This window comes from Homo sapiens, chromosome 8 (genome assembly GCF_000001405.40).
Source record: "Homo sapiens chromosome 8, GRCh38.p14 Primary Assembly".
NCBI classification, from domain to species: domain Eukaryota; kingdom Metazoa; phylum Chordata; class Mammalia; order Primates; family Hominidae; genus Homo; species Homo sapiens.
Genome location: NC_000008.11, coordinates 123,295,821 through 123,579,216, shown reverse-complemented (window position 1 = coordinate 123,579,216; position 283,396 = coordinate 123,295,821). Strand labels below are relative to the sequence as shown.

Sequence of the window (283,396 nt, the reverse complement as noted above, 5' to 3'; positions counted from 1 at the left end):
ATACACACACACACACACACACACACACACATATGGTATAGTTTATGTACATTATAAAACATACAAATATAGAAATTTTTTTAAAGGGAGCTAACAAAAAATAGTTTTTGAAGTCTTGACAATGTGTTGATAATTGTTGAAGTTGAGTGATAGGCACATGAGGGTCATAATTATATCTTCTTTTTTTAATTAATTACTTTTTTTGAGACAGGATCTTGTTCTTTCACCCAGGCTGGAGTGCAGTGGTTTCACCCAGACTGGACTATATAACTCACTGCATTGATCTCTTGGGCTCAAATGATCCTCCCACCTCAGTCTCCTGAGCAGCTGGGACTGCAGTCACATGCCATCACACCCAGCTAATTTTATTTACTATTTATTTATTTATTTTTGTAGAGAAAGAGTCTTGCTATGTTTCCTAGGCTGGTCTTGTATGCTTGGCCCCAAGCAATCCTCCCACTTCGACCTCTTAAAGTGTTAGGATTACAGGCATGAGCCACCATGCCCAGCCTCGTGATTATATTTTCTATTTTATGTGTGTTTGAATATTTCCCTAGTGAAATGATTTAAGTCTTGAAAATTATGACTGCATGTTATCATTAGTTAATATCACCAAGGACAATATATACTTAGGGTAAGAGTTGTTGCTAATGAACAATAGTAGATATTTGTCCACATTTCATCCCGTATTTTTGATTAGCTTATTGTTGCCCTTTCCTTGCCTGTAGTATTACAGTCACGCTTAACATTCTGAGAAATGTGTCATTTGGCCATTTTGTCATCGAACATCATAGAGTATACTCACATACACCTAGATATTCTAGCCTACTGCACACCTAGGCTATATGGTATAACGTATTACTCCTAGGCTACAACCTGTACAGCAGGCTACTGTGCTGAACACTGTAAGCAATTGCAACACAATGGTATTCATGTATCTAAACACAGAAAAGGTAATGTGTTGCACTACTACATTACAACAGCAATGACTTCATCAGGTGATAGGAATTTTTGAGCTCCGTTATAGTTTTTTTTTTTTTTTTTTTGCTTTTTGGCTTTTTTTTTTTTTTTTCTGAGACAGAGTCCCACTCTGTTGCCCAGACTGGAGTGCAGTGGCACAATCTCAGCTCACTGCAACCCCTGCCTCCCTGGTTCAAGCAATTCTCTTACCTCAGCCTCCTGAGTAGATGGGACTACAGGCACATGCCACCACACCCTGCTAACTTTTATATTTTTAGTAGAGACAGGGTTTCGCCATTTTGGCCAGGCTAGTCTCGAACTCCTGACCTCAGGTGATCTGCCCACCTCGGCCTCCCAAAGTGCTGGGATTACAGACATGAGCCAGTTTTATGGGACACTGTCACTGTCACGGTCATAAATGCGGTCCATCATTGACTAAAGCATTATTATACAGTGCATAATTGTATCTTTAATCTTCAAAAAGGATGCAGGAATCCTTTTAGGTTGCTTGTCTATGTTTTTGGAAGTTCGTTTAATTGGAAGTACTTAATGTAATCCACGAACAGCATTCTCCTGGAGAAGATACAAACTGCAGTTCATTGCAACACAACAAGAGCGAACAAAACCACGCGGGCTCCCTGAAAACACACTCTTGTTCTGGAGTCCCCAGATACCTCTTGAACCAAACATGACTTTAGACTGGCTGACAGAAGAATTGGGCAAGGAGCCACAGTCAAGCCAGTCATTGAATGTCAGGAAAGCTTGCTTTCTTAATTTTAACATAAATAAAAATCAAAATACTAATGGCTTCTGCCTGCATGCCAATGGATCATATTGTGTGCAAATTCTTGGAGATACTGCAATAAATACTGGATTGATACTGAGGGGCCCAGAGAGGACATGGAGGAGGCCGCTGCAATATCCGGTATAGCAATGATGGAGGCAGTGGGACTGCTGGGAAGAGAAGTGGAGAGCTTCCAGAGCTATCTAGAAGCACAGCACGACTCAATGCTGGATTCAAAATAGGGGGCAAAGAGGAGAAAGACAAAAGGGCACTCCTGCGTTTCTGTCTTGCACAGATAATTGTCTTATACAAAAAAAAAATTATTTCAATGTTGAATTGTTAGCACATTGACATAAAATTAAAACCCATTTGCGCTATTTAAATGGACTATCTTGCCAATGGTGCTTATGGTGATATTTTTCTCTGCATTGATTTTTTTTTTGTTTTGTTTGTTTTTGAGACGGAGTCTCTCTCTGTCACCCAGGCTGGAGTGCACTGGTGTGATCTCGGCTCATTGCAACCTCCGCCTCCCGGGTTCAAGCAATTCTCCTGCCTCAGCCTCCCAAGTAGCTGGGATTACACGTGCCCACCGCCACACCTGGGTAATTTTTGTATTTTTCGTAAAGAAGGGGTTTTACCATGTTGGCCAGGCTGGTCTCAAACTCCTGACCTTAGGTGATCCACTCACCTTGGCCTCCCAAAGTGCTGGGATTACAGCCGTGAGGCACCGCGCCCTCTGCTTTGGTTTTTAAGCCATTCTACTTTAGAGAAAGTGCAGTGGTTTTCACTTAGCTAATCTTACCTGCGGGAAGCTTTTGATTTTGAACCCTGAGCCCAGGTAGAGTCTCAGAAACAATAAAGCTTCACAGTATTCGACCTGCCTGTCCAGGCCCGTATAGTGCAGCCCACACCCCAGGGGCTTTGATTCCTCCTTCCCACCACCAAGAAGCAGCTCTTTCAGGCCTGGATTCCCCGGCAGAAAGTCCTCCCTGTGAGAGCACATCACAACCCCAGCGGCCGGCAAGGGGAGCCCTGGGCCTGGGCCAAGCAGATAATCATCTTCTGTAGGTTTACTGTTGGGGCACCAGGAAGACCCAGCCCCAAGATCCAAATTCTGTCTCCCATCTCCCTGGCATTGTTACCTGACAGCCCTCCCCACCGCCCTTGGAAATGAATTACTTTGCATTAAATATCGTCTCCTAGGCATTCCTCTCAGGAGTAATGTTTTACTCCTGAGAGGAATAAAACGTTATCACTGTCACCTTAATGTGAGTGGATTTAGCTACTTTTCTCAGACTCAGGAAAAGCCCAGTGTCTTAGTTCGTTTTCTGCTGTTGTAACAAAATGCCACAGACTGGGTAATTTCTAAAGAATAGAAGTTTATATGGCTTACAGTGCTGGAGGCTGGGAAGGCCCAGAAACGGTGCCAGCATCAGGCAAGGGTCATGCTACGGCAGAAGGCACCACATGGCAAGCAAGTGCACGAGACAAAGAGAAAAATGGGGCTGAATTCATCCTTTTTATCAGGGGCCCATTCCAGAGATAACTAACCCACTCCGATTATAATGGCATTAAATCCATTTATGAGGGCAAAGTCCCCATAGCCTAATTACCTCTTACTACTATTACAATGACAATTAGGTTTTCTTTTTTTTTTTTTTTGGAGTACCTAAATATTTTATTTTTCCATAAGTTATTGGGGTACAGGTTGTGTTTGGTTACATGAGTAAGTTCCTTGGTGGTGATTTGTGAGATTTTGGTGCACCCATCACCCAAGCAGTATACACTGCACCATATCTGTAGTCTTTTATCCCTCGCTCCCCTCCCACTCTTCCTCCCAAGCCCCCAAAGTCCATTGTATCATTCTTATGCCTGGCAATTGAGTTTTCAACACAAACTTTTGGGGAACGCATTCAGGATCTCACAGAACACTGTATGTCCTGCAGACATGGAAACTAGCATGCAGGGAAACTCCTACTATAAACACCACTAACGTGCTCTTCCTTGATCTCCAAGTTGCAAGGGGCAGAAAAACAGAGAGAGCCCCTTCCTTCCCAGAGCTCATTCCCCCAAGTAGGGAGATTATGCAGTTGTAGAGGGGGAAAAAAGGGGGGGAGAATGACAATATTGGTAAGGATTTTAAAATTCTAATTTACTGAGCAATTTTTTGTGTCTGGCACTTGGAAATGCACTTTACAGGCAAAATCTCATGTACTCCTTACTCCAACTCCATGAAGTAGGTAACTCTTATTGCTTGCATTTGACATATGATTAAAGAACAGAGAGGTTAAGTACTTGCTTAAAATCACACAGTATGAGTTGATGAAGCCAAGATTATATTTCAGATAGCACGGTTTTTAAAAAACTGCCCCAAGAATCAAGAGCATGACCTTGGGTGGCCTAGGAGCCTCAGTTTTCTATTCTGTAAAATGAGAGGCAAGTTGATCTCAGGGCTCCTCCCAGCTCAAACATCCTACAAATATATTGAAACATAATCTTCCCATCCAGCCAGACACTCTCTCTTGAACAAAGTGTAATTAACAGCACTTTGTGCTGGCTCAGAGGCATAGACACTGTTTTCAGGAGGCAACCAGGTGTTACAATGGCTGTCTTTTTTTAATTCTTAAAAATGAAAAAGTTACTCTAGCACTAGTAAGATCAATACCTGGGCATTCAATGTGTTGGGTGGAAAAAGAACTATCAACCTACTGAGTGGATGGGGAAATTTGAAGTCATGCTGTTGTGTTATGGTATTGTGTTGCTGTAACCAAGGCTTGGGGAGGCTTAGTGCTTCAGCTGTTCCATCAGCTGGGAACTATTCATGTTTCTCAATTCTCAGAGTTATTGTGCTTTAAGCAGAATAATTTTCCACAAAGACACTTAACAGGTGGCCTAGAGTCCCTATTTGGTGCCCAGGAGAGTCATAATAACCAGTCTTTGCTGCAGACAACTTTTCAGAAGAGGAAGTGCCTTTCTTTATAACCTGGAGGAGACTTCATCTGGGACCTGCCTCTTGTTGATTTATCTTAAGTCTACTTTTATCATTCCAGGGAAGCTCCATAAATAAGCTGCTCCTGGCTGTGGCTATGGGCTCATAAATCTCACTTCAACACTTAAGAACACCACCTTGGCTAAGTCAACTAACACCTCCAAACCTCAGCCTCCTCACCTGGAAAATTGAGATTATGTTAGGCTGATGCAAAAGTAATAGCCATTTTTGCCATTGTACTTTACAGGGTCACTGACAATATTAATTAAGGGATTTTTTACATGAGAATATACCCAGCATAGGGTTTCTATGCATTAAGTATTGCATAAGCATTTGTTAAATCTAAATAGTGAGTTGCAAATCTCACAGCCTGGAAGAGGAAAGTTAAAGTTTTTATGTCATGCAGAGGAAAGTTATTTTGGAACTCTATGTAGCCTCCAAAAGTAACTGGAAATTTCATTCCATTTATTCAGCAAGTCTTTATTGAGTATCTACTGTGTACCAGTCACTGTTCAAGGCATTGAGGATACAGAGATGAACACGACAGGCAAGAAAGTGCTCACATGGCACTTACTTAATGTAAGCTACTTGGAATTTTCAGTTTAAATCCCCTTGGAGACACAGTATCATTTAAAGCTATTAGGCCGCTAAGAAAATCCTGTCTCAGGCCGGGCACGGTGGCTCACACCTGCAATCTCTGCACTTTGGGAGGCCGAGGCGGGCGGATCACCTGAGGTCAGGAGTTTGAGACCACCCTGGCCAATATGGCAAAATCCCATCTCTACTAAAAATACAAAAATTAGCCAGGCATGGGAGCGCACACCTGTAATCCCAGCTATCAGGAGGCTGAGGCAGGAGAATCGCTTGAACCCAGGAGGTGGAGGTTGCAGTGAGCCAAGATCGCACCACTGCACTCCAGCCTGAGTGACAGAGTGAGACTGCCTCTCAAACAAAAACAAAAAAACAAAAAAACATCTCTGCCCTCTAAGCTTGGCTTCAGCAAAGGGCAGCCACATGCTATTGCAACACTTTTCTTGGTGGCCCTATCAGAGAGCAAATTCCTAGGCTGGAAGGATGGTACTCTCACCCAGTGTGACATTTCCTGTGTCCTCAGGTATCCTTTCTGGCCTCAGTGGACAGGCAGTGTGGCGTAACACAGCCTCTCTTTCCCAACATATGTTCTTCAAGGCATAACTACATGAACAATGGAAACTTCCCACATAAGTTCAAGAAACAATGAATTGAACCAAGTTAAACAGGTTTCTTTGCTGCAGGCCTTCTCTGAGACTTTAGTAAGCTAAATTGCTTATGAACCTCCAAGAGAGGATTTGCAATGTGCAGGCTTCCCACATTGCTTTGACCATGGAATGTTTTTTATTACAGAGCACATGGTTCTTTATTCCAGAGCAATGTGGAATGTGGTTCTTTATTCCAGCATGTTCTTCAGTCGAGAGCAAGGGACCCCGAAGGACTCTTTCAGGAGGAAGACTGGTCTTCAACAGCACACATTTGCAGGCTTGGAAAGAAGTCAGGAGCCCCGAGTTCTGGTCCCAGTATGACACTGACTCTCTGTATGACCTCAAGTCGGTCAACTTACCTCCCTAGGGCATAGTTTCCTCAGCTAGAAAATGTGTTTGTGCTGTTAAGGTGGGCTAGGAAGGTAATGAAGAGGAGGGAGGAGGCTGAACTACATCCCCAGAAGGTCTCTTTTAGGAGGAAGACTTCATCATCAGGGAGGCCACCAACCCCCCTGGTGTACGAGCAGGCTCAAGACTTTCCACTGGCCTCTGGGATTCAGTGAGCCCCTCACCACCAGGACCCTATGTTGGACTGGGCTGGATTCTCCAACCCAAGGATTGCTCCTGCTTCTCCGCTTCAAACCTACTAGAGCCTCTCCATCCTATGGCCTACTAGTTCTCCAAACCCCCTCCATAGCCTGTGCCAGCAGCCAAGTAGAGCCTTTAAGAGGTTCCCGGACAAGCAAAACTGAGCACAGTCCCATCTGAACTGTTTCTAGAAGGCCAGGTGAAAATTGTACAAATAATATTCATATTTCTAGCAGGATCAACCATGTACAAATAATATATTGATCTCTCCCCCTTGAGAGAGCTCTCACTCTATGTATAGATATCGATGTAAATATGAATAGAAAGAGAGAGAAACCCTAGAGAAGATACAGCCAATACAATAAAATATTAACAGTGGTTTTCTTTGGGTTACAGGACAAACAACTGCTAATATTTTATTATTTAAAATATTAAGCTACTTAAATGTTTCTACATTTCCTAAATGGCCTTTAATAAGCGTGTCTTATTTTTATGATGCAAAAACAAAACTAGCCCCTCCCCTCCCCCCTTTGTAAAAGTCATCTAGTGTAGGTCTGAGTGTGGAAGAGACCATCCAGCATTTTGTCAGGATGCCCCAGCAAGAGTCCTCCGTGTTCCTGTCTCCCATTACCTTGGCTTACTTCCCTGATTCCTAATTTTCAACACCAACACCCAAGAAGTTTTTAATAGCTCCTCAACTGAGTTCCTGGCGTTTCCCTGTGACCTCCTGCTATCGGCTTGTGCAAGCCCCAAGGCCTCAGAGTGGCCATATGTGGTTGTGTGGATTGTCCTCTGCACAACTGAAGGGGTTACAATTGGCATATGACAATGCGGATGGCACCTCCTGAGTTGTGCAGTGCACAGTCCACCCAACCAGACATGGCAGCCCTGCCTGGTGCTCCAAGCCATTGTCATGATTGTCTAAACATTTTATTACATGAGGTGCTACTCAGAAGATGAAAGTCACCGGGCTTGAGAGGTAGCACACTGATCTATCACAGCATGGGCTCCAGAATCAGACTGCCTGGTTTATACACTGCCTCTGCCACTTAACAGATGAGTGATCTCAGATAATTATTTAATTTCCCTACTAGCACAGCTTCAGTTTTCTTACCTGTAAAGGGAGATAACGCTAGTGCTTACCTCCTACTGTTGCTCTGATGATAAAATAAAGTTAAAAAAAAAAACTCACTTAATTTTCTGTCCCATGGTAAGCATTCAGTATATGTTAGCTATTATAACCAATGCATTTCCCGTGAAGTCACACCCAGAGACCTAAGACAAGGTCTTCCATGCTAATTACATCTTGTATTTTTATTTAGCTTTCTCTGAGTGGGGTGTGGGGGCAGGCCAACTAGGGTGGGAGTACATTCCATAGGACCAGAGCTGGCTCACCAGATACTCACCAAAGCCGCACAGAGTCCAGAGAGCCAGGCTGATTCAGGGATGGTGAGGGTTGCCTAAGAATAAACACCAGCAGCAACAGCAAGAGGCAAGACAGAGACGAGGGCAGGGACGCCAAGACTGCAGCATCCAATGGGAAAGACACCAAGGGGAGCCAAGGACTGAGTCGACAGCTCCTGAACCACCGCCGGGAGATCCTCAGGATGCTCCTAGCTTGTGTTTGGAGACACTGGGTCTGTTGGGTCTCCTTAAATGTCACAGTTAAGGCCATTTCTTTCTACAGTACTTAGGGTTGGCTCCAGCTGTGAGTTTTGAAAACACTTAAAATAACTGGCATGGCTGGCGCAGTGGCTCGCACCTATAATCCCAGGACTTTGGGAGGCCAAGGTGGGTGGATCACTTGAGGTCAGGAGTTCAAGAGCAGCCTGGCCAATATGGTGAAACCCCATCTCTACTAAAAATACAAAAATTAGCTGGGTTTGGTGGCGCACGGCTGTAAGCCCAGCTACTCGGGAGGTTGAAGCAGGAAAATGGTTTGAACCTGGGAGGCGGAGGTTGCAGTGAGCCGAGATTGTGCCACTGCACTCCAGCCTGGGCAAGAGTGAAAATCTATCTCAAAAAAAAAAAAAAAAAGGCGGCTTGAACAAGATAGAAGTTTATTTCTTGCCCAAGTGAAGGTGTGGCGGTGGGAACCCCAAGGCTGGTCTTGTGGCTTTGCTCCTTCCAGCTCACGCCTCCATTCTCTTCAGGGTATGGCCTCATCCTTGTGATCCAGTTAGCATGCTTGTCTAGGCAGCAGTGGGAAAGAGAGATGAAGGGAGGGAGGTGGTCTAACATTGCCAGAAGCTGCCACACAACTGTTCCTCCTATGCCCAGAACTTAGTCGTGGCCACACCTGGATGCAGGAAAGCGGAGCAGTGTCCTTTTTATTTGGGACAGTATATTAGTTTCCTATTGCTGCATAGCAAATCACCACAAACTTAGCAGCTTGAAACAACACAAATCTATTATCTTACAGTTCCAGAGGCCTGAAGTCTAAAGTGGGTCTCCCTGGGCTAAAATCAAGGTGTCAATAGGGCTGGTTCCTTCTGGAGGCTGTAGGGGAGAATCTATTGTCATGCCTCTTCCAGCTTCTAGTGGTCTGCCCTTCTTAAGTCTTGGTCCCCTTCCATCTTCAAAGCCAGCAATGGCTGAGTGAGTCTTTTTCCCAAGTCCCTCTCTCTGGTTCTGCCTCTTGTCTGCCTCACTCTTCCCCATTTAAGGGCCCTGTGATTACACAAGGCACACCTGCATAATCCAGGCTAATCTCATTAAGAACAGTTTATTAGCATCCTTAATTCAACCTGCAACCTCAATTCTCCCTCCCCACGCTTTCCATGAAACATAACAGATGCCTAGGTTCTGGGAATTAGGATGTGAACATTTTTGGGTGGGGTGGCAGGGGATTATTCCACCTACCACTGGCAACTGTGGCAAAAATTCTGTCACTGTAGAGAAAGCAAGGACATCCCAGATTCTCCAACCAAGCTATGGTTTCAGAGACGGTGCCAATCAGAATTCTGGATGAAGCAATTGTTTCAAGAAACAGGCCTGTGGCCCAAGCCAGGTCAGTCATGTCATTCCTCGTAGCTGGGCTGGAATTTTGATACTCTTTTTTTCTAGGATCACCAGTTCTGAGAATAGTGAAAACAGAGACATACCAGTGGCCATCTTTGTCACCATTCAGAAAAGTCCCCTGGTGTTGAACCCAGTGCAGAAGTGAGCAAGGATCTAAAATGGAAAGAAAGAGACCAAGGCTCGGGACATCCAGCCATGCCCACAGCCCAAGATCCACCCCTGGGCTTTTCAAGCACATGGGCCAATACCTCTCCTCCGCTCTTGTGTTTTTCCTTAAACTAATTTGAGTTTCTTTCACTTGCAGCCAAGTGCCCTCACTAATACACTCAAGAAATATATGTTGGGACAAGTCACAGCTTCCCAGAACCCTGGAGTGTCTCCTAAATTCCAGATATAAAATGCTATCATTCTAAATCAATGATTAGGACTGTGAGTCCCTTCCAGCTTTTATATGCCCTAATTAATATTCAAATGTCCTTGACGTCACTTGGCCTAGCTCAGCCCAAAGGCATACACAATTTCTCCAAGTCCATTATTCCACATGGGAAATGCCTCATGTAACCAGAGGCCCCACCTGACAAACTTGCCTTCTCTCTTCCTTATGCATCTGCTAGGAACACTAACAAATACTCATGGGTAACTGCAGGTCTCCATGGCTCTCGTAGGACATCCATATGGAAACATGTGGCAGCAGGAAGAGGAGGACCCCAGAGGAAAGAAGAAACAGCTTGCTCTCTTTGAGTGGCAGCTGCAAAGGAATGGAGCTATTTCCTCTCTTCCTGAGCCTCATCCCTAGTGCAGCATTTCGTGTCCCAAGTCCCTCCCTAAAGTCCAGCTCTTGGCTCTGTTCCAAGTTGTTCCAAGTGAAAGTCACATCTTGAAAAGCAGCCTGAAGCAGGAATACTAACTTCCGGGAATTCAGCCATTAAGAAAGACAGTAAGGAGTAATAAACGTTACCTACCGATCTACTATGCAGGGTAATGTCAAAATCAGAGCCCCCTAGCGCTGCCAGAAGGGGCTGTGGAACTGAAGAATTTTCCAAAGCACTGAGAAGCCATGTTACTTATGTAAGTATCCCATTCCAGAATCATTCCCCTGTGGGTAGGGTCCCTGGCTCATAAAAGCAGGTGTGCACGTCCCTCCACAGACTTAAACATGTCCTGGTACCCTTCACATTCTCCCAGGTGGATGGGACCTTCTCTATCATGCACGGCTGGAGAGCCCTGAAGTTTCATCTGGATTCTGGTGGCTTAAAGGACACCAACATCCTTTTAGGTCACTAATTAAATTAGAAATTAATCCTCATGATCTTTATATTTTGACTAAAATTAAGTGTAAAATCATAGTAATAACCACCATTTATGCAGTGCCTCCCAGGTACCAGGCACTTGACACCATTACCTTCTCTAAACCCAACTACAACCTGCCAAGGAGGCCTTATTATCCCCATTTTATAAACCCAGAGAGGGTAAGTTAGTTGCCCAGGGTCTCACTTACAACAAGAAGGTATGTGCTCAAAAATAACTCAATTCTATGGAATTAATTAAATTAATAAATGAATTAATTAATTAATTGATATTAATTAGTAAATTGATTAATAAATTTTATCTAGCAGGTAACTTAAAATGAATGCCTCATTGTAAACATATGATAAGGTACAGCAGCTCCGCATTTATTTACCTTCTATATGACTTTATTCTGAGAAAACTCCCTTGATGACATGGAGTTGAAGACTACTGAGGTTGTGCAAAGACCCCAGCTCTTGGAGAGCAGGTTTTGGATATAATTCTGGCTCTGCCACTAACTAGCTATGCAATTTTGGACAAATCAGGTGCTACGGTTTGAATGCTTGTGTCTCTTTCAAAATTTATATTGAAACTTAATTCCCAACGCAACAGTCTCAAGAGGTGAGGCCTTTCAGAGTGATTAGGCCAGGAGGGCTCCACCTTTATGAATGATGAGTGCCTTTATAAAAGGACTTGAGGGAGCAAGTTTGTTCCTTCCGTCCCTTCCACCACTTGAGGATGCAACAACATGGTGCCATCTTGGAAGCAGAGAGTGAGCCCTTACCAGACATCAAATCTGATGGCACCTTGATCTTGAACGTACCAAACTCCAGAACTGTGAGAATTAAATTTCTGTTCTTTATAAAGTACCCAGTCTAAGGTATTTTGTTATAGCACCATGAAGAGAGTAAGCATCAAGTAAGCAAGCTGAGCTTCAATCTTACGTTAAAAATTGGAGCTACAAATACCCACCTCTCTGGGTTTTTGTAAAGATTTTAGATAATTGTTGTGAAATACCTAGCAATAAGCACACAGTGAGTACTCAATTGCACGTTATTATGAGAACTGAGATAATGATAATTGTTTGACCTGGGACAAAGTAACGCGCTCCATGTATGGGCAGTTGGTAAAGGCAGAGAACCCACTGAAAGAAAGCCTGGGAGACATACAGTTAGGGGACTGGATGGCCAGCCCAGAGCAGAGGTTACCAGACAGTAAGATTCAAGGGCAGGGAGGTGCAGACAGGATCAGAGGCTGTGGGGGGAGAGGTGAGAGTCAAGGAAGAAGTGGTTCCATTACCAACGTGCCAAGGACTCCATAGCCTGGAACTCAGGAGCTGGCTTCAGGTAAAACCCCCTCTAAGACCTCTCTTCCAGAAGGCACACTTGCTCAGATGCTGACCTAACACCACGACTCTTGAGTTAACTTCCTATGCAAAGGGGCTGAGGCTCAAGCAAGTTCACCTGCTCACTTGCTCTTCCAACATGAGATCAACAGCCCCTCTGCCTCCCCTATCCCCTTCCCCCACCACCCTCCAGGAGGCTGAGTTGAAACATTCTCTAAAGCCACATTTTCTTTGCAAAGAATGGTGGGGAGGCCCTTAAAAAGCAAATATTCAGCCTGATAAACATGCCATAAATCCATAACCAAGTTCTCCATGTTCTCTGTGTTTCTCTGTGATGCGTCTAATATCTTTCTATCCGTGACTTTGAACCCACATCTTCCAGGTTCAGGTTACTAAGAAGCGGCTGTTCACAGGAGATTTTATTACTATTTATTACTTTTGTGTGGATGGAACAGTTGCTTCTTTTTTATTCATCTCCAAGAAAAATATATTCCCTGATGATCTCAGATAAAACCTATTAGATTTTCTTTTTTTTTTTTTTTTTTTTTTGGAAGAAGTTCCTTCTACTTCTGGTAGGTTATTGTCTGACCTGGATTTTCCAGAAGCTGGATTGCCTTAATGGTTTGAGGGTGGTGACCATTATGTGGGAAACTATTAATACATCTACTTCCTTCCCTCAGAATGAATGTGCTCAAGACAAGTGCCATCTGATGCCCACCAGGCCCCTTGCAAATTCTGTCCATAAACATCCACAAATGACAAAATGCAGGGGAGTCAACTCTTGGTTAACCAGCATTCAACACACTCAAACTCTCAGTTATTCAAAGCTTTGTACTTGACTTCAGAGGAGAAGACTAAGAACACGGAAGAAGCTGATATTAGAAGGTTTGCTCTAGAAACCAAAATCTTCCAGTGGCTGTTTTTTGATAACGGTCAATACTTACTAGGAGCTTATGGGGTGCCAGACACACTGTTAAGTAGCTTATTTTTTATTTTTTTATTTTTTTTTGAGACAGAGTCTCCCTCTGTCACCCAGGCTGGAGTACACAGGCACAATCACAGCTCACTGCAACCTCTCGCTCAACCTCCTTGCTCAAGTGCTCGACCCGCCTCAGCCTTCCAAATGGCTGGGACTACAGGCACACGCCACTACACCCAGCTAATTTTTGTATGTTTTATATATGTGGGCTTTTGTCATGTTGCCCAGGCTGGTCTCGAACTCCTGGGCTCAATTCAAGCCATCTGCCTTGGCCTTCCAAAGCACTGGGATTACAGGCATTAGCCACCGTGCCCAACCCACACACATGATATAATTAAATCCTCACAACCCTTGAAGAAAGTAGTGTTATTGTCCCCATTTTGCAGATAAGAAAACTGAGTCTTACAGTGGTTGAATAACTTGCCTAGCATCACACAAGTCTGCCCTTGAACCCAGGACACTGATTTCTGAGTCCACAGGCTTAACTTATACTCGATTGTTCTAGGAAATCAATAAATCCATGTCCAATGCCTACAACTTCTGCAGAGACATTTAGAGCTGATTGAAAAAAGCCTATTCACCTGTCTTTTTATAGTCGAGGAGACAGACGCCCAAATAGAGAAAGGAGTCTGTCTGAACTCAGCCAGCAACCACCAGAACCAGGATTTGAAACAAGTTCTTACCCACAGGGCATTGCCTACAGGCTCCATGTTTAGAAAGACGACAGTCTCCTGTCTCCCACAACAGCCTCCCCTATGGTTGCTAGGGTTCGTTAAAAATAGCACAGTGAGCTCTTATCTTTTGGACATATTTCCAATAAGAAAATTGGGAGGGGAGTAAGTTAATCACTTAATTACCCTTTTTAATTAACCAATTAAGTAGCAGGGCCTAACTGAAGTTTCCTTTGGATGTTAGATTCAACAAGCCAACATGATAGATAACAGCCATTGGTAGCTCACGCTTGTAATCCCAGCACTTCGGGATGTCGAGGCGGGTGAATCACCTGAGGTCAGGAGTTTGAGACCATCCTGGTGAACATGGTGAAACCCCTCCTCTACTAAAAATACAAAAAATTAGCCAGGCATGGTGGCACATGCCTGTAATCCCAGCTACTCAGGAGGCTGAGGCAGGAGAATCACTTGAACCCGGGAGGTGGAGGTTGAAGTGAGCCAAGATCATGCCACTGCACTCCAGCCTGGGCAACAGGGCGAGACTCCACCTCAAAAAACAAAACAAAACAAAAAACAGCCATGAAGTACACACAATGAGCCAAGTTCCATCCCAAGCAATTTACACGTTTTAACTTAGTTCTTCCTCACAGAGCTAATGAGGAGGGAGGAATATTACCCCCACTTCACAGGTGATGAAACTGAGGCACAGAGACCTTAAGTACTTGCTCGAGTTCTGTTAACTTTACCTAATATCCATATAATAATGCTTCCACACATATTTTCTTATTTAACGTCATAAGCTTGAGATTCGTGGAGAAATATTTTATTATTTTTATCATCTCCATTTGTGGGAAACCAAAGTTTTTGCCTTGGTCCTGTCACTACTGAGCTAAGGAACCCTGAGCTTTTCCTCTCTAGGCCCCAGTGTCCTCCTCTGTAAAGTGAGAGGCTTGGAACTAGATTGTTTCTGAGGTCTCTCCAGTATAAATACCCAAGATAATAAAGAGACAACCTTGTTCTCTGGAATGTCCTTCCCTTATGGTCTGACAAATGTGAGGTTTCTTGGCTTAAATACAGGTAGGTTGGCATCCCCTCCATGGTTGTAAATAAGTATGTGATTTAATCATCCATGTGCCCAAGGGCAGAGGAGAGTGGATGCATTTTTACATTGATCTTATCAAAGCCTGTTTAATCCAGGATGAGGCCTCTCATCTGGCGCAACATCTCTGTTTCCACGAGCACTAGATGTATGGTCTGGGCAGGCTTCTCTTGAGATGATGATGAAGATACAGGAGTTTACTCATGAAAAGTCCTGGGGGCACTAGCCGAGAAACAATCCACATCTTTCTCAATATATTTTCCTTTAGGACAGAGGGTAGGAGAATTTTTGCCATCAGGCCACAACTCTCAAGGGCTAAGGCAGCAGGGAAACTCCCCACTCTCACATTCATGGCAAAATCAGAGGCTGAAGTCTTCGTGTTTGTTCTGAGTATTTTTGTTTCGGTTTGGTTCTTGCTTTTTAAGGCGATTAATTCTGCTTATATTTAAAAGGGCACTGTGTTCTGGCGGGATTTACTTTTAAAACAAAAGGTGAGGGATAGATAAGAAATTAATAGGCCCCTTGAGTACATGATGACCTGTCATAGCTTTGACACCTGACATTTGGATAGTGGGATAGTGACATGGGAAATAATATGGTAAGCCTTTCAATTAATCAAAAGGTTCAGAGAACTGGGCATTTTGTCAGAACTGTCAAACAATTATAATGTGTTCAAACTTGGCTTTCCACCTATTACTAGAGTGAAGATTGTTTTTTTCTGCCCAATACAGAACCTTCCTGCTCTACAGAACTCCCCCACACTGTGTCCTAGAGTAAGGCAAGCCCACTTCTACTATAGAAGCCAAAAAGACCAAATATTCACTTTCCTGGCTTCCCTTGCAGCTAAGTCACAGACAATTAAATGGACCGATGGACTTTCAATCAGAAGCTGATGATGCAACGAAGAAGGGCCAATGGAAGAGGCATTCTGGTGAGGCCAGCAGCAGTAGCAACAATGTCTGATATCCAGGGACCATGATGGCAGCAGTGGTACACTCGGTAGTGTCCTCTGTTCAGCGGGGATGCCAGCAGCATCCTCACTAGACTCTTCTCAGGTACGATTTTGGGCATAGTCTGGGCTGCCATCCTGCTTTCCTTGTTCCAACTCATGTTCCAAGCCTGGGTCTTCCTGGTGATTATGTGAGCTCCCCGGTATCCTGTCAATAAATTCCTTTTCTGAAATCAACCAGAGTTGGCTTCTGTTGTTTATAATTAGGAATTCTAATGGATGTACTAGGTTTATGACTTGGATAAGTTATTTAATCTCCCTGACTCAGCTTCCCTGTCTGTAAAATGAGAATCATACTCCTCTGTCTTTACAATGGAATATCGTTCAGTCATAAAAAGAAATGAAGTACTGATACATGATACAATATGGATGAACCTTGAAAACATCATGCTAAGTGAAAGAAGACAGGCACAAAAGGCCACATATTTCCTGACTCCATTTCTATGAAGCGTCCAGAATAGGCAAATCCATAGAAACAGAAAAGGGATTAGTGGTTTCCAGTGGCTAGAGAGAGAGAGGGAATAGGGACTTCTAAAGGTTATAGAGTTTTCTTCTGGAATTTCCTTCTGGAAATAGTATGAGAGGCTCATCTGGGCTACTGGGGAGCTCACAAAATCACCAGGAAGACCCAGGCTTGGAACATGAGTTGGAATAAGGAAAGCAAGATGGTAGAGCAGACCATGCCCAAAATCATACCCAAGAAAAGCCTAGTGAGGACACTGCTGGCATCCCCGCTGAACAGAGGACATTACCGAGTGTATCACTGCTGCCATCATGGTCCCTGGATATCAGACATTATTGCTACTGCTGCTGGCCTCACAAGAATGCCCTTTCCATTGGCCCTAGTTCTCTGCATCATCAGCTTCTGATTGAAAGTCCATAGGTCTATTTAATCGGCTTCTAATTTCCTTCTGGAATTAGATAGTGGTGATGGTTGCCCAAACCTGTGAATATACTAAAAACCACTGAATTTTACAGGTTTAAAGGGTAAATTTTAAGGTATGTGGATTATATCTCAAAACAGGGCTTTCACATTTATTCAGTTCTTCATCACTGTTTCCCTTTATGCCCCACCTACTTTCTCCCCTAACACTGATAGTTGTCCTCAGCACTACGAAGAAAGCCTCTGGCAACCTTCCATGCATGCCCTCTGGCTTAGCAAGCCCATCAGACAGAGAACCTTCCTCTCTGGGGGTCTCCCTAGATCGATTCCACAGAAGACTCTGATTGGCCCTACTTGGGTCACATGCCCATCTATGGCCCAATCACTGTTCCAAGGGTAGGAACTGTAACTGGCTCAGCTTTGTTACCTGGCAACCCCTGTTGGTATTGTGGGAGGAGAGAGTGCTGTGATGAGCAGCCCCACAAGAACCACATGGAAAAGGGAAAATTTTACCCCAAAGGAAAGGAGGTGTGGTTAACAAAAAAAAAAGGAGGATGAGATGGTGTACATGGCCACCAACATCTATCCTGATTCACCATGATCACTACAGAAACCAAGCCTGTTCTAGGGGTGCCAGCAAGACTCTCCTTGAGGACATCAAAGCTGAGACTTAGAGAATAAGTAGAATAGTGAAGTACCTGAGCAAGATTGCTATAGGTAGCAGGAATGCCTCACAGTAGGTAATATATGTCAAAATGCATCATCTACACTAACCCACTAAGTACGTTATTGTTATTATTTTGGAACCCAGGAATCCTGACTCCCAGATGAGGTCCCTTTTTACTCTGGAGAGCTGGGACTTAGAAAACACCCTGCCTCAGGTTCCCCTGCAGAAGCTCAACCCTGACAGTCAACCCTGTCAGTAGAGTAACTGCCTAATTCTTGAAGACTCGCCAGCTGTTTAGGATCACAAGCACAGTAAATACCATTTCATGCCTAGTGTTCCAGCCCTCTTCTCACATAAAAGTTATAATCAGATATTTTAATAGTCCTTGCTTTCATCTAGGTAAAACTGCTGTAAGGGATGATAACATCAGCTCAAGCACATTGCTTGGATCTTGGAATGCTCTGCAGAGTGGGCTTTTTTTCTCTCTCTTTTTTTTTTTTTTTTTTAACTGCAAAAAGGGAGAGGGGAAGATTGCAAGACTGGCCTGATACAGATTCATAGACTTTCTGGGGCCGGAAGAGAACATTAAAGTCAATCGCCTGCTCATCTTAAAGATCAGAAAATCAAGGAGAACTGACTGGAAGGCTTTAGTTGACTTAGTCAAATCCACACAGATGTTCCTGTCCCTTGAACTGTCCATTTCTGAGTTAGTCAAGACCCATTTGGCTGCAAAGAACAGAAAACATAAGACAAAGAACAGAAAACATAAAACAGGTGGGGTTGAATCCGTGGGCTCAAACGGTGTTATCAGGACACATTCTCACTCTCTCATTTGGGTTACCAACTGTCCTGGTCTGCCTAGAACTGAAAGGGTTCCTACAATGGGGAACTTTTAGTTTTAAAGTCAGGACAGTCTCAGGCAAAGTGGGATGCGTTGGTCACCCTAGTCTACATCTTCGGTTATGCTGTCCTCTGTTAACTCCATTCTCTGGCAGGTTCTCCTCTCACAGAGGCAAGATGGCAGCCAACAGCTACAGGGTTACACCCCACCCTCTCAGGATTGCCTGTGGAAAGGGGCCTTCCCAGGCTCACTGGCAGAAGTCCTGCAATTGGCTCTGATTGGCCTGATTTGGGTCACATGCCCTGAACGCCCCACTGTATCCAGGAGGATAATTGACCAGGCTTGTGCTTACCCTCCTAGACCTTCCAGAAAAAGACACACAAGCCAACGTACTGGTCACCATTCCGTCACTATAATTTTATGCCCATGTGTGATGCCTCTCCAGGATAGCAACCCAGAAAGTGAGAGACAGAGACCCTCCCTCTCTGGGGGTCTCCCTAGATCGATTCCAGTAAAGACTTGGGTCACATGCCCTTCTATGGCCCAATCACTGTTCGGTGGTAGGAACTGTAACTGGCTCAGCTTTGTTACCTGCCAACGCCTGTTGGTATTGTGGGAGGAGAGAGTACTGTGATGAGCAGCCCCACCCAACCACATGGAAAAGGGAAAATTTTCCCCCAAAGGAAAGGGGGAGCGGTTAGCAGAAAAAGGGAGGATGTATGAAACCATACACATATATGGTTACTCACCCTTTATTTAGGGATATTTTGATATTCCTAATCCAAAAATCCAAAATCTGAAATGCTCCAAAATCCATAGTTTTTTGAGTGCTGACATGACATTCAAAGGAAATGCTCACTAGATTTTGGATTTCAGATTTTCAAATTAGGGATGCTGAACCAGTATATATATATAACCATATAAAAAGATATATAACCCAGGAACCCTATAGCAAGACGGCACTGATGACCCAGTGACAAATTGTTCCTAGAACCTAGATGTCAGATCCAGGTGACATAGCTTACAAAAGCACTTTTTGCAAGCACATAACACTGCAGTGATTTCAACAGGACTTTCTCTATCTGTACAGGCAGAATTCCATCACCATAAACCCAAATGTGTCTCCTACAAGAAAAAGGGGTGACCTAAAGAAGCAGTTCCCCCAAAACATCTTCCAGCCTGAAATCCTCTGGGGCACTTTGCTAAGAGTGAAGCCTCTGTGCTTCCCACATCAGTAAGATTGTGACATCTGTAAGATTCAGGGTTGGCTTCTCTGAACTTTCAACCCAGCCCTCTGAGAACTGTTTCACCTGGACCCCATCCCCACCCTGTCTCCTGCAGGGGGTCAGCCCACCTGAGGCATGTGTGTGAAGTATCTGGAAGGGGTGGTCCACCAAGGAAAATGGGGGTGCTGCCACCAAAGAAAGGAGGAAGTGGATGTCAGAGTGGTCAAAAACAACACACCTCCACTCCACCATACCACGGCTGTTTAACCTGTGCTTTTTCACATTATCCTCCAGACTACTGTAAAGGTGTTGTGTGTAAACGTTGAAGAGCTGCTGCTTTAACATGCAGAGCAGACAAGGCAAGGGACCTGAACGAGGAATCTCCTCTTTATCCCTGACTGGTTGCACTGGGTATTTTCCATTTTCCTTTCCAGACCCAACACTTTGCCCTTCTCTGCCTCGGTCTGTGGCCCAGGAGGCTGACCCATATGGGCTGCATCAATGGGCTCCTTTGACCTCTAGCCTCTGGTCGGGCTTTGCCAGTGAAGACACTGGCAAGAGATCGATAGGCAGAAGGAGAGTGAGTTCAGAATATTGATCTCTTTTGGCTGCATCCTTCTACCAAAGCCCACAGCTCCTATCTGGAGGCCCTCCCCTATATCATAGCCCTTCTCTCCAGGGCCCTGTAATTTCTCCCTCTGCCTCCCGCTTTAGGCCTAGGGATGGCGGTGTCCCTCCCCACGGCTATCGCCAGGGTGCCCCCCATTCTTTGTTCATTTCCCTTGCCCTGCCTATTCCACTGTAAACTGTCTTTTCACTAAACTATTCTCAATCCCCGCCATTTGCGAGTGCCATCTATTTCCTACGAGGACCCCAATTTGATATCCCAGCTAGGTGATCTAAAGCAAATTATTCACCTTCTGGGAACCTTAGTCTTACAATTGAGAATGAAGATAACTATACTTATGTCTCAAGGTCATTATGGGATGACATATATGGAATCCAGCACGTTGCGTGACCCACAGCAGACACTCTACCAGTAGACATATCTCCTACACTAGACTGGTCTGATCTTTCAGACCACAGATCTCATTTTATTCATCTGTGAATCAGTAGCACCTAACACTGAACGTGGTATACTCTATGTGCTCAATAAATGTGATTTTATATATTGTTCTTCTCTTTTTGGCCCTTCTTCCTTGCCTTTGGTCCTGGAAAATAGATAAGAAAAATAAAGCAGCACTTGACATTGATCCCTAATGTCCACCAATGCCAGAAGCTGATTCTTGTATCTTATATTTTTGATATGTTGTAAAAGGAAACTGATTTGGTCACATACAATCCATGTGCTTTCTCTAGAAGGAATCCGGCCAGGAAGGGATGCTATTTAAACACGATGGTCCTGTACCAATATTTGGAGACTTTGTACTTCAAGACAATACTCTGGACCCATTGGTTTCCCCTTGCTTAGGGACTTCTAATTCAGCTTCAGCCTTTTCAACTGTTTAAAGCACAAGAAAGTGGAGTGCCCCTCCCACAGGGATAGGCACACACTGGTTTCAACATGCCTCCAGTGTTCTAGGGTTGAACACCATGGGAGATGCTTACCTCACTCACATAGGGCTCTCTGCTTTTATTCTAGCTGAAGACTTCATATGGCCGAGGAAGATCTTCACAGCAGGCCCGAACTTGTCTTCCACTCATTCTCCGTATCTCCTTCCACGCAGCCTCTGCCCCAGCCAAACTGAGTTCACCACCTTTTCCAAAACACCGCAGATACTCTCACTCTTACATGGCTTTGCCCTCTCCCTGGAATGTCTTCCTCCTCAACATTTGTCCAGTGAAATTGGGCTTCTCTTTAATTTTCATTTTTTTTTTCTTGAGACAGAGTCTCACTCTCTCGCCCAGGCTGGAGTGCAGTGGCACAATTTCAGCTCACTGCAAACTCCACCTCCCAGGCTGTAGTGATCCTTCCACCTCAGCCTCCCAGCCAGCTGGGATTACAGGCGTGCACCACCATACCCAGCTAATTTTTGTATTTTTTGTAGAGATGGAGTTTCAGCATGTTGCCCAGGCTGGTCTTGAACTCCTGAGCTCAAGTAATCCACCCATCTCGGCCACTCAAAGTGCTGGGATTATAGGCGTGAGCCACCACGCCAGCCCCAGGCTCTTCTTTTAAATGTCACCTCTTCTATGGGACCCTCCATGATTTCCCCATAACATAATAAGTTCTTTCCTTCTCTGCACTCCCTTATTTGCACACGTATACCATGCATTACATTTTATTGGAATGAGCCTATCTCCCCAATAGAGGATCATAATCTCTAGCATTTATTAATCATCTACTATGTGCCTACTGCTTCATTTAATTCTCATCTCATTTAATTCTCACAATTCTGTGAAGGAGATCCCTAGACCACAAACGCCATGACTGCAGAGACAATCTGGTAAGTGGGATTTATATTTGTTTGGGGTAGGTTTTATGTTGTTTTGTTGCTTTTTCTTTTTTCTTTTCTTCCTGTTTTGGAGGCTTTTTTGTTTTGTTTTGCTGTCTTTTCTTTTTGGGGATTTTTTCCTTCAGTCTTCTACCTCCACTGCCTGCATTGGCACATAGCAAGAATTCAGTGAGTAACTATTGAATGAATGAAAGTCAGTATTATTTTTACACATGAAAACACTCTAGGCCTGACACGGTGGCTCACACCTGTAATCCCAGCACTTTGGGAGATTGAGATGGGTGGATCACTTTGAGCTCAGGAGTTGGAGACCAGCCTAGGCAACATGGTGAAACCCCGTCTCTACTAAAAATACAAAAATTAGCTTGGTGTGGTGGCACACACCTGTAGTCCCAGCTACTCAGGAGGCTGAGGCTGGAGAATCACTTGAACCCCAGAGGCAAAAGTTGCAGTGAGCCTAGATCAAACCATTGCACACCAGCCTGGGTAACAGAGTGATATCCTGTCTCAAAAAAAGATAAAAAATTAAAAAAAGAGGCCGGGCACGGTGGCTCATGCCTATAATCCCAGCACTTTGGGAGGCCGAGGAGGGTGAATCACCTGAGGTCAGGAGTTTGAGACCAGCCTGGCCAACATGGTGAAACCCCATCTCTACTAAAAATACAAAAAATTAGTTGGGCGTGGTGGCAGGCACCCGTAATCCCAGCTACTCGGGAGGCTGAGGCAGGAGAATGGCTTGAACCCCGGGAGGCGGAAGTTGCAGTGAGCCGAGATAGCACCATTGCACTCCAGTCTGGGTAACAAGTGTGAAACTCCGTCTCAAAAAACAAAAAAAAGCAAAAAGAAAACACTTTAAAGCGCAGACTTGAATGAACTTGCCCATAGCCTCTCACACTGTGCCCAGCTTATTCCTGGTGGGCAAAGGCCACAGCTCAATTATCTTTGTTTCACCAATGGCACGGCCTTGGTATGGCACTCAGTAACTACCAAATAAAGGCATGGAGAAGGAATAAATGAATGTTTGGTTACTGCAAATCCCAAAGGATTTTCATTTGATGATAGCCAATAGAAAAAGGTGAAGTAACAGCCAAGTTCTACCACATGTCTGTAGAAGTCAATTTTCTCATTTATGACATAGACATTTTTGTGATAAGTCTGCTAGGAGGAAAGTACATTTGCCTAAGTTTCTTAGATAAAATCAACTTTTAAAGTAGCCTCCTCTCCTTATTTTATATGACTTCTGGCATGACTTCTTGAAAGTCTGCATATAAATCAGATGTTTGTAGAGCCAATTGACTTAAATATCACAGAGATTTGCGTTTTCAAAAAACACTGTACATATCTTCTGGGAAAGTGAAGACTGCTTCAATAAAATGAAATCTGCTCCTAATTTGTATCACCCGGGGGCCCAGCAGGTTACAAAACTCTGTTCAAATGTTTTGACTTAAGAGATTTTTAATAAAGGGACCAGTTACAGAGGGGCAGATGATAGGGTTAATGGAAACTACGAGACTAGCATCTGCGGGAAGCTGTTGCTACCTCTGGGTCTTAAGGGACAAGGGGAGGAAAATGATTTCACAGAATCCAGTGACAGCTGAAATCAGGGCAGAGGGGCTGCCTGGCAGGAACTGAGGTCACAGAAGAACTAAGCCTTAGGTGCTGAAACCTAAGCTCCTCTCATCTTCTGCTAAGAACCTTCAGCGACCAACATCAACTGGAAACCAGACAGCAAGAGAACCCAGGTGAGGTGGTTTGGAGGGCTCAGCCTCCTTGGGCCTAAAGAAGAATAGAGAACGGATTGGAGAGAAGTGAAGGGGTGAGATGCAGAGAATAACCTGCATGGTCCACCCCTTTTGTATCCACTCCACATCTATCTTGCCCCTCACTCAGGTGAAGAAACTCTCATCTCCAACATTTTCGAGACAGAGAGTCTTATATACTGTCACATCATGGTAAGAGATGTCAATACATTCATACTCTCACCTGGAACCTAAATTGTAATGTGCCCTTCACACAACAGAGCAGAAAGGTGAGAGGTAAAAGAAAATTATAATCCATTAGATAAGCTGAGTATAACAGTTACATTCCATGCCTCAGTAGCCGGTCATGAAACGGAAATCAACAGCCATAGCTTCCTCCTTCCAACACCCATTCCACCTCTCCTTACCTTCAGCATCTCAGATGGGTGGAGTTTTTACCTGATAGAATGACTCAACCCTTTATTTCCCAGGATCTAAGCCCTAGTGATCCTGTATTACTGAGTTGTCACAGTTTGCCATCAACCATTATGATTGCATATAGGAGTGCTAAGAAGTGACCCAGTGAGTCTTCTAGGCTCCTAGACATGGTTTTTCTTGCCATCGTTAGATAGCAGTGGCCTAATTTCCCTTGATTAAGATCAATCACTCTAGTCACTACAGTAACCTTCTTGTCTGTCTGTTGGTTCAGTAGCATGAGGATCTTAAAATGCCTAGGGGACAGTTTTAGCTTCAGATTTAATAGAAGCATGTCTGTGTTCCTAAGTGGAAATCAGATCCTCCAAATGCACCAACTCAGGGTTTCAGGGATGAAAACCCAAAAGGCTACATCTAAGTTATTACGCATAATAGTCTCAAAGCGAGATGGGGCTACACCCATTCCTTCCACCCTTGATTCCAAGACCATGCATTCTGGACGTAGGAAGAACAACACCCTATTGACCTCCCTCTGTAGGGCAGTACCCCTAAATTTTTAGAATGTTATTTCTCAGCCGGTCTTTAGAAGGTCATTCTGCAGTTCTATAAAGCTTCTGAGTGATGAGTTACACAGTAAGATCAGTTCATTTCATCAATAAGAGCACAGGCCTGTACTTCTTTTGCTGTAACGTGAGTTTCTTGGTTATTTAGAGGTGATATTGTATGAGTTACCAAGACAATCAAAACTCCTCAGACTATACAATGGCAGCTACGAAAAACAAGTCAGCTGTGTCTTCAGTCCCAATTCTCATTTACACGGAAGAAGAATGTTCTTCTAAATTCTAAAGTCTCTCTCTCTGTACTTTTCTCCCCTGTTGACCTCATGAAATCTTTGAGAGGGAGAAAGTAGGATAGGTAGCTTTGGAGTCAAAAGTCCTGGATTCAAATCCAAGTTCTACCACTTGTGAACTGTGTGATTCTGAGCAAGTCACCTACTTAGTTTCCTTGTGAATACAACAGAAATGTTATACCTCCCTTGTAGGGTTTTAGGGTTTTGAGGTAAATTAAATAAACCAATGTACGGCCAGGCATGGTGGCTCACACCTGTAATCCCAGCACTTTGGAAGGCCAAGGGGGGAGGATCGTTTGAGTCCAGGAGTTCAAGACCAGCCTGGGCAACATAACAAGACCCTGTCCCTACAAAAAATATAGAAAGTTAGCCGGGTGTGGTGGCACATGCCTGTAGTCCCAGCTACTGAGGAGGCTGAAGCAGGCAGATCCCTTGAGCCGAGGAATTCAAGCCAGGAATGAGCTACGATTGCACCACTGTGCTCCAACCTGGGTGACAGAATGAGACCCTGTCTCAAAAATAAAATAAATACACAAACCAATGCAGATGAAAGTCATTCACACAATAGGCACTCAATAAATGTTACTCCCTTCCTCCTGCCTTCAAACTAAATTTCATCTCTGAAGCATGAATTTTAGAAAATCGTTTGCAACAAAACACGTGCCTTGGGTACATTTATAAAATCTCACCAAATGCACTTTCTCTGGGCTCGCCCTTGCTGTGGTGATGATACTCTTGCCATGGTTTTAAAAGCGAAATCTACAGTTCTGAGCTTTTCAATGCCTCATCTTTGACTGTCACAGAGGGATATTTCAACATTCTTTTCTGTCTCAATATTTCTAAATCTGCCAGTTTTGTGCAACACAAAATCCTTTCTCTGGGCTTCAGTCCAGTTTTCTCAGCAGTTGATTTCTTTTGGTAAGTCCCAATACAAATCATTCTTTCTAGTCTAATTCAACCCTTGGCCCCAGTACACGCATAAGCACGTAAGATTGGAGGGGCTCTGGGGAGTAATGGGTGAAGGATAGGGTGAGTGTGTGTGACCCTGTCTCTGGATACCTCTCCTGCATGGAAGGTCTACACTGTCAGGACCAGTTTGCAAGCAACAGAAACCAACTCTGGCTCGGGCAAAGATTTTATTAAAAGACTATTTGGGTACATAGTATCAGCAAGAGGCTGAAGACACAGACTTGAAAAATGCAGGAATTGAGAAAGCTCTGGAGGACCAGGCAGCAGGAACCACAGCAAAGCCCCCACAACAGGAACCATTTGTGGCCAACACCCCTCACTGATGCTGGCAGGAATGCCCTCCCAACAGAGAACCCCCAACCTCCTTCCTTCACTCCCCCAGAAGAATGTGTCATTCGCCAAACCTTTAAGTCACATACCTGACCCTGGCTGGACCACAGCAGAGAGTGAAAAGATCAGGTCTTTTTAGGTCCCGTTTTTGGAAGTGAGCATGACCTCCCACCAAGGCTGCACACAGTGAAGTATCCCCTAAAAATGAGGGGGCTAGCAGAAAATGGGTTCTAACCAGATGGCAAAAAAAATAAGATAAATTTTTACCATGAATTCATTGACTTACTGATTTTAGGTAATTTCATTATTTGTTTGTTTGGTTGAAATAAAGTTTATTATAACTACTTTATAGAGAGAACTAGCACGATATATATATTCATAACATTTTTAAGGCATTTGAAAATGGAACATGTACAGGAGTGCTGTAACCACTGGCAGAGAAAGACCATCTTATTCAAGATGGGTCAGAAAGGTGAAGGTAACAAGAACAGATCCCTTCTGAATGTTGTTCCAAATACAGTTCCTGCCTCTTCTTCTGGGCAGGTCTGGGCAATTAGGAAGAAGTCCTTCCAGCAACACAGGCAATCTCCCCAGGGGCAGAGGAAGCACAGAATTTGTTCTGTTCTCTGCCCGAAAGTCAGTGAAAGTGAAGTCTCTCTCAGAACAATGAGACTGCAGTCCTCAAGCTTCCACTCAACCATTTATTTCTTCTTTTACCTAAACCAGAATCTTATTTTTTTCTTTTTTGTTTGCTTTATTTTTTTATTACACTTTAAGTTCTAGGGTACATGTGCACAATGTGCAGGTTTGTTACATATGTATATATGTGCCATGTTGATGTGCTGCACCCATCAACTCGTCATTTACATTAGGTATATCTCCTAATGCTATCCCTCCCCCCTTCCCCCACCCCATGACAGGCCCTGGGGTGTGATGTTCCCCTTCCTGTGTCTAAGTGTTCTCATTGTTCAATTCCCACCTATGAGTGAGAACATGCGGTGTTTGGTTTTTTGTCCTCGCAATAGTTTGCTCAGAATGATGTACCTAAACCAGAATCTTGAAAGGCCCTGCTTGGCACTTCCCTTTCCTCATCCCTTGCAAGGAGGCATTCAGGGTGTCCTGCAGTGTTTGCCTCTTAGGTGTGGCATGAGTCTGTCCCAGCTCTCCATGGCACTCCCAGTTCTGCTGCTCATCAACTGTTGCCTGGAAACAGCCACATCCTCCTAACTGGTCTCTTGCCCCCTGTCACGTATTTCTTCTATCCATCTCTCTACTCGGCAAGAGAATCTCCCTACAGCACTATCTGCCCATTGGTGGTCTCCTGCTTACAGCTCTTCCATGGCTCCCATCATTTCAGACAAAGCCCAGGCTTTCCAGTAAGGCACATGGAGCCCTCTGCAATCTCACCCTGGCCTATTTCCCCATCACCAGCTATCCTCATGCCCTGCTCCACATCCTATTCTTCACCATGTCATATGCTGCTCCTCTCCTCTCCGCCATTGTTCCTACTGTCTCCTCTCCCCGGAATGCCCACCCACTCCCATCCTTACCTCCATTTGCTTGATTAATTCCTACCCGTCCTTTAAGACCTGGTTTGAGACCAACTCCACGAAGCTTCCTCTGACTATTCCAGGCTGATTAGGTGCTTTATCCTCCTAAGTGCTCTAATGGTGCCCTGTATCTCTTTCTCTCTCTCTCTCTCTCCCCCCCCTCCCCCCACCTCCCTACCTCCCTCTTTTCTCCACCCCCTTCACTGCACATAGGCTCGGCTTTAGGTATACATATTAATGTCTCTCTCTCTCCTTACAGCCTGTACACTCGCTAAGGGTAAGTGTTCATCTTTGTGTTCTCAAAGCTGCTTTAGAAGAGCACCAGGATCATAGCAATGGCATGATGCATCCCTGTTGAGACAATGAATGAGTAATAATTTGTAATATATTTTACCACCCCAAAAATGCTCTAAAACAGAACTAAAGATAGGCATTCCTATTGCTTAGCTGATAGAGGAGGGGAAAAAATCTAAGACATGCACCATCTCTTCAAAATATACACAGTTTCAAGACATTAGCAGAGGTTTTATGGCATACCACTTTTAGCAAAGCAGATGTTTAAAATACTAAATTATTTATTAAATTACTATCAACCGTGGTTGAAAATATTATGTCCCTTAAGGGACTGAACTTCTCAGGCTGTAGTTGGAATGAAAGAGAAGATGAACATTCTGTACTTCTTTTTAAATCACTTTCTTCTTCCTGAAATGAATGCAGTATTTAAAAGAAATCAAGGATTCATTTGCTTTTTATTCTTATTGAATCGCCTGAGAGAAGCAGTAAGACGGCTTGCAGTTGATGGGCCACAGTTGACACACACTGAAATCTCCTATGTGCCAGGAATCAGGTTTTTTTTTTTGTTTTTTTGTTTTTTTTTTTCATAAAATAACCTTTATACAGGATTAGTAGATCTGTTTACATACAAAAAACAGAAAGGACCTCATTACTGTTAGATTTCACATAAATTACACATTGACTTTTAAAAACTACTATTCAACTTCATTTAAAGTCCCTTTTAAGGATAGCATTAGGAGAAATACCTAATGTAGATAACAGGATGATGGGTGCAGCAAACCACCATGGTACGTGTATACCTATGTAACAAACCTGCACATTCTGCACATGTATCCCAGAACTTAAAGTATAATAATAAAATAATAATAAAGTCCCTTTTAAAAATTTCATTTTTGCTGGGTACCGTGGCTCATGCCTGTAGTCCCAGCACTTTGGGAGGCCTAGGCGGGTGGATCACGAGGTCAGGAATTCGAGACCACCCTGGCCAACATGGTGAAACCCCGTCTCTGCTAAAGATACAAAAAAATTGGCCGGGCACGGTGGCTCACGCCTGTAAACCCAGTACTTTAGGAGGTTGATGCAGGCGGATCACAAGGTCAGGAGATCGAGACCATCCTGGCTAACACGGTGAAACCCCATCTCTACTAAAAATACAAAAAATTAGCTGGGCGTGGTTGCAGGCGCCTATAGTCCCAGCTACTCGGGAGGCTGAGGCAGGAGAATGGCGTGAACCCGGGAGGCGGAACTTGCAGTGAGCCGAGATCGCACCACTGCACTCCAGCCTGGGCGACAGAGCAAGACTCTGTCTCAAAAAAAAAAAAAAAAAAAGATACAAAAAAATTAGCTAGGCGTGGTGGCGCACAACTGTAATCCCAGCTACTCGGGAGGTTGAGGCAGGAGAATCGCTTGAACCTGGGAGGCGGAGGTTGCAGTGAGCCAAGATCATGGCATTGCGCTCCAGCCTGGGCAACAGGGCAAGACTTGGTCTCAAAAAAAAAAAATTCATTTTGAGGCCAGGCACGGTGGCTCATGCCTGTAATCCCAGCACTTTGAGAGGCCGAGGCAGGCAGATCACTTGAGATCAGGAGTTCAAAACCAGCCTGGCCAACGCAGTGAAACCCCATCTCCACTAAAAATACAAAAATTTGCTGGGCGTGGTGATGCATGCCTGTAATCCCAGCTACTCAGGAGGCTGAGGCAGGAGAATCACTTGCACCCAGGAGGTGGAGGTTGCAGTGAGCCAAGACCGCATCACTGCACTCCAGTGTGGGCAACAGAGCGAGACTCTGTCTCAAAAAAAAATATTAATTTTGAAGGCACAGTGCATGAAATAAACCAAAGACTGAAGTACTTGAGATGAGTGGGTGTTGGGCACCTCATATAAACAGCTATAGATTGCTCTAGAACTGGGAGTATCACTTGGAAAAAACTGGAGAGGTGAAAAGTTGAGCAGACTACAACTGCAGACTTTTGCTTTCTGTGAAAAAATTGTAGACACAACAGGCAGAAATAGACAAACCACCCCAGAAAAAGGATAGGAGGAATTGTGTTTTTCTATTTCCTTATGAAAAATTGTCATTGCTGTTAATGATCATCCTTCAATCAATAATGTCAAAGATCCATACAACATGGCTGGGCATGGTGGCTTACGCCTGTAATCCCAGCACTTTGGGAGGCACAGTTGGGCAGATCGCTTGAGCGGAAGAGTTCGAGACCAGCCTGGGCATCATGGCAAAACCCTGTCTCTACAAAAAAAAAAAAAAGAAAAAAAAATTAACTGGACATGGTGGTGCACACCTGTAGTCCCAGCTACTTGGGAGGCTGAGGTGGGAAGATCACTTGAGCCCAGGAGGCAGAGGTTGCGGTGAACAAAGATCGCACCACTGCTCTCTAGCCTGGGTGACAGAGCAAGACTCTGTCTCAAAAAAATAAGAACCATACAACCACAACCATCTTTATAATGTGTGTGTGTATAAATGTGAAAACAGAACACCAAACAGGTTACATGACTTCTCCAGAATTCAACAAATCAAGAGCTGACTCATACAAGGAAACACACTTAAATGACTCAGAAAACGCTTCTCCAATCACTAGAGTCAACCAGTCAAAACATGCAGTGATGAAACAAACGTGTCCCAGAATAAGCAGCAGCAGATCTGCATTTAATCTGGTGGTCAGGTAAGGACTTCCAGGGTGCCTGATTTTCAAATCTGTTGTTTCTCTAGGATTCTGGTTGACTTTGAAGAGTAATCGCTTTCGGGGCTTAAGTACCTGTTATTGTTTTTCTTGTGTTCTTTGGACTAAACTCATTAGATGAGAAGTCCTGAAAAAATTCAGTTACTGGAATGTGTAAATCAGATTATTTGAATTTTACTTCAAAATTACATTTCTCAGGGACATTGGTCAGAACAGTAAGTGTAATGGAATATTCTGTCCCTGCTGGTTTGGTCTCATGGTGCCCAATTCTGCTGCTACCAGGTAGCTCTGTGTACCTCAGTGAGTCTCTCTTCTGTGAGCCTTAGCTTTCTCATGGGTAAAGGAGGATTGGACTAGGTCACCTCTAAGATCTATTCTGGGTTTTTTTAATTTTGTTTTTGTTTTTAAGACAGAGTCTCGCTATGTTGCCCAGGTTAGTCTCAAACTCCTGGTTGGTCAAGCGATCTTCCTGCCCCAGCCTCTCAAGTCGCTGAGACTACAGGCATGAGCCACTGTACTCAGCTCCTGTTAGATTTTTAAGCAGACCTATGAGTAAGTTAACACATCTGAGCCTCAGTCTCTTCATCTGTAAAATGGGAATAAAAATATCTACCTTGCAAAGTTATATGAACACTGTTGATATAAGTAAACCACCAGACACATATCTAGACAAATTTCAGTCCAAGCTATTTTTGCATATGAAAAATCTCAGAACTAAAATTTGACACTCAGTCATCCAAGATACCGTTTGAAGGATTATTGATAGGCTGGTTTTAACCAATTTCAGGCACTAATATTGTATTGAAAGCTTTGCATCCATAACAAATTTAACCTACAAATCGACGGTAACAAATTTAACATCCTCACTTTAAATTCTTTTTGTAAAGATACACTAGAAATTTGGCCTATTGATGGGAATGTTGTGGTTTCATTCATTTCCTTATATTACACAAAAGTTAGCAGCCTTGTCTTCAAATTCTTTTTGCTATTTATTAAGAGAAAAAAAAGAACTTTCATTAAAACTGAGCAATTGGCCTACAAAGGGAGGAGGATTACAAAATCCCCTTGACCCTCTCTCAGAAAGAGAACCAGGCCCACATTTGAGGAATGCCAAATGATTCTCATTAAAGTAATGAGCATATTTTCAATGACATATGTCTGACCGCCTTTAATTTAGTTGGCAGGACTTGCGGCAGCCAGAGACCCAAAAATAACACACAGCTGGCCATTCCTGCTCACACACCTAACAGACGTATTTCACACTGTTTCAGGGATGCCCCACCCTAGACAGATGGGGTTTAAGGTCATATGCAAATTGTTGTGACATTAAACATACATTCCTTGTGACCACACTAACAGGTTGAATTTAATACACTGAATTCCTCTAGCTCCTCCTTTATAAAATTCCCTCTAACTTCAACAGATTTAGTTGATTTCTGCTCCTGCCCTACCCGACAAGCTAAAGTTATTTTTAACTTACAACTACTGCTGATAAGTATTTTTCACCAAAAAAAAAAAACCCTTTCAGAAAGAGAAACTATGAAAAAACAAAATATCATTGCACTTCAGTGAGAAGTAGTCAGTCCCTCAGCCAAAGCTATAAACGAATGTCATTTTGGTTTAGAAGCAACAAAATGTTTTTTTCACAGTCCTTTCTACAAACAATTTCTGTAAACAGTCTTATGAGGAAGTGGACGGGCTAAATTTATGTTGTGTGTACCTTTGAAAATACAGTCTTCTAGCCAGGCACGGTGGCTCACCCCTGTAATCCCAGCATTTTGGGAGGCTGAGGCGGGTGGATCACGAGGTCAGGCATTCAAGACCAGCCTGGCCAAGATGGTGAAACCCCATCTCTACTAAAAATACAAAAAAAGGCCAGGTGCGGTGGCTCACGCCTGTAATCCCAGCACTTCAGGAGACCAAGGCGGGCGGATCACCTGAGGTCTGAGGTCAGAAGTTCGAGACCAGCCTGGCTAACATGGAGAAACCCCGTCTCTACTAAAAAAAGATAAAATAAAATACACAAATTAGCCAGGCATGGTGGCAGGTGCCTGTAATCCCAGCTACTCGGGAGGCTGAGGCAGGAGAATCGTTTGAACCCAGGAGGCAGAGGATGTAGTGAGCCGAGATCACGCCATCGCACTCCAGCCTGGGGGACAAGAGTGAGACTTCGTCTCAAAAAAATACAAAAAAATAGAAAAAAAATTAGCTGGGTGTGGTGGCAGGCACCTGTAATCCCAGCTACTCGGGAGGCTGAGGCAGAGAATTGCTTGGACTCCGGAGGCGGAAGTTGCAGTGAGCTGAGATCACACCACTGCACTCCAGCCTGGGCAACAGAGTGAGACTCCATCTCAGAAAAAAAAAAAGAAAAGAAAAGAAAAAGAAAATATAATCTTCCACATGTTCTACAGAATAAGGCCCATTTCCATAGTTCAAGTAAGATGCAAGGAATTATTTCATTATACTTGTACCCCAATAGACACATTTGTCCCACATCTGGAAATTTGCTGAGTGAGCTACGCTCCATGCCCTCAAAACTTACAGTTTGATGGGGAAGGTGGACATGGCTTAACCGAGTAAAAGATGGAGGTGTAAACTTTGCATAAAGATAATGACAATAAAGACCCATTGTCATTGGCACTGTTAGAAGTTCTTCATACATATTATCTCAATAAATCCTCAAAACACCCTTTGAGGTAGGTACTATCATTATTTCCATTTTACAAATAAAGGAAGTATGGTACAGAGATGTTAAGTAACTTGCCCAAGATCACACAGCTTTTTAGGTGGGGAATGTGATTTGAACCCAGTGAGTCTGGCTCTAGTCAGGGTTAGAGATAAGCCTGGGTACCAGTTGGAGTCCCACCACATTTGCTAGGTGATCTCACGCAGGCTATTCAACTTTTCTGAGCTGAAGTTTCCTCATCTATAAAATGGGAATAGCAATTCCTAGCCCACAGGTTTATGAGGAGTATGTAACAGGATTGTGTTTGTGAAGTGACTGGCACACTGTCCTCAGCATGGCAGGCATCTATCATCAATGGAATAGGACATTAAAACATATTTTTTCTAAGATACCACCTTTTGACTACCTTCCCCATCTGCCTCACTAACCCATAAAGCATCACTATTGGAGAATGCAGCTATACGAGGTAGGACTGGGGGCTGCCAACCCTCCCTTTGCTCCACCCTGCTATGTCCCTAGAAGTAATAAAATGTCAACAGGTAAAGACATGGGAATAACAGCCTTCCAGGTCAGTTCAACAACATTTGTTGATTTTTTTTTTTTTTTTTTTGAGAAGGAATCTCACTCTTATCACCCAGGCTGGAGTGCAGTGGCGCGATCTCAGCTCACTGCAACCTCCACCTCCCGGGTTCCAGCGATTCTCCTGCCCCAGCCTCCTGAGTAGTTGGGATTACAGGCACCCACCACCACGCCTGGCTAAATTTTATATTTTTAGTAGAGATGGCGTTTCACCATGTTGGCCAGGCTAGTCTCAAACTCCTGACCTCAGGTGATCCACCTGCCTCAGCCTCCCAAAGTGCTGAGATTACAGGTGTGAGCCACCGCGTTGGGCCCATTTGTTGATTTGTTGATGTAAATGTACCGTGTACCAAGAACCTTATTAGACACTGTGGCACTAAACTCCTAAGACACAGCCCTGCCATCAAGGAGCTCACAGTCCTAGACAGGAGAAGAAAACACAAAAAATCAAACACCCAGTATGTAATCTGGGTAATGTGTTATACAAAACAGTGCAGGAAAGGCAGTAGCTAAGTGTCTAAGCAATGAAACACACAGCCATGGTACATACATCATGTACACTGCACACACCATTAGGCTACATGGGGTCCTGACCAGTCTGTGCTGTGCCTTGTGAAATTCTCTGAGTATCTATCTGTCTCTATGTCTTCAGCCTGAAGCTATAACATTGATATTTTGCTTTTGGTGATTCTCAAATGCTCAGCTATGATAGGGCTTACAATCACAGAGTCTTTACAAAGTTCAAGCCCCCATCTGATTTGAAGGTAACTGTTCTGGACATAGCCTAGCAAGTTCTTTATCTTGAGGGGTCCAGCATTACAAAACTTCCCAGTAGAAACCATGTTTAAATAAGTGTCAGCTGAGCATGGTGGCTCATGCCTGTACTCCTAGTAGTTTGGGAGGCCAAGGCGGGAGGATCACTTGAGGCCAGAGTTTGAGACCAGCCCGAGCAACATAGCAAGACCCCATCTCTCCAAAAAAAAAATGTTTTAATCAACCAGGCATGGTGGTGCACGCCTGTTGTCTTAGCTGCTCAGGAGGCTGAGGCAGGAGAATCACTTGAGCTCAAGAGTTCAAGGCTGCAGTGAGCCATGATTGCACCGGTACACTCTAGCCTGGGTGATAGAGCAAGACTCTGTTTCAAAAAAAAAAAAGAAGTCTCAAATTAGATTTTTTTATGGTAAGAGAAATCTGAAATAGTCAATCACACTTCAGAAGAAGCCTGCATTAAGATATGATAGCAACAATTCTGTTTGTTTGTTTTAAGGAACAGAAAGCGGAAGGACTAGAGACAAACACTGAGGCTTCCTAAGATTAGTTATTAGACAAAAAGACAAGGACAAAAATAATTGTAATTTCCTATTTGTGCTTGAATTTTAGAAGTTAAAGAAACTTTCACCAACTTTGAGCCACTCAACCCTTTATAGTAGTCAGCTATCGACACAATAATGCTGTGTAACAGTAAATCACAAAAATCTCAGTGGCATCAACAAGACACATTTATTTCTTGCTAACACATCTGTGAGGTCAACGGGAGTGTCTGCTCCATGTGTCACATCCTGGGACACACGGATGTCACTCAAACCACTCCAGGAGCAGTGGCTACACAGGGTATGCTCTTTTCATGGAGCAGGTGAACACACAAAACATCAAGACCAACCAGGCAAGTACATACATCAGATCCTCTGCTCACATCACATCCATCAGCATCCCCTTGGCTAAAGCCAGTCATATGGCCAAGCCCATTGTCAAGAATTAGAAAAATACACATCACCAAAAAGTGTGGGCACATGACGCTACTGGAAAGGAGGGAAGAATGGGTACTAATAATTCAATCTACCACAGCTTTTAAACCATCCTGAAAGGTAGGCATTATTGGCTCCATTTTTTCTTGACAGTTAAGTAAATGGGGCCCTAAGAGTTTAAGTCATTCATCCAAGGGAGGACAGGTAGTATGCTGCTCCAGCAGAATTAGAATTCAAAACTTCTACCTTCTGGCCCTCTGTGGTCTCTACAGGTATGTAGCCAGCTTACTAATACATAACTAACCCACATTGTTCATAATCACATCCCAGGCGGGCATGGTGGCTCACGCCTGTAATCCCAACACTTTGGGAGGCCAAGGAAGGAGGATCACTTGAGCCCAGGAGTTTAAGACTAGCCTGGGCAAGATAGCAAAACCCTATCTCTACAAAAAATATAAAAAATTAGCCTGGTGCAGTGGTGAGTGCCTGTAGTCTCAGCTACTGGAGACTGGGGCCGAGGTGGGAGGATGGCTTGAGCTGGGGAGGCTGAGGCTACAGTGAGCCATGATCACTCACTCTAGCCTGAGTGACACAATGAGACCCTGTCTCAAAAATAATAATAATAATAATCACATCCCTTAATTATGCAGATACCAATTCCCTCCAACAGAGACCAGACCCAACACTGCCTCATTTGTTAGCACCATCACAGTGTTTAACATTTGTTTGGGACTTCTTCAATGTTTTTACAAGCTTTTTTTTTACTATTACTACACTAATAAATTATTTACGGTGGGAAATCTAAATCAGAAAGCTCTGGCTTCTTGAAAACAAACTTTATTAAAAACGTCTTCCCAGTCCAACATGTAGCCTCATAGGGCACACACAATTTCTTTGCCTGAGCCTTAAAGATTACACCGAGTCAGTGGACTAGATGATATTGATGGCTGCAGAGAAAGAAGAATGGAAGAATGAAGTTTGAAGCTAATGCTTGAGTATGGGATTTTTACTCTGCTGCTGCTGTCCTGTGCAAACTAATTGCCAAATAGACCAGGCTGTAAAGCATCATAACTAGAGGTGATGAAGGGCAAGAAGCCACCCTCATGCCAGCAGCCTCCCGTATCCATTCACTTATTCACACAAATAGTTGTTGAAGGCCTGCACTGGGCCTGGCAGGGTGCAGGGGCTGAAATGCCTCCGGAACAAGACAGACCAGCTCTCATGGAGTTCCCACTGCAGACAGGGGTAGATTGTTGTAACAACAGCAAAAAGTAAAAGCAAACAGGGTAGTTTCAGATTGTACTGTAGCATTGGCCCTGGGTACATCATTTAACCCGTCTCTTAGAGGGTTCGGGTAGGATAGGGGCGCTGTTCTTTTTCTCCACTCCCAACCTGCGGGAGCCAGATACCTCCCAGGGCTTCCTCTCCTTCCCCTCCTTTGCTGCCCCAGGGGCAGGTCTGAAGGAGGACTGGTTAGTGACAGCTAAGGGGCCCGGAGGGCTGGGAGGCTGTCCCTCCTCCCCGCTCCAACCCCCGCGCGCTAGGGCGGGGTTGGGGCAGTGAGCGAGGTCAGGAGGCTGCGCCCCCTACTCCCCGCCCGGCGGGCGCGGTGCCGGCCCCAGCTCTGCGGACGGCCCGGGAGGCTGATCTGGCTGCGGAGGTCGATCCTGATAGCTCGGGGGCAGGAGGGGGGCTGGCCCTGCTCCTCACGCCCACCCCGCAGGGACCCAGACGCCCCTCCGGCCCCCTCCCTGCACCCCGTCAGCCCGGGAGCTGCAGGAGACCGGGGCGCATCTTTCCAAGCGCCGGGCCTCGCTCTGGGACAACGGTGTCCTGGGGGCGGGGAGGGCGCGCGGAGGTGCCAGGGGCGGCGGGGTACCCGGCCCGGCAGCACCGCTTCAAGTTTCCACCGGCGCGGTTGTGCAACCGGGAGGGGAGCGTGAGCCGCAGGCGCCTCGGAAAACAAGCCGAGCCCATAAACAAAGCCACGTGGCCTCCGGGCCGGGGGGCCGGGCTAAGAGCGGGCGGCTCTTCCGGCAACAAAGAGCTGCGGCCGGCTGCGGGGATAAATACTGCGGCAGCTACTGCCGCGCAGCACTCCCGGAGCCTGCAACGCTTGAGATCCTCTCCGCGCCCGCCACCCCGCAGGGTGCCCCGCGCCGTTCCCGCCGCCCCGCCGCCCCCGTCGCGGGCCCCTGCACCCCGAGCATCCGCCCCGGGTGGCACGTCCCCGAGCCCACCAGGCCGGCCCCGTCTCCCCATCCGTCTAGTCCGCTCGCGGTGCCATGCCATTCCTCGGGCAGGACTGGCGGTCCCCCGGGCAGAACTGGGTGAAGACGGCCGACGGCTGGAAGCGCTTCCTGGATGAGAAGAGCGGCAGTTTCGTGAGCGACCTCAGCAGGTGAGGGGACCCGCTACCAACTTCCAGCCCCCGCGAAACTGACCCGGGCTGGTCTGGGGGGCGCAGGGACGGCGAATGAGGGGCAGGCAGGGCTGGAGCGGGCTGAGGAGGGAGACCCTGACCCGGAGGGTGGGACTACGGGGCCCGATTTCTGCAGAGGTCTTCGGACCACCGGAGACAGGGAATTCGGTTTCTCTTATTGTTCAAGGTCAGTGTCTCCAAGTGGACACGACTCCTTACAGAACACCTGGTCCCTCTGAGAGTCTGATGACATTCGCGGATCGTGTCCCCAAACGTTCGCTCAAACTTAATCACACAGCTTTAGTGGTCCCTGCTTTAAGGACACCGGAGTCGCGCACTTTGCCCATGTGGGGGCGCGGGCGGGTGGGCTGAGCCCCTTCACCGCGGGGTGGCCCGGCTCCCAGCGCCCAAGCGCTGTGGACGCGACAGGTGACGGGATCCGACGAAGGTCCCGCCTGGAGCGCTTCCAGGCCCTGCCCAGGCACGGGCAACCACGAAGTGGCCGGGAGGATGAGTAACCAGGAAGGGACGGCCAGATGGTCCCTGGGGCAGCCGCTTACTGGGCGGACTTGCGAGCGGTGGAGGCTTGGGGCTGCAGAGGTGCAAAGGAGGGAAGGGGGCAGGGGATGAATCCCACAAGAGCTCTGCTTCTGGGAGGACAGGGCTCTTGCACCTGTTTCCTCGGTGGCCCTCTCGGTCGGTCTGCTTTGTATAGAGTGCACTCCGTTTCCAGGGGTGCCTGTCAGCTGCGAAAAGCCTGCCTGGCCCCGGTGAGCCTCTGGATTCGAGGCCTCACCTGAGCTCTGTGGTCTGGCGGGAAACCTGAGGTCCGCTGCGCTCCCTGCTCAGCTTGGCTAACGATGCCAGCGCCGGCTAGTACGCAAGGTAGCCTGGAATTTCTCAGCCCCTGACCTCGACAGTTGACTTTCAGAGACTCTCAGCATTTAGCCCGGTGAGCGGGGGCGATGAAAGTGATTCCAGAATGGACTGGTGCAGCCAGAGTCACCCTTGGGAGCCTTTTCCTGCCACCTTTGGTTAAAACCATGGGCCCCTGCACCCTTAAATTGACTTCAATGGAGAATTCTGTTTCTGGGCCAGGTTCCCGCTTACTGAGATTTACCAGTCGTTGCTTGGATGAAGCATTGGCAATAAATTTTGAGAAAACTATCAAGAAAATGTGGTTATTTTGGCAACTTGAACTCCCGTGCCTCCCATTTGTTTGTGATTTGTAATGCATCAAATTCCCATTGTCTCACAATGTAAAGAAAGACATTATTTAATTCTGGGGGTCTGTCCGGAGAGACTTGAGCGTATTAACCACCAGCATATAACCATTTACGTTGGAGTTACTTGGAGGCTGTCCCAGGGGAGTTTAGGGACCACCATAAGGAAATCTTATTTACGTAAAATCAAGTAATTTATTTACGGGAAAGTAAGACCAACTGCTATTGACAGACTATGTCTTTTATCGACTGGAGTTACCAATTATGCCTAAATTATTCTCCCTCAACAAAATGGGAACCTTCCTTCCTTCCTCCTTGTTCCTAAGGACAATGATCTAATATGTTGGTACTTTATTTCTGTATACAAGTTCAGGTTCTTTCTAGAAAAGTGCCGAAAGGGTCTGAAGAGTCATGTTAGAGCTGCTCACCCAAATATAATTGCAGGATGCTCCTCAGTGGAGAACAGATGATTGAGTTCAGCAGAAGATTTAAAATGTAGGGTCGTATTAATACTTACCCTACTCGGGAGGCTGAGGTGGGAGGATGGCTTGTGCTCAGAAGTTCAAGGCTGCAGCGAGTCATGACTGTGCCACTGCGCTCCAGCCTGGGCCACAGAGCGAGACCCTGTCTCTAAAAATAAATAAAAATTTAAAATTTGTTTTAAAATACCCTATACCGGCATCAGGAGAGAAACTGGTGTCACTCTCCTTTAGAAATAGTGGTATCTCTGTCTTCACAGTATGGAAGACCTGAAGATGGTCTTAACTTACCACAAAAGTTTAGACTGGGCTGGAATCAGGTGGTTTCCTGCACAGCCCCCCTCCCGTGTCCTGTTCATGAGCCTCTTTTTCTTCCCATTTCACACCTGAGCTGGAGCTGTCACATCCATCATCATTACCGCAAATAGTCATTGATATACTGACCACCTGTGGTCCTTTGAGTCAGCGTTTAGGAATCATTTGGTAGCCTCCTAGCAAAGCAGCTGGCTGTTTGTTTGCAGGGTATTTTTTTTTCCAGCAACTGTAAACAATCCCTTCCCTGCTTAGCATGAGAAGCCTGCAACTTCTTAAAAGCAGTTGGCCTTCTGTGGTCTGGGTTTGTCATCTCAAATATCCTCACTGTTTTTGGTCTTGGTGATGTTTCCCCGTGATGTCAGGTTTGGACTGCGTGCCTGCCTGCACAGGTGAAGCTGAATGCCTCTCCTGTTATGAGAAAACAAAAGGCAGGCCCTTAAGCGGGGAGGGACCGTGAAACAGAGAACTACAGAGACATGGTAGACTGACTTCTCTAATTCCACAGACCATTCTGCAAACGGCCCAAACAAGAGCCCGGGATGAAGGATGCATTTGGTGGTTTTCAGCCTGGGGTTATTGTTTCGTGTTGACCAAGTCTTGTCCACACAGCACACCTATTCTGGACTCAGCTGGCCATCTTCTCTGTGGTCTAGGACTCCAACCTTCTCCAGTGTAGAATGTTACAAATCCAGTCCCAGCCATGTGTCCAGGAGTGAGATCATGGGAGGATTTAAGATAAGCTTAAAGCAGGACCCCTTCTCAAAAATGTTGAAATTATATAAAATAGAAGGGGAATGGCAAGTGTTAAATATGCTGGGGCAGATTTAAAATGCAAGGAAAGAGCTTGGCGTGAATTGGGATGATCCAAGAATGCTTCAAGGAAGTGGTGGTTCAGGCACCCGCACAGCCTTCCTCAGCAACCACCCCCTCACCGCCCACCCCCAGGATGAGTAACCTAAGCTGTCTGAGCCTCTGCCACTCTTTTCTAAGCCTACACTTCTGTCATTGAAGACTGACTCAAATGTTACTTTACTGTATGGCTGAGGCTGGACCCGGAAGCAGGAAGTTTACCTTGGTGACTGGATAAAAATAATAGTTAAGATTTTATGAGTGCTTACTGTGTGCAAGGCACTGTTCTATGAGCGTTATACACTAGGCTGTTTGTTTCACCAGAGCATTCCGGGTGCTAGCCTTGTGAGTGTGGCGATCTAGAAATGCGTCAGTAAATTGGTGTAGAAATCTCTACTGGCTTTAATCAGGCTATATAACTACAATTAAACCTCTGGGGGCACGTCACAGCTTTCTTAAATGGTTTTTATTGCAAATGAAATGAGAAATAGGGCTTTATTTTTTTTTTCATTCCCTTCTTTATCTGCTGCCAAAACAGACTTATTTATGGTCTGATTTTGAATTTTTTCTACATTTTTAAAAAGTTGCCTTAAAGTATCTTGGTATGTGGTAATGTGGGGCTGTGCAGTGGATCTTTTTCTTATTCTAGGCCTGTGCCTATAAAAATCAAGATTAGTAAATAGTGACTACAAAATAGCGACTTGCTGGCTATTATTGAATTTAGTGAAGAAAGCAGCCTCGTTGAGATGGTTTTGCTTATTAAAAAAAAAAAAATCCTGTGCTCCAATTCCTAAATGGTGGTGGTTTTTCTTGTTAAAAATTTCAGTTGTAATTTTCCATTGGCTTTGCATTTTCTTGAAAAGGACACGATTGAACTCTCAAAATAGCCTCTAACTGAATATATTATTGCTTAAAAGAAAACTTATAAGTAGGCAACACAAATAAACCCCATAGCCCTTCTTTCCAGGCCCTTCCTCCGGAATCTAAAACCTAATACCAAGTGAAAATATAGGGTTTCTCTTTGGTTAAAACTTTTCTACATTCTACGGTGAGAGAACATCATCAATTATGTAAAATTCTTTCTAAACTAGCTTTTGAAATGAGTCACTCAGGCTTAAAGCAGGTTATTGTAGCTTCTGAGGAAAGTGAGTGCTCCAATTCCTTTAAAGAACGTTTTCAATTGGAAAAGAGTAAGATGAAATCTAAATATTTGAACTTGCTAAGTAATGATCACAATCTATGGCCCAGGCTCAGAAAATCTGCTACTGAACCTTAAATGTTGAGAATAAGACAACCTCATTTTATGATTCTCTACATGTGGAATTTATACTGTAGGTTTTTGTTGTTTGTGGGGGTTGTGTGTGTTCTTTCTAAGTAAGCCTTCATGTGGTATTTTTGCACACAAAATGTTCTAGCTTTGCTTTCTAAAGCTGTTCTCAGCTGTGGTACATCATGGACCACTCAAATGACCTTCCATCGTTTGCTGTTTTTCTCAACGTTGATTGAAATGTCTTAAGTTAGCCTCAGGAATTCAGTTCTGTTCTTTGTTCTGTCCCTCTTTTCCTTCTGACCTTGGAGCAGATAATCAGCTGGTCAGTGATTCTGTACCCCTATAGTCATGCAAATAGACAGAAACACACTCATGTGTTGTACAAAGCCTGGCCCAAAATACTCATCCTTGGCTTGCTTTTGAAGGTGCCTCTGAGAGGACATTTCTGCAGGACTCTATCTGAAACCTAAAAATATCCTGTTTCCCTGAATGAAAAGGAGAAAGCTATTGAGTTTAGTAGGAAACTCAATAAATGGTATTAAGCACGGCCTTATGAAGGAAGATTAACAAATGATTATTTATCATGTTTGTCCTTAAGGGTCCAGAAAAGCAACACTGAGTATATTGTTGGAGATGTCACATGTAAGCATATTAGCAAGATACTTATACTAACCGAAGTGCTACTTGAGAGACTATTGTATTAATAACAAAAAGATACTAGAAGTTGCTTCAAATCTTTTCTCTTCTACCATTTACACAATGCCAAGGAAATAGAGAAGTGCAGATGTACATAATTGTACCCAACAGATGTATATCTGAAAAAGATGTAAATCAAGTTACATTTTAAATTCAGCAGAGAAACTCAGAACATTAAAGGAGTATAAAATATCGGTGGTATAGCAAAAAAAAAAAAACCCCTAATTTATGTTTTACCAGTTGGCATTATAAATCCTGTTTTACATACTTTGTGGGGGTTGAGGGAGTTAGGGAACCTATCTTATCATACCTCAGTATTTCTCCTGCATTCCTTCTGTGGAAATTATTCAGAGATTTACTTTGAAGTTACATTGTATAGTAGAATAGTTCATTACCCCTCAAATGATTGCTCAGCCCACTGAGGCAAATAAGCGTCTGGCCCGAGATGAGCCTGCCCATCCTTCAGTGACCTGTGAATTAGGCAGGTACATCCAATGTCTGTTCAGCCCTTATAAATTTATCAATTATAAGTTTACCTTGTATAGTCAAGACCCAAGGTCTTCACCTCACAGCATGATGCCTAGTGTGTTTTAGTCAAGGCACTACATAAAACCTAAGCAACTGGCACTACACCCAAAGCATCTCCTAGAAATGGAGTTTATAAGTCAGATTTTTGTAAACGTGATTGTGTTTTAAAGACATGTTAGAAGGATGCTACTTAAAAGCAGCTTAAGTATACTTTAAATGGATGAATTGTATGGTATGTGAAGTTTATCTCAATGAAACTTTTTTTTTTTCTAAAGAAGCAGCAGCAGCTTGGGGTAGATACTTTTGCAAAATGAAGGCATTGTGTAGTACAGCGATACCAGTAATCACCCCTCCCCCCATTCGTCATTTTTGTTTAAAGTAATATGGTAATACTCTGCATTGCTCTTAGTTGAAGAGTACAGTGCTGTGTGTCAAATTACAATGCAAGGCACTGTTAGGGAATTCAAAAGAAGTAGAAGCTCCCATCCCTGCCTTCCCCACAGATGTGAACATGTTTCATCCTAAAGGAGAAGCCTGTGACTGTATAGACTCTTTTTTCTTTGAGTGATCATTTTATTGTTTTATTTTGTTTGAGAAGCCTGTATGTTTGTTTGTCTTATAACTCAGTGAGTTATTTATAGAAACAGCTCAGGTTCATGTATAGCTGTTACAGCTCATCCTCTTTGTCTTCTGTTATTCATAGTTACTGCAACAAGGAGGTATACAATAAGGAGAATCTTTTCAACAGCCTGAACTATGATGTTGCAGCCAAGAAGAGAAAGAAGGACATGCTGAATAGCAAAACCAAAACTCAGTGTAAGCCATTTGTTTTGAACTTCAGAAAAAAGCTGTTTGAAGATAGTTATGATTGGTTCTTGGATGAAAAAAAATAACACCTCCCATGTCACACATCTGCCTCAGTGTTTTACTGTGTGTCACTGACAGAGGTTACTGAGATCTCAGCACTCAGAAACCTGGCTGTGCATTTTACAAGCAAGATTAACATGTTCTTTATAGTCTTGTTTGTAAGTCAGTTGCTAGTTGAGGGCCTTTTTTTCCTGCTAGTCATTCGTATTTGACATAGGTTATTTTACAGTGATGTGGTCAGCTGAATCAGTTCCAGTATGTACTTTTATTTTGAACTGTTTTGAGGCTTTGAAAACAGATTTTTCTCCCTCTTTCCTTGTATAAATCTTATTAACATTTCTAGATACTATATATAAGTATCAGCAGAGAATATAAAGTGGTATTAATAGCAGGAATTACAGGTTATTTTATCTGTAATGCATGTTTTCCTCATGTTATCTGTTTGATTTTCATGGACTTATGTAAGTTTCAGGTTTGGCATTTAAAATAAACTTGTACTTGAGTATTAGGGGTGTTTTTTTTTTTTTTGGTGTTTTTTGTTTGTTTGTTTTTGTTTTTTGAGACAGAGTCTTGCTCTCTCACCCAGGCTGGAGTCAGTGGCATGATCTTAGCTCACTGCAACCTCCGCCTCTTGGGTTTAAGTGATTCTCGTGCCTCAGCCTCCTGAGTAGCTGGGATTACAAGCACCTGCCACCATACCCGGCTAATTTTTGTGTTTTTAGTAGAGACAGGGTTTCGCCATGTTGCCCAGGCTGGTCTCAAACTCCAGGGCTCAAGCGATCTACCCCGCTCTGTTCACAGCATGTAACTCAGTCTGTCAAAGCCTAATTTCATTTTTGCGGGGGGACGGAGTCTCGCTCTGTCGCCCAGGCTGGAGTGCAGTGGCACAATCTTGGCTCACTGCAACCTCTGCCTCCCGGGTTCAAGTGATTCTCCTACCTCAGCCTCCCAAGTAGCTGGGATTACAGGTGCCTGCCACCACGCCTGGCTAATTTTTGAATTTTTAGAAGAGACGGGGTTTCACCATGTTGGCCAGGCTGGTCTCGAACTCCTGACCTCTAGTGATCCGCCTGCCTCAACCTCCCACAGTGCTGGGATTTCAGGCATGAGCCACTGCATCTGGCCTGTAATTTCTTATGGCATAATGCTTTAGAAAAAAAAATATAGTAGTTTGGAGCTTTGGTATATGAAATCTGGCTCTCAAAGATTTAGAGTGCTTCAGACAAAGCAACTTATAGCCCCAGTATTTCTACACTGCAGAAATTAAGCACTTGAAACTTCTTCAGTTGTCAGTAGACTCCTTATCTTTTTTGTCAAAACTTTTAAAACTTTGGAATAAATGAAATGAAATGTCTTAAATCTTGAGCATGTTGCAGATGTTAAAGCTGTGTATTCTTTTTGTCTCTGTAGATTTCCACCAAGAAAAATGGATCTATGTTCACAAAGGAAGTACTAAAGAGGTGAGCATCCCATTCATTTACTAAGTTATACTGAACCTTATCCCTTCCTGATAGCGCAGGGAGGGATATGGTAGGGAGGGAAATTACTTCGGATCATGAGAGTCTTCTTGGATGTGGGAGATGGCAGCTATTAGTCTATTATTTAGCCAACCATCAGAGTTTAGAACAGAGAGAGAAAGAAGCAAAAGTCACTAGGTGGACCCTCTAGTCGTTCAATGAGATTATGTATGTAAAAGTGCTTTATAAAGATTGACATGCCCATCTCAACCATATTATTATATTGCCCTGGGTTTTGCCTCAGGGCAAGGTCTCCCTTTTGTTCTAAGATCTCTTTGGACTTCAACTCAGTTAAATTTCAGTCCTGGAAGCGCTAATCACTAAATATAGTAGAAGTTTTCAGTGCCTGCTCAGTGTGATGTGGGAGGGGACAAGACATTGTAATAACTACATTTGTATGGTACTTTATAAAGCCCTTTTATGTATATTTTCTCTCTGCACAGGCATTTGCTAAAATAACTAGGATACAGGCAATATGAAAGAATTTCTATGACCGTCAGGGACCTCAGTGAACATCTAGTCCCCTCTGTGATTTGAGGTCCAGAGGGGGGTCACTGATATTCCCAAGACCACCCAGATACTCAGAGCAGAGCTGGGACTTTATACTCCCAATTCCCTCTGTGTTCATAGGTTAAAAGATCAAAACTTTTGCTTCCTCCCAAAACCTTATAAACACTTCTGATGATCACAGTGAGAAAAGCACTATTGGTATAAGGCAAGGTGGTGACACAGTTGGTGCAGGTAGGTCTAATTCTCCTCCCAGGAGTACGTTACAGTCACCAACCATCATGGCCTCCCATGTCCCGTACCCTGCTCCCAGTCTTTCCTTAATAAGCAATTACTTATGATTTTTCCAGACTAATATGTGGAAAAATTATAAGCAAGGTCCCAAATGGTACAAGTCACGAAAAGGGGGTGTTTGACATGTGAGGGGCTGACTGAGGCAGCTGCTGGCTGTGTTACCCATCTTGGTGGCTCTCAAGGGCTTGTGGGTACAGGAAAGAAGCCAGTGCCCCAGGTCACCTAAGACAGGCATCAAGCTCATTCGGCAAAATCCAGTTGGGTTGTTCTAACTGGCTCATTCTTACTTGGGTGACCTCTGCATGGCAGGAGTAACTTCTGTGCCTTTGTTTTCATGTTCAGCGCCATGGATATTGCACCCTGGGGGAAGCTTTCAACAGACTGGACTTCTCAACTGCCATTCTGGATTCCAGAAGATTTAACTACGTGGTCCGGGTAAGTCTCAAGTGCCTAAAGGCTCATCCAGGCTCTTTCCCAAGTTGAATCATCTCTTTGGGTTGTCTTGAAGTAGTTTCCCCAAAAAATTACTTTTTAGGACCCTAAGAATTTTGAGGCAAGCAGAAAACAGACCCCTCAATCTCCTTCTTCCCCAACGTACTTCAAGTTCTTAAGTGAGTCCTACTAGGATGTCCCTGAGATTGGCCAGGATGGGCAGGGGCCGCCATAATACCCCAGTGAGTCGGTTAAAGAGCCATTCTCTTCAAGTGAAATTTCACACCAGGCCCCTTCCGAGCCCACCCTGTGGATACGTGGGAACATGTCACAGGCAACGCTGGCCCTGGCAACAGCCTTAGCAAGAGAGAATTCAGCAGGAAGCAAGCCCTAAAGCACTTTGGACTGTTTCAAAACCCTGTATCTCTGACTGTTCTCACTGTCTCCCTCTTGTCCTACTTCAGCTGACTCTGGGGGACCCCCAAGGCATTCTCAGATGAGGCCACAAAACTGGATGAATTAAAGCACCTCCGTGTTTTGTGCCTGTGGTTCCCTTCCACCCCCATGTGATAACAGTATTCAGTCCCATGTCCACCTAAAGCTTAAAACTGCCTGTTTTGGCCGGGTGCGGTGGCTCACACCTGTAATCCCAGCACTTTGGGAGGCCAAAGCGGGCGGATCACCTGAGGTCAGGAGTTTGAGACCAGCCTGGACAACATGATGAAATCCTGTCTCTACTAAAAATACAAGAAAATTAGCCAGGCGTGGTGGCGGGTGCCTGTAATCCCAGCTACTTGGGAGGCTGAGGCAGGAGAATCGCTTGAACCCGGGAGGCAGACATTGCAGTGAGCTGAGATTGCGCCATTGCACTCCAGCCTGGGCAACAGGAGTGAGACTCCATGTAAAAAAAAAAAAAAAAAAAAAAAAATCTGACTGGATCTGTTGCTTTCCATTTTAAACCGTATTTTGAGAAAAAAAAAAAAAGGCTGGGTGCATTGGCTCACGCCTGTAATCCCAGCACTTTGGGAGGCTAAGACAAGCAGATCATGAGGTCAGGAGTTCGAGCCCAGCCTGGCCAACATAGTGAAACCCCGTCTCTACTAAAAATACAAAAAAAAATTATCCAGGTGTGGTGGTGGGCGCCTGTAATCCCAGCTACTCGGGAGGCTGAGGCAGGAGAATCGCTTGAATCCAGGAGGCGGAGGTTGCAGTGAGCGAGATGGCGCCATTGCACTCCAGCCTGGGCGACAGTGCGAGACTCTGTCTCAAAAAAGAAAAAGTTAATGAGCAAAATATTAATGATGAAGGTAGTAAAGCAAATCAGCTTAACCATGACTGTCACATTATTATTTCTAATTGGTTTATTATTTTGTTCTCCCTGCCTGCCCTCCAAAGCTCCCTTGTGTATTTTTGTCAGCAGTCAACCTGGGAGGTAGCAGCTGTTTGGGTTTTAGGCTTAGAAGTAGGAGGGAATTTTCCCCCTGTGGGTGTGGTTGGTTTGGTTTTTATTTTCTTTTTCCTGGGTTGTTGTGCTTCTCGGTGCCATGTCACTGAGTCAGATGATTGCAGAGGCTCAGCCAGGGTGATGACATTCAAGGCCCCTTGAGGCCTGGATCCTTCACCTGTCATCTGGGCAGATGCAGGCTTGGCTGTCCAAAGTGACCTGATAAAAACGCAGGCCTGCAAGAAGCAGGTTAGGAGCTGTGAGCTGAGCCTGTGACCACATGAGCAGATCTATTCACTCTTCGGCTAAGCTCTTCTTCCAATCCAAAAGGGATAAAAATAAGAGACCTTCTTGGGTGAAATGTTCATGCCATTCAGTGTGACTCTGCAAGTTCACGGAGGTCACCTAGTCCTCCTAGGGCCCACAGACTAGTCTAGGCTGGTTGGAAATGGGCCCAGGATGATCTGGAAACTTCCATTGCTAAGAATCCAAATAGTTTCCATCTTCTAGGTATTAGAGGAAGACACTTAGATCTGATGTCTTATTACAAACTGATCTTCAAAATGGTCAGTTTTTAGATGGTCTTCCTTTCTACCTGCTTTTCCTTTTACAAGAAATAAAGCAAGGAACAAGCATCATGATAGTGAAAATCTATTTCATCAATATGTTCATTTTCACCTTTTATCTTTTCAATAACCCTTTAAAATATGGGTGCTTTTATTATCTCTCTTTAAACAAATGGCAGTACAGTAAGATAAAATGACTTGTCCATGATCACAGAGGGATGAAATCAAGACTTGAAATCTGGGCAGTCAGAGTCTACACTTTTAACTGCTACCATGAGTTATCTGTGAGCAGAGGAGCTGAAGTAAAATAGCCTGAGGGCAGGTCCTAGCTCCACTGATTTCAAACTGTCTCAACCTCCCTAAGACATGGTTTCCTCCTCTGTAAGAATGACTTACCTCAACTTCCCGGGGTAGCTGGGGAAACTCAGTGATATAAACAGAAGTACTTTGGACACTAGAATCTATCTGCTGTGCAAAGTCAGCCGCTAATGTTTACTGTTACCCACTTACCAAAATTATTGATTTCCCCCTAAAACGCTTTTCAGTTGAGTTGATTAAAATGTTTTCTACTTTTAAAAAACTAATTGGTGAATCTGGCAATTGCTTAAGACTCAGCACAGAGAACACGTATCTAAGAGTATCTAATTGTAAAATACATCATGAGCGCTTTGCTTTAAATAATCTTAGAGAAACTGCTGAATGCTTTCAAAGTTGTTAGGTTCAGAAATAGTGGAAAAATATTTCTATTTTGCAAAGAACAATTTTTCCCCATCACTATTAGAGACCTCTGTAATTTGAGGAATAATATGTTATTTTTATGAAGAACTTAAAACATTTTAATGATAGCCACTGTGTTTTGAGGTTTTCCTTCTTAGGAACTCAGTATACTTCTCATACATTCTTATCCTTAAACCAACTCTGCAAAGTAGCTTGCCAGTATATTATCCCCATCGTACTACTTTGACCTAATGTTGTTTAAATGCTACAATGATTACTGGTTTTGCTAAGGAGCTAAACTGATTTTAAGGGCCATTTGGGAAAAAAACAAAAACAAAAAAAACATTCAAAGCCTTGAGAGCCAAATACATTTTCTGAAAATCTGTTATGTTCATGCTGGTTGTCATCTTCCAAAAAAGAGACATGCAGAGGTAATAAAAGAGATGGCTAACACTGCTATCTCAAAATATTATCATTTTTATCACTCAGCATGAAAATTTCACGAATGTTTAGAGTCAGAAAATTTTTTACTATAACTTAGAAAGATGTTTATATAACATTTCTACATCATTTTCACTGGCTACAAGCTACATGCATTGGCCCTGCTCCCTCCCCTACACAGCCCCAATGACATAAAGACAGTTCTAGCTATGTGTTTGAAAGATTTCACATCTCTAGAAACAGCAACTTACCTACTTGTGGAAGGACATTTAAAACATAGTTTACCCTATACCTCAAGACCAACACATTTTGGAAATTCCCTTGAGGAACTGGAAGGATTCCAGAGGCCAAGCCAGTCAGACTGGAAGTTTGTAACCATGAGTAGGTGAGTGCTGACTAACCAGGCCACAGAGAGGTCAGAGGATCGAGTGAGTCTTGGGCATCAAGTCAACCAGGAGAAGGTTTCGGAGACCATCACCCATGTAATGGCTCTGCAGTGAGCCTGCTGTGACCCCAGTGGTTCTCAGTCCTGGCTGCACATTCAAATCACCTTCGAAGCTTGTTAGACTACAGAAGCCCACCTCTGGAGCTTCCGATTTAATTAGTTGAAGGTGGTACCCAGGCATTGCTACTTTTAAAATATCTGCCTGGTGATCCCAATCAGTTTTCAAGTTTACAGACCAGCTCAGAAACTGCTTTGGAGCCCAGATATTATGTTTTGCATATTAATGAGAATTTTTAAACAAAGTGCACTGAGACATTAAACTCTAGATACGACTTCTGGGGCGTGTACTGTGGTCCATCAGGAATTTAGTGATGGAAAGAGGACAGCCCCTCCTATATTCCAGCTCAAAGTTCGAAGCTTCTTTTTTTGTAGTACTTTCTGCAAATCAATCATTTTACTTCTCTAAACTGTAAATCTAGGATAACCATACCTGTATTGAAGCATTTTTATGAGAATGAAAAAATAAAATGTAAAAATAAAGGCAGTGGGTGTGAAAGTGTTATATAAATTTCAAAATGCAATGTAACTTACTTTTCAGAAAGTTAAGTAGGATTTTAGCATATCCAACCATCTTTCCAGGGTGATTAAAACTTGAAGACTGAATTCATGGGCCAGATACAGTTGGGGACAGAGATTAGCCTATTTGCAATGGAACTTTTGAGGTCCTTAGAATGGTCGTACATTTTTAAAATCTTTATATTCTCCCCAGTGAGGCTCAGTGACAGAAAACACCAACATTTACCCAAACAACTGCCCCGTTCCCCTGGTCCTTAGTGAGTCCCTTGAGAAACTGCATTATTGGGATAAGATGGAATTAAGATAAAAACTGAGCAGTACCAATAAAAAATATGACTTTAAAAGGGCATGAAAGCAACCGTTATTTAGTATCTGTTATTGCTGAGTACAATGTAATATAGAACTTGAACTTGAATTCAAACTTACACTCCTCCAAAACCTGTATTATTTTCTCCAGGCCCTGCCACTAGCCAGTGAGGGAAATAGATGAAATAGATCTGACTCTACCTTGAAGGTCTGCAGCAGGGGTCAGCAAACTTCTAGCCCTCAGGTCAATAGCCTGCCGCCTGTTTTTGTATGGCCCATGAGCTAAGAATGATTTGTACGTTTTTCAATGTTTTAAAAAATTGAAAGGAGTATAATGTTTCATAACACATGGAAATTATGTGCAGCTCAAATTTCAGTATCCATAAATAAAGTTTTATTGGAACACAGCTACGCTCACTCATTAGATATTGTCTATGGCTGTTTTTGTGCAAAATGGCAGAGTTGGGTTCAGAGTTAGCAACAGAGAGCTTGTAGCCTGCAAGCCTAGAGTATTTACTATCTGGATTTCTACAGAAAAAAAAAAATTATTGCCCCCTGCCATACAGTCTGACTGATAGCCTGAGAAGTATGCATTAAAAGAAGTTACCTACCCTGACACCATGAGAATGAATTTGAAAAGAACCAAGATGTGGTAGAGGCAGATAGGCTATGAAGTTTCAGAAGGGTAGCATCACTGTGGGCAGGATATTCAAGAAAGACTTCAAGGAAAATGTGGGGTTTGAACTGGTCTTGAGTAGGAGTAGAACTTAGGGGAACTGGTTTGAGGTAGGCAGCTGTAAGGTCTGTTCAGAGATCAGTGAGCAGAACATTCAAGTATGGACAGAAGTAGCACAGTGTGCTTTAGAATATAGGATCATGGGCTGGGTGTGGTGGCTCACGTCTGTAATCCCAGCACTTTGGGAGGCTGAGGCAGGCAGCTCACTTGAGGTCAGGAGCTCAAGACCAGCCTGTCCAACATGGTAAAACCCCATCTCTACTTAAAATACAAAAATTAGCCAGGTGTGGTGGCACACACCTGTTAATCCCAGCTACTCGGGACGCTGAGGCAGGAGAATCACTTGAACCCGGGAGGCAAAGGTTGCAGTGAGCCAAGATCGCGCCACTGCACTCCAGCCTGGGTGACAGAGGCTGTTGTTTTAGAAACTCTGTCTCAAAAAAAAAAAAAGATCATCGAAGGGTGTTGCCACAAGCTGGTTATTATGATCTTGGTCAGGCCTCACTCGCCCATCTGTAAAATGGAAATGATGACAATAGCACCCTGCTCCTAGGTAAGATGAGGACTAAATGAGATAAGCAGTTTATGAGTGTTAGTCATGTGTAGTAAGAAGTTTATAAACACTAGGGATGATTGTTCATTTAAATATGGCTAGAAAAGGACATTGGACAGACTTGAGAAGAGGCTTTGAGTGTGAGGCTATATTATCTAGTACGCAGGAGGAAGCCACTGGAAAAAAAACAAGAAACAGCACCTTGGCCAAGCAGTGTTTCAGAAAGTCATGACTTCTAACAGGCTCTGGCATCCCCAGATGCCATCAACCAGCAAATTATAAATCTGTTACTTTGTGGTTTACGAATTCCATCTTTGTATATCTACGTCTTTGATAAGCACAGTCAAGCTGTACAGTAGGCAGATGTTGTTAACCCATTTTAGAGGTGAGGAAGCAGAGGCCAGGGAACTGGGTGATTTGCACAAAGTTGCCTGCCCAGGAAGGGACGTGGAATAAAGGCAGGACCTAAGCCTGGTTCTCCGACTCCTGCTCCAGTGTTCTCTCCTTTCGACTGCATTGCTTAGAGGGCAAAATGCAAAATGGAGCCTGCCTTTTATCACCACTAAAATATTTGCACACATGCACACAGGCTATATCGCAGGAGAGGTTCTTAATGCCAGAATGACCTTTGATCTGATTACTCCTAGCTCTCTCTGTAGAATGAGAATAAGCCCAAGTCTACAGTAACTGTAGCTACCATTAACAGCCCAGAAAGGTCACGGAGAACTTGAGTACCAATTTTCTCACTGGAGTAAACTGACCCGTATGTGCTAGTGGATCAAGAAGAACAAATAAAAGCTTGCAACCCCAGTTTCTTTGTCCCTCTGCAGCAGAGCATCACAACCTAAACTGATGCACATTCTTATTTTTTTCTGCGTTACCACCCTAAGTGCATTTGAATGTTTCCAGCAAGTTACTGCATTCCTACCACCCCTGAAAGCATTTTCCAAAAACATGTTTTAGTTTAAGTTGACTGGTGGTTTGGCAAACAAAAGGCTGGAATATGGCACGATGACTCAAATTTAAATTCAATGCCTTAAATTAAGGGCATGCTGTTGCCAAGCCCCTGCTGGGCCTTGATGTGCATCAGCATCCTGGCCCCTTCACACAGGTTCCTCTGCCACAGTGACCTTGGATTCACTTAAGGCTGTACATGCAGTGGCCTTCCTCTGATGGAGGGTGGCCTCGGCCACCTGGGCTTTAAACTGGTGCTATCTGGGATGGAGAAAAGGCCAACCACTGCAGCAGCAATAAAGCCAAAAGAGCAGAGCCACGGGCCCATTTGAAAATGATGCACAGAGCCGGGCGTGGTGGCTCACACCTGTAATCCGAGCACTCTGGGAGGCCACGGCAGGCGGATCGCCTGAGGTCAGGAGTTCGAGAACAGCCTGGTCAAGATGGTGAAACCCCGTCTCTACTAAAAATACAAAAATTAGCTGGGTTGATGGCACACTGCTATAGTCCCAGCTACTCTGGAGGCTGAGGCATGAGAATCACTTGAACCCGGGAGCCAAGATCGTGCCACCATCCTGCAACCTGGGTAACAGAGGGAGACTCTGTCTCAAAAAAAGATAAAAAGAAAAAGGAAAAGAAATGATGCACAGAAGTGATTGTGACCCCACCCTTCTGAAACTTCATAGCCAACTGCCTCTACCACATCTTGGTACTGGGGTCATTAACTTTGAGGGTACAGGGTGGGCCCTTCAATGGCTGGTTAAACTGTTAGTGATTTCACAGGAGGAAATCTGTATCTCTTGGAATTTCTGGCCTTGTTAGTCATTATTATTAGCATTCAGACAGGCAGATCCTGCGGTGTCTAGGTGCCCACGGAAGTGGGGGACACTCACAGACGGGGGGACATGGCCACAGAATTGGAGGGGGCTGTGCAGAAAAAGGAGGCCACCTGAAAAAGTGGGAGATGCCCACACCACCCTAGATGTAGTAGGGTATTTGAAGAAGTAGGAGGGTACCCACAGAAATTAGGGTTCCCATGGAAATGGGGGAAGACTAAGACTAGAGCATAGACTCCTAATAGTATAAAATAACTTAAGCATGCACTCTCAATTTATGCATATTCATAAATTCACTTATAACTCATATACCTCTAAAAGATGCCAGTAATGATGTCTACCCTGCAGTGTTGCTGTGAGAATGAAATTGAATTTCAACCTGGTAAATGCTGTAGAACCGCGCCTGGTATGTGGTAACATTCAAGGAGTGTAATGGTTGTTGCTGTTACTGTCATCATCAACTTTAGGGACCTTATTGTGGACATTAGAAAATACACAAAATCAGAGATTAAAGATGATATAAAATACTGAGATTTCTGTTTTATTATTTTTCTACCTGATTTTCTTTCCAGTACCACTTCAGAGACTGCTGGATCAAAAGTGTGCCCATTTTGTATAATTTTTTTTTCTTAATGACTCAGGATCTAAACCTATACCACCAGCATCCCAGCAGTGTTTTCTTTCTTTTTTTTGTTTGTTTGTTGTTGTTGTTGTTGTTGTTGTTGTTTGTTTTGTTTTGAGACGGAGTCTCACCCTGTCACCAGGCTGGAGTGCAGTGCCGCGATCTTGGCTCACTGCAACCTCTGCCTCCTGGGTTCAAGCGATTCTCCTGCCTCAGCCTCCTGAGTAGCTGGGATTACAGGTGCCCGCCACCATGCCCGGCTAATTTATGTATTTTTAGTAGAGACAGGGTTTCACCATATTGGCCAGGATGGTCTCTATCTCTTGACCTTGTAATCCACCTGTCTTGGCCTCCGAAAGTGCTGAGATTACAGGCATGAGCCACCGCACCTGGTCAATGTTTTCTATTAAAATTCTACCTAAGCATCTAGGCTCTGTTGGGGGCTTATCATAACTTAGGATGTGCCAAATTGGGCAGGTGAGCTGGGTTTTCAGTGCCAGTCCCACAGACCTTTTCTCATCCAAGGAGGGATGCTCCCAAGAGTATTTATACTGTGCTCTGAGTATCTGGGACCCAGAATCTGAAGGCCTCATGAGTCCACTACAGGAAGAGGTCTCTGATGGCAAGGAGCGGTAATTGATGGCATCCTCCTTCTAGGTCTCCACATGCGGCAAATTGCTTTAAATGAATGCTTTTGAGCCCCTGAACGGGTATTTCTATTTTGGGCCCAAGCACCTAGTGTTGCCATAGCCACTTGAGAATCGTGTCAGACCTAGCCCCTGCTTGTCAGGTACTTCTGGGCTACTCTGGGGGACAAAGTATAACTATTCAAATGGCAAGTTGAATTAGTACAGTCTAGGAGCCTTGGAGATGGCTTCTTGAAAGAGGTAGAACCTGAAATTCTCCTTCCTTGAGGGACGGCCAGGATTTGGCCAGATGGAAAGGCAAGTGGAAGGCTTTGCAGGGACAAGCAATGTAAGCAGAACCTAGAAATGGGAAGGAACAAAAGTGAAGGGGAATGATTGTGGGTCAGGGGCCAATGGCGATGTGACATTCAGCCTATAGAACCATAGGGCAGAGGTGACAGTTGCTGGAATAGATGGGAGCTCAGTTTAAGGAAGATCGCCAAGCCAGACATCGCTGTTAGATGGATGTAATGGGGAATAAACTGCCATTGTCAACTCAAAAGTAACCAGGGCCAGGTGTGGGGGCTCACACCTGTAATCCCAATACTTTGGGAGGCCGAGGCAGGTGGATTACTTGAGGTGAGGAGTTTGAGACCAGCCTAGCCAACATGGTGAAACACCGTCTCTCTTAAAAATACAAAAATCAGCCGGACATGGTGGCAGGCACTTGTAGTCCCAGCTACTCAGAAGGCTGAGGCAGGAGAATCATTTGAACCCAAAAGGCAGAGGTTGCAGTGAGCCAGCTCACACTACTGCACTCCAGCCTGGGCAGCAGAGTGAGACTCCATCTCAAAAAAAAAAAAAAAAAAAAAAGTAACCAGGATGGGTAAAAGATGAAGAGGCAAGTCTCTCTCTGCTGAGAATACAATTAATGCATGTAAACTTGGCTCTCCTTATTATTTTAACTCCCTCTGTTAAAAGAGAGCTGTTTCACTTGCAAATAATATTTATCCAATCTTGACATGCCTGCAGATTATTAATGTCGCTGAAATTTTTTTCTCTTTCAACCTGTCAGTGTTCAAGCTCAAAGTCAGAACAAAACTTTCCAGGTTTTTTATCTGTGTTATTCATTGAGTAAATAAGGGTCTTGGAAGTACCCAGCACTCAGAGCAGAGAGAGACACTGCCTAGTCTAACTAAAGGTTTATTATAGAAGACGCAACCTTCCTATAGATGGGCACCCAACTTGGGTATTGAGCATGTGAGGCATGGCAAGGCTGCTTGAGGCTGGGACTCGTTTCTGCCTTTGATAACTCTGGCAGATTTTCCAGTCAGACACATACTTCATACTGTAACACCCCACTGTTATACGAGATAAGGAATTTGGGGATAAATTGTGTTCTCATTCTTAACAATTCTGTATGAGAATGATAGAGCATGCTTAGGCAGCAGCCTTGTGGTTTTGTCCTTTTAAACTAACAGGTAGAGGAAGCTGCTATTTTTGTTGATGCTTCTGAAAGCCCAAGTGTTTACTGTCCCTCCAGATCTCAGGCTGCTTGCCCTTCTGGAAAGTGTTTGAGATATGTTTGCATTATAAATAATTTACTCCTAGGCCCATGCCACTCCTGGGGCATCAGTCTGGAACTAGTCTCCATATAGATATCAGCCTGACCAGCCAGATGGTCCACCATTGACCTTGATGTGTCATTTGGCCATCATGAGCCACCTCATCTATAGCAGGAGGAAATTCGGGTAAACTGTTTCCTGAGTCCCTTCCAGCTACAACACTCTTTGATTCAAAAAGACAAATGTATGTTTTAAAAAACACTATTTGTTGAGTGCTTACCATGTGCCAAGCTGGGGGTAGAGTGGGAAACAGGACAACACTTGCTGTCTTGAGGGTTCCATCCTAATTAGCCTATCAGCAAGTAAGTGAACAAGACCAATTCAGATATGCATAAATGCAACAATGAAGAACAATGAAACCATAGTAAGGTGAAGATGGCAACAGGGAGGTTTTTGCATAAGATGGCCAGGGAAGGGCCCTCTGAGCCCGGGGCAGGCCACGTTTGAACTGAGACCTGAGGGATGGGATGGAGCCGAGCATGTAAAGATGTGGCAGAGGCAAAGGCCCAGAGGTGAGAATAAGCTTGGCCTATTCGAGAGACGAATAACCTGTGTAGCCGGAGCAGAGTGAATTTGTGCAAAACTAGGCTGGAAAAGGGGTAGAAACCAGATCAGGGAGAACCTTGCCAGTCATGGTAAGGAGCTTGAGTTTTTTCCTAAGCGCAAGGAGAAGCCATTTGAGGATTTTAAGCAAAGAAGTAACGTGAACTGATGGATTTTTAAAACTATGAATGCTATGCTAAAATAAACTGTAGGGAAGAAGACGTAAGAAGCCTGCTCTTGATACGAGAGCAGTGAGATAAGAGGGAAATCTCTCTTCTGCCCATTCGTCTTGCACACACCACTTCAAACTTTGGTTGATATCCGCTCTGAGATTTGCTATACGATATTGCTTGCAACTAGATTTGTCTCCTATTCGTTGCCTCCAGAACTAGCATGAGCCAAAGCTGAAGGGCAGGATGTGGTTTCAGCATGCGGTGACCACCATCCCTCCCTCCAGTAGCTCAGAGCCATTCCTGGTACTGCACGGCTCGTCACTGCAGATCATGCCGGATGCCCAGAGTGCCCACACGATAATGACACCACGGAATTCCAGAGGAGCCGAGAAGCCTCCTCCTCCTTCCCCTTCCCTCCCCCTGCCTCTCTTTAAACATAGCCACAAATTACTAGCACCTGGGCTAAAATTTGCCCAGTCAAAAACAAGCAGCCACTTCCAAACAAGACATTTTCCTCTGTTCTTTTTTTCTCTTGTGGCTAGGGGCAAAGAATCCAATTGGCTAAGTCATCCTGGTACACAGATTGCTAGATACAAACCTACTTTCCTAGGCACGCAGCTCTCTTAACACAAATAAAATCGATAAATTTGGGCTGTGCGCGATGGCTTACGCCTGTAATCCCAACACTTTGGGAGGCCAAAGCAGGCAGATCACCTGAGGTCAGGAGCTCAGGACCAACCTGGCCAACATGGTGAAACTCGATCTCTACTAAAAATACAAAAATTATCCAGGTGTGGTGGCGGGTGCCTGTAATCCCAGCTACTCAGAAGGCTGAGGCAGGAGAATCATTTCAACCTGGGAGGTGGAGGTTGCAATGAGCCGAAATCACGCCATTACACTCCAGCCTGGGCAACAGAGCAAGACTCTGTCTCAAAAATTAAAAAATTTAAAAATCGGTAAATTCTGCTCTCTTCACTACTAGTTCCATACATCACTACCTAGTAGTAGCTCTGGGCCTATAGAGTGATGCTGATGTGGAAAGTAGACTCTGTGGTTTACCCAAAGCAGTTGCCTCATCCTAAATGTGCTGGTAGCACTTTCTGAGCATTACAGTGCCCTTAATATTAAAAGTTGTTTACCAGTCACAACATATTATTATATAAAATTTCTTTTTTTTTTTTTTTTTTGAGATGGAGTCTTGCTCTGTCGCCCAGGCTGGAGTGCAGTGGTGTGATCTCAGCTCACTGCAAGCTCTGCCTCCCGGGTTCACGCCATTCTCCTGCCTCAGCCTCCTGAGTAGCTGGGACTACAGGCACCCGCCACCGCATCCGGCTAATTTTTTGTATTTTTAGTAGAGATGGGGTTTCACCATTAGCCAGGATGGTCTCGATCTCCTCACCTCGTGATCCGCCTGCCTCAGTCTCCCCAAGTGCTGGGATTACAGGCGTGAGCCGCCACGCCCAGCCCAATATTATATAAAATTTTCTAGACTCTGTTTCCCCAGAACATAACAATAAATGGTATTGCTCCCATTTTGGAGTAAAATTTGGCCCTCCATGCAAATTGATTGGCCTTGACAAACTGAAGTCCTGAAACTGTCAGAATATATGTTCTGCCAGGCACAGTGGCTCATGCCTGTAATCCCAGCACTTTGCGAGGCTGAAACACGAGGATCGCTTGATCCCACAAGTTCGAGGCCAGCCTGGGTAACTAGGAAGACCCTGTCTCTACAAATAGAAATAAAAAAAATTAGCCAGGCATAGTGCTGTGCCCCTGTGGTCCCAGCTACTTGGGAGGCTGAGGTGGGAAGATAGCTTGAGCCTCGGAGGTAAAGGCTACAGTGAGCCATGACTGTGCCACTGCACTCCAGCCTAGGTGACAGAGTGAGACTTTGTCTCAACAAAAAAAAAAGAAAATGTGTTCTCTGTTAGACATATCTGGGCTCAAGTCCTGGCTCCAGCATTTGCTACTGCTGGTATGGCTTTAGGTGAGTACTTCTCTGAGCCTCAATATCCTCAATGGTTAAATGGAGAAGCTATCTCACTGGGTTGCTGTAAAAGATAAACAAGATTACAAATGTATAGTGCTTAGCTGCAGTTGCTGACACATAGTAAGCACCCCATTGTTATTGTTATTGTTAGCAAAATAAGACTCCATGGTAGAAAAACTATGCAAGTCATAAAATGTATCAGCATTAACTTTTATCAACAGATAGGGTGCTATTAAATGTATCACCAACATAGTAAAATGACAGAAAGGAATATTACAGTGTGAAAGCATTTATTTATTTGTTTGACAACAGCTACAATTGAAATACAGCAATTCTGAAGGTCTTTAAATGGGTTGCACTTTGCCCTGTTAACTCACTATTTCCTGATTGGCAATAATTTTACTTGGTAATGCTCTGTATTATGGTAAAAGCTAACAATAATAATTTATCGAGTATATTCTTTGTAGCAGGCACAGTTATGAGTGCTATGTGAATACATTTAATCTTCACAGCAACTTTGAAGTAGGTACTATTACTGTGCATATTTTGAAGATGGGAAAACTGAGGCAGACAGTTTGCCTCTGGAGCCCTCACTCTTAAACTCTTATGATATATACCAGAAACTGTGACATAGCCCAGGTGCCAAATCTGGCCCTCCACCTGCTTTTGTAAATAAAGTTTTATTGGAATACACCCATGCCCACTCATTTACACATTGTCTATAGCCATTTCGGTGCTATAGCTTCAGGGTGGAGTAGTTGCTACAGAGACCACGTGGCCCACAAACCTTAAAACACCTACTGTTTGGCACTTTGCAGAAAAAGTTTGCTAACCCCTGATGTCAACTTTAAACTTCACAAAAAGACTGGAGTTTAAAGGGAAAGAAATAATATCTTATAATAAAAATGCCTTATGTTTGGTATTTACTGTGGATTTGTACATATTTATCTTACTTAATTCTCATAGCAATCCTGTGAAGTAAGTAGTCTTTTTATTTCCATTTTAGAAATGAAGAATCAGGAGTTCAGAGGGATTAAATGACTTACACTCTAGGCTGAAGAGCAAACTCCATGAGTGTAGGGATCATGTGTCTTCATCATCATGTCCCTGTCACCTACCACGATGCTAGCACAGGGTGGACACTCAGAAAATACTTGCTAAATGAATGACAGTTACAAAGGTCACCCAGCTAGAGAATCCAGGTCTTCTCCTCTTCCAGGGTTCTTTCTCCTGACTCCACAGCTGTCTGACAGTTAAAAAAAAAAAAAAAGGTAGGGGGGACTTTCCCTTGAGATAGGATGAAGCACAGAATGGTTAACATGTCGTTATGCTGTCAGTTGACAAATTTTTGCTGCTATATTCCTCCTTCTCCTTAGAGAAGATAATCAGACCAAAGACAGTTCGTTTCTCCTCCAGTGCACAGTCATAGTGTTGAGAGTTTACTTGTCCTTGTGATTGGTGCATATTTTGACAAGATTAAAACTGACACCCTCATGAGATGGTAGTCACATGGAATCTGGGTTTTGGATGGATTTCAGGCAGAGCTCTGGCTGCCTTCCTCCCAACCCCTTGCCCCACCTCCTACCCAGTGATGAGTCACAGTGCACAGCTGACTGCCCTTCAAAAGCCGACCCGAGGCTTTTGTTTTCTTTCATCTGCTTCATGTTGGTCATGTGAGGATCAGGGTATTAATAGACCATCATCTTGGCCTTCCGAATCTTGCTGTTGGTCAGGGAGGTAAATGAAAGGTTTGGCCAGTCCCTTTGTGCCATTTTCACTCCTCTCTTGACTGTCACGTGCTGGTTGGTGGCAAAGCTAAACCACAGCATTCGGTGTGGTCACCGCCCATGGCCATGGTCTCTACTGGTGTTTTGATTTCCCGCCTCTTTCAGCAGACACTCGGTGAGCTCCTGACTTCCAACTAGATCACCAGTACTAATTGCAACAAACCACCTCCTCCTCCCAGTCAGCTAGCCTCATCTCTCCCTGCATGTGGAAAAGATACAGAAGCCAGGGAGAAAAAGGAGTTTGGTTTGGGGGTGGCTTTTTTTAATATGTAAAGTAAAATTACATTCAGGAAATTAAAAGTCTGTGTGTGGTTTAACAGGCTCCTAAAGAGCTCCACGGGGACAAACATGTTATGCAAATGCCATGGAAGCAGAGGTGCTCTGAATTGCCTAGGCCGTTGATCCAAAAGTTTCCATTCTCCTCTGCAACCCAATCTTTAAAATTTCATTTTGCTTCTTCCCTCAGCCTTGATTCCAGCACCCACCACAGTGTCATGCTCAGTGTTTATTGATCTGAAATGAAGCTGGGCTGAGGCCTGGCCAGGAGATGAAACTCTCTTAGAAAGTTTCCTAGGAGCGGAGATTCTAGCTTCAGTGTAAAGGAGGGGTCTCGGTTCTCTGTGTCTAGTCTACTGAGTCTCAGGCTAGTTATTACCACAATTACTTTTGCACCAGCCTAATAGTTTTCTCTGGGGGCCTGGTGGGTTCTCGTGAAGTTAATTACTTTCACTTTATATCAACCTCTTTTGTTTGTTAACTCTTTGAAAGCATGAAGTGTGATATTTTCCTGTGTTGAGAAGGACTCTGCTGAGTCCTCACTAGTTGTGGAGTGGCTCATAAGGTGGGTCTCTTGAGCCTCGCTTTGCTCATCTGTTAAGTGGATTAAACTAGATGGTCTCTTAAGATTCCTTCCAGTCTAAAGTTTCATTTTTCAACAATAGGATCTTTGTTTTTTATTTTTTATTTTTTAAGATGGAGTCTTGCTCTGTTGCCCAGGCGAGAGTTCAATGGCACGATCTCGGCTCACTGCAACCTCTGCCTCCTGGCTTCAAGCAATTCTCCTGCCTCAGCCTCCTGAGTAGCTGGGAGCACAGGCATGTGCCACCATGCCCGGCTAATTTTTTGTACTTTTAGTAGAGATGGAGTTTCACATGTTGGCCAGGCTGGTCTTGAACTCTTGACCTCGTGATCTACCTGCCTTGGCCTCCCAAAGTGCTGGGATTACACGCATGAGCCACCGCACCTGGCCTTTATTTGTTTTTTAATCTTGCCATGTCAGTAAAGAATTTTGCTATAGAAGGTAAAAAAGATTGGACTAAGTACGCACTAACTTCAGTTATTATCTTCATTTATTTTTGTCTGGCAATTATGGGGTTGGTAGGAATGGGACATACTTTTTCAACAAACAAACTGGCGGGGCGCGGTGGCTCATGCCTGTAATCCCAGCATTTTGGGAAGCCAAGGCAGGTGGATCACCTGAGGTCAGGAGTTCGAGAGCAGCCTGGCCAACGTGGCAAAACCCTGTCTCCAATAAAAATACAAAAAAAAAAAAAAACTGTTAGCCAGGCGTAGTGGCACATGCCTGTAATCCCAGCTACTCAGGAGGCTGAGGCAGGAGAATCACTTGAACCTGGGAGGCGGAGGTTGCAGTAAGCTGAGATTGCACCATTGCACTCCAGCCTGGGCAACAGAGCAAGATGCCGTCTCAAAAAACAAAACAAAGAAAACCCTTTATTTAGCACCTAATTAGTGCCAGGTACTTGCTGAGGGCTTTATGTGCATTCTCCTATTATCACTCACAACAACCTTGTATTATTGACTCTACCTTGTATTAAAGGTATTAAATACTCAACCTTGTATTAAAGACTCTAAATATTATTAGTATAGATGAACAAACTGGGTGGGGCACCAAGAAATATAGTAACTTGCCCATCATCACGGAGCTAATACATGTTCAAATCAAGACCTGAATCTAAGGCCAAGAGCTACAAGGATCCAAGTTTTTAGCCACAGTGACATCATATAAAATACATCCCTGAATTTCTCTCTCTTCCTGTGATTGGCGTCTTTCTACAGAAATGTAAGTGCAGTGAAAGAGTCTAATTAATAGACATGTTTATTGAACACTGCAGAAGCAGGAGGTATCAGGATAAGACTCTCCACTTCCATGGAAAAAGTGCACATGGCTGCTGAAGATGGGCTTTAGGTGCCTTGAGAGCAGTCAGTGCCAATAAGGAAGAAGTTCAAGCGGGGGCAGAAGAATTCCCCCGGGAGGTGATTCTGCAGAACTCAGCCATTCACAGGTCATGGGAGATTTTGTTCCCTTCAGGGTACGTCAGCTTCACTTGCTGAAGTAGGACAAGTAGATTGAATTAGCCCTGGCTGAAGCCAAAATTCTTTATATTTAAAAGAAGAAAAGCAATTAAATATTCAACCCAATCCTGGGTTTTGAATTACCCCATTTATCTTTCACTCTGAGCATCTGCTTTTTATTGCATTGTGGCCCTGCCTGCCATTTATCTCTCCCCGTCAGTCTGTATCCACGTGTCATGGGACTCAAAAGTGAAGATTAGAGGAGAAAAATATCTCTGTACTCTAAGCCTGGCAACTTCTATTTTTATCCTCAGCTGTTGGAGCTGATAGCAAAGTCACAGCTCACATCCCTGAGTGGCATCGCCCAAAAGAACTTCATGAATATTTTGGAAAAAGTGGTACTGAAAGGTGAGCCTTCTCTCACTCTCTCGCCCCTTTTTATAGGCATGGAGGTGGGCAGATGGATTTTCCAATGAAGTGGACGTGTCATTAGACTTAAAGACATGTGAATGGATGGAAATGAATAACTCCAGCTACATTTTAGAGACACTAAATTCCAGTTCGGAAAGGGGTACAACTCATCCTCATGGCAAAGGGTGAGACCATCACCCTCCTGTCCTTTCTTTGGGACCATCCACTTGCCCTACTATAAGCCTCGTAGGCTTCTCAGTGTAGACACAGGTCCCAACACTGGCTACCGAGCCTCCGGGTCCCAAATTCCTAGAAAATCGACATGTGTACAAAGTCAGAATAGATTCGTAGACTATTCGAGCTAGAAGGAACCTTAGGTCTCTGGTTCAACTGACTCATTGTACACATGGTGAAACTGAGGCCCATGAGGAGAAGTGATTTGTCCATAATCACACAGAGAGTCAGCCAGACAGGATTAGAACCCAGGCTCCAAACCCCTGAAACCATGCTCCTTCCACTGACTGTCCTAAACGGGGTCACTTCTGGGCAAAAGGAGTGGCTTTCTGATCAGGTGAACCATGGCTGCTGGGAGAACAATGAAAAGAGAAAGAGGCTTTATAGAAAATGAGAGAGAAGAGAACAAAGAGGGACCTAGATAATGGAAACTCTACCCTTTAACCTCAAGTGCAGAAGCTTGGCCAAGCGTACAATAAACACTGGTGAGGAAGAAAACCATATCCCCAGAGGCAGTGCCTGGGTAACATGAGTGGAATACAGACAGAGACAAGCTCATGTGTAAAATACAGGGTGTTCCAGTATCATAACTTTAATTATTTTTTTCTTCCCTACTCAAGTCCTTGAAGACCAGCAAAACATTAGACTAATAAGGGAACTACTCCAGACCCTCTACACATCCTTATGTACACTGGTCCAAAGAGTCGGCAAGTCTGTGCTGGTCGGGAACATTAACATGTGGGTGTATCGGATGGAGACGATTCTCCACTGGCAGCAGCAGCTGAACAACATTCAGATCACCAGGGTAAGCGGGCAGGCCCAGCCTCCTCCCGGCAGTGGGTCCCTCCACAGGGATACTGGACAGACTCGCCAAGACTTTGAATTCACTCCTGTGACGGAAGAGTCTGGTCTTTTCTGATCTGCTGCTTTGTTCTGGTGCTGAGGGTGGGCTGGGGGACCTCCTGATAAAGGGAAGTGGGAAGAAAAACTTGGCAAAACGGGATCAAAGTACATGAAAGATGACAGCCTGGTGAACTATTATGGGAAAGCTGGAAACTTGGCTTTTGGGGAGATGCTGGCCATCCTGCTGAAATCTTTAGCGGGGTTCAGAGATGTCTCTTTGCTCATTTCCTCCTAAAGCATGAGTTGTTTGCAGCCTTAGGTTGCTGTCTTGAATACAGTAGAGCTGGGAAGGCAGTAGCTTGGAGAACTGGTACCAGCCTTTTAAAATCCTAGTTCCGATTATTGGTAGTTATGACAAAGGAAGCCTTTGATTAAAGTCTGTGAACTTACATGTGGGAAAATGATGAGCAATTCTCAAAGCAAAAAGGAAAAGCCGTATATTACCAGTGAGGTTTGGCGATCTATAGCAGTTGTTTCTTTTGGCTTTCACAACATAGCTTGGCCCTCAGCTCTTGTCCTCCTAATAGTGAGCAGGAGGACCAAGGCACAAGAAAAAAAAAAAAAAAAAAAGGGAGGAAGACGCTGGTGTAATCTCTTAGGGCTCACTAAAGGACAGACACACTCAGGCGGCTCATGTAGCACTTTGCTTATTTATCTCATCACTGACTGTAACTGGCTTAAGTGGTTTCCGGGACCCACACTGATAAAGTTTGAGGTTGCCTCATATCAGGAGAAGGTAGCAGGAAGAAATCCTTTGGCTTCTTTTAAATAACTGTTTTACTAGATGAAGTTTTCAAAATGCATGTTCCTGACTTTACTGGTAATTACGTCTCTGTACCTGCACTTTTTAAGCTGTGAAACAGAATCATTCGAAGGCTCAGAGGTATGTGACTTCCTTAGAGCCACTTAGGCTACAACACCTACACGCTGCACCCACAGACACACACACAGAGCAGAGCACGGATGCAAGTCATCTTTCAGAAATGATCTCAAGTATTTGATTTTTTTAAGAGAATGTACATATTTATTATGAACATTTACCTGATTTATTCTAATAATTTACCCCATTCCCACATCTCAAGTGTAGGCAGATAGTCTGACCATGTGAATGTGAGACCCAAGTTCCCAACTTATCTCTCACAGAAAACCCACATACACATTCTACCTGGTTTCTGGCATTCTCTATGGCCTGGACTGACTGACTGGGATTTTTCTAAGGCCAGGAGAGAACTGTCCAGCCAGTGATATAAACAAGCGGGTCCCATGTGTCCCAAGGGCACTTCCCTTCAGCAACTTCAGAACACCCATTTAGACGATCACAGTTGGCCAGGTGCAGTGGCTCATGTCTGTAATCCCAGCACTTTGGGAGGCCGAGGCAGGCAGATCACTTGAGGTCAGGAGTTCGAGACCAGCCTGACCAACATTGTGAAACTCCATCTCTACTAAACATACAAAAATTAGCCAGGCATGGTGGTACACACCTGTAGTCCCAGCTACTCGGGAGGCTGAGGCAGGAGAATCACTTGAACCTGGGAGTTGAAGGTTGCAGTAAGCCAAGATCACTGCTCACCAGCCTGGGTGACAGACTGAGACTCCATCTCAAGGAAAAAAAAAAAAAACAAAAAACCTCTAGATGGTCACATTTGCCTGGAGCTTGCCTCTGTTCCCTCTGTCCACTTCCAAGGACCCCTCCTGGCCACATCTGTCCACATACCCTGCACTGCCATAGGCTCACATGCTCAGAACCCTCCTTAGCTCATCCACAAACACTCTTCGGAGCTAGCTATTGTAGCTGTTGTTACCCCTCTTGGAGTGGAGGTGGAGTGGGGACCAGAGACACCCAGTGACTTTCTTAGCGATGCACAGCACTTAGGGCCAGAGCTGAGGCCAGAACCTTGGATTCCGTATTCCTAAAATGGCAAAGCTTGCTTGACATCAGTGGTTTCCAAACTTTTTCAATCCAGCTTTCTTCCAACTATTTATCCAATGATCCAGCTTTTTAAAAAACTCTCTTTAATCCAATGAGATCCCATGAAGAAGAGATCAAACACTGAAGTTCACTCACTATCTCTTCTGCACGAGGAGCTCCAGCCGAGCCAAGCCATTCTCTGCACACTCCAAGCTTGGCCCTGCCTCAGGGCTTTGAAGCTTGCTGCCTTCTTTGACCATCCAATCTATGGACATCACCATCATATCACCTTCTTCCGAGCAGCTATGATCTGAAATTGTCTAATGTGTGTGCACTTTTCTGTCTCTGTCCATGGGCTTATAAACTCCACAAAGAAAGGACATTACCCATCTATTCCCTGTTCCTGGCACAGAGCCGGAGACAGTCAGTAAATCTGAGCTGAATGAATGAATGGTTGAAAGGGAGTCTCCTCCCATTGCCTGCCTGAGTACTCGTTCAGTGTTCAAAGGAACACAATTGGAAAACATGGCCCTGTATTATGAATGATGATAATAATTTACCAGCTGTAGGATTTCTTTTTTTGAAACAGGGTCTCTGTCACCCAGGCTGGAGTGCAGTGGTGTGATCTCAGCTCACTGCAGCCTCCACCTCCTGGGTTCAGGTGATTCTTCTACCTTAGACTCCCCGGTAGCTAGGATTACAGGCATGCACCACCACACCCGGCTAATTTTTGTATTTTTTGGTAGAGACAGGGTTTCACCATGTTGGCCAGGCTGGTCTCGAACTCCTGACCTCAAGTGATCCGCCTGTCTCAGCCTCCCAAAGTGCTGGGATTACAGGCATGAGCCACCGCGCCCGGCCCCAACTGCAGGATTTGAGGCAAGTTATTCAGTCTCTCCATGCCTCACTTTCCTCATTTGGAAAATAGTTGCAATAGTGTCAACTCATAGCCATGGTATGAGATTTAATAAGTTAACATATAGAAAGCAGACGGCACAGTGCCTAATGCACAGTAAGTATTGTAAATGTATCAGCTGTTATTATTAAGGGCTGGCTCTGTGCAGGCCTTCTTCTAAGTCCTTTGCATGTATTAATTAACTCACCTAGTGAAGAATTGTAAATAGGAGTCATCACAGTGGCTAGCATTTATTGGGCGCTGTACTGAGTGCTTCTATGTATTATCTCATCTGCCCCACCCAGCAACAATGTAGGATAAGCTTTTTCTCATGTTATAAATGAGAACAATTAGAACAAGTAGTTAAGAATAATTTGGCTGATGCCTCATGCTTAGTAGGATGTGGCACAAGAACTGAACCCAGGCCTGTCCACAGAGGCTGTGCTTTCAACCACTGTACCTTCCTCCCACTGTCCTCTGTCCCAACCCTCCTTGGCTCTGAGCTTCCTTATATTGAGAGCTGTACTGGAACCCACGGAGCCTTAAAGGGCTTTTCTTTTTTTGTTTTTGTTTGTTTGTTTGTTTGTTTGTTTTTGAGATAGGGTCTTATTCCCCTTGCCCAAGCTAGAGTGCAGTGGCATGGTCCTAGGTCACTGCAGCCTTGGCCTCCTGGGCTCACATGATTCTCCCACCTCAGCCTCCCGAGTAGCTGGGACTACAGTCACTCGCCACCACACCCAGCTAATTTTTGTATTTTTAGTAGGGATGGCGTTTCACCATCTTGCCCAGGCTGATCTCGAACTTTTGGGCTCAAGCAATCCTCCCGCTTCAGCCTCCCAAAGTACCAGGATTACAGGCATGAGCCACTGAGCCCAGCCTCCACACAGAAGCTCAACTCTGCAGAGGAAAGAGAAATTGAGAGAGAGAGAAAGAAAAAAGACTTAATTACTTCAGTCTGGACTGTATTTTAAAACTTACTTTTTTAACAGTTTGGCCCAAAGAAAAGTACATTATTATAGGCAAATATAAAGTCAACTTTCAGAGTAAATGCTTTCTATTTTGCCAAAGTTCTGTCAGTCTCCTTCCAGCATAAAATTTTGTTTTCCTGCAAAATTTTTATATCTAATTCTATGGAGCCAATTTTTATTGGCAAAATAATTAATATAATAAAGAATGAAGGAAACAAATTAAGAGAACTGGGTCTTGGGGAAAAAATCAAATACAGTGACAGTATGCGGTGGGCAGGGCACTGTTTTGAAGCATGTGAGGAGTGACATAGACCCTAGTGGATGTTAGCCAAATGCTTGACTAGAGGAGCGAGAGTGACTAATTTTTCTTTTATACGTTTATATTCGAAAGGAAGAGGCATGTAAGCAGTTAACCACTTATCAGGAGGAAGGGCTTAGCATGGGGTCTGGGCAAGGATTTTGGAAAAGTTCAGGTTTGAAAATTTGACAGAGTGAACCCTGCCAAGTGGACTTGCCTTTAATAGGAGTTAATGTAATAATTGGCCTGGGAGTTTTAACCAAAAAAGTAGAGGCTTTGAAGTGTTGGAAACGAAAAGAAAATCTCATGGCAGTTTTATTAGCTCATATGATCAGCAGGAGATGATAAACGATAAATAGGTCTAGGGCCTTCTGCGGTTGGCAAAGACCTGAAGTTTGCAAACAATTGAGAGCTCTGCCCAGCAGCCTGGGGTAGAACCGAGCGGTATAAATTGTCAAGTCATAGATACTTTGAATGAAATAGGAGGCTGAAGTCCTTCTACATCTGAGATTGTTGGAGCTGGAAGGGATCTTCAGAGTCTTCTAAGCCATTCATTTTGGACATGGGGAGACTTCCCAGGGGAGCTGGGATCCAGATGTGCTGCCTGTCCATCCATGTTGCTCCCCTGCACCTCCCATTCTTCTCCATAGCTTAGCCTTCCCAAGGCCCCTTGCCACTGCTCCCTCCCCACCTCGTGCCTACCCTGCCTTGCTGGGGACACAGGAGAGAACTGCCCAGACCTAGTGTCTCCTGGAATCCTCCATGTGTTTAGGCTTCGATGTGCTTTGTACAGAGTTTGGCTCCTGTAAAAATTTGGGCAGGGAAATTGATACCCATTCTCAGGATATTTTCCCCTGAGCTAAGGAAGGGTTTCTTCATCCTGTATTATTTTTCCCCTGTGACCTCTCAGAGGTCACAGAACATTGATGGAAAAATGTGAGTAGTCCAAAATCAAGAGCTCACCCAGAACCAGCAGGGGCAGGACAAGGAACCGCAGTCCCAGGTGGTCTATTGACTTATCTGGATGGCAGCATCCTGTTGCTGTTCAAGACACATCAGCAAATACATATGCGGATTCCCAGGTGCAGATTCTTCCCACAGCGCTTTGTGCTTCCCTCCATGACAGCGTTTACTGTATTATTTCATATTATTTTATGATTATTTGTTTCTGCCTCTGGGTCTCTCACCAGCCTGAAGAGCTCAGTGCAGCCACTTCAGCACCAGGCCATAGTAGGCACTCAGGAGAGGTGGCTTGTGCTGGGCTAGTCTACAAGGGACATAAAATTAGACCCTGCCTTCAAGGATGTAGATCTGGGCAGGGTATCATGAGCTCATCAAAATTTAAAACAATAAAGGCTTAAATATATTAATAAGTTCAGGGATGTACCAGAAGCTCTTGGAGAAGCTCGCCATTAATTGCCAAGGTATCATCCACAGACCAGCAGTTTTCACAATGCTCCACGGAGGCCTCGGTTGAAATAGAGAAGTCTCAAGGGATGGTGGAGCTTGGGCCAAAGGCTTCTGGACCTGCCATTCCCAATGTGCACGTACACACACACACACACACACACACACACACACACACACACACCCTAGCACAGAGTCTCTGTGTTATTGTTTTCTACCTATTTAATTATTTGGGCTTCATTCATTCCACAGGTATTTGTTGAGCACCTTCTGTGTGCTGGGCACTCTTGTAGACACCCTGGACACAGTAGTGAAAAAAGATTAAAATTCCTTCCTTCATAGAGCTTAAGTTCCAGCAAGAATGTTCCTTTCAAAGTTTCTTTTAGAAAAAAAGCTCATGTTGCATGACAAAAAGAAGGATATTGCAAAATGTGTCTCAAAGAGATCCTAAGAATTCTAGGAAGGTGCAGTGAGTAAGGGAGTCACAAAAACAGAAAAGGCCTTTCAGAGGAAGTAGGTTTGAACTGGATCTGAGCAGGATGACCACGTGGCCGGGCAGAGAAGACTGGGGAGGCGAAGGCATTGAGGTCAGGCTGAGCCAGGTGTGTTTAGGTGCCAGTGAGTAAACCTACTTGGAGGGACCTGATGTCTGGAGGGGGGCCAGAGAGATGGGACTTGGGGTGGCAGGCTGGGCCACTCCATCCAGGGCAGTGAGGCCTTCAGGAAAGCAGCGAACCTTGTAATTGTGTGAACTGAGTAAAGCACATGCGCTATTTGGAGAGTCTTTAAGAGTGAAAGTTTCAAGCTTTGGAAATGTAGGGCGATCCCTCTGGCACCACTCAGCTCAGCGCACTCCACACTTCATTGAGGGTCATGGCCATGGTCTCCTGTCTGCATTTAGGATGGGGAGATTTACTACTGCTTTCGACCTCTTATCAATAAACTGCCTTGAGGGTGGAGGACGGGCACAGCTGCATGCCTGGAGGGTGTGGCCTGGTGAATCGCTGCTCTCTGGCCCCCCCACCTATTGTCACCCTTCTCTCTGCAGCCTGCCTTCAAAGGCCTCACCTTCACTGACCTGCCTTTGTGCCTACAACTGAACATCATGCAGAGGCTGAGCGACGGGCGGGACCTGGTCAGCCTGGGCCAGGCTGCCCCCGACCTGCACGTGCTCAGCGAAGACCGGCTGCTGTGGAAGAAACTCTGCCAGTACCACTTCTCCGAGCGGCAGGTCAGCAAGGCCCAGTGGGCTTTCCTCCCACCCTCCTTCTCTGGCCCTCACCCCAAACTTCCTTGGTGCCCTGCTCAAGCCTGAGGTCTGGGTTCCCCCTATTCCAGGTTCCCTGGTTTGACTGAAAAATGACAGTTGAAGGAGTTTTGTGATTTTGTTTTTTGAGACAGGGTCTCGCTCTGTGGCCCAGGCTGGAGTGCAGTGATGCAATCATAGCTCACTGTAACCTCAGCCACTTGGGCTCAAGCAACCCTCCCACCTCAGCCTCCCGAGTAGCTGGGACTACAGGCTCATGCCACAACACCCGGATAATTTTTTTATTATTGTTTTTGTAGAAATAGGGTCTCTCTATGTTGCCCAGGCTGACCTCAAACTCCTGGCCTCAAGCAGTCCTCCTGCCTCGGCACCCCCAAAGCTCTGGGATTACAGGCATGAGTCCCCATGCCCACCCTGTCTGAGTTTTTAAATAGAGATGTTGTGTGTGTGTGTGTTTCAGGTAGTTTTTATGGAAAAAATTAAACTTACATTCTTAACCTATTCTCATTTTACAACTCACTCAAAAAAATCATAAATTGGCACCCATCCTTTTTTTCTATAACACAATAACTTACATTTTCTGAGTGCTTTACAGTACTTTTTGTTTTGTTTTGTTTTTTGAGATGGAATCTCACTGTGTCACCCAGGCTGGAGTACAGTGGTGCAGTTTCAGCTCACTGCAACCTCTGCCTCCCTGGTTCAAATGATTCTCCTGCCTCAGCCTCCCAAGTAGCTGGGATTACAGGTGCACACCGCCATGCCTGGCTAATTTTTGTATTTTTAGTAGAGACAGGGTTTCACCACGTTGGCCAGGCTGGTCTTGAACTCCTGACCTCAGGTGATCCGCCTGCCTCGGCCTCCCAAAGTTCTGGGATTACAGGCGTGAGCCACCGCACCCTGTGTGGTAGAGTACTTTTACAGATATCATTTCATTTTATTCTGATGGCCCAGGGAAGGATAGGCATTGTTGTGCCCACTTTAAACAGATGAAGGGACTAAAGCCACAAATGGCTAAGTGACATATCCAAATTAGTGAAGTAGCTCTTTGGGTGAGGAAACTGGCCCTGACCTTGAATTTGGGCCTTCAGACACCAACTCCAAGCCTGTTTCCCTTCATCATGCTGCCTCAAGTTTGTTGGTCTTTTTCCAGTTTCTTTATATGGATGTGTGAGTTCAACAAGTTCTGTTCGTGAAGCCACTAATATTTAGATATAAAATAGAGCCCTGGTGCCAAGCAGTTATTGCATCTCCCTGGAAATGATCACTCAAGTCTACAGCAAAGAAAAGATTAAAGTTGTTTACTGAGATCACCTAAACTTTAAAGGACCATCCAGCCACAGTTGAGTAAAGGTCACTAGTAACATGTCACCAGCCACCTGGTTTTTTTGTTGTTGTTGTTGTTGTTTTTTAAGCTTGGTTAAAAGCTACTGTTTAACTGAGGAGAGCTAAGCAGGTACTTCTTTATATAGTGACAGTTTTCCTTCCTGGCTATTGTAGAGCTGAAAAGAGGGGGAAAGGGTGAGAGTAAACCTTTTCAGAACCGGAAAACCACAAGCCATCTTCTTGACAAACTCTCCTGTCATTTCCTTTATTCATTTGATTTTTTAGATCCGCAAACGATTAATTCTGTCAGACAAAGGGCAGCTGGATTGGAAGAAGATGTATTTCAAACTTGTCCGATGTTACCCAAGGAAAGAGCAGTATGGAGATACCCTTCAGCTCTGCAAACACTGTCACATCCTTTCCTGGAAGGTATGTGTCTCAGAGGTGGCTGCCACAGACCCCCAGCCCAGCCCCTAAGAGCCAAGAGTGCCAGCCAGCATGGTGAGGCCAGCGCCTTTCCGCCTCTTCCCCATCACAGCCCCCAGCTGAAAGTGAGGGTAAACTGATTCAGTGCCTGGGAGGGTGGGGGGGAAGGACTTTTATAGACCTCCATTTTCTTCACTTTCTTATGTTTACTTTTTTCTGCGTTCCACCCACTCCCCCTTAAATCCTCCTCTCTCTGTGTGTACGGGTACACACACTTACACATGGAAACACATAGCTTTTAGTTTTTCCAGACTTATAAAATTTTTTCATTGATGCATAATAGATGTACGTAGTTTCAGGGTCCATGCGATAATGTAATTCATGTAATTTGTCAAGATTAAATCAATGTACTTTGACACATTCATAACCTTAAATATTTGTCACTTATTTATGCTAGAACCATTCCAGTTCTTCTCTTCTGGCTATTTTGAAATGTTCAGTAGATTTTTTTTTTTTTTTTTTTGAGACGGAGTCTCTCTCACTCTGTCACCCAGGTTGGAGTGCAGTGGTGGGACCTCGGCTCATTGCAACCTCCACCTCCCAGGTTCAAGCAATTCTCCTGCTTCAGCCTCCCCGAGTATCTGGGACTACAGGCACATGCCACCACACCCAGGCTAATTTCTGTAATTTTTAGTAGAATGGGGTTTTGCCATGTTGGCCAGGCTGGTCTTGAACTTTTGACTTCGAGTGATCCACCTGCCTTGGCCTCCCAAAGTGCTGGGATTACAGGTGTGAGCCATCGTGCCCAGCCTGAAATATTCAATAGATTATTATATACTACATTCACTTACTGATCTAACAGCAGGTCTTATTCCTTCTATCATACCGTGTATTTGTACCCATTGATCCACTTCTCTGCATCCCCTTCCTTTTCCCTTTCCCGGCTCTGGTAACCACCAGTCTACTCTCTGTCTTCATGAAATCTACTTTCACAGCTCCCACATACGAGTGAGAACATGCAACATTTAGGCCTGGGGCATTATTGACAGAGAATTGTTGCTTTGAAGTTGGAAAATGCCTTATGGTGCTAAAAGCCAAAGAGAGGCCTCTGAGAACTTGAAGCTAACCATGTGTTCCTTTCCAGGGCACTGACCATCCGTGCACTGCCAATAACCCAGAGAGCTGCTCCGTTTCACTTTCACCCCAGGACTTTATCAACTTGTTCAAGTTCTGAATCCCAGCACATGACAACACTTCAGAAGGGTCCCCCTGCTGACTGGAGAGCTGGGAATATGGCATTTGGACACTTCATTTGTAAATAGTGTACATTTTAAACATTGGCTCGAAACTTCAGAGATAAGTCATGGAGAGGACATTGGAGGGGAGAAATGCAGTTGCTGACTGGGAATTTAAGAATGTGAACTTCTCACTAGAATTGGTATGGAAAAGCAAAATACTGTAAATAAACTTTTTTTCTAACAATTTGCCAGCAAGACTATAAGGGCAATAATTCTATTTCAGCGGTGAAAATGGAGTCCTCTTAATGGTCACAGAAACTCTCTTATAGTTCCCTAGGAAGAAAAAGGCAAAACTCAAATACAAAATAGGACGCTTTGTTTACAATGTGAAAATTTGTTTAGAAAAGAAAAAATGAAGAAGGAAAACTATATAGGAGAAATTCCTGGGCTTTGGGGTTTGATCTGGTGTTTGTTTTGAGAAGGCGAAGGAAGCGCCACCCATCCTAAACCTGCATGGGCACAGAGCCTTACCCTACAGAGATACCACACAATGGTCTACCTCTAAAAGCGTAGAGTGCCCTCTCTGACAACGCATGTGATCCAGTAGGCAGTGTCTGTTTTTCTCGTAAGTGTTTTCATCACTATAAAAAGTGATTTAAAATGGAAAGGGATATTGGAGGCAATCCTCTGGTTTCACACTTCCTTTTCAGGCAAACAGGGCCCTCCTTAGAGTTATCTGTTCACCAGAACAACCCAAAAGCACATGTTCCTTTTTTCCTGTCATGTTGTAGCTCATTTGGGGGAAAAGAAGGCCAACTTAAAACAGTCCCAGGGGAGGATTGCTTGAGCCCAGGAGTCTGAGGTTTGCAGTGAGCTATGATTGTGCCACTGCACTCCAGCCTGTCTCCAAAACAAAACAAAACAAAACAAAAGCCGTCCCAGAGGAAGTCCTGCTGCAGAAAAGATGATAGAATTGGTCACCCAATCAATAGCTGTGAAGACTTCCTTATTCCTGCTGAACTTCCTTCCTTGGATATCTTCATGGATAAGCCTGTGTCTGTGGACAGAGTGGGGCCCAAGTGCTGAGGCTCGAAAGACAGGTTTTACAATCAGCCAATTAAACATCTTACCAGTTGCTGTACCCCTTGCCAAGGGGATGAGCTGAGGAGCTTCTTTTCTTTAGGTCCAACATCAAAATGAGTCCATCTGAGCTAGGGCTTTTTGCAAAGGTGATTAAAAATCAAGGCTGGAGTTCCAGCCAAATAGGGAGGAGAGGTACCACAAGTTCATCTTAAACTTGCTTCCGGGCTGGGTAGTTAAAACAGGAAGATCCCAAGGGGATCTTACGAGGCAAATATCAGCAGGTAACTGTGGAAGAAAGGAAATCTCAGGACCTAATGAGTTCGTTGTAAAATATTCCTGGGAATAGATGGGGGATCTACTCCCAGTTTTTTACTTTTTACAGAATATTGTTGCTTTCCTACAACAATGTACATATATTTGCAGTTGTATATGCTTTTTTTTTTTCCAAATAAACTTGTCACCCTGCATGCCCTTGGCAAATAAGTGAAGCAGAAATAGGAACACAGTCCACATTCAAGTTGAGGAACAGTGTATCTTTAAGAGCTGAGCTTTGGGTGACCTGGAAAGGGGGAAAGATGGCTAAGCATGGAGAGAAACGAGGCAAGAGACAAGCTATGATACAACACCGCTTCAGCCCCTGCCCTCAATAGCACACAACCCACATATCAGCTTTCTGAAGAGAAGGAACCTACTGTTTAGTGCTCCTCACTTTGCAATGTTTGTGCTACGCCAGAATTTCTCCAGTTTTTTTCATTATCATCCCCCTGAGAAAAAAATTACATTGAATTTAAATTTTCCCTAATAAGAGAAATTAAATATGAAAGAATAGGATTTTGTTGGGTAAGATTGAGCTTTGGAAGGTCACGAACCATTATTCTATCTAAGGTGTGTGTTTTGTTTTGTTTTTTTTTGTTTTTTTTTTGCAATCCCTCTCCCCCTGAACCAATTTCACATTGGGAATGCAGGACCTAGACTGCTGAATAAAAAGCTACTTCTTCTATAATTGTCAGGTTCTCTCCAATTTCTCAGCTTCCTCAAAGACATGGGGTGGAGTTGGGTGTGCCATCACTGAGAGAGCTCTGGAACTTTTGACTCTTAGTGACATTTTTAGATTTAGGGGTTCATGGCCTTCCACATGTTGCCACCAACTGGTGATCTCTGCCCCTTCATGCTGATCAAGAAAGTAGAAACTCCTCGTCGCCTTCAGGTTTGCAGTCGCAGAAACATTGCCTGCTGTGGACTGTCAGCACAAAACTGGGACACTGGTGTCATTTAGACTGTCAGCAGTGCACATGATTGTACGATAGACTCCAGGCAACCATGTGCATCTGTGCAAGATGACCTCTGCCCCAAGAGAAGGGTTACGGTCTAATTAAATGTTTACCAAGATGGTACCAGTGGGCTCTCCCCGTGTCCTTTGGTGTTATTGGAGCTGGTGTATGACAGACTCAAGGAAATTTTTTAAGGAAAATGAAGAAGAAATCAACCTTTATGGTTCTCTTTCATTGGAAGAGGAGAATAAGGAAAGAAATGGCAGGTAGAGAGGGAGGGGGAAAGGAATAGAAATGGCATGTCTTTGATGCTGTGGCTTGTGTGGGGACAATGGGAAGAGCACAGCAGGCACAACATATCTGTGTTAGTGCCACGTGGTATCTGTTAAGTATGGCCAGAGCCTCACATATAAGTGAAGAGAGTTAAGACAATTCTTGCTCTTTGAACAATAATAGTCTATAGAATTTCTATTGGCAAACCATCCCAGACAACCTGACCTATCAAACAAAAGCAAATAATCCCTGTCTCAGAACTGCTGGTCTAAAAGCTAGAAGGGGCATGATAATGGAAATTGCTAGAAAAGAGAGAATGCTCTACTCTCTTTCCTGTGCCTACCTACCCCCATCCTAAACCCTGTAAAACAGAATTTCAAAATAGATGTCAAATATGAAGTAATTCAGACTTCCAAAGAAGGAAAGAGTTCTGCCCAGGGCAGTATGAGCAAATCCACAGGGATGTTAAGATTTGGTCCAACTCAAAGGTTTATGGGCAGTGAGCCTAGAGTCTCTTGAGAGTAAACCCTTGCATTTGGGACAAGGAGAATATGTGAAGTTCAGGAGTGCTCACACTAGAGCAAGATCCAGAAAAAAAAAAATCCAATGGCATTTTAAACTAGATTGCATTATCACTCAATGCTGTTACTTTGAGCAGACAAATCAGTTGAATGGGAGGGCAAATGGCAGAAATGAACAAAAGCTATTAGGTGAAAGCATCCCCAATGTATCAGTTGTGAGATGATTTTTGTTTAATGATGATCAGGTTTACATTGAAGTGGCTTGGAAGACGTATTTCAGAGGGACTGGGTTTGTACTGCAAAACTCTGAACACTAGAGCAGGTTCTACTAGCACTTGGGCAGTAAGGTAGCGGGTGTGTATTATGCTATTGCCATAGTTCTCGTCTTTGTGGATTCACATACCCTTTCCCATGAGGAGCTTGCTACTAACAGCCTCCTGTTTCTGTTGTTTTTATATGGGAGAAGAGAAAGAGCTTGGAATTTCAATTGTCTAAACAATTGGTATGATTTACAAGAAGGCAAACCATTCAGGAGATGTTCAACAGTGTATCATTCTTAGCATTCAATACAATGTTTATTATAAAATATACACCTGAGTTTATGTTTTTCTGCCAGGCTGAAGGGCAATAATGTCTTGCTATGCAAACACTCTATTTTATGTGTGAATTTTTTTAACTGTAATTTTATGTGTGAATTTTTTTAACTAAACTCTATCATCATTTTCTATGTTGACATCTTTTTTTTTTTTTTAATCTGTTTCCAACTCTGAGTCTGTGAACTATCTCTTCTGACTGGATGCTGGCCTAAAATCCTATTAGTGCTTAAACAGACCTCAAAACACTCTGAACCTGTAGGCCAATACAGAGATGTTGTTCTTTGATATATCTTGGGTCCTTGATGGCTTCAACAAACAAGGTCATAATTTGTTTAAATTCAGTGTTTTCTGTAGATACCTTCTTCTCAGTTTCATTAAGAAGAGTAACCATCTTTGGTTTTCCAAAGAATGGAAACTCCTACCCTAGACTTTAGACTTAGAGCGTCTGCCTTTCACGATGAGTAAGAGATCCAGAATGTTTAGGGGATGTGCGTCAGCCCACCTGGTACAGTGGCAAAGCTGAATGCGAACTTGAGGCCTCCTGAGGCCTGACCTTCTATGCCCCCAGCCCTCCACCCCAAGCACCTTTTGGTGTGGCTGGAAACACATGACATTGGATGTGATTTTTCTCAAGCCCTTCACTGTGGAAGGCATGGGAGACTGCCCAGCATTGGGCATGTGGCTGTTAACGTTTCCATTTCAAGTCCCTGATTCTTACTGGAGAAGTTAAGGAGCCACTTAATGTTTTCACAGACCTCTGATTCTGTTGTGAATGTGGCATTCCAGTGAGTACAACCTGCTTGCTATAAAGAAAGCAGCATATTTTGACAATTTTATTTCTTCCTTGGGTACTTACATTTTTATTACAAAAATGGCCGTTATAAAAAAAGACAGAAGGGCTGGGCAGTGGCTTGCTCCCTAGAAACTGAGATTCCGAAGCAGGTGTTTCCTCTCCCCTAGACTCAGAGGTACATTTAATCCATCTTCTCCATTTCCTCCTTCAGGACCAGCTATGAGATTCAGTGCATTTCTAGCCCAGCGGATGTTCATTCTCCACTAAACTTCATCTTTTACTAAGCAAAGGGGGATTATTCCATGAGGCAGCCAGGAGCAAGGGGCCATGATATTCATGACTTTGTCTGCTGGGCATTTTTCAAAGTGTCCTTGAATTCACTCAGCAAACAAAGCTTTCTGGAGAATCTCTCAAAACTTAGGCCCTGCTCCATTTGGCCAAAAATGATGGCTGCTCCAAAACTCTGAACTTCTTAAAACTCCATCTGCTACATTATTTCTGGAGTTTAAACATGACTTTTTCTGTCTTTGAGTATAGATGTGTTTGTTTAATTAACGAAGCACAAGTCTGTTAAGCAGAAGGCTCCAAGCTGTATTCTATACTTGGGAATCCTTGGTGCCATCTTTATTCTACCAAGTGCCAATCACCATGGCTAAAGTGGGCGTATATTACAGCCTGTGTCCTAAGCTTAGAAGCTTTAATGTACTTTTTTAAATGAAAAGTATTAGAGGGGGTTGAACATTGTAACTAAAGCATAAAGTTAGACCAATTACATGCAGAGATGTTTATTTAATATTGTGTGAGCTGAGTCCTTCTGTATAAATTATTTGCACACTTTTCTTGCATGATGAACTGATTTTTTATAGTTGTTTGTACCAGACGGTGGCATATTTTTGTAAAAAACTTTTGACACTGAATTGCAATAAATGTTTTTCCAACAACACACACTGGTGCATTTTTAGTATGTCCCAATTCAAGTTGGCTTTTTATCATACCAAATATGTTTATCTTTTGCCTATTTAGACTTATATTCCTTCTCCCAGAAACTTGTTACCATTTTTGTAAAATTTCTAGGAATCCATAGAAAAATAAGCTTGTTGCTGAATACCAACCTGAGTCCGTAATACAGCATTATGCTTAAATTGAATGTTTTCATATACTGTTTGCACAGCAGAATGATTAAGGAATAATGAATTTTGAAGTCAACATCAATTTATTCATCAACAGGCATTCATGGAACAGCTACTATATGCTAGACCTGTGCAAGGCACTGGGAATAGGGTAGTGAACAAGACAGAAATTGTCCCTGCCTTTTGTGTGTGGTTTTGTTTTGTTTTGTTTTTTGGTGACAAGGATGGGATCGTCCTTGCCTTAATGAAATTTAGATTTTAGTAAGAAAGAGGGCCCAGGTACAGTGGCTCACACCTGTAATCCCAACATTTTGGGAGGCCGAGGCGGGTGGCTCACTTGAGGTCAGGAGCTCAAGACCAGCCTGGTCAATATGGTAAAGCCCCGTCTCTACTAAAAATACAAAAATTACCTGGGTGTGGTGGCAGGTGCCTGTAGTCTTAGCTAATCAGGAGGCTGAGGCAGGAGAATCTCTTGAACCTGGGAGGCGGAGGTTGCAATGAGCCGACATAGTGCAATGCATTCCAGCCTGGGTGACAGAGGAAGACTCTGTCTCAAAAAAAAAAAAAAAAAAAAAAAAGCCGGGGGAGAGCCGGGCGCGGTGGCTCATGCCTGTAATCCCAGCACTTTGGGAGGCTGAGGCAGGTGGATCACGAGGTCAGGAGATCGAGACCATCCTGGCTAACACGGTGAAACCCCATCTCTAAAAATGCAAAAAAAGTTAGCCAGGCGTGGTGGTGGGCACCTGTAGTCCCAGCTACTCAGGAAGCTGAGGCAGGGGAATGGAATGAACCTGGGACGTGGAGCTTGCAGTGAGCCGAGATCGTGCCACTGGACTCCAGCCTGGGCGACAGAGCGAGACTCCGTCTCAAAAATAAATAATTAAAAATAAAAATAAAAAATATTTTTAAAGGGGGGGTGGGGGAGAAAGCAAGTAAAAAAAGTTATTTGTAATAACCAATATGAGGGGAATGAACAAAGGGTTGAGATCTAGAATAACAAGTGGGACCCAGTTAAGACAGTGAGGACCGAAGCAGCAGGGGCCTCTCTGAAGAAGTGATGTTGAAGAAGCCAGCCCCAGAGGAATGAGGGCAAGAGCATTCTGAAAAGAGAAACAGCTTGTACAAGGTTCAAATCATGGTCCTGCCACTTACCTGCAGAGTGGCCTTTGTCACCTCACTTCAGCCCTCTGTGTCTCAATTTCCTCGACTCTAAGAATACCTATCTCTTATGGCTCAGAGGGTTAAGTGAACTAACACATATGAACTGCTTGGAGACAGGCAGTGTTAATGATTATTGTTATTTCCTGAGCAACAAGAGTCTAAGAATCGGGTTCAGAATTGCACTGTGTTTCCAGGAGGGTATGATTTATTCAGGTGACTGACTTGCGGGAGATTGGCTTACCTGATACTTTCACTCTGGGACGCCCTCCGATCTGACCACTAACTGTCAATCAGAAAATGACAGAAGGTACATGAGAGTAATTAGAGATCATTTTTTTAAACCTCCACCAGGATCACAAAATCTCACCATTCCCTAAATATGACAAGCCTTCTCTGCTCAGGTAATGTGCCTCCTTAGAATGTTCTTCCCCTACCATCTATCATCTGTCTGATTAGCACCTTTGGGCCACTTCCTCACTAAAGCCTCATCCAGCTGAGTGAATCCCATTTCCCATCACACTTCTTTGCCTAGGGACTTTGTTACATCGTAGTCTTACTTGTGGCAATTGCATAGTACCTAGCACAGTGCCAGGGCTGAATGAATTAATAGGACCATATATACCAGGGGTCCCCAACCCCCAGACCATGGACCAGCACTGGCCCATGGCCTGTTAGGAACCGGGCCACACAGCAGGAGGTGAGCAGCAGGCAAGTGAGTGTCACCACCTGAGCTCCACCTCCCGTCAGATCAGCGGTGGCATTAGTCTCATAGGAGCACAAACCCTGTTGTGAACTGCGCAGGTGAGGCATCTAGGTTGTGTGCTCCTTGTGAAAATCTAATGCCTGATGATCTGACATAGAACAGTTTCATTCCAGAACCATCCCCCCCGCACCCGCCCAGTCCACAGAAACCAGTCCCTGGTACCAAAAAGGTTGGGGACCACGATATATACATTCAAAAAATGCTTTTGAAAGTCTTAGGACCATATACCCACACTTAACTAGAACAAAAATTGGCATGAGTTTATGTCATAGACAGAATTATTTACAGCTTTTTGATTTAAAATTAATGTCTGTTGATAAAGTAACAAATACAGAGACCCAGTTTTCATTAAAGTTGCCTTTAAATTCCACTAACAAATCTTGATATTTACAAGCCTAGTAAATTTTAATACAAAATAATAGGATCTTTTATTACTCTTAATAAACTCAAATTTAATAGATCACAGTCCCACTAAAAAGTAATTCTCTTTTACAAACTTAATAAAAAAATCCTTTAAACATTTTAAAGCTGCAATTATAAATCTGATACATTTGATTTTTAAGCACTTCAATTATAAATTGAATGCATTTGCTTTTTAAAAAAACACTGCAGGCTGAGCGCAGTGGCTCACGCCTGTAATCCCAGCACTCTGGGAGGCCGAGGCGGGCGGATCATGAGATCAAGAGATCGAGACCAACCTGGCCAACATGGTGAAACCCCCCTCTCTACTAAAAATAGAAAAATTAGCTGGGTGTGGTGGTGCACACCTGTAGTCCCAGCTACTCGGGAAGCTGAGGCAGGAGAATCACTTGAACCTGGGAGGCAGAGGTTGCAGTGAGCTGAGATCGTGTCACTGCACTCTAGACTGGGGACAGAGTGAGACTTTGTCCCAAAAACAAAACAAAACAAAAAGAAAAAACACTGCAAATACTTGCTCAGATAAGCTTACAGCCTTAATAAGCAAAACATTCTCAAGTAAATAAGTTACAAATTTCACAAATTAAGCATAAATGTATTTTATCTCAAACTCTCTTAGAAACTCTAACATTGTTAAACAAGTGAAACTATCACATCTTTCCATTTAAAATCATATCTTACACTAATCACTTATGTTAAATGGAAATCATAAGGCCACCATGGTAGGCAAAATAATAGCTCTCTAAAGATGTCCACATCCTAATTCCTGGAACCTATGAATATGTTGCTTCATGTTAAAGGTAAAATTGCAGATGTGATTAAATTAAGCACCTCTAGATGTAGGGGTTATCCAGGACCATCTGGGTGAGCCCAGTGTAACTTCTTTTTTTTTTGAGACCGAGTCTCACCCTGTGGCCAGGCTGGAGTGCAGTGGCGTGATCTCGGCTCACTGCAACCTCCACGTCCCAGGTTCAAGTGATTCTCCTGCCTCAGCCTCCCGAGTAGCTGGGACTACAAGCACACGCCACCACGCCCAGCTAATTTTTGTATTTTCAGTAGAGACGGGGTTTCACCATGTTGGCCAGGATGGTCTCGATCTCCTGACCTTATGCTTTGCCCTCCTCATGGCCTTAAGTGCTGGGATTACAGGCGTGAGCCACCACGCCCAGCCTTTTTTTTTTTTTTTTTGAGATGGAGTTTTACTCTTGTCATCCAGGCTGGAGTGCAATGGCGCAATCTCAGCTCACTGCAACCTCTGCCTCCTGTGTTCAAGCAATTCCCCTGCCTCAGCCTCCCCAGTAGCTGGGATTACAGATGCCTGCCACCACCCCCGGCTAATTTTTGTATTTTTAGTAGAGACAGGGTTTCGTCATGTTGGCCAGGCTGGTGTCGAACTCCTGACCTCAGGTGATCCACCCATCTTGGCCTCCCGAAGTGCTAGGATTACAGGCATGAGCCAGCGCACCCAGCCCCAGTGTAACATTTATGGCAGAGTCTTTAAAAGTACAAGAGGAATGCAGCGGAGGTCAAACTGATGCAACACAAGGACTCCACTGGCCCTTGCTGACTTTGAAGGTGGAGGAGGAGACCACCAGCCAAGGTATGAGAGCAGTGCCTATAATCGGGAAAAGGCAAGGAAAGAGATTCTCCCCTAGAGCTCCCAGAAGGGAACAGTCTTGATGACATCTTGACATCAGTCCACCAAAACCTATGTCAGATCTGACCTGCTGAACTATAAAAATAACAAATTTGTGTTGTTTTAAGCCACTGAAGGTGTGATTTGTTGCAGTAGTAATAGGAAACGAATACAGTTAAGCTGGCAGCTTCTCTAGTACGTCTAGCAGCCCACCCCTACAAAAGCTTTTCCCTGCCAGTTCTGCCCCCACCCCAGACAAATTCCCACTGTCCCTAATGCTGCATAGCCCTCAGCCCAAGCTGGGCAAGGATCTGTCTGAAAATAAAAGGCACAACCATCTTCACAGCCTAATTCAGAAGCAAGACTTATTTTGACCGCCAGATACGTGGCAGTGCAAAAGCTAGACAAGCGGTGTCAGCCTCTGTCCATGGTAGGTGTAAAGTTTTCTCCTTCCTGTTTTACATAGGCTTAAATTGAGGCTGACACCAATCACGTTTCTGCCCAAGAAACATCACAGAGAATCAGTGTTGCAAATTGTCTCCACTGAGCAATGTTTATGAAGCAGCAGTGTCGTGGGCACTGGAGCAGCCAGGCAGAAGTGTGAGCTTAGCCCTTGCCCTCAGGGAACTTACCTGCTGGTGGAGGAGTGGGAGGGGCTGGAAAATGTGTTATCAATTACAATACAGGAGCCAAAGTTTTAAATGCCCAGAGTCAGTTACAAGGTACTAGAGGAGTTCAGATAGGAAGAAGAACTGAGTTCACGTTTTTGAGAAGGAGAACAATGTGGGATGAAGCATGAGCTCCTTTGTTGGAAGCCAGAAATGGCACTAGGGATCAAGGGCCAGAGACCAATACTTAACACTTACCAACCAAAGTCCATTCTGTGCATTGATAGATTTCTTGGGAGGGGAAAAAAACTACTCTAAAGTTTGGACAGAGTTCCCTTTTAGAGAGAATTAAAGCTGTGTCCCCTGGGGTCTCAGTACCAGAGCTTTCCCAGTGTTCCAGAAAACTAACAGAAGCTCAAATGAACCTCAGCTCCCTTCAAGTGGTTCTATGATGGTTAATTTTATGTGTCAACTTGGCTAGGCCATGGTACCCAGTCATTTGGTCAAGCATCAGTCTAGTTGTTGCTGTGAAGGTATTTTTTAGGTGTGATTAACATTTACATCAGTAGACCGTGGGTAAGGCCTTCCATAATGTGGGTATACCTCATCCAATCAGCTGAAGGCCTTGAGAGAACAGAGTGACATCTCCTGAAGAAGGAATTCTGCCTTTAGACTGCCTTTGGACTCAAGATGGCAACATCAACTCTTCCCTGGGTCTCCAGCCTGCCAGCCTACCCTGGAGATTTTGGACCTGCCACCCTCACAGTTGCATAAGTCAATTTCTTTTTTTTCTTTCTTTCTTCTTTTTTTTTTTTTGAGACAGAGTCTCACTCTGTCGCCCAGACTGGAGTGTAGTGGCACAATCTCGGCTCACTGCAAGCTCCACCTCCCAGGTTCAAGCAATTCTCCTGCCTCAGCCTCCCGAGTAGCTGGGACTACAGGTGCCCGCAACCATGCCCTGCTAATTTTTTGTATTTTTAGTAGAGACGAGGTTTCATGGTGTTAGCCAGGATGGTCTCTATCTCCTGACCTCAGGATCCACCCGCCTCAGCCTCCCAAAGTGCTGGGATTATAGGCGTGAGCCACGGCACCCGGCAAGCTAATTTCTTAAAATAAATCTACATACATACTGTATTAGTCTGTTTTCATGCTGCTGATAAACGCATACTCGAGACTGGGAAGACCATGCTGCCGATAAAGACATACCTGAGACTGGTAAGAAAAAGAGGTTTAATTGGACTTACAGTTCCACATGGCTGGGGAGGCCTCAGAATCAGGCAGGAGGTGAAAGGCACTTCTTACGTGGCAGCAGCAACAGAAAAATGAGGAAGAAGCAAAAGCGGAAACCCATGATAAAACCATCAGATCTCATGAGACTTACTACACAAGGATAGCACGGGAAAGACCAGCCTCCATTATTCAATAACCTCCCCCTGGGTCCCTCCCATAACACATGGGAATTCTGGGAGATAAAATTCAAGTTGAGATTTGGGTGGGGACACAGCCAAACCATATCACATACATACATAGATGATAGAGATAAATAGAGATAAAGGTATACAGAGAGATCAAAAAAAAATTTTTTTTTGAGACAGGGTCTCACTCTGTTGTCCAGGCTGGAGTGCAGTAGTACAATCATAGCTCACTGCAACTTTGAATTCCTGGACTCAAGTGATCTTCCTGCCTCAGCCTCCTGCGTATCTGAGACTACAGGCACACACCACACACCGGGCTATTCTTATTTTTATTTTTTGTAGAGATGGGGTCTTGCTATGTTGCCCAGGCTGGTCTAACTACCAGCCTCAAGCAATCCTCCTACCTTGGCCTCCCAAAGTGCTAGGATTACAGGCATGAGCCATTGTGCCTAGCCAAACATAGGTCAATTTTAAGGAACAAAATATTTTACTTTACCTAATAAAGTAGTTAAAAGAATAAAATATATCGGCCAGGCACAGTGGCTCACACCTGTAATCGCAGCACTTTGGGAGGCCAAGGCGGGCAGATCACCTGAGGCCAGGAAGTCGAGACCAGCCTGGCCAACATGGTGAAACATGCCTCTGCAAAAAATACAAAAATTAGCCTGGCATTGTGGCATGCACCTGAAACCCCAGCTACTCAGAAGGCTGAGGCACAAGAATCGCTTGAACCTGGGAGGCAGAGGTTGCGATGAGTCGAGATCATGCCACTGCACACCAGCCTGGGCAATGCAGCAAAACTCTGTCACAAAAAAAAACAAAAAACACCTACCTATATAAGCATATATGGAGATGATAGATGATAGATAGATGGATGATAGATAGACAGATAGAGATACTAGAGAGAAAGAGAGATTTAGAGACAGAGAGATCATATATATATACATTTATCAGTAGAGAGAAAGACATGTACCTCCTACTGGTTCCGTTTTTCTGAAGAATAATACAAGCTCCTAGAAAGAGAACAAGGGCAAGGGAAGTCTAGAGGAAGGTTTCAGAGGGCAGGGGGAAAGGGAGAAAAACCAGAGAGAGAATGGAATCCAGTGGCCACAAGGGCAGTCGGCCAACCACCACATCCTGAGAAATCATGCTTGGCAGATGCCAAAGAGTGCAACAAAACAGTCACTCCTGACCCACATAAAAGTGCCTGTGTGGCTCTCTCTTTTTTGTACTTTTAAAACGAGTATTCAAACGTTTTCATTATATTGTACTATTTAATCCTTTCTTAATGTCAAAAGTATCCCAAAGAGCCCCTACTTCCTTCAGAGAGGCAGCATAGCACAGTGGTGAGGGGCACAGAATCTGAAGCCAGCCCACCACTTCCTAGCTGTGTTGGACTGTGTGTTAAACCTTGACCAGCCTGGCCAACAAAGTGAAACCTGCCTCTACAAAAAATACAAAAATGCCTCAGTCCCTCCATCTGTAAAATAGGCACAATGACAGCATCTGCGTCACAGAATTGCCATGAGGAGTCATTGAGTTGGTGCGTTTTGCATGATTTGATACATGTTATGTGGTTAGAGCAGTGCTTGGCACATAGTAAGCTTTACATAAACATTTATTATTCGTATTCACTAAGTCCACTTTCCATTTTTTGTCTCTGTCTTAGATGCTCAAATCTGCCTAGCCCTATACCCAGTGTTGGGTTTTTTTGGGGGAGGGGGTTGTTGTTGTTGTTTCAGAGACAGTCTCGCTCTTTCGCCCAGGCTGGAATGCAGTCACATGATCTCGGCTCACTGCAACCTCCGCCTCCCAGGTTCAAGCGATTCTCCTGCCCCAGCTTCCCAAGTAGCTAGGATTGCAGGCATGAGCCACCATGCCCAGCTAATTTTTCTATTTTTTAGTAGAGATGGGGTTTCACTATATGTTGGCCAGGCTGGTCTCAAACTTCTGACCTCAGGTGATCTGCCCACCTCAGCCTCCAAAAGTGCTGGGATTATAGGCATGAGCCACTGTGCCTGGCCTACCCAGTGTTCTTTTATGACACCACCGTTGTCTCTCCCACACAGCACCTAGTGCAATACTTTGGGAAGAGTCTGTGAAATATGTTTCCTGCACCAGATACCCAAGGTCTCTAGGATAAACCTTCATTAGCCTTGCCAACCAAATGGGCTTTTGATTGGAGGAAGACTTGCTGACAACTTTGAAATAACTCGACTTGTTTTAATAGTCCTGCCTCTGATAACTGGGAGTAGACTAGACACAGAGCACTGTTCGGCTTCCATTTCCCTCACGTGGATGAACAAAATGCTCTCTCCTTCCCCAGCTAGGATCTGTCCCTCTTTCTATGTCTGGCGCTTCAGAACTATGAAGTGCTTTGATATGAATGTAGTTTTTGAAACAAAGATGAGAAGAGAAAAACCTTGAAATCAAGCAAACCTAAAACCATGAACTCTATAGACTCAAAGCTCTACCTGACAGAGATCTGAAGAGGTGACATGGTCCAGTTTCTGCTACCTTCCTAGAGGCATACCCACTACCCCCATCTCACAGATGAGACAACCAAGACCTAGAAATGTTAATGACCTGCCCCCCAAAAAACTATAATAGAGCATCACACTCTGTAATTAACCAACTACTGCAATAGATGTTGAATGGAGTTTATCTTATTTTCCCAGAACTTTGGATAAAACCTAATGCTGGCTGGCCACGGTGGCTCACGCCTATGATCCCGGCACTTTGGGAGGCTGAGGCAGGAGGATCACTTGAGGCCAAAAGTTCCAGACCAGCCTGGCCAACATAGAGAGACCCCCATCGCTACAAAATGTAAAAAAAAAAAAATTAGTCTGGGGTGGTGATGTGCACCTGTGGTCCTAGCTACTCAGCATGCAGAAGGAGCATTTGAGCCCCAGAGTTCAAGGCTGTAATAAACTGTGATCACATCACTGCACTCCAGCCTGGGTGACAAAGGAAGACCCTGTGTCTAAAATAAATAAATGAATTTCTTTTAGAACCCAGTTCAGAAGACAAATGGCATTGAGTATCCTCCTGATATTCTAGTTTCCAGTTTCAATAGTTGGAGCCAGCCACCTCCATACAGGGTTTATCAAGAGGCCAGAATTGATCCTACTCATTCCATTCCCAGCATCAATATAAAAGAAGGGGTGAGGAGAAAGAAGGACACCCTGGAAAGGAGAGTAGTATTCATGGAAAGAGCCTATCTTCTCCTGTAAGTCACAGTGGGGACTCCAGGAGAATCATTCACAAAGCCCCGAAGTGGAACAGCATCGTTCATCTGGGGTGATACCTGAGATTTCGTTGTCTCATGGCCACAGAAAGCTAGGACACAGACACACAAACAGTGAGTTTAAGAGCAGACGTTTAATAGGCAAAAGCAAGAGAATAGCTCTCTCTGCTGCAGAGAGATGGGTCCCCAGTGGGTTTCGGGTCCGTGGTGAAATGCAGGGGTTTTTTTTCAGATGAGCTTGAGGCGGTGTCTGATTTACATAGGAACAAAAGATTGGTCAGACCAGGTGTGCCATTTGCATAGTGTGTGAATTTCTGGACTCTCCACCTTAATCTTTTATTATGCAGATGCTCTCTACCTGACTGGCACCAGGTTGCCTATTTCTGTATTGTACATGTGGTAACAAATAAAAGGGAAGATGGAGCCTCCATGTTGAACATACCTGGCCCCCAGGTAGCCCTTTCTATTGGCACAGCGGCCGGCATTCACCTGTGAAAGCTTCCAGCTTGCTTATCTGTTTGCAGCTTGATTTTTCAGTCTGCTCTTTATTAGAAAAAAGAATTTCTTAGGCTGATTTTTGTTAAAAGGGAAGTCCTGCAGAGGACTCTTTTACCCTCAATGTCTGCCTAAATAATTCTTGTTTTTGTTTTTGTTTTTTTTTTTGAGACGGAGTGTCACTCTGTCACACAGGCTGGAGTTCAGTAGTGGCGCGATCTCAGCTCACTGCAACCTCCGCCTTCTGGGTTCAAGCGATTCTCCTGCCTCAGTCTCCCAAGTAGCTGAGATTACAGGCACCCATCACCACACCCGGCTGATTTTTGTATTTTTAGTAGAGACAGGGTTTCACCATGTTGGCCAGGCTGAACTCCTGATCTCAAGTAATCTGCCTGCCTCGGCCTTCCAGAGTGCTGGGATTACAAGTGTGAGCCACCGTACCCGGCATGGCTTAATAATTTCTTTCTGTCTCCTGTACCAGAAGCTCCAGTCTGGAAAGCGTATGGGGAAATAGTCCCAAAGGACTTGCTCCCGTGCCCCACAGAATAGCCAGCTTGGAATGCCTGCCCCAGGGAGACCTGGCAGCAACAACCCACAGGGAGAGGAGAGAAACCTCTTCTTGAATGGCCAAGTCAGGAGGCAACTCTGCCTACTCCTAACCACCACCCCACCACGCCCTTATCCCCCAACACCCATGTAAGCTCCAGAAACAGAGACAGCTAAGGGAGAGTACCAGCAGCCATTGTAGCCACAGCCTCGCCCTGCACTGTCAGGGAGAAAAGGAGAACTACAGATGGATCTGAAATAGACATTATGAAATAATGTCCTGTATCAGAAGTGCCAGCAACATGCAAGCCAGTCAATCACTCCCCTATGCATGGCTGCTGGGGCAACAGACTTGCAAATATTGCTTGGGGCTGGGGAAGAGAGACTTGGACAGAACAGAGGCCTGGGAGCTGGAGGGGTGGTGAGGCAGCTTTCATTGCCCCCAGCAGCACACAAGGATACGAGAGCGTTCCATAAATTGAGTGGATACCAAGAAGGTAGCTGGGTTTGAGCTATGTTTGCTGCATCTCATTAAGGGATGTCCCCCAGTTCAGCAGCCTCAGCAGCCAGTAAAGGAGGTGGGGATTGAAGTGGTGTTTGTAGAACCATCCCAGCTCCCAAATGAGGGCTGCTAGTCACTGGAATTACAGGCTTGCAGCCTGTCACTGGGGAGAAAAAAACACGGATAATAGCTCCATCTGCCTGTGGAATCCAACTCTCTCTGGAAGTCATTCAAAACATCTACTTTTATTAAACAAATAGAATTTAGCTGCCCCCTACCTGAAGAGGACCGTGGCCTCATAAATGACATCATTGCATCTGGGTAGCATTTTGTGAAACTGAGAGGCTCCTCTGAGGTTCCCAACCGCACAAATCCCCCAAAACATGTTCTTTAATCAAGAATAATGAGTTCCACTTCATAAGCATAAGACATGTTCATTAATCCATACTGTGGAGCAGGATTCCAGATACCCAAATACTTCATAGCATCTTAGATCTAGTGAAACAGACTCGTGACTGAGACACACATAGCCCATCAATTCTAAACACCTTTCCCGGATCAGCCCCCTCCTCTCCTCCACCGCCTGCCCTCTGACACGAGCCCTCAGCATTGCTTGCCTGGACATTTGCAAGAAGTGCTTAACCTATCTCCCCTCCTCTAGGCTGAGGCCCTCCAATCCACCCACTTAACTTTCCCACAGGTCTTTCTAGAACACATTCCTAATCGTATCACTCCCCTGTTTATAATTCCTCAATAGATCACTGTTGAATCTGGGTAATGGGCAAATAATTCCTTTTACTGTTTTCTCTATATTTGGTAGATTTGAAATGTTACATCATAAAACACATAATATGTCAATGAAGATGCCACCAGACATTAACAATGTCTGCAGCAGGACAAGCCGCAGACAAAACCCCTCAGACACTGAGTTAAACAAGGAAGGGCTTTATTCGGCCGGAAGCATCGGCAAGACTCATGTCTCAAAAACCGAGCTCCTCGAGTGAGCAATTCCCGTCCCTCTTGAGGGCTTACAACTCTAAGGGGGTCTGTGTGAGAGGGTCGTGATCGATTGAGCAAGCAGGGGGTACGTGACTGGGGGCTGCATGCATGGGTAATTAGATCGGAACAGAACAGGACAGGGATTTTCACAGTGCTTTTCTATACAATGCCTGTAATCTATAGAAAACATAACCGATTAGGTCAGGGGTCGATCTTTAACTACCAGGCCCAGGGTTAGCGCCGGGCTGTCTGCCTGTGGATTTCATTTCTGCCTTTTAGTTTTTACTTCTTTCTTTGGAGGCGGAAATTGGGCATAAGACAATATGAGGGGTGGTCTCCTCCCTTATGTCTACCTCGTTTTGGATGGGAGGAGGGATTTGGATGGACACAGAGAGGGCATCCAAAAAAAAAAAAAAAAAAACTGCGTAATTTGGAAGTTTGCCAAGAGTTCCTTTTTTCATTTTTGCAATAAATTTTAGAATCATTTTGAAGCTTCCCATTAACTCTGGTCTAACACCCAAGCTCACTGCCATGGCAACAGGCCAGTGCTCCCAAAGCCTCTCATCGAGAGCCACATGCGTCCTCTGTTCCAGCCACGCCAAATCACGTGCAGCTCCCTGAATGGGTCGCCTACTTCATGCCTCTGTTGTATGTGCTGGTCTCATTGTCTAGAATGCCCTTCCCTGACTTGTCTGCCTGGTAAACTCTTTCCCTCCAAAGCCCAGCTCAATTAAAGGCTTCTCTAAGCATCACCCCCTCTAAGTCAACCCTTTTCCACTTCTAATTCATTTTCCACCCTACTTTGTCTTCTTTGTGGCCTGGGAGGTGGACCTGCTGAACTGCATCTGTGGGTTCCTTGCCTGTAGCTTCTGGCTAGGCCTGGCCTGTAGAAGGAAGACAGGAAGATTGGAGCATGAGGCAGGGTGAGGACAGAGTGTTTATTCCAACTGACATCTCTCTGCCAGGCCACAGGAGAGCTGGGTGTCAGTTGACTGTCCATGCAGCCTCCCTGGGATCCGGTCACACCCACCTCCCCTTGCTGCTGCTTTATGCGTAAGGGCTGTGAATCCCCCTGCATCCGCTTCCTATTGCTGCTATAAGAAACTACCTCACATTTGTGGCCTTAAAACAAGACAAATGTGTTATTTTATAGTTCTATAGGTCAGAAGTCTGAAATGGGGCCGGGCACGGTGGCTCACCGTGCCTATAATCCCAACACTTTGGGAGGCCAAGGCGGGAGGATCACCTGAGGTCAGGAGTTCGAGCCCAGGCTGGCCAACATGGTGAAACCCCATCTCTACTAAAAATACAAAAATTAGACAGACATGGTGGCGCCCACCAGGAGGCAGAGGTTACCAGTGAGCCAAGATCTCACCACTGCACTCCAGCCTGGGGGACGGAGAGAGACTCTGTCTCTAAAAAAAAAAAAAAAAAAAAAAAAAAAAAAATCTAAAATGGGTTGGCAGGGCTCCATTGCTTCTGGAGGTTCTAGGGAAGAATTCATTTTTTGTCTTTCTCAGTTTCTAGAAGCTGTCCTCATTCCTTGGTTCATGTCCCCGCGTCATCTGGCCTCGGCTTCTGTGGTCACATCCCTTTGCCATCTCTGACCTTACAGCCTCCCAGTTACAAGGACTTGTGACTGCATTGAGCCACCTGGATAATCCAGGATAATCTCCCTCCATGAAGATCCCTAACTTGACCATATCTGCAAAGTCTCTTTTATCATGTAAATTAGCATATTCACAAGAACAGGTGATTTGAACCTGGGGACTTTGGGAGCCCATTGCACTGCCTGCCACAGCTCTCCATCATTATTTTTATTTTTATTTTATCTTATTTGAGACAGAGTCTCATTCTGTTGCCCAGGCTGGACTGCAGTGGTGCAATCACAGCTCACTGCAGCTTCGACCTCCTGGGCTGAAGTGATCCTCCCACCTCAGCCTCCCAAGTAGCTGGGACTACAGGCACATGCCATCATGCATGGCTAATTTTGTTTAGTTTTTGTAAAGATGAGGTCGAGGTCTCACTGTGTTGCAGAGGCTGGTCCCAAACTCCTGGGCTCACACAATCCTCTCTTGCCTCAACCTCCCAACATGCTGTGATTACAAGCATGAGCCACCAGGCCCGGCCCACAGCTCCTAACTCTGCCCATGCCTTTGTAAACACTGCATTTACTATGTTAAGGGAGATGGAGATGTTATACTCCAAATGATCCAGATGGAGTATTACATCTGTTTCTTGCCAGGACTCTGACAATGGAGCCATCCAAGACAGGACTCTATGCTGCATTTCCAGCCTCAACCGTCCCTTGGTTCCACATAAACCCTCTGAGGTCATAATTCTCCTCGGAACAACCACAGGCCTTTCTCATGGGTTTCATATCCAGATTACCAGGGAAGAGAAGGGACACAGAGACCAAGAGAAAAAGCCCCAGAATCACAGGAACCATGGGAGGGCTCAAGGCTATCAACGCAACTGGGGATTCAGGTCAAGCGTAGTGAGATCTCTAAGGGGAAGGAAAGCCTCGGGTGATATCCAGGTGACACTACTGTATGTGCAGTTATGACACAGGGTACAAGAGCTGTGTTAGAGGACAGTGTGAGACCACATGAACAGAGTGTACATGATATGTACACCTGGGACCAGGGTATGGTGGAATGCCTCCTTCCTCACTTAGGGAAAGTTCTTTGGTCTCCACCATCTCTAATAGTTGGTCATCCAGGCTCCACTTTGATTCCAGCAACACTGATTTCCAGTGGCAAGGAGGTGACTACTACAACACAACAACAGCTCTGGAATGAAGCTCTTCTCTGGGCTGTGCACAAACCTCCCTGTCATTTGCTCATTGGTCCACTTCTGACCCCAGAAGCCAAAATGTAAGTCTAATTCACGTGCGCACTTCAGCCCTTCCAATATGGAAGACAGCCCTCGTGCCGTCTGCCCTGTCTTTTCACACAAACCACACTCAGTCAGGGTGGAACTCTGAGACTTCTGCAATTATTTCTAAGCTCTTCACCGTCCTGTTCCCTGCCTCTGAAAGCATTCCAGAACTTCAAGACACAGGACCCAGAAGTGGCCCAAACAGTGCAACTCATCCCCCCCAACTCTGTATACCCCATGTATGTTAATATATTATATTTTAATGTATATATTAAGATGGAATTAATTGTGGGAAGCAACAATGACTTACTGTTGACCCACATTATGTTTTCTGTCAACAGAAAGGCCTGGGACTTCTGGCTCTCCATCACGTTGAAACTTTCTTTTTAACCTAGCTATAGGACTTCTCATTTTCTTTACTATTACATGTTATCCTGATTTCCATCTCTTCTTCAAGTCAACAAAGATTTTTGGAGGTCTCACTTCTGTCATCTCTCTTTTATCTTATACTTTCTGTATCTTCATTCAAGTTGGCAACAGAATATACTGAAGAGGATGAGATGAAGGGACAAACTCCACCCGCAAGTTTCTCAACCTGTGACTTGGCCCATGAGTGTGCCATGGCGCCACCAGCCTTGAAACCATCCGGCTGTGAGTTAGCGGCCACGTTTCTCCATTGTGCCCACATCTAATCATGAGGGCCTGTGCCAGCTGCTATAATGAAATCAAGACACACTTCATTCAGGGCTTTCTGCTTTCTACACTTGATCTTAGCCAGAAGGCCGAGAAGTGATGGGCACTCTCCTTTCTAAGTAGTCTTACACAGTAACACAATAAATTTAAAAAGCAATGAGGTTCTTTTGGTATGAATTTATTCTTGAATTTATGGTGGCCTTTCATGATCATAGCTTCTCTAAGTATGTACATTAATTTTCCCTCTTGGAAATACTTGACCACCTGTACCACTCCTTCTTCCCCAAGATGCCCTCTTCCACCAGCTTCCAAGGTCCCACACACCTTGTGTTGCATACAGGAGGGTTACTGGTTGATGGGCACAGAAGTAGGAAGTAGTCACTGTATACCCTTTTGCAATTTTATTTTATTTTATTTATTTATTTATTTTTGAGATGGAGCCTCACTCTGTCACCCAGGCTGGAGTGCAATGGCGTGATGTCAGCTCACTGCAATCTCTGCCTCCCGGGTTCAAGCAATTCTCCTGCCTCAGCTTCCTGAGCAGCTAGGATTACAGGCACCCACCACCATGCCCAGCTAATTTTTGTAGTTTTAGTAGAGATGGGGTTTCACCATGTTGCTCAGGCTGGTCTCAAACTCCTGACCTCAGGTGATCCACCCGCTTCGGTCTCCTAAAGTGCTGGGATTACAGGTGTGAGCCACCGCACCCGGCCCCTTTTGTAATTTTAGATCTTGATATCTTATAAATGGATGACATGTTAAAAAATAATTGTTAAAAAAAAAAAAAACCGTGGCTCACGCCTGCAATCCCAGCACTTTGGGAGGCCGAGGCGGGTGGATCGTGAGGTCAAGAGATCGAGACCATCCTGGCCAACATGGTGAAATCCCGTCTCTACTAAAAATACAAAAATTAGCTGGGCATGGTGGCGCATGCCTGTAGCCCCAGGTACTTGGGAGGCTAAGGCAGGAGAATCGCTTGAACCCAGGAGGCGGAGGTTGCAGTGAGCCGAGATCATGCCACTGCACTCCAGCCTGGGTGACAGAGCAAGACACTGTCATAAATGAATAAATAAATAAATAAGCTATTTTCTTCTATTTGAGAAAATCCACAAAATATTCATTTCCAAATTCTGCATATCATCTTTCTTTCCTTAGGTAAGGCATATAAAAATCCCTGACATGTAGCACCACTTCCTTAGTTTCTAACCTAACAAGCCATGTCCTGGGGGTGAGCACCGTAACAGCATTTGAAATTGGGGTATTTTATATTATGGTTCCAAATGATTATCCCTTTGTGTAAAAGAATAATTCTTCCTTGCCCCATTGACATCTCTGACGTGTAACTTACTTCTGCCAATGTAATGCAAGCAGAAATGACATGTGTCACATTGAGTAGATGTTTTAAGAGCTATTGCATGGTTCCACAGCAGCTCTTCTCATGTGCCATAGATTGGTGTGTCCTAGACAGGGGCTATTTCTTCAGCCTGGATCCCAATTGAAAAGCCACAGTGGACTCACAGTGGACAAATAACACAAATGGAAAATAAGATTTTGCTGTATAAATCACAGAGAATTGAGGGTTATGTGTTACTGGAGCAAAACCTAACAAAAACTGACTAAGATAGTAATAAGTTTATGTATTTGTTTACTTTAATACCCATGAGATGGTATTTCCCCAAATTAAAATCTGAGTCACCTTAATTTCTCCCCTCTCCCTCATCCTGCACATCCAATCCTCATGGATCAAGTCTTGCCAATTCCCAAATCTGTCAATCTGTCAGCTTCTTTCCCTCCATAGCTGCCGCTTCATCCAAGCCACCATCATTTTTTGCACAAGGAGGTCCAACAACCTTCTTATTCCATCTAGTCCTTTCTCCGCATGGAAGCAAATCAGATCATGGCACTCACCTATTCAGGACCTTTTGGAGAGTTTCTATTAAACTTGGAATAAAACCCAATTTCTTATCAAGAGCCACAAAGACCCTGCATGATCTGGTTCCAGTCTCCTCTTATCCTGTTAGGCTCCAGCCACACTCATCCTGTAACCCAGGGTCCCTGGTCTTTGTGGTTACGCTGTGATAGGGTAACCACTTGTAACTGTTGTGCCTTGAGCTTCCGTTGTTCCAGGAAGAAGCCCAGCTATAGCAAAACCAAAACCAGCTGGAAGACAGATGCCTCAGTTAGAGATGAATTTTGGTGAGCTCTCAGCATTACCATACTAAAAAGCCCATCCAGGGAGGAGCTTATTCTCCATTTTCATTTTCTTTTTTTTAAGGAGCGGAGAATTTAATAGGCAAGAAAGGGCAAGAAGGAAGGGAGAAGTAAGAAGCTCCCCTGTACAGAGACAGAGGGAGGGAGGCTCCAAAGCCGATAGAGGGAACCCCACCTGCCACAGATACCAGCTAGGTATATATACAGAGGCTGGAGGAGGCGGTGTCTGATTTGCATAGGGCTCAGGGGATGGGTTTGACTGGGCATGTCGTTCACACAGCCCTCAAAAAAGCTGGTCCTCCCACCCTAGCCTTTTAATATGCAAATGCAGGGCACCATGATGTTCTACACACGTGGGGATACGTGGGGGCGGCCATGTTGCCAGGAACCTGTGGGGAAAGGGCAAGAAGGCCTGCGGGAATCGCCATGTTTGGGCGGACTCAGTTTCTAATGGCTTGCATTTGCATATCAAAGGTTGCCGACCTGGCTCTAGGAGCCGCAGCTTTACAAGAAACTTTTCTGGGGATGCTTTAAAAAACGAAAACTTCCCAAGGACCCCTTTTCCTCTCTATCTGCCTAAAATAATTTCTTAGTAACTCCTATGACATCCCCCCCTGCGGAGAAGCCACACTAACTGCTGTTAGGGGGTTTTGGGCAATGACTCCTTCTGGCTACTTCCTGCTGAAAAAGGGCATCGAATGGGGAACAGCAGCTAGGGCTCCTCCTGGGGCCGATCTAAGGGTCCTCGGAAGAATGGCGTGTCCATGTGTGGTTCAGTTTACAGCACTATTTGGAAATTGATTCCTTCTAGGAGAGAAGAAACAATTTGAGTTATAGTATTGTGTATGCAGGGTCCAAATATCAATACAAGACATAAAAGCAAGAGAGGGCTTAATAAAGGGGTTAACCGATTCCATAAAGAAGACTGGAATTTATTAAAGAGGCATTGTAGCCACTCGGGACTGAAGCCAGCATTTTCCCTGAGCCTGTCGATATTTTTCTATTTACCATTTTCAATACATGCCATGTGTGAAGAAGCAGAATCTGCGCCTGCACCTGCACTACCTTTACCCCACCTTTATATGCAATGACTCAGCCAGTGGCACAATAAAAGCCCTGCTTTCACCTTCATTCCAGGAGACACTACTTTGGGAACTGTCCCCAGTGTTCTTACTTGTTGCAAGTACTAAAACCCCATTGTTACATTCTCCTTCATTGTGGTCACTGGGTTCACAATAGCCCTACAAGGGTATAGCATACCAACTAAGAACATATGTTATATGGAATCATATTGATTTAGGTTCAAATGTCAGTTGCTACTCTTGCAAATTCCTTGTCTGTACTTTCATTTCTTCATCTGTAAAGATGTTCACCCACCAAGCAACTGAACCCAACCATTATATGGGTAACAATCCTCCAGCTCCTCGAACTTGTCAAGCTCTTCCCCACCTCAGAGCTTTTGTGTGTGTTGTTCCCTCTTCCTAGGTTCTTTCCCATCATCTGGTCTTAAATGTCACCTACTACAGGAAGCCTTTCTTTACTACCCCATACAAAGTAGGATCCAGACCCTCCTCCCCATGTCCCAACTCCATTACTCTGTATCTTAACTCTTTGATTATTTTCTTGGTGGCACTTATCATAATTTGCAAAGATTTCTTTTTATTTTTAATTCTCTACTAGACTGTAAATTCCATGAGCAAAAGGATTAAGTCTTACCTAATATTGTGTCCCTACAGGCTTTGAGTCTGAGAAAGCAGGCATTTGGTGCAATATTTGTTACATACGTTATATGGTCATTTTATAGACTCTATGAAGCAATGGTTAATACGGTCAACATTGCAGACTTTATCTCAGTGTAGACCAGTTTCCTTTACTTGTTTACAAACTCTCTAACCCAATCAACTGTCACCATTATTGTATCTTCAGCCTCACTGAAATGCTGCATAATATAAATATATTTAGCACCAATCATCACTACTGCTATTCAATTCTTTTCAAATAATTAGATACTTAAGAGCATTAAGTGCTGCGTGTCTTATTAATACGTCAAGAGGATGAGTAGCATCACCTACTTATATGAAAAACCAGCATTATTTTGCTTACACATGTAAATAATACCTGGAATTAATTGTGATGCTTATCATGGACCTGGGCCTTTGATAAGTTTGTTACATACATTACGTTGTGTCCTGTAATCTTCACAACAGCCCTACAAGGGTATAGCATACCAAGTAAGAACATAGGTTATAAAATCATACTGATTTGGGTTCAAATGCCAGTTATGCTACTGTTGCAAATTCCTTACCTTCTCTGTGCTTTCATTTCTTCATCTGTAAAATGGGGGCAATAGGCTGGGCGCACTGGCTCACACCTATAATCATAGCATTTTGGGAGGCCAAGGTGGGCAGATCACGAGCTCATGAGTTTAAGAACAGCCTGGCCAACATGATGAAACCCTGTCTCTACTAAAAATACCAAAAAAAAAAAAAAAAAAAAAAAAGGTAGGCGTGCTGGTGCATGCCTGTAATCCCAGCTACTCGGGAGACTGTGGCACAAGAATGGTTTGAACCTGGGAGGAAGAGGTTGCAGTGAGACAAGATCATGCCATTGCACTCCAGCCTGGGTGACAGAGAGAGACCCTGTTTCAAGAAAAAAAAAATAATGGGGGCAATAGTAGTAAACACACCTTAGGAATGATTGCTCTGAGGATTAAATAAGATAATGCATGTAATGTGCTTAGCTCAGTGCCTGACACATAGAAAAGTGTTCCATAAATGTCAGCTGTCTCTTCTTAACTTGCTCTTCTGAGGGTCATTTTATGTCCTAAAGCATCAATGTGTCCAGCACAGAGGGAGAATGAGTTCCTGCCCTTTAGGATCACACAGTCAGAGATAGCTGGGAGCACGTTTGCAATCAGAAGAGGACAGCAAACATGTTCTTAGAATGGCTGCATTCACTTTTATGGTCCAAGCATAGTAAACTCATGTTCTCATTTCCTTTTCCACCAAAACAGCTATCTCTGCTCCCTGAAGAGGCCTTGGATTATTATAGTTCCTTAAATTCCCTGAAATTCTCAGGAGAGAAGGAATATTTTTTTAAAGCAAGCACAGCTTGGAGCTAGAAAACAAAAGGTTACTAGGACAATGTAACTCATTTCCTGTTTTTCTCAACTGTCTAGACACAGATCTCATAAGCATTAGCCATGAATCCCACCATCAGGTTAAAAATAGAAGGTTTAAATATGAAATGCTGTGGTGGAGGAAAGATTATAGGTTTCTACCTTTGTCCACAAAATGACTACTTTGAAATAGGATTTTTTACCTTTTTTGTTAGTTGTGCCATAAGTTTTGTGAAGCAATATTTCAATGGCAGGAATAGAGAACACCTTTTTTCTAAAGAATATATTTGCCCCTTGTAAAGCTAATGCAATTTAGGTTTTAAAAGCCACTTGAAGACAAGCTTATGGCAGCCTATCCAAACAAAAAATCTGATCACAATTATAGTACTTGAAACTTTTCAGGTTATTGCACATACCAACATTTAACCTTAAATAAATTTGTGCAACAGAAAATGCATACAGATTTGATTTTACTTTTTCTTTTTTTCTATCTTCTGCCTCCATAAAATTATTAGACAAGTATTTTGTTTTGAACACAGAATTACTCTGTAAAAAAAAAAAAAAAAAAAAAAATTTTTTGAGACAGGGTCTCACTCTGTTGCCCAGGCTGGAATGCAGTGCTGTGATCTCAGCTTGCTACAACCCCTCCCTCCAAGACTCAAGCAATCCTCCCACCTCAGCCTCCTGAGTAGCTGAGACTACAGGAGTGGACACAGCTAACTTCTTTTGTATTTTTTTAGAGACAGGTTTTTGCCATGTTGCCCAGGCTGGTCTCAAACTCCTGGACTGAAACGATCCACCTGCCTCAGCCTCCCAAAGTGCTGGGATTACCACTGTGAGCCACTGCACCCAGCCTGGAAAACAAATTTTTAAAAACTCCTTTAATAATCCATAGGCATGCTGGGCATGGTGTCTCACACCTGTAATCTCGCAACTCAGGAGACTGAAGTGGGAGGACTGCTTGGGCCCAGGAGTTTGAGGCCAGCCTGGGCAACCTGGCAAGACCCCATCCCTAAAAATAAATAAACATATAAATAAAATAATCCATTGGCAGTGTCACACAAGTGTGGAGGATCTACAATGCTGTTTCCCAAACTTATGGAACCGCAAAACCCTTTGATCAGGATAATGCTATTAACAACTCCTAAAATAGTATTCCATGGAACACCAGTTTAGGAAACATGAATTGGATAGTTCCATGATTTCTTTTTCTGGTTCCAGAATTACATAAGGCTAGGTCTCTTCTCTGACAACCTCAGCTATCTGAATTACAACATAAAACTTGAAAGTAAACAAGTACTAATGACTCTGCAATAGTGTAATGGACCTACTCTCTTTATTATTAGGAGATAAGTAGAAGTATGCCTTAGAGATATTCACACATTTACCTTTGAATGTATTCATTGTGGTCCTTAATAGTTATACAGATATATGTTGAAATAAACATAGATTTATAACATATGTATAATTTTATAATACAGAAATTTAAAATTATACAATTTTATAATTTACAAATATAAACATATGTATGTGTGTTAGCATACCTGCATATATTTCCAAACTCTGTCCACTGAGAGGACGCAGAAGCAATGAAACCCCAGTAGCAATGAGACTACTCAATGCCAAGATCTTGGTTCCTAAGTCCATTTTCCAATAAAAGGAATCAGAGTTCTTTGGAGAAAAGATCAATTCCATGGTTGGGGCAAAGAAAGTACAAGATGAGCCTAGATTAAAAAGTAAGCATCAAAAAGCAAGAAAGCACTAAAAATAATGAGGCATGTTGAAAGGATACAGGAGCCAACCTGTTTAAGCTCCTAATGCCCAGAGCTGGAACCACTGGAGCAACAAAATAAATAATGACAGTGTTCGATTATAACCCATAAAATAAAATAAATATTCATCAGCCCATATTGATATAAAAAAATAAATGAGGGAGGAGAATAACTCTCTCTTAGAGAAGAATTCCTATTAATAGAGAAGAAATGAAGGAAACAGAAAATCACTAATAGGCAAATGCCATAGTAATAATTGTGGCAGGCAAGAATCATCCATAGATGCTAAAACTAGTGGGTGAAGGTACAAGAAACAGGATATTTGCATAGTTTTGTTTTTGTTTTTGTTTTGAGACAGAGTTTTGCTCTTATCCCCCAGGCTAGAGTGCAATGGCAGGATCTCGGCTCACTGCAACCTCCTCCTCCTGGGTTCAAGCTATTCTCCTGCCTCAGCCTCCCAAGTAGCTGGGATTATAGGCGCACACCACCACTTTTTGGTAGAGACAAGGTTTCACCATGTTGGCCAGGCTGGTCTCGAACTCCTGACCTCAAGTGATCCGCCCACCTTGGCCTCCCACAGTGCTAGGATTACAGGCATACGCCACCACGCCTGGCAATATTTGCGTAGTTTTAAAGTATTTCCCCAAGATATCTGTTAGTCACTGAGGGAAAAATGGTAATTTAGTGGAGAAACCTGGAAGACACCACTTTAACCCAGAGATCAATGTTAATTTCACCAGTAATAATATATACTAGCATTGTGTACTTCTGGATATGGTGTATGAGAAAGGACACAACATTACTTCTGAGGTATTCTTGCCAAAATTGTATTATCTCAATTTAATCAGAGAAAATACAGACAAAGCCAAATTGGAGGGCATTCTACAAGGTTACTGACCAGCTTTCCTCAGAAGTGTCAAAATCATGAAAGACAAGGAAAAACTAAGTTATAAAAGACTAAGTTTGTCTCCTTCTCATAACTAAGTTCAATTGGAGATCAAGGTTTGGATCCTGGATCAGAAAAAACCGTTAATGGGAAAACCTGCAAATTCAAGTCAAATCTATAGTTTACTTAATAGTATTGTAGCAATGTTAATTTCCCAGTGTTGATCATCATACTGTGCTTATGTAAGATGTTAAACAGTAGGGGAAGCTGGGTGACGAAATATATGGGAATTGTCTGTACTATTTTTGTAACTTTTTTAAGACAAATTATTTCAATTTTTAAAATAACAAATATGTTCACAAGTCAAATATGTATAACTCAGTGTCTTGCATACCAATGATATTAATAATAACAGTAATAATAATAACAATGCAATTTAAAAAAAAAACTTTTACTTCCTGACTAACCATAATGTACCAGGAGCTTTTATATGTGCTCTTTCCTTTAACCTTCACAATTAGAGGTCATAAAGTTAAATAACATAAACAAGATGATATTTCTAGTGAGTGGCAGAGCTACAATGTCAACTTTTGTTATAACCTAGCAGAGAAGATCAAAGTAAATTACTTACCGCTTGAAAGAGACCAAATAGAAACCTAAAATTACGTGGGAATGTTGAATATATGTGCTACATGATTTCTGTTTCTTGCTCATCGTCTAAGACTTCAAGGCATGTCAACAATGTAGAAATTCAAAAATACAGGCCGGGCATGGTGGCTCATGCCTATAATCCCAGCACGTTGGGAAGCCAAGGCCAGATCAGTTGAGGTCAGGAGTTCGAGACCAGCCTAGGCAACATGGTGAAACCGTCTCTACTAAAAATACAAAAATTAGCCAGGTGTGGTGGCATGTGCCTGTAGTCCCAGTTACTTGGGAGGCTGAGGCAGGAGAATTGGTTGAGCCCAGGGCACGGAAGTTGCAGTGAGCCAAGATCGCGCCACTGCACTCCAGCCTAAGCAACAGAGCAAGACTCCATCTCAAAAAAAAAAAAAAAGAATTTCAAGAATACAAATTAATTAATACCCTAGGTGAGTAATGGATGCCTTACTTTCTAAATGATTTTCTACAAAAGTCCCTCAGGGCTGTATGCCTTGGAAGATTTTCCCAGACACTTTCTTACACATTGATTTTGTGATCGGTTGTATGTGATTTAATAATACATGCAACCACCAAATGAGACAAGTTTCATTTTCTCCATTTTTGCAAAAAAAGTAAACTAACTCTCAAGGAGATTGAGAGACCTTCCACTGAACACCTTCCCATCCCCTCACCCCAACAGTTAACAGTTAACAATGGGCATTTTTCTCCATTCAAATGAAGGTAAACTAATATCCAGGGCATCCTTGGATAAGAAAATAGGCGATGAAAGGAAAGAGGGAAGAGGGCAGAGGGGAAGAAGGAAGACACTTTGGCTAATGAGTACACATGAAAGCTCAGCTCAACCACTTAACAGTGATCTGGACAAGTTACTCTCCCTGCCTCTTTCTCTTCCACAGAAAAAGAGTTTTAGTATAGGGGGTTGAATAGCATCTCCCTCAAAATGCATGTCTATCCAGAACTTTAGAATGTGACATGTTTGGAAACAGGGTTTCTGCAAATGTAATTAACTTAAAATAAAGTCATGCTGGATTATGGTGGACCTTAAATCCAATGACTGCTGTTTTTATAAGAGAGGGCACACAGAGAAACAGAGGGAAGGCCATGTAAAATGGAGGCAGATATTGTGGGGAGCCAGCTGCAAGCCAAGGAACACCAGGATTGCCAGGAACCACCAGAAACTAGGGATAGGCAAGGAAGGATTGGACACTTCAGTCCCTGGACAACTTCAGATGGAGCATGGACCCTGTGACACCTTGATTTTAGACTTCTAACTTCCAGAACTATGAGACAATATATTACTGTTGCTTTAAGTCATCAAGTTTGTGGTAATTTGCTGACATCCCTAGAAAATAAAGTAAGCAAATGGGAAGCCATGCCTGTAAAGTGACCAGCAGAGGGCAATTAATAACCCATGAGCCATTTCACCCACTCTGCTTTAGTAAGGAGGAAGGGCAAAGGAGGTCAGGGCTAATTACACATTTCTTAGCTTTGGATATTTTTTAGCACTGTTTGGCATACTTCCTTCCTTTCTGTCCCCACTCACAACTCTCCTGAGTCACTGCCCAGCTGCCAGCAACCCTAAAATCCTGGAAAATAGCCTCTGCCAGCCTTGATGGATAGGAGTGGGGTAAGACCCCTATCAAATAACAGTACAAAGCAACAGGTACAGATTTGAATTAAACTTTCTATCTCTTCAACTAAAAAAGTTCTCTAGGCATGATTATTACTTTTATGGGTTGAATTGTGCTTCCCAAAAAGATATTTTAAAGTGTGATGGTTAATTTTACGTGTCAACTTAACTGGGTCATGGGGTGCCCAGATATTTAATCAAACATTATCCTGGGGGTTTGTGTGAGAGTGTTTTTGGATGAGAGTAACACTTATATTGGTAGACAGAGTAAACCAGATTACCCTCCCTAATGTGGGTGGCCCTCATCCAATCATTGAAGGTCTAAATAGAATAAAAAGCTCATTCTCCCTTGAGTAAGAGAGAGTTTCTCCTTGACTGCCTTTGAGCTGGGACATTAATTTTTTCCTGTCTTTGTACTTGAACTGAAACATCAGCTCTCCCTGGGTCTCAAGCCTGCTGGACTTCAGACTGAAACTATACCATTAGCTCTCCTGGATCTCAGGTCTTTGGACATAGCCTGGAACTAAACCACTGGGTCTCCAGCTTGTTGATTCACTATGCAGATCTTGGGACTTTCCAGCCTCCATAATCATGTGAGCCAACTCCTTATAATAAATTTATTTCTATCTATAGAGACGGAACCATCCTATTGGCTCTGTTTCTCTGGAGAACCCTGACTACAACAAAGTCCTAATACCCAGTACCACAGAATGTGACCTTACTTGGAAATCATGTTGTTGCAGATGTAATTAGTTTATTTGAGATGAGGTCACAGTGGAGTAGAGTGAGCCTTTAACCTGGTATGACTGATGTCCTTATAAGAGGAAGCAGAGGCAAGGCATGGTGGCTCACACCAGTAATCTCAGCACTTTGGGAGGCCAAGGCAGGAGGACTGATTGAGCCCAGCAGTTCGAGACCAGCCTGGGCAACATAACAAGACCCCGTCTCTACCAAAAAAAAAAAATCTTTTTTTAATTTGCCAGGCATGGTGGTGCATGCCTGTAGTCCCAGCTACTTGGGAGGCTGAGGCAGGAGGATCACCTGAGCCCAGGAAGTCAAGGTTGCAGTGAGCTATGATCATGCCACTGCACTCCAGCCTGAGCAACAGCGTGCTATCCTGTCTCAAAAAAAGAAAAAAAAAAAAGAAAAAAGGAAGGAGAAACACACAGGGAGAGGATGACGATATGACTTTGGAGGCAGGGATGGGAGTGAAGCATCTACAAGCCAAGAAACACCAAGGATTACCACCAAACACCAGAAGCTAAAAGAGGCAAGAAAGGATTCTCCCCTCTAGTTTTCAAATGAAGCATAGGCTTGATGACACCTTGATTTTGGACTTCCAGCCTCCAGAACTGTGGGAAAATAAACTTCTATTGTAAAAACAACTGGGTGTTTAAAAAGCACCCAGTTTATGGGACTTCATGCACAGCACTAGGACACTTATACAATTACTTTTTAAAGGTGGTGTGTCTGGCCTCCAAAAGTTGTCTTATGAAATAAGTGAATACAGTCAACACAGGTTCACTTTTAAGCACCTACCTGGTTATTCTCCACTTACACACTCCACTATTCTCACTCTTTGGGACACTGACTCCTTCAGACACCTGGTTGTAACCCTCAGCCTGTAGGGCCTCATCCCTTTTATTCTCCAGTTATAAAATGCGTCCATCTCATCAGTGATTTGCCCTTAGCAAAGATAAGTGAACACAGGGACTGCGGAGGCCACGGTAACAAGTTCACGAACCCTTGAGAGGATGAACAGCATCTCACTGTCCCTTATGCCTTGTATTAGTCTGTTTCGGCTGCCATACAAAATACCATAGACTGGGTGGTGGCTTAAACACAGGAATCCCAGCTCTGAAGCCTGGAAATTTCAAAATCAAGGTCCAGCAGGCTTCAGTTCCTAGTGAGGACCCTCTTCTTGGCTTGTAGATAGCTGCCTTCTTACTGTGTCCTCATGTGGCAGAAAAAGAGAAGAACCTCTCTTGTCTCTTTTCTTATAAGGCCACTAATCCCATCATGGGGACCACACCTTCATGACCTCATTTATATCTAATTACCTCCCAAAAGCCTCACTTCCAAATACCATCACATTGGGCGTTAAGGCTTCAACATGTACATTTTGGGGGACACAAACATTTAGTCCATAACATGTCTCCCCAAACTTCTAGCAGAGGGAGGGCAGGCAATACATGTTTGTTGATGCTTCTAACGGAAGACGAGATTCTGCATAGACTCACAGACAGCAGAGACTTGCCTCTTATACACACCTATATTGCCTTGGCTAGTTAGTGCCCAGAACATAGTAGACGTTTGATAATCACTTTTGGTGAATGAATTAGTAAAACAACTGCTGCTCTTTGGCATTGATGGCATTTGAAGAAAAGGTTTAACTAGGTCTCCATCTAAGTCTCAAAGTTTTATTCACATTTTAGTATTTTTATTTTGACCTCTCCACCTCACTCAAAAGATCAGTACATGCTCCCAAATCTATCTTATAAAAGAAGAATTCTGTTATTTTGTTATTTTTCCTGCAGTTAAAAAAATTAACATTAGAAGGGAGAAGACAAACAAAAAGGAGTAAGTTCACATTATCAGTGGGATCTTGGATTCCATGGTGTAGGTAAATTTGTAGGGCTGTTTCACAGGATGAATAACCAGCCTAGTCTCTTGTCTGTAAGCTTGACCAAGGCTTACTTTTCCAAGATGTTAAAGTTCACTCAAACCGTATTTCCTCCTACAGGCTTAAACAAATGAAAAAACATATTTCCAATGATTTCTTGGTATGACACTAAATGCATAGGCAACAAAAAGCAAAAGTAGACAAATGGAATTATATCAAACTTAAAAACTTTTGTGCACCAAAAGATACAATCAATATAGTGAAAAGGCAACTTATGGAATTGAAGAAAATATGCTCATATAATACATCTGAGAAGGGACTAATATCTAGAATATATAAAGAATTCCCTCAACTCAACAACAAAAATCAAATAACCCAATTAAAAAACGGGCAAAGTACTTGAACAGACATGTCTCCAAAAGTGATATACAAATGGCCAACAAGCACATGAAAAGATGTTCGCATTACTAATCATCAGAAAAATGCAACTGAAAACCACAAGGAGATATCACCTCACTCCCATTAGGATGCCCACTATGAAAAGAAAGAAGGGAGACTGTATAACAAGTGCTTGCTGGTAAAGACATAAAGAAATTAAAACACTTGTGCACTGTTTGTGGAATGTAAAATGGTAGAGCCCATGGAAAACAGAATGGAGGTTCCTCAAAAAATTAAAAATAGAATTACCAGCAACTATATGACCAGCAATCCCATTCCTTGATATATATCCAAAAGAACTGAAAACAAGATCTCACAGAGATATTTGCACATCTATGTCGCTTGCAGTATTATTCACAATAGCCAAGAGGTGGATGGAACCTAAATGTTCAGTGATGGAAAAAATGATAAAGCAAATGTGATATATACATACAATGGAATATTATTCAGTCCTTCAAAATAAGAAAATCCTATCATACACTATAACATGAATGAAACTGGAGGACATTAAGCTAAGTAAAATAATGCAGATAAATGCTTTATGATTCCACGTATACGAGGTATCTAAAGTAGTTAAACTGATAGAAACAGAAAGTAGAATGGCAGTTAGTGGGGGGATATGGAGAGAGGAAAATGGGGAGTTGTTTGATGAGTACAGAGTTTCCATTTGCAAGATGAAAACTTCTGGAGATCTGTGGCATGATGATGCAAATATACTTAACACTACTGTACACTTTAAGATAGTGAGTTTTATGTTATATTTTTACCATAAATAGATAAATACATAAATAAAGTTTTGAATTTATTGGTGCTTAGGGTAGGAGGAAGCTTATTCCCTACCCCACTACCCCCTTTGGGGGCCACGCAAGAATCCCTATCTCCTGAGGCCCTTTCCCAACTCACCTCCTGACATCATGGTGGGCATCTCCTTGATCTGGCCTCCTGCTTCAGTTTGTTTACCTCTCATTTAGAGATCCTGAACCTCCAGCACTTTGGGAGGTGAAGGCGGGTGGATCACTTGAGGTCAGGAGTTCGAGACCAGCCTGACCAACATGGCAAACCCTGTCTCTACTAAAAATACAAAATTAGCGGGGAGTGGTGGCTGGCGCCTGTGACCCTAGCTACTTGGGAGGCTGAGGCAGGAGAATCGCTTGAACCCGGGAGGCAGAGGTTGCAGTGAGCCGAGACCGTGCCATTGCACTTCAGCCTGGGCAACAAGAGCAAAACTCCATCTCTAAATAAACAAATAAAATAAAAATAGATACCTTGAACCTGTCTCTCATATTCACTGCTCCTCTGGCCCTTGCCTCTCCCTTTCTTCCTTGCTCACAATTCTACAGGATTTGGTCTGGTTCTAACTGCTCCAAGGAACCCTCTGGAACCTGGATATGAATGGCCAGTAATTAATTTATGAAATCAGACCCTCAGCTACATTCTATACTCAAGATACTAAAGCCAAGCTTAAAGACATTGATAAAACACTTAATGCAAGAATTATTTTATGAAAACACTTTAAAAATTATTTCAAACATCAAAATGGTACTTAAATCCCATTACATTAACAATCTCATAACACTATCTCATGCCATTGAATATGTGATAAAACCTTCATACAATATCTGGTGGGAATGTAAGTTGGCACAAACATTTAGAAAAGCAATTTGGCGGCCGGGCGCAGTGGCTCATTCCTGTAATCCCAGCAGTTTAGGAGGCCAAGGCAGGTCGATCACTTGAGGCCAGGAGTTCAACACTAGCTTCACCAACATGGCGGAACCCCATCTCACTAAAAATACAAAAATTAGCCGGGCATGGTGGTGCATGCCTGTAGTTCCAGCTGAGGGAGGCTGAGGATCACTTGAACCCAGGAGGCGGAGCTTGCAGTGAGCCGGGATCACGCAACTGCACTCCAGCCTGGACAACAGACTGAGAAAAAAAAAAAAGGAAAAAGAAAGAAAGAAAAGCAATTTGGAATATGTTTCAAGAACCACAAACATTTCCTGGTCCTTTGACCTATTAATACCATGCTCAGGAATTTGCTCTAAGGAAAATTATACTATTAAAAAAAGAACTTATATATAGAAGATGTTTATTTCCAAGTTATTTATGTAACTGATAGGGTAACATAATCAAAATGCCACTTTATTGTTTTTCTTCCATCATCCCTTTACTGTAAAATGGTATCGCCCATGGAAAACAGAATGGAGGTTCCTCAAAAAATTAAAACTAGAATTACCAGCAATTATATGACCAGCAATCCCATTCCTTGGTATATATCCAAAAGAACTGAAAACAAGATCTCAAAGAGATATTTGCACATCCATGTATACAGTTTGCCAGGGGGGAAAAGGGAGGAGGGGCAGCAGGAGAAAAGAATCTTGTCCTCACTCCAGATGAAAACAATTGCAGGCTCCTGCCTGCTGTGTCACTTTCAAGTAATGACAGTCTGATGGTCACATCAAGTCACAAACATGGTCTTACTAGAGTAATTCAGTGAGTCAGTTCATTCTATTCATCAACAATTCCATTTTCACTCAAAAGATTTCTTCCCCTTCTTTGCGAGAGCTGGCAGTTCCCAGGGAGGTGAGGGGAAAGTAGTCATTTTCTTCTGTCTTGCACCATGCGCCATAATCCTCCTCCACTCACTAGCTACTGGCTTGGATCCCATGCCCAAATGGACAGACGGCAAAGAGGTAAGTGGTTATGTCTGGAGCTACTTTAATTGGCTTCTGAGTGGCACAGTTGTAAGCTGACTTCCTGCTCACTGGGCTTTGCAGCTATATAAAGCTGCCTCTCACTTGGGGCACTTTTCTTGGGATCTTTGGTGATTCCCATCTCTGGGAACCTCTCCAGTTGTAATTCTCAGAACAAGGGAGAAGCATTCCATTCCAGCTGCTATTGCCCTCAGCCCCTGGTTCTCTGGCAATCCCGTCCACTCAGACTTCACTCTTTGGCTTCCTCTCACCCTCCCAGAGGGTCCTCTTGGACAGGATTTAAAATGACTTTCATGCAGAATGACAAACTGTGAATGGGTATACAACAGAATACAACTCTAAGTTATAGAGAAAGAATGAACTACTGACACAGGCAACAATATGGATGGAACTCAAAGATGTCATGCTGGCTGGGTGCAGTGGCTCACACCTGTAATCCCAACACTTTGGGAGGCCGAGGTGGGTGGATCGCTTGAGCCCTGGAGTTCCGAGACCAGCCTGGGCAACATGGTGAAACCCCATCTCTACTGAAAACACAAAAATTAGCCTGGCATGGTGGCGGGCGCCTGTAATCCCAGCTACTCAGGAAGCTGAGGCACAAGAATTGCTTGAACCCAGGAGGCAAAGTTTGCAGTGAGCCAAGATCGTGCCACTGCACTCCAGCCTGAGTGACAGAGCAAGACTCTGTCTCAAAAAAAAAAAAAAAAAAAAAAAAAGATGTTATGCTGAGTGAAAAAAGCAATCTCAAAAGGGTACGTACTATACAATTCCATTTACAGAACACTCTTAAAATGACAAAATTCTGGTGATAGAGAACAGATGAGTGGTCGCCAGGGGTTAGGGTTGGCAGGAGGGCCTGACTACAAAGCTTTAGTATGAGGGAGTTTCTCTGCAGTGACGGAAGCTGGTGACGGTGTCCTTGTTTTGGTAGTGATTACACATATCTATATGTGTGACAAGATTTCACAGTACTGTTTATACACATGCACACACAAGAGCATGTCAAAATTCATGAAAATCAAGGTCTATAGTTTAGTTCACAGTATTGTGTCAATGTCAATGTCAATTTCCTAGTTTTGAAAATGTACGGTGGTTCTACATTATCAATGGGGAAAGCCAGATGAAGGGTACATGGAACTCCCTTTTATTTTTGCAATTTCTTCTGAGTCTTAAATTCGTTCAAAATAAAAGGGTTTTAAAAATGGCTCTGGCTCAGTATCGTCTCTCCCCTGGGGCCCACACTTTTTTTTCCTGAGACAGAATCTGTCTCTGTTGCCCAGGCAGGAGTGCAGTGGTGTGATCTGGGCTCACTGCAACCTCCATCTCCCAGGTTCAAGTGATTCTCGTGCCTCAGCCTTCCAAGTAGCTAGGATTACAGGCGCATGATACCACACCCAGCTAATTTTTATATTTTTAGTAGAGACAGGGTTTCACTATGTTGGCCAGGCTGGTCTCGAACTCCTGACCTCAAGTGATCCGCCTCCCAAAGTGCTGAGATTACAGGCGTGAGCCACAGTGCCCAGCCAAGGGCCCACATTTAAGTCCCAGGAAACACTCTCTCATCTCTTGCCCCAACAAACCCTGGGAACACAGGACCAAACCCAGCCCTCTGTGTCCTGCTGCCACAGGCCACTCTAGCCAGTTACATATTTCTCAACCATAGGAAATATGTAAGTTAAATATGTGGTCCTATCAGAGCCCCCATCGTACCCTTGAGGTGAAGGTGGTAGCACTCCTGGCCCTTACCCCTGGGGAGGGAGAGTGGAGGCACAGCCTGGCAATGCTCTCTCCAGTGGCGTCTCTCTACCCTTCCTCCTCCTCATGCCGCTGCCACTCTGACCTCTCGTGTATTCAGTCTGAGGGCATCCAGGGTTAGGCAACATGTTCACGAGCATTTCCCTGCTGTTATGGATGCTGTGGTCCCTGCCCAAATATCCCCTTCAGGCCCTCATTTCTATTCCAAGTCTCTCTGAAAATTGCTCTAAGCTGAAGGGAGTTACCGTGATCACATCTCTGTCCCAGGGGCAACCTGCATCCATTGACTGGTCCCTTTAGGGGTATAAAGACCCAGCCTCCTTGCTCCAGAAGGGAACAACTCTGCAAGACCATCTCTATTAGTCTGTTCTCACACTGCTAATAAACACATACCTGAGACAGGATAATTTATAAAGGAAAGAGGTTTAATGGATTCACAGTTCCACATGGCTAGGGAGGCCTCACAATCATGGTGGAAGGTGAAGGAAAAGCAAAGTCACGTCTTAACATGGCGGCAGGCAAGACAGCATGTGCGGGGGAGTCCCCTTTATAAAACCATCAGATCTCGTGAGATGTATTCACTATCATGAGAACAGCACAGGAAAGACATGCCCCCATGATTCAATTACCTCCCACCAGGTCCCTCCCACGACAAGTAGGAATTATGGCAGCTACAATTCAAGATGAGATTTGGGTGGGGACACAACCAAATATCACCATCCCAGCTCTAGAGGTCTCTGGGGATTGGCTGAGTAGGGATTGCATCACAGTTCAACACCTCCCTGTGTCTCATCCTGCTTCCTTTCTTCCCCCTTAGCTGCTGAGCCCCAAACACTCCCCCAATAAACTGCCTCCATACAAATGTCCATCAAGAGCCTTTTACGAGGAACCTAACCTGTGACACTTGATGAATTCTGTATACCACGTCAATCTCACACTCACTTTGGATTCTGATATCTATTTAATTGGTGCCTGAGTCAAAACTGAGAAATGGGAAGTCCCACTTAACATCATGGTATACTTATAATAGGAATAAACAATATCAATCAAAGAGAAACTTAATAAAGCATGGCAAATCAACTTTATGAGTTATTCAATAGACGGTAAAAAGTATAAGCATTTCACAGCAAAATATTCCAGAAGAATAACTGTGATCTAATATTAAGAGAACACAAAATTTATTTTGGATTGAAACCAAAAAAAGCAATAAAGAACATCTTGGGGATATCTGGAGAAGTTTGAATACAGACCACATATTAGACATCATTGTTGCATCAATGTTAAGTTTCTTAGACGTGATAATAATATCATCATAAAGCAGAAGAATATCTTTCTTAGGAAATCCTTCTGAAGTATTTATAGGTGAAGTCTCATGATATCTGCAACTTGCTTTCAAACTGTTCAAACAGAAAAATGTGTTTTTCAGTGAGAAAGAGAGAAAGAAAAAGTGTTCTTCCCTACAAAGAGCAGGAATAGTCACTTCCTGGAGCCACCGTATTCCCATTCCTGTACTAAATGCTCCCCCTGGTGTACCAAGAGAGCAGAATGCATTCATTAAGATGTATTTCAAAATGCCCTTCACAGTGGGAAAGCAAAGCCCCAAGACTTTTACAGAACGTGATCAAAGTGTCAGACTTTTTAATTTATCTTCTCCCAAGTCCTAACCAACAGTGTAGTTCCTGTTCCCCAGTTTGCTCTCTATGGTGTCAAAATCTTGAGTTTCAATTCTGGTGAATTGGGGGCATGCTTGGGGAAGGAGTGAAGAGAAGGGTACCTGTAGCCATGCCCATGAATGCATGAGCTCTGGAGTCAAACAGTCAAATGAATCCCACTTTGGCCACTTACTAGCTGGGGGACCTCTTTGAGTGTCCGCTTCGTAATCTGTGAAGTGGGAATGATAACAGGACTCATATCAAAGAGGATTAAATGAGATAACACAGACCAAGACTTAGCATGGGGCTTGGCACATGGTCTAATTAGAATTCAATAAGTAGTAATCAATTATTATCATCTCCTTCTTTTTGAGGAGGCTTCTAAGAGAGTGCCTTAGAAGTCCTAGTGCCTTGTGTACTTCAAAAACTACTGCCCTAGAGTATCTGAGTTGTAGACTTAACTCTGCTGAGAAAATCCACCCAATGTTCTTTCTACAAAGTTATAATAACTAATCTCATATTAAAAACAAAACACAGGCCCAGCACGGTGGCTCATGCCTGTAATCCCAACACTTTGGGAAGCTGAGGCAGGCAGATCACAAGAGGTCAGGAGTTCAAGACCAACCTGGAGAGCATGATGAAACCCTTTCTATACTAAAAATACAAAAAAATTAGCCAGGCGTGGTGGCATGCACCTGTAGTCCCAGCTACTCGGGAGGCTAAGGCATGAGAATCGCTTGAACCTGGGAGGAGGAGGTTGTAGTGAGCTGAGATCACGCCACTGCACTCCAGCCTGGGTGACACAGCGAGACTGTCTTAAAAAAAATTTTTAAAAAGAAAACCTCCCTTTTAGGGATACATGCACTGAAAAATATTTTTTCACTAGATTTCCCTGTCTCACACATTATTTCCAAGAAAAATGATTTTTTAAGTTCTGTAATTTTCTGCTCACCCGTGGGCCTCCTGGGCTTTTGCCTGTGACACTCTAGCCATAGCCTCCTCCAAAGCAAGTCACTCTTGTGCCCCATGTCAAGAAGGAGCACAAGAGTCTCTCTCCTCTGCCCCAATTTCATGCTCCCATCTCCTCTTCCCCTCACATACTTCCTCTTGCTCTATCTCCTTTCCTTTCAATAAATCCTTATTAAGCATCTACTCGCTGAAAGACACAGTTCCTGCTGTTCTTGAATATACAAAGTTATCAAGGTCATAGTTCTGCTTTTTATGAGTTTATGGTCTAATAGGCCAGACTCCTGCAGGAAAGCCCAACATGTGAAAGGACCTAGGGTGTCATTATAGCAGATACTAAGCATGGTAGAGCAGAAGACAACACCAGGCTGGGGCTAAGGAAAGCTGGGCTAAAGTCCTAGATTTGTTACATACTGGATATGTGAGCTTGAGCAAGTGAAATAACCTCTCGGGGTGTAGATATTATCATCTGGAAACTGCATTGGGTTGAGTTTCCCCAATGCATGCCTTGAGACAGGAAATTCGGTAGAAGTTGTTTATTTGGTAGGTGATCCTAGGAAACACCAGTAGGGAGTGGGGACGTGAGTCAAGGAACAAGGAAGCCAGCCAGGTCACTGAGCAGGTGCCAAGAGGATAGGCTGTTGTGGGCAGCTGGGGACCAAGGCTGCTGGGGACCCTGGGAGATGGTGCAGCGTCTAGCCCAGAGTTGTACCCTCCAAGGAGCAAGAAAGCTAAGCCACTTATCCACCTACTCCCACCCATCAGGGCTGAAGGCTGCTCCAGAATGTATTAACTCCATGCTTCCCGCCTGCCCAAGCCAGGACCAAGTGTGTTAGGTCACTTAGGCAAGGAATAGTAAGGAGGGTGCCTATGGAAAGCAGGGATTGACAGCATCCATACACCACCTGCAAACACTGTACGGAGGAATACATGAAAGAAAGATTCCAAAAGCTCAGAGCAGAGTACCTGACAGAAGTGTGAAATGTGCCTGAATGTAGAAGTCAGACGGCACGCCTCCTCAACTCATCTCTGGATGCTGGCGCATGTTATTATTCTCTCCTTGCTTCCTTTGCAACGTTCAGCCAATACAAACTCCACTACGTCGTCAAACCAAACCTACCAAGTCCATTCTTCCCTCATTTCACTCCCAACCCCCTGCCACTGCATGCAGGTCTCCCCCAGCTGGTCTCCACTGACCCTTCTGCCAGCCCAAACCTGTCCACCACAGCCAAAGGACACTGCAAAACGCTGGTCTTCTCACATCTGATGTTGAAGAGCTTACCCTGACCGCTTTTTTCCTACAAGATTCAGCCCTACATCACATCTTGTGGTTCAAGGCTGTCCAGTAGTAAAGACATCCCGTGTGCCACAGACAGCCCACTCCATCTTTTCCCCTTGGCTCTCACCTCTGCAATATGCCCCTCCTTAGACCCAAGACCAGCACAAGAAGCAATGCCCTCATTTTGCCTTTGGATTTATTCCAGTGTGACTGAATCTCCACTTTATGGTGTAGTGATTCTGGAGTCAGGCCCAGGTTCAAATCACATTCCTTTACATATTAACTGTGCTACTTTGGGCAAGTTGCCCACTCCCATTTCTTCATCTGAAAAATAAGGATAATAATCATTCCTACTTCATAAGGTTATTGTAAGGACTAATAATTTCATGCCCAATAAGTAGTTTTGAGCAGTGCCTGGCACAAAATGAGTACTCCATACATATTATCTGTCATTAGGGGTTCTCTCAAGGTACTATTTAAGATTTTTTTTTTAAAGAAATCAAGAGATATCTGCTGTGAAATAAAAATCACGTACATTGGGCTGGGCGCAGTGGCTCATGCCTGTAATCCCAGCCCTTTGGGGGGCCGAGGCAGGCGGATTACCTGAGGTTGGGAGTTCGAGACCAGACTGATCAACATGGAGAAACCCCGTCTCCACTAAAAATACAAAATTACCCAGGCATGGTGGCGCATTCCTGTAATCCCAGCTACTTGGGAGGCTGAGGCAGGAGAATCGCTTGAACCAGGAGGCGGAGGTTGCGGTGAGCTGAGATCGTGCCATTGCACTCCAGCCTGGGCAATGAGTGAAACTCCATCTCAAAAAAAAAAAAAAAAAAAAGAATGATGTATATTGGTCTCCACCCCAAGTTCCTGGCACAGAGCTTCGAAAACCCTTGTGATTTCCTGAGCAATAGGGGTTCTAGGAGAAACTTTTGTTGGAATTATTGGGTCTCTGCCCCAGGTACCTGAGACAGAGCTCTTAAACCTTTGATTTCCTGAGTAATAGGAACACCTGACTTAGAGTTCCTGAATCCCTTGGAATTTTTCTGAGGAACATCTTTTTTTCTAATAAGGGGACTCTTGGTGAGCTCCTGGACAGGGGCTGCTCACTGGAAAGACTAAGCAATGATTAGAAGCTTGGAGCTTTCAGCCCCATCCTCCATTCTTTAGAGATGGGGAAGGGCTAGAGACTGAATTAATCTTCCATCATGCCTACCTGATGAAGCCGAAGTACTGAACTATGGGGTTCAGAGAGCTTCCGGATAGCAGAACACGTCCATGTGCTGGGAGGGTGGTGCACCCCAACTCCATGGGGACAGAAGCTCCTGCACTCAGGACCCTTCCACACCTGATCTCTTCATCTGGCTGTTCATCTACATCTTTTTTTTTTTTTGAGACAGGATCTCACTCTGTCACCTAGGCTGGAGTGCAGTGGCATAATCACGGCTCACTGCAGCCTCGACGTCCTGGGCTCAAACAGATCCTCCCACCTCCTGAGTAGCTGAGACTACAGGCACACACCACCACATCTGGCTAATTTTTTCATTTTATTTTATTTATTTGAGACGGAGTCTCACTCTGTTGCCAGGCTGGAGTGCAGTGGCACGATCTCGGCTCACTGCAACCTCCGCCCCCTGGGTTCAAGCAATTCTTTTGCCTCAGCCTCCGGAGTAACTGGGACTGCAGGCATGCCACCATGCCCAGTTAATTTTTTTGTATTTTTAATAGAGGTGGCTCACGCGTGTAATCCCAGCACTTTGGGAGGCCGAGGCGGGTGGATCACGAGGTCAGGAGATCGAGACCATCCTAGCTATCACGGTGAAACCCCATCTCTACTAAAAATACAAAAAATTAGCCGGGCGTGCTGGCGGGCGCCTGTAGTCCCAGCTACTCGGGAGGCTGAGGCAGGAGAATGGTGTGACCCAGGAGGCGGAGCTTGCAGTGAGCCGAGATCGCGCCGTTGCACTCCAGCCTGGGCAACAGAACGAGACTCCGATTCAAAAAAAAAAAAAGAAAGAAAGTACCAACTATTTTTCCTGTCTCACACATCTGCTAAAAAGGTTTTCTCTCTTCGCATGAGCTCATGGGCTTTCTGAGCATTTCTGTACCCAGATCGCAGCTTAATGCCATATATGCCACAGAAACACACCCCTGACCAGCACACAGACAGCTACTTAGCTGTTTAATGGTTTCACCTAGACTCACAATTTCAAGGTCTCACTTTCACTCACAGCAGCCCAATCAAAGGGTTAGAATTGGTAAACAAACAGGCTCGGAGCGGTATAACAGAAAAATAATTTCTTTTGGCTTTTCTTGCTCTTGGTCAATGAAACTTTGATCAGAGAGAACATCTGAGGCTATACTTGTTTCAAGTTGTGTTTGTTTGAAAAAAAAAAAAAAGTTAGCCAGGCACAGTGGCTCATGCCTGTAGTCCCAGCACTTTGGGAGGCCAAGGTGGGAGGATTGCTTGAGTCCAGGAGTTCCAGACCAGCCTGGGCAACATAGCAAGACCTTGTCTCTACAAAAAAAAAAAAAAAAACAGTGAGGGGAAGTGTGATTTATTTGTTTTTTTTTTTTATTTTAAATCTTTTTTTTTTTTTTTTTTGAGACAGAGTCTTGCTCTGTAGCCCACGTTGGAGTGCAGTGGCATGATCTTGGCTCACTGCAACCTCCACCTCCCGGGTTCAAGCGATTTTCCTGTCTCAGCCTCCCGAGTAGCTGTGACTACAGGCACATGACACCACGCCCAGCTAAATTTTGTGTTTTTAGCAGAGATGCAGTTTCACCATATTGGTCAGGCTGGTCTTGAACTCCTGACCTCAGGTGATCCATCCGCCTCGGCCTCCCAAAGTGCTGGGATTACAGGCGTGAGCCACTGCGCCCAGTCAATTCTACCCTTAATAAGTAATATATTCACAGGGCTTACAACACTTAAAAACACAAAAGGGTACACAATGAAGTTTCCCTCCCTCCCGTGACCCTAGCCACCCAGTTCTCTTCTCAGAAGCAACCAATATTACCAATTTGGTACTGGATACTGGATATTCCTATAGATATTCTGTACAAATATAAGCAAATACACGTTTTTATCTTTTAGTACAGATTTCCACTTGCTCTTTAAATTTAATTGTATTACATATATAATATAGGTTTATTACATATTTAATATAGGTTTAATTTGAAAGTAAAGGCAAAAACTGCAATTACTTTTGCACCAACTAATACATACAAAAGAATATTTATATCATGTTTAAGATTTTTTTTTTAATTTTGGCTGGGTGCAGTGGCTTATGCCTGTAATCCTAGCACTTTGGGAGGCCGAGGCAGGCGGATCACTTGAAGTCAGGAGTTTCAGACCAGCCTCGTCAACATGGGGAAACCCCGTCTCTACTAAAAATACAAAAATTAGCTGGGCATGGTGGTTCACAGTTGTAATCCCAGCTACTTGGTAGGCTGAGGCAGGAGAATTGCTTGAACCAGGGAGGCAGAGGTTGCGGTGAGCCGAGATTGTGCCACTGTACTCCAGCCTAGGTGACAGAGGGAGACTCTGTCTCAAAAATATATATATCTATATGTATAGATAGATTTTTTAAAAAATTTTAAGCCATCACTCAGCTTAAGAAACATAAACATTTCATCAGCCCCCAGTTGATAAGCCTACAGATGGTTTCCAACTTCCTGTTGTTATGCCCACAGCTACAATGAGTTTCCTCGTGTATCCACCATTTTATATGCGTGCAGTATATATCTGTAAGATAAATTCCTAGATGACGAATTCCTAAGTCAAAGGGGATGGTCACAGGTCATTTCTATAGATAAATATCTGGATTGTCCTCCACAGAAATTGAAAAAAATTGATTCGTTTGTTTCTGAAAGTTTCCAAGATGCCTAGAAGTCTAACAGGTGTAAAAATCATTTAAGTGACAGAAGACAGGAAAGCAAAAGGATCTCATTTAAGTGACAGTTCTTGTTAAAAATATATAAAGCATAACTATCTCTTGTTTCCCCTGAGGCAATCATGTAAAACAACTCCTGACGGTGCCTTCGATACTTGGGGAAGTGCCCAAACATATACTTTATTCTGGTGTAATTCCTGTAAGGATTAATATTGCTCAGAACTGACAGGAATTATTAGTTCCCGCAATGAGGTAATTACAGAATCAAGTTCAGCCACACTTTTTTGACTTTGTTTACTTTAAAATGCCTGCTGCCTTAGATATTTAAGATGTGCATCTTGGGTTCCAAGTTTCGAAACAAAAATCCCTGCAGAGGCGGAGGCTGCAGTGAGCCAAGATCGTGCACACCAGCCTGAGCGACAGAGCAAGACTCTGTCTCAAAATAACAACAACAACAAAAATCCTTGCAATATATAAGTTCTCTCAATATTCAAAAGCATAAGGAACAAGCTGGATGATCATTAACAAAGGGTTTATCCAGAAATACAACAACCGTCAGATTATAGGAACCTCTGCAATGCAATGTCATGACCACTGGGGTTTGGCATTGGAGATGCAAGAACCTAAATATCACCCTTTTTGGGGAGGGCCACTAACTTGAGCCCTGTCATAAGGATCAGACCTAAAAAGATGCTCTTAAAATCCAGAGATTGGAGAAAGTCAATATTCCCCCACCTGACCAGATGCCTAAATCAAGAGTATTAGCACATTTTACAACCAAACATGAATGGGCTGAGATACAGTTCCTGACCTCTCTTGCCACTTTCTGTAATTAGCCACACCAGCCACCACTTTGGAAAGGTGCTAAAGTTTACCCACTTACTAAAAACAGCCTAATTACACTTAAAATTAGCAATATACCTAAATCCATATTTCATGATACATGGTCCCAGAACACCTGCAGTAGACTTCCGGGTGGGGAAGTGGGAGTGAGTCTGGCTATTAAAATGCTGATTTCGGCTGGGCGCGGTGGCTCATGCCTGTAATCTCAGCACTTTAGGAGGCCAAGGAGGGTGGATTGCCTGAGCTCAGGGGTTCCAGACCAGCCTGGGCAACATGGTGAAACGCTGTTTCTACTAAAATTACAAAAATTAGCCAGGCGTGGTGGCACACGCCTGTAGTCTCAGCTACTCAGGAAGCTGAGGCAGAGAATCGCTTGAACCCAGGAGGCGACGGTTGTAATGAGCCAAGATTGCACCACTGCACTCCAGCCAGGCGAGAGTGGGAGACTCCGTCTCAAAAAAAAAAAAAAAAAAAAAAATTTCTGGGCATGGGGTTTGAGGATATTGGTAACACAAGTGGTTGCTCACTACAGGTCCTCGCTGGAAACAGCACTAAAGAACCAGGATGTGGACTGACTCCTCTGTGCAAGTCACCGACAGTGCCCATGTTTATACTGTAGGCCCACGAACCAAGCAGCCATGGCGGCAGGGACGGAGGTGTGCATGGACTCAATCACCATCTTTCCCTCACCAGAGCTGACTCAGCTGCCTTCTCTGCTGAAGCCCTAAGTGGAGACCAAGGCTGAGCTATGGCATCTTAATTATGAGGCATCCCTTCCAAAAGGGAAGACAGAGCTTTGCGTGTGGCAGTATCATAGCCAATGAGGTTTATCCGAGGCGTGATTATTGCTAATTGAAAACAAAATGGAAGACAGGTGACTTTTCCCCTCCCTTGAATAAACACTTCTTCCACACATGGATTTCCTTTTCCTAATCACCATGCTTCTGCCAGCAACTTACCAACTCAATGAATGCCTCATCCACTGCCACAACGCCAGACACCCACATTGCTTCTGATCACAAATCCATTCACAGCAAAAGAAATGGGTCCATATGCTGGTACCCCCCAGATGCTCTGATCTTACCGTGGTCCCCAGGGGTAGGTGATCTTCTTGATGGTAGAATGAATGGCCCATTGGAGACTGAGCTACAGTATCCGCTGGCAGACACCACCTGGTGACACTGGGGTTCTGTCCCATAAGATGTAGTAGATGCTCTGAACCAGTGACAGTACTGCCAGAGTTCACAGGTCTGGGCACCAAGGCTAGAAGTGAGTGCATCTCCGACTGCTACACCTGAGGTCAGGCGTTTGAGACCAGCCCGACCAACATGGAGAAACCCCGTCTTTACTAAAAATACAAAAAAATTAGCCAGGCATAGTGGCGCATGCCTGTAATCCCAGCTACTCGGGAGGCTGGGGCAGGAGAATTGCTTGAACCTGGGAGGTGGAGTTGTGGTGAGCTGAGATCGCACCATTGCACTCCAGCCTGGGCAACCACAGTGAAACTCCCTCTCAAAAAAAACAAAACAAAACAAAACAAAAAACAAAATTGCATCCATTTATTATCAAGGGAGCAATTATAGCAGAACTTCACTATGAATGACTGTTTCTCTAGATGTTTGTTTCCCGTCTCCATCACTTTGAATCAAATGCCTTTTGGATTCACGTAGCAAGCAATTTCTGTTCTCTGCCGCTGAGACCTGACTGGGATGCTTACTAAACCAGAACCACTCAGGGAGGTTCTGGACATTTGCCTTTTTAACAAGTTTGACATTTATTGATAAAGTTTATTTGCAGTAACTACAGGGTAAGTTACTTCAGGTGGACAGCTGTGAAGGACACTTCATCCCGACCATGGGGAAGCTCAGTGACCCACTCCTGCCCTACAACAGACAGCACCTTGCTAGTGACCCATTATCTGATTACAGAATGTGGGCATGAACTTGGAACTGGGTGAACTGGGAATTGGATGGCAGCCAGGCCCTGGAGTGGGAATGCCTAGATTCAAATCCTGTCTCCACCACTCACTAGCTATGTGGCTTTCTATAAGTCACTTTACTTTACTGTGCCTACGTTTCCTAATTTGTAACATGAGGAGAATAATGGTATCTACCTTATATTGTTGTTTTGAGGATTGAGTTCATACACATGAAGAGCTTAGATGAGCTATCTGGGGCCAGGCACGATGACTCACACCTGTAATCCCAGCACTTTGGGAGGCCAAAGCAGGCAGATCACCTGAGGTCAGGAATTCGAGAGCAGCCTGGCCAACATGGTGAACCCGTCTCTACTAAAAATATAAAATTAGCCAGGCATGGTGGCAGGTGTCTATAGTCCCAGCTACTCAGGAGGCTGAGGCAGGAAAATCACTTGAACCTGAGAGGCAGAGGTTGCAGTGAGCTGAGATCGTGCCACTGCACTCCAGCCTAGGTGACAAGAGCAAAACTCTGTTCCAAAAAAGAAAAAAAAAAAAAGCAACAAAACACTTCACCTTTCGGTGTATGAAATATTCTCTTCCCTGCCAACACACACACAATCTCATTTGAGCCTCAAAATAATTCTTAGGTGAGGCAAGGAAGGCCCAGAGAGGTTAAGTGACTTTCCCAAGGTCACACAGTATGTCACTAGCAAATGCAAAACTGTAACGGGGGCCAAGGACTTGAACTTATTTTTCCTGTATTCCAGGGGCAGGGACAAGATCTCCTCAGCATCTGGCCCCAAGGAGGTCAAACATAGCTCTGCATCCTGTGGGCCTTGAGTGGGAACTGATTCAACCGTCACTTACGGCTGCAGAAACAGCGTGTGCCAGAACGGTGTGACTGTATTAACATCTTGCCCCACAATTTCCTTCCAATGTTCTTCCCAGAAATTGCTCTAAAACTCCAGGTCCCCATGGAAACCTCAGGAGAGATTGCCTATTGACTCTAAGTGAAGTTCTGCTATGAGTGCTCCCTTGATAATAAATGGATGCAATTTTGTTTTTTGTTTTGTTTTGTTTTGTTTTTTTTGAGAGGGAGTTTCGCTCTGGTTGCCCAGGCTGGAGTGCAATGGTGCGATCTCCACCTCCCGGGTTCAAGCAATTCTCCTGCCTCAGCCTCCCGAGTAGCTGGGATTACAGGCATGCGCCACTATGCCTGGCTATTTTTTTTTTTGTATTTTTAGTAAAGACGGGGTTTCTCCATGTTGGTCGGGCTGGTCTCAAATGCCTGACCTCAGGTGATCCGCCCGCCTAGGCCTCCCAAAGTGTTGGGATTACAGGCATGAGCCACCGTGCCCAGCCTTTTAAAATTTTATTTTTGTGTGTGGAGACCGAGTCTTGCTGTCACCCAGGCTGGAGTGCAATGGCTCGATCTTAGCTCACTGCAACCTCTGCCTCCTGGGTTCAAGAGATCCTCCTGCCTCAGCCTCCCAAGTAGCTGGGATTACAGGCATCTGCCATCATGCCCAGCTAATTTTCATATTTTTAGTAGAGACAGGGTTTCATCATGTTGGCCAGGCTGGTCTTGAACTCCTGACCTTAAGTGATCCACCGGCGTTGGCCTCCCAAAGTGCTAGGATTACAGGTGTGAGCCACTGTGCCTGACCAATAAATGGATGTTATTAAAAGCCTGGCCTGAACAGATACCTGCTGTAAAGCTCAGGGCCAAAGCCACATTCTCCCTGGACTGCCAGGGTAAAAGACATAGTTCATTCTCTGGTGCTAGGCTGAGTGGTCAGCTTGGAGCAAAGGGGAAAAGTATACTGTGAGCTCCTGCTCTCAATATCAGACACTAGACATGGTGCTTTCCATATCTGCGTTTGTGACAAGAGGCTGGAATGAGGTGCCTGCCAAGAATGTGAGAGAACTAATTAAATAAATCCATGGTGTTCTTTGCTCTCTGCAAAAGTCATTCATAACGTGCTTTTCACACCAAAAGGTGGAAGAGTAGGGCTTGGAGTTAAGGCTGAAGGGACTGCAGACAAAACCGGTTTGAAAAAGGACAAGATCATCTAAAAAAGGAATAGAATCTAGTCAACGGGAATAATTCAAAGCACAAGACTTTAGCAGCAGTTTTCTAGCATTATCCTGAGATCCAGTGGAGTGGCGGACTTGATGTTCCAGACCCCTTTGGTGACAGGAGTTGTTCCTTTATTGAATGCTTGAGGAATATTTGTTGAGTGCTTACTATAAGGTATCAGATACCAAGACACTGTATTACAGTGGAGAATAAGGCAGGGAGGACTCACAGTCCAATGGAGGGAGATAGAAAACAGACTTTTAGACCAGGTGTGGTGGCTCGTGCCTGTAATCCCAGCATTTTGGGAGGCTGAAGTGGGCGGACCAATTGAAGTCAAGAGTTCGAGACCAGACTGGCCAACATGATGAAACTCTGTCTCTAATAAAAATACAAAAATTAGCCAGGTGTGGTGGCACATGCCTATAATCCCAGCTACTTGGGAGGCTGAGGCAGGAGAATCCCTTGAATCCAGGAGGCGGAGGCTGCAGTTAGTCAAGATCACGCCACTGCACCCCAGCCTGGGTGACCGAGTGAGACTCCATCTTAATTTAAAAAAAAGGAAAACAGACTTTTAAACAAATAAGTGTGCAAGATCATTTCAGTTAGTGATAACTGCTATGAAGAAAAAAGGGTACTGTCATGTTGACTGGGGCAGTCAGCTCTAGATACGTCACCAGGGAAGAATTACCAGACTCGGAGCTCAGACCTCAATGTCAGGCAGTGTCAGCCAACAGAAGATAAGGGAGAAAAAAAGGGTCAGATCAGGGTAAACAGAATGTGAGGTCCCTGAGGAAGGAATGAGCTTGTCCTGCTCACCAAAAGAAACCTAACGGGGGAAGCAGGACAGGGAATGGGCCAGCAGTAGCAGAGCTGAAATCACAGAGACAGCCGTAATCCAGACCACACAGGGCCTGAGAGCCAGGGTAGAACAGTATATTTAGCTTAAGGACATGCTGAGGCCATTGCAAAGTGGTGGTGGTTTGTTGTTGTTTGAAAACGGGAATGAGATAGTCTGGTTTTTAACAGATCACTCTGTATGAAGGAGACATGAAGCAGAAAGAAAAAATAAAGATCACTTTGGCTGCTTTGTGAAGAAAACACTGCAAAGTGGGAAGAGGTCAAGGAAAAAAAGCAAAGAGTTATTGGAGTGGTGCCTGAGGCTTCCCCATGACCTGGATGAAATATCCCTGAAAGTTATCCAGCTTTCTTTCCTCTCTGTCAATGCTGAAGAAGGGCTGCATGAACCAAGGGATGGATCGAGTCAAAGGGAGCGTCCTACAGAGTGAGAACTGAGGAGTGTTTGCCCTGCTTCAGAGACAGTGGCCCTGGAGGACAGACAGGTTTTGATGTCATGAGAGGTCTCCTTGGAGGGGCAGAAATGGGTAATTCGTTCTTCAAAATGGAAGAATCAGCTGACAACCTGGCAAACAGCAGTCTCCCCTGCTGACCCACATCCTCCTGCAGTACCACCCCCTTTCTCTGCCCCCTTCCCAAACCACTCTACTTCCTTCCTCCTGTTCCCTCCTGAACCTACTGAAATTAGGCTGTCATCCCCATCACTCCACTGAAATTGCCCACAGACCTCCACAGTGCCAAAACCAACGGTCATCCCAGTCCTCAACTTACTCAACTGATCAGCAACATCTGACAGAGCTGATCCCTCTCCCCTTCTAATACCACTTTCTCCTTTGGGCATCCTTGTTTTCTCCTCCTTCCTCCATGACCATTCCATCTGTCTTCCCATCTCCTAAGCCCTAAATAAAAGCTCCCTAGGCTAGGTCCCTGGACCTTTCCTCTATCCACACACATTCTCTCAATGATATCATAGAGGCCTGTATCTTTAAATGTCATCTATTAACAGATGTCTCCCAATTTGATATTCCTATCCTACATCTCTCCACTTGACTCTGGGACCCCTTTATCCAGCATATATATATATATATATATATATGCACACACACACACACACACATATATATATACACACACATATATACATATGGAGAGATAGAGAGAGAGAGAGAGAGAGAGAGAGAGAGAGAAAGCAGCGAGCCAGAGTCTCACTCTGTCGCCCAGGCTGGAGTGCAGTGATGTGATCTCAGGCTCACTACAACCTCCGCCTACCACACCCGGCTACCAACTCCTATTTGACAGCTCCTGTTAGACATCCAACTGGCACCTCAAATTTAACATGCCCCCAGTAAAACTCCTGATCTTCCTCCCCAAAATTACTCCACCCACAATCTTCCCCAACTCAGTAAATAGCAACCAATCTTCCACACATTGTAGAAGTTCATTGTCTGTCTTCTCCACAAGAATGTAATATCCATGAGCGCAGGACTCACTGCTGAATCACCAGGGCAGTGATACAGCAACAGTAGAGGTCTTGAACTCCTGGCCTCAAGTGATCTGCCCACTTCAGCCTCCCAAAGTGCTGGGATTATAGGCATGAGCCACCACACGCAGCCCTCCAGCTCTTTTAAATAAGCATCCTCCATGAAGAATTTCTGCAAATCATCAAGCTGTTAATTGCTATATGCTGAATGTACACAAGCCCCTACCAGTCTGAGAGTCCTGTGTAAATCATTTTCTCTTTCAAATCCTGATGAAAAAGGGACTCAAAGAGAATCCAAACCACAGCCTGCAGGCTTCCTCATGCTTCTGCTTCACTACTGAGCCAGCCACTGGTCATGGTGTGTACTGCTGTCAACCACCAAAATACCAGACTCAGTCAGAACACTGCTGTCCACTGTTCTACGGAAAATCAGCAGCTACCTCCAAGGCTCCCACAGAGCCACATGGGGCCCCCAGTGACACAGTTCTTTCTTTCCTTCCCAGGAGACAGGGCTTTCAAGAGAGTAAGAGAGTACAGGTAAGGGTGCACCGTGGCACATCTCTCATGGCACCTGCCATCAAGGAACACTCTAATGTATAATCATCTAGTCTGGTCCTCTCAGCCAGATGTCATCTTCACTTACATTGATTTTCTCTCAGGGACCTGTTCATGTTTTTCTCTCCTCTAGCAAAGACATCTTTGAGGACCTCTAGCCCACGGGACAAGCCTATAAACGTCTGAACCCTAAATGAGAACACAGACCATTTGGCTTCTTTCCCACAAGGCTCCTGAACCTCATGCAAAACAACAGGACTGGATAGACGTCTGTGTTCAGGGTTTGTGAACATTCTGGGAAGGGCAGTAATTCCACAAAAACTGTGGGACACTAAGGGGGCAGTCTGCGCAAGGACACAGAGGCTTACACCACAAATTCTTCTTATTCTTTTTCGACGGAGTCTCACTCTTGTCGCCCAGGCTGGAGTGCAGTGGTGCAATCTTGGCTCACTGCAACCTCCACCTCCCGGGTTCAAGCAATATCTCAAGTGATACTCAAGCCTCCCGAGTAACTGGGATTACAGGCATGCGCCACCATACCTGGCTAATTTTTGTATTTTGGGGAGAGATGGGGTTTCACCCTGTTGGCCAGGCTGGTCTCGAACTCCTGACCTCAAGTGATCCACCCGCCTTGGCCTTCCAAAGTGCTGGGATTACAGGCGTGAGCCACCGTACCCGGCCTGGAACACCACAAATTCTTATTTCTGACCCAGCTAAAAATATCGTTACATGCTTGAATGGGCACTGAATTATTTAGGGAGGACTAAATGGCCAAATCAAAACTCACCAAGAATTCTGTGACTTAAAAAATACATAAGTTTGTCTCCTATGAAAGAGTTCCACAATATACTATTTAGGCAGGCATGCAACTCGGCTCCATAGAGTTATCAGGAATCCAGGCTGATGGTGGCTCTTCTGCCTTTGATAAGTAGCTTCCGAGGTCACTCCAGTCATCACCATTTCATCTGGTAAGAAAGTAGGCAAAGGTGTGAAGGAGTGGGCACGAGTTTCACAGGTCAGTCATGTAAGTGGCACACACACTTCCTCTTATATTCAGCTGGTCACATGGCCACACTGGCTGCAAAGGAGAATGGGAAATGTAGTCCATGGCAGAGCAGCCACACACCAGTCACAGCTCTGTTGCTGTAGAACAAGGGACAGCAAACTACAGCCCAAGGGCCAAATCTACCAGCTCTTGGTTTTGCAGAGTTGTTTTTTGTTTTTTGTTATTTTTTTCTGCCATATACAAACATATTTTTATATGAAATTATATAAAATACAGAAAGAGGCACAATGAATGTATGCAGTTAGAAAGCAGGATGGTGGTTACCCTTAGCGAGTAAGGAGGTGATCAGAAAGCAGCAGGAAGCTTCTCAGGTGCTTTTTTTCCTTAATTTGAATCCTGGCTCTACTACTTACTGGCTAGTGACTTGGTGAGCTATATGAAAACCTCTCTCTGCATCAGTTTCCTCATCTGTAAAATAGGGATTAAAAATAGTGCCAACCCCATCAGATTGTCAGAAAATTGCCTGGCATACAATGACTTCTAGATAATACACAATGAGCTCTATTAGTTAGTTTCTCTAGACAGTTATATTCTTAAAACCAGGGTGATTATCAAAAAGGACATTAGATTTATCCATCACATTGTGTATTTTTTAAAAAAGAACACGTTCATATATTAATTATAAATAAAAGTTAACCTTGTAATATGAACATTAAGCAAAAGACAAGCACTGCTCTTTAGTTGTATGTGCATCTGAGCCTAAGATTAGGTTTTATTATAAATATGTAAGTATAATTTTTTTTAATAGTAAGCAACTCAAGCCTAGCAAAAATACTACTTCTATTGCTACTCAGTGAAAAAGCATATTTATATATTTAAAAAGTACAAGGACACCTAGACAGAAAAGTAAACTTAGAATGAGGTTTCTGATAATGAAGGTTATTGTTCTTCCTCTCTATAGATAGACAGACAGAATATTCAAGCAGACAATGAACAGGGCACAGATGATAACAGAACCCTGACCCCCAGCTCGGCGGCAATCAGCATGGAGAGATCAGGACGTGGTCAAAACTTGCAGGCTTCCCCCATGTTGTTGTTGTTCTTACTTTCAACATGGAACCAGACAGAGAAAACCAAACATACTCCTCCAACCAATCACTTAGGATGTCCAGCTTCTAGTTGGAAAAAGAAATCCATGTTTTTCCTTAACTTCCTAAGTTCATAGTTGGAGCAGAGTCTGTTGCGGAGGCTGTAAGTCCAAGATCAGGGCTGAGCAGATTATGTTGTCTGGTGAGGACTTGGTCTCTGCTTTGAAGATGGCACTGATACGGCTCCGATGAGTGGAGGAGCACCAGGGCTCGTCTTGCGCGAATTGGATAAAACAACACAGACACAGTTGGAGTGGTTTTAAGGAGCAGAGTGTTTAAAAGGCAAGAAAGAAGAGAGAAGAAAGAAGGAAAAAGCTCTCCAGAGGGAGGAGGGCTCCAAAGACAAGAAAGGAGACCCAGGTTTTGCAAAGTTTTATTGGAGCTCAGCCACACCTATTCATTTACATATTGTCTGTGGCTGCTGTTTTCGGCTACAAAGGCAGAGTTGAGTAGTTGTGGCAGAGGCCTTATGGCCTGCAAAGTCTAACATTTACTGTTTGGCCATTTACAGAAAACATTTGCCAACTCCTGCTCTAGAAAAAGAAGAGAATGGGCCAGTTGCAGTGGCTGATGCCTGTAATCCCAGCACTTTGGGAGGCTGAGGTGGGGGGAATCACTTGAGGCCAGAGTTTGAGACCAGCCTGGCCAACATGGTGAACCTCTGTCTCTACTATAATAAAAACACACACACACACAAAATTAGCCAGGTGTGGTAGCGCACCTGTAATCCCAGCTACTCAGGAGGCTGAGGCACGAGAATCGCTTGAACCTGGGAGGCGGAGGTTGCAGTGAGCTGAGATCGTGCCATTGCACTCCAGTCTGGGTGACAGAGTGAGACTCTGTCTGGAAAAAAAGAAAGGAAAGGAAAGGAAAAAGGAAAAAGGAAAAGGAAAGAAAAGAGAATGGATTTGGTGGGACAACCAGCAGCCTATGGTTTCAAAATTCATCTTGGGGGTGGGTGAGGTGGCTCACGCCTGTAATCCCAGCACTTTGGGAGGCTGAGGCAGGCGGATCTCTTGAGGCCAGGAGTTCGAGACCAGCCTGGCCAACATGGTGAAACCCTGTCTCTATTAAAAATACAAAAATTAGCCAAGTGTGGTGGTGCACGCCTGTAATCCCAGCTAATGCGGAGGCTGAGGCAGGAGAATCACTTCAACCCGGGAGGCGGAGGCTACAATGAGCTGAGATCACAACACTGCACTCCAACCTGGGCAACAGAGTGCGACTCTGTCTCAAAAAACAAAAAACTTAAAAAATTTTTAAAAATTCACCTTGGAAATTTTTATGAAGACACATAAACAAAAACATTTATTGTAGCATTTTTTTTGGCACACCAAGAAGCAAAAAACAACTTATAAAGGACTGTTAAATTATGGACCATATGTATCGCAGAATACAATGTAGCCTTTAAAAATAATGTAGATATTTTCTCATTCTTGTTGATTTTCCAATCAATATGTACTGACTAGAAAACATCCAAATATATTAACTTTAAAAAGTAAAATGTATTTTTCTTTGTTTAGTGAAGGGAAAAAAGTAAAATACAGAACAATATGTTTAGGATGCTACCATTTGTCGGGGGGGTGGGGAAACAAAATTTAATATATAATACATACCTATATGTTTACATAGAAAATTCCTGGAAAGAAGGATACAAAATAACCTGAAAAAGAGGTTATTTCTGGGTGGGAACATCAGAAAATTGGAGGACAAAGCAGGAGGGAAGTTTACTTTTCACCAAATACTCTTTTATACATTTTGAATTGGTACAATGTACATGGTACCATCTATTTTTTAATTAATTAAAAATTAAACCAAGAAAAACACACAAAAAGGTTTGCATTTACTACCATTGCTAACCAACTCCTCTTCTGAAAGACATAATTTCCTTAAAAGCTCCAATAATATCTTCAATCAGGGATAGCCAGTTCTACTGAGCTGGGAACCATTTTATATTTTCATATTTGCTTCCCAACTCCTTGGTGTGTCAGGTTCTCAGAGATACTCTGTTTCTGTTGCTTTCATAGTCAGTTTACAAATTCTGCTTTAGGCTGGGCACCGTGGCTCACGCCTGTAATCCCAGCACTTTGGGAGGTCGAGGCAAGTGGATCACGAGGGCAGAAGATAGAGACCATCCTGGCTAACACGGTGAAACCCCGTCTCCACTAAAAATATAAAAAGAAATTAGCTGGGCGTAGTGGTGGGCACCTGTGGTCCCAGCTACTCAGGAGGCTGAGGCAGGAGAATGGCGTGAACCCGGGAGGCAGAGCTTGCAGTGAGCCAAGATCATGCCACTGCACTCCAGCCTGGGCGATAGAGCGAGACTCCCTCTCAAAAAGAAAATTTTTTGCTTTAGTCAGCCAGGCACTATGGTTCATACCTGTAATCCCAGCATTTTGGGAGGCCAAAGTGGGTGGATTACTTGAGGTCAGGAGTTCGAGACTAGCCTGGCCAACATGGTAAAATCCCATCTCTACTAAAAATACAAAAATTAGCCAGGTGTAGCGGCGCATGCCTGTAATCCCAGAAACTCAGGAAGCGGAGGCAGGAGAGTCACTTAAATCTGGGAGGTGGAAGTTGCAGTGAGCCAAGATTGTGCCACTGCACTCTAGCCTGGGAAACAGAGCAAGACGGCATCTCAAACAAAAAGAAGCAAACAAACAAAATTCTACTTTAGTCCCCTGCTTTTCTTGAAATATCTTCTTTCCATACAGAAAATCTTCTCACACATGTTGAATATTAAGAGAAAGAAATCTGACCTCAAAAGAAAAATTGTCTTAGTTTGGGTTCAAAAAAAAAAAAGAAAAAGTTTAAATAGAAAAATTAAGCACAGAGAGACATAAATAACAGTTCCTAAGCCCGATAAACAACTCTGAAGAAAAATCTTGTAAGAAAACCTATCTTTCAGTTAAAAATGACAGAAATCCAGCTCGCACAAGCTGAAGAGAAAAAGGAATCCACTGGCTCATAGAACCAGGAACCGCAGGCCAGGCGCAGTGGCTCACACCTGTAATCTCAGCACTTTCAGAGGCCGAGGTGGGCAGACTGCTTGAGTCCCGGAGTTCAAGACCAGCCTGAGCAATGTGGCAAAACCCCATCTCTACTAAAAATATAAAAATTAGCTGGGCACTGTGGCACGCCTGTAGTCCCAGCTACTCAGAAGGCTGAGGTGGGAGGATCGCTTGAGCCTGGGAGGTGGAGGTTGCAGTAAGCAGAGATCACACCAGTGCTCTCCAGCCTCGGTGACAGAGCAAGAGAGTCTCAAAAACAAAAAAGGTGGGCTTGGCTTCAAGCACAGATCAATCTGATACAGAGCAGGCAAGCCCCAAAGTAGGGCTGAGCCCATGAGACTTCTTGGCTTTGCCCAGGAAAGAATTCAAGGGCAAGCTGAAGGTAAAAGAAAACAGCTTTATTGAAGCGGTAGTGTTACAACCCTGTGACTGCTCCTGCAGAGCAGGTTTACCCTGTAGGCAGACAGGAGCAGCTCCGGGCAGTCTGGCAGCCACATTTATACCTACTTTTAATAACATGCAAATTTGGCCGGGTGCGGTGGCTCATGCCTGTAATCCCAGCACATTGGGAGGCGGAGCCAGGCAGATCACCTGAGGTCAGGAGTTTGATACCAGCCTAGTTAGCATGGCAAAACCCCGTCTCTATTAAAAATACAAAAATTAGCTGGGCATGGTGGTACACACCTGTAATCCCAGCTACTCGGGAGGCTGAGGCATGAGAATCGTTTGAACCTGGGAGGCAGAGGTTGCAGTGAGCCGAGATCATGCCACTGCACTCCAGCCTGGGCGACAGAGTGAGACTTTGTCTCAAAATAAATAAGTAAATAAAAATAACATGCAGATTAAAGGGCAGTTTATGCAGAAATTTCTAGGGAAGGGGGCCGGGCGCGGTGGCTCATGCCTGTAATCCCAGTACTTCGGGAGGCGAAAGTGGGCAGATCACCTGAGGTCAGGAGTTCAAGACCAGCCTGGCCAACGTGGTGAAACCACGTCTCTACTAAAATACAAAAATTCGCTGGGCATGGTGGCGCACACCTGTAATCCCAGCTACTCAGGAGGCTGAGGCACGAGAATCACTTGAACCTGGGAAGTGGAGGTTACAGTGAGCCGAGATCGTGCCGCTGCACTCCAGCCTGGGTGACAGAGCAAGACTCTGTCTCTAAATGAATAAATAAATGGTTACATTTGTACCCTCCATAAGGTGGAGGATTACCATTAAATGTCAGTTTCTTTTCTTTTTTTTTTTTTTTCTGAGATGGAGTCTTGCTCTGTCACCCAGGCTGGAGTGCAGCAGCATGATCTCAGCTCACTGCAACTTCCACCTCCCAGGTTCAAGCAATTCTGCCTCAGCCTCCCAAGTAGCTGGCATTACAGGCGCCCGCCACCACACCCAGCTAATTTTTATATTTTTAGTAGAGACAAGGTTTCACCACGTTGGCCAAGCTGGTCTCAAACTCCTGACCTCATGATCCGCCCACCTAGGACTCCCAAAGTGCTGAGATTACACGCATGAGCCACCATGCCCAGCTGATAGTTTCTTAATAAGTAGAAAGCTCATCTAAGAACAAAAGGTCAGACATCCTTGCTATAAGAAGTTGTTCATTTTTAAAGTAGAATCATGAAAACATGAGAGCTGGTACTATATGCCAATGTAATGCCAAATATCTTTCATTTGGAATGATATGATTAAAGCCAAATAACCAAGATGTCTTCCAGAAGGCACATGTAATAAATATTTTTTAAAGCCCTGGTTCTCATCTACAATTGAGGCATATTTAGGTATTTCAGATCATCAAGGGTGACACAAAAATCTTCAAAACAAAACTAACGTTAAATCGATTTTATTTAAAGCCATAAATAAATAAGCCAATTAACGCTCAAGTCTGAGAGGGCTGCAGTCTTTTTAACAATACCATAGTCCAAAAAGACTAATACTTATTGCTGATTCAGCTCACAATATTACCCCTTTCCAGACAACAGCACATTCAAATGTTCAAGAAAACATTTTATGGGCACCTTTTATGGGCATTTGAGATTCACAGAGCAATGGGCCATGGCCCTGCCCTCAAGGAACTTACAATGTAGCTGGAGAGACACAAAACATCCAAAACAGACATGAGGGGCTGGCTCTACCTCCACACCTCTATCTGAACAAAAACGATTACTGGCTTAAGTCCTCGTGTTGTAACGCATGAGCCACAGGAATATCTTAGCAAGTACGCACTTTATCAAGTTTCAATTTGACATGTCAAAACAAAAGTTTTTATGTTGTTCATTTATATTTGTATTCACTCAGATTTCCACTCAATCAAATTAAAAGAGAAAGACATAATTCCAAGCCAACTGTACCATAATGTTTGCTGTCCTCGATGAAAGGATAGCTTGTTCATGTCCTAGAATTTCTCCACAGTTCCACATCTTGAGACCAAGTTCAGCAGTTTTTACTGCCAAACCGATGTGTAAATTCGGATAGTGTGTAGACGGCGCCCCATCCTACCTTGGGATCCATACTGATGAAATCGTTCAGGTTCATTTTGGAATCTAAAAAAATATATGAAAAAAAAATGTCCACTGAAAACACAATTTTGGTTTAACAGCAATAAAACAATGCAGAAGACCAAAAGTAGGTAAAATTATTCAAATGGATAAGGGCTCAATGTCACTTCTGTGGTTTTCTGGCCTTGAATGTATAACTTCAATCCAATCATGACAAAACACACACACCCAAACTGAGGGAAACAGAATATCAGTGAAGAGGGGACTACACAGAGAGTCAGAGCTCCAAAGATCAGCAGAGGGGACCCCCGAGTCTTTGGCTAAGTACTGATCTTCTCTTCTATGGAACGAAACTTCATGAGGCCAGGGAAAGAAGCACCAAGAAGCGGTGGGTCTAATAATCCCCAGAACTTCCACAGGGCTAGAAATAATTCATGTCACCACCAGCCAGAGTGGAGAGAACTCGTAACATGCAGCGTTCAGTAGCGTCCTCAGAAGGGTCATGTCAGAGTAGGGGGGCTAAATTAGCCCTCGATGAAAGGCTGCTCTGAGCCAAGCATGTTGGCTCACACCTGTAATCCCAGCACTTTGGGAGGCCGAGGTGGGCAGATCACTTGAGGTCAGAAGTTAAGAGAACAGCCTGGCCAACATGGTGAAACCCCATCTCTACTAAAAATACAAAAATTAGCTGGGTATGGTGGCACACCTCTCTAATTCCAGCTACTTAGGAGGCTGAGACAGGAGAATTGCTTGAACCTGGGAGTTGGAGGGTGTAATGAGCCAAGATCACGCCACTTCACTCCAGCCTGGGCAACAGAGCAAGGCTTTGTCTAAAAAAAAAAAAAAAAGAAGAAAGGAACGCTACTCTCAACCTTTACTCAGAAAGACGAAAAGCAGCCAGGCGTGGTGGCTCACGCCTATAATCCCAGCACTTTGGGAAGCTAAGAGGGGTGGATCACTTGAGGTCAGGAGTTCGAGACCAGCCTGGCCAACGTGGTGAAACCCCGTCTCTACTAAAAATACAAAAACTAGCCAGGTGTGGTAGTGGGTGCCTAGAATCCAAGCTACTTGGGAGGCTGAGGCAGGAGAATCGCTTGAATCCAGGAGGCAGAGGTTGTAGCAAGCCAAGATTGTGCCACTGCACTCCAGCCTGGGCAATAGAGCAAGACTCCGTCTCAAAAAAAAAAAAAAAAAAAAAAAAAAAGGAGTTAATCCTGGCCAGCGTGGTGGCTCATGCCTATAATCTCAGTATTTTGGGAGGCCAAGGTAGGAGCAATATACTGAGACCCTACCTTGATTAAAAAAAAAAAAGAGTCAATTCCATAACTAAATCCAACATACCCAATAATGCATGTATCTAAAACATGCATTAATTTAAAGTCTGTTTTCTTTTTTTTGAGACAGAGTCTCCCTCTGTCACCCAGGCTAGAGTGCAGTGGTGCAATTTTGGCTCATTGCGACCTCCACCTCCCAGATTCAAGCAATTCTCCTGCCTCAGCCTCCTGAGTAGCTGGGATTACAGGCGTGCACCACCACGCCTGGCTAATTTTTGGTTAATATGGGCCAGGCACAGTGGCTCACCCCTGTAATCCCAGCACTTTGGGAGGCCAAGGCAGAAGGATCACCTGAGGCCAAGAGTTCAAGACCAGCCTAGCCCACATGGCAAAACCTCATGTCTACTAAAAATATAAAAACTAACCAGGTGTGGCCGGCGCGGTGGCTCACGCCTGTAATCCCAGCACTTTGGGAGGCCGAGGCGGGCAGATCACGAGGTCAGGAGATCGAGACCATCCTGGCTAACACGGTAAGACCCCATCTCTACTAAAAATACAAAAAAAAAATTAGCCGGGTGTGGTGGCGGGCGCCTGTAGTCCCAGCTACTCAGGAGGCTGAGGCAGGAGAATGGCATGAACCCGGGAGGCGGAGCTTGCAGTGAGCTGACATCGCACCACTGCACTCCAGCGTGGGTGACAGAGTGAGACTCCGTCTCAAAAAAAAAAAAAAACTAGCCAGGTGTGATGGTGTATGCCTGTAATCCCAACTAATCCAGAGGCTGAGGCATGAAAATTGCTTGAACTCAGGAGATGGAGGTTGCAGTGAGCTGGGATCGTGCCACTGCACTCCAGCCTGGGCAACAAGAGTCTCAACAAAAAAAAAAGAAAGAAAGAAAATTGGGCTGGCAGTGCTCACCTCGGCAGCCCATATAGTAATTGGGCTGGCAAAAGCCCAGCACAAAACAGCATCCAATGACTAGTAGTCATCAAAACAAAAGGAATTGCCCCAGTTGGACCAGGGCTGACAAGGGGTTCACTAAATGCCTGCGATGCACTAGGTTCTGTCTTAGGTGCTCACATCTCAAGGGGAAACAGGTAGCTGCTAAAGGCACACTGTGGCCAGACCAGGCCCTGTAGAGCAGGTTGCCATAGATGCTAAGGCAGACCCCTCGAGCCCTCTCCTTACCAGGGAGCTTCCCCAGTTCTCACACTGAGGCCAGGAAGCAGCTCTGTGTACTGATAAGCAATTCCAATATAATTTTTTAAATTATGAGAGCTTTTCATAGAGAGCCTCAAAAATCAGAGTTTGAACCCTCTCTTAGTGTTCAGTCCCCTCAAATATGCCAAATGTATATTTTACTTTCTTCCGTTAAACTATTTTTTTCTTTTTCTTTTTTTTTTTTTGAGATGGAATCTTGCTCTTGTCACTCAGGCTGGAGTGCAGTGGTGCGATCTCGGCTCACTGCAACCTCTGCCTCCCGGTTCAAGCAATTACCCGGTTCAAGTAATTCTCCTGTCTCAGTCTCCCAAGGAGCTGGGACTTCAGGCACACACCACCACACCCGGCTAATTTTTGTATTTTTAGTAGAGACGGAGTTTCACCACATTGGTCAGGCTAGTCTCGAACTCCTGACCTCAGGTGGTCCACCCACCTCAGCCTCCCAAAGTGCTGGGATTACAGGCATAAGCCACCACGCTCAGACCCTTGTTGAAGTACTAACACTACTGCCCTATTTTTCTGACATGCTGCAGAGCTCACAGAGCACTTTCACACAGACTGTATTATCCAGGTGTTGGGATGATCTCACCCCTAAGTGGGAATGTTGTGAATTACTTACAAACGTAAATAATACTTCAAACTCATATGAATGCCAAACAATAGTAATAGGGTGAAGGACCCTTTATCTTCTTAAATGTCAGGAAATTATCAACTGGATTGATGCCTAAAAGCACATAAATGAGACAAGTGGTACAATAAAACCTGCTAGCGCTCACCTCCCTCTAATGCAGATTTTATTATATAGCCAAAGTGACATTTCACACATCATAAGGATGCAATGGGGATTTCTTTCACCACAGCACAAAACCCTACCATGGCAAGGTGCTACTAGTCCCGCTGTTAAATGACACAAGCATGCGAGTATCCTGATGTTCAGTGTCCCCGCAGTAGCTACATCCAATAATCCAGCAGTTTGCAGGTGCCCTGGTTCTGATCCTTAACACCCTTCCTCTCCCACATGTTCTTATGCCTTCCAGTCCTATTCTCTGTGCCTTCATTTCTGAATCTAATACACACACAGAAGTAGTATTTCCTATGACCTCCTTATCATTCATGGAATTTTTTGTTTTTTGTTTTTTGTTTTTTTTTTTTTTTGAGATGGAGTCTCACTCTGTCACCCAGGCTGGAATGCAGTGGCCCGATCTCAGCTCACTGCAAGCTCTGCCTCCCAGGTTCGCACCATTCTCCTGCCTCAGCCTCCCTAGTAGCTGGGACTACAGGTGCCTGTCACCACACCTGGCTAATTTTTTGTATTTTTAGTAGAGACAGGGTTTCACCGTGTTAGCCAGGATGGTGTCTATCTCCTGACCTCGTGATCCGCCCACCTCGGCCTCCCAAAGTGCTGGGATTCACTCATGGAGTTTTATTCAAAGAACAACCTGACTTTTGTCCTCCGTTAAGGAAAAATGCTGATGTGTATGTGATCAATCAGAACCCCCATCTGAGAAGGCATCTTGGCTCACCTCCAGTCTCAATGCAGGGATATGGCGGCGGAGGCTCTCTCCAATTCCCACTGGAGTCTTTCATGTGAGATCGGTCAGAAGCAAAGTTCTTCAAATATGAATCTGCACGGATCACTCTAAATTTCCTGCAGAAAAATCAATATACACTCACATTAGGGAGATGTCATGTTTGAAATTCTAACTCCATTTTTATATCGACTCATTTCCTATGACATGCACAAAACTACTCATGCATTTCTGTATGGTTAGTAATACAGGCAACTTTACTACCTATTAGAGAAGCATAGGAAATGATCAACCAAACCCCGAAACAGAAAGGCAAAGGCACAAAAATATATCTGGTTGCCTCGATTTACTCGATTTGTGTATCAAGGGCAATGGGCATGATTTTCTGATGCTGCCCTCACAGCCCTCTCAATGGTGACAGCACGAGGTATCCCCACAAAAACAAAAAGAATATAAGAAAAATCCCCAACCCGCTTGAAATTAAATGTCTGAGATCTCATCACACAAAATTTTAAAAGAATGACAACCTTTCATATGATAGATAACTTTTAAAGCTTTAAAACATTTTGAATCTCCTGTGTTGCAAATACATCATTCTTAAACATCAACTCAATGGTGATGTCAGACGAGATCTTTACAAAACAATTGTCAAAAAAAAAAAGAACCTCTGTGGAATCGTCAAATTCTTACTTCAGAAAATAAGTAAATCCATCTTGAATGTCCTCACCTCCTAAACTGTGGGTGAATGTCATCATCAGACTTAAAGGCATCTTCTACATAAGTGTCAAAGAGGCAGGGAAATGGCAAGACAGTATCGAGATCATAAATGAAGTTCTGTCCTCCACTTGAAACATGAAGCAAAACAACATGGTAATCCTAAAAGTAAAAGTTGCTGAAGTTAACCAAGTTACTTCATAATGATGAAATCCCAGTATTCAGACACATACCTTATCACTAAAAAGGATATAGGACTGCTACAGCCCTCCTTATAATAGCAAAATAGAATAAAGCAAACACAACACCCTGAAAACATGAAAACAGACTAAATGTCCACAGATAGGGAAATGGTTAAATAATGGAAATGTTCATAGTCATTAAATGCACATCCTCTGAAACTGCAATTTTACCTCTAGGAAACTTTTTTTTTTTTTTTTTTTTTGAGATGGAGTCTTACTCTCGTCACCCAGGTTGGAGTGCAGTGGCATGATCTCAGCTCACTGCAACCTCCACCTGCCGGGTTCAAGCAATTCTCTTGCCTCAGCCTCCCGAGTAGCTGGGATTACAAGCGCGCACCACGATGCCCAGCTAATTTTTTGTATTTTTAGTAGAGATAGGGTTTCATCATGCTGGCAAGGCTGGTCTTGAACCCCTGACCTCAGGCGATCCACCCGCCTCAGTCTCCAAAAGTGCTAGGATTACAGGTGTGAGCCACGGTGCCTGGCCCCACATATTTTTTTTAATTGAGACAGAGTCTTGCTCTATCACCCAGGCTGGCGTGCAGTGGCATAATCTCAGCTCACTGCAACCTCCGCCTCCTGGGTTCAAGCGATTCTCCTGCCTCAGCCTCCTGAGTAGCTGGGACTACAGACACCCGCCACCACGCCCAGCTAATTTTTGTATTTTTAGTAGAGATGGTGTTTCACCATGTTGGCCAGGCTGGTCTCCAACTTCTGGCCTCAAGTGATCCCCCCGCCTCAGCCTCCCAAAGTCCTGGAATTACAGGTGTGAGCCACAGTGCCGGCCCCACCTGCTATTTGTTAAAAGCTATCTGTATATAAAGACATACGTGCGCATTCAGAAGTACATTTGCATGCATGTGAATGCAGAGGAAAACGTCTGCAAGGATCTGCTCCAAACTAGTAACAAAGGAGGCTTCTGGGGGTCAGCCTGGAGAGGAGAAGGAGGACTTTAATTTCTAGTTTGGAACCACTTTTGCAATTAAAAGAAAGGAAAAACTATTTTTTAAAAAAAGAAGTTAGCCAAGCTTTCATCTGTAGCCACTAAGGGAGAAAGAAAAAGACAGCTTTTCCCACACAGCTCTGTCACAGTGTGGATGTTAATTCTCACCCTCACTCTCAGACTCAAGGTACTGCCCAACACCAGCGATGAGCTGAAAGGGATTTCAGGGAGGTGATCAAGGGACATGAGCAATGTGGTGCTCTGAGTTCTTCCAAAGAAAAACGCTCTCATAGAGAACAGCACTGTGAAATCAAAGCAACCTAGCAACATTAGTAATACCAACTTATATTTCTACAATATCTTAGAGTTTAAAAGGCACTTTCTTTCTCAAATATCATTCTACTTGAGCCCTGTATAAATCCTGAGGTAAGAACAATACTTAAGACTAGGGATGCTGTGCCTTTAAAAGCCTGAGTGCTGCCTTTGGCTCTAAGTCTGTCTTAGCAAAACAGAAAGATTCAAAAATGAATGCCTATTCTCTGGACTTCCCCAGATACATCCTATCCTCCACGCCCCCAAACAGTCCACCACTGCCTCCCAATGGGTCTGCTCATGTCATTCCCCTCCATCTGCAGCAACCTTCTCTACCTCTTTCTACCACACAAGCTCCAGCTAAAGGCTTTCTTCCCACGAATCAATTTTTTATCTTCTCCCACCCCCTGCCAGAATCTCCGCCTTATCCAAATTCTGTTTCTCTCTTAACATCTTCTAATTCATATTACAGGTTTGTTGTTGTTGTTGTTTTGAGACAGAGTCTCTCTCTGTCACCCAGGCTGGAGCACAGTGGCACAATCCCAGCTCACTGCAACCTCCACCTCCGGGGTTCGAGTGATTTTCCCACCTCAGCCTCCCGAGTAGCTGGGATTACAGGCGCGCCACCACACCCAGCTAATTTTTGTATTTTTAGTAGAGATGGGGTTTCACCATGTTGACCAGGCTGGTCTCGAACTCCTGGCCTCAAGTGATCTCCCTGCCTCTGCCTCCCAAAGTGCTGGGATTATGGGTGTGAGCCACTGTGCCCAGTCCCATATCAGTTTTTTTGAACCACACATTATCTATTCTATGTGAAAGACTGTGCTGCTGAACTGCAGATGCAAAGATGAAAAAGATAAGTTCTCACCCTCAAGAAGTTCCCAGAGAAGTGAATGGGAACCAGGTAAACTGCTGCAGGATATTGTGGAGAACAGAGAACATCAGAGGCAGGAGAGCAATGCAGGCAGGAGAGCAATGCAGGCAGGAGCAGGTAAGCGCCTGGTTCCAATCTCAGCCCCTCCCCTCGGCAACCTCACTCTGCTCTTTTATAAAATGGAGATAACTGGAGTATCTAACTCCAGGGTGTCCAATCTTTTGGCTTCCCTGGGCCACACTGGAAGAAGAATTGTCTTGGGCCACACATAAAATACACTAACACTAACGATTGCTGATAAGCTAAAAAAAAAAAAAATCACAAAAAAATTTCATAATGTTTTAAGAAAGTTTACAAATTTGTGTTGGGCTGCATTTAAAGCTGTCTTGGGCCACATGCAGCCCATAGGCTGCAGGTTAGACAAGCTTGGTCTACCTCATAGTGCTGCTAGAAGCATTAGTGTGTAAATGATCAACCCTTTTAAAAGACAACCAAAGGCTGGGCATGGTAGCTCATGCCTGTAATCCCAGCACTTTGGGAGGCCGAGGCAGGTGGATCACATGAGGTCAGGAGTTCAAGACCAGCCTGGTCAACATAGTGAGACCCCGTCTCTACTAAAAATACAACAACGAGCCGGGCATGGTGGCATGCACCTGTAGCCCCAGCTACTCAGGAGGCTGAGGCACGAGAATCACTTGAACCCAGGAGACAGAGGTTGCACTGAGCTAAGATCATGCCACTGCACTCCAGCCTGGGCAACAGAGCAAGAATCTGTCTCAAAAACAAATAAATAAATAAAAATAAAAAATTAAAGCCAACCAAGAAAGGAAGAGGACAGGAGCCCAATGGCCAAAGAGAGTTTCACAGAGGAAAGGACCCCATTGCAGAATCTTGCCTGATGGGGACAGCTTTCCAGAAAGAAGGTACAACTTGTGAAAAGGCATACATAATGACTATTCACAACTCTCTAGTAAGTTCAGGTCCACATTCCTATACACTAGGCAGCTGAGGGACTGCAAAGGAAAAGGGTTGGCCCAAAATTGCCTTCATGGCACAGATGAGGAGCCAAGGAATGCAGGCTTGAGCAGCGGCCTCACTCTCTGAGTTGGTTCAGTGTCTGCCCAGCTGCCAGGAAAAGACTGATTGTGCTAGGAGTGGGGATGTCACCTACAGATGCCACCATCTGCTCCATGTTATTTGGTCTAAGATAGAAGGACTATAGGCATGTTTTCTTTTAACTTTTTGTTTTGAAATTATTACAGGAGGACAGGCACAGTGGCTCACGCCTGTACTCCCAGCAATTTGGGAGGCCGAGGCGGGCGGATCACTTGAGGTCAGGAGTTCGAGATCAGCCTGGCCAACATGGCAAAATCCCATCTCTACTAAAAATAAAAAAATTAGCCAGGCGTGTGCCACATGCCTGTAATTCCAGCTACTCGGGAGGCTGAGGCAGAGGAATTGCTTAAACCTTGGGGGTCAGAGTTTGCAGTGAGCCGAGATCACACCACTGCACTCCAGCCTAGGCGACAGAGTGAGACTCCATCTCAAAAAAAAAATACATAAATAAAATTTAAAAAAAGAAATTATTATAGGAATGATTTTTTTTTTTGAGATGAAGTCTCATTGTATCGCCCAGGATGGAGTACAGTGGTATGATCTCGGCTCACTGTGACCTCTGCCTCCCAGGTTCAAGCAATTCTCCTGCCTCAGGCACCCAAGTAGCTGGGACTACAAGCGCCCACCACCACGCTAATTTTTGTATTTTTAATAGAGACAGGGTTTCACCATGTTGATGAGGCTGGTCTCGAACTCCTGACCTCATGGGATCTGCCTGCCTCTGCATCCCAAAGTGCTGGGATTACAGGTGTGAGCCACCACGCCCAACCTGAAATTATTATAGGAATGATTTTAAATGGCTAATGTGGCAGATATATTTGTGATGTCATAGACTTTTATCCATTTAGCATGGGAAGGGACTTTGGCAATATGTAGTCTGGCTACACATTAGAATTATCCAGAGACTGCGTTAACAATGTAGTTTTCTGATTTAGTAAATCTAGAAAGGGGTTCAGGATTTAGTGTTCTCGAATTTTACTCACTACTACTCACTGGTGTCTCTGCTCACTCAGCGAGGCCTACCCATGCCCTACAACAGGACAGCAGCGAGGCAAAGCAAAACCTGCCAGAGGGTGTGGGGAGACTTCTTGCAACAGGATTCCCCATCTTGAGCTGCCATGAGATGTGTAAGGGAGACATGGCTACAGGTCCTTCCCCTCCAAGTTTCCCTAGGATGGGGAGTAAGACCACGACTCAAAATCAGCTAAGCTGTTCAGCAACAGGGATGATTTCTCGTGCACACGGACCATCTATAACAGGGGTTAGGTATCACTGCTAACAGTAACTGCCAACACTTCCTGAGTACCAGTAGCAGACACCAGGAAGATGCTTCCTGTGCATTACCTCATTTAAGCCTCACGACCCCACTGACCAGGGGGAGACACTGAAGACAGAGGGTAAATAACCTATCTGGATCCCACAGCTGACCAATGAGAGGCCTGGGACTTAAACCCAGTATGCCTAACTCCAGAGCCTGTGCTCCTAACCCTAGAGCTGAGGGGCTTGGGCTTTCATGCAAGAGCAGCTTTCATGCAAGATCACCTGCTGGCAACGAAACTGAGAACGTCAGCTCTGTGAGGTCAGGGATTTTAATCTGTTTTTAGCCTGGCATATAAAACACACTCAATATATACATGTTAAATAAATGAGCGAAGCCAATCAAATGATACATAATTTTAAATAAATACCCAGAAACTAGGAGTTTGTTCCAATTCATCAGTGTCATTTTCCTTTTACTTTGCTTTCGTGTTTATTAGCATAAAAACTCTATTTTTTTTTTTTTTTTTTTTGATATGGAGTTTCATTCTTTTTGCCCAGGCTGGAATGCAATGGCGTCACCTCAGCTCACTGCAACCTCTGCCTCCCAGGTTCAAGCAATTCTCCTGCCTCAGCCTCCCGAGTAGCTGGGATTACAGGCACACGCCATCACACCCAGCTAATTTTTGTACTTTAGTAGAGACGGGGTTTTACCATGTTGACCAGGCTGGTCTTGAACTCCTGACCTCAGGTGATCCACCCACCTCGGCCTCCCAAAGTTCTGGGATTATAGGCATGAGCCACCGTGCCCAACCCTAGCCTCCATTCTTTAGGGGAATGGGTTAAGGTGACATGTAGATGTGTACTAAAAAGGACCCAGGTGTGAGACCCAGTTCTGCCACTGACCATGCCACTCTGAGCTACTCAGTTTGCTCTTCTGTGTTTATTTCTTCCCTGAAAAATAAAGGGGTGGGAGTAGATCCGTATTTTTCAAATGCCAGTCATGTTCACCTAGGAGTTCATCAAGAACACTAACTCCTGAACCCCTCTCTAGATTTACTAAATCAGAAAACTACATTATTTATTTATTGAGACAGGGTCTCTCTCTGTCACCCAAGCTGGAGTACAGTGAAGCAATCTCAGCTCGCTGCAGCCTCCACCTCCCGGGTTCAAGCAATTCTCCTGCCTCAACCTCCCGAGTAGCTGGGACTACAGGTGAGTGCCACCAGGCTCAGTTAATCTTTGTATTTTTTTTAGTAGAGACGGAGTTTTGCCATGTTGGCCAGACTGGCCTCAAACTCCTGGCCTCAAGTGATCCACCTACCTCAGCCTCTCAAAGTGCTGGAATTACAGGCATGAGCCACTGCGCCCGGCCTAATATTTGTATTATTATTAGAGATGGTGTTTCGCCATGTTGGCCAAGCTGGTCTTGAACTCCTGGCCTCAAGTGATCCGTCCACCTTGGCCTCCCAAACTGCTGGGATTACAGGTGTGAGCCACCGCGCCCAGCCGAAAACTACATTTTTAACAGTCTCCAGATAATTCTAATGTGTAGCCAAAGTTCCTTCCTGTGCTAAATGGTAAGAGTCTAGATCACAAATATATCCACCATTTAAAATCATTCCTATAATAATTTCAAAACAAAAAGTTAAAAGAAAATATGCCTACAGTGTTTCTACCTTAGATCAAATAACATCTATTCTCAAAAGGTCAATTTATTAATAATTACCATAGCCTTTCTCTACTGCTTAGGTCACTTCTGCTTTACCAAAACATACAGAACACTAAGGGGTTACAAGTCATAATGCGTCAATACTCTCTGTATTAACTGTCTTACCCAGATCACAGGTCCATCTCCAGGTCTCGCCTGTTGTTTCCAGATAGGTATCTACAAAATACAATACATTTCGTAAGCCATACCTTTAGTTAAACCACTACTAAATTATTTTCCTTTTTTTTTTTTTGAGACGGGATTTTTTTTTTTTTTTTTTGAGACAGAGTCCTGCTCTGTCACCCAGGCTGGAGTGCAGTGGCACAATCTGGGCTTACTGCAACCTCCACCTCCCGGGTTCAAGCAATTCTCCTGCCTCAGTTTCCCAAGTAGCTGGGATTACAGGCGTGTGCCACCACACCCAGCTAATTTTTTATTTTTATTTTTTGATGAAGGGTTTTGACACAAGGTTTCATCATGTTGGCCAGGCTGGTCTCGAACTCCTGATCTCAAGTGATCTGCCCACCTCAGCCTCCCAAAGTGCTGGGATTATAGGCGTGAGCCACCGCACCTGGCCAAGACAGGATCTTGTGATGCTGCCCTGGCTGGAGTGCAGTGGCTACTCACAGGTGCCATCATAGTATACTGCAGCCTTGAACTCTTGGCTTCAAGAGATCTGCCCGCCTCAGCCGCCTCACAAGTAGCTGGGACTACAGGCACGTGTCACTGTACCTGGCTACTACTATTTAAAGCAATACATACATGAGAAATAAAATATTTTTAAGCATGCAAAAATCAAGGTGAAGGAATGAATGAAGAGGAAGAAATCGAAATCCTTCTAAGTATCCCCAACAATGAAAGCTCTCAAGAGCACTAGTTATTGTATGATGGTCTTTGGAGAGTGAAAAGGGATCTGAACTAGGAATCAGAAGTCCTGGCAGGTATCAAATCTTGCTCTCCCATTTAATTATTCATAGGGCCACCCTAAGTCTTAATCTCTTCATCTATAAAATGAAGAAACTTGTCCAAATATTGCCTGCTTCACAGGGCTTCCATTGGGATCAAATGAGATGATGCCTGCAAATGTGTTTTACAAAATATGAAGGGCTTACTTTTTCTAATTCTTCATGTAAGTTGACTGTAGTTCTATTTAAACTCCAGAGACAAATCCTTACTTTAAAACTGAGAGTATGCGTCTCTAAGCAATTTTTAAAAAGTCTACATCTTCCATCTTGAATTTAAAAAAAGAAAAAAAAATGGCCAGGCACAGTGGCTCATGCTGGTAATCCCACCACATTGGGAGGCCAAGGCAGACAGGTCACCTGAGGTTAGGAGTTCGAGACCAGACTGGCCAACATGGAGAAAGCCTGTCTCTACTGAAAATACAAAAATTAGCCGGCCATCGTGGTGGGACACCTGTAGTCCCAGCTACTTGGGAGCCTGAGACACAAAAATCACTTGAACCTGGGAGGCAGAGGTTGCAGTGAGCCGAGATCACACCATTGTGCTATAGCCTGGGCAACAGAGTGAGACTCCGTACCAAAAAATAAAAGAAAAAACAAACAAACAAACAAAAAAAAACAGGTCTACATTGATACCTAAAGAAAAGGGACTTTATCTGCGTAGACCATCACATATTTCCTTACCTAAAGTAAGGGACTAAGCTGGGCATGGTGGCTCACACCTGTACTCCCAGCACTTTGGGGGGCTGAGGTGGGAGGATCACTTGAGGCCAGGAGTTCGAGACCAGCCTGGCCAACATAGCAAAACCCCATCTCTACTAAAAAATACAAAAATTAGCTGGGCGTGGTGGCACATGCCTGTAGTCTCAGCTACTTGGGAGGCTGAGGCAGGAGAATCGCTTGAACCCGGGAGGTGGAGGTTGCAGTGAGCCAAGAATCACGCCACTGCACTCCAGCCTGGGCGACAGAAGGGACTCAACTCTTCTAACTCAATCGTGCCTTGTAAGGAAAAAAATCTCATTCAAAAGCAAGCTTTTAAATGTTGCTGTATTTAATAAAGCACACTTCAGAAGAGTACTACACCCATGCTATATTTAGCTTTTTTTTTTTTAATTTAGCTTCTAATGTCATCCTAAATCTCTTGTTTTCTTTCTGCAATCACTCACCAACTTACCATCTTCCTCTCATTAGATATGAAGACAGCATAACATTCTTCTAAAGGATACTGGTCATGGTTTTTGATGTATTCACAGAGCTTCCAAATATTTTCTTCACTGAAATAAAATAATTGTTTAATCAAGATTAGAGAACATTCTATGTGTCTTTTAAATTTGAACAAAATACTGATGATGACATCAAAAAGTTGGAAAAGACCTTAAACCCCATGTCATCCAACAACTGGCTAATGTCTGAATCTCCTCTAAAACATCCCAACAAGCTGGTATTCAACCTATACTGTGTGTAAACCCCTCTCCACACAGAGCTAATTACCTCCCCTAGCAGTGCTTGTACATGGAGGCATTTTATAACTGATAAAATATGTCAATATTCTATGAGTTTTGGGCCCAGCAACTTGTAATACAGCTGAAATTCTAACTCAGCCACTTACAAGGTAAGAACCTTTGACAAAGGCCAGGCGTGGTGGCTCAGGCCAGTAATCCCAGCACTTTGGGAGGCCGAGGCGGGCGGATCACGAGGTCAGGAGTTCGAGACCAGCCTGGCAGAGAGACCAGCCTGACCAATATGGTGAAACCCCGTCTCTACTAAAAATACTAAAATTAGCCAGGCATGGTGGCGGGTGCCTGTAATCCCGGCTACTTGGGAGGCTGAGGCAGGAGAATTGCTCGAACCTGAGAGACAGAAGTTGCAGTGAGCCAAAGATCACACCACTGCACTCTAGCCTGGACAACAGAGCAAGACTCCAACTCAAAAAAAAAAAAAAAAAAAAAAGCTTTGACCATCTTGACTTCTCCAAGAATCTGCTTTTCTCATGTGTAAAATGGGCATAATCATATACTGTAAACACACAAAAATCTTAGTTAACACTGGTTCCCTGCTCTCTTTAGAAATGGGGCAGGATGGGTGTTTTGGGTTGAAAGCCTCCTGGCTGGAAAGAATCAGGAGCAATTATGTGATATGTCCGGGAACTCATTTGGGGGAATCCCTGTGAGTGGGATTCCCCATGCCCCTCTAGTAAGAAAGGGACATAATTTTATTTTTTTTATTTATTTATTTTTGGAGACAGAGTCTTACTTCACTGCCCAGGATGGAGTGCAGTGGTGTGATCTCGGCTCACTGCAACCTCCACTTCTCAGGTTCAAGTGATTGTCATGCCTCAGCCTCCTGAGTAGCTGGGATTACAGGCGTGCAGCACCACACCCAGCTAACTTTTGTATTTTTAGTAGAGATGGTGTTTCACCATGTTGGCCAGGCTGGTCTCAAACTCTTGATCTCAAGTGATCCACCTACCTCAGCCTCCCAAAGTGCTGGGATTACAGAGTGAGCCACCGTGCCCAGCCTATGCTTATTTTTAGAGACAGGGTCTCACTCCATAGCCCAGGCTGAATGAAGTGCAGTGGCTCAACCACAGCTCACTGCAGCCTCAAACTCCCAGCCTCAGCCTCCTGAGTAGCTGGGACCACAGATGCACATCACCACACCCAACTAATTTTAAAAATTATTTTTGTGTGTGTGGAGACAAGGTCTTGCCATGTTGCTCAGGCTGGTCTTGAACTGCTGAGCTCAAGCAATCTTCCCACCTCAATCTTCCTAAGTACTGGGATTACAGGTATGAGCCACTGTGCCTGGCCTTCTCAAGAGGCCTGATTTTTAGAAAGTTCTTTCTCATACTGAACTGAAATCAATCTTCCCATACCTTTGCCCCAGATGAATCTCTCTTCTACGTGACAGGTCTTTGGCTATCTGAAGCAGTAGTCAGAACCCACCTAAGTAAAGTGATGCCCAGTAGTACATCAAACAGAGCAGTAACTGAGCTGCACCTCCATGCACAGGAAACCAGTCACTTCGGGCAGTACTCACAGCTCAGCTGTTGGGTTCCTATCTTTTTCTAGTAAGATACACGCACCTTTGCTCAAAATGAGGTACACTAACACTCTGTTCACAGAATGTGGCTCAGTCTGTCAAAGCCTAGTTTCTTTTTTGCAGGGGGGAGCGGGGACGGAGTCTCGCTCTGTCACCCAGGCTGGAGTGCAGTGACACAATCTCAGCTCACTACAACCTCCACCTCCTGGATTCAAGCGATTCTCCTGCCTCAGCCTCCCAAGTAGCTGGGACTACAGATGCATGCCACCACTTCTGGCTAATTTTTGTATTTGTAGTAGAGATGGGGTTTCACATGTTGGCCATCACATGTTGGCCATGGCTGGTCTTGAACTCCTGACCTCAGGTGATCCACCTGCCTCGGCCTCCCAAAATACTGGGATTACAGGTGTGAGCCACCACGCCCGGCCCAAAGCCTAATTTCATCCACGCCATGCTACCTAAAAATGAAGCAAGGCATGAACAGCCCTGAGGATGGTCACCATCTTACAGAAGTAGACACTCTTTCAGTTCATCAATCTTTGCCTTGCCTGTCTCAAATGCTCTATAAAACTAGGCTTAAAATACGGAAGTTGGACATGTTTTTCTCCCATGGTTTTCCTTTTCTCTAAAATAACTAGGAAACTACAAGGGAAAAGTGATGGTTGTGGTTAAAAAAAAAAAAAAGTGGGGGGGTGGGAAGATTGCTACTGCTACTGACTACTTCATATGATATGTACTATAGAGTAATAAAAATTTACTGACTGGGCCGGGCATGGTGGCTTACGTCTGTAATCCCAGCACTTTGGGAGGCTGAGGCACGTGGATCACCTGAGGTCAGGAGTTTGAGACCAGTCTGGCCAATATGGTGAAACTCTGTCTCTACTAAAAATACAAAAATTAGCTGGGCGTGGTGGCTGATGCCTGTAATCCCAGCTACTCGGGAGGCTGAGGCAGGAGAATCGCTTGAAACCAGGAGGCGGAGGTTGCAGTGAGCCAAGATTGTGTCACTGCACTCCAGCCTGGGCGACAGAGAGAGACAACCTCTAAAAAAAAAAATTTTATTGACTGTTTCAACATGACATATGGTATATGTCATATTACGTCACAATAAAATTTCCTTAATCTAAATGTTCTAAGGCCAGGTTTGAAGAAGACAATTATCTCTCTGGCTTATACAAGTTTTTCGGGAGTTTACCGCAAATACCTTCAAGAGCTTATAATGTACAAAATACTGTGCTAAGTGCTTGGAGGATATGATGATAAATTAGAGCTTACAGACCATGAGCAGAGACATACAAATCCATAACTGGCAAGCATCATAGAAGGCCATAAAAGATGCATGCAGAAAGGAAGAGGGTGTCATTAATTCGGAGGGATATGGGAAGAGGTATAGGTTGTAGTTTCTCTTTGTTCATTCCCCTCTAAGGGTGGGCTTAGAGTTAATACAAAGGGGCCAGGCGAGGTGGTTCATGCCTGTAATCCAGGCACTTTGGGAGGCCAAGGCAGGCGGATCACCTGAGGTCAGAAGTTTAAGACCTTGGATCACCTGAGGTTGGGAGTTCAAGACCAGCCTGGCCAACATGACGAAACCCTATTAAAAATACAAAAATTAATGGCCAGGCGCAGCAGCTCACGCCTGTAATCCCAGCACTCTGGGAGGCCGAAGCGGGTGGATCATGAGGTCAGGCGTTCAAGACCAGCCTGGCCAACATAGTGAAACCCCGTCTCTACTAAAAATACAAAAAATTAGATGGGTGTGGTGGCAGGCACCTGTAATCCCAGCTACTCAGGAGGCTGAGGCAGGAGAATTGCTTGAACCTGGGAGGCGGCGGTTGCAGCAAGCTGAGATCGTGCTACTGCACTCCAGCCCAGGCAACAGTGCAAGACTTCGTCTTAAAAAAAAAAAAATACAAAAATTAGCTAGGCGTGGTGGCACAAACCTGTAATCCCAGCTACTTGGGAGGCTGAGGCATGAGAATCACTTGAGCCCGGGAGGCACAGGTTGCAGTGAGCCAAGATCGCACCACTGCACTCCAGCCTGGGTGACAGAGTGAGACTTCATCTCAAAAAAAAAAAAAAAAAACGCATAAAAATAAAAACACAAAATCAGCCGGGCGTAGGAGCATGCACCTATAATCCCAGTTACTCAGGAGGCTGAGGCACAAGACTCACTTGAACCCGAGAGGCAGAGGTTGTAATAAGCCAAGATTGCACGACTGCTCCTCCAGCCTGGGTGACAGAGCAAGACTCCATCTAAAAATTAAAAATAATAATAATAATAATAAAAACTACAAAGAGTTCATGAATCCACAGATACCACAAGCACCACTGGTAAGCTGAATACATAATGTGGCTTGAACATACACTGTTATTTTTGAAATATATGTAAATGTTACACAGAAAAAAATGTAAACTTCGTAAAAGTCACTGACTTTTTAGTCCCTTTTAGTCAGCAATTGTTTTTCAAGAGCATAACGAATATCATGTAGGAGAATCCCATGAAAGTTTCAATGTTAAAAAAAAGGGGGAGATGATCTTATACTCGGAAATACAAGGAGTCACAGCTGAAACAAAAATACCTGTAGGTGGGGTGCAGTAGCTCACAACTGTAATCCCAATGCCTCGGCTGAGGTGGGAGGATAACTTGAGCTCAGGAGTTTGAAACCAGCCTAGGCAATGTAGCAAGACCCTCCGGAAAGAAAAAGAAAGAAAGAAAGAAAAAGAGAAACAGAAGAGAAGGAAAAGGAGGGAAAGGAAGGAAAAGGAGGGAAAGGGAGGAAAAGGAGGGAAAGGAAGGAAAGGAGGGAAAGGAAGGAAAAGAAAGACAAAGAAAGAAAAAAGAAGAGAAGAGAAAACAAAAGAAGAGAAGGAAGGAAAGAGAGAGACAGAAAGAAAGGAGGGAAGGAGGGAGGGAAGGAGGGAGAGAGGGAAGGAAGGAAGGGAGGGAGGGAAAGGAAGGAAGAGCAAGCGAGTTGTGGAAGAATTAGAAGAAACTATTCTAAAACTCATATGCACCAAAAAAGAGCCCAAACAGCCAAAACAATCCTAAGCAAAAAGAACAAAGCTGTAGGCGTCACACTACCCAACTTCAAATTATACTAGAAGGCTATAGTAACCAAAACAGCATGGTACTGGTACAAAAACAGACACACGGACCAATGGAACAGGTTAGAGAACCCAGAAATAAAGCCGCATATTTACATTTACAACCATCTGATCTTCAACAAAGTCCAATAACAAGCAATGGGGAAAGGATTCCCTATTTAATAAATGATGCTGGGATAGCTGGCTAACCATATGCAGAAGATTGAAACTTGACCCCTCCCTTTCACCATATACAAAAATCAACTCAAGATGGATTAAAGACTTAAATGTAATACCTAAAACTATAAAACCCTAGAAGAAAACCTAGGAAATACCACTCCAGACATAGGCCCTGGCAAAGATTTCATGATGAAGACTCCAAAAGCAACGGCAACAAAAACAAAAATTGACAAGTGAGACCTAATTAAACTAAAGAGCTCTGCACAGCAAAAAAAAAAAAAAAAACTATCAATGGAGTAAATAGACAACCTACAGCCAGGCATGGTGAGGCTCGTGCTTGTAATCCCAGCACTTTGGGAAACCCAGGCAGGAAGATCACTTGAGCCCAAGAGTTCAAGATGAGCCTGGGCAACATAGAGAGACCCTGTCTCCACAAAAAGTAAAAAAAATTAACCAGGCATGCTGGCACACATCTCTAATTTCAGTTGCTTGGGAGGCTGACGTGAGAGGATTACTTGAGCCTGGGAGGTCAAGTCTGCAATGAGCTATAATTGTGCCACTGCACTCCAGCCTGGGTGACAGAGTGAGACCCTGTCTCAAAAAAAAAAACCCAAAACAAAAAACAGACTACCTACAGAATGCAAGAAAATATTTGCAAACTATGCATCTGATAAAGTCTAATATCCAGAATCTATAAGGAACTTAAATAAACAAGCAAAAAACAACCCCATTAAAAAATAGGCCAAGGACATGAACAGATACTTCTTCTCAAAAGCAGATAGGCACAGTGGCTCACATCTATAATCTCAGCACTTTGGGAGGCCAAGGCGCGTGGATCACTTGAGGTCAGGAGTTCAAGACCAGCCTGGCCAACATGGTGAAACATTGTCTCTATTAAAAATACAAAACTTAGGCTGGGCGCGGTGGCTCACGCCTGTAATCCCAGCACTTTGGGAGGCCGAGGCAGGCGGATCACGAGGTCAGGAGATCCAGACCACGGTGAAACCCTGTCTCTACTAAAAAAAAATACAAAAAATTAGCCGGGTGTGGTGGTGGACACCTGCAGCCCCAGCTACTCGGGAGGCTGAGGCAGGAGAATGGTGTGAACCCAGGAGACGGAGCTTGCAGTGAGCCAAGATCACGCCACTGCACTCCAGCCTGAGCAACAGAGCAAGACTCCGTCTCAAAAAAAAAAAAGAAAAGAAAAATACAAAACTTAGCTGGGCATGGTGGTGCACACCTGTAATCCCAGCTACTCTGGAGGCTCAGCTGGGAGCATCACTTGAACCTGGGAGGCAGAGGTTGCAGTGAGCCGAGATCGAGCCACTGCACTCCACCCTGGGCAACAGAGTAAGACTCCATCTCAAAAAAAAAAAAAAGGAAAAAGAGACATGCACATGGCCAATAAGCATATGAAGAAATGCTCAACAACACTAATCATTAGAGAAACGCAAATCAAAACCACAATGAGATACCATCTCACTCCAGTCAGAATGACTATTCTTAAAGTCAGGCCAGGTGCAGTAGCTCACATCTGTAATCCCAACAGTTCGGGAGGCCAAGGCAGGAAGACTGCTTGAGCCCAAAAGTTCAAGACCAGCCTGGGCAACATGGCACAACCCCACACTACAAAAAATATAAAAATTAGCTGGGCATGGTGGTGCACACCTGTAGCCCCAGTTACTCGGGAGACTGAAGTGGGAGAATTGATTGACACCAGGTCGAGGCTGCAGTGAGCCATGATTGCACCACTGCACTCCAGCCTGGGTGACAGAGTGAGATTCTGTCTCAAAAAAATGAATAAATAGGCCGGGTACGGCAGCTCATGCCTATAATCCCAGCACTTTGGGAGGCCGAGGCAGGCAGACCAAGAGGTCAAGAGATCAAGATAATCTTGGCCAACATGGTGAAACCCCGTCTCTACTAAAAATACACAAATTAGCTGGGCATGGTGGTGCATGCCTGTAGTCCCAGCTACTTAGGAGGCTGAAGCAGAACCGCTTGAACCCAGGAGGCGGAGGTTGCAGCGAGCCTAGATTGCACCACTGCACTCCAGCCTGGTGACAGAGTAAGAATCCGTCTTAAATAAATAAATAAATAAATAAAAATAAACAAATAAAAATAATTTAAGAAGTCAAAAAAGTGGTGATGCCCACCTGTACTCCCAGCTACTTAGGAAGCTGAGGTGAGAGGATCACTTAAGCCCAGGAAGTTGAGGTTGCAGTGAGTCATGATCATGCCACTGCACTGTAAGCCTAGGTGACAGAGTGAGACCCTGTCTCAAAAAAAAAAAAAAAAAAAGGCAAAAAATAACAGACGCTGGCAAGTTGGTGGAGAAAAGGGGATGCTTATACACTCCTGGTGGGAATGTAAATTAGTTAAGCCACTGTGGAAAGCAGTTTGGAGATTTTTCAAAGAACTTGAAACAGAACTATGATGCGACCTAGCAATCCCATTACTGTGTATATACCCAAAGGAATATAAATCCTACTATTAAGACACATGCACATATATGTTCATCACAGCACTATTCATGATAGCAAAGATGTAGAATCAACCTAGGCACCTATCAATGGTGAACTGGATCAAGAAAATGTGGTATATATCATCCACCATGGAATACTACACAGCAATGACAAAGAACAAAAATCATGTCATTTGCAGCAACATGGATGGAGCTGGAGGCCAATATCCCAAGTGAATTAACACAGGGACAGAAAAGCAAACACTGAATATTCTTGCGTATAAGTGGGAGCTAAACCTTGAGTACACATGGACACAAAAAAGGAAACAGTAGACATGGGGCCTACTTGAGGGTAGAGGGTGACAGGAGGGTGAGGATCAAAACTATCTATCTGGTAGTATGCTCACTATCTGGGTGACAAAATAATTTGTACACCAAACCCCCAACACATACACTTTACCCATGTAACAAACCTGCACATGTAACCCCAAATCTAAAATAAAAGTTGGAAGGGAAAAAAACTCAAACAAAATATGTGATTGGATAATATCTGAAATGTTCTTTAAACTCTAAACAAAAGCATAAGGGACTCAAAAAAGGGAGAGAGGGAGGGAGGGAAGAAAGGAATGAAGGAAGGAGGGAGGGAGGGAGGGAAGAAAGGAAGGAAGGAAGGGAGGGAGGGAGGGAGGGAGGGCTGTGGATTTGCCCCAAGCTGTCAGCTGATCATCTTGGCAGCAGAAAGGTTGGGACACTCCAGGGGTTCCCAGTGATGAGCTGAGGTCAGAGATGCATGCAGATGGGGAGGACCCCTGGCACAAAGCAGGCACTCCACAATTGTTTGAAAAACACAAAACAATTAAGTCAGAATCAGAAATGCTCTGCTGACGACACAGTCCCAAACAAATACTGGCTGCCACTATTATCATTAAGCAGGGTCTTGAAGCGTAAGTAACATCTGGAAGCTAACATGACGGAAGCTAACAGAAGTAGACAGGAGGCATTCATTTCAACTTAAAAAACCTGCAGGATGGCCGGGCACGGTGACTCACACCTGTAATCCCAGAATTTTGGGAGGCTGAGGCAGGTGGATCACCTGAGGTCAGGAGTTCAAGACCAGCCCAGCCAATGTGGTGAAACCCCGTCTCTACTAAAAATACGAAAATTAGCTGGGCATGGTGGTGGGTGCCTGTAGTCCCAGCTACTCAGGAGGCTGAGGCAGAAGAATGGCTTGAGCCTGGGAGGTGGAGGCTGCAGTGAGCCAAGATGGCATCATTGCACTCCAGCCTGGGCAACAGACTGAGACTCTGTCTCAAAAAAAAAAAAAAAAAAAAAAAAAAAAAAAAAAACCCCCAAAGCTGCAGGAGCCAAAGTAGTGTGGTGTCCCCACCTGATGTGTTCAGACAGGGTAGAGCACTGGTTCTCAGCAAGAGGCGATTTTGCCCCCCAACCCCTACAGGACACTTAGCAATGTCTGGAGACATTTTTGGTTGTCATAACTAGGGCTAGGGTGCTAACAGTATCTAGTGGGTAGAAGCCAGGGATGCTGCTACACGTCCTGCAATACACAGGACAGCCTCCATAGCAAGGAATTATCATGCTCAAAATGTCACTCAAGCCAAGATGGAGAAACTCTGTGGTAGAGTGGTCATCTCTTACCATTCTTCTACAAGACTGCTCTAACTCCAATACTCCAGTTGTACCAGCCTCCTCACTGTTCCTATCACACTCACAGCACCATTCCTTCTCAGAGCCTTTGTACCTGCTGTTCTCCCTGCTTAAACAACCATCCTCCAATAGTTGCAAAGCTCCCACCCTCTTTTTTCAGATCTCTTTTCAAATATCACCTTATCAACAATGTCTTCTCAAAATATCCTAATAGAAGATAAGTCACCATCCTTTATCTTATTTTTCTCATAGTATTTAACATCACCCAAACATGGTTTACTTGTTTTTTTGGCTTTTTATTTTTTTTTTTTTTTTGAGATGGAGTCTTGCTCTGTTGCCCAGGCAGGAAGGGGCAGTGGCATCAGCTCACTGGAACCTCCACCTCCCAGGTTCAAGCGATTTTCCTGCCTCAGCTTCCCGAGTAGCTGGGATTACAGGTGCACGCCACCACACCTGGCTAATTTTTGTATTTTTAGTAGAGGCAGGGTTTCTGCATGTCGGCCAGGCTGGTCTCAGACTCCTGGCCTCAAGAGATCCGCCCACCTCGGCCTCCCAAAGTGCTGGAATTACAGGCGTGAGCCATCGCACCGGGCCTTATCTGCTTTTCTCTCAAAATGAAAGAACCAAGGGATCCATGAGGGAATTTGTCGATTTTGTTCACTGCTATATCCCCAGTGCCCAGAAGTATGCCACATACTCCAAGTGCCTAATAAACATTTATTGAATGAATGAATAAAACAATGACTGGACATTAGGGAGGAGAACTAACGGGATTTAGAAGAGAGGCAGGACAGAAAAATAGTGCAGTAGTTAAGATGCATGAACTTCAGAATCACGAAGAGGTTCCAGTTTCAGCACCACCACTTGCTAGATGTGTGATTTGGGGGCACAGAACAGCCTCTCTGTGGCTCAGTCTTTTTATTAGTAAAATGAGGATAACGATAATAAAAGAAGGTACCTCCTGGACATCGATGGAAGCACCTGCCACTGAGCCTGACATGCAATCAGGGCCGAACAAATGTTAAGCTCTTGGTGGCATTGGTTTAGTGACCAGCAGAAGGGGGAGGAGTAGGTTTAGATAGCACTGAGGTTTCCTGTACAAGGACTAGAAGCTGGGGAAGAAGCCATTACTCAGGAAAGAGTAGGTATGAGGACTAAGGCAAGGGCGGTACTTCAGCTGCAGAGGTGGCCTAGGACAGGGGTGCACTGCGTGGATTCCGGGGCCAGACCCTGACTGTAAATCCCCACTCCTTCATTCACAAGCTACGTGGCCCTGCGCAAATTACTTGCAGCCCTCTGTGCTTCAGTGCTCTCATCTTTCAACTGGGGATAACAATACCTACCTCTTACGGTTATTGTGATGCTCAGTGATTTAGTTTACCTAAACCACCCAGAACAACGCGTGGCATATAGCAAGTGCTGTATGAAAAACTCTCCGTGCCTTCATTCTCTTACAAAATTAAAATGACCTTCACCTCAGTCTGAAACCCCACAGGCTTCAGCAGAGTAACCCCCAAAGATTTTCAGAGCTCCACCCTTCCTGGCCCCGAAGCAGAGATCTGCTGAGCAAATCCAACCGACAAGCGCCAGGCACAGGTAATGCACTATCGACCCTATGATTCCGGACGAATTCCCAACCCCATCCAATAGCCCACGCTCTACTCAAGAGACGAGAGCTGCCATTCCCGCTCCCTCCTCCCGCAAAACTGTAGAACCCGCCGGTAGAGGCCGGGAGCGCCCCCGAGGAGGGGCCGGGAAGAGGCGGGGCCCGGTTGCGACTCGCCGCCCGGGAGCCTGGGAGACCCAGAGGCTGCGCCCGCGCCCCCTCACCAGTAGCAGCTGCTGTAGACGCAGGCGTCCCGCGGGGGGCTGGCCGGCTGGTAGTGGACAGCAGCGGGGCCATTACCTTCCATGGCCGGCTAGCTGGGCCAGGGCCCGGGCCGGAGGAAGACCGACTGGACCAGACGTAGGAAAGGGCGGGCTTGTAGTGGCCCGCGTGGGTTCCCGGCGTGGGGTGGGCGGAGCCCGGGGGGAGAGGGCCGGGGCAGTTTCCGGGTGGTGGGGCCAGTAGCGCGGTGGGCGGGGCCAGGGCGGGACTAGCAGCACGAGTTCCCGGCGCGGGAAGCCCGGGACGAAGTAGGCGGAGCTCGGGGCAAGCGGCGCCAGTTCCTGGGAGGGTGGAGCCCAAGCGAAGTGGGCGGGTCCGGGGTGGGGTGAGTGGCGCGAACTCCCGGTGGGCGGAGCCCGGGACGAGGAGGACAGCGCGCTTCCGGGTAGGCGGAGCCCGGCTGGTGGGTGGGGCCCGGGATGGGGCGGGACTGGAGGACCGGGCTCTGGTGGGCGGAGTCAGGGGCGGGGCCCCGGTGAGCTTTGGGAGAAGAGGGGTCTCTGGCGGCGGCTTGGGGAGGAGCTAGGTTTGGGCTTGGAGTTGGGCCCTGAATGGCGCTTTGCTGTGAATCTCCGCGGGGAGGCTCTTCCAACCAGGGGCTGAGCTTCTGCGCTGTGGAGAAGCCAGGTGAGACACTGAAATAACAGAGGTTTGGGTGTGAAAATCCACGCTTCTGCACTCAGCCTGGAGTCTGCGGGAGCCCAGAGAAGAGGGGAGTGGAGGTTAATTCCAATATGACCGCATCGAGGACGCTTTCCGAAAGGGATAGCACCCCAAATCTCACTCTATTGTAACTTAATCTTTTAAATTGGAAGGCCTGTAGCTATTGGCTCGAAAAGATATATTAATTCCCTGATACAGTAAATTTGAAAAAAAAAAGTTTAAAGAGTCCATATGGTATCCTTTTTGTGTTAATCATATATTTTGTTCAATTACTGGCAGTCTGGAAGAAAAGACACCATATTGTTAAAATAGTGTTTAGGGCCGGGTGCGGTGGCTCACGCCTGTAATCCCAGCACTTTGGGAGACCGAGGCGGGTGGATCACGAGGTCAGGGGTTCGAGACGAGCCTGGCCAACATGGTGAAACTCCGTCTCTACTAAAAATACAAAAATTAGTTGGGCGTGGAGGCGCGCGCCTGTAATCCCAGATACTCGGGAGGCTGAGGCAAGAGAATCGCCTGAACCCGGGAGGCGGAGGTTGCAGTGAGCCGAGATGGTGCCATTGCACTCCAGCCTGGGCAACAGGGTGAGACTCCGTCTCAAAAAAAAAAAATAGTGTTTATCTCTGGTGAATGAATGATATTAATATCAGGGACTTTCAGTTTCAAGGTCTTTACACTTTACAGTCTTCTGAATTGTTTATATTTGCAATGAGCATAGCTAGCTAATCAGGGTACTTCCCATTATAAAAACTGAGATGTTTACATTGATTTTAGCCATCCACAGTTGGATTCTCCAATCTCTTCAGTCTCAAAGCTGATAAATCCTAAAGACTTGGAGCACAGTTCCTGTGTCAATTACCAATTTTATTGCCTCTCAGCTCCTAATACAAACTTCCACATAGCCTCTATGCTATATAACAACTCTGGTAAACATTTCTCCTTTAAAGTGAGTGGGAAACCCTATAAGCTAGAAGGGATTGGGGCCCTATCTTTAGCCTCCTCAAACAAAACAATTATCAGCCAATAATTTTGTATCCAGCGAAACTAAGCATCATATATTAAGGAAAGATACAGTCTTTTTCAGACAAATGGTGAGAGAATTTGCCACTACCAAGCCACCACTACAGGAACTGCTAAAAGGAGTTCTAAATCTTGAAACAAATCCTGGAAACACATCAAAACAGAACCTCGTTAAAGCATAAATCACACAGGACCTATACAACAAAAATACAATTTAAAAAACAACAAAAAAAAACAAGGTACACAGGCAACAAAGCACGATGAATGGAATGGTACCTCACAAGTCAATCCTAACATTGAATGTAAATGGTCTAAATGCTCCATTTAAAGTGAGTGGGACAGGTGTAGTGGTGAGAACATCCTTGTGGAGTCTGCCCCAGCCCCAGACTCAGAACATGGTCCCTTCCTAACCTTGCAGGTTTAGCCTGGCAATAACCTTTCTTCAGCCTCTTGACACAAAAACCAGGGTCCTCCCTAACCCTACCTTCTATACGGTAAGGTACTGAATAGAGTTTCCTTATGTGTTATCGTTATGCCTTTATCATAGTTAATAATAATTTTTTGGTGGGGGACAGGGTCTCCCTCTGTCACCCAGGCTGGAGTGCAGTGGTGCAATCATAGCTCACTACAGCCTCAAACTCCTGGGCTCAAGTGATCCTCCAGCCTCAGCCTCCTGAGTAGCTGAGACTGCAGGCACGCACCACCGTGCGCAGCTAACATAATTAATAGTTCTTTACATTTAACTTCCCTTGCTTGACCTACTGTGTAGTTTCTTATCCTGATTGGGCACAAACTACTTACTATAGGACTTTGAAGCTAGGCTGGGTAGGTTCTACAACTTGCCAGTTGGGTCACCTTGGGCAAAGTTACTTCACTCTTCTGTGTCTCACTTTCCTCATCTGTAAAATGAAGTTAAAGATAATGCTACTACCTCATAGGGTCATTATGAGGATTAGTTGAGTTTATGTATATAAAGTACTTAGAATAGTTGGTAGCATATAATATAAATGTTAGCAACTATGATTTTTTGTTAAAAAAATCTGATTTCATTATTTCCCGCATACCCTATACTTTTTTTTTTTTTTTTTTTTTTTTTTTTGAGATAAGAGTCTCACTCTGTCGCCCAGGCTGGAGTGCTGTGGTGCAATCTTGACTCACTGCAACCTCCGCCCCCACCACCCCAGCTAAATTGTGTATTTTCTTGTGGAGGTGAGGTTTCACCATGTTGGCCAGGCTGGTCTCAAATTCCTGACCTCAAGTGATCTGCCCGCCTCGGCCACCCTCCCCGCCGCCATACTCTTGTCACTGAGTGTCTTATTCTTCCTTTGATACCCCAAGCCTTTGCACAAGATGTATGTACACTCTGTCTGATGCATTCTTTCACATGCCTTATTTGCAGCTTTTCCCAGGAAGAGTTTATTGTTGGCTTCCATCTTCCTGGAGCTTTTTTTCCTGTTTTGTCACAACTTTTATTCATATGTCTTGAAAAGCAGTAGCATGCTCAGCAACTCAATCTGTCTCTACCTCTGCCATGAGCTCTTCCAGGGCATGGGTCTTGCCCTGAGAGGTAGAATAGTATAAATAGTGCTGTAGTCAGAAACACACTCAAATCTTATCTTGGCTACTTACTACCCTGAGTGACCTTGGATAAGTAACACTAGGATTTCTGAGCGTCAGTTTCTTTGCAAAATGAGGATAATAATAGTAGAGTGCTTATCTAATGGGTGCTGCAGTGAAAATTAAATAAACTAATCTCTGCAAAACACTTAGCATAGTGCCTGGCAGAACATAGGTACTGTCAAAAATAAACATAGCCGTTGACCATCAGTCAAAGCGATGAAAACAGATTTTATTCAGCAACTATTGACAGTAGGGGAAAGAGCTGAGCTCCATTCCAATTGTGCAGAGGTAATTTGGGCATTTGGAAAGAAGAATGAGGAAGCAGGGAGGAGTTGGGGGGGGGGGGGCGCTCATTAGAGCCAGGGAAGTGAAAATTACAAAGGGTTGGTCAGTGTAAATACCATTAGGCCAGTCGTGTCTGCTAGCTGGCAGTTATCTAAGTTAGGATTCTATCCTCCCACAGAGACTGGGAGTCAGAGGCCCTATCCTTCCTGATGATTACATTTCAAAGGAATGGCTCTCTAAGTCCTTGAGAAGGACTTCTGAGTTGTAAGTAATACATATTTACAATTCTAAGCCCTTTTAGTAAATGCTCTAAGAAAAGGAGGTCAGGGGCCTATCATCAGGTACTGGCAACAACAAATAGTAAATTTTCCTGGGAGCTTTGAGCTTTCTTAAGCAGGCATTTTAATGGGGGGTTTGGGGGAGAAGGCTGACATAGCCTTATACTGCTAGAAGCCATGCTAGAGTTTGGTCAAGTCTGTTAGTGCAGGGATTTGGAACCAAGTTGTGCTGAGAGTTCTGCAGTACTCAGTACCCTACGTAATAAACAACTACATAGGCCAGGTGTAGTGGCTCACCCCTGTAATCCTAGAACTTTGGGAGACCAAGGCGGGAGGATCGCTTGAGGTCAGTTTGAGACCAACCTAAGCAACACAGCAAGACCCTGTCTCTACAAAAAAAAAATTTTTTTTAATTAGCCAGGCATGGTGGTATCTGTAGTCCTAGGCACCCAGGAGGCTGAAGCAAAAGAATTGCTTGAGCCCAGGAGTTTGAGGCTGCAGTGAACTGTGATTACGCCACTGCACTCCAGCCTGGGCAACAGAGTGAGACCCTCATCTCTTAAAAAATAAATAAAATAACTTAAAAAAACTACATAATTTTGCAGTTATGATTATTATCACATAGCTCTGAGCAGGGTGTAAGCATTGTAGTTGGCATAAATCCTTGTTGAATTGATATTTTTATTAATTAAAATACAGGTGACATTGCTGTAACAAAGAAATCCAAAAATATTAGTGACTTAAATGAGATACAAATGCATCTCTCATTCCACAGCCTGAGCATATACATTCTAGAGCTGATATAGTGTCTCTGCAATATCTGTTACCCAGGCTCCTGATGTCTTATTGGGGGCCATATCTAGAGTGATGCCCTAGTTCGCGTGGCTGAAGATGGCTTGCCACCCTACCTGCTGATTGCATTCTGACTGGTAAGACCAGGGAAAAGGAGTAGTGGGAGGTTCAAGGACAAAATCTGCAGGTTATGCACATCACTCTGCTCACATTCCACTGACCAAAAGATGCTCACAGGATCACATCCAGGTGTAAAGGAGATCAGGAAACATACAGTTTATTCTGAGCAGTGCAGGTATTATTTGAGTGTCTCAAGCAAGAAGGGGAGAATGCATACTGAGAGATAGCCAGCAGTTTCTAATCTGCCATATTGTGCTTTTTTTTTTCTGTTTCTAAACTTTCTATTATAAGCAGGAATTACTTTTTATTTGTTTATTTATTTATTTATTTTTGCAGTTGCAAGATTTAATAGATTGAAATAGAGTGAAAACAGAGCTCCCATACAAAGGGAGGGGACCCAAAGGGGGTTGCCGTTGCCAGCTCAAATGCCTGGGTTTATATCCCGATCCTTGTCCCTCCCGCTGTGCTCTCAGGCAATAGATTGGCTATTTCTTTACCTCCTATTTTTTCCTAATTAGCATTTTAGTGAGCTCTCTGATTGGTTGGGTTTGAGCTAAGTTGCAAGCCCCGTGTTTAAAGGTGGATGCGGTCACCTTCCCAGCTAGGCTTACGGATTCTTAGTCGGCCTAGGAAATCCAGCTAGTCCTGTCTCTCAGTCCGCCCTCTCATCAGGAAAACCCAAGTGCTGTTGGGGAGGTTCGCCGACGACTGCTCTAACTGCTTCTTGCTGAATTGGGGCGTAGTAGGGGTTGTGCAGTTGAAATTTCCTGGGGAGGGGTGCCTTCGATGTCATTAACATCGGAGCATGGGCTAGCAGGCCAGTCCAGGGGTCCGCGGTAGATCTTAGTCATAGACTGCATCTGGGGCTGCATTTGAAGAATGATTTGTAGTTTTGCAGCTTTGATTCTGGAAGAGACAAACGCTTTGGAGGTCCCTTCAGGGTCTCCAAAATGTTACCAGGGGTCCTTGTTCACAAAGTTTCCAAGATGGTGGCAAGCCGCTTCCAAGATGGTGGCAAGCCTCCTGTTCTCTGACCTGGGGTTCTTGGCCTCATGGATTCCAAGGAATGGAATCTTGGGCCATGCGGTGAGTGTTATAGCTCCATTAGAAGCCGTGGGTCACGGAAGAGAACCGTGGAACCCAGTGACTAGTGTTCAGCTCGATTAGGATGAACCCGGGCACTTAGCCATGCAGGAACAATGGCAAGCCTTTAGCCCGATCCAGAGCGGCAATGGGCGCCTCGCTGGATCAGGAGCACAGCGGACACCCTGCCGGATCTGGAGGGATAGAAGTCAGTGGCGGGTCTGCCACGGCAGCAAACAGCAGTGGTGGACGGCGAGCGAAAGCTCAGCTTGAGCCGTAACAAGCATGGTCCAGAAGAGTGCAGTAGCAAGATTTAATAGAGTGAAATAGAGTGAAAACAGAGCTCCCATGCAAAGGGAGGGGACCCAAAGGGGGTTGCCCAGGAATTACTTTTTAGATTGAAAAAAATAGATCATAAAAAACATATAGGCTGGGCATGGTGGCTCACACCTGTAATCCCACACTTTGGGAGGCCAAGGCGGGTGGATCACTTGACGTCAGGAGTGTGAGACCAGCCTGACCAACATGGAGAAACCCCTGTCTCTACTAAAAATACAAAATTAGCCAGGTGTGATGGCGCATGCCCGTAATCCCAGCTACTCGGGAGGCTGAGGCAGGAGAATCGCTTGAACCTGGGAGGTGGAGGTTGCCGTGAGCTGAGAGTACACCATTGCACTCCAGCCTGGGCAACAAGAGCAAAATTCTGCTAATAAATAAATAAATAAATAAATAATATGATCCTACAATAGAAACTATAAAAACGGATATGGTTTCAGAAGAGTAGGAGATGGTTAGAACCAGATTCTGACCTACAAACTCCAATGATCTGGTTAAGGAAGAAATACGAAATGCTACTCAAAGAAACCTGTGTCCAGTGAAATTAAGATATTAATGGGCAGGTGTTTAGAAGAGAGATCAATAACAGAGGAAATTATAAGAAAGGCCACAGACATGTAAAAGGAGATCCAGGGAATCCACAGCACACAGTATATTGAGCTTTAATAACAAAAGGTTTTTTTTAAAGCTTTTTTTATTGGAAGGATGTGCTTTTAATGCTTTTTTTTTTTTTTTTTCCGAGATGGAGTCTCACTCTTGTCACACCCAGGCTGGAGTCTAGTGGTGCAATCTCGGCTCACTGCAACCTCCACCTCCCAGGTTCAAGCAGTTCTCCTGCCTCAGCCTCCCGAGTAGCTGGGACTACAGATGTGTGCCACGACACCCGGCTAATTTTTGTATTTTTAGTACAAAACTAAACCAACCCCAGGTGATCCACCTGCCTCAGCCTCCCAAAGTGCTGGGATTACAGACGCGAGCCCCTGTGCCCAGCCAAGGATTATTATTTAAAAACGAAAACTAGAATGGGTGTAGTAGCTCAAGCTTGTAATCCCAGCACTTTGGGAGACTGAGGCAGAAGGATCACCTGAGCCCAGGCGATCAAAGCTGTAGTGAGGTATGATTCAGCCACGGCACTCCAGCCTGTGTGACAGAGTGAGACCCTGTCTCAAAAGAAAAACAAATTGGCAAAACAAAATCAAAACCCTGACATTCCCACTGTTATTCTAATTTGCATTTATCTGATTTGCATTATGCTATTTTCCCAAGTTAAAGCGATCATTTCAATACAAAGCAATTTGTGCTATGGCAGCAATGTACTATGTGAACTCAGAGGGTAGAGTCCTTATCACTGGGGGTGGGAAGTTGGCTGGGTTGAAACACAATATGAGACCCATCTGAATTATATTGGGGTGGGAAGCAGGTCCATACTTGTGGTATTAGACTCACTGCTGTGTACCATACCTTACATGGGAAAACTGAGAAATTAAACTATGTATGTTCGGGAGAGGTCAATAGAGAGGTAAGGCCTGAAAACCACATTATAAGAATATATCAGCCGGGGCCGTGGCTCATACCTGTAACCCCAGCACTTTGAGGGGCAGAGGCGAGTGGATCACCTGAGGTCAGGAGTTAGATGAGTCTGGCCAACACAGCAAAACCCCGTCTCTACTAAAAATACAACAATTAGCTAGGCGTGGTGGCACGCGCCTGTAGTCCCAGCTACTGAGGAGGCTGAGCCACGAGAATCGCTTGAACTTGGGAGGCGGAGGTTGCAGTGAGCTGAGATGGCGCCACTGCACTACAGCCTGGGTGATAGAGCGAGACTCCGTCTCAAAAAAAAAAAAAAAGAATATATCTTCCAGGCCGGGCACGGTGGCTCACGCCTGTAATCCCAACACTTTGGGAGGCCGAGGCGAGTGAATCACCTGAGGTCAGGAGTTTGAGACCAGCCTGGCCAACATGGTGAAACCCTGTCTCTACTAAAAATACAAAAAGTAGCCGGGCATGGTGGCAGGCGCCTGTAATCTCAGCTACTTGGGAGGCTGAGGCAGGAGAATAGCTTGAACCCCAGAGGCGGAGGGTTCAGTGAGCCGAGAACGTGCCATTGCACTCCAGCCTGGGCGACAAGAGTGAAACTCTGCCTCAAAAAGGAAAGGAAAGGGAGGGGAGGGGACGGGAGGGGAGACCACCATTAATGCCATGGCTCTGTATCCTTTGCTCTGCCACCATGAATAATCTCTGCCCCGCATCTTTGGGTCATTCCTCCCAGAGGAAATAAATGCCTCAGATAGGAGCAGCCCATTGGCTGGTCCAAGGTCACATGCCTGAATCCTTATTGCCAGGTTTCCAGGGAAATGAAGTGTATTTCCCTGTAGGATTTCCACAGAAGGAGGCTGGGCCCTGCCTAAACCAAACCCACCCAAAGAGAAAAATCTCCCAGACAGAAGGGGAATCTGGGATATAGTTAAAACATGGAATAGAATAGCTAATATATGGCAAATGTCAAAATGTCTCCCCACCTCCATTCAATTAATTTTTTTTCTTCTTTTGTGGGAAATCAATAAGATTTGGTATACAATTTAAGTAAGCTCACATTTGCAACATTCCTAAAAGAAATCCCAGTCCAAATTAATGTTTACTTTCTAATTTTGCTACCAAAGAACAGAAAGGGACCCACCTATGACCTCATCCCAAATGAGGTAGTGGAATCATGATTAGCTCTTACCTGAGCCTCGTTTCTGTAGCACATGAAGTAAGAACACTTGAGTCTTTCTGAAGCAATTAGGGGTTACCAACAAGAACCTCCGTTTCTTTTTTTTTTTTTTGAGACGGAGTCTCACTCCGTCACCCAAGCTGGAGTGCAGTGACGCAATCTTGGCTCACTGCAACCTCCGCCTCCTAGGTTCAAGCAATTCTTCTGCCTCAGCCTCCCGAGTAGCTGGGATTACAGTCGTGTGCCACCACACCCAGCTAATTTTTGTATTTTTAGTAGAGATGGAGTTTTGCCATGTTGGCCAGGTTGAACTCTTGATCTCAAGTGATCCACCTGCCTCAGCCTCCCAAAGTGCTGGGACTACAGGCGCCCGCCACCACACCCAGCTAATTTTTGTATTTTTAGTAGAGATGGGGTTTTACCATGTTGGCCCAGCTGGACTTGAACTCCTGACCTCAGATGATCCACCTGCCTCAGCCTCCCGAAGTGCTGGGATTGCAGGTGTGAGCCACCACACCCAGCCTCTACTGCCTTATTATTATTTTTTTCCTAAATCAAGTCACTCCTAACTAGAATAGTTAAGATTAGAAAAGATAGAACTGGTCACCAAGAGAAGACCAATCCCAGACCAACTGTACTATATACATTTCCCAGGGGTGCTATATGTAACAAATTACCACAAACTTGGTAACCTTTAAAAACCAGGAATGTATTCTCTCACAGTTCAAGAGTCTGGAAGTCTGAAATCAAAGCGTCAGCCAGGTTGATTCTTTCTGGAGATTTGGAGGAAGAATCTGTTCCATGCTTCTCTCCTGGCTTGCAGTGGTTGCTGGCAAACCTTGGCATTTCTTGGCTTATAAACACATCACTGCAATCTCTGCCTGTCTTCACATCACTGCCTTCTCTGTGTCTGTATGCACCAATCTCTCTATGCTTTCCCTTATAAGAACACTAGTCATTGGATTTAGGGTTCACCATAAACGAGAATAATCTCATGTCGAGATTTTAATTACATCTGCAAAGATCCTATTTCCAAATCAGATCACATTCACAAGGGGAGGTTTATATCCTTTATGGGGGCACAGTTCAACTCACTAATCCAACCAAAAGCTAAAGCCAGTGTGGTAATTTTTTTTTTTTTTTTTTTTGAGACAGGGTCTCACTCTATCACCCAGGCTAAAGTGCAGTGGCGAGATCTCGGCTCACTGCAGCCTCCACCTCCCAGGCTCAAGTGATCCTCCTGACTCAGTCTCCCAAGCAGCCAAGAGTACTGGCGTGCACCACAACGCCCGGCTAATTTCTGTATTTTGGGTAGAGATGGGGCTTCACCATGTTGCCCAGGCTGGTCTTGAATCTCTGGCCTCAAAGGATCCTCCTGCCTTGGCCTCCCAAAATGTTGGGAGGGCTAAAGCCACCACACCCGGCTCCAGTGTGGTAATTCCTTAATGTTTAATATTATAAAGAGAGAATAAAGGAATAGAGAAAAGCTTTTGGCTGGCCATCTGTTAGTGTTCTGGAATTTTGATTTCTTTGCTTAGTTTTTTTTTTAATTTTATTAAAACTATTTTTTTTTTTTTTTTTTGGTGAGACAGTGTCCCGCTCTGTCCCCCAGGCTGGAGTGCAGTGGTGTGATCTTCTGGGCTCACTGCAACCTCTGCCTCCCAGTTTCAAACAATTCTCCTGTCTCAGCCTCCCAAGTAGCTGGGATTATAGGCATGTGCCACCACACCCAACTAATTTTTGTATTTTTAGTAGAGACACAGTTTCACTATGTTGGCCAGGCTAGTCTCGAACTCCTGGTGTCAAGTGATCCGCCTGCCTCGGCCTTCCAAAGTGCTGGGATTATAGGCATAAGCCACTATGCCCAGGCTGCCTTCATGTTTTATAACCCCAAGAATATCAATATTCTGACTTCTAACAGCAAAAGTTAGTTTTGTCTGTGTTTCTGCTTAATATAAAAGGAATTATTCAGGCTTCTTTTGCTTAATATTCTGTTTGTAAGATTTATTCATATTATTGCATCTAGTTGTTGTACATAGTTTTTGACCTAGCCATTGCACTTCTAGAAATTTATTCTACAGATACAATGTAGAAGTGATATTTGAACCTATTTATTCATAGCAGTTATGCAATAGCAAGAGAATGGAAACAAATGTTCAGCAAGAAAGGTCTACTTAAATAAAATACGGTGTGTCCACAGAGTGGACTATGATGTTGCTGAACAAAGAGAGGAAGTTCTTTATGTACTCACAGGGAAAGATCACTAAGACCTAGATAAAGAAGCACAGTACAGAACAGAGTGTACAGTATGCTACATTTGTGTAAACAGGGTGAAAATTAATACCCATGCAAACACATGCTCATACTTACTTGTATAGTATAAATCAGAGGTTAGAAAACTAGCCAGGTGTGGTGGTTCATGTCTGTAATCCCAGCACTTCGGAAGGCCGAGGTGGGCAGATCATCTGAGCTCAGGAGTTGGAGACTAGCTTGGCCGATATGGTGAAACCCCATCTCTACTAAAAATACAAAGAAAAAAAAAAAGCCAGGCTTCATGGTGCTTGCCTGTAATCCCAGCTACTCGGGAGGCTGAGGCAGAAGAATCACTTGAGCCTGGGAAGCAGAGGTTGCAGTGAGCTGAGGTCGCACCATTGCACTCCAGCCTGGGCAACAAGAGCAAAACTGCGTCTCAAAAAAAAAAAAAGAAAGAAAGAAAATGAAAAAGAAAACTATGACCTCCTTGGGACAAATACAGCCTGAGATCTGTTTTTGTAAATAAAGTGTTATTGAAACACAATCATGCCCATTTGTGTCTATATTGTATGTGGCCACTTTTTCACTACCATGGGATTGAGTAATTGCTACAAATATCATACCATCCACAAAACCTAGAATATTTACTCTCTGGCCATTTACAGAAAAAGTTTGCCAGCCCCTAGGGTAGTGGGTTAAATAGTGGCTCCAAAAAGATATTCAAGTCCCAACCCCCCTCTTATGTGTGAATGTGATCTGATTTGGAAACAGGGTCTTTGCAGATATAACTGAGATCTCAAAATGAGATCATTCTGGATTCAGGGTGTGCTCTAAATAGTTCAATGACTGACGTCCTTATGAGAGAAAGGGGGGGCTGGGCGCGGTGGCTCACGCCTGTAATCCCAGCACTTTGGGAGGCCGAGGTGGGTGGATCATGAGGTCAGGAGTTCAAGACCAGCCTGGCCAAAAATACAAAAATTAGCCAGGCGTGGTGGCGGGCGCCTGTAATCCCAGCTACTCTGGAGGCTGAGGCAGGAGAATCACTTGAACCCGGGAGGCAGAGGTTGCAGTGAGCCAAGATCGCGCCACTGCACTCCAGCCTGGGCGACAGAGCGAGACTCCATCTCAAAAGAAAAAAAAAAAAAAGAGAGAGAAAGTGGGGAGAGACTTGAGTACAAGCACAAAAAGACAGGAAAGAAGGACATATGATGTGAAAGCAGAGTGTGGACTTACACTCCTACAAGCCAAGAAACTCCGAAGGTTGTCAGCAGACACCAGCAGCTGGGAGACAGGCATGGAATAGATTCTCACTCAGAGCCCCCAGAAGGAAGCAACATGGCCAACACCTTGATTTTGGATTTCTTGCCTCCTTAACCATCAGAGAATAAATTTCTGTTGTTTTAAGCCACCAAGTTTTTGGTAAGTTGTTGCAGCAGCCTCAGGAAATGAACATACCTGATATAGATAACTCTGGAAGGATACCCAAGAAATGAATAACTTTGGTTGCTGATGGGAAGGGTGACAAGATGGCTAGGAAACGGGCATATGAAGGAGACTTTTAATCCATATGCTCCTTTGTAACTTAAAATTTAACCATATGAATATACTACATCTTGAAAAATAAATACAATGTAAGTAGAAAAGTTAATAACTCCTAATTGGTTTAGCCCAGAGAAGAGAGTTACCTCTGATTGTAGCAGGTGTCTAAAATAATCACTGTAAAGCATGTTGCCTTTTTAGTCTGCTCAGCTCTGACCAGCTAAAATAGCCTCCCCTCCTGCTGGTGTGGCTTCCTGTGGATGGCCTCACAAGGTCACTTTATGTCAACAGCACACCTAGACAAAGTCCTTCTGTTGAAGGCAGACAGGATCTTCTGTAGGCTGTGATCTGAAATAGATCCCCCATCTATGTCCATTTCGCATCTGCTCACTGCCACTAGTCCAGGCCGCCATCTTCTCTCACCAGGACAGTGCAGTAACCTCCTAGTTTTTCATTCTACATCTGTTCTTGCTACTTCCAATCATTCTCACCAAAGAGCCAATCATGTGACTTCTTTCCTTTGCTGTCCTTTCACAGCTGCTCTTTGCAAATGGATCAAAACCAAACTCCCATCCTGGCGTGGTGGTGCATGCCTGTAGTCCCAGCTACTCAGGAGGCTGAGGTGGGAGGATTGGTTGAATCCAGGAGTTCGAGGTTGTAGCAAGCTGTGATTGCGCCTGTGAATAGCCACTGCACTGCAGCCTGGGCAACATAGGGAGACCCTGTCTCTAAAATAAATCAATAAATGTTTAAAAAAAAAAAAAAACCCTCCTGGCTGGGCGCAGTGGCTCACGCCTGTAATCCCACCACTTTGGGAGGCCTAAGTGGGCAGATCACCTGAGCTCAGGAGTTCGAGACCAGCCTGGGCAACATGGCAAAACCCCGTCTCCACGAAAAATACAAAAAATTAGCTGGGAGCAGAGGTGTACCCCTGTAGTCCCAGCTACTCCCAGCTACTTGGAGGTTGAGGTGGGAGAATCTCTTGAGCCTGGGAGGTGGAGGTTGCAGTGAGCTAAAATCCCACCACTGCACTCCAGCCTGGGTGACAGAGTGAGACCCTTTCTCAAAACAACAACAAAACCCCTCTCTATTGTGCTCTTGAAGCGCGCCATCTTGCCCATGCATACCCTTCTATTCTCAGTAGCTACTTCTCTAGCAATCAACTCTTTCCTCGTCACATTCCAGAACAGCGCGACACAAATCACTCTGTGGATAAGAATCACCAGGAGACTTCCTGAAAGAAATCCAAGTTTCCAGGCCTTATCTCAGACGCATGAAATCAGGATCTTTAGAGGAGGCACCTGAAGCTGTGTGTAGTGTGTTGATTTTTATTATTATTATTATTATTATTATTATTGGCATTGAGACCTGCTTGATTTATTCTGATTATTTAATACACAATGACGCAACTATGATCCCAAAGTGTGCAAAGTTAAAGCCTTCAACTACAGCTGAGGAGAGGGCAGGAATGGTACACCTGGGGACGGTGGTGAGTCAGGAATGAGGGGCAGGCAGCCATGACCAGAGCAGCCTTCTCCCCAGGGCCAGGGACAGGGGAGTGGCCTGAGGAGCAGGACCCAAGGGTAGCCCAGGGCCGGGGAAGGGGGCAGAGACCTCCCCTTAGCCTAGGTCAGGAGCTCAGAAGTGCCACATGGCTGAGGGGGCAGTAGGCCAGAGGCAGGGCCAGGAGAGCACCATTTCCTGGGGGACTGGGGGCAGGGAAGTGCCCTACAGGAGAAGCCAGGAGGGGCTGCCTGCCCCTGGGGTGGGGGCCAGGCTGCAGCAGGCTGCAGCAAGACCTGAAGCAGGCGTAGGGCCTGAAAGCCCAGCTGGCTGGGCTCTGGGGGCCTCCCAGGGCAGCCTGGCCCAGGGAGCAGTCCTGACTCTGCAGGGGATGCCCAGCGAGGGGTCACAGACCCCTCACAACTTCGCCTCCTCTCTCCCTGGAAAGGAGCTGGGGAACCCGTAGTGCAAATCTGTGGACCACTCAGTGATGGAGGGAGGCTATGCCCGAAGGTGGACACTGGGGGGTGCCCCCTCCACCACCTCGGCCTCCACTGCTGTCAGTACAGCCGCTTCTCCTAAGAGTGCAGGCCATGGACGCCACCCTCAATCTGGGCCGACATGGTACGCTTCTCAAACTTGAGCTCTCCTGAGTACATCATGGACCAAAGGACAGACAGGCTGCGGGCCCTGATATCCTGGCAGCCATGCTGGATGCCCACTATGAGGTAGGGCACAAACTTCTGAATGGACCCTTTGTCCTGGATGGAGCCCGAGACACCCTGTGTGATCTTCACCTTATCCTCCTCACTGAAGTATCGTGCCTGGCTGCTGCTGCTCTTCTCCATGGCATCCAGCAAGCCTGTGCCCCAGTATTTCTTGAGCCGCACCCCATCTGAGAACTATTCGCTGGGGGCCTCCGAGGTGGCAGCCAGCAGGGAGCCCATCATCACTATGGAGGCACCAAGGGCCGGCACCTTGACGTGCCCCACAGTCAGGATGCCACCATCGGCTATGATGGGCACACCAAAGTGCCGGGCATACTCAGCCACCTTGTACACACAGTGCCCTGGGGGCAACCACATGCCATCACTTCCTGGGTGATGCAGAGGGAGCCGCAGCCTATGCCCACACACAGCCCGTCCACACCAGCATCAATCAGGTTCTTGGCCTGGGCTGCTGTCACCACGTTCCCCCCAATCACCTGGAGGTGGGAGTACTTCTGTTTGACGTAATACACCATGGCAGTTGATACAGCAAGTTCCCTTCGGACAAGTCCAAGACTATGACGTCGACACCCGCCTGGGTGAGCAGGTCCAGGCGGTATTTGTCATCCTCACAGGTGCCCACAGCTGCCCCACACAGCAGCTGCTCATGGGAATCCTTGGAGGCCACAGGGTAGTCTCGGTTCTTCAGGTCGGTGAGGGCAATGATGGCCACCAGCTCATCATCGTCATTGACGATAGGCAGCTTCACTTTCTTGCTTTGCTGCAGGATCTCATTTGCCTCTTTCAACATCACTCCTGCTGGAGCCACCACCAGCTCAATCCTTGGCATCATCACCTCACTGAGGAGGGTGGTGTGGTCCTTCTCAGCAAGAAAGTCGATGTCTCGGGAAGTGACGATGCCCACCGGCTTGCTGCCCATGGTGCCTGTCTCAGTGATGGGGATACCAGAGAAGCCATGCCGCATCGTGGCCTCCAGCACATCACCCACAGGGTGCGAGGGGCTCAGCACCATGGGGTCCGTGATGAAGCCATGTTCAAACTTCTTGACCTTCCGCACCTCCTTGGCCTGGAACTCTGGGGTGCAGTTGTGGTGAATGAAACCAATACCTCCCACCAGAGCCATCGTGATGGCCATGTTGCCCTCTGTCACAGTGTCCATGGAGGAGGAGATCAGCGGCGTCTTCAGCGTGATCTTCCAGGTAAGGGCTGAGGTGAGGTCCGCCTCATCAGCTATGAAGTCTATGAATCCTGGGAGAATCAGGAACTCGTTGTAGGTGAGGCTGTCGGCTCTGGCGAAGAGCTGCTGCGTGGTGAGCCCGTCCTCGGGCACGCAGCCGGTGCCCTGGCTCATCAGGTAGTCTGTCAGGCTGCCAGAGACCCGGCGACCCAACATAAACACCCGCTCGGCTGCCAGCCTGCCAGGGCAGGCTATTTTTTTGAGACTGGGTCTCACTATGTTCCCCCGAATGGTTTGGAACTGCTGGGCTCAAGCGATCCTCCCACCTCAGCCTCCCAAGTAGCTGGTACTACAGGCCCGCACCACCACACCTGGCTTTGTGTAGTGTGTTTAATAAGCTCCCTGGGGAATTCTATCTTTGAAGTTCTGGAAGCATTTTCAACTATTTTGGACTTCCTACCTCAGGGCCTTTGCACTTGTTCTTCCCATTCTCTGGAAAACCCTGCCAATTTTTTGATCGGCTGATTCCTTCTCATATTTTACGTGTCATCTAAAATGTCGCCTCCTCAGACTGATCTTTCTTTTTTATTTATTTATTTTTGAGCTGGAGTCCCACTCTGTCGCCAAGGCTGGAGTGCAGTGGCATGATCTTGGCTCACTGCAACCTCTGCCTCACGGGTTCAAGCAGTTCTCCTGCCTCAGCCTCCCAAGTAGCTGGGATTACAAGTGTGTGCCACCATGCCTGGCTAATTTTTGTATTTCTAGTAGAGACAAGGTTTTGCCATGTTGGCCAGGCTAGTCTCGAACTCCTGACCTCAAGCAATCTGCCTGCCTCGCCCTCCCAAAGTGCTGGGATTACAGGTGTGACACATGCCTGGCCTCAGACCTTTCTTTCTTTCCTTCTTTTTTTGAGATGGAGTTTCGCTCTTGTTGCCCAAGCTGGAGTGCAATGGCGTAATCTCGGCTCACCGCAACCTCTGCCTCCCAGGTTCAAGAAATTCTTCTGCCTCAGCCTCCTGAGTAGCTGGGATTACAGGTGCCCGCCACCATGCCCAGCTAATTTTGTATTTTTGGTAGAGATGGGGTTTCTCCATGTTGGTCAGGCTGCTCTAGAACTCCCGACCTCAGGTGATACCCACCTCGGCCTCCCAAAGTGCTGGGATTACAGGTGTGAGCCGCCCCGCCTGGCCTCAGATTGACCTTTCAAGTCCACTGTATGTTTCTCTCCTCTTCCTTCAACCACTCTGTATCACATGACCCTGTTTCATTTTCTTTATACCACTTGCTATAATGAAGTTACCTTGTTTATTTACTTCCTTGTTTATCCACTGAGTACCTCTTAGAATGTAAGCTCCATGAACCTAGGGTTCCTGGTTCACTGCTTTACTCCCTGCACCTCTAACTATGCTTAGAATAAGATGGGGGCTCAATTAAAATTTCCTGAATAAACAAATCAAATGAGATGGTATATACAGTATATAGTCGTGTGGTTTTTTTTTTTTTTGAGACGGAGTCTTGCTGTGTCGCCAGGTTGGAGTGCAGTGGTGCCATCTCGGCTCACTGCAACCTCTGCCTCCCAGGTTCAAGCAATCCCCCTGCCTCAGCCTCCTGAGTAGCTGGGGCTACAGGCGTGCACCACCACGCCCAGCTAATTTTTTGTATTTTCAGTAGAGACGGGGTTTCACCATGTTGACCAAGATGGTCTCAATCTCTTGACCTCGTGATCTGCCCACCTCGGCCTCCCAAAGTGGGGGGATTACAGGCGTGAGCCACCGTGCCCAGCCATAAATAGTATTTTAAAACCAAGTAATAGTAAACTCTGCTACTTTTTAAATTTTTTAAACTGTACTACTTTAAATATTGTTCCTTTCTTTTTCACCTATGTTGGTTAAACAATTATTTTAAAGTTTTTTTCTATTGTAAAAGTGAAGCATATTCATGCAAGAAAAATCAGAAAAATTGTTTGGGCATGGTGGCTCACACCTGTAATCCCAGGCTTTGGGAGGCTGTGGTGGGAGGATTGCTTGAGGCCAGGAGTTTGAGACCAGCCTGGGCAACAGAGTGAGACCCCGTCTCTAAAAACAAATTAGCCAGGTGTGATGGCACACACCTGTGGTCCCAGCTACTAGGGAGGCTGAGGTGGAAGGATTGCTTGAGCCCTGGAGGTCAAAGCTGCAGTGAACCGTGGCTGCGCCACTGCACTCCAGCCTGGGTGACAGAACAATAATCTGTCTTCCTGGGGACGGTAGCTCACGCCTGTAATCCTAGAACTTTGGGAGGCCAAGGCAGGTGGATCACCTGAGGTCAGTAGTTCGAGACCAGCCTGGCCAGCATGGTAAGACCCCATCTCTACTAAAAATACAAAAATTAGCTGGGCATGGTGGTGCACGCCTGTAATACCAGCTACTCTGGAGGCTTAGGCAGGACAATCGCTTGAACCCGGGAGGCAGAGGTTGCAGTTAGCTGAGATCATGCCACTGCACTCCAGCCTGGGCAACAGAGCAAGATTCTGTCTCAAAAAAAAAAAAAAAAAAAAAAGAACAAGAACCTCTCTCAAAAAAAAAGCAGGACTCCCAGTTAAATGCGAAGTTCAGATAAACAACAAATACTTTTTATATGTCCCCAGACATTGCATTCTTCATTCAGCAGCCACGCAGATTATTTTTAAAGTCGGAATAAGTCAAACCTCTGTTCAAAACCCTGAGATGTCTTTTCATCTCAGGGTTTGGATGGGAATTTGGGGGCTATAATAAAAGCCCTCAAAAGTTTCAAACTAAGACCCAGAGTCCCGTAGGACCTGCTCCCAGTGGCTCTGTTCTCATTGGCCTCGCCACTCTCCCCTTCCTGCTTCCCGCCTCTCTCTTCTTCCAGAACCATCTAACCTTTAGGCCTTTGTCAGACTTCTCAGCCAGACCTTCCCTAATCACCCTATTTTAAATTGCACTCTTCCCTCCCCCTTCCCTACTTTATATTTCTCTGTAATGCTTGCCACTTTAAAACTTTTACATTTAGTTTATTGTCTTTCACCTTCCACTAGAGTTTAAGTTCCATTAGGGCATTTTTGTTCTTTTTATTCACTGCTGCATCCCCAGTGCTTAGAATAATGCCTGGTACATAATAGAGGCTCAATATGTATTTAACAAATATTAAATTAATGAACTGTAGTTATCCAAATCAATAAATAGCTTTCGTTTATTTCGCTAAGAGCCCTCGGACATTCTGATCATTCAGCGTGTTACCTATTTCAAAGTAGTCAAGTAACTGCCATCTTAGAGAAGCCATCTTCTTGTATTCTGTGATAATAGCGAACGCTTATTGAGCACTTATTATGTGCAAGCACGGCTCCAAGGTATCATAATAGTACTTTAGGGCCTTAGGTATTACAATCGGAGTTACTTTCCGATTATATGTACATTCCGAGATACGTATAAAAAGTATTTGTTCTTTATCTGAACTTCACATTTAACTGGGAGTCCTGCTCTTTTTTTTGAAACAGGTTCTTTTTTTTTTTTTTTTTTTTTTTTGAGACAGAGTCTTGCTCTGTTGCCCAGGCTGGAGTGCAGTGGCACGATCTTGGCTCACTGCAACCTGTGCCTCCCGGCTTCAAGCGATTCTCCTGCCTCAGCGTGTGAGGAAATTAGAATGCAGGGAGGTGAATAATTTGTTCGAGATCTTCTATGTGGGATGATCAATGGCAAAGATGGGTACAGAACCCGCGTCCTTAACTAAACGATGGCACTCTGCTGGCTCGCTTTTAGCTCCTTGTGTTTTCTTTCTTTTTGGTGGTTAACTTGTTTTCGTCAAGCCCTCAATTATTTAAAAAAAAAAAAAGTTCTTAAGGCTCAAAGTCAAAACCTGTCAAAGGCCAAGTGCTTTATTTCCCTCCAGTCAAGGACTGGGCATTTTGCATTTGAATCCTGGATGGCGGGAAGCAGCAAGCAGGTGTCAACAGGGGTGGGGAGGAGACGCCGGACCCCACCAGCCAATCAGAGCGCGCAGAGGCCTCCCTTCCCCCGCCGCCGTCCCGCGCCAAAATTCCAAACGGGCTACGCACCGCTCCCACCGTCTCCTTCCGCCGAGCTCAGCGAGCCGGAACTATGTGAAGAAAAAGAAGTCAGCGTTTTCCCCAGGACTCTCCGCTCAGGTCCTCTATACTGTCGGCCTGTGTTCCTCTCCACGTTGGCCCGGCCTCCTTCGCTCTACAAATGGGAGGAGAGTTTCGAGCCTGCTGTTCTACGGTGGTGGCGTGGGCGGGACAGACGGCGGAGGGATTCTGGGCGCGCGCGCTGCGGCCGCTGGCGCGGAGCTTGTGGCGCCAGAATTCGGAGCGCGGAAGAGCCAGAGCTGCGAGCGCCTGGAGCTGGATCTCTCTCCGGTCGCGCACGCCGAGGCCAGTAGGGAGAGAAGATGGTGGTTCTCCGCAGCAGCTTGGAGCTGCACAACCACTCCGCGGCCTCGGCCACGGGCTCCTTGGACCTGTCCAGTGACTTCCTCAGTCTGGAGCACATCGGCCGGAGGCGGCTCCGCTCGGCCGGCGCGGCGCAGAAGAAACCCGCGGCGACCACAGCCAAAGCGGGCGTGAGTACGGGCCTGAGGCGGGCTCCCAGGGCGGTTCCCGGGGGGACTGCCGGCAGCCCGGCGCTCGGAGGGGCCTGGGGGTGGGCGGCGCCGGTCAGGGTGACAGTTGTCGGGGGAGAAGTGTGGTCGAGGACGAGTAAAATGGAAGCTCTCGGGATCGGAGGTGCGGGTCGGATCGCTGAGCTGAGGCTGGCCGGGAGAGGACTAAGCATTTGGTCACCACCTACTTTTACGCAAGAGGAAATCGAAGCCCGCCACAGCGGAGTGCGGTCTGGGGCCAAGCCGCGGCTGTTCGGCCGCCCGCACGACCCCCCACTCCCTGGCCGATCGATCGCCCAGGCTCCTGCCCTAGGTTCGCATCAACCTGGAGGCAACACGCATCCCCTGACTGCTTTCTGTCTGCGCCATAAACGTTGGGGGGGAGGGGGCACAGGGACAGACAGGTTGTAATTCAGGTTCTCTGACCTCCATTAACGATCCAGAGGAGTTCCGTAATAACAGCGCAGTGAATAATACCAGGTTGCATAATGTGGAGGGATGAAGACCAACATTTCATGTACGCCCCCCGCTTCCAAGCCTCGTCATAACCCTTTGAGAATGCGTAGTTGTGCTATCTCTTTGACAGATGAAGAAACGGATTCAAAAAGGTAAACAGTAAGGGGTAGATCTAAAATTGGAACTCAGATTGCCTGCCTCCTAAATCGTTCCCTTTCTATGCCGTCATGCTGCAGTTACAAGCAGTGTCTATAGGGGAAGTTTGGAAGGAAGGAGGGTCCTCTTGAAAGAAGTGCTGCTTCTAGGTCTGAAGTGCAGTGACGGTTTTTGCAGGGCAGAGTTAAAGCTGAGCAGTTACTCCCCTCCCATCCACCTCCCCACCCCAGCTGCTGAAAGAGGCCTAGGTGGAGGGGTTTCAGCATTCACAGAAGGTTGAAGAAGTCGGGGAAGCTCGCTAGTAAATTTAGTTAAGGCAGCAAGTAATATATAGCTGGACTGAAGGTGTTGGAGTGAGTGAGGGTAGGCATGGAGTAGGAAAAATAGGACCTGAGAGAAGGTTGGGAACTTGGGAATGAGAATGAGAGGCTCAGGGGAAATGTGTGGTGGAAGTGACAATGTAATCCTCTTCAGTTCAGCAGACGATTTCAGGGTCTTGTATTAAGTCTTCTATTAAGATCTTGTATTTAGATAACTATATAAAATTAGTTGCCAGTATCTTTTGTGGGCATCCCATTCTGGTTGCTACTCTACTGAGGGGAATGGGTTAAAAACTACACTCCCTTCAGTCTCTGAAATTGTGATTCTGAATTGAAAAGACAAGTAATTTCCTGACTTTAAAGATTTGTTTCTCAGTCATCTGCCAGGAATTGGCAGAGACCTGGAGAGGCCAAACACTTCTGCACTGGAATTGGTTACTTGACTTAACCTGTGTTCAGAAAATGTGTTTCAATACTGATTGATTATTTATGTCCAGGGTAACACTAGATCCTGTGAACATAATGATACGTACTGATATATTGAATACTGGTTAAATACATAGGCTCTTTTTTTTTTCTTCGAGACAGAGTCTCACTCTCTCATCCAGGCTGGAGTGCACTGGTGTGATCTCGGCTCACCGCAACCTCAACCTCCACCTCCCGGGTTCAAGCAGTTCTCCTGCCTCAGCCTCCCAAGTAGCTGGGATTACAGACATACACCACCACGCTGGGCTAATTTTTGTATTTTTAGTAGAGACAGGGTTTCTGTATGTTGGCCAGGCTGGTCTCGAACTCCGACCTCAGGTGATCCACTTGCCTCAGCCTCCCAAAATGCTGGGATTACAGAATTGAGCCACCCTGCTTGGCCAAATACATAGACTCTTAAGAAAACTGTTAATTATGAATTTCAGTTTCAGCTTCTCAGGTTTACCAATAATCATCAGGTTTCTACACTTGTTAAATGGGATGATACCCACCACATTGGTAGTGAGGATTAAATGTGATCATGTATGTAAGGAGATTAATTGAACAGTTAGCATATGGTTAGGATTCAGTCATTGTCAGCTATTAAGACCATCGTCAGTTTTAGTTAATGGCCACTCCGTTTTTTTTTTTCAGTTCCTCAGGAAAAAAAACCTTAGGTTGTTGTTGACTCCTCACATCCAGTGCATTAGCAAATTCTGTTGGCTCCACTTTCAAAATATATTCCAAGTCTGACCACTTTATATGTCCTCCAGTGTTGCCATGCTGGTTCAAGCCATAATCTCTTTCCTGGATTATTTATTTATTTATTATTTTGAGACAGAATCTTGCTCTGTCACCCAGGCTGGAGTGCAGTGACGTGATCTCGGCTTGCTGCAGTTTCCGCCTCCCGGGTTCAAGTGACTCTCCTGCCTCAGCCTTCCAAGTAGCTGGGATTACAGGCATGCGCCACCACGCCTACCTAATTTTTGTGTTTTTGGTGGAGACGGTGTTTCACTGTTTTGGCCAGTCTGATCTCAAACTCCCGGTCTCAGGTGATCGGCCCACCTCAGCCTCCCGAAGTGCTGGGATTACAGGCATGAACCACCGCGCCTGACCATCTTTCCTGGATTATAATAGATTCTTGATTGGCCTCCTTCCCGTTTTCCACTGTTTGATATATATATTATGCCCCACCTTCCCTCAACAGTCAGTTCTCTTTATTTATGCATTTATTTATTTTTGAGACAGAGTCTTGCTCTGTCACCCAGGTTAGAGTGCAGTGGCACCAACGTGGCTCACTGCAGCCTCAACCTCCCAGGATCAAGTGATTCTCCACCTCAGCCTTCTAAGTAGCTGGAACTACAGGGGCTCGCCACCACACCCAGCTCATTTTTAAGTTTTTTGTAGCAATGGAGTCTCACTATGTTGCTCAGGCTGGTCTCGAACTCCTGGACTCAAGCAATCCTTCAGTTTCAGCTTCCCAAATTGCTGGGATTAAAGGTGTGAACCACCACGCCCCACCAATAGTCAGTTCTTAATGCAGTGAATCTTTTTTTTTTTTTTTTTGAGATGGAGTTTCGCTCTGTCACCCAGGCTGGAGTGCAGTGGCCCAATCTCGGCTCACTGCAAGCTCCACCTCCCGGGTTCACGCCATTCTCCTGCTTCAGCCTCCCGGAGTAGCTGGGACTACAGGCACCCGCCAACACGCCTGGCTAATTTTTTGTATTTTCAGTAGAGACAAGGTTTCACCGTGTTGGCCAGGGTGGTCTCGATCTCCTGACTTCATGATCCGCCCTCCTCGGCCTCCCAAAGTGCTGGGATTAGAGGCGTGAGCCACCGCGCCCAGCAAATGCAGTGAATCTTTTAAAAAGTCAAAACAGTTGATCACTTAAAACCCTCTTGAGACTCCCTATCTAAGTAAAAGTCTGTAAGTTTGGAAGCAGCCCTAAGCATCCCTGCATCCTTTATAATGACATCTTTTTCTACCCCTTTACAAAACGCACTCTATTCCAGCCACACTGGCATAGCTGCTTCTTTAATACCAGGGCCTTTCCATTTGGTATACCTCTGCTGGAAATACTCTTCCCCTTGATATCTGCATGACCCATTCTTTTAACTTTTTTTTTTTTTTACATTATTTTAAACTAAAAAACAAAACCTCAGGAATTATAGTACTTTAGTGTGGTCCAGAAATTGTACAAATAAATAACTCAGTCCTTACAACCTTATGAGGTAGGTAAGATTTTTTTTTTATGAGAAAACTGATGCACAGAGACTTAAATAAATTGCCCAAATTCACCTTATAGTAAGCTGTGTGACTATGATTCAAATTTAGGAGTCTGTCTACCTCAAGTCTTTGCTAAAATTTCACCTTTGCAATGATGTTTACCATAAGCACCATATTTAAAATTACAAACCACTCTCCTGACATGCCTCTCCTAGCACTTGTCACCTTCCAACATTTTCTGTACTTTTCTATTTTTAAGTATTTTTCTCTCTTCCCCAATCAGAATGTAACTGCACGGGGACTTGGATTTTGACTTTTTTTTTGGCAATGTTATCCCAGCACTTAGAACAGAACCTAGCAGGAAGTAAGTGTATATTAAATATTTGTTGTTGATTGTTCTTACTCTAAAGAGATACAAGTCTAGCAGAGGAGACCTAACAGCAATATACAGAGACTATTTGCCATAAATCCCGTATTTGTGGTATATGGTGGTTGAGCAATTAGAATGCACTCTGCTGGATGTTGTAGGGTAGAAAGGATCCCCCTCAACCCCCACCACAGTTCCCAGCAGGCATTATACCTTTTTGAGACAAAGTTCTCCTCCCTTTTATACATCAAGGTGTCTGTGTAGACCAAATTATAATCACAGTGTTACATAATGAGCATGGGATTGGATTAAAATAAATCGGTGGTCTTTAGGGGTAATGTATTCATACTGACAAGCCCATCAGTACCAAAAATGAAACATGCCTCTGTAATTGGAATATTTTCTGATTTGGGGGCTTTACATTCAATACATTTGGTTGGATTACACCTTGCTGTTTTACATCAATCATGCATTTCAGAGACTTCACTCCCTGATCACCCTGATTATATTTGGATATTTCTTAGTTTCCTCAGCCACATATTTATTGACAGAGCATTTCTTAGGCTAGGCTGCTTTTATGGGTGGTTACATTTATTCATTTAATTCATTAACTTGAATTTTTCCTAGTCTAATCTCAGGCTGACCTTTTTTTTTTTTTTTTTTTTTTTTTTCAAAACTTCTCATTACCTCTGATCAGGCTGATCTTATCTTCAAGTTCTGAAGTTACTTTTAGTCACCTATTTATTAACTACATTGTATTTTTATATTTTGAATATGTTCTCATTCAGCTGGGCTTATAGATTTGTGTTTTTGTTTTTTCCTGACTTGTATGGGTTCCCTGAATATTGTGGTGGTGGTGGTCTAAGTTTGTTTTTTGTTGTTTTTTTAAAACTTCTATTTTCATCCTACCAACTTTATGACTATGGATATCTTTTCTGTAGTTTCTTTTTCTTCCAGAATCAGAGTAGCCATTGTCTATTTCTGTACTTTCTTTGTTTTCTAAGGTCTGAGGTTCTTTGGTTTCTGTAAATTTAGGGTTGTTTCTCATGTTGAAGAGTCACTTAAGGATGGATAGTAGGGTGTTTTTTTTAAATTGATGATGATCGTACATTACTTTTGGGTTTTTTTTTTCTTTTGAGACTGTGTTTTGCTTTTGTCGCCCAGGCTAGAATGCAGTGGCGCAATCTCTGCTCACTGCAACCTCTGCCTCGTGGATTCAAGCAATTCTCCTGCCTCAGCCTCCGGAGTAGCTGTAAGCGCCTTCCAATTACAGGCGCCTGCCACCATGCCCAGCTAATTTTTGTATTTTTAGTAGAGACGGGGTATCAAACTCCTGACCTCAGGTGATCCACCTGCCTTGGCCTCCCAAAGTCTGGGATTACAGGCGTGAGCCACTGCGCCTGGCCTACTTTTGGGTTGTTTACCTACATTTTTACTTTTCTGTGTGTTAGGTAAAATAGAACATTCTGCAGTATGTAGAAGGTACTATTTTAAAAATTGTATGTTTATTTGAAAGTCTGGAAAGATACTCAAAACTCAACACCAATATGTGTAACATACAGGAGATTTTAAAAACTTAAAGCATAACACAGTACAGAAACATGAAAAGTATATAGCTTAATGAAGTATCACAAAGCATAGATAGGGAGCTTCTGGGTGTGGCAGTGAATGGTGTTCCCTGGAATTGGGTGACATGGCAGTTCTGTATTCAGTCATAAGCAAGAAAGGGCCCTTGATTTTAGGTTTAGAGGTTACAGCTTTATGTGGGAGACAGTGAAGAGCTAGAACAGGGATCTGATGAGACAGTGTTTCGGATGGATTATAGTTAACAAAAACCTAGAGCTAAGAAGACCAGTTAAAAGATTATAATGGTAGTCTGGGTGCAGTGGCTCATGCCTGTAATCCTAGCACTTTGTTTGGGAGGCCGAGGCAGGCATATCACCGGAGATCAGAAGTTCAAGACCAGCCTAGCCAACATGGTGAAATCCCGTCTCTACTAAAAATACAAAAATTAGCCGGATGTGGCAGTGTGCACCTGTAATCCAAGGTGCCGGGGAGGCTGAGGCAGGAGAATTGCTTGAACCCTGGAGGCAGAGGTTGCAGTGAGCCGAGATTGCGCCATTGCACTCCAGCCTGGGCAAGAGAGCAAGACTCTGTCTAAAAAAAAAAAAATATATATATATATATATATATATAAAATAATAGTAATAGCTACCACTTATATAGCAGTTGCTGTGTACCAGGCATAGTACTTGATAAGACACATATATTTCTCCTGTTTATAAACTATTATTATCCTCATTACTAGATTCTTAGTATCTAGTATCCATATACTAAGTATTCTAGATTCCTAGATCCTTAGAGTTTAAGTTAAGGTGGTATTAGTAGGAATGGAGAAAAATGTCCAATAATACAGCACAGGATCTGAGAGTTGTTTGAACACAGGGAGGGAAGACGTTGTTTCCAGCTAAAGAAGTGAGCAGTAGACCATTGGGAGTTTTGTTTTGTTTTGTTTTTGAGACGGAGCCTTGCTCTGTCGCCCAGGCTGAAGTGCAGTGGCGCGATCTGGGCTCACTGCAAGCTCCTCCTTCTGGGTTCACGCCATTCTCCTGCCTCAGCCTCCTGAGTAGCTGGGACTACAGGCGCCCGCCACCACGCCCGGCTAAGTTTTTGTATTTTTAGTAGAGACTGGGTTTTCACCGTGATAGCCAGGATGGTCTCAATCTCCCGACTTCGTGATCCGCCCGCCTTGGCCTCCCAAAGTGCTGGGATTACAGATGTGAGCCACCACGCCCGGCCGACCATTGGGAGTTTTATGCCAGAATTGCTAAGAGGTTGGGACTGCTTGTCCTTGAGGATGAATAGAAAACAGCAAAGCACAGGCCGGGCACGGTGGCTCACACCTGTAATCCCAGCACTTTGGGAGGCCAAGGCGGGCGGATCAGGAGGTCAGGAGATCGAGACCATCCTGGCTAACACGGTGAAACCACATTTCTACTAAAAATACAAAAAAAAAAAAAAAATTAGCCGGGCGTGGTAGCAGGCTCCTGTAATCCCAGCTACTTTAGAGGCCGTGGCAGGAGAATGGCGTGAACCCAGGAGGCGGAGCTTGCAGTGAGCCAAGATCGCGCCACTGCACTTCAGCGTGGGCGACAGGGCGAGACTCTGTGTCAAAAAAAAAAAAGAGAGAGAAGAAAACAGCAAAGCACAAAAAGAATTAAGGAGGTCTGAAGCAATGCCTGTATTTTAAAGGTGAGAAGTTGAATCATGGAACTAAGAGTATTAAGTAAACCAAGGGACCGAAGCATTTTAAGAAAGTACTGGCCAGGCACAGTGGCTCACACTTCTAATCCCAGCACTTTGGGAGGCCAAGGTGAGAGGATCACCTGAAACCAGAAGTTCGAGACCAGCCTGAGCAACATAGTGAGACCACCCCCCCGCCCCCACCATCTCTAAAATAAAAAATAAAAATTGGCTGGGCATGGTGGCTCACACCTGTAATCCCAGCAGTTTAGGAGGCCGAGGCAGGTGGATAACTTGAGCCGAGGAGTTCAAGACCAGCCTGGGCAATGTGGTGAAACCCTGTCTCTACAAAAACCAGCTAGGTGTGGTGGTGCCTGCCTCTAGTCCCAGCTACTCAGGAGGCTGAGAGAGAGAATCGCTTGAACCCAGGAGGCAGAGGTTGCAGTGAGCTGAGATCGTGCTGCTACACTCACTGCACCCCAGCCTGGGCGACAGAGCAAGACTCCGTCTCAAAATAATAAAATAAAATAAGATAAAATACATAATCAGTAGCCAGGCGTGGTGGCACATGCCTGTAGCCCCAGCTACTACCGGGGAGGCTGAGGCAGGAGGATCTCTTGAGCTCAGGAAGTTGAGGCTGCAGTGAGCCATGATTGTGCCACTGTACTCCAGCCTGGGTGAAGGAGCAAGATCCTATCTCTAAAAATAAATAAAGAAGGTAGTGATCAGTTCTGTAGAATTCAGTGAGGTAGAGAAAAGGCTATTGGATGTAGCTATTGGGAGACAGTTGTGAATGTACTGAAAGAGCTGTGGAGGTAGAAACTAAGTTGGAGTTTACCGAGTAGATGGTGAAGTGGTTTAAACTCATGTTTAAAGACAAAACTAAGGAAGGATATCACAACTATAGTGATATAACATGTATATCATGTATTAGAATATACTGTTGTTTAAGTTTTCAGGGAGCCCTAAATTTGTGTTGAGTACATCCTATTTCAACCTCATTTGTTGATATTTGAATTGACTCAAACAACTGACCTCCCCCCCAAACATGCTTTTTAAAAAATGAATTTAAAGCTTGAATAAGCTTGGTCTTCTGTGAAAAATAACATAGAATATTTTTATTATGCAACTGTGTATACTTTAGGAAAACTTTTTTGTTATTTTATTGCTGCTTTTTCTCTATGTTAACTTACTGATTCTGCAAGGTTGTGAGAAACTTAAAATTTAACAAAATACTAACATTTCCTCTCTTAAAACTTCACTTTTAAAGAACTATAAGTGCTCTCAATATTTAAGTAGATTTTAGCCAAAGAATAAATGAGAATATTACATCTCTAGGTTAAAATTTCAGACTAAGTTTGTTTTCTCTTTGTTTTTTAGTTTTTAGGAATTTTTTTCTGGTAATACATGTGAAAATGTGAAAAATAGAAAGTGAAAGTCCCCATCTCTGTCATCCAATGTTAATTACTGTTAACAGTGTTGAACTTACCTCTTGGGAATTAGATGACTTCGGTTTAATACCTGTGCTAGTCTTCCTTAGGAAAGAAGATATACACAAGATAATTCATCTAGAGATATTTATAACATCAGAAAAAATTGCAGGCAACCTAAATATAATACATTCAGCAATTTGTTAAATAGATTCATGTAATGGCTGAAATACTATTCATTCATTAAATTTTTAGAGTAATATTTAATGACATGAAAAAATATTGATATTACTAGAAAAAACTTATAAAACATATAGTATTATCTCAGTTTTAAAATCATGTAAATATGTTTGCATAGGAAAAAAATGGTTTTTGCACCAAGAGATTAAAAGAGGTTGTCTGTGAGTGGCTGAAATTAAGGGTGACATTTTCATTTTTCCAGTAATAATGGGCATGTATTGCCTTTATTTTTATATTGCTTTTGTTAGAACTGTTTTTGAAAGATGCATTTAAAAATTTTTTAGTGTATACTCTATATAGAGGACTCCCACATAATTTTTTTTTTTTTTTGCCCACATTGTTGAGTCTTTCTTGCTGCCTAGTACTTATTTGGAGAGAATGACAAGCCGTTCACTATGCACATCAAAGATTCTCTTATACCACTTATAAGATTGTCTTCCAAGTTTCTTAGGAAATGTTTTTTCCTAGTATTGTCCCCATCCACCCCTTTTCTTGTTTTGTAAGGAAACAAAATCTTTTTTTATCCTCAGGAATATGGTAGCATTTATTTTCTTTTTTAATGTACCAAAATATACATAACATAAAATTGACCGTTTTAACCGTTTTTAAGCTTACAGTTCATTAAGTACATTCACATTGTTCTGCAACCATCATCACCATTCATCTCCAGAACTTTTTCATCTTCCAGAATTGAAACTCTGTACCCATTAAACACTTACTCCCAGTTCCTCTCTCCTCCTAGTCCCTGGCAACCACTGTTCTACTTTCTGTCTCTGAATGTGACTGTTCTCTGAATCTCATATTCCTAGACTAATCATATTTGTCTTTTATGACTTGCTTATTTCACTTAGCATATCTTCAGAGTTCATCCATATTGTAGCATGTGTTAAAATTTCCTTTTTTAAACAAGAAGGAATAATATTCCATTGTATGTACCATGTTTTGTTTGTCCGTTCATCTGTCAGTGGACACTTGGGTTGCTTCCCCTTTTGGGAATTGAATAATGCTGCTGTGAACATGAGTACAAATATTTGTGCAAGTCCCTGCATTCGCTTCTTTGAGTGTATACCCAAAAGTGGAATTGCTGGATCATATAGAAATTTTGTGTTTAACTTTTTGAGGAATTGCCTTACTATTTTATGTTACCACCAGCAACACACAAGGATTCCAGTTTCTCTACATCCTCACCAACAATTGCTATTTTCTCCTTTTTTTTTTTTTTTGTGAGTAGCCATCCTAATGTGTGTGAAGTGTTATCTCTGTGGTTTTGATTTGCGTTTCTCTAATGACTAGTGATGTTGAGCATCTTTTCATGTGTTTATTGGCTATTTGTCTATCTTTGGAGAAATCTCTATTCACATCTTTTGCTTATTTTTTAATTGGTTTGCTTGTTTTGCAAAGGAGTTCTTTAAATATTCTGGAGATATATATATGTATGCGTGTATATATGTGTGTGTGTGTATGTATATATAAAACCTTATATACCTTATCAGTATATGATTTGCAGATTTTTTTCGTATTCTGTAGGTTGCCTTTTCACTCTGTTGATAGTGTTCTTTATGCATAAAAGGTACTCATTTTGATGAGGTCTAACTTACATATTTTTATTTTGTTGTCTGTGCTTTTGGTGTCATCCAAGAAATCATTGCCAAATCCAATGCTGTTTTCTCCTAAGAGTTCCTAAATTGTTTTTTAGTTCTTTATTCTCTCATACAGTTTTAAGTTATCATCTCAACTTCCCCCTCATTTATTTCTTTCAAAGGATGTAATTTCTGTCATCTTTTGATGTTGACATTAAAAAGAATAAAACTATTATGTCAGACTTTACCTGTATCCACTGCAGTCTAAAAACCAGTTGATATGTTTTGAAACATTTAAAAATAATAACATGAGCAAACTCTTAGCAAAGTTTACCTTGATTCTTTTTTTTCTCTCTTTTAATTTGCATTTTCAGTCCACTTAACCCACTGCATTTTATGGTGATGTGAAATTTTTTTCTATACAAGCCATTTATTTGAAATGTCTACTATATGTAAGACAGTCAGTGTTAGCATGCTCATCAATAACAGTAGAAAAATAGAACCAGTGGAAACCTGTATAGCTGTAATGGTACTCAAAAGAGAATTGTATCCTTTTAAAATGTTTTACACAGGTGAATTCAAGTTTGGAGGTACCTAAATAAAAATATTACATATTTCTTTAAAAACGTTTATATACAATTAAAATATAAACAAGTTGTACAAAGTACTGGTTATGCAGGTTGTAGACAACACTTGAATGGGACATGAAATCAGTTTAAGAAAAATGTCTGAGCCTTAGTGGGCTTCTGAGCGCCAAGAAATAAAATGTTTGTGGGTAGAGTTGTTAGAATTAATGCTCTGTCAATCAAAACAAGAACATATTATCTACTTGGATTTGAAATGATAAAACTTAGAAAGTAAGATTTTAAAAAATTGTTTCGCTAATCTTTGTATCGTTCCAATTTTGTGAGCAAGAAAAGTAAGATTTTAGGAGATCTCACATGGTTGAAGTTCCCTTACCCACCCAATTAGTTCATGTGTCTGTGGATGTATCATAGTTATTGCTAAAGACAGTGTTCTCTTGAAAATGCCTTGCATGGGCCTGGCACATGGGTGCTTATTACATACTCTTGCTTTCTTGCCTCTGGGTTGGGGAGGCACTGCACTGCAAAGGGAGCCCCTCCATTCTGAAGACATTGCTAGGGGAGAGTCTGGACTTCTACCTGTGACCAGAGTGAAGGGAAAATTCTTGCCTTGTCAGAGATGGATCAATGACCATGAAAAATCTACCCTGTGATCTTTTTCAGTCTAAGCATTAAAAGCTCCTAAAGCAAAACAAACAAACAAAAAATCAAGACTGTGTTTTTGTGTATCGGTTGCATTGTTTTTATAAATGTAAGTATTGTTCATATAAATAAGTAGACAGTAATAAAAGGAGTTATGCTTAGCAGTGCCACCCAGTTTTTTTTTGTTATACATCAAAAGTCACTTGCCAAAAATGATTTTTAATGTTCTTTTAGCTTTATTAGGTCTCCTTTCAATTTTATTGAAAGCAGAGAATTGAAAACCACCTAATAAGGGAAAGTATTTGTTGCCTTTCTTTAGTCATTCAGTTTTTTTCTTTCTTTCTTTTTTTTTTTTTTTGAGACGGAGTCTCGCTCTGTCACCAGGCTGCAGTGCAGTGGCATGATCTCAGCTCACTGCAACCTCTGCCTCCCAGGTTCGAGCAATTCTCCTGCCTCAGCCTCCCAAGTAGCTGGGATTACAGGCACGTGCTACCACACCCAGCTAATTTTGTATTTTTAGTAAAGACGTGATTTCACCATGTTAGCCACAATGGTCTCTATCTCTTGACCTCATGAGCCCCTCGCCTCAGCCTCCCAAAGTGTTGGGATTACAGGCGTGAGCTACCACGCCTGGCCTAGTCATTCAGTTTCTTTTTTTTTTTTTGAGACTGAATTTTGCTCTTATTGCCCAGGCTGGAGTGCAATGGCACGATCCCGGCTCACCGCAACCTCCGCCTCCTGGGTTCTAGTGATTCTCCTGCCTCAGCCTCCCAAGTTGCTGGGATTACAGGCATGCGCCACCTCGCCCGGCTGATTTTTTGTATTTTTAGTAGAGACAGGGTTTCTCCATGTTGGTCAGGCTGGTCTCGAACTCCCAATCTCAGGTGATCCGCCAGCCTCGGCCTCCCAAAGTCCTGGGATTACAGGCATGAGCCACCATGCCCGGCTGTCATTCAATTTCTTAACACCTACACCAGTGTTTTTCTTTGGCTTTATGAAAGTTTTTAATACCTTGAAGTGTCTGCAATAGTGAAATTCAGAATGGGTGAGAGATAGAACTTTTTTTTTTTATTTAATTTTGTTTACTTTTAAAATTATATTTTAAGTTCTGGGATACATGTGCAGAATGTGCAGGTTTGTTACATAGGTATATATGTGCCATGGTGGTTTGCTGCACCCATCAACCTGTCATCTACGTTAGGTATTTCTCCTAATGCTATCCCTCCTCATGCCCCCCACTCCCCGAAAGGCCCTGGTGTATGGTGTTCCCCTCTCTGTGTCCATGTGTTCTCATTGTTCAACTCCCACTTATGAGTGAGAACATGCAGTGTTTGGTTTTCTGTTCCTGTGTTAGTTTGCTGAGAATGATGGCTTCCAGCTTCATCCATGTCCCTGCAAATGACATGAACTCATCCTTTTTATGGCTGCATAGTATTTCTATGGTATATATGTGCCACATTTTCTTTATCCAGTCTATCATTGATGGGCATTTGGGTTGGTTCCAAGTCTTTGTTATTGCAAATAGTGCTGCAGTGAACATGTGTGTGCATGTGTTTTTATAGTAGAATGATTTATAATCCCTTGGGTATATACACAATAATGGGATTGCTGGGTCAAATGGTATTTCTGGTTCTAGATCCTTGAGGAATCGCCACACTGTCTTCCACAATGGTTGAACTAATTTACACTCCTAACTGTGTAAAATTGTGCCTATTTCTCCACCTCCTCTCCAGCATCTGTTGTTTCTTGACTTTTTAATGATCACCATTCTAACTGGTGTGAGCTGGTATCTCATTGTGGTTTTAGAACTTTCTTTTTTAAAATGGAGAAGGGCAAATGAATGGGATGGCTTGTGCCTTTTCAGGCTGATCAGTTTTAAGAAAAAGTACATATGAAAGTTGATAATTTGGAAACAGATTCCATTTAAATATTCCTTGGAAAATGAAAGTCTTATACACTACACTGATCTAAGATGTAAATATTTGTCTTAAAAATAATACACCACCCAAGGTGTAAGTATTCTTTTTTCAAACATCCTCAAATATAGGTACATTGATAAAGATGGTGACAAATCTTACACATCATTTAATATTTTTGAAGTACCTGTCTAATTTTTACACAAATTATTGTGGTATAAATATCCTTTTTATTGTGAACCAACCAAATATTTTGCTCAAATCAAAAATAAATGCCCTGATAAAACAACATTCGACAATAGAGTAAAGCCAGCCTGGGATGTGATCCAAGGACTCAAATGTTTGGTGTTTTTTTCCTAAATCACTGCCCGTTTTTCTAAACTGATCAGTTTTCAGAGTAGTAGGGCATAGAATTATAGAGTTGTTAGGAACCTTTGACTTTGATTTCTATCTTTGGTTTGTTTGTTTGTTTGTTTGTGATGGAGTCTTGCTGTGTCGCCCAGGCTGGAGTGCAGTGGCACGATCTCTGCTCACTGCAACCTCCACCTCCTAGGTTCAAGCGATTCTCTTGCCTCAGCCTCCCAAGTAGCTGGGATTACATGCACGCACCACCAGGCCCAGCTCATTTTTGTATTTTAGTAGAGACGGGGTTTCACAATGTTGGCCATGGCCAGGCTGGTCTCAAGCTCCTGACCTCAAGTGATCCGCCCACCTCAACCTCCCAAAGTGCTGGGATTACAGGCATGAGCAACAGTGCCTGGCCCTATCTTTTTTTGTTTGTTTTGTTTTGTTTGTATTTTAGATACCTTTGACTTCTAATGTGAAAATACTCTATATGATCTCAGAGCGGTGTATGAACTTTGGAATACTTTATGACAGAACCTCTAGCTCATAAAGCAGCCCATTAACTTAGCCTCTAGTCTATTTATTGTACTAAAATGAAGTTACATAAAGCTGTATGGTTTTTACAACAGATTAACATACTTAAACAGTTTTGTTTTGTTTTGTTTTGTTTTGTTTTGTGGCAGGGTCTCACTCTGTTGCCCAGGCTGGAGTGCAGTGGCGCGATCACGGGTCACTGCAACCTCCACCTCCCAGGCTCAAATCATCCTCCCATTTCAGCCTACCAAGTAACTGGGACCACAGGTGTGCTCCACCATGCCTGGCTAATTTTTTTGCAATTTTAGTAGAGATGGGGTTTTGCCACGTTGCCCATGTTGTTCTGGAACTTGTGAGCTCAAAGCAATCCACCTGCCTAGGTCTCCCAAAATGCTAGGATTGCAGGCATAAGCCACCATGCCCGGGCCCTAAACAGTTTTTTAATTCAGCTGTTGCATTAGCTGGGTTAAAACTGGGCAAAATATACAGTAATAACTCTTTTTCATTGTTTAAGCCAAAATTATAATTCTGATGGACCAGTTATTTTGAGGTTGCTGCTGGTGGTTAGGTGACAGTATTTTGGTGAGTCTGTATCTTTCTTAGGTCTTTCTAACTTCTATAGCCTTAAAATAAATGAGTACCTACTATAATAAACTATTGCAACTTTTCGTCAGTGGTGGAAAACTTCACTCTCTAGACTACTTTTTATAAAGTGGTTATGAACTACTTGTTATGAACTATAAACCAGTAAATCTTATATTAGCTGCTTCATAGACATTGCTGATATTTGTTTATCATGAAATGGTTTTTCTAGATACTAACTTGTAGTTTCTTGGGGAGATACAAAATGATTCTGCACAAAAAGCAGTTTTTACTAACTTGTAATCAGAGAATACTCTTTGGAGGAATTTAAATTGGAGTTTTGTAAAGAAAAACTTAGATGGCTTTCTTAATTTTTCTTAAAGGATGGGTCATCAGTTAAGGAAGTTGAAACCTACCACCGGACACGTGCTTTAAGATCTTTGAGAAAAGATGCACAGAATTCTTCAGATTCTAGTTTTGAGAAGAATGTGGAAATAACGGAGCAACTTGCTAATGGCAGGCATTTTACAAGGTAATACAAGGTGGTTGAACACTAATTCAAAATAGTTTTAAAGCAGTAATTTAGGATTTGCTTTAATTTTTGAAGTGTATTTTTGACTGGTCATCAAGGTTCTAGGGCTATAAAATGTAGTTTATTTGAAAATAAATGATCACAAGTGAGTATGACTAAATTAAAAATTAATACGTGGCCAGGCACGGTGGCTCACACCTGTAATCCCAGCACTTTGGGAGGCCGAGGCAGACAGATCACCTGAGGTCAGGAGTTCAAGACCAGCCTGACCAACATGGAGAAACCCCGTCTCTACTAAAAATACAAATAATTAGCCGGGTGTAGTGGCGGGCGCCTGTAATCCCAGCTACTCGGGAGGCTGAGGCAGGAGAATGGCGTGAACCCAGGAGGCGGAGCTTGCAGTGAGCTGAGATCGCGCCACTGCACTTCAGCCTGGGCGACAGAGCGAGACTGTCTCAAAAAAATATATACAAAATTAGCTGGGCATGGTGGCGCATGCCTGTAATCCCAGCTACTCAGGAGGCTGAGGCAGGATAATCACTTGAACCCAGGAGGTGGAGGTTGCAGTGAGCGGAGATCATGCCATTGCATTCCAGCCTGGACAACAAGAGCGAAACTCAGTCTCAAAAAAAAAAAAATAATAATAATAATAATAATACGTGGCCGGGCGCAATGGCTCACACCTGTAATCCCAGCACTTTGGGAGACCGAGGCAGGCAGATCACGAGGTCAGGAGTTTGAGACCAGCCGGGCCAATATGGTGAAACCCCATCTCTACTAAAAATAAAATTTAAAAAATATAGCTGGGCATAGTGGCATGCACCTGAGGTCCCAGCTACTCGGGAGGCTGAGGCAGAAGAATCACTTGAACCTGGGAGGCAGAGATTGCAGTGAGGCAAGATCGTGCCACTGTACTCTAGCCTGGGCAACAAAGCAAGACTCCATCTCCAAAAAAAAAAAAAAAAATTAGTATGTACACATTCATGCTTTTATTATTCAAAGATGATACCTGTGATACATATGAGTACAGCTAACAAGGTTAGCTGACGTAGGATCAGTTCTCAGGTATTTGAGTATCTAAAGAGACCTTTTGTGACTATAACTTAGCTTGTGGTTTATGGCTCCACTTCATAGTCTATACAAAGCCTTCATTCATAATCGTAGTTCTGTTTCTGATTGCTTGCTATAAAGTTTTTTATCAATTCTGAGTCATTTATGAATTTCTATGTGTTGGTGTTGGTGTATTTCTAAAGCAGTCTGTACATACGGTTTTTTGGTTTTTAGAAGAGGAGGCATGAAACCCATTTTAAACTCAAGAAATCAATTTTAATGGATTAGGTAGTTTGGCTAAATTCATGGAACTGGAATATCTTTGGTTCAGGGCGAAAAACCCCAATTAGGGTAAAATTTGTTTGATGAAATAATTGTTTTGGCTGGGCACTGTGGCTCACACCTGTAATCCTACCACTTTGGGAGGCCAAGGCAGAAGGATCACTTCGGTCGGGGAGTTTGATACCAGCCTGGGCAACATAACGAGACCCTCTCTCTACAAAAAATAAAAATAAAAAAATTATCTGGGCATGGTGTCGCACACCTGTAGTCCCAGCTACTGTGGAGGCTGAGGCAGGAGGATCACTTGAGCTGGGGAGGTCAAGGCTGCAGTGAGCTATAATCATGCCACTGAGAGTGAGACCCTGTTTCAAAAAAAAAAAAGAATCGTTTTTACATTACTTCTTCTCATAAATAAACAATTTGTAATGACTTAGAAGACTGAAATCCTCCTGCTCTTAAATGGAATTTTGATTTTTTTTTTTTTTTTTTTTTTTTGAGACACAGTCTTGCTCTGTTGCCCATGCTGGAATGCAGTGGCATGATCTCAGCTTACTGCAACCTCCGCCTCCCAGGTTCAAGCGATCCTCCTGCCTCAGCTCACCTAGTAACTGGGATTACAGGCACGCACCACCATGCCCAGCTAATTTTTGTATTTTTAGTAGAGATGGGGTTTCGCCATGTTGGCCAGGCTGGTCTCGAACTCCTGACTTCAGGTGATCCACCCACCTCAGCCTCCCACAGTGCTGGGATTACAGGTGTGAGCTACTGCGCTGGCCTGGAATTTTGATTCTCTTATTTTGTATACCATATTTTCTAGATAAGCAAGGTTATGCCCTTTTGAGTTTTTAATTTTTTTCTCAGCTATTTCATCATTCTTTTAATACATATTTTTTAATTTGCGTCTTATCCATTATTTATGGAGTGTTTTATACTGTATTTTATGAAATCCATAGTATCAGCAATTACATGACAATGTTTATGGGACACTAAAAAAGAAAATCACTGACAGTAAACTGTGAGGTGCCATCAGTAAGACACATTCCAATTTCAGAGATGTTAAAATGGGGAGAAACGTACAACTTTTAGAATTGATGAAGTACAATATAAACCAGCCTGATATTTCTGAAATTTGAAGTCTTAAGGTTTATTCTTCTGAGGTAAGGTAGTGGTCCATTAACTGTCTCTGAGAACTTAAAATTGTTTTTGACGATCTGAAGAAAAAAATAAGCATTTTAGGACCCCTAAATTGTTACCTTATAGAGAATTGCCATAAAATTTGAGGCCATACATTTGTGTTTACAGTTGAATTGGCATCAAGTAGTACTACTTTAGTTATCTTAGATTAATGAGATAAGAACAGAATCAGACCTGAATACATAAATGATGCATCTGCTTCTGTATGAAAGGCAATATGATGTGGTAGCATGACATACTATTTAAATGAATGTTTGGCACATTTCCAATAAAGAGAAGTGGATGAGTTGCCCCATCGTGGTACACAGCAGTATATATAGCAATTATGGTACACAACATGCCAAACTCGAGAGAAACTGATAGCAGTCAATACCACATTCATACACCAAATGGTTATTTCATTTTAGCAAAACCCCTTATTACATTAATATTTATTGATGGTTTTATAGTTTTATTTGTATAAAACTTATAGATGAACTTCTATTTAGTTTGGTTTACATAGTCATACAAAAAAATTAATGTTGGAAGTCCTGTTTTTACCTTTAAAAGGATCTGTACATTATTCAAGTTTATAAAACATTGTTTGGCTTTATGTTAGAAAGGTCTTAAGGGAGTATAATAAAATAAATGCTTTCGATCTGGATTTAAAGAGGAATGACTTGGTATTTTTAATTAGATTATTTCTAAAATATATTGAATTTCTATCCTTTTTATTAATTCTTTTTTTCTTTTTGAGAATATTGCCTTGCTCTGTCACCCAGGCTGGAGTGTAGTGGCATGATCATGGCTCACAGTAGCCTCAACCCCCCAGGCTCAAGTGATCCAGTGGTCCTCCCACCTCAGCCTCCCAAGTAGCTGGGACTGCAAGTTTGCACCACCACACCTGGCTCTTTTTTTTTTTTTTTTTTTTTGAGACGGAGTCTCACTCTTTTTGCCCAGGCTGGAGTGCAGTGGCGCAATCGTGGCTCACTGCAACCTCCGCCCCCTGGCTTCAAGTGATTCTCCTGCCTCAGCCTCTGAGTAGCTGGGATTACAGGCATGCCCTACCACACCCAGCTAATTTTTGTATTTTTAGGAGGATAGGATTTCACCATGTTGGCCAGACTGGTGTAGAACTCCTGACCTCAAGTGATCTGCCTGCCTTGGCCTCCCAAAGTGCTGGGATTACAGGCGTGAGCCACCACACCCTGCCTCATTGTTAAATTTTTTGTAGAGATGGAGTCTCACCATGTTACCCAGGCTTGTCTTGAACTTTTTTGGACTCTAGCAATCCCCCTGCCTCAGCCTCCCAAAGTGCTGGGATTACAGGTGCTAGCCACAGTGCCTGGCCATATTAATTATTTCTTAATAACAGTTTATTGAGATATAATTTATACACCATACAATTCACAATTCTAAAGTGTACAATTCCATGGTTTTAGTGTGTGTGTGTGTGTGTGTATTTTTTTTGAGATGGAGTCTTGCTCTGTTGACCAGACTGGAGTTCAGTCTTGGCTCACTGCAACCTCTGCCTCCCAGGTTCAAGCAATTCTCCTAACTCAGCCTCCTGAGTAGCTGGGATTACAGTCATGTGCCACCATGCCCAGCTTTTTTTTTTAGACAGAGTTTTGCTCTTGTCGCCCAGGCTGGAGTGCAATGGCACAATCTCGGCTCACTGCAACCTCTGCCTCCCAGGTCCAAGAGATTCTCCTCCCCCAGCCTCCCAAGTAGCTGGGATTACAGGCAACCGCCACCACATCCAGCTAATTTTTCTATTTTTAGTAGAGACAGGATGAGACCATGTTGGTCAGGCTGGTCTCGAACTCCTGACCTCAGGCAATCTGCCCGTCTAGGCCTCCCAAAGTGTTGGGATTACAGGCATGAGCTACTGCACCCAGCCTAATTTTTTTTTTTATTTTGAGACGGAGTCTTGCTCTGTCGCCCAGGCTGGAATGCAGTGGCTCAATCTTGGCTCACTGCCACCTTCGCCTCCCAGGTTCAAGCAGTTCTCTGCCTCAGCCTCCCGAGTAGCTGGGATTACAGGTGCCCGCCACCACGCCCAGCCAATTTTTGTACTTTTAGTAGAGACGGGGTCTCACCATCTTGGCCAGGCTGGTCTTGAACTCTTGACCTTGTGATCCACCTGTCTGAGCCCCCAAAGTGCTGGGATTACAGGCATAAGCCACTGCACCCAGCCACTAATTTTTGTATTTTTAGTAGATATGGAGTTTCACCATGTTGGCCAGGCTGGTCTTGAACTCCTGATCTCAGGTGATTCACCCGTCTTGACCTCCCAAAATGCTGGAATTACAGCGTGAGCCACTGCGGCTGGCTCAGTACTTCTTATTGTTGAATAAGAGTCAATTGTATTGATATACCATGTTTTGTTTATTCATTCATTGGTTGGTGAGCATTTGGATTGTCTACTTTTTGGCCATTATGAATAATGATATGAATGTAGGTATACACATTTTTATGTGGAGGTAGGTGTTAGTTCTTTTGGGTATACACCTGGCAGTGGAATTGCTGAGTCAAATACTAACACTAACATTTTGAGGAAGTAGCATACTTTTCCAAAACATTTACAGCATTTTACATTCCTACCACCAATGTATGAGGGTCTCTACATCCTCACCAACACTTGTCATAGTCTGCCTTTTTGGTGTTCGCCATTTTAACAGGTGTGAAGTATCTCACTGTGGTTCTGATTTACCTTTCCCTGATGGCTAATAATGTTGAGCATCATTTTATGTGCTTATTGGCCATTTGTATGTCTTCTGTCAAGAAGATTTCCTGTACAAAAATCCTCTCCCTACATTCAGGTCATTATTACAAATAGTGATGATTATTTTACGTAATGGTAACATCAGTGTCTGTTTGCATAAGGCTTATATAAAAGAGCCTACAGTATTTCTGAGTCCTTTTTCATATACTTTTCCTGTTTCTTTTTCACTGTTGTCAGCATGCCTGACTATAGAAATCTCTTTATTTCCTTCCTTTCCATTCTTTTTTTTACTCTTTGTTTTCAATCTACTTGAGGCTCAAAGACCAGAGGATCAAGATTGTTAGAAAAAGACAGAAAGATATGAGTAACTGTGTCATGAGGGTACGATCTACATACTTACTTACTTGATCCTGGGGTTCTTAACTAGGGTCCAGTGATTAGGTATAGTCTTCGCAGAGTGTACACAAAACCTCTGAAGTAATGTTTAAACTTGCGTATACCGTAGCTTTCATCAGATTTGCAGCGGTTGACAAACTCCAGCTGCATATTTTTGTAAATAGTTTCCTTGGAACACTGCCATGCCCATTCATTTTGTATGTGGCTCCTTTCACCCTATAATGTTAGGTAGCTGTGACAGAGGAGACTGTATGGCTTCCAAGCTTAAAATATTTAGTGCATAGCAATTGAAGGAAAAGTTTACCAACCCTTGGAAGGTTGCTTTCCTCCTGCAGGCAAAAAGAAGACAGTAGGGGTGGGTGGTTCAGAAAAATAGTGCTTTAGTCATTCTGTTCCTAGCATCTGAAAGGGGCCTGGTTTATAAAATGTATAGACCTACATGGTATGAAGGGAGGAGCTCCTTTATGAGAAAAGTCTGTGAGCCTTTGAAGAAACTAAGCCTTTACCTGTAGATGAACTACTCAAAAGTTTGTTTGTTTGTTTGTTTTTGAGATGGACCCTGTGCTCTGTCACCCGGGCTGGAATGTAGTGGTGCAATCTTGGCTCAGTGCAGCCACTGCCTCCCAGGTTCAAGTGATTCTCCTGCCTCAGGCTCTTGAGTAGGTGGGACTACAGGCACCTGACTGGTTTTGGTTTTGTTTGCTTGTTTGTTTGTTTGTTTTTAACTAGAGATGGAGTTTCACCATGTTGGCCAGGCTGGTCTTGAACTCTTGGCCTCCCAAAGTGCTGGGATTACAGGCATGAGCCACTGTGCCCAGCCAAAAGTTTTTATTTTCTTCTTAATTCTTACCTGTCTTCCAAGAGAGATGAGGAATTAATGAAGACTTACTTTGTTAATGAGAATATATAAGTTAACTCATCAGGGAAAGATGGTTTTATTTTACTTTAAGTTGTAATATTTGAAATTCCACATATAAACCAGCCCACTTGCAAATAGCTTGATACATAGGTTGATTAACAGATGCAGCCTAAGGATGGAAAATTGAGTCACTAAAAACAAATTAATGGCACATACTGTTTTGCTTAGTAGATTTTTTTTTTTTTTTTTTTTTTTGAGGCGAGGTGTCACTCTGTTGCCCAGGCTGGAGTGCAGTGGCGGGATCTCGGCTCACTGCAAGCTCCGCCTCCTGGGTTCACGCCATTCTCCTGCCTCAGCCTTCTGAGTATCTGGGACTACAGGCGCCTGCCACCATGCCTGGCTAATTTTTTTGTATTTGTAGTAGAGACGGGGTTTCACCCTGTTAGCCAGGATGGTCTCGATTTCCTGACCTCATGATCCACCCGTCTCAACCTCCCAAAGTGCTGAGATTACAGGTGTGAACTACTGTGCCTGGCCTATTTTTTTCAGTATATTTTAAGTTTTTAGGTATCTTAGTATTTGTTCTCCAGGCTGATTTAACTTTTTGTCTTGTTTGTAGTATTATAGAATATAAGAAATACAGTTATGTCTTGTTTGTAGTATCATGGAATATAAGAAATAGTTATGTCAGTTATAGCCAGGTATGGTGGCTCATACCTATAATCCTAGCACTTTGGGAGGCTAAGGTGGGAGAACTGGAGAACTGCTTGAGGCCAGGAGTTCAAGACCAACCTGGACAAAAAAGCGAGACCCCCCCCGCCCCATCTCTACAAAAAAATGTTAAAAGTTAGCGGCCAGGCGTGGTGCCTCAAGCCTGTAATCCCAGCACTTTGGGAGGCTGAGGTGGGCAGATCATGAGGTCAGGAGATCGAGACCATCCTGGCTAACATGGTGAAACCTCGTCTCTACTAAAAATCCAAAAAATTAGCCGGGCGAGATGACAGGAGCCTATAGTCCCAACTATTCGGGAAGCTGAGGCAGGAGAATGGCGTGAACCCAGGAGGGGGAGCTTGCAGTGAGCCGAGATCGCGCCACTGCACTCCAGCCTGGGCGACAGAGCAAGACTCCGTCTCAAAAAAAAAAAAAAAAAAGTTAGCTGGATGTAGTGAGGTGTGTAGTTCTACCTACTGGGGAGGCTGAGGTGGGAGGTATTGCTTGAGCCCAGCAGTTTGAGGCTGTAGTGAGTCATGATTGTGCCACTGCACTCCTGTTGGACGATGGAGTGCAATCCCATCTAAATAAATAAAAATAAAGTTATGTCAATTATTTTGAATTAATCTAATTTTTTAAAATATAGGCAGTTGGCCAGACAGCAGGCTGATAAAAAAAAAGAAGAGCACAGAGAAGGTAAGTACTGTTAAAGTCATTTCAGATCTTAAAATGTGTAATTAATATTCTGTTTACAGGTTTTTTGAGGTACCTACAATAAATTTTACATGTTTAAAGTGTATAATTTGTTAGGTTTTAACGTAAGTATATGCCATGAAGCCATCACCACAATAAGATAGTGAAGGTAATTATTACCCCCAAAAACTTCCCCGGGCCGTTTTATAATTCCTCCTGGCTCTTCTAGCTTCTCTCCTCACTCTTTGACACTACTCCCCACCAGTTTCCTGAGCAAATAATTTCATTGGAACATAGCCGTGACCATTCATTTTAGAATCTGTTCTCTGTTATTATAGCTTAGTGTGTATTATCTACAGTTTTATATAAATGGAATCATACAGTATTTATTCTTTGTTTGGCTTCTTGCAACTCATCATAATTGCTTTGAGAATCCATGTGGTCACTTTTTTGTTGATGAGTAGTATTCCATTATATGGATATACCACAATTTATCTCTTCACCTTTTGATGGACTTGGGTTGTTTCTGGTTTGGGGCTATCACAAAGCTGCTTTGAACATTCATGTACAAGTCTTTGTATTACATATCTTTCCTCTTCTCCTGGGAGTAGGTGGGCTCAATCTTATGGTAGGTGTATGTTTTAACTTTATTTTTGTTTTCTGATGTTTTTAAGAAAGCTAAGTTTAAGATACTGTAATTTTGTTACATGAAAGTATAGCTTTTCAATTGTTCATTTTAGAATTGTTTTATAAATACTATTATTTCAAATGTTTCTATTTATTTTTATGTATGCATTTGTGAAGACAAAGTGATTCCAGTTACTCGGTCATTGAGGGCTAGAAACATCGTTCAAAGTACAGAACACTTACATGAAGATAATGGTGATGTTGAAGTGCGTCGAAGTTGTAGGATTAGAAGTCGTTATAGTGGTGTAAACCAGTCCATGCTGTTTGACAAACTTATAACTAAGTAAGTAAAAATTCCTTAGATCAAGATGATTTATCTGTCAGAGACTTTTTGTTGGGGAGGAATCATGGATTTCAACCAGCCCAAACATTTAATGCATTCTACTACGTAAAGCGTACAGGAGAATGATTATCAGAGGTCTTTGTGACAATTCTGTATATGTCTCTATTCTTGGAAAGAAATTTTAAAATATTTTTATACAAGTAAATCAATGCTTCTTATAAAAATATTTAAAACCTTAGTGCCAAAAGTTTGCAATGGAAGAAAAATAAAGTTTTTAAAATTCTGCTACTCTTTTACAATTTTCACTTACATTTATATCTTTTTTTTAAAGCACTGCTGAAGCTGTACTTCAAAAAATGGATGACATGAAGAAGATGCGTAGACAGCGAATGAGAGAACTTGAAGACTTGGGAGTGTTTAATGAAACAGAAGAAGTAAATATATTCTTCCATTAAGGGAATGATTTAATATCCAGTTTAATTTTTTTATAGTACCTAATCCATTTTTCATTAAATATCTACTTTTTCCAGCATTTATTTGATCAGTCATTAGTTACTGCTGGAAATGTAAGAGTTTATGGCTGTAAATATCTTAATTTTAAACAAGATTGGAGGATCCAACTTAATTTTTTTAATAAATAGATTCCAAATGTTAATGGCTTTTATTTAAACATTTTTAGAGCAATCTTAATATGTACACAAGAGGAAAACAGAAAGATATTCAAAGAACTGATGAAGAAACAACTGATAATCAAGAAGGCAGTGTGGGTTAGTCTCTTCTCTTGTTCTGTCTTCTGGGATTGAATTTAAGAACTTTTTATTTAGTAGAAAATAGCCTTTTTAGCTAGAAGGTGTGACATTTATGGTAGTTTGTGAGAGATCAGAGGATTGGTAACTTAAAAGTGGGGAAAGGGGAGAGCTTAAGAGGATAGTATGTTTTGTTTGGGAAAGTAACTGAAATCAACAATCTAAAGCCAATAATATTGGTCTGCTTATGTAATACATCCACTATGGACAACACACTGTATATCTCTTTTTTAGTTTAAAGGTGATTAAAGTTATGTTTTGCTATTCCATTTAGGACTTAATTACCATAATCTATTAGAACTTATCTTAAGTGAAAATCAGTTTTCTGAAATGCATTTTAAATGTTTGGTGAGCATGTTTTACCATAATCATAAGTAGATTGAGTTATGCAGCGTGTAACTCCATGACAGCCAGATGGGCTGGGTGAAATGTCAAACTTAAGTTTAGAAAGCAAAAGCTTAATGAGGAAATTTGAAAACTTGTCAAAAAGTTATGTTAACTTGGAAGCTTAAGTTTAGTCACCTACATTAATGAAATTCATGGAAAGACTATAAATTTTAGTTTGGTGCTTGCTTAACAGTAGCCTTCAAACTTCTTTCTCTACTTCCTTTTTTCCTTCCTTGTGTTTTTCTGCAGTTTTTTAATGTTGGAAAAGAATTACAAATACTTCCCATGAACAATCTAGGAGTAGATAAGTTTGGTTTTTTTTTGTTGTTTTTTTTTTTTTAGGAGTAGATAAGTTTTAAAAGGGTGGATCTTTCTCTCCCAACTCACCTATGTTAAAAATTGTTAACATTTTGCTGAGTATCTTTCTGGAAGTAAGGATCTCTTAATTGTAGAGTCATCTGAAGAGGGTGAAGACCAAGAACATGAAGATGATGGTGAAGATGAAGATGATGAAGATGATGATGATGATGACGATGATGATGATGATGATGATGATGAAGATGATGAAGATGAAGAAGATGGAGAAGAAGAGAATCAGAAGCGATATTATCTTAGACAGAGAAAAGCTACTGTTTACTATCAGGCTCCATTGGAAAGTAAGTGCTATACATACTCTTTCCAGGAGATGTAATTATATTAGCTTTATATTTCCTGTTTCTTCTCTGTTATTCTTGTCTTTTTGGTATTTTTCATATTTTCATTTTGTTGAATACTCATTACTGTTGTCTTTACCTATCCTAAGTTTGTAACAAATAATTTCTCTGAAGAAAGTTAAATGTTTGCCTTGACCAAAGCAAATAACTGGGCTATTTTTGAATTTTATATCTGTCTTTACTTTAGACTGCACAGCTTTCTACTTAATTTATTTTGTCAGTTTGTATAGAGATAGGACTTCTTTTGATTTATGTTAATATTATACCACAGTACTTGTGAGCATTAATATACAAGGCTGATAATCAACCTGTTACACATCTCTACAGTCACAATGGTTGTTTATGGCCTGTGTGTGTTTTGGTTGGTTGGTATCTGTGCTATACATGTTATCAGCTGCAACCCTCTGGACATAAATGACTTAAAATATGAACAGCAAAATATTCCATAGTAGATATTTACTAGTACTTCATGGAAGGCGATAAGCACCTTTGTAAGTATTTAGATGAAGAGCAAAATTATCTTCATACATATTTGTATGCCATATATATATATATATACAAATATATATATATATTTCTTTTTTTTAGAACCTCGTCACCAGAGAAAGCCCAACATATTTTATAGTGGCCCAGCTTCTCCTGCAAGACCAAGATACCGATTATCTTCCGCAGGACCAAGAAGTCCTTACTGTAAACGAATGAACAGGTTTGGTTCTGATATAGTGATTGATTTATGACAACATAATTGTTTTTATGTTAGGGCTGGACTCTAGACTTTCAGGATTGGGTGTATTAGGATAAAATTCTAGAATTGTGTATTTGGGAGAGCTTAGTTTCTATACCTTTAGTAGTCTAATCCCCAGTACCACTGACTAGTTTTTGCTTTTGCTTCCACTAATAGGAGGTGTTAGTAACTACCGTAGTAAGGTAGTTTATTCCATTTTTCCACACTTTAATAATAGAGCAACCTTAGACTCAGGGTTTACTGTAGTCCTGGCTCTGTGTTAAGCATTTTACGTAGATTGTTTCATTTAATCTTCACATTAAGTTAGAATATAGGTTTAGTCTTTTCTTTGCATACTATCACAGATGCATTTTCCTACCATGTCAGATGTTCTAAGCTACATGGCCTCTAGACCTTTCATGACTCTGGTTATCTTTTTCTGGATCTATTTTATAATTTATTCCTCTTCTGTTGTAGGAAACATTTATTTTCTTTGACTATTCAATATTTGTGGATTTCTTTTCCTTCTACATCCCAACAGTTGTTCATTGGTCAAATTTAAGTCCAAAGAGATAATTCTTCTATTTTTATTTTATTTATTTATTTTGGGGAGGGTGGGGGCGGAGCAGAGTCTTGCTGTGTTCCCCAGGCCGGAGTGCAGTGGCACGATCTTGGCTTACTGCAACCTCTGCCTCCTGGGTTCAAGCGATTCTCCTGCTTCAGCCTCCCAAGTAGCTGGGACTACAGGTACCTGCCACTACACCCAGCTGATTTTTGTATTTTTAGTAGAGACGGGTTTTCACCATGTTGGCCAGGCTGGTCTCAAACTCTTGACCTCAAGTGATCCACTCGCCTCAGCTTCCCAAAGTGCTGGGATTACAGGTGTGTGCCACCACACCCGGTCAAAGAGATAATTCTTGATACTTCCTCATCAATGCATTGGAATAATCATTTTGGTAGTTCATGAATGAGAGAGAAGACTAAGAAACCAGGAAAAAAATTTTATTTGTATGGGGAATGGTAATTTTTTTCCCTTAATATTAGAATTTTCTCAGAAGTAAGACCGAAGCCTTAGGATATTTCAGTTATTTGAACAGTTCTTGGAAGTTTTCTCCTAGAGACAGACCATCTGATCATGTTTTGGTCATGGAAGCAGCACCTTTGTAAGTGCTGAAGGTTAATTTCTTTCAGGAAAAATAAAAAATACTATTTGTGTCCCTAGGTCTTTTCATTTCATTGTAGGAATCACAAGTGTACATCTAGATTTCTTATTTCATCATCCTATTTCACATGACCAGGGTCCAGAAGGATGGAGGATCGGGAAGACAAACTCAGTCTCTCAGGGCTTTTCAAGATTAATTGCACTTGAAAGGAGGCTGCACATCAGTATTCTCACAGGCCCCTTAGAATGTAAAGACCTCTATTTTGGTGGTGAAATGTAATGATCTTCAGAAAAGGAGAGGAAGGTATAGTGTTCCCTAGAATCCCCACCACCACCAGGCACAGGACCAAGGCACTGTTATGGTTACCTAACTCAAGGGGTGGATCTCTGTTTGATCCAGCAGTACTAAGAGGGTGGCAGCTACTTTGGGATCTTATTTCTTCTCCCGTTTTGTTTTGTTTAAGAGGAAATCTCACTCTCTCGCCCAGGCTGGAGTGCAGTGGCGCGATCTCGGCTCACTGCAACCTCCGCTTCCTGGGTTCAAGCGATTCTTCTGCCTCAGCCCCCCGAGTAGCTGGGATCACAGGCGTCTGCCACCATGCCCCGCTAATTTTTTTGTATTTTTAGTAGAGACGGGGTTTTCACCATATAGGCCAGGCTGGTCTCAAATTCCTGACCTCAGGTGATCCACCCACCTTGGCCTCCCAAGTGGTGGGATTGCAGGCATGAGCCACTGCACCCGGCCGAGTTATTGGTTAGATTCAAAGTGCTGGTCCAGTGTTTGTGGGTGTCAGATTTTTAATTGGCTTTCAGTAAAATGGAGATTGGGGGATGAGCACATGTAGACAGATATGTGTGTTTAAATGTTTTTTATTTATTTTATTTTATTTTTGGTTTTTGTTTTTCAAATTTAGGAAACATTTTCCTATGAAAATGGATTATACTGACTTGCCTCAGCCCCTCTTTTCCTCTTTTTTTTTTAAATTTTTTATTTCCGTAGGTTTTTGGGGAGCAGGTGGTATTTGGTTACATGAGTAAGTTCTTCAGTAGTGATTTGTGAGATTTTGGTGAACCCATCACCCAAGCAGTATACATTGAACACAACTTGTTGTCTTTTATCCCTCACTCCCTTCCCACTCTTTCCCCCTGAGTTCCCACAGTTCATTGTGTCATTCTTATGCCTTTGCATCTTCATAGCTTAGCTCCCACTTATTAGTGAGAACACATGGAACATACGATGTTTGGTTTTTCATTCCTGAGTTACTTCACTTAGAGTAAGTCTCCAATCTCATCCAAGTAGTTGCAAATGCCATTAATTCATTCCTTTTGATGGCTGAGTAGTAGTCCACTCAATTGATGGACATTTGGGTTGGTTCCACATTTTTGCAATTGCGAATTGTGCTGCTATAAACATACGTGTGGAAGTATCTGTTTCATATAATAAGTTATTTTCCTCTGGGTAGATACCCAGTAGTGGGATTGCTGGATCAAATGGTAGTTCTACTTTTAACTCTTTAGGGAATCTCCACACTGTTTTGTATAGTGGTTGTACTAGTTTACTTTTCCACCAGCAGTGTAGAAGTGGTCACTATATACACACCAACATCTATTATTTTTTGATTTTTTGATTATAGCCATTTTTGCGGGGGTAAGGTGGTATCACATTGTGGTTTTGATTTGCATTTCCCTGATCATTAGTGATGTTGAGCATTTTTTCATATGTTTGTTGGCTATTTGTATATCTTCTTTTAAGAATTGTCTGTTCATGTCCATAGCCCACTTTTTGATGGGATTGTTTTTTTCTTGCTAATTTGTTTGAGTTCGTTGTAGATGCTAGATATTAGTCTTTTGCCAGATGTATAGATTGTGAAGATTTTCTCCCATACTGTGGGTTGCCTTTTTACTCTGCTGATTCTTCCTTTTGCTGTTCAAAAGCTCTTTGGTTTAATTAAGTCCCACCTGTTTATCTTTGCTTTTATTGTTTTTGCTTTTGGGTTCTTGGTCATGAAACCCTTGCCTAAGCCAATGTCTAGAAGGGTTTTCCTGATGTTATCTTCTAGAATTTTTATATAGTTTCAGGTCTTAGATTTAAGTCCTCGATCCATCTTGAGTTGATTTTTGTATCAGGTGAGAGATGAGGAACCAGTTTCATTCTCCTACATGTGGCTACCCAATTATCCCAGCACCATCTGATGAATAGGGTGTCCTTTCCCCACTTTATGTTTCTGTTTGCTTTGTTGAAGATCAGTTATTTGATTTTATTTCTGAGTTCTCTATTCTGTTCCATTTGTCTGTGTGCCTGTTTTTATACTAGTACTGTGCTGTTTTGGTGACTATGGCCTTATAGCGTAGTTTGAAATCAGGTAACGTAATGCTTCCAGATTTGTTCTTTTTGCTTAGACTTGCTTTGGCTATGCAGGCTTTTTTGGTTCCATATGAATTTTAGGATTGTTTTTTCTAGTTCTGTGAAGAATGATAGCTGGTATTTTGATGGGAATTATGTTGAATTTGTAGATTGCTTTTGGCAATATGGTCGTTTCCACAATTTTCATTCTACCCATCCATGAGCATGGGATGTGCTTCCATTTATTTGTGTCATCTGTTATTTCTTTCAGCAGTGTTTTGTAGTTTTCCTTGTAGAGGTCTTTTGCCTCTTTGGTTAGGTATATTCCTAAGTATTTTATTTTATTTTGCAGCTATTGTAAAAGGGGTTGAGTTCTTGATTTCATTCTTAGCTTGGCCACTGTTGGTATATAGTAGACCTACTGCTGATTTGTGTACATTGATTTTGTATCCTGAAACTTTGCTGGATTTTTTTGTCAGTTCTAGGAGTTTTTTGCAGTAGTCTTTGGGGTTTTCTAGGTGCACAATCATATAATCAGCAGACAGACAGTTTGACTTCCTTTTTACTGATTTGGATACCCTTTTATTTTTTTCTCTTGTCTGATTGCTGTGGCTAGGACTTCCAGTACTATGTTGAATAGAAGTGGTGAGAGTGGGCATCCTTGTCTAGTTCCAGTTCTCAGAGGGAATGCTTTTAACCTTTCCCCATTCAGTATTACGTTGGCTGTGGATTTGTCATAGATGGCTTTTATTACATTGAAGTGTGTTCTTTGTATGCTGACTTTGCTGAGAGCTTTAATCATAAAGGGATGCTGGATTTTGTTGAATGCCTTTTCTGCATCTGTTGAGATGATCATGTGATTTTTGTTTTTAATTCTGTTTATGTGGTGTATCACATTTATTGACTTGAGTATGTTAAACCATCCCTGCATCCCTGGTATGAAACCTCCTTGATCATAGTAGATTATCTTTTTTGATACGTTGTTGGATTCGATTAGCTAGTATTTTGTTAAGGATTTTAGCATCTATGTTCGCAGGGATGTTGGTCTATAGTTTTCTTTTTTGGTTATGTCCTTTCCTAGTTTTGGTATTAGGGTGATACTGACTTCATAGAATGATTTGGGGAGGATTCCCTCTTTCTCTACCTTGTGGAATAGTGTTTACAATGTTTTTAAACTGAAGTAATGACCTTTCTACAGTATAGAGTAATTGCTAAGAACCTGGGCCCATGACTAGGACTGTCTAGGCTTGGAGCTCAGCTCTACTAGTTATTAGCGGCCTTTGGCAAGTTACTTAACTCTGTTTCAGTTTTTTTTTTATCTGTAAAGTGAGGATAGTAGGACCTATCTCATAGTATTGTGAGAATTAGATGAGTTAATACATGTAAAGCATTTAAAATAGTGTCTGCCATACATTAAGTGCGGTATGTATTTGCTATTATAACTGTACTTCGATGTTTAAAAATAATCTCCATTTTGCAAATCAAATGTCAGAAATTTCATGTTGGTCCACAGGTTGTGTTATTGTTTGCTTTTAACTTTATTGGTTTATGAAATTAAAAAACTGGAAATCATCAGTATAGTAATGTATAGAATGCAGATTTTTTGAATAAACATATAGGTTTGAATTCTGACACTATCAATGACAGATTCTGATATTTTGAGTAAATTATTTAACCTGGAAGCCACACTGGCCCTAACTGTAAATTGAGCCTACTAATAATCCACTTTTCCAAAATTTTAATTAAGATTAAATACTATATCAAGTACATGGTACAGAAAGCAGTCAGTTAATGTTAGTCTTTTTTATTAATTGGGAGGTTAGTCTGAATTCTGTGACTACATAGTGAGTTCACATAAAATTATGTGAATACATTAAAGTCTAATATTCATGGTAATAATGAATAAGTTAGTTTTTCATATAAAGTTGCAGACTTGTACTGGATATAATAATTTTAGTTTCAGGCTGATCACAAAGATGGTCTTGGTGTATTTGGGTAGGTGGATGGGTGAAAGATTATTTTCTCATTTATTTCTGTGTTTCCACAACCCCTTATCCAAAACCCTTGGAAAACCATTTGTGTTTCAGAATTCAGACTTTTTGGCTGGATTTACAGATAACACACAACATATGTAGTGTGGCAACATTAACATCTCTAGGGTCTCCAAGCCAGCACTGTGTGGTCAAATACATTAATTAATAATTCTGTAGTAAAACATATGAATAATCATAGTAAGTGGGACAAAATAGAAACTAAAAATTGCCTTGTACTATGTCAGGTTATGATTTGCTGCAAGTGAATAATGGAATAACTTCCGAGTTTTTTTGATACACGTTTCTGGAACTACATTATGCAGATAATAGATTGTGAACCTTTTGTATTTTTGGAAATACTTACTTACCATCATTGCACTCTGACTCAGAAAAGTTCTAGACCCTGAGCAAGTAGAATAATTAAAGTTCTTCCCAACCAGACTCTTTGTTTTTTCTGTGAGTCTTTTGCAACCATTCAAAGGTAGAAGTGATTAAAAATTTTCTTGTATATTTGTAATATCTGGCATCTTATTTAATAGTACCAACCAGCCTAAGTATTTGATAGTATTTTTTTCTTTTTTGTGAGCAAGAAAACTTATGGGTTGAGTAACTCATCCACATTTACACAGCTGTTAAGTGACAGTTGTGAATTTACAGTGGATGGTATACTGTTGATAAAAGGCCATCTTATTCATCACTGTTTCCCAGCATTTAAAAAGTCTTTCTTGATGCCCTTTTGTTTACATAAAATCTCATGTCCTTCTTTTAAAATTGTTTGATATTTTTGGCCGGGCGTGATGACTCACACCTTAATCCCAGCACTTTGGGAGGCTGAGGCGGGCGGATCACAAGGTCAGGAGTTCAAGACCAGCCTGGCCAACATGGTGAAACCCCATCTCTATCGAAAAAAAAAAAAAGTTAACTGGGCACAATGGCTCATACCTGTAATCCCAGCTGCTCGGGAGGCTGAGGCAGGAGAATTGCTCAACTGGAACCCAGGAGGCAGAGGTTGCAGTGAGCTGAGATCATCCCACTGCACTCCAACCTGGGCTATAGAGCGAGACGAAGTCTCAAAAAAAAAAAAAAGTTATTTGATTTTTTAAAGTAGGTGATTTCCTCCCAAATGTGAATATTATGTATAGTGTAATATTGAAAATAGTTTCAAATTACAGTCCCAAATACTTTTTTTTTTTTTTTTTTAGATAGAGGCAGGGGCTTACTTTGTCACCCAGCAGGCTGCAGTGCAGTGGTGCAATCATGGCTCACTACAGCCTCGTCCTCCCAGGCTCAAGCAAATCTCTCACCTCAGCCTCCTGAGTATCTGGGACAACAGATGTGCTACAACCATACCTGTCTAAGCTTTTTGATTTTTAGTAGAGACCAAATCTTGCCAAGTTGCTCGAATGATTTTTAGTGGAGACAATGTCCCGCTACGTTGTGCTTGAACACCTGTCAAGTGATCCTTCCCCCTCGGTCTCCTAAAGTGTTGGGATTACAGGTGTGAGCCACCACACCCAGCCCCAAATATTCTAATACCCTCTTAATCCCACCTTTCTCTTTGAGAATAACTGATTTATATCAAGACTAAGAAGTCACCCTGCCTTCTCCTGTCTCCATGAACATTTGATATTCAGCTCTGCCACAGTCTTTAGTCTTTTTTCCTTTCCTCTCAGTTGTTTAAGTCTTTTATTCCATTTGAAAGATTCAGCGAACAAAGTTTATGTCAGTGGGTCAGCAGATGTATTAATTTTATGATAAACTTTTTGGAGCATTAGGTATTTCTGATGCTTTTCTTATGCCTTTTCTTTTTCCTGCCCTTCCTTATCATGATTTCAATTTTGTTTTTTACTTTAGGCGAAGGCATGCAATCCACAGTAGTGACTCGACTTCATCTTCCTCCTCTGAAGATGAACAGCACTTTGAGAGGCGGAGGAAAAGGAGTCGTAATAGGGCTATCAATAGGTAAGTGCCATATTGATGCCTTTTTAAACTAGCAGACACATTTTGTAAAAATTGCTAAGAAAACAGAATAATTTGGGTATAAGTATAGGCTGGCTGATTAAAAAGTTGCACAACAGGTTAATGTATAAACTAGAATGCTGTCTTGTTAGAATTATCTACAGTTGAATCAGAATAACAGGTTAGAACATATGACTGATTTCTTGACTTTTTTTTTTTTTTTTTGAGACAGGGCCTGGTTCTGTTGCCCAGGCTGGAGTACAGTGGCGTGATCTTGGCTCACTGCAACCACCACCTCCCGGGTTCACACGACTCTCCTGCCTCAGCCTCCTGAGTAGCTGGGGTTACAGGTGTGCATCACCACACCTGGCTCATTTTTGTAGTTTTAATAGAGATGAGGTTTCGCCATGTTGGCCAGGCTGGTCTTGAACTACTGGCCTCAAGTTATCCACCCGCCTCAGCCTCCCAAAGCTATGGAATTACAGCTGTGAGCCACCATGCCTGGCCCGCTTGCCAAATCATTATATATGGCCCACAGTGGTTCTGGTCAAACAGTGACTTAAGGAAATAACCTTTTCTTTTCATGTATTTTTTTTTTTTTTTTGCTTATAATAATGATAAGTTCTGAGGAACTCTTAAGGAAAACGGAAGGCTTTACTCATTTTATAACTCCTTGTAGTGTAAGTCCATGTATACTAACCAGCTTATTTGATTTTCCCAATAAATATTTAAGGGAGATAGAGCAAGGATTATTTACATTTTACAGATCTGGTTGAGTAAGTGAAAATGCAGTGCTTAGGTGCTTGGATTCTTTTTTTTTTCTTTTAATAGAGACAGGTTCTCACTATGTCACTGAGACTAGAGTAGAAGCTAGGCTGGTCTCGAACTCCTGACCTCAAGTGACTCAGCTGGGATTACCGGCATGAGCCACCACACCTGGCCATAACTATTTCTGAATATTTTTGAAAGTAGTTAGGGAACTTCCAGCCTGTCCAGCATGGTGAAACCCCGTCTCGACTAAAAGTACAAAAATTAGCCAGATGTTGGTGGTGCACACCAGTAATCCCAGCTACTCAGGAGGCTGAGGCAGGAGAATAGCTTGAACCCAGGAGGCGAAGATTGCAGCGAGCCGAGATCACACCACTGCACTCCAGCCTGGGCGACAGGGTGAGACTCAGAAAAAACCCAAAAGACAAAACAAAACAACAAAAAAGGAAGTAGTTAGGGAACTTGCTTGAGAGGATTGATCTTGGATCCAAATGCTGGTAGACTGCGAATATTTTTTCTGGGAGATATCATAGCAGAATTGTTATAGCTCTGGAGACAGACCACTTGTGTTTGATTCCTGGCCCTGCCATTTACTAGTTGGGTGATCTTGGACAAATCAGTTAATCTTTCTATGTCTTGGTTTTGTTTTAAAATGGGGAAAATAATAATACCTTCCTCATAAGACTGTTGTGAGGATTTATCAACTTAATCCACGTAAAGCACCTAAAACTAAAACAGTGTCTGGCAAATGGTAAATACCCTGTCTGTGTTAGACACCTCCATTAAAATGTAGGTTAGTACTGTCTGATTTCACCACCGTGAATCACTTTATGGTGCCTGTGGCATCTTGGTATTTTTATTTGATTATATGTCTTTAATTTCATAATAAAGCTTCAGATATAAATATTTCTAACACTTAAGTTCTGGACCTATTACAGAAAATGAGGAAATTAAAATACATATCTTAAGATTGCTCCGGTTGAAATTTAGATTTTTTTTTTAACTTAAATGTTTATATTCAAACATGGAATTTGGGAAGGAGGGTGAGTTGATGGGTTTGTGTGGTTTTAAAAAATCTTTTTAAATAGGTGCCTCCCACTAAATTTTCGGAAAGATGAATTAAAAGGCATTTATAAAGATCGAATGAAAATTGGAGCAAGCCTTGCCGATGTTGATCCAATGCAACTAGATTCTTCAGTGAGTACTCTGTTTTGAAACATATGCTTGAACTATAATGTGCTTTGTTTTAGTTTTAAAGTTAAAAAAAGGAACCAATGATTTTTCTTTTTAGTCAAAACTCTAACCTTTACAGACGTTTTCTGTTAATCTTCAGGTCACAATTAAGATATTATTACTTCATTGACTGTGTATGGTGTGGGGTGACATTTTAATCTGGACTCCAAATCTAAAAATGTACATGTTCGCTTCCATTACCAGGTACGATTTGATAGTGTTGGTGGCCTGTCTAATCATATAGCAGCTCTAAAAGAGATGGTGGTGTTTCCATTACTTTATCCAGAAGTCTTTGAAAAATTTAAAATTCAACCCCCAAGGTAATTTAATTATATTTTTAATTTTAGCTGAAAATCTTTGCTATTCTTGCTTCTTGTAGTTCTTATACCTTGCTTATTAACCCATTTTTAAGTGATAGTTCCCTTTTCCCTTTTCATTATACAACTTTTCTCTCTGAATCACCTTTATAGAAGCAGTAATTTAAATAAACTTTTAAAAATTAGTAAGCTTTCCCCCCATCATAAAAGTAATATACTGGGCCAGGCACAGTGGCTCATGCCTGTAATCCCAGCACTTTGGGGGGCCAAGGCGGGTGGATTACCTGAGCTCAGGAGTTTGAGACCAGCCTGGGCAACGTGGTGAAACCCCGTCTCTACTAAAATACAAAAAATTAGCCAGGCCTGGCGGCGTGCGCTGAGGCACAATTGCTTGAACCCAGGAGGCGGAAGTTGCAGTGAGCTGAGATTGGGCCACCGCATTCCAGCCTGGGCGACAGAGCAAGACACCATCTCCAAAAAAAAAAAAAAAAAAAAAAAAAGTAATGTACCATATATCAATCACAGGTAAACACTGGTGGGTTTTAAATTAAATTTTGTAATTTAAAAAATTAGAAAGTGGCCAGGCACGATGGCTTATGCCTGTAATCCCAGCACTTTGAGAGGTCAAGGTAGGTGGATCACAAGGTCCGGAGTTCAAGACTAGCCTGGCCAACATAGTGAAACCCTGTCTTTACTAAAAATACCCAAAAAATTAGCCAGGCATGGTGGCGGGCACCTGTTGTCCCAGCTACTCGGGAGGCTGAGGCAGGAGAATTGCTTGAACCTGGGATGCGGAGGTTGCAGTGAGCCGAGATCGCACCACTGCAGTCCAGCCTGGGCGACACAGCAAGACTCTGTCTCAAAAAAAAAATAGAAAGTGCCAGGCATGGTGGCTCACACCTGTGATTCCAGTGACTTGGGAGACTAAGACAGGAAGATTGCTTTAGCTCAGGAATTTGAGGTTGTAGTGAGCTATGATCATGCCACTGCGCTCCAGCCTAGCTGACAGTGAGACCCCATCTTTAAAAATAAGTCAGAAAGTTATTAATATTAAATAACATTTACTTCTTACAGGAAATGTTGGAAGTGCCTAGTTAAAGTAATTTAGTAAATTAAAAACAAATTTCTTGAATTTTCTTTCACATTTCTTCTTCCTTACAATATACGTTTTCCCCCATACAAATTGAATTATATGATTGTGATATGTGATTACATATGCAAGGTAAGATAATATGATGAACATGATGAATGAATTGTTAAAATGTTTCAAATAGAGTTTTATTTACAGTTTCAATATTAATTTTACAGTATCAGTATTAACTCCCAGGTTTTAAGTTGTGCTTTGTGGTGCGAAACTGTACCATAATTCAGTTGTCTTACACATTTTAATTTTCTAATTAAATGAATCATGAAATTGGTTTCTAATTTTTGTTTTAAAAGTCTGCTTTTTAAATGTAATACTAAAATGTTAATGTATTGTTTTACAGAGGTTGTTTGTTTTATGGGCCACCTGGAACTGGAAAGACTCTGGTTGCCAGAGCACTTGCCAATGAGTGCAGTCAAGGGGATAAAAGAGTAGCATTTTTCATGAGGAAAGGTGCTGATTGTCTAAGTAAATGGGTAGGAGAATCTGAAAGACAGCTACGATTGCTGTTTGATCAGGTATGATATTAACATTTTATATATCTGGATAGTTCTGTAATCTAGGCAGATGTGTGTGAGGATTAGATAAATCTTACATTTAATCAGTGTTCTAAATAAACCCAGAAGAATTAGACTATTTCTTTCTAGATTATTTTCTTTTATATGTCGAGATGACACTGACCTACAGTGAACAGTTTTATAGTAAGAAGGGAAAGAAATAATTGGATCTTAGTTGTTTGGAGTCTTAGGTCTCATGCATATAGGAAGAGAGTGGTAATCTCATATTTAGAGAGATAGTAGTAGTGAATTATGGCTCAGTATGGGAGTTAAAGACTATTTCTGCCCTGGAGCGGCTTTCATTTTCATATCCCAGATTGTATTGACAGCACATTGTAAGATAATACTTTCTGATCTACTGAGGCATATTGCTGCAAATGCTTTTAAATCTCTTTTTGGAACTCTCCCGAGGTTCTTTTTTACTTTTATGTTTATGGAAATGGATAAAAACTGTGGCATCTTGCTAAATAATGTTTTCCCATCCTGACTTGGAGGAAGACTATGTCACTGTCTTCTATTCTTTGTCTTGTTTCCATAGTTCAATAAATATTTTTGCGTGTCCAGGAACGATAGCTATGTGAAATCTAAGGTATATAACCAGTGGAGTATATCTTTTGAATACTTCTGGTTGAAAATGCAATTGAAAATTAAACCATATATCATTATAATTTAGTTTGAATTCTTAAAACCCCGTTACTAGAACTTATGTTTAAATTTATAAATTATAAATAGTTATAAATTATAAATAAATTGAGACTGAGGCAGGAAAATCACTTGAACCCAGGAGGCAGAGGTTGCACTGAGCCAAGATCACGCCACTGCACTCCAGCCTGGGTGACAGTGAGACTCCATCTCAAAAAAAAAAAAAAATTATATATAAATTCTGGTAAGTAAGTTTGAAGAAAAACCGATTCAAATAGTATATATTCAGCTTTATAAATTCTGTTAAGCATATTTGAATGAGAATTTATTAAAATGGTTTATATTAAGTCTACGTGTTTGAGGCTGTTTATGCTAACAAATGACCACTCCACCTACTTTCTAGGCCTATCAGATGCGCCCATCAATTATTTTTTTTGACGAAATTGATGGTCTGGCTCCAGTACGGTCAAGCAGGCAAGATCAGATTCACAGGTAAAACTTGCTTGATGGCACTTCAACGTTTCTTCCTATTTCCTGAGTGGTATTGATGTGTGAGAGATAGAATGTTAAATGGTGAAAGAAACTTTATAAGCTAGTAGTTCCTTTTTTTGGTAGTAGAACCCCAGTATATAGTACAAAAATAAAAAATGTGGATGGTTGCAGTGGCTCATACCTGTATTCCTGGCACTTTGGGAGGCCAAGGCAGGCAGATCACTTGAGGTCAAGAGTTTGAGACCAGCCTGGCCAACATGGTGAAATCCTGTCTCTACTAAAAAAAAAAAAAAATTAGCCGGGTGTGGTGGTGCAAACCTAATAATCCCAGCTCCGTGGAAGGCTGAGGCAGGAGAATCAGGAGAATCACTTGAACCCGGGAGGCGGAGGTTGCAGTGAGCTGAGATTATGCCACTGCACTCCAGCCTGGGTGACAGAGCGAAACTCCCTCTCAAAAAAAAAGTAAACCTGCTCCGAGTGTCAGTGTGTTGTAAAGCATGGTTTAAAAATCTTGGTTACAGAAGATTTAACTCATGATAGAAACAAATGTCTGCGGGTCAGTGATGTTAAGCCACTAGTAAGAGGAGGGCTATGGTGGGGAATGTGGCTGAATGTCCTATCACAAGAGCATATTCAGTTGCTTTTATCTCTGACCTGTTACTGATGTGCAGAAGCTTACCCAGACTTGAAAAATCGATTTTTTCCCTCAGATTTTATGTTCAAATTGTCAAGTATCTTAAATTTTACCAGCTAATTTGGATGCTTTTAAGACATTGCCTGCGCTAAACAAAATCTAACTTAGGGCATTACTACTAGTTTAGGATTCTAATACTAGACCAATCTCCCCATTTTAAAGATGGGTAAATTGAACCCTCAACCCCCATGATTAGTTGCTTATCCAAGGGAGCACTTTTACAAGTGCTATTGTCCCAACCTGAATCTAAATTGCTTTTAGTCCCAATTCATTTCAGTTTTTTAGAACTTCTTTTTAAATGGTTTCATGAATGATGTGTAATTGATTGATTAATTTGGAATATCCTAAAGGAAATATTTGCATACTTTCATATATGCTAGTAGTATTGTTTTATATTGTAGATAATGTAGATGAATAAGATATAGTGTGTGATTGATAGGTGGGTTTTGGCTTTTCTAACATCTAACAAGATTTGCTATATTCTAATGGCCTTTTAAACTTGATGATAAACAATTTTGCTTATTGCTGTGAGTAAATTAAAATATATGTTAAGTACCATGGTAAAAGTAGTTTTGTCTCTGCATGTCCTATTAGTAATCAGATAAACTTTTTATATGTGACGCATTTCATTATCAGTCACACTATATTCATTGTGCTAACAGGAAGGAACATATTTAACAATACTTCCATCACTTCATAATCAAGTAAGTTGAGTACTTACTGTGTTTTGGGATACTTCTAAAGGTATTGGAGGAATTTTGGCAAAAAAATTACAGAGTAATTGTAGCAAAACTGTGCCATCTCAAATATATATATATATATATATATATTTTTTTTTTTTTTTTTTTTTTTTTTTTGAGACAGAGTCTTGCTCTGTTGCCCAGGCTGGAATGCAATAGCGTGATCTTGGCTCACTGCAACCCCCATCTCCCAGGTTCCAGCGATTCTTCTGCCTCAGCCTCCCAAGTAGTTGGGGCTACAGGTGTGCCCCACCATGCCCAGCTAAATTTTTGTATTTTAGTAGAGATGGGGTTTCACCATGTTGGCCAGGTCTTGAACTCCTGACCTCAGGTGATCAGCCCGCCTCAGCCTCCCAGAGTGCTGGGATTACAGATGTGAGCCACCGCACCCAGCCTGTTCTTTGTATTTTTAGCAGACACTGGGTTTCGCCATGTTGGCCAAGCTGGTCCTGAACTCCTGACTTTAGGTGATCCACCCGTCTCTGCCTCCCAAAGTGCTGGGATTACAGGCATGAGCCACCGCGCCTGGCCAAATATAGCTACATTTTTAAAAGAAATTTAGTATTCAAGTTATTTTAACCAAAAACTTAAAAATTCTGACAGAGTAAAAATGTATGTTAAATTAAGCTTTTTTAGAATTTAGCACATTGCATGTTGAAGATGATTAAACTGTATTCTGCACTTAATTTTAGTAATAATACTGTAGAATAATGCAAATAAGTAATTATGTGAATGTCATTAGGTAATAATATTTTCAACCTAAGAGAAAGAAGATACAAGTGTGAAATAAAGAAGTCAAATTACCCTAAATTGTTTTTTTTGAGACAAAGTCTTGCTCTGTCGCCCAGGCTGGAGTGCAGTAGCACAGTCTTGGCTCACTGCAACCTCTGCCTCCCGAGTTCAAGCAATTCTCCTGCCTCAGCCTCCCGAGTAGCTGGGATTACAGGCATGTACCAGCACACTTAGCTAATTTTTTGTATTTTTAGTAGAGACAGGGTTTCACCATGTTGGCCAGGCTGGTCTCGAACTCCTGATCTCAGGTGATCCACCTGCCTCAGCCTTCCAAAGTACTGGGATTACAGGCGTGAGCCACCCACTTGACCTGAAACCCTGATAGTCTTTACTTTGAATTGCAAATATCAATAGAAACTTGGGACAGAGTTTTTTGTTTTGTTTTGTTTTGTTTAAAGAAAAAAAAAATCCTAACTCTGGACACTTTAAACAGGCCTAGAAGCAATCACAATCCAGTAGCAATTAATGTCCATCCCTGAGTGTGGTCTCTAAATATTAGGACTCAGGAGAGATGGCGGATTGTAACACTGAAGCAGAAACGATCAAGACAAGCCTGGAATACTTTGTAATGCCTGAAAGCAATAAAAAAAAAAAATTACTGGAATCGTACCAGAATGACATAGGAGCCAATTTTGAGGGATCTCTCACTGGCTGAAGATGAAACAATTTGAGCATCAAAAATAGTGACTACAGTAGATAGAAATATATCAAATACCTAAAAAAAATCACTTTTTTATGTTGTTAGTTTTTTGTTGTTGTTGGTTTTGGTTTGGTTTGTTGTTGTTGTTGTTGTTGTTTTGTGACAGAGTCTCACTCTGTCACCCAGGCTGGAGTGCAGTGGTATGATCTTGGCTCACTGCAACCTCCACCTCCCAGGTTCAAGCTATTCTCGTGCCTCAGCCTCCCCAGTAGCTGGGATTACAGGCATGTGCCACCACTCCTGGCTAATTTTTGAACTTTTAGTAGAGACGGGGTTTTGCCATTTTGGCCAAGCTGGTCTTGAACTCCTGGCCTCAAGAGATCTACCTGCCTCAGCCTCCCAAAGTGCTGGGATTACAGGCGTGACCCACCACACAAGGCCTTGTTTTTGTTTTTTGAGACAGAATCTTACTCTGTTACCCAGGCTGGAGTGCAGTAGCATGATCACAACTCACTGCAGCCTTGATCTCCTGGGCTCAAGCAATCTTCCCACCTCAACTTCTCAGAACTACAGGCACACACTACCACACTCAGCTGGGTTTTGGTTGTTTGTTTGTTTGTTTTTTAGTAAAGATGAAGTCTCTGTTGCCCAGGTTGGTCTTGAACTCCTGAGCTCAAGTGATCCTCCCACCTCAGGCTCCCAAAGTGCTGGGATTACAGGCATGAGCCACCATGCCCAGCCACCATCAGTTTTTTGTTGTTGTTGTTGTTGTTGTTTTTGATTTTGTTTTTGTTGTTTTTTTTTTTAAAAGAAAACATCTTATTTGTAAAAAAAAAAAAGGTATGATTTCTTAATTTCTATTCTTGGCATAAATTTTCTTTCCAGTGCAACCAAAACTTACGGAACCCTCTTCAGCACTGTTATTCAGAACTTGGAGTTCTATTGCTGGATAAAAAATTCATTCACAAATAAGCTGTGCAATTCGATCACCTTGAAGTTTTGACTTCAAACTTTTCTTTGACAAAACACCAATGTTTCTCCTATAACCTTCATCTAAGATACCCAGCTCCTAAGTGTTGCAGCCAAGCCAAAATGTAGAGCTACTCTTCCATAATACCCAGAAGGAGCAGCTATCTGAATGTCTGATAGCTTCTTCCATAGGTGGTACTGTATAATCATATGCACTGTATAGGTCATAGCCCTCGGCCTGTGTGGACTCCCAGCTCCCAGGTTGAGTCCAGAACCAGGCAAGGTGGAGCTACATGCCCCACCCCACCCTCCTGTGCAAGCCAGACCCACTTGCCGGGGGAAATGACAGGTGTCTCTTTGGAGCAGGGCATGGCAGAGCAAGGAGGTGAGGGGAGGAGATAGCCACGAGAACCAGAAAGTGCAGAATGAGCCTCCTCCCCATCACCACCACCCCCGCCACTGCTGGCAGGGAACACACCAAGATCTTAAAAATCATCAGTTTTTAGGGCCGGGCACGGTGGCTCACACCTGTAATCCCAGCACTTTGGGAGGCCAAGGCGGGTGGATCACGAGGTCAGGAGATCGAGACCATCCTGGCTAACACGGTGAAACCCCATCTCTACTAAAAATACAAAAATATTAGCCAGGCATGGTGGCAGGTGCCTGTAGTCCCAGCTACTCGGGAGGTGGAGGCAGTAGAATGGCACGAACCCGGGAGGCGGAGCTTGCAGTCAGCTGAGATCGTGCCACTGCACTCCAGCCTGGGCGACACAGCCAGACTCCGTCTCAAAAAAAAAAAAAAAAACATCAGTTTTTAATAATGTTTTTAATTCAACTGGTCACCTAAGGTTGCTGAGTTATTATTTATTACTCTGAAAATTGATAAGAGGGAAAGAATCAAACATTTCTTCTTCCTGTCCTATACAGGCCATGATTGAGGGTAATTCAGCAGTTGATGAAGTAGTGTAGTTCTTTGTATAGGAAAATCACAGCTAATAAATGCAAAAGAAATGATTGAATCAGAAAGTCACCATTTTGCAGCCTCTTATGAAATAGTGGATCTAGACCTGTCGTTTTTTAACCAGGGATGATGCCATCCCCCTCCCCGAAGGGACAGATATCTAGAGACAGTTATGGTTGTCACAACTGGTGGGGGCAGCTACTTAGCATTTGGTAGATGAAGGCTGTTAAACATCTTACACGTACAGGACAGCTCTCCACAACAAATAATTATCTGGCCCAAAATGTCAGTAGTGCTAATTTGGGAAACCTTTATCTAAACAATAATTATCAATGGCCACTCAAGCAGTAAGATAAAAAAGAAGTTTGATGGGGATATTTATGATGGGTGGAACAAGCTGTTAACACCTGACCGAAACTCAACCCACTGATTGACCTTAAATGGGAAACTGATATTAGGTGCCTCCTGTGGGGATATAATAGGAATTACGTGGTATCTTCCTGTGAAATATGCCATCCCAAATGGTTTAGCCAGCATCCATGAAGCTTCTAGATCTAGGCCGGGTGCAGTGGCTCACGTCTGTAATCCCAGCACTTTGGGAGTCCTAGGCAGGCAGGGCAGATCACAAGGTCAGAAGATGGAGACCATCCTGGCTAACACGGTGAAATCTCGTCTCTACTAAAAAAAAAAATACAAAAAAATTAGCCAGGCATGGTAGCGGGCGCCTGTAGTCCCAGCTACTCAGGAGGCTGAGGCAGGAGAATGGCGTAAACCCAGGAGGTGGAGCTTGCAGTGAGCTGAGACCACGCCACTGCACTCCAGCCTGGGAGACAGAGCGAGACTCTGTCTCAAAAAAAAAGAAAAAAAAAGCTTCTAGATCTAGCTACCAGTTTCCAGGAAATGTGAAAGATAGAGGGGGACAACTTAAATGACCCTATCAGGAAGCAGTCAGCCCAGTCCAGAACGTGGGAAGGAAATTCTACAAGCCAAACGACCCAGTTTCTTCAACAAATAAATGTCATGGAGGGAAAAAAAATGTAAGAGGCACAGTGGGAACTGTCAAGGAATTCAGTGACAAATAATCAAGTGTAGTGTGTGGGTCCTGGATTAACTAAATCAAATGTAAACAGGTATTTTGAGACAATCAGGAAAAATTGGGTATTAGATATTATTAAAGAATTAGTCATTTACTTAGGATGATGATATTGTTGGGTTTGTTGTAAGTCCTTGTCTCTTAGAAATCCATACATGAAGTACTTACATGAAATATTTATGAATTGAACTGTGTGTCCGAGGTTTTATTTTTCTTTTTAAAAGTGATCAGGTGAAGACATTAAAAAAGTCATACTGATAATTGTTGAAGCTGAGTGATGGAAATTTGGAGATCATTTTACTATTCTGTCTTTATAATAAAAAGTTTAAAATGTAATGAAAATTCTGTTATGCTTTATGTATATTCTATTTTGGTGTCCTTTGATAATGTATATACAGTGGAAATTTTATTATTTTTAGATACTGTGTGTCCTACCTGGTGCTACCAGCACTTTTTTTCTTTTTCTTTTCTTTTTTATTTTTTTGAGACAAGGTCTTGCTCTGTCACCCAGGCTGGAATGCAGTGGTGCAATCTTGGCTCACTACGTACAACCTCAGCTTCCCAAGTAGTAGGACTACAGGCACAGGTCATGTCACCATGCTGGCTAATTTTTTTTTTTTTTTTTAATAGAGATGGGGTTTCCCTATGTTGCCCAGGCTGGTCTCAAACTCCTGGCCTCGAGTACTCTTCCCACCTCAGCCCCCAAGTTCTGGGGTTACAGGCGTGAGCCACCATGCCTTGCCTTTTTTTTCTTTTTGATGTTATATATTGTTTGAGAACTCTTAAGTTCCTTTGTGAAATTATGCTTTATAAAATGTCTTCTAGGATTCATTTGTGGGGGGTCTAACAACCGTCTGTTTTCCATTGATTTCAATTTCTGTGGGCCATTTGGGATGTTATTTTATAGATTTTTTTAATCCATTGGAAATAGTGAGGTGCCCTGAGAAAATTTATTCACATGTAATGCGTTAAATCTTACAAAAGAAGAAATATTACTGAATGATATAGACTGTGTTCATAGTATTAATCTCTTCTCTCTTATTTTTAAAATTTAGTTCTATTGTTTCCACCCTGCTAGCTCTTATGGATGGATTGGACAGCAGAGGGGAAATTGTGGTCATTGGTGCTACGAACAGGCTAGATTCTATAGATCCTGCTTTACGAAGGCCTGGTCGCTTTGATAGAGAATTCCTCTTTAGCCTGCCTGATAAAGAGGTAAGAATTTAATGTCACTCAAATTTTGACAAAATATATTGCTGTTTATTAATAATAAGTCTTGGTATAGTAAAAATTTGGAGATTCTTGAGTTTTGTATCATGGTCTTGTCAAATGATAGTAAACAACTCAAATGGGGACAAATTTTTATTCTTTTCTTTAAATATAATAATGCCTTCCCAAAATTACTCTTAAAATTATTTCAATTTGAGTGTAGCCTTTGGATGTTCTAAGTGTTGCTTCAGAACATATGGCTTAATGAGTAATCAATCCTTAGCCAGTTTGTTAGCCTTGTCTTTTTCATGAATATCATCATATAATCCTACCGAGTTTTTTTAAGTCTACTTAATCTTCTGGGAACCAAAGAGGAAAATATGTCAAGAGCTGTCTGTACTCTTAAAAACAGCTCTTAATATGCACCAGAATGAATAGCTACTTTAGTAGTTACTTTTCTCTTATTTGTGTTTATGACGAATATAACTTTAGTGCTATAAATGCAAATATGTTTAATAATGAGACTTAAGTTCATTAAACTCTTAAAAGTACATCCTTTTTCTTATTTTCACTTTCATATTTTGCTTATATTGAGTTTTTTTGGTTGGTTGTTTATGATAAAGTCTTGCTCTGTCACCCAGGCTGGGGTGCAGTGGCACAATCTCAGCTCACTGCAACTTCCGTCCCCGGGATTCAAGCAATTCTCGTGCCTCAGACTCCCAAGTAGCTGGGATTACAGGCACATGCTACCACGCCCAGCTAATCTTTGTATTTTTAGTAGAGAGTGGTTTTCACCATGTTGGCCAGGCTGGTCTTGAACTTCCAACCTCAAGTGATCCACCTGCCTCGGCCTCCCAAAGTGCTGGGATTACAGGTGTGAGCCACCGCACCCGGCCAGTATTAAGTACTGATCACTTTAAAATTTTAGATAATCAAAAGTATTTTAATCAAAATTAATGTAATCTGAATAGCATTTATTATTATAGTTGTAAAAAATTAAATTGTTTTTATTCATAGGCTCGAAAAGAGATTCTAAAGATTCACACCAGGGATTGGAATCCCAAACCACTGGACACATTTTTAGAAGAGCTAGCAGAAAACTGTGTTGGTAAACATTGTTTTAAGCAGTTAAAATAAATACTACATTTATTTCAAATATGAAACAAGTTATATTAGGTTGGTGCAAAAGTAATTGTGGTTTTTGCCTGTAAAAGTAATGGCAAAAACCACAGTTTCTTTTGCACCAGACTAATAAAGAAATACAAGGTTATATTTGTTTCTTATCTCTTATTTGTGGCATTTTCTTCTCATGAAGTCTTGGTATTAAATAGAGATATTTGACAAATTGGCCATCAGGGGCAGAGTAGATAATAATATAATTGTACAAAATACAATATATTATTATATCATAATAAGATAATAGCTATTCTTTACTGACCATTTTGTAGTCATCCTTTTAAGCATTTTACATATATTATTTCATGTAATTTTCACATCATTCCTGTGATGTAGGTAGCAGTATCTCTACAGATGAAGAAATGGCTGGAGAGCATTATGTGAATCTTCTAAGGTCATACAGCTAGTAAATTACAAACTGGAATGTGAATCTAGTCTGTGTGATTTTAAAACTCTTGCTTTTGACCTCTGTGCTATACTTAGTGCTTGTGTATTGCACTCTTAAAAGTTGATTGATTGTTGATGGCCATTACTACCCTATAAGTTTACTGGGTAAAAGAGATTTTGGTCTTATTACTCTTAAATATTTGCTAACTATATTCCGAGGCTGATTTTTAATTTTTTTTTTAACCATGGTCATGCTAATAGAGTTTTGTGTTTCTTTGTTTGGTCGGCTGGTTCTTTTCTTCCCCTGGTTGCTTTGGATAGGATACTGTGGAGCAGATATTAAATCAATATGTGCTGAAGCTGCTTTATGTGCTTTACGACGACGCTACCCACAGATCTATACCACTAGTGAGAAACTGCAGTTGGATCTCTCTTCAATTAATATCTCAGCTAAGGATTTCGAGGTAGCTATGCAAAAGATGATACCAGCCTCCCAAAGAGCTGTGACATCACCTGGGCAGGCACTGTCCACCGTTGTGAAACCACTCCTGCAAAACACTGTTGACAAGATTTTAGAAGCCCTGCAGAGAGTATTTCCACATGCAGAATTCAGAACAAATAAAACATTAGACTCAGGTATAAAACTTGATTGACCATTTAAAGTTAGTTTTTATAATCAGTAAAGTGAAATGTTTCATACATACCAGAAATATTTATTTGTAAAAGAATCTCTTGAAAAGAATTTGGTAATGCTTTACCTGGGATATTTGAAGGAAATTTACTCCATGGATTGCCCTTAATTTAACTTATTGTAAGTTTGGGGTGCATTTTTACATTTACTTATTAATTCATATCTACACAAATATTTTTGATTCTTTGAAAAAATTTAATTGAAGTATGCTGACTTGGTAACTGAAGCAATAAAGATTTGCTTTGCAATCCAAAAGTTACTAATGTACAATTTTTTGGTTTTATAGATATTTCTTGTCCTCTGCTAGAAAGTGACTTGGCTTACAGTGATGATGATGTTCCATCAGTTTATGAAAATGGACTTTCTCAGAAATCTTCTCATAAGGCAAAAGACAATTTTAATTTTCTTCATTTGAATAGGTATATTTTTCTTGCAAATCAATGTTTTTTGCATGTGTAAATTTTCTAAAAATAAATGAGATGTGGTTGAAAAAATAAAAAGTGCTAACCAATCTGCTTTTTATTTAAATTAAACTACCAGAAATTTTTTGTTGTTACAGTTGTCACAACAGTAGAAATTACAGTCTATAAAAATATTCCTAAAAACCTTTGGGGGTCAGTTTCCAGAAACTATGTGAACCATGTTATGATTGGTTGGCCTTATTGGCAAGACTTTTTACTTATGAAAGTTTATAGTTGACAATTTAGGGGGAAAATTTAAACTGTTTTTTCTAAAACATAGCTTATTAATCATTTCTCTTTCAGAAATGCTTGTTACCAACCTATGTCTTTTCGACCAAGAATATTGATAGTAGGAGAACCAGGATTTGGGCAAGGTTCTCACTTGGCACCAGCTGTCATTCATGCTTTGGAAAAGTTTACTGTATATACATTAGACATTCCTGTTCTTTTTGGAGTTAGTACTACATCCCCTGAAGAAACATGTGCCCAGGTAATTTGTTGGTGCCCAAGTATAAGACAAAACAGGCTTTCAGAGGCAAAAGCTAAAATTGCCCCATTTTTTTGTATTGTGTTTTTTTGTCTTTCTGATTTGTAACTTTAGGTTTACAAAACAGAGTTATGCATGATTGCTTAGTCATTAAAGAGAATGACTTTAAATCCCACATTCACCCTTAATATCTTTGTGACCTTAGTAAAGTTGTTAGATCTCTCTAATTTTCCCCTTTTGGAAAATGGAGATAATACTACTTACCTCACATGGCTGTTGTGAGAATTAAATGAGTAAAGTACTTAAAATGGTGACTGCTCCTTAGTAAGTACTCAGATATTCTGCAGTTTCTGTTTTTGGTATTTGTATATTAACTTTTTTTTGTTTGTTTTTGGTTTTGGTTTTTTTGAGACGGAGTCTTACTGTGTCACCAGGCTGGAGTGCAGTGGCACGATCCTGGCTCCCTGCAACCTCCGCCTTCCGGGTTCAAGCAATTCTCCTGCCTTAGCCTCCCGAGTAGCTGGGACTACAGGTGCAATGCATGCCGCCACACCCAGCTAATTTTTTTTTTTTTTTTTTTTTGTATTTTAATAGAGACGGGGTTTCACCATGTTGCCCAGGATGGTCTCAAACTCCTGGGCTCAGGCAGTCCACCCGCCTTGGCCTCCCAAAGTGCGTGGATTATAGGCATGAGCCACCGCGCCTGGCTATATTAACATTTTTAAAACATAAAAATATTTTATATTTGTAGTTTTGTTTACTTTTGATTACCACAATAGAAAAATCTTCTAGATTTCTCCAGCTGTTTTCTAGTTGCTTGAAGAAATTATCTTTTTCCAAAAAAATGAAACTTTTAATCCACATTTAAAAATAAGGTTGTGGGATTTTGGAGAAGCATTTTAAAAACTTGAGGACTTTATATGTTACTCCTGGGAGGTTAAACATTGTTTCAGACTAATAGAACTAGCATTATTAACGTGCTGACTCTAACTGAATTTGTTTTGTTCTCTCTCTACTAGGTGATTCGTGAAGCTAAGAGAACAGCACCAAGTATAGTGTATGTTCCTCATATCCACGTGTGGTGGGAAATAGTTGGACCGACACTTAAAGCCACATTTACCACATTATTACAGAATATTCCTTCATTTGCTCCAGTTTTACTACTTGCAACTTCTGACAAACCCCATTCCGCTTTGCCAGAAGAGGTAATTTATGTGGGGCGGTATCATTATACTTTCAAAAAGAGTTGTTTCTACCACAATAATCATAACTTATTGAAAAAATTCAAATGCTGTAGAAGTGAATAAAAGGATAAGTTTTCTTATCAAATATACCATTGGTAACTATTTGGTATATGTGCTCATTGGGCAAGATGGTATATGTATATGTGTATGTATATATTAAGGATACATAAATTTTTTCTCTTGAAAAATGGTATTATATGCCGGGTGCAGTGGCTCACGCCTGTAATCCCAGCACTTTGGGAGGCCGAGGTGGGTGGATCATGAGGTCAGGAGATTGAGACCATCCTGGCTAACAGGGTGAAACCCTGTCCCTACTAAAAATACAAAAAAAATTAGCTGGACGTGGTGGCTGGCGCCTGCAGTCCCAGCTACTCGGGAGACTGAAGCAGGAGAATGGCATGAACCCTGGAGGCAGAGCTTGCAGTGAGCCGAGTGAGCCACTGCACTCCAGCCTGGGCGACAGAGCGAGACTCTGTCTCAAAAAAAAAAAAAAAAAAAAAGTATTTAAAAAATGGGAGTATATGATACATACTATTCTGCAATTTGCTTTATTCATTTATCAATAAATGTATTCATGTATTTGTTAGTGCTAAAGTCTCTTTAAGAGCTGCATGGTTTTTCCACTGTTGATGTACTATAATTTATTTATCCAAAGCCCTATTGATAGGTTTTTTGGTTGTTTTCCAGATTTTTTTCTACTGGACTCTTACAGTGAGCATCCTTGTATTTTAGTTAGTATGAGCACTGGTATGTGGATTTTTCTAGTTTTGATTCCTAGAAGTGGAATAGCTGTAGCTGAATCAAAGAGTATTTTACATTTACAAGTTTTAACAATATTAAATTACTCATTCAAGTTTGTGCCAATTTAGACAACTGCCAATAGTGAACAAAAGGCCATACTGCTTCTGCCTGGAATACTCTTCTCTTACATACTTGCCTGTCATCATTTTTTATTTTTCTCAAATCTCTGCTCAGATATCACCTCAGGGAGGCCTTCTTTGATCAGAGTTTCTCAATAATAGCAATAGCTCTTTCACCCATCACACTCTTTTCCCTTTTCCTGCTTTATTTGTATTGCCTCCTGCCATTAAATATTAATTTGCTTGACTCTGTTTCCCCATCAGAATGTAAAGTACATGAAATTAGGGACTATTTTTTGTCACCTTTGTGTCCATAGAGCACATAACAAGCATATTGTAGGCTTCTGTGTATTTTAATGAATGAGTTTAATGGTTTTTTTTCACACTTTTGACAATTGGTTTACACTTTTTAGAACACTAGTAGGAAGATAAGCTCAAATACTTACTAAAGAAATATTTATTGAGTGCTTATTTTCTCCCAGGTGTGGTTCTAGGCACTGGAGATATAACAGTGAATAAGATACACAAAAACGTGTATCCTTACACATGTAGGGCTAACATTTTAGTTGAGTGGGGGAGAGAAGTTTTAAAAATTTTGTAATACTAACTATTATTGTGGAGAAAGATTTAGCTAAGGGGTACCAAAAGAGTATGGGTAGGTTACAGTGTTAAATAGGCTAGGTAAGGCCTCAGTAAGAAGATGATATTTGGCCGGATGCGGTGGTTCACGCCTGTAATTCTAGCACTTTGGGAGGCCGGGGTGGGCGAATCACCTGAGATCAGGAGTTCAAGACCAGCCTGGCCAACATGGTGAAACCTTGTCTCTACAAAAATTAGCCGGACATGGTGATGTGTGCCCGTAATCCCAGTTACTCGGGAGGCTGAGGTGGGAGAATCGCTTGAACCCGGAAGGTGGGGTTTGTAGTGAGCCAAGATCCCACCATTGCACTCCAGCTGGGGCGACAAAGCAAAACTCCATCTCAAAAAAAAAAAAAATGATGATGATGATGATATTTGAGGAAAGACGTGGAAAACGTAAGGTAGTGAACCATTGGAATAGCTGAGGGACAAAAGGTCCTAGCAGAGGAAGAAGCAAATGCAGAGGCTCTGAGGCAGATCTGTGTCTGGCAGGTTGGAAAAATAGCAAGAAGGCCAGGATGATAGAGCAGAGTAAGTGAGGGATAATGGAGGAAAGGAGGCCAAGGTTATCAAGGGACCAGATTATGTCCCCAGTGACTCTGTATAATAATTGATTACAGAACCTCCAAGTTAAATAAGCTAGGAAATGAATATTAAGTATATATTAGAAACTCTTTGAGTGGGGGAGGTCCTTAAAGGTTTCCAGTTTAGTTAATTATCTAGTTTCATACCCTACACTGTCGCCTTTATGTGGATATCTCATATGTTGAAACAGTTTCTACACAGTTCTTTTTGTTACCTTTGACTCCTAAAAATCCAACTTATTGAAGGAGGCTTTCATTTCTCTTTCTTTTTTTTTTTAACTTACAAAGGGGTCATGCTAATCTTCTGTATTGTTCCAATTTTAGTATATGTGCTGCTGAAGTGAGCACAAATCTTCCACTTCTTAATCTCCATTCATTTCCCAGATTGCATATAGAACTTGACTAATACATCTTCATCATGACAAGTCTTTGTATATTTGAATACTCTTTTATGTCTTGCTGATCCAGGCCTTTTCACATTAAACAGGATATGGTATATTCATTAGGGCTATTAATAAAGTAGAAGTTTATTTCTTACTCACTTTAACAATACTAGGCAGGTTGATTACATTGGCAAGTTTGTCTTCTGCTATGCAGTCATTCAAACACTCAGGCTGAAAGATACTTTATTTTACTTTATTTTATTTTATTTACTTGTTTATTTATTTATTTTTGGAGACGGAGTCGCACTGTGTTGCCTAGGCTAGCAGCGTAGGGGTGCGATCTTGGCTCACTGCAGCCTCAGCCTCCTGGGTTTAAGCAATTATCCTGCCTCAGCCTCCCGAGTAGCTGGGATTACAGGCATCCGCCACCATGCCCAGCTAATTTTGTATTTGTAGTAGAGATGGGGTTTCACCATGTTGGCCAGGCTGGTCTTGAACTCCTGACCTCAGGTGAGCCACTGTGCTCGGCCTGTTTTCTTATTTTCATCATGTAGCCTTCCAGGTCGCTTTCAGTACAGTCAACTGAAAGGACAGGCTCTTGCTTGTGCCTGACTTGGAAGTGGTGTAAATCATTTCCTCTCAAATTCCACTGGCTAAAGCTCAGTCACATAGCCTACTTCATTGCAAGAAAGGCTAGGAAATCTGACCTAGCTGTGTGCCCAAAGAACAAGAATACAGATTGTGGTAATAGTAGACTTTGTTACACAGCACACCAGGTTGTAGTTTCTTCAAAATTCTTGTCACTCTCCTGAATGTCTTTCTTTTTTCTAGTTCTTTTGGAAGGCCAGAGCCAGAATGAATGAAGTACTCTAGCAGTGTTCTGATTAACACAGTGGAAAAAAAAGATTGTTAGCCATAGTATTACTGGCTTCTTATTCTATCAACTGAAACTGTTAATCATTTTGAGATTTGAAATAAAGATAATGGCTTTATGCTCCGGGTAACAAGTAAGACAAACTAGGTGAACTTTGTATGGATGTGGAGAGGTCGAAAAAATGTAATCGGTTTAATCTGGGGAAACTTTTTCGAGAATGTGGAAATTCTATACCAAAAGATCTTTTCTTAAAGCATAGCTTCTCTTACTTTTTTTCTTAGGATAATATTTTCTAAGCATATAATTGCAAACTGGGTAAAATATTTTAATACCACATTCTATAAGTAGGGGAGAATGGGCCAGGGACTAGGAATTACCCATTTTTATAAAATGAATAAAATGAGCATGGTGGTGTGCACCTATAGTCCCAGCTACTCGGGAGGCTGAAGTGGGAGAACCGCTTGAATCTGGGAGGTGGGGGCTGCAGTGAGTCGAGATTGCACCACTGCACTCCAGCCTAGGTGACAGAGTGAGACCCTGTCTCAAAAAAAAAAAAAGACAAAACTTACCATTTCATCCATTTTTTTAAGCATATAGTATAGTCGCATTAAGTGCATTTACAATGTTGGGCAACCATCACCACTATCCAGATCTTTCTTGTTATCCCAAGCAGAAACTCTGTACCTATTAACGGTAATTCCCCATTTCTATCTTCCCACAGCCCTCGGTAACTTCTGTTATAATTTGGCTCTGAATTATTTATTCTAGGTACCTCATATAATTTGAATATGTATTTGTCTTTTGTGTCTTATTTAGTGTAATGTTTTCAAGTTCATCCATGTTGTATCTTGTGTCCAAATTTTATTCCTTTTTAGGGTGAATACTTTTCCATTGTATGTATATACCGCATTTTGTATCCATTCATCTGGTGACAGACGTTTGGGTCATCTTCACCTCCTGACGTTTGTGAATAAAGCTGCTATGATTACTGGAGTACAAATACTCATTTGAGTTTTTGTTTTCAGTTCTTTGGGATCTATACCTAGAAGTGGAATTGCCACATCATATACTAATTCTGTGTTTAAACTTTGAGAAACCACCAAATTGTTTTCCACCGCAGCTACACTATTTTACATTCTTACCAGCAGTCCACTGAGTTTCCAATATCTTGTAGCCCACACTTACCTTCTGGCCTTTATATTTTGGTTTTTGTTTGTTTGTTTGCTTTTTATTTTTGAACAGTTGCTCTTTCTTATATCTCATTTGGGGTTGGGAAAATGAATTAATTGATCTCAACAAACCTTTTAAGTATCAGGACCAGGCACGGTGGCATATGCGTGTAATTGTAGCACTTTGGGAGGCCAGGGCAGGAGGATCACTTAAGCCCAGGAATTTGAGATCAGCCTGGGCAACACAAGGAGACCCTATCTCTACAAAAAGTTTAAAAATTAGCTGAGTGTGGTGGTGCGTGCCTGTAGTCCCAGCTACTCAGGAGGCTGAGATAAGAGGATTGCTTGAGCCCAGTCTGAGGTTGCAGTGAGCTATGATTGTGCCACTGCAATCCAGCCTGAGTGACAGAGCGAGACCTTGTCTCTTAAAAAAAAAAAGAAAACAAAAAAAGTAAAATATCATCAAGTCAGTTCCTTTATTAATTGTAGTTTGGGTTCTTGAGTTCTCATGATTTTTAGTTCCTTAATCTCTTGTAAACATGGTTTATACATAAATCTAACATTCTTTAAAGACTTGTTTAAAAAATATACAATTTAGCTTGTCATTAAAAATATGTGTATAATAACCTGCTATTGTCTTGAATGACTGACACATGCATTTCATATGCATGTGTGTATATATACTGCATACATATGTTTATATACTGTATAGATGCTCCTTGACATATGATGGGTTTATTTGGACATAACCCGATTGTTAAGTGGAGGGACATACTGAATACATGTCACTTTCATGCTGCTGTAAAGTCTAAAAATTGTAAATTGAACCATTGTAAGTTGGGGATCATCTGTATATATGATATATATTGCATTTATTTTCTTTTTTAAGGTGCAAGAATTGTTTATCCGTGATTATGGAGAGATTTTTAATGTCCAGTTACCGGATAAAGAAGAACGGACAAAATTTTTTGAAGATTTAATTCTAAAACAAGCTGCTAAGCCTCCTATATCAAAAAAGAAAGCAGGTTAGTTTCTATATCAAAGTTAATATTTAATAATTTTGAGAAAGTAGGAATGAAATAGTTAATGGCATTGACATGTATCTGATAACACAAGCTCAAAACCTAAGTCATGAGGTTGATGCATCTGCTGCTTAAAAATCTCTATGCTTCCCATTAAAACAGACTAAAGTTCTTAAGGTACACAAAGTCTTTCATAGTATAGCCCCAATCTATCTTTCTAAGCTCATTTTGGGCACTTGTGTTCTGCCTCAGCCCTCCACCCCCACATTTTTTTTCTCATAAAACACTATCTTTAAACCATATGTAACATAATTTTACCTTTTCACTATTTTAGTAATGCTTGCTCTCTCATCAGTAAAGCTTCTATCTCTATCCCCCATCTCTGTCTAAAGAACTACTTATTCTTTTATTTTTATTTTTTGAGACAGGGTCTGTGTCATCCACTGGAGTGAAGTGGCATGATCGAGGCTCAACTGCAGCCTCAACCTCCTGGGCTCAAGCATCCTCCCACCTCAGCCTCCGAAGTAGCTAGGACAAGAGGCTCATGCCAAAATGCCCGGCTAAATACTTGTCCTTTTAGTATACCTCATTTATTCTTTATTATGAAGCCTTTCCTAACTTATATGGGCAAAATGAATTGCTTCTGCCTTTATGACCCATCATACTTTTAAAATACTACTAATATGGCATCACAATGATATAATTATGCCTCTTACTCCCTTAGTAGTTTGTCAGCTCATTGTGGCAGGACTCTAATAATCCTTTTTTTCATCCTGAGTACTCATTGGATATCTATTTAAACAAAATAACCTGTTGGTATATTTGAAACATATTACACATTTTCATTAGTTCAAAACTAGTAAAGAAGGCTTTTTTATAGTTAGAATATTTTTGTCCTGGAAATAATGCAATTTCAAAGTTTAATAGCCTCTTAAATTGTCTTTTTTTTTTTTTTCCTTGAGACGGAGTCTCTCTCTGTCACCCAGGCTGGAGTGCAGTGGCACGATCTTGGCTCACTGCAAGCTCTGCCTCCCAGATTCACGCCATTCTCCTGCCTCAGCCTCCTGAGTAGGTAGGACTACAGGCGCACGCCACCACGCCAGCTAATTTTTTGTATTTTTAGTAGAGACCGGGTTTCACTGTATTAGCCAGGGTGGTCTCGATCTCCTGACCTGGTGATCCACCCACCTCGGCCTCCCAAAGTGCTGGGATTACAGGTGTGAGCCACCACACCCGGCTGCCTCTTAAATTATCTTAAAGGAACAGAGGTAATGACTTGTAGGAATTAGCATTCCAAATTACAAGTTACTAATGATTTCTGGAGGGGACGTAGGGTTAGAGATTATGGTAATACTTTTGTATTTCAAATCTTTGGATTCCTTGCATATATGAGGAAGATAATCCCTCAAATCCTGACTCTGTTTTCATTAAATCATTTGTCAACCTCAATGTTATGGAGGAGCAGTAACTAAATTCTTCCATTCATGTGAAGTTTTGCAGGCTTTGGAGGTACTCCCAGTAGCACCACCACCTGAGCCAAGATCACTGACAGCAGAAGAAGTGAAACGACTAGAAGAACAAGAAGAAGATACATTTAGAGAACTGAGGATTTTCTTAAGAAATGTTACACATAGGCTTGCTATTGACAAGCGATTCCGAGTGTTTACTAAGCCTGTTGACCCTGATGAGGTATTAGTTTAATCTTTGGATCAAGTGTATTCTAGGCCATAATGCTTCACAATCAAAGGATATTTGAAGAGTTTATGTGGTTCTGCCTACACTCTTAACTAGTTTTATCTATTTGGAAACATGTACCGGGTTAGTGTCCTAAGCACATGTAGACTTTAAGAGCAGGGTAACGCATTTTCCTTTCCTGCAGACAATTAACTTTGTCTCCCCAACCTAAACATTCCAGAAGTAATTGAGAATGTCTTATTATTTTTTTTTTTTGAAACGGAGTTTTGCTCCTGTTGCCCGGGCTGGAATGCAATGGCGCGATCTCGGCTCATTGCAACCTCCACCTCCCAGGTTCAAGTGATTCTCCTGCCTCAGCCTCCCAAGTAGCTGGGACTACAGGCGTGTGCCACCACGTCCAGCTAATTTTTGTATTTTTAGTAGAGACAGGGTTTCTCCATGTTGGCCAGGCTGGTCTCAAACTCCTGACCTCAGGTAATCCACCCACCTCAGCCTCCCAAAGTGCTGGGATTACAGGCATGAGCCACCATGCTCGGCCCCCCCTTTTTTTTTTTTTTTTTTTTTTGTAGTAAGGGTTGAGGCCTCACTCTGTTGCCCAGGCTGGAGTGCAGTGACACAAATTATCTTTCACTGCAACCTTGTGGAGATAGGGTCTTGCTGTGTTGCCCAGCCTAGTCTCAAACTCTTGGCCTCAAGCAATCTTCCTGTCTCAGCCTCCCAAAGTGCTGGGGATTACAGGCATGATATTATTATGACCTACACAATTGGAAGAGACCTGGAGAGCCACGTCTTAAGTTGCTCTGAAGGATGGGTGGCAATTGGATGAGGAAAGAATATAGGCTGTTACTGGAGAATACAGCTGCCCAAGAATAAGAAACAATTACTGGAGGATACAGCTGCCCAAGGAATAGAAACAAATACAAAACAAAAACAGCCTTAAATCAAGTGAAAGGTTTTATGTTAAATATATTATCATAATCTCTTACGTATTTATTCTCTATCTCCTATATTGCCTGGCATCGAAACTTGACTCACATGTTATGTTTAGAGTTAATTTTGTGATTTGATCATTTGCTTGAATTTTAGGTTCCTGATTATGTCACTGTAATAAAGCAACCAATGGACCTTTCATCTGTAATCAGTAAAATTGATCTACACAAGTATCTGACTGTGAAAGACTATTTGAGAGATATTGATCTAATCTGTAGTAATGCCTTAGAATACAATCCAGATAGAGATCCTGGAGGTGAGCATTAGTGAATTTTTTTTCAGGGGGTTGAGTTGGGGGGCAGCTAACACTTAGGGTTGATTTTTGTGTCAGGTGCTATATTATAAACATAATCAAAATACTATTTAATCCTCACAACAACCATTTTACAAATGGTAAAAATGAAGTTTAGAAAGGTTAAAAACATTGCTGAAGGTCACACTTCCAGGAAGGGACAGAGTGAGAATTTGAATGCAGGTTTCTTTCATTCCCAAATCCCTGTTTATTAACAATTACATGATAGATCCTCTAATGAGACACAAAATGGCTTGTATACTTTGTATATCAGTGCTCTTCCTCAAAGTGGAAAAGTAGGCACTCTGTAATGAAATAGTTTTTAAAATATTCTATTAGTTAAGACCATTATAATTTTTATTACAAAAGCAATATAATATAGGGCTTACTAGTAGTAATATTTTTAAAAATCTAGTCCCCCATTTCCTTTCTCCAAAGGCAGACACTGTTAAGTTTGAGGATATCTTTTCAGACCTTTTTCTGTGCATATACCCCTTCTGCTTTCACCTATCGCATCTATTAATATAAAATTTAGTGGGTACAATGTATGTTATTTGGGTGGTGGATACCCCCAAAGCCCTGACTTCATGTGCAGTCTGTGCCTGTAACAAAAATTACACTTGCACCCCATACATTTTTACAAATTTTTAAAAATAAAATGTATAAAGGATTTTTAATGATATGTTTGTTCTGCAGCTTGTCCATTTCCAAGAAATGTTCTTTCTTGGGTGCTTATTTAATTTTTTGATGGCTTCCTGTTATTACAGATGCAGAGTTCTTTAACTCTTACCAGTGGATAAAAAGATACATTTTAAAAATAGTTGTTTTCTGTATTCATTTCTCCTCCAGTACATTGGCTTTCTGTTTTTAAATTGGTGGTGCTTGTTAGTTAGATTGATTAGTATAGGAAACTACTAAAATTTTTTTCAACAATTGAAAAGCTTACTATTCTTTCCCTCCCAGTCCTCTAGCTCACCTTCCCTAGGCATTTCCCTGTAGTTCAGAGTTCTGGAGTCAAGCAGTAGGAAACAGACTAACAAGATGAGAACAGTCCATTGTACATAGGAAGAAGAAACGAGGTACCCTGGAGGCAGAGGGCTTTCTCTGTTGCATTGCAATCATGCTGTTGCTGCTGCTCCCTTTCTGTCTATTGTGGCAATCTAAAATTACTTCAGGCTAGTGGTGTCAAATGTTAGTGGACATCAGAATCTCCTAAAGGACTTCATAAAATATGGATCACTGGACCCCATCTCTAGGGTTTCTGATTCTGTAGGTGTGGCCCCTGAGAATTTGCATTTCTAATGAGTTTCCCGGTGACACAGGCTGCTGAGTTCTGGAACCACTACTTCGACCTTGCCCTGACTTTCTTCAGGCCCAAATGCCATGTTAGAAAGCCCACTTCAGCATTCTGCGTGTAATGTACTGTATAACCTGGGAGTGAATTTTGCAATCTCTTGTCCTTTGAGGAGTATTGATGTGGCTCAAGCAATCCTGCATTCACTTATTCCGTCTTCTGCCTCAAATCATATTCCAGTTTGTAGTATTCATACTCTGAGCTTAGGATTTTCCCAGTGTTTCCTGTGGAGGGTTGCTTTTTCATTGTCTTTGTCTATTTTCTTTGTCAATGCAATAACAACCTCTATAAATCTCTTGCAAAATTCTTTCACATTCTTTGTTCACTAATGACACTGATAGCCTTCTCTTTTATTTTTCGTTATCATGTTTAATCTCTTGCTATTGATTGATTCCTTTTTTTTTTCTGATATTTCAAAGGGATCTGAACAGGACAGAGCAGTAAAATTGTTTGGGTTTAGTTTGCCATATTGAATCAGATGTCCAGAACATTAGATTAGCTCCAGAAACAGAATAGGACAATTCCAGTAACTTTGACTATTCTTGGTAAAAGTCAAAAGGAATTGTAAGAGCTACTATCTTAGCCTAATATGCTGAGTTTATTTTTGGTATATTATTAAAAGGGGGAAATTAAAAATTACATTTTTTACTCACTTCATAGATCGTCTTATTAGGCATAGAGCCTGTGCTTTAAGAGATACTGCCTATGCCATAATTAAAGAAGAACTTGATGAAGACTTTGAGCAGCTCTGTGAAGAAATTCAGGAATCTAGAAAGAAAAGAGGTAGGAAAGTGATTTGGTTGATTTGTACCAACCTAATATTATCAATGAATTTCAGAATATATGAATTTCAGAAGCATCTGAAAAGGATGCTTCAGATGTATTTTGTACTTTTAGTTAATCCTTCATGTAATTTTGAAATCTGGAAATCCTTTTGACATCCCACATATCTATTTATAAGGTTGTAGCTCCTCCAAATATGCCCCGTCTTACTACCATGTGATGCCAAAGCAAAATTCCACTCTTGTTGGTGATAAAAGATCAGACCCAGAGCAGAATGAAAAGCTAAAGACACCGAGTACTCCTGTGGCTTGCAGCACTCCTGGTAAGTACTCAAGTAGTTTTCATTTATGAAATTATAACTTTATTCTTTTCTAATGCCATTAACTTTCTCCCTTATTTTCCTTTATTTGTGTTAATGCAGTGAATTACATTGATTTTGTTACTATTAAGACAACTTTGCATTCTTGAAATAAATCCAAGTTTATAATGTACCACTTGCAACCCAGAAGTCACCATCTAATTGTGGACTGTCTTGATTTGAAACTGATGTCTGTAAATTCTGGTCTATTTCTTACTCCCCCTTATTCTTAGAAGGTAACTCCACGTTACCTATTCAAAGCCTGTAGGGTTTTCTAAGGCCTGCCTTCCTTGGCAGACTTCTAATTCCAATTTTTGTTCTTTAAGCCCCTTTGTCAGACTGCTTAGCTTCTCAGCCTCTGTTATTCACTTGTTTTCCCAGATTTTAGCACTGTAATTCCTCACTACCCTTTTTTTTTTTTTTTTTTTTTTTGAGACGGAGTCTCGCTCTGTCACCCAGGCTGGAGTGCAGTGGTGCGATCTCGGCTCACTGCAACCGCTGCGTCCCGGGTTCATGCCATTCTCCTGCCTCAGCCTCCCAAGTAGCTGGGACTATAGGCACCCGCCACTATGCCTGGCTAATTTTTTTTTTTTTTTTTTTTTTTTTTTTTGTATTTTTAGAGAGACGGGGTTTCACCGTGTTAGCCAGGATGGTCTCGATCTCCTGACCTCATGATCCACCCACCTCGGCCTCCCAAAGTGTTGGGATTACAGGCGTGAGCCACTGCGCCTGGCCATTCCTCACTACCTTTTTAGATCTCTGTGTGTGTGTTAAGGTTAGGGTTAGCGGTGTTTGCTGGGGTTGAACCTTCTATTGTATTGCAAGTTTGTCCATCCTCGGGTAATTGATTTGAGATAGATAAAGAATAAGCCCTTCTTTTGAAAAAATGGGAGGAGGCAGCTGGGAAAGGAAAGATAAGAGAAGAAAATTAGCAAGAGGCCTTCACTACCAGAATGCTGACAGTCAAATCAGCTTTAAGCAAGAATATATATATATGGAAATTGGCTCCCTTAAAACAATCGTTTGATAGATACCCAACAGGATTACATATTTTGTGTCCACCAAAAGACATGTACAAGAATATTCAAAGAAGCAATATTCATAATATTAGGTTGGTACAAAAGTGGTTGTGGTTTTGCCATTAAAAGTCATGGTTCAACACTGGGGGTAACTCAAATGCCCATTACCAGTAGAATGGAAAGATATGAATTATTATACAGTGAGAATCCTTAAACGTCAACTACATACAGCAGCACAGATGAACCTCCCAAACAATGTTGAGTGAATCCTAGATACATTTACATGTGAAATAAATTTTAAAATATGTATTTAAAATTTTTATATATGTATGAAGTCAAAAATGGGCAAAACTAATCCATGGTGTCATAAATCAGGATATTATTTACTTTTTAGGATATTATGACTAGAATTAGAATAAGGGTGATTTGGAATGTTAGTATATATTCTGTTTCTCAATCTGGGTGCTGATTATGTGAGTTTCTTCTGTTGGTGGATATTCATTTCATTTTTATGTTCTGAGTACAATTGACCCTTGAATAATACGAGTTTGAGGTACACAGGTCCACATATGTGTGGATTTTTTTCAATAAATATCTTGGAAATTTTTTTGGAGCTTTGCAACAGTTTGAAAAAACTTGCAGATTGAATCACGTAGCCTAGAAATAGTGAAAAAGTTAGGTATGTCACAGATGCATACAATATGTATAGACAGTAGTCTATTTTATCACCACCATAAAATATACACAAGTCTATTTTAAAAAGTTAAGATTTATCAAAACTTACCACACAAACACAGATCGTACATAGCACCATTTGCAGTCAAGAGAAATTTAAACAAATGTAAAGACTCAGTATTAAATCACAACTGCATAAAATTTACTATAGTACATAACTTTACTACCGTAATTTTGGAGCCACCTCCTGTGGCTGTTGTGGTGAGCTCAAGTTTCATGAGTATCTGCTTAAAACGATGTGTGATGCGGTGAGCAGTTGGCCTGTCCAGTAAATTGCTTATTGCAGTAAAAAGTGATTTGCGGTTCTCAAGTATTTTTTGTGTGTGTTTAGTATAGTACAAAAAATCTTGAGTAACACCATAGGACACATAGGAGGTGCCACTAGTAATGCTGGAAGTGCTCCCAAGAAGCAGAGAAAGTCATAACCTTCTAAGATAAAGTTGAATTGTTTGTTATGTAACATAGATTGAGGTCTGCAGCTGTAGTACCCTGCCCTTTCAAGACAAATGAATCCAGTATAAGGACCATTGTAAACAATAATAATAAAGAGCCAGGCATGGTGGCTCACGCCTGTAAACCCAGCACTTTGGGAGGCTGAGGCGGGTGGATCACTTGAGATCAAGAGTTTGAGACAAGCCTGGTCAACACAGTGAAACCCCGTCTCTACTAAAAATAAAAAAAATTAGCCAGGCATGGTAGACAGTGCCTGTAATCCCAGCCACTGGGGAGGCTGAGGCATGAGAATCACTTGAACCCAGGAGGTGGGGTTTGCAGTGAGCCAGATTGCATCACTGCACTCCAGCCTGGCCAACAAAGTGAGACCCTTGTCTCAAAAGAGAGAAAAGAATACCAGGCGCAGTGGCTCACGCCTGTAATCCCAACACTTTGGGAGGTCAAGGTGGGTGGATTGCCTGAGGTCAGGAGCTCAAGACCAGCGTGGCCAACATGGTGAAACCCCGTCTCTACTAAAAATACAACAACTAGCTGGGCATGGTGGTGCACGCCTGTAATCCCAGCTCCTCCTGTAATCCCAGCCCTCAAGGGACTGAGGCAAGAGAATTGCTTGAACCCAGTGGGGCAGAGGTTGCAGTGAGCCAAGATCGTGCCACTGCCTTCCAGCCTGGGCAGTAGAGTGAGACTGTCTCAAAAAATAAAGAAAGAAAAGAAGGAAATTTTGAAGCTGTTGTTGCAGCTGCACTAGCAAATGCAAAAACTTTGTACTTTTTGTGAAATACCTTTTGTCTGATATTGAAAATGCAGCTTTTATCCGGATGCAAGATTGCTATAAGAAAGGCATACCTGTAGACTCTAATACAATTCAAGAAAAAATGAAGTCATTATATGACAAAGCAGAAGGAATTTAATGCCAGCAAAAGATGGTTTGATAATTTTAGAAAGAGGTTTGGCTTAAAAAATATGAAGATAGGGCCAGGCGCGGTGGCTCACGCCTGTAATCCCAGCATTTTGGGAGGCCAGGGTGGGCGGATCACGAGGTCATGTGATCGAGACCATCCTGGCTAACACGGTGAAACCCCATCACTACTAAAAATACAAAAAATTAGCCGGGCACGGTGGCGGCACCTGTAGTCCAGCTACTCGGGAGGCTGAGGCAGGAGAATGGCGTGAGACCAGGAGGCGGAGCTTGCAGTGAGCCGAGCCTGGGTGACAGCACTCCAGCCTGGGTGACAGAGCAAGACTCCATCTCAAAAAAAAATCAAGATAACAAGAGAAGCAGCTTCTGACAACCAAGAGGCAGCAGACAAGTTCCCAAACACCATTAAGAAAATCACTGGACAGAGGCCAGGCACTATGGCTCATGTCTGTAATCCCAGCACTTTGGGAGGCTAAGGTGGTAGGATTGCTTGAGGCCAGGAGTTTAAGACCAGCCTGGGCAGCAGAGCAAGACCCCATCTCTAAAAAACAAACAAAACACTGGCCAGGCATGGTGGCACACATTTGTAGCCCTACCTTCTTGGGAGACTGAGGTAGGAGGATTGCTTGAGCCCAGGAGTTCAAGGCTGCAGTGAGCTATTGATTATGCCACAGCACTCCAGCCTGGGTGACAGAGCAAGACCCTGTCTCAAAAAAAAAAAAAAAAAAAAAAAAGAAGCCACTGGGGAGAAAGGTAATCTTTCATTCTCCTTTGTCATTTCTATTACCTAAAAGTTTTACCACTTCTTTCCAGGACTACTGCTGTGTGGTTATACTGCATCTAGTCTAGACAGAATATTTAACCTCTCTGTACCTTAGTTTCTTCATCTGTAAAATGATGATGATAATGGTAGCAAACTTCATTGGGTTAAAGTGAAAAATTTTTTTTTTTTTTTTTTTTTTTTTTTTTGAGACGGAGTTGCGTCACGCAAGCTAGAGTGCAGTGGCATGATCTCGATTCACTGCAAGCTCCGCCTCCCAGGTTCACACCATTCTCCTGCGAGTAGCTGGGACTGCAGGCACCGGCCACCATGCCCGGCAAATTTTTTTGTATTTTTTGTAGCGATGGGGTTTCACCGTGTTAGCCAGGATGGTCTCGATCACCTGACCTCGTGATCCGCCCGCCTCAGCCTCCCAAAGTGCTGGGACTACAGGCGTGAGCCACCGCGCCCAGCCAGGTTAAATTAAATTTTAATGAGTAAGCATACATAAGGGGCTTAGAAGAATTCCTAGTATATGCTTGATGCAGTGGCATACACCTATAGTTGTAGCCACTCAGGAGGCTGAGTTAGGAGGATCGCTTGAGCCCAGGAGTTTGGGGTTGTAGTGCGCCAAGATTGTGCTTGTGTATAGCCATTGCACTCCAGTCTAGGCAATGTAGTAAGATAGTTTCTAGTACATGATAAATGCTCAATAAGTGTAGCCTATTTCAAGTCTTGCCCTTCTTCCAGTCCATTTCTCATACTGCTGCCAAAGTGATCTTTGCAAAATATGCATTAGACAGATCATGTCAGTACCCTCCTTAAAAGTATTCAAGATTAAAAGTATTCAAGATAGGCCGGGTGCGGTGGCTCACGCTTGTAATCCCAGCACTTTGGGAGGCCGAGGCGGGCGGATCACGAGGTCAGGAGATCGAGACCATCCTGGCTAACAGGTTGAAACCCCGTCTCTACTAAAAATGCAAAAAATTAGCTGGGCGTGGTGGCGGGTGCCTGTAGTCCCAGCTGCTCGGAGAGGCTGAGGCAAGAGAATGGCATGAACCCGGGAGGCAGAGCTTGCAGTGAGCCGAGATCGCACCACTGCACTCCAGCCTGGGCAACAGAGTGAGACTCCGTCTCAAAAAAAAAAAAAAAAAAAATTTCAAGATAAAATCAAAATTTTTTACCATTTTATGGTCTGGGCCTTACCCACTTCTCCACCTTCTCACAGTATGCTCTATTCTTGTTTCTGTATTTTAATCATACAAAATACTGTGGTTTCTCACTATTTATCCTTTCATATATCAGGGTTTTTCACTCTTTGAATTTCAGAAAATGGTTGAATGTTCTTTCATCATTTTTCTTTAAATTTCTTGAAGCTCAGTTGAAGAGGAAAATTCGCAAAAAGTCAAACTGGTACTTAGGCACCATAAAAAAGCGAAGGAAGATTTCACAGGCAAAGGATGATAGCCAGAATGCCATAGATCACAAAATTGAGAGTGATACAGAGGAAACTCAAGACACAAGTGTAGATCATAATGAGACCGGAAACACAGGAGAGTCTTCGGTGGAAGAAAATGAAAAACAGCAAAATGCCTCTGAAAGCAAACTGGAATTGAGAAATAATTCAAATACTTGTAATATAGAGAATGAGCTTGAAGACTCTAGGAAGACTACAGCATGTACAGAATTGAGAGACAAGATTGCTTGTAATGGAGATGCTTCTAGCTCTCAGATAATACATATTTCTGATGAAAATGAAGGAAAAGGTACGTCTTTTTCAATTAAAATAATTTACTGATTTTAAAAGATATTTCAAAGTTTCTAAACACCTAATTGCATCTTAGTTTATTGCTTTTTGCTTGCCTTTCAGAGAGCAGATGTTAGTTAATTAGAAAACAATAGCATTATCTTTACTATTGAGCTAGTAAGGATAGTTACAAGCTGTGGCATCAAACAGACCTAGATTTGAGCCTCCAGTTCACTACTTAGTAGCTTGTGACCTTTGGCAAGATACTTAACTTGTCAGCCTGTTTGCTTATCTGCAAAATTGGGGTAGATAAGATAGTTGCTTGGTAATGAGGCATTTTTAAGATTAAATGTAACAAACTAAAGTATATGATACCCTTTCATTTTTAAGCAAGATAAGAGTCTGCTATGATTCTTGCTGAGTGGTATGAACAACTCTTACCCCGATCATTTTTCTATCCCTTATTGTAGGTTAAGTCCAAGATTATTTATATTTATTCTACTGATCTGCTCCCCAAATTTTCTATTTAGAATTGTTGTCATTTGGATCTTCTGGAGCCCTTGACAGTAGATTTGTTTGGATTTTAGAAAAGCCAAACATTATTTAATCATACAAAGCAAAATAGTGGATAATGGGGCCAAAAATTTATTTTGGTCAAAAATAAGCATTGACTAAGTTAATGGACTTTTTTTTTTTTAGTGGCTGATACACTGAATGCAAGCCTTTTGCAAGGGCTTCTTTGACATGAGCTCTAAGTGTATTTGAGTAATTAGCAATAATAGACTAGGATATACTTTCTAGTGTGAATATTTTAAATGTTAATCTTCTGGCTGTATAATATGTTTTGGTTTGAATCAGATTTGTTTTATTTTTCTTTTATCATTTTCTTTTTAAAAAGAATACTATTTAGCAGTACAGGTACTTGCTTCGATATCAGGAAGTCTGAGTTCTTATCCTGGCTCTCACAACAATTAGATGTATATCCTTAGAAAAGTCTCTCTTCACGGTCAGGCGTGGTGGCTCACACTTGTAATCCTAACACTTTGGGAGGCTGTGGGTGGATCACGAGGTCAGGAGTTCGAGACCAGCCTGGCCTATATGGTGAAACCCTGTCTCTACTAAAAATACAAAAATTAGCTGGGCGTGGTGGCTAACGCCTGTAGTCCCAACTGCTCTGGAGGCTGAGGCAGGAGAATCACCTGAACCCGGGAGGTGGAGGCAGAGGTTGCAGTGAGCTGAGATCATGCCACTGCACTCCAGCCTGGGTGACAGAAAGACTCCATCTCAAAAAAAAAGAAAGAAAAGTCTCTTCACCTCTCCTGGCCTTATTTTTCTCATTTATCATTGAATGTATTGTTCTAAATCATGGATCAGCAGACTTCTTTAAAGAACCAAATACCAGATAGTTAAATACTTTAGCCTACACAGGGGCCCATACAATCTTGGTCTCTGTGACAACTACTCAACCCTGCTGGGAAAACTACATTGACAGTAGATAAAATGGATATGGCTGGGTTGGTTTGTTTGTTTTGAGACAGAGTCTTGCTCTGTCATCCAGGCTGGATTTCAGTGGCATGATCTCTGCTCACTGCAACTTCTGCCTCCTCGGCTCAAACGATCCTCAAACCTCAGCCTCCCAAGCAGCTGGGACTATAGGCATGTACCACCATGCGCAGCTAATTTTTTTTTCTTTTTTTTTTTTAAAGAGATGGGGTTTTCCCATGTTGCCCAGGCTGGTCTTGAACTCCTGGACTCAAGGGATTCACCTGCCTTGGCCTCCCAAAGTGCTGGGATTACAGGCAGGCTGTGTTCTAATAAAACATAATTTACAGTGGTGGGCCAGATTTTGACCATGGGTGGTATTTTACAACCCCTGTTCTAGATTATTGAGGTCCCTTCTAGCTTTTCAGTTCTGTGTGTCTTGTGCTCAAGTAGAAGACATTCTAACCTGTTGAGAATCCCCTTGAAATACTCAATATGAAACATACTTCTCAAACTGTCCTTAATTTTTGAGTGTATGAGTGGCAGTATCTTAATCTTATAACAGAATGAGTTAATAAGCCAGAATTGCTGTTTATGTCCTTAGTAAACATGCCCTGTTTAATCTGCCTAATATTATTATTTATTTTAGACATCATAATATCTATGGACCAAATAATAATCATTTGATTTTTCATTCTAGAAATGTGTGTTCTGCGAATGACTCGAGCTAGACGTTCCCAGGTAGAACAGCAGCAGCTCATCACTGTTGAAAAGGCTTTGGCAATTCTTTCTCAGCCTACACCCTCACTTGTTGTGGATCATGAGCGATTAAAAGTATGTAAATTGAAATCATAATGCTTTTACTCTGCAGATTACTAATCCCCAAACACTGGCTTGTGACTAGTAGCATTCTGGCTACATGGGATTTACATGAAAAAGTAAAACTTTTTTTCCTCCAAGCTTCCCTTTACTGTTCTTCTCCTTCCCCTGTTCCAAATTAAGACTAGGTCAGGCACAGTGGCTCACGCCTGTAATCCCAGCACTTTGGGAGGCTGAGGTGGGCGGATCACCTGAGGTCAGGAGTTCGAGACCAGCCTGGCCAACAGTGTGAAACCCTGTCTTTACTAAAAATAAAAAATTAGGCTGGGCGCAGTGACTCATGCCTGTAATCCTAGCACTTTGGGAGGCTGAGGTGGGCGGATCACGAGGTCAGGAGATTGAGACCATCCTGGCTAACACGGTGAAACCCCATCTCTACTAAAAATACAAAAACAAAATTAGCTGGGCGTGGTGGCTGGTGCCTGTAGTCCCAGCTACTCGGGAGGCTGAGACAGGAGAATGGCGTGAACCCAGGAGGTGGAGCTTGCAGTGAGCCGAGGTTGTGCCACTGCACTCCAGCCTGGGCGATAGAGACTCTGTCTCAAAAAAAAAATAAATAAATAAATAATAGATAAAACAAAAAATTAGTTAGGTGTGGTGGTGGGCACCTGTATTCCCAGCCTACTGGGGAGGCTGAGACAGGAGAATCACTTGAACCCAGAGGTGGAGGTTGCAGTAAGCCGAGATCGTGCCTTCCAGCCTGGATGACAAGAGCAAAACTCTGTCTCCAAAAAAAAAAAAAAAAAAAGAATTATTACTATTATTTTTTAATATAAAATAGATTTTTAATTCTTAAAAAAAAAATAGACAAAGTCTCACTGTGTTGCCCAGTCTGGTCTCGAACTCCTGAGCTCAAGTAATCCTCCCACCTCAGCCTCCCAAAATGCTAGGATTATAGGCATGAGCCACCATGCCTGGCCCAAAATTAAGAATTATATCCAAGGATCTGTGGTAGGAATCAGAGAGAAAATAGCTAAGTGATTCTGACAGCTGTCAGGTTATCTGTTGCTCATTCTGTTCCCCTGCCTGTTCCCCTAAATTCAATTTTCATCCTAACCACTGTAATAAAATGACATCCTAATAGCTAATAATACTTGCCTTTGTTAAATTGAATTCTTCTTGCCATATCTGTAACACTTGACACTATAGATAACTCTTCTTCCTTGACTGTTGTGTCCTTAAATCATCCTTGCCTTCAATTACTTTTGTAAGCTCCTCAGGGTTTTTCTGATCATTTGCTCTATTATTCTGTACTTTTGGAATAGCCATCACCTCTGTAACGGTGAACCTACATCTGGAACCCCACACCCTGACACACCTAAACAACGGTCTTATCTCCTCAACCAACAACTTGGATGTGTTACAGTTGCCTTAACATATTTGAAATAAGATTGATTTCTTGCCCTTTTCCTTCAAAAATAAAAACATTTTGCATCCCAATTCCAATTTACCTGTTTTATTTTGGCCACATTTCAAGTCTGAAAACATTATATGTTTATCAGAGATACATTATTTGTAATACAGATAAGAGTTTTGGCATTTTAGAGGGAAATCTGCCCTGTTTAAGTACAAAGTGAACCTGTTAGTACTAATGAACTTAGGAAAGCCTTTCTCTTGAATGTAGCAGAGCTAATAAGAACTTGATGTCTACACTTCTTAGAGAAGGAAGCAGCAATATTCCTGGAGTAGTTTCTCTCAAAAAACTGTAGTCTTTCTGAAAAACTCTATTAAAAAATATATGTGGAACTGAAAACCCATGTAAATCTCATGACAGTGAAATGTATTCCTAGTGCTGAAACAGGAACTTGTGTGTAAGTTCACCGTGTTATGTTGTTTGGGGTTAAGAGTAGCAATTATTATTTTACTTAATTTTTATAAATTTTACAGCTTTGTTCTGCTCAGTATACATGTATGTCATTCAGAGTCAATTAAATTCATTACTGAGACTATTTCAATTTACTTTTTCTGATCATATAACCCATCAAAATAGACTATGTAATAGTACCATATATCCATTAGGCATGCAATAAATAATGGCCTTTTATGAGAGGATATACTTGCTATAGAATAATTTGTATAAAGGATGTAGTTGGAGGTGACTATTTAATGTATTAAATTGCAGTTTTTAACTTGCTGATCTAAATTATTGGTCCCATACATTGTTTTTATGACCATTACCTATGGCCATTTTAGTTGGTTTTTACTTAACTATAATGGTGTGTTTTTGTTAATTATGAGGTAATGGCAGCATATTCTGGTAGGGCCAGACTTGAAGAATTACAGAAATCCAGTAAGTCCACCATTTTAGTCATGAGAAAAAAAACACTTAGCAGATGGAAAATCCTTTTTATATAAGAACCCTGAAGTGGTGAGGTAGTTCACCATTTATGTAGTATCTTTTTTAGTTTCACATAATAAAATTAGTTAAAATGTACTTATACTATCATAAAATCCCCTGCAAAAAAACTTTGCTTTTCTCCTGTTAATCTAAATTGAGGTTAGTTTTTAATTTGTTTGTAGATGCTTATGGCTAGACTTAGAATTGGCAATCCCCTCAGCTCTAGTTTTTAGAATATGAGTTACTCAAGGTCAAGGCCAGGATTATAGCTAGACTTAAGTACATTTAAATGTCAGAGCCACTGCCAGAGGCTGCCCTGTGTCATCAGATGGCTTGGTCTACCCTCTGTCAGGCTTGTAATAATTGCCCAAACCTTCTAAATTAAGTATCTTGTCTGAGGAAGTTTCTCTCTCACACATATTGACACTCATATTTTCTTTTAGAATCTTTTGAAGACTGTTGTTAAAAAAAGTCAAAACTACAACATATTTCAGTTGGAAAATTTGTATGCAGTAATCAGCCAATGTATTTATCGGCATCGCAAGGACCATGATAAAACATCACTTATTCAGGTAAACTCTTGAGTGGAAACTTTTTACAAATGCTCTTGTGGTCACATTAATATATCACTTATGTAGGATTGTTGAGGCTTTATTTAATCTGTGTAAGAAACTGATTGTAGGAACTTAAAGACCATCTTTCTATTTCCAAAGTTGATGTCCCATTCCATAAAGATCATTTTTAATATGTGGATTATGAATTATTTCTAAATGCAAGTGAGTTTAGTATTTTTCCAATCTATAACTTAATTAGTTTGTTTGTTTATTTATTTATTTATTTAGAGACAGGGTCTCTGTCGCCCAGGCTGGAGTGCAGTGGTGCGATCTCAACTCACTCACTGCAGCCTCCACCTCCAAGGTTCAAGCGATCCTCCTGCCTCAGCCTCCCAAGTAGCTGGGACCACAGGCACCTGCCATCATGCCCAGCTAATTTTTGTGTTTTTTGTAGAGATGAGGTTTCACTATGTTGCCCACGCCGATCTTGAGCTCCTGAGCTCAAGCCATCCAGCCACTTCAGCCTCCCAAAGTACTGGAATTACAAACGTGAGCCACTGCACCCAGCCAATAGTTTGTGTCTTTAATAAATAGTGGAACATAAACTATGAATACCCCTTTTGTGTGTATGTATTAATGAAGAATAATAGCTTCTTTTAAGACTTGTCAGCCAGGCACAGTGGCTCATGCCTGTAATCCCAGCACTTGGGGAAGCCAAGGCGGGTGGATTGCTTGAGCCCAGGAGTTCAAGACTAGCCTGGCCAACATGGTGAAACCCCATGTCTACTAAAACAACAAAAACTAGCCAGATGTGGTGGTGTGCACCCATAGTCCTAGCTACTCGGGTGGCTGAGGCATGAGAATCACTTGAACCTGGGAGGCAGAGGTTGCAGTGAGCCAAGATCAAGCTACTGCACTCCAGCCTGGCTGACAGAGTAAGACTCTGTATGACAAAAAAAAAAAAAAAAGACTTATGTACTTAATCTTCCTTTATAGTAGGTATTATAGTGTTAATTAGAGCATTAATACTTATTTTTGAGACAGGATCTTTCTCTGTGTGCAGTGGCAAGAACATAGCTCACTATAACCTGGAACTCCTGAGCTCAGGCAATCCTGCCTCAGCTTCTCAAGTAACTGAGATTATAGGCAAGCACCACCACACTGGGCTAATTTTTAAATTTTTTGTAGAGATGGAGGTTTTGCTATGTTGCCTAGGATGGTCCCAAATTCGTAGCTTCAAGCGGTCCTCCCGCCTCAGCCTCCCAAAGTGCTGGCATTAACAGGCAGGAGCCACCATGCCTGGCCTTATTATTATTTTTAATAACAGATCATTTCACTAGAGAGTGCTAAATTTTAAAAAAAGATATTACTTACATATGCATATTATTGGTAACTACAAAATATAAAAATGATAACCATTAGTATATATATAGTATTTAGTATACCTACTAAAGTATACTATGTAGTATATATATAATATTGATACCTACAAAGTGTAAAATACTAAACTCTAACTACATCAGTACCTTGATTAATACTATTTGAATTTAACATAAGATGAATGCACCCCAGACTCATTTCAAAGTTATTTAAATAATGAAGTCCTACAGGTAAAATCTATGTGGCAGTCTTAAATACTGAACTGAATGTTTATTTTCACTATCAAATATATACCTGAATATTAATATTCTTAAGGTTGTTTACTGAAAAAGTAATGAAATGTTTCTTTAGCTTATTCCATATTGAAACTTACTATTTGCTCTTCCTCCCCTTTATCTAGAAAATGGAGCAAGAGGTAGAAAACTTCAGTTGTTCCAGATGATGATGTCATGGTATCGAGTATTCTTTATATTCAGTTCCTATTTAAGTCATTTTTGTCATGTCCGCCTAATTGATGTAGTATGAAACCCTGCATCTTTAAGGAAAAGATTAAAATAGTAAAATAAAAGTATTTAAACTTTCCTGATATTTATGTACATATTAAGATAAATGTCATGTGTAAGATAACTGATAAATATTGGAACTTTGCTAGAACAAGACCCTGTAGTAATAGTAATAATAGTTGAAGTTTGGCCAACTCTTAATAAAGTTATTTTGGTAACTAATGTTTTATGGCACTTAAGAATAATTAGCAGCGTTAAATTTTGTTTGTATTAAGCACTTTTAATTTTATCCTTCCTAAAAATAGTTTATTGTATCTGACAAGAAACTTACTTAACCATTGTGTCCTTCCCATCTTTTTTGTCATCTTTGTTTTCTTCAAATGCCCTCCTCCCATCTGCCTTGAGATTCCCTCGTCTTCACTTAAAAGCCAGAGTGCAAGTCATGATTTGCGGGAGGGCTCTTGAACCACTTCTGGCTGCACCACAATTCTGTACTTGAGTATCACAGTCATTGTTTTTGAGACAAACATTTTTATAATTCTAATTTGGGTTAATAAAGATTTTAAATATTTCTTGGTTTACTTTTGTAATTATATACACAACAAATGTATTAATAACTACCTTGTTAAACACCTTTTAATAGCACAAGGTTTTTATATTTGCAAGCTGTTGATATCTTTCTAAAACTGTTTAGGTTATAGTCTATTGATACTTTTTATATACAATTTTATAAATATAAATATTATAATTTTATATTAATGGTACCAAAAATACATTTCTTAAGGTTAAAAGCATGCACTTCCATGCATACTTGCTTTTGGGGAGAGTGGGGAGAAGACATTCTAATAATCAGTTTGTGAAATAGCTTCTGTTGGAAACCTTTTGAGGGGAATAAGGAATGGTCATCTAAAATGAGAGATTCTGGATTTTAATGCAGTTCAAAGTTGAGCTGTATTTTTGTTGTTGATTTATCTGGATTTTTTTTAAAGCCTTCTAAAACCCAGTGAATTCAATACCTTAATTAGTACATACTATCTTATGTAATGCATAAAGCAATGCCAGTCACTGAGAACATTTAAATATATTTATATTCCTGGAGATACACATTCTCATTTTTGTTGGTTTATTATAAATTATTCTTCTAGATGCATCTTTTATAACTAGGATTTCATTTTGTGTGTATAGCTTATGTAATAAATTTTAAAGGTGAAAACTCTCTTAAATTTGTTTCTATTTCTTAAGTATTTTAAAACATAGCAAAGATAATTCTGTGCAAAAGAAGTGTAAAGTCTGTTCTTTCATATATTACTGTGAAAATTTAAAGTGCTGTTGACACTGGAATGTTTTTATATGGTACATGTATTTTAGGTACAACGACTAAAGTGCTTCCTGAAATGTCTTCTACAGATTTTAGAAGTGTTATGTCTACATTCCTATGTAGAGTTTGAAAACCATGCTGAAATTGCAGTGTTGAATGTTATCTCCCATTTGTTGCTCAAAAGTGCAGTTAACGCAAGAAAAACAAAAGGAACTCAGAAAGGAAAAAGTGAAATTCTCTTTATTTACAAATGCCATGATTTTATATGTAGGAAATCCTTTTTTGAGACAGAGTCTTGCTCTGTCGCCTAGGCTGGAGTGCAATGGCATGATCTCGGCTCACCACAACCTCTTCCTCCCAGGTTCAAGCGATTCTCCCGCCTCAGCCTCTTGAGTAGTTGGGACCACAGGCGCATACCACCACTCCCAGCTAATTTTTGTATTATGTAGGAAATCCTGAAGAATCCACAAAAAATCTGTTAGAGGTAGTAAAAGAACTCAGCAGGCTGGATGTGGTGGTGCATGCCTGTAATCCCAGAACTTTGGGAGGCCAACGTGGGTGGATCACTTGAGCTCAGGAGTTCAGGGCCAGCCTGGACAACATGGTAAAACCCTGTCTCTACAAAAAAAATACAATCATTAGCTGGGCATGGTGGCACATACTTGTAGTCCCAGCTATTCCCTGGGAGGCTGAGGGCAGGAGGTCAAAGCTTGAGCCCAGGAGGTCAAAGCTGCAGTGAGCCAAGATTGCACTACTGTACTTCAGCCTGGGTGGCAGAGTGAGACTCTGTCTTTAAAAAAAAAAAAAAAATCAGCAGAGTTACAAGATAGAAAACATACTAAAATCAGTTGCATTTCTATACACTAGCAATGAACAGCCCAAAAGGAAAATTATGAAAGCAATTTTACTTATAATAACATCTAAAACAGTAAACACCTAGGAATAAATTTAACCAAGGATATATAAGAATTTAACATACTGATAACTACAAACTGTTGCCAAAAGAAATTAAGTAAGACCTAAATAAACGGAAAGACAGCCTGTATTCATGGTTTGGAAGACAGTACTGGTTAAGATGGCAGTAATCCCCAAAGCGACTACAGATTCAATGCAATTTCCATCAAAATCCCAATGGCCTTTTTTTGAAAAATAGGAAAGTAAATCCTAAAAATCATGATGTATTGCAAGGTACCCTGAATAGCCCAAAAAATCTTGAAAAAGGAGAGAACTCACTTCCTGACTTTGAAACTTACTACAAAGCTACATATATTAAAGCAGTATAATACAGGCATAAGGTTAGACATATAGGTCAATGGAATAGAAAGTCCAGAAATCAATATATCTATGGTCACTTGATTTTCAACAAGAGTGCCCACATCTATTCAATAGGAAAGAACCATTTCTTCAACAGATGGTGCTGGAACAACTGGATATTCACATGCAAAAGAATGAAGTTAGATCCCTATCTGAGAATAGCTAATGTGTGCTGGGCTTAATACCTAGGTAATGGGTTGATGTGTGCAGCAAACCACCATGGCACTCGTTTACCTGTGTAACAAACCTGCACATCTTGCACATTTACCCCAGAACTTAAAAGTTGATTTAAAAAAAAAACAACAACAAAATGGATTAAAGACCTAAGTTGAATAGCTAAAAGTAAAATTCTTAGAAGAAAACAAGGACATTTTCATGACCTTGAGTTTGGCAGTTAGATAAATTGGACTTCATCAAAATTTTAAAACTTTGTGCTTCAACAAATAATGTATATAACTCCTAAAACTCAACAACAAAAAGACAACCCAATGGATGTGGATATTTTTGATGACATTAACAATATTTAGGATACCAGGCAAATATTTTGGAAGATAGCTATTTTGGAATAGTCTAATGTTTTTCTCATGACCAGACCAGGACTATGGGTTTGGGGAAGGAAGGCAAAGTGGTCATATCAAGGTTGCCTACTAGTGATGTGATTCTTGACTATTGGTTGACTTTGATCACCAAGTTAAGTAGTATTTCTCAGGTTTCTCCACCGAAAAATTAATCTTTTCTGAACTATACTTCTCTCTTTTGAACTGTACTCTGAAAAGAAGTCACACAATGAACAGCCCACTCTTAAGGAGTGAGGAGTTACACTCTGCCATTTATTTTTAGGCCAGTTCTATCAGTGATCCCTAAATGTACACATTGTAGAGTTAATTGAGCTTATTTTAGACTCGTGTCTTCTCCCTACTACTCCCCACCTTATATACAGAGTATTTTATTGTTCAAAGTAATGTAATTAAGAGATTGCTCCCTGACATTGAGGAAAAGATTGCCAACTTGCCTCCTAATATCCATTCTTCCGTTATTTGTAACAAAGTCCCATTTGGAAAGTTATGTTTCATCCATTGCAGCAAAATATGGCCACGTGACTAAATTCTAGCCAATGAGATAGGGAATTGCACACAGTTTCTAGGAAAGCTCTCTGGAAGGGCAAGGATGAGAGTACTTTCTGCCTTCTGAGCTTCCTATACACACACACATATACACATATATACAGTTAAGAAGCATCTGTATGTGTGTGTGCATGATAATTTTAGGGAATTGCTGTTCAGTATCCTTGAGTGGATCTCTGTTACTGATAGTGGAATGTAATTCTTAACCAGTAAAAGCATATAAAATAAATATGTATTTTTTTCAACTTTCATTTACTATAAGCAGCAGATCCTGAGCAAGGCCTTTAGAGACCCTCAAGCATAAAAAATATTGTCTCCAATTCTTACATGTATTTTTTAATTTATTGTTAACATCTTTATTGAGGTATAATTTATATATCATAAAATTCACTGATCTTAACAGTACAATTTAATGATTGTTAATTTACAGAGTTGTGCAACTATCAGCATGAATCAGTTTTAGAACATTTCCATCTCCCCAAAAGAGAGATTTCCAGTCTCTTCCTCGTGCCCATTTGCAGTCAGGCCTCCTACCCCCAACCCCAGGCATTCCCTAACCTACTTTCTGTCTCTATAGATTTGCATTTTCTGGACAGTTCCTGTAAATGAAATAATATATAGTCTTTTACATCTGGATTCTTTCACTTAACATAATGTTTTTGAAATTCATCAGTGTTGTAGCATGTATCAGTAATTTGGTTTTTTTTTTTTTTTTAAATTTATTTATTTATTTTTTATTGATAATTCTTGGGTGTTTCTCACAGAGGGGGATTTGGCAGGGTCATAGGACAATAGTGGAGGGAAGGTCAGCAGATAAACAAGTGAACAAAGGTCTCTGGTTTTCCTAGGCAGAGGACCCTGCGGCCTTCCGCAGTGTTTGTGTCCCTGGGTACTTGAGATTAGGGAGTGGTGATGACTCTTAACGAGCACGCTGCCTTCAAGCATCTGTTTAACAAAGCACATCTTGCACCGCCCTTAATCCATTCAACCCTGAGTGGACACAGCACATGTTTCAGAGAGCACAGGGTTGGAGGTAAGGTCACAGATCAACAGGATCCCAAGGCAGAAGAATTTTTCTTAGTACAGAACAAAATGAAAAGTCTCCCATGTCTACTTCTTCCTACACAGACACGGCAACCATCCGATTTCTCAATCTTTTCCCCACCTTTCCTGCCTTTCTATTCCACAAAGCCGCCATTGTCATCCTGGCCCGTTCTCAATGAGCTGTTGGGTACACCTCCCAGACGGGGTGGTGGCCGGGCAGAGGGGCTCCTCACTTCCCAGTAGGGGCGGCCGGGCAGAGGCGCCCCTCACCTCCCGGATGGGGGGGCTGGCCGGGCGGGGGGCTGACCCCCCACCTCCCTCCCGGACGGGGCGGCTGGCCGGGCGGGGGGCTGACCCCCCCACCTCCCTCCCGGACGGGGCGGCTGGCCGGGCAGAGGGGCTCCTCACTTCCCAGTAGGGGCGGCCGGGCAGAGGCGCCCCTCACCTCCCGGACGGGGCGGCTGGCCGGGCAGAGGGGCTCCTCGCTTCCCAGTAGGGGCGGCCGGGCAGAGGCGCCCCTCACCTCCCAGACGGGGCGGCTGGCCGGGCGGGGGGCTGACCCCCCCAACTCCATCCCGGACGGGGCGGCTGGCCGGGCAGAGGGGCTCCTCACTTCCCAGTAGGGGCGGCCGGGCAGAGGCGCCCCTCACCTCCCAGACGGGGCGGCTGGCCGGGCGGGGGGCTGACCCCCCCACCCATCTCCCTCCCGGACGGGGCGGCTGGCCTGGCGGGGGGCTGACCCCCCCACCTCCCTCCCAGATGGGGCGGCTGGCCGGGCGAGGGGCTGACCCCACCACCTCCCTCCTGGACGGGGCGGCTGGCCGGGCGGGGGGCTGATCCCCCCACCTCCCTCCAAGACGGGGCGGCTGGCCGGGCGGGGGGCTGACCCCCCTACCTCCCTCCCGGATGGGGCGGCTGGCCGGGCAGAGGGGCTCCTCACTTCCCAGTAGGGGTGGCCGGGCAGAGGCGCCCCTCACCTCCCGGACGGGGTGGCTGGCCGGGCGGGGGGCTGACCCCCCACCTCCCTCCCGGACGGGGCGGCTGGCCGGGCAGAGGGGCTCCTCACTTCCCAGTAGGGGCGGCCGGGCAGAGGCGCCCCTCACCTCCTGGACGGGGCAGCTGGCCGGGCGGGGGGCTGACCCCCCCACCTCCCTCCTGGACGGGGCGGCTGGCCGGGCGGGGGGCTGATGCCCCCACCTCCCTCCCGGACGGGGCGGCTGGCCTGGCGGGGGGCTGACCCCCCTACCTCCCTCCCGGATGGGGCGGCTGGCCGGGCAGGGGGCTGACCCCCCCACCTCCCTCCCGGACGGGGTGGCTGGTGGGGCGGGGGGCTGACCCATAAGCGCTAACTTAAGTTAGCGCTTATGGGGGCTGACCCCCCCACCTCCCTCCCAGATGGGGCGGCTGGCCTGGCAGGGGGCTGACCCCCCCCACCTCCCTCCCGGACGGGGTGGCTGCTGGGCGGAGACGCTCCTCACTTCCCAGACGGGGCGGCTGCCGGGCAGAGATGCTCCTCACCTCCCAGACGGGGTTGCGGCCGGGCAGAGGTGCTCCTCACATCCCAGACGGGGCGGCGGGGCAGAGGCGCTCCCCACATCTCAGATGATGGGCGGCCGGGCAGAGACGCTCCTCACTTCCTAGATGTGATGGCGGCCGGGCAGAGGTGCTCCTCACTTCCTAGGTGGGATGGCGGCCGGGCGGAGACGCTCCTCACTTTCCAGACTGGGCAGCCAGGCAGAGGGGCTCCTCACATCCCAGATGATGGGCGGCCAGGCAGAGATGCTCCTCACTTCCCAGACGGGGTGGCGGCCGGGCAGAGGCTGCAATCTCGGCACTTTGGGAGGCCAAGGCAGGCGGCTGGGAGGTGGAGGTTGTAGCGAGCCCATGTATCAGTAATTTGTTATGTTGTATTGTGGGATAGTATTTCATTGTACGGATATGCCCCTTTTGCCTATTCATCCACAGTTGATGGACATTTGGATTGCTTCACATTTTGGCTAATATGAATAGTACTGCTGTGAACATTTACATGCAAGTCATTGTGTGACTTATGTTTTCATTTCTCTTGGATAGATACCTGGGATTAGAATTGCAGAATTATATGGTAAATTTATGATTATCTTAAACTGCTCTCCAAAGAGGCTGCTACATTTCCACTGGCACTGTGAGGGTTCCACCTTGTCCACATTCTTACCACCCTTGTTATCATCTGTCCTGTTTTTTGTTGTTTGCCTTTTTGTGTGTGTGTGTGTGAGACAGAGTCTTGCTCTAACACCCAGGCTGGAGTGCAGTGGTGCAATCTCAGCTCACTGCAACCTCCGCCTCCCGGGTTCAAACGTTTCTCCTGCCTCAGCCTCCTGAGTAGCTGGAACCACAGGCACTCACCACCATGCCCAGCTAACTTTTGTATTTTTACTAGAGATAGGGTTTCGCCATGTTGGTCAGGCTGGTCTCGAACTCCTTGCCTTAAGTGATCCTCCTGCCTCAGCCTCCCAAAGTGCTAGGGTTACCAGGCCTGGCCTTGTCTGCTTTTAATAGCCATGCAGGTGGGTACAAAGTGGTACTCTTTGTGGTTGTTAACTGCATTGCTCTAATGATTAATGATGTTGAGAACATTTTTCATGTACTTATTAGCCATTCATATATCATCTTTGGTGAAATGGCCTTTTGAATATTTTGACCATTTTTTAATTGTTTCCTTATTATTGAGTTATGAGAGTCTTTATGTATTCACTTATTTTCAAGAGAGTCGCCAAGGCAGTTGGGAAAAAATAGTTACTTTTTAACAAATGGTGCTGGATTAATTGGATATTCACATGCAAAAAAAAGATGAAATTAGATCCTTACCTCACACCACATAAAACATTAACTCAAAATTGATCAGAGACCTGTCTATAAGAGCTAAAACTATAAAACTTTTAGAAGAGAGGATAAGAGAAAATCATCACGATCTTACTTTCTTTTTTATTTTTATTTTATTATTTTTTTTTTGAGATGGAGTTTTGCTCTTGTTGCCCAGGCTGGAGGGCAATGGTGCGATCTCAGCTCACTGCAACCTCCGTCTCCCAGGTTCAAGTGATTCTCTTGCCTCAGCCTCCTGAGTAGCTGGGATTACAGGCATGCGCCACTGCGCCCAGCTAATTTTTTTGTGTTTTTAGTAGAGACAGGATTTCTCCATGTTGGTCAGGCTGGTCTTGAACTCCCGACCTCAGGTGATGCGCCCACCTCGGCCTCCCAAAGTGCTGGGATTACAGGCCTGAGCCACCGCGCCCAGCCAATCTTTCTTTTCTCTATAGCTTCATATTTGAAGTGACACATCATGATCTTAAGTTAGGCAAAAAGTTCTTTGATATACTAAAATCACAATCCATAAAAAACACAAAAAAATGATCAATTGGACTTCAAAATTAAAACCATTTACACTCTGTATTTTCTCTATATATGTAAAGGGTCCTCGGCAATGACATTAAAAGAGAAAAGTTGCCAATTTCAGCTATTAGTTGATTACAATTGGAAATATCTGGATTTTTCAGGTAATGTAGGGATGCTGTCGAGGCCGAAGAGAATAGTTTTTTTGTTTTTTTGAAGTGCAGTGGCACAATCTTGGCTCACTGCAACCTTCGCCTCCCTGTTCAAGCTATTTTCCTGCCTCAGCTTCTCAAGTAGCTGGGATCACAGGTGTGTGCCACCACACCTGGCTAATTTTTGTATTTTTAGTAGAGATAAGGTTTAACCATGTTGGCCAGGCTGGTCTCAAACTCCTGACCTCAGGTAATCCACCCGCCTCGGCCTCTTAAAGTGCTGGGATTACAGGGGTGAGCCACCGCATCCAGCTTAGAAGAGTGTTTTTACAGTTCACATGTTGCACAAAACCTTTGTGGTAAGCTGAGAAATTACCCCCTCCTCCAGTCCCAAAGATATGTTTGTCCTAATCCCTGAAAACTGTGAACGTTACATTATATGGCAAAACAAAAAAGGAGGAAGGGTTTCTTTTAGATTTTGAGATCTTGAAATAGGAGATTACCCTGGATTATCTCTGTGGGCCCCAAATCAATCACATGTATCCTTATAAAAGGAGAGCAGAGGCAGATTTTATGCAGAAGGGAGAAGGCTGTGAAACCACAGAGTCAGAGATTGGTGTCCTGCAGCCACAAGCCAAGGTAATGTCAGCAGCCAACCACCAGAAGCTGAAGAAGCACACAACATTCTTCCCTAGATCCTCCAGAGTAGTGCAGCCCTGTCAATCCCTCGATTTTGGCCTAATGATACTGATTTCAGATTTCTGCCTCCAGAACTGTGAAAGAATTTTTTAAACCACCAAGATTGTGGTAACTTGTTACAACGTTTACAGAAAACTAACACAACCTTATACTAACACAAAACTGCCATTTTATAAACAATGCCTTTTCTTGCACATGTATCCCAGAACTTAAAGTATAATTTGAAAAAATAATAAAAGAAAAAAATGCCTTTTCTCTCCCCAGGGCTTCTGTTCAGGCTATATCCTCTGCCAGCAATAATTTTTCTCACCCACTGTCAACTCTCCTTTCACTTGACTACTTTAGGCATCAGAGATGGTCCAGAAAGATCTCCCTAATTCCCTAGGCTAAATTGGGACCTTTTAATTTCTCATAGCTTCCTGTATAAGTCCCTTCCACTTTTAAATTTAACATCAAGTATACAGAATTAATCAGCATGCATTATGACACGCTTGTCATCGATTCATGCATGCCCCCGCCTTTTGAAAGTTTATTTTTTAAAATAATAAATGCCCATAAAAACCTGTTTCTTAAAAGGAACTAACCAAATCACCTATTGGACACATTAACCCATTACCACCCACTATAATTATAATCCTCAATCATTCATCATTCCTCGCTTTCTATTGTATGTAATTTTATTGCATCTGTGTGTTCCTACAAATCACGTTTTAAAATATCAGATTTTTACCTTAGAGAAAGGGTATTATGCTACTACTACATGTGTGATATTTTCTGGAGCTTCCTTTTTTCACGTAATGTTATTGCTAAAGTTTTTTATAGGATTGCATATTGTATATCATTCGACTGCTATAGAATCCATTTTGTGAGTAAACCACAGTTTATCAATCCACTTTACTGTGGGGCACTTAGAGTTTTTCCAGGTTTTGATTATTGTAAACTGTTTTAAGGACATTCTTGCACCTTCCGTCTGTTGTACGTGTTGTGCAAGAGATCCACTTGGGCATTAGGAAACACCATACTGAAGACAGAATAACTCAAGGAAAGATTATTGGTGTAGGGGAATGTCAAGTAGTCACTTGGCCCTAGTTACCTTTCCTAGGCTGTAATGGATGAGGAGTGGCTGCTGAAACCCAAAGGAAGTTGCGTGTAGTCTGCCACCTTGAGAAAAGCAGTGATTTGCAGTCACAGCGTCTATTCAGCCCCAGGCAACATTACCTCATAAAGGGAACCAGGAGAAAAAGTGCTCTGACTTCACTCTCTTCTCTTCAGGCTCTTGCTAGGGTTTCCAGTTAGTCAAACAAGGTCAAAACCACACTTACAGAGCCCACTGCTGTAATCTATATGGTCAGCTTTCTAGAGCAGGGAGTAGAGTGAAGAAGGATGGAGGACAAATTAAAATAATTGGCACAGTCTACCCCTTTTGCTCCCCTGTATCCACTTTTATTCTTTGTCCATGTGAAAAGTATGTCTTTAACATCAGGGATATAAAAAGTCCATTAGATACTGAATCATTGTGTGATTATGTCATTTTACTCATTCCCACCTGAAACCGAAAATGATACCACAACCAGAGTTACTCATATAAGGTAATGGAGGTTGAAGGAAGAGAGAAGATCATTTAAAAACCGGCTGCTATAGTATTTACCTCCGTATCTACTCAAAGGTTTATGTTGGCAATCAGAACTGCCTTTCACCACCCATTTACCTATTGCCCTTCCCTTCCATCAGTACCTCAGTTGGACAGGGTTCTTTACCTAATAGGGTAACCCATATTTTCATTCCTGCAAGATATGAATTCTTTGTGGTCTATTGCAGTGTTTCAGTGACCAAGACTATTGAAAGGGAGTACTTAAAAGCATCCCAAATGAATTCCCTGGGTTGCAAACACTTTTCCTGGCTTCCATATTTCCCCCTAGTATAATCAGAATCAATTACCCTGGTCAGTACAGTAATTGCTGTCTTTGCCAGTTGGTTCAGTGGCATGGGGACCTAAAAGCGGCCAATCAATTGGAACCATGATCATGTTCTCTGGTGAGAGCTTCTTCCTTGAGCACTAAGATAAGATTCTAAAGTCTCTGATCCCAAGGTCTCAGGAATGGAAAGCAAAAATTCCAGTGGGTTATTAAATGCAGTGGTGAGAGGGGACACCAGTTATCCCTACCCTTACTTTTCTATTGCATTTCGGAGTGTGGGGGAGGTGGCATAAAACACTGCTGGTTAACACATATACTGTAAAGTTTCTGGGAAGATGGTGGAGTGGGAAACACCAGGAATCTGTCTCCCCACCTGGAAGACAATTGTACTGGCAAAATCAGTCTGATGTTACTATTTTGGAATTCTAGGGTCTGTTCAAGGCTTGCAACTTCCAGGGGAAGGCTTGGACACTAAATTGTGGTTAATTCAGTCAATTTCAGCTTTTAGCACAGTAGTAGTTACCCATAATCAGCCCTGTGACAGGCAGCTGTGCACGTGTTCCTGCAGCAGCTTACACACAATTTGTTGGAGCCAGAGTGGGCAGAAAGGACCCTGTCCTCCAAATATCAGGGATCTGTGCTCTGATTGCTCCTCCTGGTTACAAAGGTACAGATGAAGGTGGATGGCCATTGTTGCACTTCCCTCCAATGTTGCAAGTCTTTTTCCTGTGGCTCTCGGGGTATTTAAAAGGCTGGCACCCTTTTTCCCTTTGGGGAGCCGGACATTAAGACTAGGCCATTCAAAACAACTGCATATATTGTCAGATGTGGTGGCTCATGCCTGTAATCCCAGATCCTTGAGAGACCAAGGTGGGAGGATCACTTGAGCCCAGGAGTGTGAGACTGCAATAAGACATGATTGTGCCACTGCACTAAAACCTGGGTAACAGAGACCCTGTCTTAAAAAAAAGTGAAGAGAAAAGCCTCAACAACTGCATACACAGGGAAAATTAGAAAGTTACTGTGCATGCCCAAAGAGAGGCTCAGAAAAGCTGAGAAGACCTTAAGTTTACAGCTCAGGCTGATTCTTGGCACAGAGACAAAAATTTTTTTAAAAAAGCAAAAACAGTAACAAAAACAGCAAGCCCTGGGGAAGGGGAAGAATCTGATTTCCAGAGTTACTACAGTAATATATTTAAATGCTCAGTTTCCAACAACAACAAAAAAATCACAAGGCTTACAAAGAAACAGGAAAGCATGGCCCATTTAAAGTAAAAAAAAAAATAATCAACAAAAACTTTCTGAAAAAGACCTGATGGCAGATAAACTAGGCGAAGACTCTTTTAAAAACTGTCTTATACTAAGAGGCATGTAGTATGAAGAAAAAAGCCTGTCTTAAAGAGCTCAAAGAACTAAAGGAAAATGTGGAGAAAGTAAAACTGTGCTATTTATTTATTTTATTGCTTTTACTATTAATAATAAGACACAAACTCTAAATCAGAAAGAAATTCTAGAGCTGATAAGTATAATAACTAAAATGACAAAATTTAGTAAAGAGATTTAAAGGCATAGTTGAACAGAAATCTGCAGAAGAATCAGCAAACTTGAAGATAGGATACTGGGAAGTACTGAGTCTGAGGAACGAAAAAAAAATTGAAAAAAAATGAACAGAGCATAAAGAACCTGTGGAACACAATAAAGTAGACTAACATACACATTGTGGGAGTTCCACAAGGGGAAGAAAGAAAGCAGCAGAGAAAATATTTGGAGAAATAATGGCTGAAAACTTCCCAAATTTGATGAAAGACATGAATATAAACATCCAAGAAATTCACTCTCCAAGTAAGATTAACTGAAGGAGATCCACACCAAGACACATAATCAAACTTTTGAAAGGCAAAAGAATCTTGAAAGCAGCAAGAGAGAGGCAACTCATCACATACAAAGGATACTCAGTGGGATTATCAACAGATTTCTCATCAGAAACATTGGAATACCAAAGGCAGTTAGCTAAAATGCTAAAAAACAAAAATCAAATAAAAAACTGTCAACCAAAGATCTTATATCTGGCAAAAGCTGTCCTTCAAAAATGAGGGAGAAATTAAGACATTTTAAGATAAACAGAAGTTGAGGGAGTATGTAACCACTAGACTTGCCTTGCAAGAACAGTCAAGGGACTCCTGCAGAGTGAAATGTCAAAAAATACTAGACAGTAATTTGAACTTGTATGAAGAAATAAAGAACTGAATAATGGTAAATACATGGGTGATTATAAAAGCTAGTAGTGTTATTGCAGTAATGGCTTGTAACTGCACTTTTTGTTTTCTACATTATTTGAGAGACTAATATATATTTAAAAACAATTATTAGTACTGGGCCGGGCATAGTGGCTCACGCCTGTAATCCCAGCACTTTGGGAGGCCGAGGCAGGTGAATCACCTGAGGCCAGGAGTTTGAGACCAGCCTGACCAACATGGAGAAACCCCATCTCTATTAAAAATACAAAATTAGCTGGGTATGGTGGTGCACACCTGTAATCCCAGCTACTTGGGAGGCTGAGGAAGGAGAATCACTTGAACCTGGGAGGTAGAGGTTGCAGTGAGCTGAGATCACACCACTGCACTCCAGCCTGGGTGACAGAGTGAGACTCCATCTCAAAAAAAAGAAAAAGGAAAACACATGTTTGCTGTTTAAGCCATTACATTTTGGGTGGTTTGTTAAGCAGCACTAGCACAAAACAATTATTAGTACTAACACTAGTGTTACTGTAACTTTGGTTTGTAACTCCACTTAATTTTATTTTATTTTATTTTATTTTTGAGACAGAGTCTCACTCCATCACCCAGGCTCAAGTGCAGTGTTGTGATCTTGGCTCACTGCAACCTCCACCTCCCAGGTTCAAAAAAGAAAGAAAGAAAGAAAGTAATTAATTTAAAAAAATTATTTGTTTATGTTTTTGGAGAAACGGTTTATACGGATGTAGTTTTGTGACATTAACAACATAAAGGATTGGGGATGGAGCTGTAAAAGAGGGTTTTGGTATGTTACTGAAATTAAGATGGCATGAATTCCAATTTGAGCATTATAAACTTGGTAATACCATGGTAAACACAAAGAAAATCGCTATAGAATAGGCACAAAAAGAAACAGGAAAGGAATTTAAACATTTCACAGCAAAATCAACTAAAGACAAAGGAAAACAGTAATGCAGGAAATGAAAGGTTAAAGACTATAAGGCATATAAGGGGGATAAAGCAAAATGACAGAAATAAGTATTTTCCTATTTGTAATTACTTTAAATGTAAATGAGTTAAACTCTCCAGTCAAAACATAATTGACAAAATGAATAAAAACTCATGATTCAACTATATGCTGTCTATGACAGACTCACTTTAGATCCAGACACAAATAGGTTGAAAGTGAAAGGGTAGCCGGGCACGGTGGGTCATGCCTGTAATCCCAGCACTTTGGGAGGCTGAGACGGGCGCATCACAAGGTCAGGAGATCCAGACCATCTTGGCTAACATGGTGAAACCCCGTCTCTACTAAAAATACAAAAAATTAGCCGGGCGCGGTGGCGGGCACCTGTAGTCCAGCTACTCGGGAGGCTGAGGCAGGAGAATGGCGTGAACCCGGGAGGCGGAGCTTGCAGTGAGTGGAGATCGCGCCACTGCACTCCAACCAGGGCGACAGGGTGAGACTCCGTCTCAAAAAAAAAAAAAAAAAAAACAGAAAGTGAAAGGGTAGCAAAAAATATTTCATCCAAATGGTAACCAAAAGAAAAGCAGGGTGACTATAAGACAAAATAGATTTTAGTTTTAAAAAGCTTACGAGAAATAAAGTCACAGAATGCATTCAATAAATGTTTCTCCTTATATCCATCCGTTCACCTCCATCCCGGCTTTTGTCTGTCATCTCCTTTTGTCTGTTAGTCTCTCACTTAATTTTTCTCTTGAATGAAAGGTATACCTAAATTTTGGCTATCTGTGCTGATGGAAAGCAGGTGAATAGCAAGATCTTAAATCTGTAAATTATTCAAAAGACTCTTTAAGGAAAAAGAAAAGTTTACAGGAGACAAAAAAAAGACTTTTATTAATAAAGGTTCAATACAGCAGGAAGATAGAAACATTATAACCATTACACACACATAATGACAGTCCATCAGAATATATCAAACAAAAACTGACAGAATTGAAAAAGAAATAGATGATTCTACAGACATTTGGAGACTTCAGTACCCCACTCTCAATAACGGATAGAACAACCACACAGAAGATAAGTAAAGAAATAGAAACCAACTAATGTAAGAGTCATATACAAAATGCTCTACCCAACAACAGCATACACATTCTTCCCAAGTGCAACATGGGACATCTTCCAGGATACACCATATTTCACAATTTAAGTCTCAATACATGTAAAAAGATATGAAGTATCTTCTCCAATCACATTAGGATGAGTTAGAAATCAGCAATAGAAGTAAAACTGGAAAATTCACAACTTCTGGAAATTAAACAACACACTCTTAACCAATGGATCAAAGAAAACATCATAAGAGGAATTAGAAAATAGAGACAAGTGAAGATGCAAACAACATACCAAAGCTTATGTGACACAGTGAAACAGTGCTAAGGGGTACTTTATGACTATAAACATTTCCATTGAAAAACAAGAAAGATCTCAAATCAATAACCTAGTTTTACAACTTAAGGAACTAGAAGAAAAAAAGCAAACAACCAAAAGCTAACAGAAAAAAAGAAATATTAAAGATTAGAGCAGAGAAAAACAACATAAGGAATAGAAGAACAACAGAGAAAATTAATGAAACTAAACATTGGTTCTTTGAAACAATGCAATCAACAAACTTTTAGCTGGATGGACTAGGAAAAGATGAGAGAAGACACGTTACTAAAGTCAGAAATTAGGCCGGGCACAGTAGCTCACGCCTGTAATACCATTTTGGGAGACCAAGGCAGGTGGATCACTTGAGGTCAGGAGTTCGAGACCAGCCTAGCCAACATGGTGAAACCCTGTCTCTACTAAAAATACAAAAATTAGCCAGGTGTGGTGGGCACCTGTAATCCCAGCTACTCAGGAGGCTGAGGCAGGAGAATTGCTTGAACCTGGGAGGTGGAGGTTACATTGAGATGAGATCGGACCACTGCACTCCAGCCCGGGAGACAGAGTGAAACTCTATCTCAAAAATAAGTAAATAAATACATAAATAAATGAAATAAAGTCAGAAATGAAAATGGGGACATTATTACTGATGTTACAGAAATATAAAGGATTATAATAGTACTGTGAGCAATTATATGCCAACAAGTTGGATACACTAGATGAAATGGACACATTTACAGAAACACAAAACCTACCAACACTAAATCATAGAGAAATAGAAAATCTGAATAGATCAATAACAAAGAGACTGAATTTGTAATCAAAAATTTCCTGATAAAGAAAAACCCTGGACCTGATGGCTTCACCAGTGAATTCTAGCAAACATTTAAAGAACTATACCAATCCTCAAACTTTTCTAAAAAAAAAAAATTATTTTAACAAAGGAACACTTTCTAACTCATTCTGTAGCCAGAATTGTCCTGATACCAAATCCAAAGACAGTACCTAAGAAAACTACAGACAAATATTTGTAGTTTTCTTTAGTATCCTTTACAAACACTGATGTAAAAATCCTCCATAAAATACTAGCAAACTGAATTCAGCAGCATATTAAAAGGATTGTAGGCCAGGCGTGTGGCTCACTCCTGTAATCCTAGCACTTTGGGAGGCCAAGGTGGGTGGATCACTTGTGGTCAGGAGTTCGAGACCAGACCAGTCAACATGGTGAAACCCCATCCCCACTAAAAATACAAAAAATTAGCCGGGCGTGGTGGCTCACGCCTGTAATCCCAGCTACTTGGGAGGCTGAGGCAGGAGAATTGCTTGAACTCAGGAGGCAGAGGTTGCAGTAACTCAAGATCATGCCACTGCACTCTAGCCTGGGTGACAGAGTGAGACTCCATATCAATTAAAAAAAAAAAAAAGGATTGTACGCCATGACTAAGTAAGATGTATTCCTGGAATGCAAGGATGATTCAATATACAAAAATCGATCAATGTAATACACTAAATTAGCAGAATGAAGGGGAAAAACACATGATCATCTCAGTTGATTCAGTAAAAAGGCATTTGACAAAATTTAGCACCCTTTTATTATAAAAACACTCAACAAACTAGGAATAGCAGGAAACTACCTCAACGTAAAGCTATATGTGAAAATCCACAGCAAACATCATACCCAATTGTGAAAGACTGAAAGCTTTTCCTCCAAGATCAGGGAGAAGACAAGGAAGCCCACTTTTGCAACTTCTATTCAATGTAGTACTGGAGGTTCTAGCCAGAGCATTTAGGAAAAAAAATAAAATAAAAAGCATTTATGTTGGAAAGGAAGAAGTAAAACTATCTGTTTGCAGATAGACCTTATAAGCAGAAAAAAACAAAGATTACATGCACACACACACACACCAAAGAAAAAACTGTTAAGAGCTAGTAAGTGAATTCAGCAAAGTAGCAGGTTACCAAGTCAACACACAAAATCAACTGCATTTCTAAACACAATGAACAATCTGAAAAGGAAATTGCAAGAACAATTCCATTTACAATAGCAACAAAAAGAATAAAATATTTGATATTAGCTGAACCAAGGAGGTGAAAGACTTGTACAATGAAAACTACAAGCCATTGCTGAAAGAAATTAGTGAAGACATATATAAATTGAAACACATCCCATGTTCATGGATTAGAAGACTTAATACTGTCAATGAGGTCAACATAACCCCAAGTGATCTACAAATTCAATGCAATCCCCATTAAAACCCCAATGACTTTTCGGGATTTTTTTTTTTTTTTGCAAAAATAGGAAAACCCATTCTAAATTTCATATGGAATCTCACAACACCTTGAATAGCCAAAACCATATTGAAAAAGAAGAGCCGGGTGCCGTGGCTCACGCCTGTAATCCCAGCACTTTGGGAGGCTGAGGCGGGCAGATCACGAGGTCAGGAGATCGAGACCATCCTGACTAACACGGTGAAACCCCGTCTCTACTAAAAATACAAAAACTTAGCCAGGCACGGTGGCGGGCGCCTGTAGTCCCAGCTACTCGGGAGGCTGAGGCAGGAGAATGGTGTAAACCCGGGAGGCAGAGCTTGCAGCGAGCCGAAATCGTGCCACTGCACTCCAGCCTGGGTGACAGAGCAAGACTCCGTCTCAAAAAAAATAAAAAAGAAAAAGAAAAAGAAGAACAAAGCAGGAGGATTCATACTTCCTGATTTCAAAACTTACTGCAAAGCCGCAGTAATCAAAATGGTGTGGTACTAGCATAAAGACAGACATAAGGACAATTGGGATCGAATAGAGAGCCCAGAAATCACCCTCACTTATACGGTCAAGAGACTTTTGATAAGGGTGCCAAGACCATTCAATGGAGAAAGAACAATCTTTTCAATAAATGGTGCTGGGAAAACTGGATATCCACATGCAAAAGAATGAAGTTGGACCCTTACCTAGCACCATATACAAAAATTAACTTAAATGGATTAACGACCTAAATGTAAGACCTAAAACTATGAAACTCTTAGAAGAAAATACATGGCAAAATTTCCATGACATTGGAATTGGCAATGACTTCTTGGATATGACACCAAAGGCACAGACAATAAAAAAAAAATAGACAAATTGGACTTCAGGAAATTTTTTAAAATTTTGTGCATCAAAAGACACTATCAACAGAGAGGAAAGACAACCCACTGAATGGGGGAAAATATTTGCAAATCATACACCTGGAATTAATATCCAGAACATAAAGAAAACTCCTAAAACTTAACAGCAACAAACTCAATTCAAAATTGGGCAAAGGACTTGAATAGACATTTCTCCAAAGAAGATATACAAATGGTCAAGCACATGAAAAGATGTATAATATCACTAATCATTAGAGAAATGCAAATCAAAAGTATGAGATACTGTCTCACACCCGGGAGGAAGACTAACATTAAAACCAGAAAATTGGCCAGGCACGGTGGCTCACGCCTGTAATCCTAGCACTGTGGGAGGCCAAGGTGGGTGGATCACCTGAGGTCAGGAGTTCGAGACCAGCCTGGCCAATGTGGCAAAACCCCATCTCTACTAAAAATACAAAAATTAGCCAGGCATGGTGGTGGGCGCCTATAATCCCAGCTACTCAGGAGGCTGAGGCAGGAGAATCGCTTGAACCTGGTGGGTGGAGATTGCAGTGGGCTGAGATTCCACTACTTCACTCCAGCCTGGGTGAAAGAGAGAAACTCCATCAAAAAAAAAAAAAAAAAGAAAGAAAGAAAATTACAAGTGTTGGTGTGGGTATGTAGAAATTGGAAATCTTGTGCACTGTTGGTGGGATTGTAAAATGGTACAGTCACTGAAAAACAGTATGGCGGTTCCTCATATGATCCAGCAATTCCACTTCCAGGTATATATTGAAAAGAATTGAAAGCAGGACCTTGAAGAGATGTTTGTATATCTACATTCATAGCAGCATTAGTCACAATAGCTAAAATGTAGAAGCAACCCAAGTGTTTATCCATAGATGAACGGATAAGCAAAATGTGGTGTGTGTGTACATATATATATATATATATATATATATATATATATATATATATATATATATGTTAATATTAAAAAGAAGGAAATCCTGACATACGCTACAATATGGATAAACTTTGGGGCCATTTTGCTAAGTTAAATGAGCCAGTCACAAAAAGACAAATCCTATATGATTTCACTTATAGGAGGTATCTAGAGTAGTCAAAGTCATAGAGACAGAAAGTAGAATAGTGGTGGCCAAGGGCTAGAGAGAGGGTAGAATGAAGAGTTGTTGTTTAATGAGTGTAGAGTTTTAGTTTTACAAGATGAAGAGAGTTATGAAGATGGATGATGGTGATGTTTGCACATTATGAATGTATTTAACACCACTGAGCTGTACACTTAAATGTAGCTAAGATCACAATTTTTTTGTTATTTGTATTTTACCACAGTAAAAAATAAGTGGAAAAAAAACAATATATGCTGCATCCTGTAGGACCCCACCCCAAATTCAATGTTGTCTCCCCCCAATGCCATAACAGTCTTCACAGGTCAGTTCACTGTTCTATCAAGCTAGCTGCTTCTAGGTGGTAGGATACATGGTAAGACAAATGAATTCTGGGAGGTAAGCTTATTGCCTACATTGTTTGCCATAAAAACATCTCCTGATCAGAGATGAAGTTGTATGGAATACCCCAAAGATGGTTACGGCAATCTATGTTCACAGATGATGGTACTGGTGGACGCACTATGGTAAGGAATCATAAATCAATATTCAGATATGTTCCGATACTTTATTTTCTGGTGTTTCCATTGCTGTGAGAACAAAGTGCTTCCTCTTCCAATTCCCACCAGGTAGCCAGCCGTTCTCCCTGGGTAATAGTGCCATACTGGGGCCTCAGTATTGATCTTGCTCTTAGCTGTTTTGGTACTACTCAGCAGAGGTAGTAGGTGGGTCAGCCTTGATGAGGACAAGACCATTTTGTTGAGTGCTTGCATAGCCTCCATTCCTACTGCCATGATCACTTTGTAAAAACCTTTCAGTGAGCACTGGGATGGCTAAGGAAAGAAACTAACATCTACAGGATGAGATCATCTTGTCAACTGATCAATGAGAGGTTTTCTGGTTTGAATACTCTTTGATAGACATTTAATAATTCACACACTCTACATACCTATTTACTTTTTCCAAAAACTTCATGCCACCAATTTTCCAATTTCATTCCCTTCAAGTCCTTGACCAGTCAGCCAACCCATTATCCACTTCTCATAGTCCAGTGTAGATCAATACCTCAGGGTCTCTCTCCTTTTACATGATATGGATTACTAGATATACCAAAGTTCTTGCCTGCTGGGATAATTTCCCTTAACTATCGTCTTTCAAGGTTACCCCTAAGTGGGATTTGTAGCACAGTAGTCATCCACTTTTGGGGTTGGTGCCTGCATACTGTATAGATCCATCTGTGAATCAGATCAACACTTTTTTTCTTCATTAATATACATATATGTATGTGTGCGTGTGTGTGTGTGTGTATATAAGTTCTTCATTAATTGATAGGTATATATTGTATATGGTATTTTGTACTTGGTATGAAGTATGTTTTAAAGAATATATATATAATTGACATAATAATTATATAATTGGCATACAATAAACTGCATTTATTTAAGTACACAACTGATAAAATTACAAATAAAGTTGCTACAAACATTTATGTACAAGTCTTAGAGGTGGCTGGATAGTAGGTGTATGTTTAACTTTTAAGAAACTGGTAAACTGTTTTCCAAAATGATACCATTTTACATTCCCACAATAATTCTATTTCCTCCATATCCCGGCCAATACTTGGAATGGTCAGATATTTCTTGTTTTTTTTAGTCATTCTTCTAGGTATTTAGTAGTATCTCATGATTTTAATTTGCATTCCCCTAGTGATTAACGACATTGAGCATCTTTTCATGTGCTTATTTGCCATCCATATATCTTCTTGGTGACATTTCCAAATCTTTTGCCTATCTTACATTTCATTGTTTATTTTCTTATTACTAAGAATTATAAGGCCGGGCACAGTGGCTCATGATTGTAATCCCAACACTTTGGGAAGCCGAGGGGGGCAGATCACTGGAGGTCAGGAGTTCGAGACCAGCCTGGCCAACATGGCGAAACCCCATCTCTACTAAAAATACAAAAATTAGCCATGCGTGGTGGCACACACTTGTAATACCAGCCACTCAGAAGGCTGAGGCAGAAGAATCGCTTGAACCTGGGAGGCAGAGGTTGTGGTGAACTGAGATGGTGCCACTGCATTCCAGCCTGGGCGACAGAGCAAGACTCTGTCTTAAATAAATAAATAAATAAATAAACAAAATAAAAGAATCATGTTCATAATTCCTAAGAGTTTTGATGAACCTTAAATTCATCTGATTAGTTTTTTAAAAAGAGTTCTTTATATACTCTAGATACAAGTCCTTTACAGGCTTTGCAAATATTTTCTCCCACTCTGTGGCTTGACTTCTCAAACACTTACTAAGTATTTCAAAAGCAGAAATTTTAAATTTTGATAAAGTTTAAATATTTCACTTTTTTCTTTTATAAATTAGAGTTTTGACATTTTATCTAATAAATATTTATTTCCCTTAATATCCCAACAATTTTCTCCTGTATTTTCTTCCAGAAGATTTTTTTTCTTCCAGAAGTTTTATAATTTAAAGTTTTACATTTAGAACTGTGATCCATTTTGAGTTAATTTTTGTTTACAATATGAAGTATGTTTTGAAGAATATCCATATGCAGCACTTTGGGAGGCTGAGGATCATTTCAGGCCAGAAGTTCGAGACCAGCCTGGCCAACATGGCAAAACCCTGTCTCTACTAAAAATACAAAAAATTAATTGGGCGTGTTGGCAGACACCTGTAATCCCAGCTACTTGGGAGGCTGAGGCAGGAGAATCGCTTGAACCCGGGAGGCAGAGGTTGCAGTGAGCCGAGATCGCACCACTGCATTCCAGCCTGCATGACAGAGCGCGACTCTGTCTCAAAAAAAAAAAAAAAAAAAAGAAAAAAGAAAAATCCATGTGGAAAGAAGAACTATCCTTTTCCCACTGAATTGCCCTTGTACCTTTGTCAAAAATTAGTTGTCTCTATATGTATGGTTTCATATCTGGGCTCTATTCTGTTCCATTGATCTACTTGATTACTATACTCCATACTATACTATACTATACTGCTATACTATACTATATTATACTATACTATATTATACTATACTATACTCCATACTCTTGATTGCTATAGCTTTATAATAAGTCTTAAAATCAGATAGTTTTAATTCTCCCTCTGTGTTCTTCTTTTTCAAAGTTGTTTTGGCTGCTCTAGGTCTTTTAAATTTCTATATGAATTACAGAATCAATTTGTCAATTCCCCCCCCCCACAAAAAAAAGTCCCACTAAAATTTTGACTGAAATTGCATTGATTCTAGATCGAATTTAGGGGAAAACTGACATTTTAACAAGTTTGAATCTTCCGATCCATAAATACAGTGTATCTTTCCATTTACGTAGATATTCTTTGATTTCTCTCAGTAATGTTTTATAGTTTTCCTTACACAGATTTTGCACATTTTCGTCAGATTTATTCCTAAGTATTTTATATTTTTGAATTCTATTGTAAATGATACTGTATGGTAATTTTATTTTATTATTATTATTATTATTTTGAGATGAAGTCTCACTCTGTCACCCAGGCTGGAGTGCAGTGGTGCCACCTCAGCTCACTGCAACCTCCGCCTCCCGGGTTCAAGGGATTCTCCTGTCTCAGCATCCTGAGTAGCTGGCATTACAGGCACATGCCACCACACCTGGCTAATTTTTGTATTTTTAGTAGAGATGGAGTTTCACCATGTTGGTCAGGCTGGTCTCGAACTCCCAACCTCGTGATCCACCTGCCTCAGCCTCCCAAAGTGCTGGGATTACAGGCGTGAGCCACTGCACCCAGCCTCTGTATTGTAATTTTAATTTCCAATAGTTTGTTGCTAATACGTAGATAGACAATTTTTTTCCTTTTTTTAAAACTTATTTTAGGTTCAGGGTTACATGTGCAGGTTTGTTATACAGGTAAACTTGTATCATGAAGGTTTGTTGTACAGATTATTTCATCACACAGTTACTAAGCCTAGTACTCAATACTAGTTACTGGGATCAGAAAAAATACAGTTATTTTCTGATCTTAAAGGATTAGAAAAAATACATTCCTTCCTCCCACCCTCCACCCTCAAGTAGACCCCAGTGTCTGTTGTCTCCCTATTTGTGTCCATGAGTTCTCATCATTTAGCTCCCACTTGTAAGTGAAAACATGCAGTATTTGGTTTCTGTTTCTGTGTCAGTTTGCTAAGGACAATGGCCTCCAGCTCCATTCAGGTTCCCACAAAAGACATGATCTCATTCTTTTTTATGGCTGCACAGTATTCCATGATGTATACATACCACATTTTCTTTACCCAGTCTGTCATTGATGGGCATTTAGCTTGATTCCATGTTTTTGCTATTGTGACTAGTGCTGCAGTGAATATTTGCATACATGTATCTTTATGATAAAATGATTTATATTCCTTTGGGCATATACCCAGTAACGGGATTGCTGAGTCAAATGGTAGTTCCATTTTTAGTTCTTTGAGGAATCGCCACACTGCTTTCCACAGTGGTTGAATTAATTTAAACTCCCACCAACAGTGTATAAGCATTCCCTTTTCTCCACAACCTCACCAGTGTCTGTTATTTTTTTACTCTCTTTAATAATTGCCATTTTCACTGGTGTGAGATGGTATCTCATTGTGGTTTTGATCTGCATTTCTCTAAAGATCAGTGATATTGAACTTTTTTTCATACACTTGTTGGCCACATGAATGTCTTCTTTTGAAAAGTGTCTGTTCACGTCCTTTGCCCACTTTTTAATGGAGTTGTTTGGTTTTAGCTTGTAAATTTGTTCAAGTTCCTTATAGATGCTGGATATTAGACCTTTGTCAGGTGCATAGTTTGCAAATATTTTCTTCCATTCTGTAGGTTGTCTGTTTTCTCTTTTGCTAGTTTCTTTTGCTGTGCAGAAGCTCTTTTTCCTTAGATCCCATTTGTCAATTTTTGCTTTTGTTGCAATTGCTTTTGAAGTTTTTGTTATGAAATCTTTGCCTGTTCCAATGTCCAGAATGGTATTGTCTAGGTTGTCTTCCACTAGCCACTATGCCCGGCTGAAAGCAGGATCTTGAAGAGATATTTGTACACCCATGTTCATAGCAGCATTATTCACAATAGCTAAAATGTGGAAGCAACCCAGGTGTCCATCCATGGATGAATGAATAAGCAAAATGTGGTATATACATACAAAGGAATATTATTCAGCATTAAAAATAAGGAAATTCTGACATACGCTACAGTATGAATGAACCTTGAGGCCATTTTGCTAAGTTAAATGCACCAATCACAAAAAGACAAATCCTATATGATTTCACCTATAGGAGGTATCTAGAGTAGTCAAAGTCATAGAGACAGAAAGTAGAATGGTGGTTGCCAGGGGCTGTTTCTGGGGAGTCGTTGAATGATACAGAGTTTCAGTTTTGCAAGATGCCAAAGTTCTGGAGATTGGTTGTACAACTACGTGAATATTCTTAACATTACTGAACTGAACACTTAAAAATGGCTAAGA

At 42.8% G+C, this 283,396-nt stretch overlaps 3 protein-coding genes, 2 non-coding genes and 4 pseudogenes across 29 annotated transcripts, besides 24 other annotated features; 4 read left to right on the top strand and 5 right to left on the bottom strand.

Annotated features, from left to right (window-relative positions):
* Nucleotides 37,485–37,774: a silencer, noted in NCBI's record as "silent region_19504". NCBI's record gives its function as "represses an Ori minimal core promoter by ATAC-STARR-seq in GM12878 lymphoblastoid cells {active_cell/tissue: GM12878}" and the evidence as "EXISTENCE:reporter gene assay evidence [ECO:0000049][PMID:35858748]".
* Nucleotides 37,865–37,974: a silencer, noted in NCBI's record as "silent region_19503". NCBI's record gives its function as "represses an Ori minimal core promoter by ATAC-STARR-seq in GM12878 lymphoblastoid cells {active_cell/tissue: GM12878}" and the evidence as "EXISTENCE:reporter gene assay evidence [ECO:0000049][PMID:35858748]".
* FBXO32 (F-box protein 32) lies at nucleotides 38,011–81,328 on the top strand. Of its 3 annotated transcripts, NM_058229.4 has the most exons (9): nucleotides 38,011–38,318; nucleotides 44,403–44,515; nucleotides 45,977–46,026; nucleotides 47,227–47,319; nucleotides 64,884–64,977; nucleotides 65,835–66,019; nucleotides 72,643–72,825; nucleotides 74,470–74,613; nucleotides 75,755–81,328. In NM_058229.4, the coding sequence occupies exons 1-9, from the start codon at nucleotides 38,203–38,205 to the stop codon at nucleotides 75,842–75,844; spliced, it is 1,068 nt and encodes a 355-aa protein (NP_478136.1). In that variant the 5' UTR covers nucleotides 38,011–38,202; the 3' UTR covers nucleotides 75,845–81,328. The 3 variants fall into 3 exon arrangements, with proteins under 3 accessions (NP_478136.1, NP_001229392.1, NP_680482.1); NM_001242463.2 differs by lacking the exons at nucleotides 64,884–64,977; nucleotides 65,835–66,019; NM_148177.3 differs by lacking the exons at nucleotides 38,011–38,318; nucleotides 44,403–44,515; nucleotides 45,977–46,026 and having other exon boundaries at nucleotides 47,074–47,319.
* Nucleotides 38,025–38,114: a silencer, noted in NCBI's record as "silent region_19502". NCBI's record gives its function as "represses an Ori minimal core promoter by ATAC-STARR-seq in GM12878 lymphoblastoid cells {active_cell/tissue: GM12878}" and the evidence as "EXISTENCE:reporter gene assay evidence [ECO:0000049][PMID:35858748]".
* Nucleotides 48,692–48,901: an enhancer, noted in NCBI's record as "active region_27875". NCBI's record gives its function as "activates an Ori minimal core promoter by ATAC-STARR-seq in GM12878 lymphoblastoid cells {active_cell/tissue: GM12878}" and the evidence as "EXISTENCE:reporter gene assay evidence [ECO:0000049][PMID:35858748]".
* Nucleotides 49,542–49,742: a silencer, noted in NCBI's record as "peak7157 fragment used in MPRA reporter construct". NCBI's record gives its function as "represses an SCP1 promoter by STARR-seq MPRAs in K562 erythroleukemia cells {active_cell/tissue: K562}" and the evidence as "EXISTENCE:reporter gene assay evidence [ECO:0000049][PMID:32103011]".
* Nucleotides 50,284–51,483: an enhancer, noted in NCBI's record as "BRD4-independent group 4 enhancer chr8:124539974-124541173 (GRCh37/hg19 assembly coordinates)". NCBI's record gives its function as "activates an origin of replication core promoter dependent on BRD2, P300/CBP, MED14 and CDK7 cofactors, and independent of BRD4, by STARR-seq in HCT116 cells {active_cell/tissue: HCT116}" and the evidence as "EXISTENCE:reporter gene assay evidence [ECO:0000049][PMID:35650434]".
* Nucleotides 72,188–72,732: an enhancer, noted in NCBI's record as "H3K4me1 hESC enhancer chr8:124518725-124519269 (GRCh37/hg19 assembly coordinates)". NCBI's record gives its function as "activates a minimal SCP1, AML or CMV promoter by ChIP-STARR-seq in naive H9 embryonic stem cells {active_cell/tissue: H9 hESC(naive)}" and the evidence as "EXISTENCE:reporter gene assay evidence [ECO:0000049][PMID:30033119]".
* Nucleotides 99,016–99,516: an enhancer, noted in NCBI's record as "OCT4-NANOG-H3K27ac hESC enhancer chr8:124491941-124492441 (GRCh37/hg19 assembly coordinates)". NCBI's record gives its function as "activates a minimal SCP1, AML or CMV promoter by ChIP-STARR-seq in naive and primed H9 embryonic stem cells {active_cell/tissue: H9 hESC(naive and primed)}" and the evidence as "EXISTENCE:reporter gene assay evidence [ECO:0000049][PMID:30033119]".
* Nucleotides 99,517–100,017: an enhancer, noted in NCBI's record as "OCT4-NANOG-H3K27ac hESC enhancer chr8:124491440-124491940 (GRCh37/hg19 assembly coordinates)". NCBI's record gives its function as "activates a minimal SCP1, AML or CMV promoter by ChIP-STARR-seq in naive H9 embryonic stem cells {active_cell/tissue: H9 hESC(naive)}" and the evidence as "EXISTENCE:reporter gene assay evidence [ECO:0000049][PMID:30033119]".
* NTAQ1 (N-terminal glutamine amidase 1) lies at nucleotides 103,521–162,492 on the bottom strand. Of its 16 annotated transcripts, XR_007060740.1 has the most exons (9): nucleotides 162,285–162,443; nucleotides 151,194–151,293; nucleotides 149,184–149,234; nucleotides 142,616–142,764; nucleotides 141,883–142,007; nucleotides 137,720–137,911; nucleotides 130,993–131,170; nucleotides 116,456–116,562; nucleotides 115,744–116,078 (listed from the first exon to the last, which is right to left on the bottom strand). XR_007060740.1 is itself a non-coding variant. In NM_001283027.1 (7 exons), exons 4-7 carry the CDS (start codon nucleotides 143,702–143,704, stop codon nucleotides 137,802–137,804), a joined length of 414 nt encoding a protein of 137 aa, NP_001269956.1. In that variant the 5' UTR covers nucleotides 143,705–143,775; nucleotides 149,184–149,234; nucleotides 151,194–151,293; nucleotides 162,361–162,492; the 3' UTR covers nucleotides 136,977–137,801. The 16 variants fall into 16 exon arrangements, 5 of the variants coding, with proteins under 5 accessions (NP_001269956.1, NP_001269953.1, NP_060494.1 ...); XR_007060742.1 differs by lacking the exons at nucleotides 115,744–116,078; nucleotides 116,456–116,562 and adding an exon at nucleotides 103,521–113,234 and having other exon boundaries at nucleotides 162,361–162,492; XR_002956636.2 differs by lacking the exons at nucleotides 115,744–116,078; nucleotides 116,456–116,562 and adding an exon at nucleotides 103,521–112,138 and having other exon boundaries at nucleotides 162,361–162,492.
* LOC124902105 (uncharacterized) lies at nucleotides 124,110–124,236 on the top strand (annotated as a pseudogene).
* Nucleotides 161,677–162,271: an enhancer, noted in NCBI's record as "H3K27ac hESC enhancer chr8:124429186-124429780 (GRCh37/hg19 assembly coordinates)". NCBI's record gives its function as "activates a minimal SCP1, AML or CMV promoter by ChIP-STARR-seq in primed H9 embryonic stem cells {active_cell/tissue: H9 hESC(primed)}" and the evidence as "EXISTENCE:reporter gene assay evidence [ECO:0000049][PMID:30033119]".
* Nucleotides 161,677–162,274: a biological region, named in NCBI's record as "H3K27ac hESC enhancer GRCh37_chr8:124429186-124429780".
* Nucleotides 161,705–161,754: a silencer, noted in NCBI's record as "silent region_19501". NCBI's record gives its function as "represses an Ori minimal core promoter by ATAC-STARR-seq in GM12878 lymphoblastoid cells {active_cell/tissue: GM12878}" and the evidence as "EXISTENCE:reporter gene assay evidence [ECO:0000049][PMID:35858748]".
* Nucleotides 162,075–162,274: a silencer, noted in NCBI's record as "silent region_19500". NCBI's record gives its function as "represses an Ori minimal core promoter by ATAC-STARR-seq in GM12878 lymphoblastoid cells {active_cell/tissue: GM12878}" and the evidence as "EXISTENCE:reporter gene assay evidence [ECO:0000049][PMID:35858748]".
* Nucleotides 162,385–162,864: a silencer, noted in NCBI's record as "silent region_19499". NCBI's record gives its function as "represses an Ori minimal core promoter by ATAC-STARR-seq in GM12878 lymphoblastoid cells {active_cell/tissue: GM12878}" and the evidence as "EXISTENCE:reporter gene assay evidence [ECO:0000049][PMID:35858748]".
* Nucleotides 162,867–259,367, top strand: ATAD2 (ATPase family AAA domain containing 2). Of its 8 annotated transcripts, XM_047421722.1 has the most exons (29): nucleotides 162,867–162,969; nucleotides 167,040–167,137; nucleotides 198,540–198,688; nucleotides 206,531–206,580; nucleotides 207,382–207,547; nucleotides 207,879–207,981; nucleotides 208,227–208,314; nucleotides 209,193–209,396; nucleotides 210,042–210,159; nucleotides 217,571–217,678; nucleotides 219,532–219,640; nucleotides 219,881–219,996; nucleotides 221,481–221,655; nucleotides 222,740–222,828; nucleotides 229,773–229,932; nucleotides 230,944–231,034; nucleotides 231,811–232,125; nucleotides 232,467–232,599; nucleotides 232,945–233,131; nucleotides 234,148–234,333; nucleotides 239,771–239,906; nucleotides 241,396–241,592; nucleotides 242,685–242,844; nucleotides 244,895–245,017; nucleotides 245,196–245,339; nucleotides 250,638–251,027; nucleotides 253,191–253,324; nucleotides 256,151–256,279; nucleotides 258,042–259,367. In XM_047421722.1, exons 5-29 carry the CDS (start codon nucleotides 207,522–207,524, stop codon nucleotides 258,081–258,083), a joined length of 3,663 nt encoding a protein of 1,220 aa, XP_047277678.1. In that variant the 5' UTR covers nucleotides 162,867–162,969; nucleotides 167,040–167,137; nucleotides 198,540–198,688; nucleotides 206,531–206,580; nucleotides 207,382–207,521; the 3' UTR covers nucleotides 258,084–259,367. The 8 variants fall into 8 exon arrangements, with proteins under 8 accessions (XP_047277678.1, XP_047277679.1, NP_054828.2 ...); XM_047421723.1 differs by lacking the exon at nucleotides 167,040–167,137; NM_014109.4 differs by lacking the exons at nucleotides 162,867–162,969; nucleotides 167,040–167,137 and adding an exon at nucleotides 182,770–183,030.
* Nucleotides 164,782–164,982: a silencer, noted in NCBI's record as "peak7156 fragment used in MPRA reporter construct". NCBI's record gives its function as "represses an SCP1 promoter by STARR-seq MPRAs in K562 erythroleukemia cells {active_cell/tissue: K562}" and the evidence as "EXISTENCE:reporter gene assay evidence [ECO:0000049][PMID:32103011]".
* Nucleotides 167,896–168,396: an enhancer, noted in NCBI's record as "H3K4me1 hESC enhancer chr8:124423061-124423561 (GRCh37/hg19 assembly coordinates)". NCBI's record gives its function as "activates a minimal SCP1, AML or CMV promoter by ChIP-STARR-seq in primed H9 embryonic stem cells {active_cell/tissue: H9 hESC(primed)}" and the evidence as "EXISTENCE:reporter gene assay evidence [ECO:0000049][PMID:30033119]".
* Nucleotides 168,397–168,897: an enhancer, noted in NCBI's record as "H3K4me1 hESC enhancer chr8:124422560-124423060 (GRCh37/hg19 assembly coordinates)". NCBI's record gives its function as "activates a minimal SCP1, AML or CMV promoter by ChIP-STARR-seq in primed H9 embryonic stem cells {active_cell/tissue: H9 hESC(primed)}" and the evidence as "EXISTENCE:reporter gene assay evidence [ECO:0000049][PMID:30033119]".
* Nucleotides 176,402–178,695, bottom strand: IMPDH1P6 (inosine monophosphate dehydrogenase 1 pseudogene 6; annotated as a pseudogene).
* Nucleotides 182,334–182,628: an enhancer, noted in NCBI's record as "tiled region #2006; HepG2 Activating DNase matched - State 1:Tss, and K562 Activating DNase unmatched - State 1:Tss". NCBI's record gives its function as "activates a minimal TATA promoter and a strong SV40 promoter by Sharpr-MPRA in HepG2 and K562 cells {active_cell/tissue: HepG2 | K562}" and the evidence as "EXISTENCE:reporter gene assay evidence [ECO:0000049][PMID:27701403]".
* Nucleotides 182,644–182,813: an enhancer, noted in NCBI's record as "active region_27874". NCBI's record gives its function as "activates an Ori minimal core promoter by ATAC-STARR-seq in GM12878 lymphoblastoid cells {active_cell/tissue: GM12878}" and the evidence as "EXISTENCE:reporter gene assay evidence [ECO:0000049][PMID:35858748]".
* Nucleotides 182,864–182,913: an enhancer, noted in NCBI's record as "active region_27873". NCBI's record gives its function as "activates an Ori minimal core promoter by ATAC-STARR-seq in GM12878 lymphoblastoid cells {active_cell/tissue: GM12878}" and the evidence as "EXISTENCE:reporter gene assay evidence [ECO:0000049][PMID:35858748]".
* Nucleotides 183,074–183,253: a silencer, noted in NCBI's record as "silent region_19498". NCBI's record gives its function as "represses an Ori minimal core promoter by ATAC-STARR-seq in GM12878 lymphoblastoid cells {active_cell/tissue: GM12878}" and the evidence as "EXISTENCE:reporter gene assay evidence [ECO:0000049][PMID:35858748]".
* Nucleotides 183,684–183,823: an enhancer, noted in NCBI's record as "active region_27872". NCBI's record gives its function as "activates an Ori minimal core promoter by ATAC-STARR-seq in GM12878 lymphoblastoid cells {active_cell/tissue: GM12878}" and the evidence as "EXISTENCE:reporter gene assay evidence [ECO:0000049][PMID:35858748]".
* Nucleotides 185,698–186,198: an enhancer, noted in NCBI's record as "H3K4me1 hESC enhancer chr8:124405259-124405759 (GRCh37/hg19 assembly coordinates)". NCBI's record gives its function as "activates a minimal SCP1, AML or CMV promoter by ChIP-STARR-seq in primed H9 embryonic stem cells {active_cell/tissue: H9 hESC(primed)}" and the evidence as "EXISTENCE:reporter gene assay evidence [ECO:0000049][PMID:30033119]".
* Nucleotides 226,572–226,910, bottom strand: DUTP2 (deoxyuridine triphosphatase pseudogene 2; annotated as a pseudogene).
* Nucleotides 231,087–231,183, bottom strand: MIR548AA1 (microRNA 548aa-1). Its single transcript, NR_037516.1, has one exon. It is a non-coding gene; the product is annotated as a microRNA 548aa-1 (primary transcript).
* On the top strand, nucleotides 231,087–231,183 carry MIR548D1 (microRNA 548d-1). Its single transcript, NR_030382.1, has one exon. It is a non-coding gene; the product is annotated as a microRNA 548d-1 (primary transcript).
* RNU6-875P (RNA, U6 small nuclear 875, pseudogene) lies at nucleotides 236,698–236,803 on the bottom strand (annotated as a pseudogene).
* Nucleotides 268,194–268,488: a silencer, noted in NCBI's record as "tiled region #1385; HepG2 Repressive non-DNase unmatched - State 22:ReprW". NCBI's record gives its function as "represses a minimal TATA promoter and a strong SV40 promoter by Sharpr-MPRA in HepG2 cells {active_cell/tissue: HepG2}" and the evidence as "EXISTENCE:reporter gene assay evidence [ECO:0000049][PMID:27701403]".

Bases quoted from the DNA above. Each gene is read 5' to 3' on its own strand.
- FBXO32 (NM_058229.4), top strand. From the start codon at position 38,203: ATGCCATTCCTCGGGCAGGACTGGCGGTCCCCCGGGCAGAACTGGGTG. The intron at 72,826-74,469 runs GTCAGCAAGGCC...TTGATTTTTTAG, and splicing joins ACCACTTCTCCGAGCGGCAG to ATCCGCAAACGATTAATTCT. The intron at 74,614-75,754 runs GTATGTGTCTCA...GTTCCTTTCCAG, and splicing joins GTCACATCCTTTCCTGGAAG to GGCACTGACCATCCGTGCAC.
- NTAQ1 (NM_018024.3), bottom strand. From the start codon at position 162,367: ATGGAAGGTAATGGCCCCGCTGCTGTCCACTACCAGCCGGCCAGCCCC. The intron at 151,294-162,284 runs GTGAGGGGGCGC...ATTTTATTTCAG, and splicing joins GTCTACAGCAGCTGCTACTG to TGAAGAAAATATTTGGAAGC. The intron at 142,765-149,183 runs GTAAGACAGTTA...TTTTACTTTTAG, and splicing joins GAGATGGACCTGTGATCTGG to GATTACCATGTTGTTTTGCT.
- ATAD2 (NM_014109.4), top strand. From the start codon at position 182,860: ATGGTGGTTCTCCGCAGCAGCTTGGAGCTGCACAACCACTCCGCGGCC. The intron at 198,689-206,530 runs GTAATACAAGGT...TTTAAAATATAG, and splicing joins AATGGCAGGCATTTTACAAG to GCAGTTGGCCAGACAGCAGG. The intron at 210,160-217,570 runs GTTTGGTTCTGA...TTTTTACTTTAG, and splicing joins TACTGTAAACGAATGAACAG to GCGAAGGCATGCAATCCACA.